This window comes from Sphaeramia orbicularis, chromosome 12, assembly GCF_902148855.1.
Source record: "Sphaeramia orbicularis chromosome 12, fSphaOr1.1, whole genome shotgun sequence".
Classification (NCBI taxonomy): Eukaryota; Metazoa; Chordata; class Actinopteri; order Kurtiformes; family Apogonidae; genus Sphaeramia; species Sphaeramia orbicularis.
In genome coordinates this window covers 39416073-39704430 of record NC_043968.1, presented here as the reverse complement: position 1 = coordinate 39704430, position 288358 = coordinate 39416073, and the positions used below count along the sequence as shown (strand labels likewise).

At 38.3% G+C, this 288358-nt stretch overlaps 2 protein-coding genes across 2 annotated transcripts; one reads left to right on the top strand and one right to left on the bottom strand.

The window, feature by feature from the left end:
• Positions 1-152814: 152814 nt before the first annotated feature.
• On the top strand, positions 152815-241637 carry chrm2a (cholinergic receptor, muscarinic 2a). The gene is made up of 3 exons (XM_030148860.1): positions 152815-152936; positions 187874-188021; positions 233625-241637. Exon 3 carries the CDS (start codon positions 233666-233668, stop codon positions 235181-235183), a length of 1518 nt encoding a protein of 505 aa, XP_030004720.1. The 5' UTR covers positions 152815-152936; positions 187874-188021; positions 233625-233665; the 3' UTR covers positions 235184-241637.
• Positions 241638-241685: 48 nt separating this feature from the next.
• Positions 241686-287614, bottom strand: ptn (pleiotrophin). The gene is made up of 5 exons (XM_030148861.1): positions 287462-287614; positions 253024-253121; positions 251432-251605; positions 248796-248957; positions 241686-242552 (listed from the first exon to the last, which is right to left on the bottom strand). Exons 2-5 carry the CDS (start codon positions 253118-253120, stop codon positions 242497-242499), a joined length of 489 nt encoding a protein of 162 aa, XP_030004721.1. The 5' UTR covers position 253121; positions 287462-287614; the 3' UTR covers positions 241686-242496.
• Between the last annotated feature and the right edge of the window lie 744 nt (positions 287615-288358).

Below are 288358 nucleotides of genomic sequence, written 5' to 3'. Positions count from 1 at the left end.
TTACCCTTTATCTGTGAGCCTAACTTTGTGTGTATTTTTAGAGGATTTATTCACAAAGACCACAATGTCTTGATCTGCTCAGACAATGCAGGGGTTAATTCAGTTATCATGCCAGTTTCAGGTTCAGGTATCCCAGAAGCCCCTGGTTTAGATGTTGTAAAAGCTTCTGCCTAAACAGCTTCTTTACAAGGCTGGGGTTTTCTGTCACTGTGTCTTGCTCCACTCGTACTGTTAATGTTTTTAGTTTTTTGGGCTGAACGGAGGAGGAAACTCCTCATCAGGAACTGACCTGGTTACTCAGAGTTACTCACCTGTAAGAGGTTTCTAATCTGACAAAAGATACTTGATTAAGAGAGTTTTTTTTTTCTCCTAGTTGTCCGATGAAATGCTTCACAAACTGCTGAGCAGCCTGGTTCTTTTCACTTTCCTTGTCCTTAATCACTATGTTGTGGGTGTAAAAGGAAAGTCCTATCTGATTCCTCTAGATTGCTATGTTCTTGCCTGTGATTTCTCCAATACTTCACTATCTTCAACTCTCATCTCTGGTGGTCTTGGAAGGCAAAGGCTACAGCTCCATAATACGTTTTTGATCACAAAAGGCCTAACTTTTGTTGTGTTTACACTCAGCCACACCACACAACTCTGGTATACACAATCCCAAAAACTGATTCTAAGGAAAGCATTGATGACCTTGTTTTTCTTTGTTGGTAAGGTTGTTAATAAGTCAATAAAAAAATAAAAAATTAAATAAATAAATAAATAAATAAATAAATAAATATATATACACACACACACACACACACACATATATATATATATATATATGTATATATATATATATATATATATATATATATATATATATATATACTTTTTTTTTTTTTGGTAAGGTTGTTAATAAGTCAATTAAAAAAAAAAAAAAAAAAAAAAAAATATATATATATATATATTTATACACACACACACACACACATATATATATATATATATATATATATATATATATATATATATATATATATATATTAGGGATGTCCGATATTGGCTTTTTTGCCAAAAAACGATATGCCGATATTGTCCAACGCTTAATTTCCGATTCTGATATCTACTGATATCACTGCCGATATATGTGGGATATTAAACTAATTTTAGGTAACATCACATATCTCCTGTCATGGAATTAACACATCATGCCTAATTTTATTGTGATGCCCCATTGGATGCATTCTCAAATGCAACAAGGCTTTCAAAATGTAAACACTGTCTGTGCAAAGAATACGTACTTCAACTTAACTCTTTCCCTGCCAGAGCATTTTCCAGTGAGTTGGTAGCCAGCACCAGCCTTTTTGGTCATTTTCACTAATCTTTGGAGGCTGACTGAAAATGTTGTGTTAGGAGTATGTGAACACTGAATACATCAAACGAAAGAACTTCAACTTTTGAACACAAGAAACAATTTTATTCTATCTTCATTTGTTTGTGAGATATGAACATTTGAATATTGGTCATTTTCAGGAAAAAACTGAATTTTGAGCAAAAAACTGAGAAAACTGCATTTTTTTCCAAAGATATTGATTTTCAAGATAAAATTGATTTCCTATTTACATTTTTGACTCTTTCTCATTTACCAACAGTAACACTGAATTCCAAATCACAAAATAAAATAATAATAACAACAATAATAATAACAAACAGCTCTAAGATATCCCATCATTCCACAAAATATTAGAAGAATCTACACCAAACTTTAGACCAAATATCTTCTAAAGCACCAGGTTCCTTCTAAACTTATCACATTTACATACATCAGTTATAAGTCTTCCACATAGTAGTTTAGTTTTTTGATATAAACACTTCAATATTCCTAATTTTCAAGAAAAAAAGAAACAAATGCACTAAATCCTGTAGATTTCAGGCCTTTCCTTGGCTGTGCCAAGTCCTCCTGTTGGACCACCTGCTGTGTTTGATCTGGAAATAATTATATGGACATCTAGTTATTTATCTATGTATGAATTTATGTATTTATTTATTTATTTATTTCCTACTGAAGCCAAATCCAACAGTGTCTTACCTGTGTCCCTGCTGACATTCTACTGTACAGCTGAATCTGTTCTGTGTCCTCAGTCTGGATCTGAACTCACTCTAACAGATGCAGACTAGATGTCCTTTGTCTTGTCCCATGTCTGTGTGTCTGTCTTCTCCTTGAATGTCCTCTATAAATGTCTCTTTTCTCTTCCTCCTGTCTGTCATTTTCTCTGTGTCGCTCCGTGCCCCCCCCCCCCCACACACTTCGTGTCGGACCTGAGCCGCTCCGTGTTTCCCGTGTTCCATGTCCGTCTCCCTCACCTTCTATTTCTCCGTTCCTGTCTCTAAATGGTTCTTCTGTAGCGCCATCATATATTGAATTGTCAGACTCTGTCTCCATAATCCTCTTCAAGGCTTTTGAAACTGCGCGTGGTTCCTGCACAGTCTACATTTCCTCATTCAGAGTGACTGCCGCTGGATGCGTTGCCATGGGATACGGAGACTCCAGTGCGAAAACATTAAACCCGGTCTGTCATTTTTCCGAAAAAGCTGCTTAATTGTTTGTTTTTGGACAAAGGAAAGTAATTCACACGATCCGCAACAGCTTCAACTACAGTATAACAGTGAAAACACCGACTGATGGAAAATCTCGTCATTGGCGGAGAAAAAGTTAAGTTGTGGAAAAAATGCGATATTTATTAATTTTCTCTGCCTCCCTCCATGAGTCTATTACAGTGTGGTAACTCTACTGTACAACTTTGAAAACTGCACATTTCTTTCAGCTACAAACAATGCTTCATTTTACGCGTCGGTAAATGCCGGTGAAATCAAGGCATTATTTTATCGGTTTTAATGAAAGGCAAAAAAAACGATACCGATATTCACCAATATTACATTTTTATGCCAATATCGGGCCGATAATATCGGTGGGCCGATATTATTGGACATCCCTAATATATATATATATATATGTGTGTGTGTGTGTGTGTGTATATATATATATATATACACACATATATATATACATATATATACATATATATATATATATATATATATATATATATATATATATATATATATATATATATATATATATGTATATATACATACACATATATATAAAGGGTGGGGAAGCAAAATTTACAATATTTTGAGGCAGGGATTGAAAGACAGTGTATGACCAATTAGTTTATTGAAAGTCATGAGAATTTATTTGCCACAAGAAAATTGACATAATAGAAAATGTTTTTATTCTATGTGTCCTCCTTCTTTCTCAATAACTGCCTTCACACGCTTCCTGAAATTTGCACAAGTGTTCCCCAAATATTCGGGTGACAACTTCTCCCATTCTTCTTTAATAGTATCTTCCAGACTTTCTCGTAATAGTTTTGCTCATAGTCATTCTCTTCTTTCCATTATAAACAGTCTTTATGGACACTCCAACTATTTTTGAAATCTCCTTTGGTGTGACAAGTGCATTCAGCAAATCACACACTCTTTGACGTTTGCTTTCCTGATTACTCATATAGGCAAAAGTTTCTGAAAAGGTATGGATAATAGTGTTAGGTATGATTATGACATCAATATATGTTTGGTTTCAAAACAATTGACGTAGTGCCTGCTGAGAAAAAACAACTAAATGTTCATTGTAAATTTTGCTTCCCCACCCTGTACATATATATATATATATATATATATATATATATATATATATATATATATATATATATATGTACACATACTGGAGGCTGGTGCTTAGTTAATAGATAACTTATACTTGGGTTTAAACCCTGTCAGCTCATCCCACTGCAATATTCTTAAAAATAGACAATAAAAGTCTTTGGCCCGTGATGTTGACACTGCACTCTGACCTCATTGAAGGCAATGAATTGCAAATCTATGTACATGTTTATTGATGAGCATGTATGAGCTGGCCTCCAGAGACACTGGATGATAGCTCATGATGTGCATCAAGGCACTAAAGAGAAGCCCTTAATGCAGTACCTGTTGGATGCAATCTGTACTTTCAGGGACATGTCCATTGTCGTATACCTTTTGAAAAGCAACTTAATCAGTTCCTGATTAATAGGGGTGAGAGATGTTGGTGAGAGTGTTGCTAGAAGGCGAAAGGAGAAATGACAATATTTTACCTTGATCTATAAAGGATCAAGGACAGAGTGATGATTTCAAAGCTGGCAGAGACAGCCCCTGTCCCTTCATTTCCCACTCATAACCTGGTCCTCCCAATGACACCAAATATTTCCACTCTCCAACCTCTTCTTGTGTATGGTGTAGTCAGCTGTAGGTACACACAAGCCTTTTGGATCATTATATGAAATCAGCAATCTCTTGGAAGAGACAATCTAGCCTAAAGATGAATACGACAATAAACAACATTGTGTAAAAAATTGAATATGACCATATGATGAGAATAAAGATGCCTCTAATGAGATTCCAGCTCAGTCTCTTCTGCCTATATAGTTCCCCTTTACAACTTCCCTCCCCCAGACATCTCTCTCTCACACACAGGTATTAAAACTGTTTTATGTGATTGTAATAAACTCTCCTACTGGGGTATATGCAGATTTAACATCCAAATGGAAATAAGAACATAGATGATTACTGCCCAGGTTTCTCCTGCTTGTTATGCTAATGAGACATACAGTAGGTTACTGAATGCCTGGAATGGGTAAAATCATATGTAGCTTAAATCAACTGCAACTCAGCTCATACGTGCTGGTTATGATAATGTCTGCATGCTAATATTTTGAGGGCACAGGTTTATCACTTGATGAGAAAATGATTCACTGTGTTTTAAGCTTAGCTCAATATCATTTTATTGCTTTTAATGCAAAATACATGCACATTATGTGCATATTATAGCTCTTTCTTTGACGCAAGCCTGATCCTGTTATGTGAGTGAATAGATTTATTTTCAAATACATGTATGCCAGAGAAAAAAGTTTTCCATCCAACAGAAATGCTAAAGTAATTCTATCCATAAGCACGACAGCATGGCACCTCTATTTTTCAGTCTATTAGCTGTGCTCAGCTAGCAGAACTACACTTTGCATCTGTGCCCATTAAAAAGTCCAAAAGGGGCTGCGCTAAAACACATTTCATCCTATCAAGCTATTCAAAACATTCTGGAGAATTACTCTCAATTGTTATTGCAGATATTACTACCACATACTACAACATTCAGATATAACAGTGGGTTTTATGTCTACTGAAGAATTTATTAAATTCAATTACACATGCTTTCAGTGCTTTCAAAACTGATACACCAAAGTAAAAATGCTGCATTCTGTATTTTGGGTGTGTGGTAGAGGAGTTGTTTTTATAACTTTTGAAGGCTCAAGAAGACTGGGACTAATCCCTATCAGTTTCAGCTTTTGAAGCCTTATATTTACTTCATTACATTTCCAAAAACACTTTTGTACTTTCTTCATTCCACCCTGTTAGACTAATCAGAGTGCTGTTATCAGTAATTTCTTTGTAGAGTATATTATACATGCAAAACACATGATGAGCCCTTTAATTTCCGCACATGATTTGGGTGTAATAGAGCTGGTAACAAACTAGTTACACCAGCTACAACATCATGTAAAAGCTGTAATCATCCATACATTTCTATAACAATGCAATTATTTACTTGAATGCAGGTCTCCATAGATAAACTGCTTCTACACTTTGACAAGGCAGTTCCAGCACTGGAAATACGCCTGGCACTGTCCATTGTCACTCTGGAGCAGCTCGGTGAGAGGCTCTTTCCCTTGTCTTAAATTAAAATATATCCGTATCCTGAATCACATTGTGGTAGTTGGTCAGGACCTAAAGCAGGGCTGTCAAACTCATTTTAGTTCAGGGGCCACATAAAGCCCAGTGTAATCGCAAGTAGGCCGGACCAGTAAAATAATAACCTAGAAATAAACATCTAAACAACCATGTACACCCTGAAATATCTTAAAAAAATAAGTGCAGTTTCAATAATATTATGTCTTAGTTTGTTATTTAAACAGTTTACAGATGACAGCGGATCTACAACTGCAGAAAACATTTAGTAAGAGGCCGAATGTTGTTACAATTGCACTGATTTGTCTTGTGAAATTTCAGGTTTCTCATATTTCTTCAGGTTATTCAGACAGAATAGTTTGTAAATGTAAATATTTTCATAATGTAATTTTACATTTTTCCCATTAAAACAAGGAGAAAATTTGGAGTTGTCATTATTTATAGTTTATTACGCTATTATTTTTCTTAATATCACACTGAGTTGTATGTGGCTCCTGAACACCCTTTACTGTTAATATTGTCAGTGTAATTTTTGTACTTTGCAAATTCATCCTGCTGGCCACAAGGGACCATTTGGTGGGTCAGTTTTGGCCTTATGTTTGACACCCCTGACCAAAAGAATCCAAATCATGGACCTGCATTTACACCCTGCATTTTTATATTTGTTCCATGAAGATGTATTAAATTCTTCCCAATAGTCTTTTCTCTTTATTTTGTAACTTTTCTCTTGGTCACCCTGCATCCAGTAGTGTATGTGCATGTTAGGGTATTTGTCCAATCATATTTCAGCCTTCATGTGTTACTGGGCTGAGACAAGTCTGTCTGAAGCCTTCAGAATCAGTAATGCAGGATCTGGAGCCCCAAATAAATGGAAATCAAACTGTTGGTTTAACCAATTAGATGACATACGTGGCAGTGATCAAGCAGGTGTACAATAATGGTGCCATTTTCACACCATTTGATTGGACAGTCAAAGACCATTCTAATCAGAGAAAGATCAGCCACATCTATAGAGACTTGCATAAGATAAAAATATATTGGTTTAGGTTTTTCAACCCACAACGGCTGACAGAGAACTAATGGTTTTGGTTGCAGAAAAATAAGCAAGGTATAATACGTAATCTTGGTAAATATAATGTATTTTATTAACGTTTTTACCTCCACCAAGGACAGCAGAGGTTATGTTTTGACTGGGGTTTGTTTGTTTGTCAGTCTGTCTGTCTGTTAGCAAGATAACTCAAAAAGTTATGGATGGATTTTGATGAGATTTTCAGGAAATGTTGATACTGGCACAAGGAACAAATGATTAAATTTTGGTGGTGATCGGGGGGTGGGGGGTGGGTGATCTGCCTTGGCGGAGGTCTGCGCTTTCTGAGCACTTTTGTAGTTATGTATTTTTTCATTTTATTCAGTTATTATTGATGATTCTGCTTAAGGTGACGTACATGGTGTAGCTGTGGCTGTAGTGAAAGGACACCTGCTGAGTTCATTCATTGGGTTTCTTGCTTTAGTAATGACATTCATTCTCAATCAGTGATGTGCGGTGATGTTCATGGCTGGTGAAGCACAGACTCTTTCAGAGTGAGATGTACAAATATATGAACCCAAAAGAGTATCCTGTTCACCATTTGACTGGCAACAGTTATCAGGTTGTGTTTCATATCTTATATTATCATTCTTTACACATACGTATGTGATGCATATTTCATTTAAGGTCAAAAATAAGTTTTCAATTAAATTATGTTGGATATATAATCTTCCATTTTGAGATTAATGCAGGTGAGAAGGAAAAACTAGAAAAATACTTGGAGAGCGCAGACCTCTGCCAAGGCAGATCGCCCCCTTGACCACCACCAAAATTTAATCATTTGGTCCTTGTGCCAGTATCAACATTTCCTGAAAATTTCATCAAAATCCGCCCATAACTTTTTGAGTTATAATAAATAAATGAATCACTGCACTCAACTTGTAGCTTGCGCAGTAGCAAGAAGAACCTGTGGTCTCAGTAGTGCCCTCTGCCATGAGGCAGGAGTACCTGCTGCCTCACCGAGAGCCTTTTGTATGTGGTTTTATGATTGATCTGCTAGACTGAACATATTACACACATACATTTTCTACATTGTGACATTCATATTTTCCAGACTATGGAAAGTCAGGGCATATAGCTAAAGTGTTTGAAACCATGTTATTGGTGATATACAGAGAGACAGCAACACACTCTAATTGTATGAGATGAACACCGTTTGTAAGGGATTATGTATCCAAGGTGAGGCAGAGCTCGCTGCTGCCACATCGTGAATCTCTCACCTGTATTTGATGGGGAAATGCGGAAATTCACTAGACAAATATTAACTCTTCTTTTACTTTATCATTTTTTTTTTTTTCTTTTCATGATGACAGCTGGAGCTCTGCCTCCCCTGACCACACCTTACTGATTCTCAATATATGAGTTACCTGATATCTGTGGTGTAGCACCCTGTTACATTACATTTTTTCTATAGGATTCGTGGTATAATTCTGACATTAAAAGGCAGAATTCAGGTACAACACTGAAGGTCTAGGTGTGAGATACACATTCTGTCACTGGTTTTAATACAAAATGAGTCAGTTTGATTAGAGTTTATTTGGTTTGATACACTACACTTCTTATATTTACCTGATGCAGGTAAACAGGAGGAGGAGGTGGCTCAGCTCTTTTCCCTTTTTGCGCCGGCAGTAGATCCAGACGCTGAATCCCATGAGGATGACCCAGCAGACTCCGCTGATGCCCGCGATGAACGCTGATGAACAACTGTTGTTGTTGTTGTTGTTGGTATTATTATTGTTATTGTAAGTGTTTTGTATTGTGTGCTTATGTTGATTTTTAGTTTTTGTGTTGTTGTGTTGAGTGTATGTACATCCTGTTTGTTGAGTGAGTTATGGGAAATTGTGATGCTTTGTTTTCGTGTTGTTAATGACCCCAGGAAGAGTAGCTGCTGTGGTGTGCAGCAGCTAATTGGGGTCAAACTAACTAATAAACTAACTAATAAACGAATAAACTAATGCAGACATCAATTCTCCATTATAAGTTAGAGTAAGTCATTTTTATTAAATGTGTCATGTTAACTTTAAAAACATGTATTCTCTGAATGTAAAGGATGGGATTGTTACTTGTGAATCAGGCGTACATGACATCAGGTCTGGGTTGCTGTTACCTCTGACGTTGCATTTGACAGTTGTTTCACTTTGTTGTTTGTTACTCAGGTGTACAGTGGCACTGCTTCATATTTTGTACTTGGAGCTAAAGTACTTGCCATGACATGGAAACCCCCCACTTTCAGCTCCACTGTAAGATCTGAAGGTGTACATGCTGTTATGATCTCAGATGTTGCTATGTTGTGACTATGTTTTAACTGATAAAAGTCTTGTATTATTACTTGTCCTATTGTAGCATCTTTGTCCTTGTTGTAACTTTCACCATGTCATCTCACCAGGTGGGTGATAAGATTTGCTGTGCTACCACTGCATTTATTTAGTGTTTTACAGAGTTTTACTAATAGCCACTGTTTTGTCCAACATTCTGTCTTTTCAGTCCATCTAAATCTCTTCCAAACTTGGGTCTCTGTATATGGGTACTTGACAAAACAGAAATACCATGTTAGAAGGAAACTGCAATGAAATGCCACCATGATGAAAAGCTGCAGAAATAAATGTCAGACAAGAGCATTGAAAAAGTCTTAAAGAATCTGAAACAATACAATATGAGTCAGAGGAGCAGTTCAGTTCATTTTAGTTTTGTTGGGCAAACAGCTGACTGAAAGTACACAGGCCTTATATCTATCAGCCCCTCAACCAACAGCTCAGGTGGGTGATGAGTCACTTCATCTAACAGGCAAACTTTTAAACCATAATGAGAATGAAGAATCAGCTTTTATTAATTTTCACGTAACAATTTTGGATACAAATACACATGAATTAGCTTTTGTATTGCTCATTTTCTGAAATAGCACTTAAATTATGTGATGATTTATTTTGATGGAAATGTGCCTAATTTTACCATCTTATGATATTGTTTATGTTTATGTTTATGTTTACGCATTTGGCAGACGCATATTGTAATTACAGAGGCACTAGCATATGTGGTATCAACAGGAGATCTCAGATACATATATACAATTTCAGGATTGACAGGTTTGAAATTTTGGCAGCACAATTCACTACTCAGACCAAACTAAAAAAGTGGAGGTTCAGCTCATGTTTACAAAATGAAATTGTCATATCTCCACCTACAGTGATTGGCTCATCTTCCCCCTCAACAGTATTTAACAAGACCATCCTCATCAAGTTGATTAGTGTACTGAAGGGTAATCCATACTTACTAAATTGGTTTAATCCATCTATCTCAGTTGTACATAGCCTTGTCTTTGTCACGGCTAAATGTAATGTGATTAGTGAGGCCTGCTGTGACTGTCACAGATACCCAAGGTATCCTGGCTCCACAGCCTCTGCACAATCCTGGGGATGTACCGAGAGTCATCTAAATGTCACGTCTGTTTGCAAAGACAGCAATTACTAAGCCACCTGATTTACTAGGAATGACAGAATTGGGAAACATATACAGTATGCAGACACCTGCTCATGATATGCTACTAATTTGGAAACTCAGTTTGGACAGTTTGATTCACAACATTTTACCAGAATAGTCCTCCTTCCATTCATCTTCACAACCGACAAAACACACACACATATGCCTTAAAATGCATAATATGGAACGAAGACCACAACTTCAGAGGATTCTCTCTCTGTGTGTGTGTGTCTCACTCTCTCTCTTTTTTTAATTTATTTTTTAAAAATTATTTCGCAAGACCTGTAGATGAGGCTGATGTTGACTTGCAGTTCAAATCACCATCATCAAGAGATGGAAACATTTTCTATGAGTACCATGGCACATACCATATGATAGATTTACATCTCCTCCTCTCAATCACAGCTGGTCTGATGTACTCAGATATTGCACGAAGAGGAAATTTAGTTTCTAAACTGGGAATGCATTATGATAGTGAGGATAAGCATCATCTGGTTTTTCAAAATCACTATTCAAAACTTTTGATAAAAGAGGAGCAACCAATCCCTCTATGCCAAAGAACAATACATTTATAGAGGGGCATGAAAATGTAGCCTGGAAAAGTAATAAAAAACTGTAGAAGAGTGTATATGTTTTGAAGGCAGAGGAAACATTAGTTGTAAATAATTCTCCATCCAATAGACCCCTAAGCCATCAAGTATAATCTCAAGAGAAATTAAATTTCTGTCAATGCCTGCAATGCAGAGATAAAGGAATATTACTTCATGAAGCAATAGAAAGTCATGCAACTGCTGATAAAAGCTGCTGTTATATTATCGAACAGTACTTGCGAAGACACCTGCACATCCAAGATTATATGAAAAAAACAACGCTCTCAGTCGTGGGTGTCACAGATTTCCTGTCTGCCTTAGAAAATAAGGACCTGAATGGTGACTGAATGATCTTAAAGGGGACCTGGGGCTTTTAAGGACCTAAAGCCCTCTCAGTCTTATTTTCCACAAACTGATACCACTAATAGATAATTCTCTAAATATCTTGTTTGGCGGGCATGTGTTCTGATGGATCTGAGGCTGCCTCGTCTTTGTTAAAGAGACAGTCTGTGTGGCCTCTGTGGGCGGACGCATGCTGCTTCCTCTGACTCCACATGCTGCCTCCCTCTAGAGGTCAGGTCATGGATACTGCCATCCATAATAAGAGCGTGGGCAAGAGGAAATAAGCAAGGTACAGGACAGGACCTGTCTTCAAGCAGAGCCACATTCACACTTCTGTAATAGCCACTATGAGTGTGGGTTTGACGCACTGAGGTGCTACAGTCCAAAAAAAATGGTCTCTGTTGCTCCAAAGAAGTTGATGGAGCTTTAAAAATGCACTTTTTTTTTCTAGAGTTTGCAATACAGTTGCTACCAGGAGACAAGGATCATCACTGTAATTCTTGGACGTTTACAACCTCTAATAAATCAAGCAGAAACACCCATGGCTGTACATTGTTCAACTATATCACCTTCAATCATCTGGCCCTCACTTCCATCAGGCAGTGCTTTGTCCCATCATCCATCACTCTGTGGTGTTGTCCACTACCAGCTGCCCCTGATCACCCCTGACTAGCCCTGACTGGGAGCCTGTGCTTTCTGTAGTCGATGTGAGTCCTGATAGGATGTGACAACTTTATTAGGCACAAATCAGGCAGCCATGGTTTCATTCTGTGCTGGATGTGTGAGTGCTGTACGCCCTGAGCTGGGCTTTTCGTCACGGGTGGGATTCTTGCACTTTTTCCCTTTTTATCTATCTCTTTTTATTCAAAGCCGCTGGGTCTTTCTCACACGTTATTGCTCCCTCCCCCATTGACCATCGACTTCAGGATGCTTCAGGGGACGTATCTTAGCAGTGTCTCTATGTTGTATCCTGTCATCAGTGAACAGCATCAGGCCCATCATGGAAAATGACCACCTGTGTCAGTTCTGCCCACCATTAGCTCACAATCCTATCCTGTAATATCACATCATATGCCTCATCCTCCAAAATACATCATACATAGCAGATAGGATTTTGCTGAGTGAGGCTCACAGTAAAATCCTTTACACAACTAATAAAGAGAATCTGAATCTGAATCTGAATAAATGCCTGTCATGGATCTGGAGGAATACATTTAAAGGCAAGATCCACTGATGTTGAAAACAGAGGTAATAATTGAGAGCAATGATTTTCTATATATCAAATGTCTTCCTTATAGTCAGGATATTTATTTAAGCACTACAGAGAATGAAGGAATCCCCATGTCAATGTGTCACAACATTGGGTTAAACAGAACAAATCCTGGGGAGATTAACACAGGCACGGTCCCTAAGCTTCTCATTCAAGAGCAAAATGGAAATCATCCAATTTCTCTGAAAAAGTTTAAGCAAATTTAACAGCAATGCGGACAGAGAGAAAGACGAAAAGGATTTGGTACATAAACATTTTCTCTGCCTTTGTTAACAGTTCAGCCCCCAGGGGGAGATCAGAAAAGAAAGAAGTGAGGACAGAAGACATTTCCATAAGTCCCTGCTCCCCTTTACTTATATTCAAGTGAAAGCTTATTTCCCAAAAACAAAGTGGTAAGTCCTTTTTGCAGTAACAGGGCTGAAATTTGATATTTTTAGTTTGTGTGTGTGTATGTATATATATATATATATATATATATATATATATATATATATATATATATATATATATATATATATATATATATATATATATATATATATATACATACACACACACACATACATATATATATATATATATATATATACACATACATATATATATAGATAATATACATATGTGTGTGTATATATACACACACACACATATATATATATATATATATATATACATATATATATATATATAATATACATATATGTGTGTGTGTATACACACACACACACACACACACACACACACACACACATATATATATATATATATATATATATATATATATATATATATATATATATATATATATATATATATATATATATGATATATTTTTGATCTCCATTAAAGATGCAAAAAAAAACCAAAACAACAATAACCTTGTTCTGAAGGGGAAATTCAATGCCAAAGAATTTCAATAAAGACCATATCACCACTGAATCCTGTAACAGATTTACCACATACCTCCAGGATTTCTGGTGCTGAGGACAAAGCACTTTTCAATCCTGCTGTTCAGCAAAAAACAAAGAATAGTGTTGATGGACTGTGAGATGTGTTTTGCTTTCAGTTTAGACACCGGTGCATTGTAATAGCTAAAACACCCTGATATTAGACATTTTGTTGGCCTTTGAGTGTATGCAGAGTATTCCATTATTGAAATGCACATTGTGAATTTCTTAAAAACATCAATGTTGTTTTCTTGTCTTCTTAAAAAATCAGAATTTTTGAGTAGTCAGTGATGTCTTGTGGCCATAAAACCAGAAAATGTGCCCACTTGGGAAGAACTTAGAAATGCTGAAAATATTTCTTTCAAAGAGATTTCAGATGTTAGCACTTCAATTTTCATGCTTAAAAAAAAAAAAAAAAAACAGTTTCCCAAAGGTGTATTGGATTCTTGTTTGTCTGATTTATGATTAAAAGTTTGAAACAAAAAAATGATGCGAAAAACTTAACTACAAAATGCCAAGGATTATAAGATTAGGTTTTCCCATTTGACCTTTGTCATTTAGCTCGGCTGTCAGTTTTCAAGGTAACCCACACTAATGCTGCAGCAATTCACCAATTCACACACAGTGAATTTACTTATGTTTGTAGTGATAATGGCAAATAATCAGATTACGCAGTACATAGCTGGAGATCTGTGTGTGTGTGTGTGTGTGTGTGTGTGTGTGTGTGTGTGTGTGTGTGTGTGTGTGTAAGGTTTGTTAGAGTAGGGGCTTGTTGATCAGTATCTAAGTGTGAAAATCAATCTTCTTATGTTTACTACAAGGCACATGGGTGTTAAGTGTGAGACCAGAGAGGCAGGATCTGTGTATGTGTGTAAAGAACATGTACTGAAGGTGGGAACTAGTAGAGCAGACTGTGGATTTGTGCACAAATTAAACACACTGCAGCTGGGGGCAGCAGCCAAACCAGGCAGACAGAGCTGCAGCTTCATGGAAGAGCCCACGCTCTAAATTAAATTAACAGGAGATGGGCTCATTAGTACCCTGCTGGTTACACAGGGAGTCTGTACGCTGCATATATGCTATAGGAAATACAGGTTAGGCAGTGGGGAAGGCTAAAGGCTCAAGGCTGCATACCGTAGTAAACACTGTTACCTAAACCTATTGGGAATATAGTGAAATGGACAAAGATGACAATGAAATCAACAGTTTCCCAGCAGCACTTAATTATAGTATTCTCAAGGGAACACTCATACCACGACAGGTCAAATCTAATATATACACTGAACAGTAATAGGTACATTCGCTCATCCAGTTGATGAAGCATACCTGTTAACCCTTGTTTTAAACTTTTAACCTTTTTTTTTTTTTTTATCACATTTTATCAGTGTATTCTATGTTTACTGTTTATCTTTTATTGTTGTGTGTAATTGTTGTGTTATTGTTGCATAACCACTTCCCTACAGTTCTGAAGTCCAAGTTTAAGTCCAAAGTCTAAGAATATCTATCTGTGTCCAAACAAATAGATAATTTTTTGTAAGGCCATTATCATCCATAATAATATCCAGAATAGTGAATATTTTTGTGTTTTCTACTACTTTAATGCGTTTTAATAATGCTGTTTTATATGCATATACCCATATACTAATATCATATTATATTAATATATTACAATAATGTGCACATACTGGCAGTTTGGTAAGAATCATGTGCTTATGTGTAACAAAAACTTAATTGCATATGTGTTAACACTGCACTGCAATTTCCATATGAGATAACTGTAATCTCAAACCAGCTAACTAGACATATAAAACAACAAAACATTGGGGCAACAAACCACATACAATGTTCTAGTTACAGTGAATGAACTAATGTCAGAAATATTCTACTAAGTTGCCTGTGTGAAACATTTTTTATTTATTTATGGGGTGAAATACAAATTCAATAGGTCTGTCTATCAGGAGTATTTCACATAGAGAGCTCAGCTGGTTTGCTGGATTTTGTCCACTTTAAAGCGATGCGACTGGCATTCAGCATGTCCACTCTTCAAACTCCTGGCCTCATTGTGCGCTGCAATGGCGCAATTGCCCAATAATGAATAAGAGAGAACACCAGCGTTTTTATCACCTGAGCCTCACAAGGTTGAGACAGTCCAAAACTCATCACCTCTTCCTTACTCCTATAATCTTCACTCCCACATCTCAATCTTCTGTTAAAGCAATCTAGTAGTCTGATGTAGGAAAAAGATCAAGAAAATTGCAGACCATTCAGAAAGTGATTTCTGGGAAACACTCATGATTTCTCCCTGTGCACCAGTTTGTTCTAACTATCTATATTGTTTATTACAATGAGTTTGTGATTGAAATGTCTTAATATGTGCATTACCATGATAATGCCTGTGTATTTGCTTTTGCACATATTTAAATGTACAAGTGAACCACCATGTGGCTTTCAGTTTGCATACGTGGCATTGCTTTTGTTCCAGGGACTGGCAATGTGCTTCATTTGCATAATTGTAATTACCTGTGTGGGCAGAAGCTCGGCTGCTGCCCCAGGTAACTATCAGATGAGCCCCTTTTTCCTCCTGTCTTTCTTGTTCCACTGTGAATCACTTAAATTGCCCAGTTTAAATACCTCGCAGAATCTGGCCAAGTTACAACTTTAGGCCTCGCTTTCCTTAATGACACATTTTGCTGAACGCTGTCTGAACTGGTATTTGAGAAGAAGGAGAAAATGAGGGAAGAAAAGCAACACTGAACTCCTGCTGACCAAACACTTTTTCTCTGACTTGATGCATTACCCCTGGTTTTCCTGCAGTCTGCTCTTCTAGTGGTTTCTGTGGAACATCCTTATTACTGGTATGAACCAGTACCAGAACCGATTTCATGCCAGCAGTATTGCTTGTCTAGCCATGGCTTGATGAGTGAAATATTTTCCTGAATGATACATCCTGATAACAAACAATAGCTTCAAACTTCAGTGTCTCTCTGCAGTCATTGTTTCTTTGTGCCACAAATATAGTTATATTTTATACTGCGCCCTGGGCTTCACCTTCCAGACCTTATATGGTCCATTCTAGCTCTGTGACAAGTCACCAGGCCTTAACAATCTTGCCTCATTTATGTCTTTTATTTTCTTCATGATTAACTGCATATGAAACAGAACCAGTTACAACTTTTCATGTAAAAAATGATTTAAAAAAATCACTTGCCACAAAAATCACAGTTCTTTCATTAAATACCAACTTTACAGTGAAGAAAAAGAAAAAAAAAAAAAAACCTCACAGTGAATTCATTACAGATAAAAGGGAAAATCGGATGAGACCACAGTTAACCTTTGGAATGCAAATCAGAAACTTTTGATGTGGATTAATCTGTTACAGCACTACAGAGTGAGGGTTCTCATCATTCAGTGGTGCACGGAAAATGGAGATAAACACTGTCATTTTTTCTCCAGAATATGGCCACCCACTCTGAAAATGAGACTTGATTCATTGGCATAGAGAGATCTCAAATATTTACCATGCTCTGCAGAGTAACTGATACTTGGAGATGGGAGAGGATGAAATGATGAGAAAGAGAGGGAGAGAGAGACATAGACTAATGGATGTATAAATATGCAGGTACATTTTTCTCTCGAGGCTCTGGAAGGTCTTATCTGAAAACGTGTACTGCTATGAAACACCTGAACTCAAGCAGAAGCTTTTACATAACAACCTCAGAATCCTGTAACATTTCTCCAGAGATGCATCTTTGTGCTTTAATTTATTCACCTGAGCGACCCTGTCACCAAACACGCTACAGAGGGCAGTTGCGTTGCAACAACTGAAACCAATTACACTTTAAGTATGTGATGAAAGAAAGCGTCAAGTCTTTGCTTTCTTGTTCTTTGTTCAAATGCCTTTATTTGAGTTGTACACGTTTATGTGTCTTCATAGCTCCACAGGAAAGGAAGTGTACTTGTGTTCATGGCACCTCCGCCAGGAGGTTGTCATCATGGGTGTTGCTGAGCCTGCTAAATTTAGCCAGACAAGAACACCCAGTATCTTCGCTCCCCTCATACAATGCATATGCTGCTTTCCTGTAGGGATGGAGCTCTCCACTCCCAAGCAATCAATATTGGATGCACCTACAGGGACTAACCAAGCAAATGGCTCTAGGCTAGACCCAGTCCCTTCCCACCCATTTTCTATATATAAAACTGGCCTGGCATATAATGAAAAACATTACCTGCCACCAGGGCACATAACTCTACCAGCAGCAGACGGAGGAGTTATGGAGTATGGGCCAAAGAATGATCCAATTACACAAATAGTATTTTTACACCAGAGGATCATTTATCACAGCACTCTATAGAGATAAATCATTGCAGTGCGTTGGTTTGAGATAAAATTCCCAGAAATCACTTGATAATGGGAGATAAGGAGCCTATCGTGAAATAACCCGGCCTCAGTGTCGTGGCTTTGGAACGTGTTTGTGCTAGTCTGTGAGTCACTGTGTGTAGTAAAGCTATAGTGTAGCCTATACATCTCAGGTATGAGGTCTGTATAATCCACCGTACCCCCTCCCATGAGATAAAGACTAGGCTTCTTTACAGTCACTCTCTGGAGAGTATCTGTCTCTCTCCTGTGGGGCTGCCTTGTTCATGATAAACAAACCATATGACAGATGTCAACATGCTACCAACTAGTCCTGCCGTGTGTCTGCTCTTCCCTGACACCCATCTCTTCTATGGGTGCCTCAGCATGGCCATCTGCATAATAAACCCTTACAGACAGAGGAGTGTAGAGATGCTTCAGAGCTCAAAAAAAGAACCTACCAAATTTTGACAGTGTGAATAATAATTGTGGTTTATTGCAACCTAATCTCATTTGTTTCATGCCATCCTTCCTATAATAATGTCAACAGAGTTGCCAGGAAAAAAGGGCCATTTAAGGTTTCTAGGAGCCTAAAATGATGATATTTATTTCTGACAGTAGGGATGATCATGGTGTATTCTCTAATGCACACAGACTGCAGAGCTATATCACAGGGTACCACCGAGTGAGCAGAGGGGTTTGATTCAGACCTTCTTTTAGAAGAAGCAAGCAAACAAACACAAACATAAACACTAGAATGCAAACAATATCAATAATGTATACCAGGAAAAGAGTGTGACATCACAAAAATGAGATATTGTAATATCCTTTGGAGACCTGGTAATGCATTTTTCCCTCTGCAGGGGAAAAGAGTTTCACAAAGAACATTCCACAAAAAAACAAAACAAAACTAGAAGCACTCAGAGAGCGCAGACCTCCACCAAGGCAGATCAGTGGGCCCCCGTGGCCCCCCCACACCCCCCACACCCCCCACACCCCCGATCACCACCAAAATTTAATCATTTGTTCCTTGTGCAAGTATCAACATTTCCTGAAATTTTCATCCAAATCCGTCCATAACTTTTTGAGTTATCTTGCACACAGACAGACAAACAGACAAACCAACGCTGACAAAAACATAACCTCCTTGGCGGAGATAAAAAAAAACAAAAAAACAAAAAAAACAATAACAACAAAAAAAAACCCTTGCTTTATGCTGTTTTCAATCAAGACAAATATTTAATGCAAAAAAGGCCACTTTTTTTTTTTTTTAACTTTCCTGGTTCTCAAGAGGATATGACAAAACCCTTGGTTTGTTTGGTAAAACCTACCATAAGGTGTCTTTCCCCTTAAAGGGCTGAATATGAAGCTTAGATGGAGATATGCCACAACAAGAATGTGTTGTATCATCCTATCTAAACTATCCTCATTTCATGGTAACCTGCCTTGTTTTTAGACATCAGGAACAGCCCTTCTTTCCATGCTGTTAGAGTGTAAATAATCCACCTGTAGTTCTGTGCAGAAGTCCTAGTCCAACATTATGTTTGTTGGTTTAATAAGTTCTAATGACCATATATATATATGCATTTGTGTCTCTGTATTAAGATCCAATCTGAATATATGTGAAGTATGTACAGCAGTAAAAACAAAAGTTTCAGGGGAAAAAACAGCTTCTATAAACTAAAGTGTTAGTATTTAGTGTGACCTCCCTTTGCACTGAACATGTCTTTAACCCTTTTGTTTAGACAATATGAGATTTATGGCATACATTTTCTGATGTTTTACACCAGGTTTCATTCAATACATGTCAGATGTTTCTATCTGTTCATCCTGGGGTCAAGGGGTCACACTAAATACTGACTTTAACCTTCAGAACTCATTTAGTTCAGTTTTTTGTGTGTCTTTTAAGGCTGTGAATATATTCCCTGTATTTTCTTGTCGCATCTGAATAAAGGAGGATGGGAAATAAATATGTATGCTCATTTCAACCCTGCAAAAACAAAAAACTAAAGGTGGCTTAAGACTTTTGCACACTACTTTACGTATAAAATCTTCAGTTTTATCTATATTATTCATCACATGAGTCATAATACCTGATTTTCTTGTAAAATAAAGCATCACTGAGAATTTTCTGCACCGCAACATAAAATCTGAGCTGAAGACCAGAGCAGGTAATAATTACAACCGCAGTACCTCTGTTAATGGACAATGAGCTACGTCTAATGGCTGCATCTCAGTCATGTTCATGGGTCTAATGTACTAGAGGCTAATCGAGAGACCTTTGACCACCAAACACAGAAGTAATAAAGCTGTTGAGGTGGACTGATCAATACTGACGGAACACACTGGAAGGTGCGGTCACTTTTGTCTAATTTTTTTTCTGATTTTTAATATTACAGGAACAAAATGCCTGTCCTTTAAAGGGATAAACATGAAAGGTATGTGGGGAAGTGCTGCTATAAAAAGGTCTTCTATCACCCTGAGAAATCAACATTTCAGTCAAAGCCACGGCTCTTTCTTCTTCCTCAGGGCAGTGGTGCCTTCACTATATCAGCATCTCTCAGCATGTACCTTGCACCCTTCAATGAGTTATGATCATGCCTCCATAATGAGAGGGACCTCAAATCCTGTTGAACACACATCATTCTTTGGCAATGGAGGGGCAGGGGAGAGGGAAGAGGGAGTGGGCGGTGGGGAGGGGGTTAAATATTCTACAGCGTGGTCCGATCTTGCCATGCTTCAGAGAGTAATGAAGCAGCTTCACAGATCCGCCACATGCACCCCTATCTCTCTGCCTAATGAAGGAATGAGCCGCACCCAGGTGAAAAATGAGCTGGCTCAACACAGCCCCTTAAGAGAAAAAAATGGGATTCCTTTCCCTTGCAAAACACCTCACATGCCCACCTACTCCTGCTCACCTCCTCCTTTCGTCTATACTCTGATTTCTTTGGGGATGATTGATTAAACTGAAAACAGACCCCCCCCCCCGCCCCCCAACCCCCATCCCCAATCCTCTCAACTGCTATATCTCTAACTAATTTGGTTTGTGCTTTGCAGTGGTCCATGTTTACAGCTTTGTGAGTTTACATTTTAGACATTTATGCAAACCAGTGCAACACAGTAGCTCACGTATTCACCAGTGAAATTACAATCTAATGACAAAAGGACGCAGTCAAAGGTTAATTTTTGACAGCTGGCTGACTCAGTACATATGCGGTAGAAGCCATACTGATTCATCAAAAACGTGCTGGCAGAAAAGGTGCATTTTCCAACTAAATATTACCCAGTCCCTTTGAGCTCATTTGTGATTTAGTTTGATCAACATAATGCTAAAAAGCCCGAAGGGAAAGTATTTGAAGCAGCAAACAGAGAGAAAAAGGGGAAGTTCAGCATTAACACGACTATGCCCTGAAAGTCAATGAATGCATTGCTTTACTCCCCTCAGGCTCAGACAATGCCAAGATGCAGATCATAAGGCTCGTCGTGCCTGCCCTCTGTGTGCCTTGTTGAGGTCATTGTCCAGCTGGTGTATTGTGTCCGACACAACCTGGCACGTCGCATGCAAAACAGTGCTGTCTGTCTGGAAGCGCTAGCGTCAGTCCTTGTGCTAACAGGCAAGTTAGCTCAGAACGAGAGCACAACCACACACACACACAAAAAGTCCCTAACCACTCAACCTGAAAATAGTCTTTAACTCTCATATCAGCCTTGTCATCTGTGAGCTTAGGTTGGCTGCCCCCCTGGAAGCACATCAGTCCTTTTCCTTTGATTCTCTCACAGAGTTGTAATGTCAGCTGACTCACAGCAATGTTCTTATGTTGGATGAAGTGCTGATAAGCTGAAGGGACTGCTGGGCTAGGGAAAAAAAACAACATAAAAAAAACAAAAAAAAAAAAACAAAACTGAATGTGAAAATCAGTAGCTTGTCTCCCATCTTGCATACAATTTTGAAATATGAAGATAAGTTAAAAAAAAAAAAATCATATGAATATCTTAAGGGTGTGATTATTTGAAATAACCTTGGCACTACAGGTTACTTCTTAAAATATATTAATATCCTGAATCAACTCTACAAAACTCTGCATTGTATTGTAATTTCCCTTTCCCTTTTTCTGTCCATGCATAATGTTTCTAACAAATCTTCAGTGTTCATACATATGAAATGCAGTATAATATATACTAATATATGTGAATTTATCACACACTTAATGGGATATTTTGAAGGAACTGTATAGTATGAAGATGTTCTTACCTGTGCCAGAGGGCTTCAACTTGCAGACAAAGATTAATTAGGAATTCAGTCAAGACTAAACCAGAATTTTCATATTTAACCTTGGTAGCAGTCTGTACAATTTCATTCTACATTTTGTAATTTTGTAGTTGTTGTTTTGCCATTGTGGTGGTGCCAGTCTGAATTTCTGTTTGTTTGTTTTTTTTTCCTGTGGTTACTTATGTTTGTTGGCTCTGAAGTCTGGCAGGTAAGCAGCCTGCAGAAAAACACTCAAAAAAAGAAGAAGAAAAACATTACTGAGGGTTTCCAATGTAACTAAAACAATTTTATTCATGCAAAACCAAAAAAGGGAAAAAGGAAAAAGGAGGCTTTAAGTGACAGAGAAGCATTTCTTTATGCAAAGACAAACAGAAAATTAAGTAGACAACCAAACTGTGAACATGTGTTTGACTTGACCTTTGATATTATTTTACCATATATTGAAGAGCTGTTTGACTGACAGTGTGCAGCATGGATGTATTGATGTATTAAATGAACAAAACCATCAGGTCTACCTGTACAGGTCAGCTGGGTGAAGAGCTGAATGATTACAAATTCACCTCAAAATGTCAACTGTGAGGCTCTCAGGACTTGTTATTTTTATAGGGATCAAGTCTGTGTGAACATAATATATGAAGCGACTGTTAAATGAAAGCATACTTTTGAGCTTTACCGCAAAATGTCCAGTATTTTTTCAATTATTTTAACTCAATTGTATTAGATGTGCACCATTAGTCAAGCTTTTAAAGGTAGGTGTCACTACAAAGAGTAATTGGTGTCACAATGTACTGAGTTGGACAAATCACACTGAACAGACAAAGAACCACAAACCTACAGTGAGCCAATAAACCACCAATGAACTACTTTTAGACCAAGTATCACTTCCTCAGTCTCTCTGTCTCTCTAGTGTGAGGGGCAGATGATTGGATGTTTCTGTAAATGAGTTTGGGGAGGGAGTGTGGGTCACATGTAGAGAAGATAAGGCCACTCACCAATGAGACCATTTTTCAACGGGATGAGAGAAAACCTCAGATCTGTGATGGGATGGGCTTCATGTTAGGTGTCTGATGGGGGCTCATTATCACCACATGGCCTATATTTGGAGAGGATGTGGCTTATTTTGACAGTTACATGCTATAGCTGTTAACTTGGGCATGTGACTGATAGGTCACTTTCTATTTATAAACGTAACAGATTATGTTTGCTGTACTTACCTCCTATTACCTCCTATATATTCATTCACTCATTCATTTTCTGAACTGCTGAATCCTCAGGAGGGTCACTGGGACGCTGGAGCCTACACCAGCTACCAGCGGGATACATGGGTACTTTTGTCTGCATTGGAAACCAAATGAACAGCATGATTATTAAACACAATAAGGTAGTGTTTTTCAACCTTGGGGTCGGGACCCCACCTGGGGTTGCCTGGAATTCAAATGGGGTCGCCTGAAATTTCTAGTAATTGATAAAAATAAACTTACTAATAAAAAATACGTGGTGAGTTTAGAGGGACAATCCCAATACATAAAAGACATGACAAACTGTGAAGCTGAAACTGAAGCACTATGGTACTGTTTATCTTTCAAATGTTCATTGTGGTCGGTTTCAGATGCTGCAGCTCTTTCATAATTCATAGTTTGAGTTATTGTTTGTTCAGTATTAATTGTCAGTCTTGTAAATCCAAGCTGGACTGACTGTACATATCCTGACCAAGGAAAATAAAATTCTCACTTTGTGCAGTAATCTACACCTGGCTTTACTGCCTCCGTCTATAATAATATACATTATATAGACTAAATGTCATCTAAAATTAGTGTTTATTTGCAACATAGTATAGCAAACTATTACATGATCAAAAACAAATTCATTTTTAGCCAAAAAAAAAAAAAAAAAGTCTCCGTTTTGAATGTCTGGGGTCGCCAGAAATTTGTGATATTAAAATGGGGTCACAAGCCAAAAAAGGTTGGGGAACCACTGCAATAATGCATTAGCAAAACCCAGAAATTCAAAAGAAAAATGTGACCTAATCACTAAAATAAAATAAAAACAAAGTTTATCGAGCACAGATCAGTGCAAGTGCAGTGTCAATTAACACAGTGGAATGTGTCACTATCTACAACTTTTTCCTTTCCTAAATGGGCAGGAAGTGGTTGAAGTCTATGGCAGATATAAAACTAGAAGCACTAGGAGAGCGCAGACCTCCGCCAAGGCAGATCAGTGCCCTGGATTTGGATGAAAATTTCAGGAAATGTTGATACTGGCACAAGGAACAAATGATTACATTTTGGTGGTGATGGGGGGTGGGGGGGCACTGATCTACCTTGGCGGAGGTCTGTGCTGTCTTTTCTAGAAAACCACTCATCATCATTTGTTCCTTGTGCCAGTATCAACATTTCCTGAAATTTTCATCCAAATCTGTCCATAACTTTTTGAGTTATCTTGCACACAAACAGACAGACAGACAAACTAACGCTGACAAAAACATAACCTCCTTAGCAGAGGTAAAAAGGTAAGACTTCAGATTTAGGATACATTAGTGCTTTGCTGGCAAGATCTATCAACATCCACTATCATTGCAGAATAGGGGTAAAAAACTCCCAGGCTTGTTTGGCTAATAGTGTTAAGGGAGAAGTTACTGTGATGGAACATCTGCACTTGTGACCTAGAAATGCAGAGACACTGTCCTCTATAGTATTTTCCAATTCTCCTCTTGTTTTTGCAGCCTCCTGCAGAAAACAGCACACTGCAAGGTTTAGGTGTTTACATGTTTGTCTCCTGTCCCCCCTCTCTGTCAGTCCGAGTCTCAGGATGAATGACATGCTCAGTGCAGACCACAGGTACTATGGCTGCATTCACTCAGAACCTGCCTGCAGGGTTGTGCAAGGGTGTGGACATGTTTATGTAGAAAGTAACTGCTGTAATGTTGATATGCAATAGTATCTAGAAATGTTAATATTGAGTATATTTTGGTTGACATAGTTCTAATCAGTGATTTGCAGAGATATATAATGGCAAGGGCTTTTTTTTTGTTTGTTTTTTTCTGGTGAGGTTTAGACAAATCACACTTAACTAATGTAAGAACCATCTATAGAAAAAACAGGAAAAGTTCTTGCTTTGTGCTTGGAAAACTTTATATTCAGGCTGAGGACACCTTTGGCGAAATGACTCAGATGTCCAATATCCATATATCCAATCATAACCTCCAGCCTTCTGTGTGGCTGATGCATTTATATGACAGCCATATCCTTCATTGTATTCATAATATAGGGGGTCTATAAGGTTATTGGACTCCAGCTTTGGCTGAGAGGATGTACTACTGACATTCTTATCTGTGCCCTGGCAGCCCTTCTCAGGAACACAATCACCCTCCAATACACCCTGAATTACTTTGAACAAAACAAATGGCATTTACCATTTCAGGAGATAAGCAAAGGGGGCATGTGTGAAATAGACAAACAAACAAAGGGAGAGTTGGAGGCAGCAGTGAAGTTAATATTGGTCTGGGGCCGGATTAACGGCCATGCTTGCATTTTCTTGGAGAATAATCGAAGAATTCCTGGCCTATGAATAACTTTATCCAAAAAGGAGGCACTTCTGGCGATGAAAGCCTCAGTGAGTCAATGAAGAGAGAAATAACAAGAGAACAGGCTTTGGCTGGTTCAGTCCACATTTTCATTTCATGGCCTGTGGGGGCAGCTGGAGACTGAAATCTGATTTTTCACTGGGACCCGTGTAAGATGTCCAAGATCCAAGATTTATTTTCTTTTTACTGTTTTTATGGATAAGAGCCATTTAAAATAACTGGACATGTTTAATGTTTAGCTGTCTGTCACTACCAGCAATTTCCTTCTCCTCATGGTGCCTCCTGGATTTGAAGAAGCCGTCCATGCCTGAGGTCCTTCATAGAATGCTACAGGACCCCTAAATGGCAGCATCCAATCATCAGCTGCCTACACAGTCTGATTTTTCCGTACAGCCACAGGAGGCTCACTGATTAAAACCAGGGCAGTGACAGGAGGGGAGAGCTGGGCCTTTCAGTCTCCTAAAGTCTGAAGAGCAAGGTAAGGTTAGCAGCCCAAAGACTGTAGACAGCAGGAAGCAAGTCAGTCTGACACCAGTATTGTCTCTATTCTTGCAGGTTTTTCCATCAAAGAACAGGCCAGTCATGAGTCACACAGTTCAAATGGAATACAGATTTTTTTTTCTACTTAATAAAATATGAGCTCTCATTTTAATGTAAAAAAAGATATCCAGACTCTAATGCTTTATTACAGTAATATACATGCATATTTTTTGTAAAAAAAAAATTAAAAAAAAATGCATGCACACTTAAATACTTCTTTCAAGTTATGTGATATTCTGGAAAATTAGACGGTTTTTTTTATCCTTCAATTTATATCATTTCATAGCTGATAAAAAAGCTGGTATGGTGTGAAGTGAAAACTGAAACGTTACATGACATGTATTTAATATTTTATACAGTTTAGTTTTAGTGTTTTCATTTTCATCGTTATGACAGGACGTTATGACAGGTGTTGCACTGTGAGTAGGGAAACCTGATGAATAATGACTAAAATAATTTCATTTTTGAGACAGCAAAAAGAAAAAACATGAAAAATGATATTACATTTCAGAAGCATAACACCCCCACAAGAATATTTATCTGCATTTACATTTTTCTTTGCTATCCCCTTTTCCAACTTCACCGTGGGACTTTGTTAAGCAGTTTCTTCATTAGGAAATACACTTGCTGGAGCATGTCTTATCCTGTTTATACCCTTGCATGTAACAAATGCAGGAGAAATTAATCAAGCGATGAACCATTCATTCACCTCTTATTTCTTTCAAGATGATGGAAAACAGAAAGAAAACAGTTTTGTGTCTTTTCTTAGCTGTTGTCATAAATCAAAATGGGAGCCGCGGCGAACAGCTGTCAGCCCGGTCCAGTGTGGTAATTAACACACTCATTGCCATTTTCACATCTAACATTCCTCTTGTGTTGGTGTACTTTGTTTCTGACTGGAACGCACACTAATTGCAATTACTAAAACAGCTTTCAATACAATAAACATTTGAAAGGATATTTCACCACCGGCTCAGGTTGGTGATGAATTACCAAACAGCCATATTATTTAGCTCTGCATGATTAATGGTGATTTAAATAAATAAACTTAGCCTCATTGTTTTGCAGTTGCGCACTTTTCTCTGTGTGAATAAAATAGGTTTGTAATGCGAGATAATAAACAGAATAAAAAATGCCTCAAATTAAAATAGTCACTCTGACTATGAACATGGACATTATGTTTTTTGTGAGGAACTGAAAGCCATATGGAAAAAGCATAGCACAGCAAAGTGGAGGTGAGCAGTGTTGACAACTGAACAATTGCTTGGATGCTAATGATCATGATCCTAGTTCCCAGGAGAATGTAATGCTGTTGTTCATTTTATACTGAGACACAAACACCATATACATGTCTTGCATACTGTATTGTTATTGTAATGTTTTGTTTTGTTTTTAATAGCAAGTAATTTGATCTACACTGACCTGGTGATGGAAGAACTCACCTTTTTCTCTACCTTTCTCTTAAGCTTTGACACATGATTCTGACAAAGCTGCTTCCAGCACTGAATGAGTCCTGATGTTAGCCAACCTACCGTGCAATAATTGTCCTAATGCCACTAATTATGAATATTGTCGGCTAATGAGTAGATGAAATAAGAGAATTACAGTTCATCGCTAATGAGTTCATGTAATTAGGCCATTAATTAACTCCATTAAGGGAGAAGAACTTTGCTGCATATGCATTTTAAGGTTTAGAGCCAAAAAAGGGTTAGAAAAACACAAGGGGACACATAAGGGGTGGGGGGGGGGGTGGGGGGTGGGGGGGCACAAAAATAAATCTTGGAGTTTTGACCCTGTCTTCACCAGACAGTCCGATGAAAGCTTTAGAACATTGCTAGCAGCATCCCATCATCTGCATCCAGTCTAATTATTAAGGCATTGACCTAGATGTGCATGCAATTATGAATTACATATTCTCTTACATTAGGGTGAATGTAAACAATGTGCAAAGAGGTTGATATTGTTGCCCTCTAATTTTGCATTTTCAGCAGGCATTCACCAGCATTTTAATGAATTGGCTTGCATTTAAATACAAAGTGGAAAAGCATATTAGTGTTTGAAATACCTCTCAGAGTTGTTCAGCTGCCAGTCAGGGAACATGCTATTAAAATAAATGCAATACAAGTTTGGTACATAATTTCTACTGCTCAGTCAGTAAAAAAAAAAAAATCATCAAGCAGGGAAGGCATTAAATTGAATCGCAATATTATACAGTAATTCACTTCTTATGAACATTACTGCCATGCAGCTAAACTGCTCATTCAGTGTATTGTTACACTGAATCTATACAGTGAACTGTTCCATTAAAAGCTCACGCAATAATCCTTTGCCCCCTCAGACAGTTGTAGTAGAAGGCCAGATAATTGTCGTGGGACTATGTATCGCCTCAAGGGTCAACGCTGCTCCACACTTTGTACACCATTTTGTTCTCTTTAATTGAATTGCACAAAGTACAGTTAATTAAGTGATTAACACTGGGAACATGAGAGAACAAAAAGACCCCCCTGATAGTGGACAGTGCAGCCACTGACCTTCTCCGGGGGAATTTGTCTTTGACTCTGAAGATGGTTCACACAGGGCAGCTGCAGTGTTTTTCAAATGCAAGAAAAATTGTGTTGTCTGTAAATTAATTATAATATAATAATACAATGTAAATATATATATATTTTTTTTTCACTTACAAATGTTTTTCCTGAAATAATTGGTAATAAAATATTTATTTTAAGTGTTCTACCCACGAAGATTACTATAATTATTTTGACTGTGAAAGAGTGACATTGTAAAAGTATATTAAAACAATAAACTTTTTAGGCGAAAAACACTGACATATTAAAGTAAAAAATTGTGTTCCAAGAAAGTTGTCATGTAATCAATGGATGTGAGTACAGTTTGCTTATATTTCCCTTTTTTTTTTTTTTTTTTTAGTTGAATCCACCTTTTGATGCTCAGTGACGAGCCTCTGATGTAAGACCAGGACCATAGTAAAGTGTAATGTCAGGAGAATACTATCAATAACAATGCAGTTCTTTTGAAGTGGGAGAAAACTAGAGCACCCCCCGGGAATCCACGTAAGCATGGGAAGAACACGCAGACTTACACCAAAAAGCTCCACAGGGGTTTGAACCCAAGCCTCTGCTGTAAGGCAGCAGTGGTAACCACTGTGCCAGTGTACCATAAAATGCCCCCAAAGTGTCTGTTTCATGAACAGCAGTGCACAAAAGTGCTTTCCAGCGGTAGTAAGATTCATGAGTGATAATTTTTAGATGTGCTTTAGTTCACCGCCCAGTTGGTTCACAAGCAAGCTGTGTGCAGTTCAAATAACAAGCAGAAAGAAGAACAGAGCAGAAAAGGTTTTCTCAGTCTTTTTAGTTCGACATCACCAATTTGTCAGTCTGTCACCAGAGTTCTCTATGAACCTTTGATGCAGGTTCGTCTTCTGACTTGTCTAATTACTATTGCATATCACCTCTTTTCATATTTACTTCAAAATACTTCAAAACTGATATTAAGCACATTTTTTCCATGACAATTAATCTTGTTGCTGTCTGACATTTGCTGTGTTCCTGATTACATCTGAAAAAGGCAGGAAGCTCTAAGTCTTTGCTCAATCAAGAAGATCATCCCTGTCACACTTAATCCCCGGGGGTCTCTAATTTCTGTCAACAATGGAACAATCTTTGTCATTTACACAGGCTTTAAAACAACAGTTCTTCTTCTTAGGTGTGATTAAAATGTGTCAGTCAGAACACACTTGGAAATTTGGGACGTGTATTGTTTTAACTTTCCACAACTTCCCTGTCACTAATGTAAACACCTGTTCCCCAGGGGATTATAACTGTACGTTACAGGGTTTTTACCTCCGATGAATTATTCCCGCAGTGGGATCAACACCAAAGCTCTTGACTTGTATATTTTAATAAGCATCTGATTTTGTGCTCCACTTTCTCTGGCTCCCCTGACACAGTGCATTTACACTTGAGCTGCTAATATGACCAAATATGTTTGGGAGTATCTCAAGAGGGAAGTGGTTCATCAGATCTTCACAGTCTTTCTACACTAAGACTGTGCACTCTTTGTGCTTCCTCTGATTAAAGTGGGTATGTAAATGGCAGGTGAAAAGAGGGTCATTCTGTAACTCTTGATAGGAAAAAATTGCTGGGAGATTTCTGGTCTCCCTTTGTACTGGACATCTTTTGTGGGCTTGGTGTCCGTCATCATAATGAAGTATCAAGAGAGGCTGCAGTACCATTAGACAGACACATGTGAAGGATGGAGGGAATGACACAAGGCGAGAATAAAATAGTAATGTGTGAATGTGGGAGGAAGAGGTTTGAAACTTGTATCTGATATTTCTAATATAAAAGAAGAGCTGCTACAAGATCTTAAGTGTATTAAATTCCAGAGTATTTTATGTTTTACTTCTCAAATGTTACACAGATTCGGGATTTTTTTCTGTATCCAATGTATGTATCTCAAAATTCAATCCATCAAACAGCCGATGGGTGAAATTGTAAATACTGCCTGGGTCTACATACTGTATATCTATGCATTTATTCCACTGTGGTGCTGCAGCCTGGTACCAGAATAGAAGCAACCATGTGTCAGAGAAGGATTTTTTTGTGTGTGTACTACTGCCCATCAACCCAGTTGCCAGAAATGTTGCCATTGTACATTTCTCTACACCACAGATGCTAATTTCCACATTTCAGAAGCAAAAATATGTTAATATCTGCATTTCTAGGTATGTATATATGAGCAACATTCTGTTTTAAATGAACTTTTCAACTGCGTCTCTTTTTCTGAGAGACACATATTCATCATCAGGTGAAAGGGACCATGTGATATTTCCACTTTCATTTCATTTCATTCTATTAGTGTGTTGGAATAAAAAGTCTTGAAGTTCTAAAGACACCATTGTATTGGATCATAATATGCACATATGCACTGCATCTAGTCATATCGACGGTGCGGGGGATTTCTGTTACCACTAGAGGGAGTAGTGAGTCATTCTGCTGGTCTCCCATGGTGAAAAAAACTAATGTCAGAAAGTGATGAGATTGAATAAGAACCTCTAGGAAACAATTTTTTGAGTCAAAGAAAGTAACAAAAGCTACAAGAACTGTTGCTTCCACCACTGGACTCAGCTCACAGCTATTCACTTATTATATGATGTCATTATATTTTCTAAATTGCTATTTGTGGATCCATGGTTCAGATTAAACCATGACAGTTTGGACCTTGATTGGATTATTCCAAATGAATCTTTTGTGCAGCTATTGACAACACAAACTGTACAGAAACCAGTGATCATTTGTGGTTTAACTGTGGCTGTTTTCTGTCAGATTTCTGTTTTCTGTCCTGTAAATAGAGCTAAGCTAACGGGGCTATAATGTAAACTATCAGCTAATGCAGTAACCCATGTGATGATTATAAGACAGTGTTATTTTGACTGACTTTCAAAAATATCCAACAAGGAGTTTTGGTTTGATGAGGAAAACTTGATGATACATAATACAAATGTGTGAAACAATGATCATCTTATTTTATTCAGTGAGTGATACAGTCTGTGGATTTATAGCATTGATTTGTTGGCAGTTTTGGTAGTGGTAAGTATCTTCTGATATACTTTCCCCTGTATTTGAGTTTGGAATATCAACACAACATATAATACCAGAGGGCACTGACAGCAGTTGGTTGTTCTTAGTGAAAAGTACTTTTGACTTTGTTCAATACAGAAAAGGTTAGAGAAGTTGCTATAAAAATGGTATGTAATGTGTTTGTTTAAACTGGAATGTTTTCCTCCATAACCAAAGCAATTTAACTGCAGAAAATACTAAAAGCTACAGGGATCAGGATGCAAACTTCAATCCTGGATTTGTACAAGTGCATCCTTCACCAACCCCAGATGTCCAGATTCCTTCCTATTGAGCAAAGACACGAACACCCTGGCACAGTTATAAAACACTATCATGCTGTTATATAAACTGTACTGCAGTGGCATCTTAAGCTCTATTTGTACAGGACTAGTATAACCTGTGGACCTCTGGTAATTTGGAAATTAATCCCCTTCATTTGTGTTTCATGGGGCACGTCTAAATGGTATAAGAAAGTTTTTTTTAAGTTTGTTAATTGAATTTTAATTGAATATTCCCTGGTTCCGATGTCAAGAGCAGGGTCACCATTTTCATATAACTGTTGAAAGATGTCCCTTACTCTGTAATGTCATCCAGCTCATTACATTCGGAGATTTCACTCTTCTTAAGGTTTTAAATATACACTTAGAGTGAATATCCATGCTATATTGTGACAAACTGAGCCACCTGAATTTCCACCCAAAACACTTTTATAAAACTTACAGGCTGAATAAAGGTGTAGAGGAAACAAAAATGCTGCATATTCAGCCACATTACAGACAAACCAATTTGCGCTGGACTTATCACAGAAATCACTGGAATAGTGTTTGTGGTGGAAAATTTACTTCACAAAATGATGCAATTTTCTCAGTTATAGTTTTGTTTGTTAAACCAATCAAAAATGTGAAAATGGTGGAAATAACAAGAAACAGGTGTTATTGTGATAGGATGAAATATATGTGTAAATTAATAAAATCAACTGTAAAAAAAAATCTGTTAAAAAATGGGTTAAAAGCCATAGAATAGGGGAAGAGGGCCTTAAAAAGGGCATGTTGTTTTCATGCTATTTTAGTTCTCTGTTTAATCTGAGATAAGATGCAGTCATCTGTGATCTGCTTGTTTAGCCTTGATCTACTGATCTGTGCTCGACAGATAGAGTCTCTGATCACTTGGATTGTTTTTGGTACAGTTTGTTTGTTTATTTGTTAACACTGGCAGCAAAACTATAGGTTGAATTTATACCAAACTGTGTTTATAGATTGCCAGTGACCCAGAACAGATGTGGTTACATTTTGGGAAAAGTAGATCAGATTTAAAATTCTTTGTGAATTTTTAAACACCCCCCCCCCCCCCCATTTATTTACAATGGCTGAAATTTCAAATGTCTATAAAAACATCAATTTTGTTTCAATTTACTTCAAACTTGGCACATGTGTATACAGAGGCAATTGTTATACATCACTCTGACATAAAGCTAAGGCATATATTGTATATACTGAAACAACACAAAATTGTCCTTAAAGTAATCTCAGTGTCAACACTTTTTTGCCTCAAATGCTGACATCAGCACTTGCATATACTGCACATGTTGACATCACCATACATACATGTTTATAAACATGATTATATCAGGACACACCCAAATATGCTGACATCAGCACATGCATAGACATGACATCAGCAGGATCGATGCCAAAATAAGATACAATATGTGCGAGGGGTTGTTGTGCCTGGCACCACTTAGTTTTTTGTTTCTTGTTTAGAGTCCAATCTGATGTCTCTGTCCCCCTTTTCATCTCATTCCACAGTAGTTCAGGGGTGCAACATGATCAATTTCAGGGAAATCAGACTCACTACCCTATTTACATGTATTTTACATGTACAAATCTGGTTTACACCTTCATCCTAAACAGAAATGGATTTAACAAACATGCAAATTGCATGAATGTCTTTTTAATTAACTATTTTAACAGATAAGAGGATAAATAGTTAAGTTTAGCACCATCTAACTCAGTGGTTCCCAACCTTTTTTGGCTCGTGACCCCATTTTAACATCACAAATTTCTGGCGACCCCAGACATTCAAAATGGAGACATTTTCTTTGCTAAAATTAATTTGTTTTTGATTATGTAATAGTTTGCTCTAATATGCTGCAAATAAATGTTAATTTTAGATGACATTTAGTGTATATAATGTACATTTTTTATTAGTAAGTTTAAAAATTTTTTTTTCCATTTTTTATCAATTCCTAGAAATTCCAGGCAACCCCACATAGGGTCCCGACCTCAAGGTTCAAAAACACTGCATTAACTGCTCCCAATCCCTTTTTTAAGTTGGTTGGTACAGTTTATTCTTTCTCAAACTGATAAAATCTCCATAAACATCTGAAACCAGTGTTCAAGGGGTTAAACTGAAATGAGGAGGAAAGAGGGTCTTATTTAGAGGCTACCCTGGGGTAGGGCCGTTTCAAGATATCTGGGGGCCCTAGGCAAGAAAGTAAAGTGAGGCCCCTAATACGCGAAGATGTGGTGGTCAAATCACCGAAGAAGAAAAATAAAATCCAGATGCGATTTCCTGTTTCTTGGTGCATTTAATGAGTCATGAATTACTCTGTATTACGCTACACAGAGTATCCACTAGAGTGTAGTAAAGGACACAGTGTCTTCAATTAGGCATTGTTGATGGGAATGACACAAATTGTCACTATCAATTGGCGCTGACAGAAATTTAAGCAAAGCACCTAAAAAAGCAAAAAAAAAAAAAAAAAAAAAAAGGCATTTGGTGAGTAGGCTTACTTTTGTCCTTATTCTAGAAGTATGTGATTAAAGTGCAGAGGATTTGATAGTAACTTTGCAGGAGAATAACTTCACTTCCCATAATGCACCAAAATGTAATGTCAGACCTCATCAGCAAAACTACCTGAGCACATGCTGCAAAGTGTTGTGATGTGTTGACGGGCAAGTGTGGGAAATATAGATAATTACAGAGTTTAAAATGTAGGATTGTGATTACATGGTTCACAGACATGGTTCACAGACACCACCATTCATTTTTTTGATGTTGTATTTGAATATTCTGAATATTTGAGGATTTTGAAAAGTGTTGTAATTTCCTAATTATTCTAATTGTTCCTGAATGCCTCATGTATTGTTTACGTGTGCCTCCTAGAATGTGAGGAGAACTCAGTTCCGCAGTGAGGGCAAAATGTTTGCTTGAAAATACAAACTTTTGCTGCAGTCCTACTCTAGTCCTCTTCTGTGCCTAAACCAGCTGACACACAAGGAACAGACGTACTGATGAGACGGACAAACGCAATGGAAAAGGGACATTTTTCTCCTAATGGGATGGACAGATCACCAGCGGAAACTGCTAGCTAACCGAAAATGTCCACTGAACTGGATGGATTATTTGTCCAAACTGGATGGGATTCATAGGAGCAGACGATTTTGTTTGGAATAAAGTTGTGTGGGTGACCGCAGCAGGAGCAGACAACCGTCCAGAGTAAGTGAAAACACTTCAGTAGGCTTAGCTTTGGCTTTTCATGACTAAATACTTTTAATGCTTTTGTACTTTGATCCTCCACATCCAAATTATTTAGCTCCAAAGAAGTTTTGGAACGCTGTACAACAGTAGAAAAGGGCGATGGAGAAGTTGTTTTTATTCTCTCCTTAAATTCTTCCAACAGAACACAGTTGTGTTGTGTGTATATGATTAGTTCTTGAACTGAATCCTCTCCCTCTCATGCTAACATCTATCTGTGTGTTTGGTCTCTGATGTGAGGGCTTTTGTTCGCACACTTTCAAACATATCACACAGTTGTAGCCTATTTGGAGAAAACAGTGGTTTACTTAATACTTACCGCTGTGTCGTTGGCGTTTTTCCTCTTCTTTCTTTTTTGTATTTTTGCAAACCCTGAAGGGTAGGAGCTCTTCATCATTGCTGTTCTTTTAAAATGGCCGCCGCCGTGCTCAGTGTGGACAGACTGTTTGTTCCTCCACTGACAGCAGGTGGGGGGTGTGATGGGGGGTGAGGGAGGGCAGAGGTCACTTCTACATGACCCTCATAACGTGTTTAATAAGTTGTGCAGATAAATGACCATGTGACCATTGGGGGCCCTCTTCAGTGAGGGGGCCCTAGGCAGCTGCCTACCTTGCCTACATCATCCCGGTGGCTCTGCCCTGGGGTGTAGATCCACCAGCAGCACCAAAGTTTGCATTGTAGTAACGTTGATCCTTTTACCTTTTACCTTGCCACTTTAGTAAGTTTTTTTTTTTTTTTTTTTTTTTTATCAATTATTAGAAATTTTAGGCGACCCCATTTGAATTCCAGGCGACCCCACTTGGGTCCCGACCCCAAGGTTGAAAAACACTAACTCTTTATAAGATGGGAATACCATTGTTTTCAAGACTTTTTCCTCCCCTTTTCCCTAATGATGAATAATTTCACTACCCCTCATTCAGTGGTACTTTCAGAGGTGACAAATGTATGTTATACTTTTCACAGACTTGTCTCTGTCTTTCTCATAGACAAATGTGTGACAGGGACAGATTCACACTAACTTGGCTGCGACTCAGTGGCGATGAGTGACACCTGTATGATTCAGTGGAAAATTCAGTTTAAAGTAAGGCCTGGTTTACATGTATAATTAATTAGCCTCATTTCTCAGCTGAGGCATAGCAGGAAATCATTAATGGCAACTGCTACTCTGGTAGGGGAAGCCTGAGAAGCAGTGACTTCGCACATCACCAACCAGCAGCCTGGAAATAAATGGGGTGCTTTCACAGAGGAAGGGGTCTCGGTAGGTAATAAGGTGTTTTTTTTGAAAGGAGAGTGGGCTGGAGAAGGGCCCAGACTTTCATAATGTACGATGGCTATTTAGAGGCTCATTCTCAACCTAAACTTCTCACATGACTGGGTTTTGTAGATTAGACCTTTTCACTCTTACTCTTGGGACAGCTTTACCTCTTGAGCCAAGGCATTTGAGTTTGCTAGGACATGTGGTGGGTCTTGCTAATTGGTGAAAGAACATCCTATTCACGTTGACTGTGAGTTGGAGCGCTCGGCCCTTGGCCTCTTGTGATCAGGGTAATTTGTCTGCGGACCCTGACACCTCCCCTATGACTGCACAAGATGAAGGACTACATGTCTTGCCAAACGGTTGGAGCAGCGCACAAACTACTCAGAACACATTTGCTGACCAACTGTGAAAAATTCTTAGGGTCAGCACATTAACACATTAACCTCTAGCTCATGGTCATGCCTCAAGATTGGGGTAATGAAGCATCATTTAGACAAACGCAATTCTATGCCTAAGTGGGGACTCCTTTGGGATTTTTATTTTGTTTTGAGGGGAAGTGTCAGCTTTAACAGTTTCCTGGTTTGGCTCAGCATAAAAATTTCAAAACATGTTTCCCTTTAGCCTTAGACCATTTGGATAAAAAGCTGCATGTGTGATATGTGTACAGAACATCATCCAAGATGGTAATTAATGTTAATTATTACTAGAGGATGTAAACCAATATTATAAAGGTTAATCACCACCTGTCTATACATTGCACTGCTCTTGGTAGCACTAGCCTCTGTCAGGAAACCCTGAGGGCTTTAGAGGCCTGCACAGGCTGCCAGAGAAGGAGAATGGACTGATATTATTACTAATATTACCATTATTGTTAATGTGGAAAGCATCACCCTTTTCTTGGTCAATTTTTGGAACAGCATCTGCACACTAATGAATGTTGCGTGAAATGTATCACCCAGCATTAAATAGAATTTTCTCTCAGACAAATGTTAGGGGAGCATGATGTGAAGGCTGTGAAGAGGCTGAAGGCTGAGTAATAAAGAGAAGCAGGACTGTGGTAGGTCACTGTCCAGGACACCCCATGTTTTCCCAAGGCTCCGAAGATCAACAATGTGCTAGTATGTAATCTCTGACTCTGCAGCCTGTAGCTGTGTAAACATACCATGGGATGACTCATCTTTGGGAGATATCTGTGCCTGATATCTATGTTAGCATGACACCTATTAACAACTAAACCTTTGAAAATGAAATAATATTAACCTTTATAATCACAGTATACATTAATATTGAGCCGAAGGTCTCATGTTGAAAATAGCAGAGTACGACAAACATAATTAAAGCTGCAAGCAGCATTGGGCGGGACCTGGCACCGTGCGTTCCGCCTCCCGTGCATTCCGCCTCCCGTGCGTTCCGCCTCCCGTGCGTTCCGCCTCCCGTGCGTTCCGCCTCCCGTGCGTTCCGCCTCCCGTGACCGTCAACACCTCCACTCTACTCACACCTCTCCATCCCAACACCAGCCCCCACCCTTTGGTGTCCGTCCTCCTTTCATCCCTACAGAACACCTGCACCCCTCTGCTGAAACCACTATCACCTTTTAATGAGGCTTTTATTTTGAAAAGCCTACTGTGTGTGTATGCATATGTGTGTGTGACAGACAGAATCTGTTTGAGTGACTTGAAATTGTACATATATATCAACAATATCTCAAAAATTTTTGCACAGGAGAGTTGGGGTGAGTTTCCTGAATGTATGGATATATAACATGCAGTTTTTTGAGAAGGGTTTACTCTATCTTTTAGTGCTATTTAGAAGCCAACATGACAAATGTCCTCAGAGTAGTTTTAAATTAAGGGTTTTTCTTTGAAAGGCAATTTGCCGACTTCCTGTTGGAGTTAAAATCCAGTTCAAAGTGGCGGACGGAAAATAATAATAATAATAAAAAACGAACGATAGTATGACTCATGATAGTACAAAGTTAACTGACCAGATAAATAAACAGTAGTAAAATGCAATAGAATCAAAAATGTAAATTGCAATAAGGATAGAAGCAATTAATTGGAAACTTTTTGTAATTCAGTGTTTCTTAAGTACCTCATACCATGTAAAAGTACAACTGTTTAATACATAGGGTGAATTGTCCTCATGCTTTACATTATATTGTTATTATTATTATTATTATTACATTACCATGTTGGCTTAACATTGTAATATACTACAGAAGTGCGAAATACAAAAAATGTCCCACATTAGGGCGATCCACCCTTCTTATTAAACTTAACAAATGGTGGAAAGTTGTAACAAAGTTTTGCTGTTACATTTAGAATATTCACATGGTGGCAGTTCATTCCAATGAAAAAGCTACACGTAATAACAACACATGAATTTAATATCATCCATAGAGATATGACACCAGACAAACAAAAGAAACAAACCATGACAGTGAATAACATTTTTCTCAATATGAAAATTGTGGGAAACATTTGATATAATCTAGTAATACGAGTTGACAGCACAGTGACATTGTGACTAGCATGATTCTCAGTCAGACCAGAGCCTTTCTGTGTTGAATTTACCTCCGGGCCCTCCAGCTTCCCCCACCATTAAAAACAGGTACAGGTTAATCTTCCTGTCAGTGCCCCTGACCACAGCACTGATGTATATCTGGAGTTGGTCCCCAAGCGCCTCACATCAATGGCAGCTCACTGCTCCCAATGTGTGTGCTATGAGCTGATGCTAATGTTAGGTACTGTATGTTTTAGGGTGGGTAAAATGCAGATACCTAATGTCTCTGTGAGGATAATACAGCAAATTAACTTTTCAACCTTTAAAATATTAAACATATGCCTTAAAGTGAATATACTTCATATTACAGTTTTAAAAACATGATTCTCTTGCAATATGACTTCATCTACAAGTCACTTATTAGTATCTCCTATTACACAAACAACAGCCTATTTTAGACATTAAAGTATCAAACAAGGGTAACACTTTATAATAACTACACACAATGAAGCATTAGTTAAACATTAACAAATACTGAATTCATCATTTATAAAGGATATTTCTGACATGAATACTCATTAGTATATGGTTTATAAGCACAGTTATAATGGTTTTACTCTTTAATAAGCTCATCTACAATGTGCTTAATGATTGTATTTTCATACTTTTTAAATTATGGATTCGGTATTTAAAAATTTAGTATTGCATCACTTACAAACCAGTTATGATGTGCATTTGTGCTTGCACATACACTATTCAGACATGTACTAATGGTTAGTGAATATTTTAGTGGGTATTTTATACTAACTCACACATTTATTTTCCAACAGATGCCCTATAAACAGTTCTTAATACAGGAATTCATTATTTCAGGTACTTATAAAGCACTTACTGCTCATTAATTAAGTATATGGTGTGAGCTCATCTAAAGTGTGGACTATCTATGCCATAGAAAGCATTTACAAATGAGATTTAAAGGTTGGCAATGTCTAAAGACTCACAAAGGTCTCAGTTATTCTAACAAAGGAAAGACACAGCACATGGAATTATTAAAACAAACTGCATGATTGAATGATGAATGATGATGATTATGAATAATTAGTAGAACATTTATAACTGTGCTTATAAACCATATACTAATGAGTATTCATGTCAGAAATATGCTTTATAAATGATGAATTCAGTATTTGTTAATGCTTAACTAATGCTTCATAGTGTGTACTTATTATAAAGTGTTACCCAAACAAGTTAAAGCATTAGACAGAACAGGTTAGAGGCCCATTGGCCTCAAAATAATATTTGTTAGCTTTCTCTTACCTCATAATTACAAGATGGTTGAGGTCAATAAAGGACCAATGAAATGTTTTTATGACCAAATCTAAGCAGAATCTTACAAACAAGTGAACAAAGTTTGTTTTCCATTTAACTTGCCTTGTGTGTTGTCATACATGAGGGACCTCCTTGATATAAGTATCCCAAAATAAGATACTGTTGAAATAAAGTTGAAAAGACACAACATATCCAACCATGTCAGAGAGGATACGCTGGAGTGAAGTGCACATTCTGTGAGTGTCTGCCTGTTCAGCTATAAAGTCATTTCTCGAAAACAAGGTTTGTTCAAGGTTATATTCGTGCTTCTTTCATGAATAACATACAGGTTATTAAATGTCTGGCGTGCCTGTGCCACAGCAAAACAGCCTACTCATAAAGGGATCGTTTGAAGTTACATTGTGATGCTCTCTCATTGTTATTTAATGAACTCAGTTTATTTTTCCTGAAGCGAAATCCATTAAAATCAATCACTTTTTTCCTCTTGCTTTTTTTTTTTCCTGCAACCAAACTTTGCTGTGGAGATGAGAGAAAAATCTCAGAGGCTGAGAGAAAGTAAATCATCTAATATAACCGTAGTCTTCATTCAGATCCAATTCATTATTTGGTCTTATTGAAGAGAGGAAACAGAGCCATACACAAGCAAGTCAGCCAATTCGCTCATCACCCACTAATAAACGCTGGCGCATGTGTAAGCAGAGGAAATATTGAAAGGGGGCGCATTTAGATCACAGCTGCCCCCTACCTTTGTTGTGGATGGCAAATGCCAGTCAGATAAATGCCTGACACATGTTGCTGTTTTAACCCAAATTACCCCTGAGCCTTAGATCTCTCAATTGCCTAATTAACAGGGAGACAGAATGGAGCCTTTCAAGCTCTGCACTTAAAACAAAGCCGATGAGCAATGGAGTGAGCCTGTCCTGCCTTTGAGCACCTGGAGGCAGGGAAAAGGGCCATCGGAGTGAAGAGGACCACCCTCCCGTTTCCTATTTCTTCGTCAGGACGTGAAGTTAAACATCAGGTGTGAGGCTTCCTGAGGAGGCGTTCAAGAGGAAGTAGCAAAATGAGGAACATGTTGCTTGAACATAAGTGAGAGGAGGATACAAGAATATACACCCACCTGGTCACAGTTTTTGTTCTAGCAGCTAAATGATGTTAGCCAACTTCATTTCTAAAAATTTGCACAGGACTAGTTTCACCTGTGAACCTCTGGTAACTTATAAAATTGGGGAGGTTATATTTGATCTTGAGCCAGTGGTTCGCAATCTTTTTCTCTCGGTCCTTCCTTTGGAGGACAAAAAATCTCCATGCCCCCCTAAACCCCACAACATTGTAACAGAGGTGCAATTGTAACTTTTAGTGAAAGAAACATTAGTATTGTAAAAATACTTTTTGCTTTTCCTTGAATAATTTTTTGTTCAAATTAAAAATAACTTAGATTTTGCTTGAACAATACAAATAAACTCAACCAGACTGCTCCCTGAGATGATATTTTTCCAAATAAAAACAGGAAATCTGCAATTATCTTCCAACTAGGACAATAAAGTAACTTTTTTTTTAGAACAACAAACAAATTTTGGTAACAAAGATGAACATTTTAACAATATCAGTGACTGCAATGTACCTGTTTACATTGCATATCTCAGAACATTAAAGTATATAATGGCTAAATTACTTTTATCCACATATATACATATATATTTGCATGTATTTCATATATCATATAGGCTTCTAACTCTATTCCAGATATCTTCACATGCATACACATGTCACTGTGTATTATGGAGCAGTTTTTTGACATCTTTTGTGTTGTGTTCAGAGTAGAAGCCCAAACCGACATTTCTCACAGGGGTCTTATCTCTAAGTTCCTGGCACTAACCAAAACACTTTCGACACCCCATAATTTTCTCATCTTTATCTTATGGGAGACAGAAGACTACATTGTTACTTGTGTTTTTGGGCTCAGACAGCTTCAGCCTTTGTCTGATGTGTATCTCTTTCTTGGAGCTCCAATAAAGTGAATACTTTTGACACTGAACGCTTGAACTGACCCTTGTTTATTGAAGACGAATTAGTAGAGTATTATTTTTCCGTAACAAGTGCAACCTGTACAAAAATAGAAAAATGTCCCATGTTTCTTTTCCAGTAAAATTCTTGTCCATTTTCCAAACCTAAAGTCTTTGTTTAGTCTAGTGACAGATCAACATGGCACCGGATTTGATTGTTGTACGTCCCTAAAATGAGTCCAGGGTGCTCCAACGGTAAAACATCAGTTCCACCTGCTACATGTTCTAACCTGAAGAAAAAAAAAAAAAACAAACACCCAGGAACAATCCCATGCCCCCCCCCCCCCCCCCAGCAATCCTTAATGCCTCCCCAAGGGGTCCCACCTCACAATTTGAGAAACACTGTCTTAATCCAATGAGAATCAGCCACACCTCTAATTTGTAAAGCAAAAGTTTCATTGCAAATTACGTACGCAGAGGTCTTGTGATGCAGTTGATTTATTCAGTTTTCCTGGTTGAGGAAGATGGAGGTTACATAGGTGATCATAAGTTAAGATTTTTCAGTCTTTTGGATGTAAATTCAGCAGGCTCGTATTGTGATATAGCATGGATATTTACTGAAAGAGCATACTTGAATTTTTCAGAGCAGAGATATCTCAGAAGATGAAAATGAGGTGGATGACATGCATGATAGCAACAGCTAAGAACATTTTACTGTCTTCCAGTTCTCTAAAGGTGGTAAACTTGCACTTGACATTAGAATCAGGGAGTAGTGTCAGTAAATTTCAGTAAAAGACAGATTGCGCTTATCACGTATGCATGAATGAAGCTCAGACGTAGGAGGGTAATTACTACATGACCAGAGTTCCACAGGTTATACTAGTCATGTGCGAATAGGACTTGAACTAACCACTGTCTCAGCGGCCTGTGACCATGATGACATTCTGCACACTGATTACAATGTAGAACAAGAAAAAAAATCTTCAGTGAAATATCCAGCACTAACATTGAAATCATCTGAGTCCTCTTATTGTCTGGGAGAATGATGAAAATTTGAACATTTGAGGGAGGGAGGAGAGAAAATAACAAGAGGGAAAAAATCCTGGTGGGTTTGGAATAGGTGCATTTATAAGAGGTCTTTGATGTCTCACACTTTTGCATTTTTCACTTATTCATACTCTTCATCTTTGCTCACCAACTGCAACCAGTACTTTCTACAAGTAGCTGCTTTATAGACTCTACCTGTTTTATCTGAGAATTGTACAGTGAAGGTGAAGCGTTGCCTCAGAGCGTAAGAGCCTGAAAGAGAATTAAATCAACACAACCAAAACCAACCAACCACTGAAAGCAACAATGTGAGAAATGGAGGGAATCAATACGGCATTTCAACTTAGCCCCCCTCAAGGATGTTGGGAAGAAAGGATGACTGAGAAGCAGCAGGAGTCTTAACATGGAAGAGCACCCAGATAATTGAAGGGAAAAGAGCTCAGTGTCTAATTCTATTATCAGATGGTTCCTGTTACAGACAGTGAGTGCACGTAGACTCAAGGAGAGCTGGAGGTGACAGAGAAGACACTTGTTTGGTGGTGTTTTCAAGTCAAGATGAATACAAAAGATACAACACCACCAGAAATCAATAATCAACCTTTCTCACATGAAAACTGAAAGTACAGCTGTCATCTCCATCTCCGTGTCGACTGTCATTCATATAAAAGGGGTTTCTATAGCACAGGGAGACACAGACACAGTAAGAGTTACTTCAGTTGGAAACAGTGAGAGGATTTAAAATAATCTCAGATGGACTCATAAGTGGGATGTTTTTCATTTTTATACAGTCTGGCAAAATGATTATTCTTGAGTAGACCATTAGCTTGCCTTATATTGTGTAAGTAAACTACAGTCTTTTCACACCCTTCAAAAGAAACTAACAATAATCTACAGGGGCACTGGGACTTTCTAACTTGCCAGCACTTTTGCAGAACAGTCTTCTCTCTTTTGTGAAAACCTATGCAAAAATCCTTTGGGATAATTTTTGGTTCTGCATTTAAATTTGACAAACAAATTAAATTCTGTGATGAGAAGCAGCTTTTTCTAACTGTAAGCCTCAGCAACAGCAAAATCCTGATTCTGAAAACTAATCCCGTCTCAACTACTGTAACCCCGTTGTGCATGGGAGTTAGTCTGCACCATTGTGACTGCAGTGTGTGCCAAAGTTCACTATTTATTAATGATGTCCCATGAGGGCATGCATTGATGAGAGTCAGACCTCTGTGTAAAGTCTTCTCCACCACATCCCAAAGATTCTTAATGGGGTTCAGGTCTGGACTCTGTGGTGGCCAATCTATCTTGAACCACTACCTGAACCACTCTTTCACAATATGACCCTGATGAATCTTAGCATTTTCATCTTGGAATATGTCTGTGTCATCACAGAGGAAAACAATCCAAAGAAAAATGATGGAAAAACCTTGTTCTACAGTATGTTCAGGTTCAGCTGGACTCATTAAATGGACATGTAACATTGTTGAACCTAAAGCTGACCAACTGAACCATCTTCAGATCATAACACTGCCCCCACAGGCTTGTACTGCAGGCACTAGGCATGATGGGTAATTACTTCATCCAGCTCTCTTCTCACCCTGATGCATCCATCACTCTGGAACATGGTCAATCTGGACTCATCAGACCACATGACCTTTTTCCTTTGTAACGTACTCCAATCTTTATTCTCTCTTTCAAACTGATGGATCTTTAAGAAATGAGAAGCTACTGCATCAGTTAGGGTTAAAGAACCAGTTGCAGCAATACCATTTTAATCACTGTGGTAATTATCTATTGGAAGGCTCTTACCTATCTGCTTTGTTAAAACCAGGAGGTGACCTTTTGGTTGGATGGTGCATAAAATGTGTGTTTCTTTGAATGTGTTCACAATGTAATACAATTATTCAACATGGTGAATTTGAGAGGATGATGCAGTTACTGATAGTTAGTTCCTAAGTAAACCTTCAATTCACTGATCAGTAACGTCTGATCATCTCCTGGTTTTAGCAGAGTGACTGGACATCAGATCAGTCAGCTGTTAAAAGCACTGCTCAACATCCTTATTTTCTTCTTTTGTCAGCTGCTGTAAATGTGCTCTCATAAGCTGTTTTCAGACCAGCCAGACTGGTGTTGGAGCCTGTTCCTGCACCAGTGCACTGGGAACCAAATTGCTTGTCCGTGAACGGCCTGCGTTCATACCATTATGCGAGTCCATGACATGTCTTCGACAGAGGGCATTGCTTTGCCACCAAAAAAAAAAAAAAAAAAAAAAAAAGCCATATGAAAGCGGGTGTGTTTATGGCAGAGAAAATAACAACAGTACTATGGATGGCATCATCGACTACCTGCAAGCATTTGTACTGTTATTACAGATCATTATTTATCTGCACCAAGCCATGCACTGCAAAAATCAAAATCATACCAAGTGTATATTTCTGATTTCTAGTCAAAATATCTCATCACACTTTAAATAAGAAATAATCACCTAAAGAGTAACTTGTAACTGAGGTATAAGAACTAATTTTTACACAACAGATCTTGAAAATCTCATTTCAAGAAATCTTACCAAGATAATTTTCACTTGTTCCACTGTCAGATTTTTTTGCTTTAATTAAGCAAAAAAAAAAAAAAAAAATCTTGAATTAAGCAACAAAAATCTGCCAATGGAACAGGTGAAAATTATCTTGGTGAGATTTCTTGAAATAAGATTCCCAAGATCTATTGTCTAAAAATAAGTTCTTATATCCCACTTACACGTCACTCTTTAGGTGATTATGTGTGATGAGATATTTTGACTAGAAATGAGAAAAGTACACTTGGTAAGATTTTGGTTTTTACAGTGTGCTACAACATCTGCTGTGGAGAAGGAGGCAGCGACACTAAATGCACAGAGGTAACCTCAGCAGGCCAACATGGATCAACCTGGTGACGTCCACTCATGTCGTCACGGTTCACTTAGATAAACCAAATTTTACCTGGTGCCTGTCGAGAACCAAATTTTCAGCTCCTGAAAGCTCTGATATTTGGCGTGAACACGTCGGCCCGGTTTGAGATTAGGTAAAACTTGCACCGGCTCGGTTCTCTGTCAGTCTAACAACAGCTGTAGTGGTTGTTTTTTACATTACTCAAAGATTTTATCCTGAACCCTGAACGTTGCTGAACTATGTGCATACTTTTTATCATCTGTGCTTATTGACCTTGTTTTTTTCTGTGTCTGTTTGCAAAGTATCACGGTCAGCTCATGTTGCTTGAAGTGCTACGGGATTAAACTTGACTCGACTCTGAGTAATCAGTATGAAATAACATGGTTTAGAAAATAAGTAAAATTGTATTTGTTTACAGGCTGTCTGATTGCTTGAGTTGCTGCTCCATCGGGGTGCAATGTGTGCCACTGTGCCCCAGATCTCAACAACTGCACTAGTGATTAAAATGATAAAACTGATAAAATGTAAATTAGAATAGAGTTATTTAATAAAACATGGAAAATAACTGCAAGAGATTTGTTTGAGCTAGAAAAAATAAATAAAGACCAAACATTCCTCTTTTACAGCGTCTGTGATATGATGACAGGTCAGTGTAACATTATGACAGATGTCATCCTTGTTGCATAAAGTAGACATCATTATGTTATTACATAAAATAGGCCTCATGTGAATGATACACAACAGGAGAGAGTGATGACAAAGTGGTAACAAAATGTCAAACAGGGACTTGCTATGACACACCATCTCTCTATCTCCTTGCTCCCCTCTACACACAGCAAATAAATCCATAAGCACCGTGTTGGAGCGCACTGCCATTTTCTGCTGTCACCATCATTTTATTCCACCGTTAATATTTCCCTCCCTCCCTCTCTCTTTCTCTCTCTCTCTTTCTCTCTCTCTCTCTCTCTCTCTCTCTCTGCGTGTCTTTCCCTCCCGCAGGCCTTGGTTGCCACATTTGCTCCACAAGCATAATATTCACCTGCTCCTGTCATATGGCCTGGCATTTTATCCTCAATATAAAACAGGCACGAGATACAGGCAATAATTGAAATTCTGAACAGTGAAATGGATGTGTACAGAAACATACCATGCAAGGACTTAAGTAAACATGCAGCCTTATGAATATTCCCCCATATGTGGTTGAAGCAGAGAAGCAATATAGTTGTGTGTTTATGTGTGTGTTGTTGATCCTCTCCTGCACTTTAATAAGCCAGCGGTTGACAGACACTGTATATGCATGACCACTGGGTCTACTGGTAATAAGAAAGGAGAAGAGTAAGTGAGACGGGGAGAGGACACAAGTCAGACCGCTGAGAGAAAAGAACTCAGATACTGTCCAGGTGTCACGGGAAAAATTCAGTCCAGCTAAAGAATAATTTATGATGTATGCACAGCTAAAGCAAGGTGGCTTAAAAGGGGAACTGTGCACTTCAAGCAGATTTCTTGGTTTTAGAAAGAGAATTATATCAGAGCAGATTTAGGTTTTCTATTCCAGAAGGATAGGTGCTTAAAAACAATCTGTTGCATCCTGTAAAAAATATCCTTGCAGAAAAGGAAAATTATACTATATAACTGCTGATTTACTATCTTTTAACTGCATACTTTCATAGTGAAATTGACTGACTGTTGTGAATGGAGAATTCTATTTTGAGATTTTGTTCAATAAAATCCTGGTTGTTACATGTGATGAAAACAGGCACTAAAGGCAAAACAATATAGAAATTAGATACAGCAGTTCAGATGGTTTTCACTGAGGCTTTAATTTAATTTATTTAATTTGATTCAATTTAATTTCATTTTGCTTTATTTTATTGTATTTTAGTTGAGTAGTTTCCCTTTATTTAATAAGTTCCATTAAATAATCTAAACAACATCTCTTTACTACTCCTTCGTGCTGCCCCCTTTAGGGGCTGCCACAGTAAATCTCGATCTGACCCTGTGTCCTGTAGTTTCTCTTTCTTTGACCAGCAGTAGCCCAGTTTTCACCTCATTGTGCACCTTTTTTCCCCCAAACATTACAGTCACACAAAACACAAAAAGCATTAAATAAAATGAACCTAAATCAAAATACAAGGGGCAACATCCATCCTTCTATAAAACAGATACTCCTTTTACTTGAAGTCTCTTCAGTGGCGGTTCTAGCTTGAATGACACCCTGGGCCACACCCCCCTCAACCCCCCCATTAATCTAACTCTCAGGGAGGAACAGGGCACACTTTCGGTAATGACTTGTTAAGATATAAACTACCTTTATCATGAAATAGAGCTTTAGCAATTAACAAATGTTCGTCTTTGAAACTACTTTACTGCATTGTAAATTCTGTTAGCTTATTACAGGACAGGATACAACGACGTTGACCCAAATGATTGATATAAATATTAACTGAACTTGTAGCACTAACAGTCTTGTTGCACGACACATTATTATGGTGAAATTAAATATGATGTTTGTTAGTTCAGTTCAACCAAAATATTGTTGTAGTAGTGCAGAGCAAGCATCATAGCAAAAGCTAACAAATGTAAGAGTTCTAACCTGCCTAACCCACCTTAGCCCTGTTTTCATGACATGCACAGTTATATGGAGAGAACATCTGCATCTGTTTATCCTCTGCCCGTTGATCCTCTTCTTCTTTTCTTCTCTTTCTAAATTGGGCATCTGTGAGGTCCAGAGGTGAACTGTCCCACCCGTCCCCCTCCCCCTTCTCTCACTGTATCAGTGCATGTGCCGCATGGCACCGTCACAGCAAGCAGGGACGCCTGCACAACAGAAGGGGCGCCATTTTACCAATTCCCTGGCACATCGTGATAGATTGACTCAACATGCAAACATAAATATATATATATATATATATATATATATATATATATATATATAGATAGATAGATAGATAGATAGATAGATAGATAGATAGATAGATAGATAGATAGATAGATAGATAGATAGATATTTTTTTTAAGAGCTCATGGTGCGGTGCCCCTCATGAAATGCCGACCTGGGCGATTACCCACTTCGCCCATATCAGAAACCGACCCTGAGACTCTTATACATGGATTAATAAACTCAATCCATCCTTTCCAGCATTTCTTAGTCTCTGAGCACATGTGCATTTTTCCATTTTAAAATGTCATGTGTCACATTCAAGGCAATCTGTTTACGTAGACAGTCCTTGACCTCATCTGCTTTGTAATTGCATTTTTGCCCAGCATTAAAATAATTCTAAACATATGCATTTTATTCATTTTTTTCTTTTTTAATTATGTATCTGGTATTTCTTGAGTCTGAAGGTGAAACTGAATGTTGTGAATAGAGCACTGTCTTTTAAGGTTTAGTTCAATAAATTCATGGTTGTTACATGTAATAAAAACAGGAGCTTAAGTCAAAAATTATATAAATAAGATGCAACTGTTCAGATGATTTCCACCAAGGCTGTTTTAATCTGATATTTATGATAAATTGCAGAAATACTGGAAGGAAAAGTTCAGTTTTCCACTTTAAGAGGTAAAAAAAAGGTTCTGATTGACAACTCACTTAATTACTGAATCGTATCATTTATAGAGTCACTGCTGCCCCACATCGATCCTCATTCCCTCACAGAGCATCTGCGGTGGATCCTCCTTTACCCACATAAACCACAAGACAATCTCTCTACAGATGGGATGACACCTTTAAGCTTAAGCTCCTCTTACGCAGACAGAGACCGTGTGAGGGTGTTAAAAGCGTGAGCTGTCTTTTAAAAGCATCAGGACCTGACCTTGAAGCCATTAATGCACTAATTTGACTGATAAGAGCTCCCTGAGAGTCGTTATCATCTTCTAATCCTTATCGTCCTGAGCCCACCTGATTGTTTTGCAGTGGCTGGTTTGCATTTGTGATCGAAGGCGGAGTGGGAGGGCTGAAAATGAGAAAAGAAGCTCTAAATAGCAATATGAATGCTCAATTTCTTACACACATCTAGTTCCCCTAAGATGTACCTTCCCTTTATATTAGGAGGGAGTAATGATGGCCACTTGGGAGCACTTGTTGCTAATTTAAGACTTAGGTGTGTGACACTCTTAACGTGTTTGGCTGGGAACCTGGGACTGAACAGTGGCTATATTGGGACATAAATTGCTATGTTATCTGGTTTGTGGGTGTGTTTGTGGAAGTTCATGAGTGTGTGCGTGGTGATGTCAGTGGCAAATCAGTGCCTGACAGATTTCTGTTACTAAACCAAGGAGGAGGACAAGGAGAAGGGGAAGCGACGTCACCTCCTACACTCGAATCTGGATGAAATATTGTCTGCTGCTCGTCACAAGGGGGTGGGAGAGTTGAGGGGGTGGAGGTGGAGAGATAGTAGGTTCACGACCAGAACAATAAGAAGCTGCTTTCTACTTCAAATGAAATATCTCTCTCTTTCTCATGTTCGCTGTCTCTCCGTGGAAGTGGGGGGTGGTAATTGCTGTTAAAAATAGTCTATTGTATAGTAGGTCACTGTATCACACATTGCTGCCTTAAATAATGCATAAATAAAACCGAAAAGGGAGTTCTAAAGACTCTATTATGGGTCACAGTATGACAGAGTGGTGGCCTCAATAATTCTCTCATCAGCTCCAGTTAGTTTGCATTAAAAATGCTCACAGAAATATGAATATTACAGCAACTCCAGACTTAATTCAGCTCTTGTTATTCACAGGAGGATTTAAATCACCAATGAAGCTACAGATCAGGAAGTGAAATGGTGTTAGTCGAGACAAATGAAAAATATACATAAAGATTACCTCCTGTTATATTCTACATTCTTGCAAATTCCCTTGTGATAAAAATCAAATGAAAGTACTGCAAAATATTGCTAAGCAAGAGCGTAAATCCAATCTAATTTATGTGTGAAAAAAGTGAATACCAAAGAAGTATTTGTCCCATGTGAGATGAAATCTGTGAAACGTGAAAGCAGTGTCTTCTAATTCAGCAGATAAAAAGACCACTATGTTCAGTAAGGTTAAGGGTCATAATGGAAAACTGTTTGCAAGCGTGGCAGTTTGTCAACTTCACACTCATGCCTGTGAGAAAACGGTTGTGCTAAATTGCGGGTCATGACTTCAAAACAATAAAAATTACCAGTCAGAAACGACATAAGCTTACAGTGCAAGGTCAAGCTGCACTGCATTAGCAGGCACAAGCTATGATATTATGAGAGCTTTCCTTGGATCAAGGTCAGTGAAAACGCAGAAATACTGAGTGGCAAGAGCAAATTATGGGAATACCCTCTGGCCTCAGCAGCCAAGGCCCACAGCTAACAAGTCATTATTGTAAGATGGATAATGCTGAGAGTTGAATTTCACAGTTCTGCACACTTTAAAACTATCAAGCATCAGTTTCTTTTACTTGTGCAAAATAATTGGCTTTTGTTTGTTCAAAATATTATTTTCCTCCAACAATCCAGTCTCTTTACCATACATAGATAGATAGATAGATAGATAGATAGATAGATAGATAGATAGATACAAGAGTTTGCTGAAAGTATAAATCCTCTAACCTCGATCTGTTCTTCAAATAGGCACTAACTAACCAGTGAGAAGTTTTGCTTGAATCCCAGTTTCCACTCTGCTCCTGTACTCCATTTTCCATTCTTGTGTTCGTCCACTGCTGATGCCACCTCTGCAGCTCTCTTGAAACTCTGTTTTATTCAGGATTTATCAGGCCAGTGAAGCAGCTCAACTCTCAAGTGGCCCTCGTTTTCTGCTCTCCGCAGCGGTACATCATGAGACAAAAGAGGCTACGTGATGAGGAAAGGCAGACAATACGAGTTGACAGTATTTTACCATTGCTGCCATCAACAGTGCAGTGTTTACGATGTAAGTAAAAAAAAGGGCACACTGGCAGGGGGTAGAAATAAATACTGTGTAATAGAGTATGCATCGATGTCTTTCTTTTCTTCTTTTTCATCTCCTTTCTCCCACTTCTTCTTACTCTTCTTCCACTGAAGGCACTCGAGCGTGGCTATTGATCAACAGGCAGCCTGACAGCTTGGCCAGAGCCATTAAGAAGTGTAGGTGTAAACACTGTAGTAGAAAGACGACCCTGTGACAATCAGCTCCAGGCACAACAAGGGATGCTCTGCAATACTGTACAGTGAGACACCATCAAAGCATCAACCAATGAGCTACAGTCCCTGGCTGAAACAAACAAACAAATAAATACGCCTACAGTACGTCTGCTGGTGGCTCTACAAAACATATAAAGACATGCGTGAGTGCCTTTTCATTTTCAAGAATAAAAGTAATCAAACCATGCAACAGGGGAAAAAAACATTTTCCATTTACCCAGTGGAGCCTCTCAGACTGAAATGTCCTTTTAGAGGCATCTAATTGTTGACTTCAGTCCCCTGGGCAGCTGCTCCACCTCTTTGAGGGAAGGACAAGCTAAGCCACAGGCAGAGCTTAGCATATGTATGAAATCACTAATGTGGCAATAAATGCTCTGACGGAAAGTCATGGGAGCAGGGACTCCAGAGGAAACAGTTATAGCAGCACTTCTCTGTCGTCTATAGGGGGACTGCATAAAATCATGTTACATTAATGTGTTCCATTTAAAGCTCAGTGCATAAAGGATGTTAAAGGTGTCACTCAGCTTGACATGCACTTATGCAGTTCTTCAGTTTGGGCGTGTTTCAGTCAGGGGTGGAGTTGACTCTGAAAACTGCATTACAAATAGTGGGCTTTGACAAATATTAAAACAAACAACACATTCAGTAGCTGGTGATCCTCATATCTGTTAGCACAGTGGGTATTTGTGCTGATGCTTGTGCTGACAGGACAGCAGGAGGGTGTAGAGGATGGAGGGCACAGTGCTCAGCTCTGCGTATCATAAAGTTGCAGATATTCATTAAACTGTTTTCATGTAACCTTTATTTAATCTCTGAATATACCGTAAAGCCATGACCAACAAGAACCAGTGTTGATAATAACAAGAAAGAGATAACTCTGTAAACAGGAAAACTAAAGTCTACTGGATGGTTTTAGAAGAACCTGGATAAAACAATAGAAGGCAATTCAGAAAAAAAGATAAAATGGAACTAATTAAGAACAATTCAGTGATAATGTAAGGCCAATGAATCAGCTAAAACAAGAACAGAGACAGGGAAAATATGGTTAAATTAAAAATTTTAATTGCCCTGGAGGTAAACATAAAACACTCTTAAGCTTTACTGTTCCAGGTTGCAGGTGCACAATGAACACTGGAATCATTGAGGTCAGTAACAGCCGGCTGTGCAGCGAGCATGTTCTAAAGGGGTTTATATTGAAAGCAAGTAACACGTGATGTTGGTGATGAAGTGAAAATACCTGTAAATGCTTTATAAGTAAGACAGGGAGAGCCACAGCCCCAGCATACCGAGCTCACAATGAGTAGAAAGTAAGATGTGACTGAGCCAGACATCGACAGAATATCATTATAAGCTCAAACAGATAAACAGCTCAGATTAATGTTTAATTCACTGCTGTAAATAAATAATTTTCTTTCTTAGTTTGCTCAGCAGTTCAGATATGTGATATCTGAAGGTTAGTTTTGCATCTGACCAAATTCTAAGCTTCAGTTCTGCAAATTTTTCGATATGTGATTTATGGATGTGGTAATTCATAGATAATATTATCATAATCACTGTTTTTTTTTTTGTCTCTAGAGAGGAGCATAAATGTAGTATTGTCTGCAGTTTATGACTATTTTGTGACTGCATCACACTGGAGAAATAGAGAACTATTTATAGCTATTCTACCAAGCTTATTTCAGTTTAGAAGATGGAGAAACTGTGGCGTTTGTTCGACCAGGACGAGCTCAGGTTTGCATTTGCCTTTTAAGCCCTTAAAGTGATATTGTTGGTAGTTTAGAGGAAGGTTCATCTTTTGTGGGACTGTTTCAAATCCATTGCATTTACACTTGACAGCCTGTTAGGCTTTTCTGCTTTTGCAGTAGAAGATCTATTGTTAGCTCCTCTGTTCCCTCTGTAGCCCACTAGTTAAGTTATTCCATAGTCAGCAGTCTATTTTTGACCACTCATTTGCCCCCAAAACAAAACCCCATTTTCCAGCATTGGTTTGGAAAATAAAGTAGAAGAGAAAGTGTATGCTGAGTTGACCCTAGTTGTAGTGATTCTACAGTCACAAACCTCATACATCCTATAGAATTTCACAGTTAGCATATATCCAACCCAAATGATTGGTAAAATGTGTAAAAATAAATTCAACAAAGACAAAGATGTTAAATATATGTCAACATCTGCAATGCACAATCATTTGCATTTCAAGCATCGTTCGCTGGTATCCACCCAACCCCCCTCAAGTACCAACCGCATCAACATTACAGCCATGATCTGCGTTTATGATTACACATGATTATGGAAGCCATTAGCTGACATTACATTTATGTGTTCAGAATTATTATTATTATTATTATTAATAATAATATTATTGTTGTTGTTATTATTATTATTTTATGTATATTTTGAGTTTTTAACATCTTTAATATCCAAAATTATACATAAAATAAATAAGATGAAAAAATATTATATATGTGATAAAATGTAGGATGTGTATGCCTATTTCCATCAACCATTGAAATGCAAACACATAATTTTACATACCCACCAAATACAGATACAGATACAAAAACTGTGCGCTCTGCACATCTCTAGTTTATGTATACAAAGGTGGGTAAACCTGTTTTGACACTTATGTAAAATAGAACATTCATTTGCATTTGAAACAGACTGAGGAAAAAGCAAGTTTACAGTTAAAATAGATAGTTAAGAGAAGCAAACTAAAAATACAGGCCAGATAATTGTCAGGATATGGACATGGATATATATCTAAATCTTAAAGGCATAAAAAATGAAAGTTTGTAGATGCTAATGTCTCAAATAGGTGTTTTGTTTGTTCTTGTGAAATGACATGTTGCTTACTGAACATGAACAGCCTGTTAACAGACTTTTCTGACTGCAGATGTGTGTTAAAAAGAATAACTTGGAGGATAATATATACAAATTCTGTTTATTTCCAGCATTCAATAATTAAAGAGATGCTCATTAATTAAAAATACATTCCATTAGTTTGAAATGTTTTAAATTATGATGCTGCGTTCATGCACTTCCTCCAGAAATTGTTGTATAGCTCCGCAGTTGATGGCACAATATATAATTAATTGTAATGAAAAGGGAAGTAACAGTGTGTCTCCATTTGTTGAAGTTTACCACTTGGGCAGTCAGTATGAACCTGCCTAAAAGTTCCATCTTGGAATTTATTTCCAATGTATTTATCAGTTTGTTACAATCACAACCACAACAGGAATTCAATCACAGATGTGTTAGAAATGTAACTACAAACTCTGTCATGATGCTGCTTCCCATGTCTCAATACAGAGGCATTGAATTATGTTAAAAACATAAACACCTTCTTTGATTCATTTGCAGATACTGTAAACTCATCTGACTATGTCAACTGTGGAACTATTGTCCATGCCAGAGCAACGTGAGGGTATGTGGTAGAGGTGTAACTGTTACAGAAAAAGTTCAGTTCAGTACGTTTTCGGTACAGTGAAGGAGACCTGTGAGGGGGGTGGGGTGGGGGGGTTACGCGATCCATAACTACCGAAAGTGAAACTTAACATGCTTCGAACATCCGGCCAGCTTCTGAGCCTCTGTTATACTCTCTGTTGTCATATTTACCCCCACCCCAGCTTCAGAATAAAGTGGTGGTGGTGGGGGGGGTTCAGTGGTGCTGAGAATTCAGCAGCAGCGCCACTGCTGAATGTATAGAGGGGAAACCCTGCACATGGGCTCTGCTTGCGGCCAACCTACTCATACTGTTTGTGTTCTGCTTCAAGGTTCATGTGATGTGTTTGTGTGTGAGTGTTTGCGTTCTTCACATAGGCTACATGTATTTGTTTGGTACACCTCCGTATTATATCGAAGGCTCTGAACTGAAACGGTTTGGTACAAACAAATGCACTGTTACACCCCTAGTATGTGGACTTCAGTCATTCCAAAGCACATAGTCATGCATCCATATGGAGAGGCATTTGCTGCTGGTTTTTTCCTCTCTTCACCCTGGGACACCTTAGCATTAGCTAAATGCTTTGAAGTACTGACACCTCATAGTACAAGTGCTGGGCTCACAGATGTACCAAGAGAAGAGCCAGCTGGAGAGAAAAGACTGAGGGAAGCTGTAAAGAAGGAAGGAGATGCATGTCATGTTACTGCCTGAGACACTATGGAGCTATATCCAGGATGCTATGGTAACCAGATGGACTTTCTGTGAGGCCTATTTCCATATTTCACACCACAACTAATGCAGTTTTTTGACTCTACTTTGGCAATGTCTTTGTGACAGCACCTGACACTTTGGACTGTGAGAGCAGATGTGTGCTTGTATTTTTGTAAGACCTCTACACTGTCCAAATCTGAATACAAATCATATGTAGGTTTTAACAACACTTCCACAGCAAAGCTTGACTCCTCAGTGTCACATTGTCCACTTCCTACCAAGAATATCTGTTACTTCATTGTGTTGATCAAGCCAATAGTAACTCAGCTCTGACAGCAGTCTTGGTCTTGCCATTTACCTGCACCTACATACCATGGTGGACAGGTGGCTGGTCAGATGCCCAGCTACGTCGCAGCACAGAGCTCTTCCACACTGACTGCATGTCAGATATTTGGCAGGGCTGCCACCTAGATCCCCCCACAGGGTGTCTCCAGACAGACTACCACTCTTCACCATAGTAGTCTTGCACCTTCTGACACTCAACACATCCTAAAAGTCCTCATGATGTTCTATTAAAACCCTCTTAACTTTTCAATCTTTGTTGCTCACATATCCTTGTTTTTCCCTTTCCTCCACAATGTGAGATTGTGTGTTAAATCATTAACAGTTCCCCCGAACAATATAAATTCCCTTTGAGCAATGATCTGTTCCAGTGCTTAGCTTTACAGAAAAACTGAAGCCAAGAACAGGAAGGGACATGAATAAGTAAATCTTATTTCAGGTTTAGAAAAGTCACACCATCTGTATTGTTATAAATATTTTCATTTGTCTCATATGTGCACGCTCTTGCAAATCTTTAAAGTTAAATTATCTCTGAGGATTTGTAAGTGATCTTTCAATCTTTAAAATTTTTTATGTAGATGTTTTGTTTGGTGTCTGCTGAATAGGCTTTAGTGGTGCATTACTTCCTGCACAGATTTTTTTTTCTCTTTTTGTTTTATGGAGCAGTAGATCATGAACCCAAATGCACATTTTTAGACAGTTACAGGATACACAAATAAATCTACCTAGTTGGCAAGATTGCAAGTTCACAACATGAAAGATTCAACAATCTGGCAACACTAAGGGTAAAAAGGCAGCTATTAGATACGGGGTGCTGATTAGTGAATGAGTGAAAAGTATGTAGGTGGGTGTGAAGGTCAGAGAGAAGACTAGCATGAACTAAATGGAAGACAGGACATATGAGCTAAACCAGGCTGAGATTAATGGCATTCTGTACCATTGCACCCAAAGCTTAATATTTTCCTCATAATATCAATGAATAAATTAATAAATAAAACAAAGCCACCTAAATAAAACAAAATAAAACCCCATCTAAATCACAAGAATACGCATGGACCACACGAAGGAAATGACTTCTAGAACTGAAACCCTTTTCTGTCTCTGTGCTGGATTAGCTCTAAGATGATGCATTTTCAAACTGTAAAGTGATATTATCACGCTACATTGGCCTCTCAGCACAATGGGGGAGAAATGCAAATTGTTAGCAGCGTGTTTCTCAGTTTGAAGAGGGGTTCCGTATGCAGCTTCCTCTCACCATATGCTCATACAGCTCAGTGTTGTCCTGCAGGAGCCACCTCAGCCCTGCAAGTCTGCAGAGGAAGTTGACATAATAGCCCAAAGTCACAAGTGACACAAAAACCCAAATAAGACAGAAACTCTGCCACAGCTGCTTCCAGCTATAGAGGATTTGTGTGTGTGTGCATGCTCTGCTAGCACCAGGGTCCTAATGTCTTGAAACATAGCATCTGTTCAGTACTATTTTTTTGGACCAACCATAATAGTGGTGTACTATGTTTAGTGATGGGGCCATAGGCGTAAGAGTGACTGTCTGGTGCACGCTTGGCAGACAGCACTAACGCTCATTAACAGACTTTGGTAAAAGTGGTTCAGCTAGGATAGAATAATAGATATAAAGAAGGGGTTTGAGACTTAATAAGAACAGAATATTAGATTTAATGCTGCAGAAGCTGAAATCATGAGGGGGGAAATGCTAGAATTTACATATACATGTTCCTCCTGCATCTCTGCTCTTTTTCTAAATCAGAGGATTAATGGCGTGATGTAGTTTCCTGCTCCTATTTTATGGTTAAAGAACACAGCATAGAGTGGATTGTGTCTGACAGAATCTGATCAGTGATCAGTAATTACCCCTGTGTTTAGGATGAGATTTTCCACAGCCTGAAAACACAAGTAAGGAGTAGACGCATAAGTCTTGTGTCCTCTCAGACCACTTGAATTACAATATGCTGAAAGGTAATTATAGATTTTTTCCCCCGGTGACACTGGAAAAACTAGCAGGAACTGCAGCTCCAATGTGTGCATTAAAAAAGACAAAAAGTACCCATCCCTGCTTGGTGAGTTTGTTAAGATTTCGTGTTCTAAAATTGTAGATATCAAACAAAAGAGATGAAACAAAACCAATAAATGGTTAGCATTAATTCTGTTACTGCTGCATTCACACTCTGATTGTAATCTGGGTCATTGTAACACTTTCCTACAGAAGTCTGTTCACTTGAGTAAAACACAAAGCATTTATCACCAGATCTTTTACTTGAAGGCAGTTATATAACAAGACTTGCCCTGTGATACCATGTTGACAAAAATGGATTTCTTTCTTCCTAAAGATGAGTTTGCTGTTATTATTTTAGAAAAAAAGTTAAAGTAGAGCAAACAGATAACACAGGTGTTGCAGCAGTACAGAAGAAGAATGAAGATAAAGTATAACAGGTGTTAAATTTACTGTACATAACATAAATTATGCATGATCATCCCCAATGTTATTGCAATCTAGACTTGGGTTTGTTAGCATCAAAGTTAGAAATGACGCTGTCTGTCTGTCTGTCTGTCTTTCTGTGTGTCTATAAATCCAAATACAATTGTGCATAAGTCTTGACAGGGAAAATACAATATTTAAAGAAATACATTTACAATCCTAAGCAATTTAATCCTGTACAATTTGGGAGCTGGATAAATATCAAATGTATATGATTCATGTCTTGAAAGACTTCTGAGGGACATGATTAATAAATATGCACATTTTTAGCTGCACTGAAATAGAAATAGCAAAATCCTTTTGTGAATTCCTCCATCATTTCAGAAACTGAGTGAGACAGAAAACATACACAGCCGAAATCAAATGATGATCAGTAAAAATGTGACTTAAATCAAACAAGTGGAGGGGAAAACCACGTTGGGCTGGTAGAATAGTGGACCCTGACATAACTCGGGACATCACAGCACATATCTTTCAGAATTTCTGAGGAGCAGTAATTTTGATTAGATTCTCTCTTTGAAACCGCAGTAGCAGGTTGAACATGTTTTCTTGTCATGAATTAAATCACCACTGACATGGTTATTAGCCAATTACTGGTGCTCAGTCATAGCCATTCCCATAATGCCTGTTTGTCTGCCAGCTGATAGACTGAACCGATCATGTAGTCCAGTCTTGTAGCCGTCTCAGTACAATCACATGGCTGGCTCATATGAATCTGCAGGCACAGGAGGCTGATATGATACAGAGTGGAATATAGTGAAAACATCTGATGTTTACATTCTCTTACATTGTGAGGCACAGTAGCCCAAGGCTACATGAGTATTCCATGGATGCACATAGATAGATTTTATGCCATTCTTAGACTTTATTTGGTATCTTGACATGGAAATGGGCTGAAAACAATATTTGTGTGGGCCAGATCAAAGCAACGCTCAGATCAGAAGTACTGTTACTCAGAGAAGAATATTTATCCTTTTTGTGGAAGGCTTGTATAGTCTAAGAGAGTGTTTCTCAACCTTTTTGGAACAAAGCCCCACTAATGGCATCATAAGCCTACTGCTGCCCCCCCCCCCCATCCTGGAAAAAAATGGGGGGGTGGGGTACGTAATTCTAAAAGTAACGCGACTGACCTGTATGTGGAGGATGTAGTGGGTTATATAGCTCTGTAGATAAAACCCCCCTCACCTCATCATTGACTACCTGCCACCCCCCACCCCCCAGTTGAGGACCACTGGCCTCAGACATGCAACGCATCTTTTTTTTTTCCATTTATGTATGCTGAAGTGTGATTTGAATATGTGCATTGGAATCTGGTCACTCAATTCTCTAATGTACCACCTGCTATTTCCAAAGCTTGTTTGACTTTTGACCTTGGTCCACAAAAATAGGCTTAGCTCACCCTTGAGTGATTTTTAAAATGTATTTGTTGGTGTCAGGATCTGTGCTTGTGACTCTTTGCTCCTCCCTTTTGGTTATGGACCTGTGCCTGTGCGACCCTCAGCTCCACCTTTTCATTTTCATCATCAGATTCACCTGCTGGCGCTGCATGGCTGCAGCCAATTACCTTCAGCCTATTTAAGGCTTTGGTTTGCAGCCATGCAGCGCTGGTCCATTACTCCTCATTCCTTTCCATAGCCCGGACATTTGATCATATTCATCCACGGACTCTGACTCAGGTTTTGTATGTTTTTTTCCTATGGACTCTACTTTAGTTTTTGTATTAGGTTTTTCGTTGTCTGGTTTTCATTTTTGTTAAATAAACTTGTTATTTTTTCCCTTCAGTACTGTGCATTTGAGTCCTCTCATTTTCCCTTTCGTGACAGAATGGACCAGCCATACCTGGACTCAGCCGGTACTGAAGGGACCCGTTTTTTCGTTTTTCCGTGTTTTTAGTTTTTTCATCCCTGGTTTCGTTTGTCTTTCCTTAGTTCTCCCCTTGTACCGTCGCTCCGCGCTTCCCTGCCCCATATCCGGCTTTTCTGAGACTTACCTTTGTCCTCAGCTCTGGCGGCTCGGTCTCCTCCGTGCCGGTTGGTTCTGGAGGTCCCGGATCCGTCGGGTGCATACCCCGGTTTGTTCTCCCGGTGTATCTGTCCTCTGTTTGTTTCCTGCCTTGTATTACCGGCGTTCCCATGTCATGTGGGGTCCCGGACCATGTTGAGTCCGGGCTCTCCTCCCGTGTTGTTTTTTCCGGTGCGTTTCTGTCTCTCGTCTGTTTCCTGCCTCGTGTTTCCAGTGTCCTATTCCTTGTGGGGACCTGGGCCTTCGTGGGGTCCGGGTTCTTCTCTTGTGTCTTTTCCTTCGTGTGTCTAATGGTTTGAGTGAGTTTATTAGCTCTGATCTGCCTGTTCATGTTAGTTTGTTTGTTCTGCTTGTTTTATTCGTTCCTCCCTGTCTCTCTCTGTCCGTGTGTGCCGTTTTCTGAGTGTATTTCTCCGTGTGTATTTCTCCGTGTGTATTTCTCCGTGTGTATTTCTCCGTGTGTATTTCTCCGTGTATTTGTCTTTCTGTGTATTTTTCAGTACTACCTGGAGGCTAGTACGCCGTCTGGTAGTATCCCCTCCTTGAAGTCCGGTTCCGGCCGCGCAGCGTTTTTTGAAGCCTGATTCAGTTTGTCCATGCAGCGTTCCTGCAATCTGTTTCTGTCTGTTCGCGCAGCGTTTTTTAAAGCCTGTTCCTGTCTGTTCCTGAAGTCCGGTTCCGTCCGGCAGCGTTCCTGAAGTCCGGTTCCGTCCGGCAGCGTTCCTGAAGTCCGGTTCCGTCCGGCAGCGTTCCTGAAGTCCGGTTCCGTCCGGCAGCGTTCCTGAAGTCCGGTTCCGTCCGCGCAGCGTTCCTGAAGTCCGGTTCCGTCCGCGCAGCGTTCCTGTTTCCCCGTCTTGGCCTCGCTCTTTGTGTCCCCGTCTCGGCCTCGCTCTTTGTGTCTCCCTCTCCGTGCCCCTGTCTGTCCAGTCTCAGAGTCCCTGTCTGTCCAGTCTCAGAGTCCCTGTCTGTCCAGTCTCAGAGTCCATAGTCCTGTCTGTCCAGTCTCAGAGTCCATAGTCCTGTCTGTCCAGTCTCAGAGTCCATAGTCCTGTCTGTCCAGTCTCAGAGTCCATAGTCCTGTCTGTCCAGTCTCAGTCAGCCAGAGTCATGGGTCCAGCCATAGTCCAATTCCAGTCGATGTCTGTAGTCCAGTCTTTGTCCGGTCAGTCTTGTCTCAGTTAGAGTCACTAGTCCAGTTATATTCAGTTCCAGTCAATGTCCTAAATCCAGCTAGAGTCCTGTCTGCCACAGCCCTGGAGATCCACGAACCAGGGGGTTTTCTGACCTGTTTCGGAGGGTTTCTCACGTCCTGGTCTGGAGGTTTTCCACGTCCTGGTCCGGGAGTCTGCCCTGAGGTGCTTCAGCAGTCTTCCCGGAGGCGCTTCATGCCGCTTCACCGGGAGGTGCTTCAGCCTGTTCGCCCTGAGGTTCTGCAGCCAGTCCGCCCAGAGGCTCTTCACGCCGTTTCACTGGGAGGTGCTTCACCCTCTTTGCCCGGAGGCTCTTCACGCCGTTTCACCGGGAGGTGCGTCAGCCTGTTCACCCTGAGGTTCTTCAGCCAGTCTGCCCGGAGGCTCTTCACGCCATCCCACCGGGATGCCCTGTGGTTCTTCGTGCCCCTTTGCCAGGATCCCTTCTATATTCCAGGATGCCCTGATCTTCGTGGGGGCTTTTTCACTTCTCTGGGGACGTCAGGATGCCGTCCCTTGAGGGGGGGGTCCTGTCAGGATCTGTGCTTGTGACTCTTTGCTCCTCCCTTTTGGTTATGGACCTGTGCCTGTGCGACCCTCAGCTCCACCTTTTCATTTTCATCATCAGATTCACCTGCTGGCGCTGCATGGCTGCAGCCAATTACCTTCAGCCTATTTAAGGCTTTGGTTTGCAGCCATGCAGCGCTGGTCCATTACTCCTCATTCCTTTCCATAGCCCGGACATTTGATCATATTCATCCACGGACTCTGACTCAGGTTTTGTATGTTTTTTTCCTATGGACTCTACTTTAGTTTTTGTATTAGGTTTTTCGTTGTCTGGTTTTCATTTTTTGTTAAATAAACTTGTTATTTTTTCCCTTCAGTACTGTGCATTTGAGTCCTCTCATTTTCCCTTTCGTGACAGTTGGTAGCATCACAGTGTTGAGAATCCAACATATTTATAGAATGAACAAGGTTCTGGCCCGAACCCTAATCAGATCACTTCTATTGCCTAGACCTGAATACCAGCTGATTCAGTCTTACATTTTGACCCAATCCCAGTTCACCCCTTACCCTTACCCCTTGGCCCTTGCACTTGGCACAGCCCCTTGAAACAGAACTGCAAGGGTTAGGGGTTGCAACATTCCCCTATGAAATGGGACAACCCTTTGAGACCTGTTACGTCATCAGCAGTCATCGATGCCACTATAAAGTTCCTTTATTGTCAGTATACAGTGCATATGACCACACACTGAAATTCAACCTCTGCTTTTAACCCATCTCTAAGAACATGCAGGAACACACCAGACTAGTGCTGCGTACCGGTACGATGGACCAGTTCTGGACTTGTAAAAATGTTTCGGTTCAAGTCCAAAAAAACTAGAATGTTGGGAACCGGAACCGGGCTTGCAAAACAAACTAGCACTTACGTACGGTCGCCATATTGGATATCAGATCACAGGTCAGGTAAACACAATGCTGCGACGTACCAACAGTAAAGTGTGGGACCATGTGACGAAGCTGCCTTTCGATAAAGCAAAGTGCAAACTGTGTGGGAAAGAGATCCAGTGCACTGGGGGAACGTCAAACATCGCAAGGCACTTGAGCTGCCACCACGACATAGAGACAACCCCACATCCTGCCTCAGCCACATTGATAGCGATGTTTAGTGGGCAAAATAACAACTATCAAGGTGAGTTTTACCCTACGTTTTGAGGATTTTCAGCTCAGGAAAATAGGCATGTAAATTGTAATAGGTGTCTGATAGCTCGAATTTTTTGTAATTGTTGCCATAGCATCATAGCATATATTAATAGAGTAATGTCGGGAGTCCCGAAAAGGTAATGCAATACGAACGCAAGAGTCCCGACTCTTGCGTTCGTATTGCATTACCTTTTGCAAGAGGCAAAACAATGTACCAAGAATGCAAGACAAAGAGTCAAAGTCACTGTCAGCATAGCTTATTTATGGTAAAACTCACAGACTCACAGTCTGAAGCACACTGAAATATAGCTGCATGGGGATCGATCACTCATCTTACGTTGTCCCGGATCTGTACTGTACTGTCTTCTTCCGATCCGGGTCCGGTTCGCAGGGTCAGCAGCCTCAGCAGAGGAGCCCAGACAGTCCTCTGCCCAGACACATCCACTAGCTCCAGGGATATAATTCCTCCAACGTGTCCTGGGTCGGTGTCTTCCTCGCACGGATCCCCCAAGTTAAATAGAACCGCATGGGAATCACTCATATTACGCTGTCCAGTCTTTGATAATAGTCTCAGTCTTTAGACTTAAGTTAGCCAAGTTGCTCTGCTCACACATGTCTTATGACTTATAAGTCCGGACCTGAACCTAAACCTCTGGACTCAAGTCTGGACCTGAACCTGAACATGGGTTTAGGTACGCAGCACTACACCACACACTGCAAACTAGGAGCAGCAGGCTTGCCATAGCAGGTGCCTGGGAAGCAAATGGGGGGGTTAAGTGCCTTGCTCAAGGGCACATCAGCCAACAACTTTTTCTGCCAGTCGATGGAATCGAACCAGCGACCCTATTAACAGATGTGACGACTTTGTTTCCAAAAGTATCCACCATGCTGTCAGCAGCTGTAACTGTTTCTGTTCCATGGGCTTTAGTCATCTTTTTGCTGCTATTAACTATAAACCGCAGAAATGCGATCTATAACACATTGAATGGCATTAAAGGGTCGATCAAATGATTAAGTTGTTTACGAAGAAAATACGTACATTCTTTTTGGTTTCTTTCATCACACACTGCTGCACTTTTTAGCTGTGTTCACCTCTTTCTTGCCAATGATTCAAACAGAATTATGGGAAATTTGTCCTACCCCTTTGTTCATAGTGTGGTCCTGAAAAATCTCTATAAAATCGCTATACAGCCCTCTGCCTTAGCCCTTAGGGCCAAGGGGTGAATTGGGATTCAGCCTTTGTGTATATCCACCTTTCACCCAAACACCTCCAGCTTACTGAGGACAGAAGTTTCCTTTTGTGATGAACTGCACTGAGGTTACACATATCCAAGGTTTGCAGAAATATACAAAAGCTCAAGACAGAAAAAAATGATATATGAGAAAACAAAGACAGCTTAATCCTGGTCAGAATATTTATGCATTCTCATAAACTATATATGGACTGCCCACCTAACCCGATTCCCTGGTGCGAATCAGAAATGCAAATGGATGCAGACATTAGATCTTCACTTGACAAGTGGCTATACATACCTTGAAATTAGGCCCCTGTCATTTGTTTGTTATTGGATTATGCAATGACATGATGGAAACTAGTATGCAAATGTATTCATATGATTGCACGTGAGGTGGGTGTTATAATCTCCTGCAGTGTAGAGGTAGGATGGAACTCTCTGGGCAAAGTTCAAGGTTTTGGCTGTTGGCTGATAAAGTGTTTGATAAATATTTTATACCTCAGCATCATTGTAATTCAAAAAAAGAAAAGCTAAAAATATATTAATGCCAGACAGTTGTGCTCAGTTTTTGTGGCCTTCTTTGACATCCTCCCGTCATTGCTCCCGCCTCCCTTTCCAAATCCTTCTCTGACCTCCTCATGCGTCTCGACCCCGATGAGTGGGCGCCAGCTGCTCTGATCCTCCCAACACTCAACCACGCCTGACCCTGATGCATCACTCGCTCACAGGCATGAAGGAGAGAAACACAGAGGGAGAAAATAGAAGAGAGGGGTGCTATCCATCTCCTGCAGCAATGTACTGTACAGTAGATCAGTGGTCTTCTCCTGCTTTCATCTCCTAACTCCAGCAATCTGCCACCTGGCCTCAACACAAAAACTGTTCATTCTAAGCCTTGCAGCCTTCTTCCTCTCTACATCTGTCCAGTCTGGTTCTCAAATAAGACAGAAATACAAGATTAAAAAAGAAACATTCACCCATATGTGCACTCACAAATGCACTCCGGAGTATTCTTGTAATACTCTTTATGAAACAGACCCTTGTACTCCTTTGTGTTTTATTTCTGATGGGAGCTGGAATCCTGCCTTCGGTTACATTTGCCAGTTCAAAGTCCTGTATAGCTTTCCACTTTCATTACATTTTCCCTTGATCCAAGTTTTGGTTGTTAACGAAGAGATCACTCACTTGCTAGAATGGAAATTTTCCAAACCACTGTTAGTAGTTGAGATGATATCTGGGGTATCCATGTCTGATTTCCCCAGGCGGTCTTAAAGTGTTGCACCAAAGCGTGGGAATAACCCAATCTCTTGTGGTAGTGACGACAGCTCTTGTTGTCCCTAAAGCTCCTTTCCAACATCATACAGTGAATCTGAAGCCCTCAGGATGTAATCACCTTTCCTTTGACCCAGAGGGGTTTAAATCCTCCATTTTATTCTCATTTATACCTCAGAGTCCATCACAGAGAGTCCTCACCTTAGTCACATTAACCTGTTTTTAGCACTCGGCACTTAAGGTTAATGACTATGGCATATTGGATGCATGCCTGTGAAGCACAGCACTTGCCAGACATGGAAAAAGGTTGGTGTCCAAACATTAAAGCAGAGGCATTACTTCCTGCTGGCACCTCTCATTCTATCTTTTTTCAGTGGTTGATGTTAAGTTGGTTATGAAAGCATTTAAAGTGCAGGTCACTCTCTGGACCTCAACCATAACCATGGGAGACATAAAAGGAAGAGTGAGTTAAAAGACCAGTCAATGAGGATGACTTACTACCATCTATCTTGAAGCTCCCAACCCGTCACTTCACTACTATCAACCTCACAGTGTTAACCTCACAACTCAATCACTGTCCACTGTTCTCCACTACAAATGCAACCTCAGGTTATCTTTTATCACGTAACTTTGTAGCTCACATTCTCACAGACCAACTTTGTACCGTGCTTCAGTACATTCAAAACCCATCTGTTCAAACTGGCATATTCACTGTACACCTACACTTGCTTTTAGGTTGAAGTTTTGTTTTAATTATATTTCATCTTGTTATCTTATGCTTTTTATTGTCTGTAAGGTGACATTAGGTGATTTGAAAGGCATCACCAAATAATATGCACATATATATATATATATATATATATATATATATATATATATATATATATATATATATATATATATATATATGTGTGTGTGTGTGTGTGGGCCATTCCACCGAATGGGTGCCATTTGCTTGTTATAACTCTTCCAAATTAAACTTAATTTTTTATCTTTTTTCAACACTGAATCTAATAACATAAATATTTAACTGTTCAAAATGTGTATTGGTCCATCTCAGGAAACTTTATTTCATTTTTTACAAGGTTTTTAAGGGGAACATGATTACATTTTTCTCAGTCCTGTTACCAAAACTCATGTGACATTTAAAAAGCACACTTAAAAGCTTGTCAACTAATTCCTTTGTTTTCCTCTCAACAAAGTGTTTATTTTAAAGAAACGGTTGGTTACATGTTAAAATAATTAATATTTGTGACTAAAAAAATCACTATATATGCACGCAAGTTGTAATTTTCTTAAAACTGCAAAGTTATTTTTTCATTTTAAAGGAGACCCAAAACTCAAATTTATCAAATTTTTTATGATGCAATTCATTAAATACTTGGACAAAGAATGGACCACACATAATTGAAAAAATCCGGTGGTTTATCTTTATTTTTTAGAAAAAGTTATTTAGTAACAGGAATGAACATTGGGTAACAGGAATGAGTGTGTGTGTGTGTGTTAGGGTGGTCCAAAAAAATTTTTTTTCAGATTCTCTGGATTAGAACCCTGCATTTGGTTCCATATCTGTCCAAATTACTTCGGTCCAAATTTTATGCAAATTAATTAATACTTAGAGGTTGCACAGACATGTGCAGATTGCTCTATATACTATAACATAACTAGCCAAATGAATGTAATGATTTCAACTGTAAAACTTTAAAATCAAGTGAATAGTATTATATTGAGTAAAATTCACTAATAAATCAATAAACCAGAGGACGCTACTCACTCCGGTTACTGTTACTCAGTCCTGTTATTCTTTATTTGAGTAACAGGACTGAAAGTAACAGGAATGAGTTTTTAGCACAGATTTAGCAAGTTCATGAAATACAGCCACATGGCATTCATGGTAATAGCATGAGGACACTGAGCACATTCTAGTGATTTGCAAAAAATATGTATTTTTAAGATAAACAAATAACATCCAAGAAATAATTTTGGTAACAGGACTGAGCATTGAGATTAACCTTCTCAGTCGCAGTTATAATATCATCAAATATATAGAAAAAAAAATGAAAGAACTTAGTTTTGGTCTTCCCATGGCCTTCAGAAAATCCAGCTGATGTAACTTCCTGCTGAACATGGGACTTGTGGAATATTCCAAATTTTTCAGAGGGGAGAATGTGTTAGGGTAACAGGACTGAGTGAGAACCCAGGGACACGACTAAAATGTATATTTTCACAAAAATATTATGGATTTCTCATGAAAAATTTTTTTATTTTAAACATAGATGGAATATGGAGTCACACAACAATGCAAAAAAAATAACATTTCTGAAGTATTTTAATCATTATATTTCATGGTAAAGTGTAGCATTAGAGAATGGGGACAGGCAACAAATGCTATTTTTCAGTGTTCTATGTAGTTTTTATTAATGTTTCCAAATAAATATTTGAAATTTGCAATTAGATCAATGTGCAGGACACTTTGCTTAATAGTAAAAATGCATTTTAGAGTTGATTTTCATGCACATTTATACATATAATGTCCTGGGGATGGAAATGGCACCCATTCGGTGGAATGGCCCATATACATACATACTTTCATTTCATATATTCTGACTTCATTCAATATATTCAGACTTTCATATTATATAGATAATAGTTTCCTTAATGGCATGCCAAACCATACATACATATACATATACATATAATACATATATATCATGTAATATACATATGTAATACATATTTAAATATTCTGTCGGACCGTTGGCCTGAGAGTTTTTTGTTATTTAGGTATGAAGACTTTATAATGCCTCCTGGCTGTTTTTTGTTGTCCATGTATAAACGGATGAAATACATGATCCTTTCGCACTGACTCACAAGCGTTGTGGTCCTAGGGGTCGACTCACAGGGCTCGTCCTTCAGCATTACATCACACAGAAGCACCGTCTCTCTGGGGACGAAGCGTAAGACAAAGGAATAAAGGGTGGAAAAGATTTAGCTGGAGAGATTAAAATCTCAGAGGGGTGGCAAGAGAACGACCCTTTTGCTGTTCAATTTAGCCAAGCTCAGTGGGCGACTTTATTATTTATATTCTTATTTACAGCAGCTTTGACATTTTTATCTCCATTCCCACTGGCCAGGCGCAGTCAGAGCAACGTGTTGACCTTGGAGGAAAAAATTCTCCAAAACTTTACTTTTCCTATCTAAAATCACAACAACTTTGCAATCTGTTTTTGCAAGTGCAAGTCAAAATTGTGATTCGCTGTGCATTTGCGCATTCCAATGAGAGCCGAAGAGCTTATTACACAGCTGAATGACTAATACTCCATACTGTCATAGGACAGTGAACGGCAGAGATGAGGATCACCATTGTCCCCTCCATTGTGTGTCTCAGCTATTGTCATCAGTCACTAATTAGTAAATAAGGGCTGTTGACACGCCGCTGCACAGTGCTAATGAACAGAAGAGGTATTAAACCACAGGAGACGCAGTCACAGCTATATTGTGGAGGTGGGTGGTGAAATAGCAAAATGGCAGTGGTGGTGTATGTGTGTGCATGTGTGCCTGAGAGGAGAGAGTGTCTTTGCACATACAGAAATAGCTCCACCGATTGAATGTTACCACGGTGGTCATTGATGTTCCTCTGGTCTAATGCACGTCAGAGCTGAGTGACCTCTCAGAGTTTCATTAGATGGTGATGATGTGACTTCAGAGAAGGAGGTCTAATTGAGACAATAACTTGTAAGCAGCGACCGTCTGCAAATGGTAGGAATGGATGCCTCTGAGGGAAGGAGAGAGGACGGTATTTGGGACTGAGGAGAGGTGAGGAAGAGAAGGGAGAGAGATAGGGAATCTGTCAGGTATAGAAGAGAAGCAAAACAATAGCACTGAATGAGGAACAGGGCTGCCTGGGAGTTGACAGAAAGACATCAGTCCTTGGTGACAAGGACAGAAACCCTTATCAATGCGCTGCACTCTGCAGGACTAGCAAAGACAGACGGGAGGGGAGGTGCTGAGCTCCAAAGAGTTTGTTTTCCACCGATGAAAATCCACTAAAGACTCTGCCATGCCTCAATGGTAGGGATTTACTCTGGATTTGTTGTTTGTCCAAGCACTCACCTTACATTGACACCATGACATGCTGAATTGGGGCTGTTATTTGTCTTGTCCACTAATCTGAGAAATTGTGGGAAATAGGTTCTGACTGTTTTCCAGATGTTTGAGTGTAGACAAAAAGCAGCTGGCGATCATTTGTGCCAATACATTTGAACAAAAATGAAATTTGCAGAAGTTATAGTGTGTGTTTCATTTTCTACAAGGTGACTCAGAAAAAACAGTGTGATTAAATTGTAAGACATTAAAATTAGAGGTCAATGGTTTTTAAGCAATCAGTTGCTGTTTGACTCAACAAGGAGGGAATTATAGTTGATGTATGATTTAAGTTATCGGTGGCAATGTGTTTATGTCTGCTGAGACTCCACAAAGGGCCTGCACAACCAGGAATATTTTCCAGTTTGTGCACTTCTATATTTGAAGATAATGAAAAGTGGATATTTTAATATGTTCAACTGTTGGTTATTACGATCTATAAAGAAAAAATGTCACCAGAGACAGCTCCCTTCCCCTATCCAGAACAAAAGAAATAATTGCATAAGAGTTGACAGGTTGACTAATAATACACACTGGAATAATTGCTCTAAAATGAAAAGATAATATCAGATCAATGCATCACAGCAGGACACTTTCTATTTGTAGACAGTGAAATATGTGATTTTAGCACAATTTCTAGGTCTTTATTTGGTCTGGATTGAAAATGGCTCTGTAGGAGTTAACAGCTTTACACGTCAGGGTGATTCATCTCTGATTGAATTTAAGCCTTTCATTAATGATGAGAAAAAAAAAAACAAAGGAAAAGAATAAAGTGTAGGAAATAAACACAATTAGATAGCATGTTTTTAGGAATGCAGATAAATCTCTTTTCAATATGGATGGAAGAAATAACTGATATGTGCACATTTCCCTGTAATACTGATGTATTAGTTTTACATGTGCTCACATTTATGTTACATCCAAGCTTTGAGTAGATGTAAAATGGAGATCCAGATCTTATTTTTTCCTAATGAAAAGGTGAAATTGGTGCAGATGTACTGTATACCGAGTCATCGAACATGCATAGCGTCATCGGTATTCTGGATAGGTCCTTGGCCACTAAACTGAAGACCAGTCAGCAACTGTCTGTAATCTGCTGTGAAAGCTGAGTGCTATGTAGGAAACATCTCAAGCGTTCAGCTGGCGACGGCTGTCTGCTCCTTTTGCTAAAGTCAATCTCCCGCTTGACTCTCTCCTTCGCTCTGATGGATGTGTGTGTTTGTGTGCGTTACAGAGAAACACAAGCACGCACACACCTACACGCAGAAACACACGCACAAACACAGAAAATTCAGTGACTCACCCATGCAGGGCTTGTGCCCACAAGGCTGCCAGTATGAAGGGGCAGGTGCATGCTGGGAAGGGGGTTTAAGTTACTCTGGCTGAAAAAGGTCCCCTCTTACTTTCAAGCTCATATGAGCAGGTGATTGATCAATCTGAGCAGAGCAAAGGGGCTTCCACTTGGAACAATGGCACACTTGGAGAGGGGGGAAACTGAACAACGAACAAAAAACAAGCTTATGGACACATTTGGTGACATTCGACTAAGCTTTGATGTTTACATGGAGTTGGGTTGAAGAACATTTTCTACTCAATTGGAAAAATATACTTGCCGTCAGCATTTTTCTTCAACAATCAGCTGTAAATCTAGTCAAAGCAATGTGAGAAAGATAATGAAAGCATGCATGAAGCAGAAACAAAAGGACTTCAGGCTGCGGCGAAGCTCGGTGTAAATACGATCAGGGGTGGAGAACGCCTGTCAACTGCCTCTACAAATGTGAGAACAAATATTGCTGAGCATAAAGCCTGTTTGTTCTGTTGTGATTGTATAGCACCTGCTATGGTTTTTAGTCAAAGGGGACCTTGCATCAGTAAAGCAGTAGAAATAAATAGTGCTTACCACCTGGATTCTGTACTGATGGGTTTCAAGGTGAAATTACCCAGGCAGGTCTGGTGGAAAGTTTGTTGTCTGCATTTTTTCTGCAACAAGTCAGCTGCTAAACACTGAACAGAGATGTTCAGTGTGAGCGTGTCGTGTGTAAAGGAGGACCTTCAAAGACAAAGAAAAAGATAAACATACGGAGCAAAACATATGAAAGGACAGAATGTACAAACCATGACAGAGAGCTATGAAGTGAATACATCTAGGTGTGTGTGTGTGTGTGTGTGCTGGCTGACGGAGTGTGTCAGAGAAACCCTGGGGAGACCAGCAAGACAGCTGGAAGGAGAGAAGACTACTGTCTAACATTCACAACACACCGTCAAGCAGCTGGCCACCTCTTTTTTTATCTCCCTCTCTCACACTGCAACATGCACGGAAGCTGGCATACACAAACCACCACCACATGCACATTTGTTCAGCACACAAACTGAGAAGGCGGTTTAAACCTAAAGGTGTAGTATGAGATTCGAGTACAAGTGATATCCCTCACAGTGGACATATATTGGTACTGAAATGCACAGGCACCCCTTTAGCCTGCTTCCCTGAAAGTCAGAGTCGCTCAGGAAAATCAAGCAAACAGCTGGAAAGATGGAAAAGACAGAAAGGACAGAGAGTAGAAAAAGGGAAAAAATTGAGCCGGTCTTCTTGAGAAACCGATTCCAACATGAAAGTAGTACAGCGTCACACCGCATTATGCTGGATATAGATGGAAGAGGACGCGCATACCAATACTCTACACAAAAACCGCCTGCCCTGAAGGTGTATGCATAGACCCGACAAAACTCCACACCTTCAAATGAAATCAGCAGATTGTATTCTTTTACCTGTCTTGCTGACATCAAAAGAAAATTCCTTTGTTTGTGCTGTTGGAACAAATCGCATGTATTTTCAGTTACAGGGCAAACAAAAGATGACTGCCACCTGTTATCCCATTGAATTTTATGTTTAAAAAAACCCAAACAAACCTACTTCTCATTAAGAAACCTAGACAGCGCTAAACAACCATATCCCACAGGAATTACAGTGTGACCTGGCAAAACAGGAAATCCAGTTACACTTTGGTGCAAATGTAATTCTACCCTTATTAAGTTTCCTACAAATGTTATTTCTACTTGAAGGATCCACCACGTTTTTAAACATTGGTGCTAACTGCATGCAGCATCCTGTTGTTTGTGTGCTTAGGAGGAATTTGTGTTGTTTGGACTTCATTTCTATGCCAATGGTAGTACTGCACATTTTAGAAGGAGAAGTGAGGTATTTACAATCTCAGGAGCAAGCATAAACATCACATCTTTGGAGTTTTCCAAGAAAGATGGACATAGAAATCAAGGTGTAATGATTGTAGATGACTGACAGATCAGGTTATGTGCTTGTTACAGGTACATTCAAATCTGTTAACACATTGGGGGGAAAAAGTTATTATTATGTGTGCATTTTTACACATCAACTAAATGTATTCTGTGTTTAGTTTCAAGAGTGCAAAGTTGTCATTGTGACATTATCCATCCATCCATCCATCCATCCATCCATCCATCCATCCATCCATCCATCCATCCATCCATCTACACCCAGGTCATGGGGGTGAAAAATAATTCTGTTTAGACTTTGGAAACAGTTATGATTTACTTTAAAGATTAATAAAGGAGTGACTCATTTTTAATCTCTTCTCTGCAGGCTTTTTCTGTGTTAAATCAAACCCTGCTATCCTTCTCTAAGTGCTATCAGAGCAGAAAATGTTTAATAATGCTGCCGTTTACAACCTACTGATATTGTAAATTGATGGTTAAATAGTGTGTCTGATGTGAGAAACAAACTTAATATGTTGTCTGTGAATAATTTACATTTATATTCATGATCAACTATTTGAAAATCCATTAATAAACAAAACACTCATTTGTTGAACCAAAACATATTGCAAACAACATTATGTTTAACACTCAATTCAATTTGCAAGCTCTATGATGGCTGGGGTGTCTGCTTGCAATCATGTATATAAAAAATTACATAATCTTCCAGAGCTTGTTGCTGCCTCCTTTGATATCGAGATAGTCAGACAAGGGCACTTTCCTCTTCCACCGTGTTTCTAATTAGTGGTGGCTGGTCCCCGCGGCAGGAACTGCGAGGTAGTCACGCCATTGTCATTAATCCTGCAGTCCTCCCGTTGAATATCTCTGGTCTTAACAAACCCAGCTGGGTCACAGGTCAGCTGCTGATAAAACTCCCCAGCCACACAGGGAGATGCTAATGCTCAGGCATGTAAACACACGAACACATGCACTTGAAGCAGCATCTGGTCAGTTACAAGGTGAGACAGAACTGTTCAGCCGGCGTGAAAGGCAGCGTCATGTACTGCCTGGTTGTAAGCCACACCACCATGGGCTGCACGTCAGCTGGTAGCTGCTACGTAAGTGTCTGATACAAGCTTACAGGACATAAATGAATTGTTACATAAAACTGATGGAATCTAATTCACAAAAAAAAAAAAAAAAAAAAAGTCATTTAAGGCATATTAGCCAGCAGGGGTACTACAGTAACTACACTGAGTTACTGTTAACACAGTACAGTTGTGACATACTTGAACTTCAAATTAGTTTAAGGCAAACATTGTGCTGTATTTTTTTTTTTAAACTCCAATATACTTTAACACTTTGTTTAAAAAAATATTTTACTTAAAAAAACACATACGTTATCTACACTGTCACTTATAAAGTTGGAATAAACTATTTTTACCTCTTTTCATGCAATTGTTGTGATGATGCTATTTATTCATGATAGACAAATTGGCTCCACATTGCTGAACTACAATGTTAAAAAAGCTCTTGTTTGTAATAGTTTGTAAGACAAACCACATAAAATGTGATCTTCACTAACACCACACAACAAGATAGGTATAAAAACAGGCAAGTGACAGTTGTTTTTTTTCCCCCAATAACTTTATTCCAAAAAAGACTAAATTCCTAATAAACTGTAGATACATTTAAAGGAAATAAACTATTTCTGTTTTATTTTTCACATGCAGCCGATTAAAAATAGTGGTTTCTAAGTTTTGAAGTTTTCCATTGGTGGCAGATGTTCCACTGTGTGAACACAGACTCCTGCTTTCATTCCTTCAAACATTTTCTTGAAAAGACCAGCTTTTCAATATTTGCACATATCAAAAGAATGCTTGTTATTCTCTTTCATACTGTCCAAGAGTAGGTGTGAGGTGTGTCTGTCTGGCTAGAATTATGGACTGCATCCATCTCTGCCACAGAAGCTGCCTGTACCTGCAAATGAGACATATTATCCTGATGTGCTGTGTACGTGTACAAAAAATCCTCATAAAAGCACAATAACATCCGCACATCTTAGTCAGGACATGCTTTATTTGTAAAAAATAATGCTTCACAATATCCAAACAGTATGTGCTGTTTATATGACACATGTCAAATTCTGGATTTTGTCATTTTGGTTATAATAGTGGAGCAGTAATGACCACCTGTCAAGACTCAGTCAGGCATGAGCAGTCTGTAGCACAAAAAAAAGCAGTATGACATTATAGGTGATATGCCCTGCCAACTGATGTGATGCTTTGGCTTCACTTGCTGCATGAATCGTCTATCTATCATGTCTAGTCTGTGTTTTGTTTTTCTTTCTGTCTTCAGCTTTAAGTAAATGATCGGAGTATTGCTTACACCTCTCTTAGCCACTGCAATAACATCACAATCACATACTCACATAGTAGCCGCATCGCTACACTTTCACAGCAAAATACAATTAGCTCTACTGTAGTAAAGGGTATATATACAGATAAAAGGGGTGCTGTAAGCTAACAAAATGAAAAACTTTGAGTCCTGAGCCCTTGACTTTTACCATAGTAATATTGCCTTATCTGCAAGACAAACTTAAAAGAATAGCCAAGAAATGCCTGTGAATATCTTAGCCTGTAGCAAAAAAGTTAAGGTTCGGTATTCACTAGTGTGTGAGCAATAATGGATAGATAAGCGGTATGTGAACACTGGGTGAACACCCAACCAGAAGCATAATTTAGGTATAAATCTCTGGTTTATGTGCAGCATAAAAGGGAGGTTGCAGAATGAGATTTGAAGCAAGTATCTGATTCTGTGAAGCAGAGACTGAGCTGGAGGGCTGAGGTGAGGCAGTCACTTCACTGTGAAGCTGGATATTGCAAAAGAAAAGAAATTGGGGAAGGAGAGAGGAGAGGCTGAAGAGAAAGATGGAAGGTGGGAGAAATGAAAAAAAATGCATGCAGTAAGACTAGAGAGAAAGGAGAGATTGAAGGAGAAAGTGTCCAGAAATACTGGAGGGCATAACTGCAAAAGTATGGTTAAGAGATGGCCATAATATAGAAAGAATAAGCCAGAACATTCTTTAAGTCAGACTATGTGTATGTGTGTGTGTGTGTGCAGTAACTGAGCCTAAGGCGGTATCCACTGAGAACAGTTAGACTGGGAATCAGACGGCTTGTTGGAGACAGATTAGCACAAACTGGGAGAAAGATACTTGCGTTTAAACCTTTGGAGGCCATGTATCCTACTTGCTGCACATATTAACAACGCAAAACACAACATGACTGCAATTTTCCTGCACAGAGCAATCACAACATGACACTGGGGTTTGATTAATTGCTCCATAATGTTTGTTTCAAGTGCTCGTGTCTAAAAATACCATCCAACCACTGTATGTTAGGCAGCTTTGAAGCTCTGAAAGGGATAAAGAAAAGGGAAGGAGATGGAGAAGGAGGAGCAGATGGTGTTTTTGCATGCAGAGCTTTGTGTGTGTATGTGTGTTTGTACAAGAGTGTGAGACCAAAAATTACTGAGGAGGGTCACCAGATCTCCAAATGCATTATTAAAAACTTGTCGCATTAACACCTGTCACACGGCTACAACTAGAGACTGGGTGCACTCTGTGTACTGGATAATTAGAAAACAATCAAATACCAGAGATGCAGTAGGTCTAAGGAAGTAGCACAGTGTTTCAATTGAACCGTTCAAGGCAAAATTAGCATTTAGAAAGCTTTAATAGAGGGTATGGTCGTGCAGCTCTCTCCAGTAACCATGCACGCAACTTCTTCTTGATTTAACGACGGTTTATTCTTGGTAGATCTCCAATAGGATCACCCATTTGAGTCCTAATGAGAACTGTTACAGAAATAATCTGACTTATTCACAACATACTGTCTTGCTTTCTTCTCATCAAATATAACAATTGGGAAATCATTAGGCTAGTGCTAGTTGATATCATTAGGCGGCTGTGGCTCAGTTGGTAGAGCGGGTTGTCCAATAACCAAAAGGTTGGCAATTCATATTCTGGATCCAACTGTCAAAGTGTGTTTGGGCAAAACGCTGAACCCTAAATTGCTGCCAGTAGGGACCATGAGGATGCAGAAATTGCGCTATATAAGTTCAGTCCATCTGCACCAAATATATACTATACACCAAAGATATCCTTATGTCTCATTTCATATTCTGGGCTTAATTGGGTGGTATGTTGCCTTTTTTTTTTTTTTTGATAAAGATGGCAAACTGACCTGAAAATGAACAAATAAAAAAACTTAAATTAACACAAAAAAGGTAAACTCATTGTTCTCTGTCTGCATTTTATCCATCCTAAAACACACACAGTACCTAGCATTAGCATTAGCATTAGCACATAGAACACTAGCATGAACATTAGGAGCATTAGGAGCAGTGAGCTACCATTGACCAACCTGTGGTACTGTGGTCAGGGGTACCGACAGGAGAATTAAAGCTATACGTACCGATGTGGCATTTCTCACAGCACTTAGTAAAAGTTTGAACATGAACAACCCGCCTCCCTCCAAAGCCCCGCCCCCTTCCCTCTGCCTGAGCTCTGAGGCTCCTCCTCCTCTCTCCTGATATCGCGATGGAAACGGAGTAGGAAGCAGAGGCGGAGGTCCGGTCCGTTTTGGCGTGTCCGCGGACCCCTCCCTCAGTAATCAGATGCATCATCCACCTGCCGCGGGCCCGCGGCTCCTGTTCCATCAGTAGACCTGGTCTGTGCAGTACTGGGTCAGGGTCTTCACTGCAGTGCCCAGGGGATGGGCGCGCGCACTGTGAACGCGCGGCCTCCGCGAATTTTCCGTGGACATTTGAGGTTTCATAGTCCATACATTTATCATCCTACATCATCATACATTGTGTGATACCATGTACATGTACCTGTATGAGTCCCACCGTCATAAAAGGTGAGCTTTATGCAGACCTGTTCAGTCCAGTACAGCTGACTTCCGGACTTCTATCTCCATCTTTCATTCATCACACTCCTGTTTGTGCCCCTCAGTTGTCGTTTCTGTTAATAAATCCGTTTATTCCCTTCCACATGTGCATGTCAGTTCTATCATACACATCCTAGACAGTAGACTGTGGTCAGTGACAGGAGAAGCAGCGCCAGTGAAGCGTCAGATTCACAGGTACACATATCGGATGCGGAGACGGCGATAATGGATCGGATGCTGGACGGCCGTAATGGATGATTGACAGGAGGCTCAGTCAGGTTCGGCCAATTATTTTATTCGGACCGACTAAAATGATTGGTCAGACTTTTATCAGAAATATATGAGAATTAAACATTTTTGAGTTTCAATGCCTGGCGGATTTCTTTTACATTTGAGTTTGACACACACTTATTAGGAGCATTTTAAGATGGCAAAAGAAAAGTGTAAAAATGCCACATCATACGGTATAGCTTTAACATGTATGTACCTGTTTTTAATGGTGGTGAAAAGCACTGAGAGCAGGTAAACTCAACACAGAAAGGCTTAGAGTGGAACCCAGAACCTCTTGCTGTGAGGTGTAAGTGCTAACCACTAAACCACCACACCGACACTAACAGTGAACACACCGCATTGGCTGCTTTTTACCAAACTGCCAGCTACCTTCTGTACAGTAAAACTGAGAATTTTAGTCCAAGACGAGGGAACCTAACATGCATATTTTATTATGCTGACTTGAATGTGTAATAGAGATTTTCATAGCATTTTATAAAAGGGTAATAGTGAGGATATAATAGATAGTTAATAATGTAGTAATACCACACACTCTTCAAAGTACTAAACATGTAATAACAAAAATGGAAATCCCCATATTTTCATGGCGAAATTAATTTTCTGTCATACGTTTAATGCTTAGACTTGAGACCTGAAGCTGCATAATAATCATGAATCAGGTTTGAAAAATACAAAAATACCTTACTTATATTGTTGTGTGGGACTAAACCAAATGTTGCCTCATGTTAGTGTGTCAGCTACAGTTACTAGTTAGAGGAATGTAATAAACAATGGGTTCAGGTAGTATTGTGGAGATACTGACTGTGACACTGTGGGAAGTGTTACCAAAATGTCAAATTTTACACTTTCTGGCTGATACAATTGGCCATATTTTTTTTTTTTTTTTAAACTCGACTTGCCCTCATGGTGACACCAGCTAAATCTGTAGGTTGAGAGGGTCACACCTTAAAACTCCAGTGTTGTAGAACATAGAATTGTGTCACCAAATGTCACATTTTACTCTCAACTCCATCAGAATTAAATATTTTCCAAAGACTATTTTTTTTTATTATTTGATTCTTGATTGATTGATTGATTGAGACGGTCATATAGGTCATATTTTAGTCTTCCAACCAGATGACATTACACAAATGCTAAAATGTCAAATTTTACACTTTGTGCACTGTTACAACTGGTCATACATAAAGCTTCTCCAATCACTGTGATGTTAAAATGGGTTAATTCTCCGTTTGGGAGGGTCACAGAATTCCAATTCTTTATCCTTTTAGCTCATGACATTTTTAAGATGTTGATTGTTCCAGTTTTTGGACTTTATTCTTATTCATCTACTATGAAAATATAATAAATCAGGACAGTGGATGTTTTTGTCAACTTTTGCTCAAAGTTCAGACCCTAATGTTAATAAAAGTACATCAAAAGTGTATTTTAGTGCAAACTTTAATGTTCAAACATGATTTTTAATCTTTGTGGGGTGAAATATATGCTATTAAAAATCTCCGACACAAACAGTTGATTTATGCATATCATCATCAATCCAGCCAAAAAAAAAAAAAAAACAGGCAAGGACAAAAAATTCTAATTTCTGTTTTAGTTTGTTACAGTTTACTCAGGCATAGTAATAGATACAATATTTTAGACAATGGAAATGGATTCTGTGAGGTCTCTAAATGTCCATAGACACCAAGAACATCCATATGAACCTTATTATTGTGAAGTAATTCTTCATTTACTTTGGGTATGTCTTTTTAGGCATTTTTCCCCTGAAAATATGGTCAGGGTTAAACAGGTTAAAGGCAAAGTCAAGCTAATGTCTTATGCTCTTGGCCAGCAGGGCACATATGAAAATAAATTAAATCCAATAAATTATAATAAATAAGATGAATAGGATAAGCTACAACTTTGTCATTGTTTAAAAATAGTAAAAGAATGTTCAGCAGCTCTGACGTAACAGTAGATGTAAAAATGCAAAATGAATAATTAAAAAGTACACTCTAACAATAAAAACACAACGTCATAAAACACTTCAAATACAGTATGGTCGAGTGTAAAGTGCAAAATAAGGTAAAGTGCACAAGTGAGTTCTGAGTGACTGAGGCTGATGTGGGGGTTATGCTTTTAACTGCCCGTGGAAAGAAAATATCACCTTGCTGGTCATATTCCCTTCTTTTCACTGCAGAATGTGATTGGTTCTCATATGTGCTTTCTGCATGATTGATTTTTGCCTCTCATGTTTGGTTTGGTTCAGTCTAATATTACAAAATTAAATTTGGATTTTGCAGCCCTGACAAAGAAATAACCACAAGTAATTCCAGATAATCATTATACCAATAAATATTTGGTGTAATGAAGCTGAAGTTGAATACAATGGAACAGTAAGAGACACCTACGGCTAAAGTTAAGAACTACTGACATGGGGAAACACTAACTTTCATCAAACATCTATGTAAGAAATTTTCTTGACAGTCTTCTTTGTGGCACCCCTTAACAGCTACTGAGAGCTGTCTGTCAGGACAAACAAGAGTGTTTAATGTGTAATATGTACTTACTGTCACTTTACCTTTTGAATTTGCCACCTTAATTATGGGAAAAACTGAAGTTTTAGTGAACAATGCCTACTTCTATAGAATTTTAATAATTGCTGGCAAAAAGGCTGTGACCAGGCACTGGCTCCAACCTGAACCACCTAATCAGGAAAAATGGGAAGATATTGTGAATGAAATTTACCAGATGAAAAGACTAACCTTCTCCCTTCGATTACAAATGAATAAATTTTCAAATCTATGGTCAAAGTGGATATTTTTTGTTTACACTTCCCAAACACAATCTGTTGGAACCCTAAATGTACAAGAAATGACAATATAATGACAATGTATCTAGAATTGTCTTGTTTTTTGTGTATTTAATTAATTCTACTTTTTATATTTTATTTATTTATTTATTTATTTTTTTCTTTAGAGAGAGGAGGTCAAAGTCTCTTGGTCTTTCGTATGTGTTTTCTTTATGTAACAATGCATCCATTGTTCACTGTTCAATTGTTTTGTTTATTAACAAAAAAAAAGAGAAAAACTGAAATGTTGAGAATGGAAAGATTGGTCATTGGCCACATACTTGTTACATGACCACAATGTAATTTAAATGTATGTTGAATTTTTCTCAATATTTCTAAATAAAAATCTGAAAAAAAAAGTGTTTAATGTGTTAAGTGTTTAGTGTTCAAACACACCTGTCAAACAAAGGTGAACATGGCAGACATCAAAGTGAATTAGATCTAAAATCTTATTATTGGATGAATATTTTACCAAACACTTTGAAGACTTACCCAAAATAAATAAAACAAATGTCTAATTGACTTATTATTTCTTAAACGAGCGATGTTTTGCTTTTTTTAAATGGAATTATGCATTTTAAAACATTTCCCTGTGGTCTACATAAACTGTAAATTCTATGCTTGGGTCTGAATTCTTCATTAATTCAACTCCACAGGTCCATCTACAACTCTATTTCTGAACTAGAAAAGCACTCGAAGAGCACAGATCTCCACCAAGGCAGATCAGCCCCCCCCACCCCCCAATCACCACCAAAATGTAATCATTTGTTCCTTGTGCCAGTATCAACATTTCCTGAAAATGTCATCAAAATCCATCCAATCCGTAATAATGACACCAGAAAGGTTGTTTTGAGCGCTGGACCTTTAAATCCAAATGAGCCACTTCACACCCCACCCCCTCCAGGTTGTTGGCTGTGCTGCTCTATCCCATTCAACCAACAACTGAACATTTTAGGAAACTGGCTCGAAGTTTGGACATATTTTCAGTATGGACTACAACCGCTGCTGCTGACAAACAGTTGTTGTATTCAGAGAAATGTTTGTCGGAAATCCTGACCTTATATGTTGAAATGTCATGACGTAACTAGTTATAAAACATAAAAATCAAGCAGAAAATTAAAACAGGTTGTAGAAATCCACTCGATTTTTGCCAAAATGAATATAAAGATAGCTTTGCAGTACCTTGAGGGTTCAAATTCAAACTTTTTGAACTATTAGGGTCCAAATACACAAATAAATGTACCAAAGACTAATAAAAGTGGGTTTAGCAAAATATGACCCCTTTGAGACAGTTTCATTTGAAATGTTCATGTAGCTGTTGTCAGTGGTATTACACCTATTTGTCATTAATTTCAGGCCTTTATATAACATCTTGATGCTCATTAATTTCACTGTTCAGGGACTTGGCATAGTACATAAATATGCATATTGTACAGTGTTGGGGTTGTCAAATTTTAACAAAAGAGAATCAACACAATATTATTTTAATAACGTTATCGAAGACTTTGCCTGTTGCCTTAATAAATTATACATGGTTGTTTCCAGCAGACTGAGTACAAGTCTTTTCACACAGAGCTCAGCAGCAGCTATGTGTCTAGAAGAGGGTTAATATTTTGCATGAAAATGAGATTTTGCATCATGGCTTGTGTTTCCTGATGCTTGTTTCACTAATAAATAAGCGTACATTCTGTTACCAACAGTAGAAATACAGCACACTGTAATTCAGATGTCAGGGGTGTCCAAAACAACATGGGCTTTAGTCTGATCTGTGTCATGTGACAATAAATGCTAACATCATCATCAACATCATTTTATGGCAAACCAACAACTCACTTCTGAGATATTTCATTCCGGACCAACAGAGCATCCCTGGAGGCAAGCCTTCAGTGTTTCTTGAAAAAAAAAAAAAAAAAAAAAAGATAGAAAAAACTTAACTGAGATCCACAGCAGCTCAGTTTCCTCCATATTGAAGATATACTGTTACCATGAGGCTAAATCGACTCCTACCTGTTAATTCTGCAGAGACTATGGCAAACCCCACCATAAATTTGTCACACCTACTCACATGTCATAAAAGAAGCATCTGTTGGTTTTTTCATTGAGCCAGAGCATCTCTGTCTGTCTCAAAAGCACCATATGGTTCACTATAAGAGCTATTTTACTTCAAATCTGGGAAATGTTCCTACAAAGTTTGATTTAATAGGAGCAGCATTGCAGGCTGGTTGCTTGGACAAAGATTTTAAGAGCCTGTCCCTACAGAGAATAATAACAGTCAACTGAGTGAGATAAATGTTGGCACTAATAAAAGTCAAAGTAGCACTTTTTCTTCTTTATTTGCTGATAGTAAAGAGCCAAAAAATCTGCAAAAGGTATAAAATGTCAGACTTGCTCTTTTGCTGAGAAAAGGGAAGAGAAACACGTTTGGTAAAGCACCGATTAAGTACATAGAAACACAAAGTGAAATAGAAGAAGAGGAAGGCAATAAATGAACTTAGACCTTCTAAGAAAAATAATTACTCACATCGCTCACTTCTATCTCATATAGTACCAGCTTCCCTGACCTCTGATGCTTCGCTTGAAAGCACACAGGGGCTATTTTGGGTTTGACGCTGATATTGAGCATAGTGACTTATCTCAGTGAAGAGGCTTTACAGTTAAATGCACAGAGTGAAAAACTTTCTCAGATGTTATGACACTAATTAAAACAGTAAAAAAAAATGAACTCTTAGTGATGCATCGCTACTTGTCAACATTAAACTTATTGTGAAAATTTTATGATGCGCTGTTGGCAGGTACTAAGAACAATTCTCTTTCTCATTTATCAGCTCAGAAAAACAGAAATATCTGTGAAGGGTTGGGGGATATATAGCTCAAACACAAACAAGACACACCAGGTTCAGAGTATTACAGTACAAATGGTTATTTAAAACATATGTCACCCCTGTAAAACTACACCGTTGTAATCGTAACATTCCTGACATTTGTACTAAGTGTACCAAGGAAATAGGTACTTTGTTTCATTGGCCTGTGAGAAACTTCATGATTTTTGGAAAGAGACTATTTATAGATTTACAGAATGTGTTATCCCTGTGGATCCAAAATGTTGTATTTTGCACATGTTCCCTAAGCAGTTTCAAGAAATTTGAAGAAAAAGGAAACTTTACAATTTGTTTATTACAAGCCAAACGAGTTACTCCTTTGAAATGGAAAGATATTAAAGGACCCACAGCGAACCAATGGATTAAAGAAATGTCTTCTAACCTGGCAATGGAAAAGCCGACGTACCTAGCTAAAGGAAAGATCAAAGACTTTTATAAGTGTTAGAACCAGTGACACAAGACTTGGACCCAAATGCACAACCAACGGACAGGAATAAAGTTAATGAGTGTTTATTAAACACGGACAGAATAAACAGTTCACAAAAAGGTTTCTTTAAAGAATCCTCGTAGGTTAGACTGTGTGAATTCGTCACGACGTCCGAATCCAGCAAGGGGAGCTCTCTGCCCGGGTCGGGAGCACATGAGGGGAACCCGACTAGGAACAAGCAGAGAAATGTCAGGGGACAGACCAGGTCATACACAGGAGATCCAAAAAACAGGCAACGGTACATGGGGGAAAAAGCAAAAGCACTAACCGTGAGTCCAGGCAATAAGTCGAAAACCAGTGAGGCAGAATCAGGCAGAGGTAACAAAAGGGGATCAGGCAGGCTCAGGAAACGAGGAACAATCCGGGTCAGGAACGAACAGACAGGCAGACGAACAGGTTCAAAGAATCGCTGGTAGGTAATCACAACACAAGGAAGGAATACAAACTGGCAACTAACAGGAAGAAACACAGGGTTTAAATACACAAGAGGGCGGGAAGACAATTGGACACAGGTGGAGACAATCAGGGAGGAGTCAGGTAATCAGGTAAAAGGTGAACACAAAAAGGAAGTAAAGACACCAGACAAGACACATGAGGGAAACTTAACAAAATAAAACAGGAAGTGACACACAAGACAGACAAAACATACAAGAGTCCGGTACTGATATGACAATAAGATCTGGACACCTTTTTTGCAATTTTTAAAATACCTGTCTGTATAGTCAATTAAGTTGTGTCTGTCAAGTATGTTTTGTTGCACTGGGAGTCGGTGCTGCTGTGTGGGTGGGGGGTGGTAGGGATTGTTTTGATGTATTTGTGTTTTTTTGCCTGTTCTTATAAAACAATGAAAATGGCAATAAATATATTTATGAAAATAAAAACATTGAACTTATTGTGTAAAGGCTGAATAGTGTCATATGTGATATTTTATGCTGTTGTTCTATAAGCCAGGATGAACCCGTTTTGGTTATTCGTCTTTCAGTGTTTCAGAATTAGCATAGCTGTTCATTAATTTATTGTGGCTGAGAGTAGACATCCGCAACTATAGGAACAATAGTCTGATACAATATGCTAATAAGCCAGGCATGTCTTGTATTTACTACATTTTTTGACATCACACATTGGGTCCACTGGGTAGATATCTTTTTTCCATTCTCCAAATTGAGGTTTTGAGAGCTTGTGGTTCATAGCTTTTTCTGTAATGTCACTGTTAATGGATCCCAGTGGGTTCACTCATCTCACAATAGCTGACAAAGGATTCTTCTAAAGAATGCATATGGAGGGTGGATGGTCATTTTTAGTGTTACGGGGCATGAATTAATGAGTAAAGCATTGTAAAATTCACAATGACCAATCGTCCAATGCAGGAGTTGTTTGAATTTGAAGGAGTGAAGTGTCCTGGCTCTGCTGAGACCTATTAATGATGTCAGTTTCAAAATATGAACTTTCTTATACAGGAACTTTGGCCATTAAAATTGTTTGCGTAGGAACTTTTTACACGAGAGATACGCACAAACATCAACAAGTCTGAAATATTGTTTTTGCTTTTGTATAAGATAGGCTAAATTATGCAATATAGTATGATATTTCCAAATGACTGTACGTAATTACCAGAAGCTCATGTTCAAAATGAATATGTACTATATGCTTGACCTGCAGAGTAGAAGCCACATTCTGCATAGTTCTTATTTGCTTTGTTCTGGTATGCTTATTTGAAGCGAGGCTGATCAAGACAACACTCTGGGACTGAGTCGGAGAGGAAGTGTGCTCAAATCCTAAAAGCCAAACTGTTGAGCAGAAGTCCCACGCAAGGAGCAGACAGAAAACAGGTAAGGAAAAAAAAAATTAATAAAAAATTAAAAAAACACAGGCTGAAGTTAAAGATCTTAGCAGAAAACTCTAAACAGGGGCTGGGATGTATGACTTTGTGCAGTCTGGAACCAGTGAAGAAGTGAATGTGACAGGCTTAACACCATGGCTGATTACTCGATGAAGAGCAGGCGACTGAGATGATTGGTGGTAGAGGATGTGAGCTGGTAGGTGTGAACAGGAAAGCAGCTGTGTTCAAAATGGCACATAGTCTGTATGTGATTAGAGGACAGAGCAACCATGACATTGCTTTCTGGAGTGTTATTTTGAAGCCAGTGGTTTGCGATTTGGCCATCATCATGTTGGCTTTTTGGAGCGAGAAGTGGCCATATTTGGACAAACAGGGTGGAACTGCAGGAGCCTGAGGGGTCAGAAATGCACTTAAAGCACTGAGCTAAGCACTGTCTAAAATGTCACAGGAAATTCATGAAGCACTGTGTAACATTTACACCACAATTACAGATGAGCTGTGTGGAAAAATAACATATAAACAAATAAACAAAACTCTACAAGTCCAACTTGGGAGGTGAGTGAGCTGTCCTCCTGAGAGACAACAATGCATTTTTGTCCTTTGCAGTAGACAGGAGTTTCACAGCTAAAAAACAAAACAAAACACAAAAAAGAAGATGCTGTCCATTGCAGAGGACATTCCACAAAAAAATGTATCTGAAAAAAAAACAAAAACTGTTCCATTACGCTATTTCCAATCAAGTCAATTATCTAATGTAAAAAAAGCCAAAACTTTTACTTTCCTGGGTCTCAGGAGGATATAGACCTGTCAATCAAAGCCCACCAAGCCAGACATCAAACCCTTTATTTGACCTGAGTTCTTATTAATAAGGGGAAATTTAGAGATTAACCACCAGATCATTTATTAGGTTCCACATGAAACAGAAGAAAATATAGAAATAAATAACTAAATAAATGAATGAATTAATTAATAAGTTGTGGTTGGAAAAAATTCCGGTGAAAGTACATGGGACACAGGGTTTTTTGGAGCTGCCAGTGGCCATCAGTGCAGTTAGTGCTACTGCTGCATACTATAGTGGTATTTGTGCTGGAGTTCACTATTTACACACAGGAAATGTAGGTGCAGTGTACCATGTTATCCAGATAATTAAGCCTATTATTTTCCAAGTTGGCCACTTTGTTTACTACTCTCTTGGTTTTGAATCAGTAGATCATGTGCGATTCTGAAAAAAGAAAAATAACAAAAGAGTAAAAGAGTCAAACCAATATAGCTGAGGTACATGAATATTACGTGATAAACTTTAACAAACTTCTTAGTGTAATCTTTAAGCAATCACAAAGTAGCAATTACATAATAATATATAATAAAACACATTGTTGTCAGTCTTTCAGTGTGAGGCAAATAGGACATGATACATCATGGTTTTGTTTCTGCCTTATAATAATGGGGATAGGGTAAAAAAAAAAAAAAAAAAGTGATCATACCGATAAAAAAGCAGAAGTGATTCTACAGACCATGCATTCTCATAGGAATGCATCAGGAGAAAATTGTCCAAAGAAAATGTTTTTTTGTACCTTTGTAATAATAAAAAAAAAAATTAATTATGGTGTGTTCGCAATTAGCTGTGTATTCACTGTAAGTATTCACTCAACTCATGTCTAATAACTGTCAAAAGATCAATCATGTAAAAGACAAAGATGAATACACTTTTTAAAAAATCATCCATTAAAACCTCCATCTCCATGACAACACTGCCTGTCACAGGAAGATGGACACATATGAGCATTACTTTGAGCTGAGAGGAGCAGAGGAACTTTAGGCTTCCAGCTAAAACACCAGCAATTTCATTTTCACCAGAAAAGATGGGATCATGGTCTCTCTTTTTCAACACCCTCCTTGCTCTGTCTCTGAACCCTGGGGTAAAGGCGAAAACTATGTGATCGCCCTCGGCCATGAATGATTCAACAGCTCTCACAGACTTAGATTTTAGAGTCTGCTGTAGTTGCAAACAACCTAAGGGAGAAATGAGGACTCACTACAGCCACTTTCCTGTGTGGAAAATGTTGACATGTTCCTTTGAGATGTGGAGTATTTCCTTCCTGTTTATGACTTCTTGGACATAATGTGTGACCACCTTATCCATCTGAAAACACCCATTTGACCCATTTGTAATGTATTACCTTTATCATTTTAAGGGGGCTTGTATATGCAGCTCTGAATTATAAGATGCTGCTTGCCTCTTCCAGATAATATTATGCCCCGCAGCACCCAGGCATGGAGATTAATCTGTCAATTCTCCCTATATTAACCGATGCCTGAATATGCAGGAGACAGAATGAATGGAGACCAAGCATGTGCTTCAGAGACATCTCATTGATGTATCTCTGCATACATTTCTGCATGGAAGCCACCTTACCACTTGGTTTGCCCCCATATGAGTGTTCAGGATGTGTTTTCACCAGTATGGAGACAACTGTAGATGCTGCAAGCTGACGAATGATAAACGTGTCCCTGCTGGAATAGAGAAAACCAAGGATGTGCTGTTCAGTAGGACACAAACAAGTTCAGTCTTTGCAGGAATATGAACCCATTTCCAACATGGATTTGTAACATTACAACCATGAGCAAGTGAGAAACTGGACCAGCTTCTATTGATTTCATCATTTATTAAACAGAAATTGCTCCTCTAGGTGTTTCACGTGGTCCAAGTGATATACACTCACAGTCAATGAAAACTTTGAGATAATATTTTTCAACATAATTTTTATTTTGAAACCCTAAACTGGATTTTTTTCGTATGAATCATTTGTTTAGGATATTGGCATACAAAAAAAAAAAAAATCTAAAGTTTCAAGAATAATTTCAAAACAAAAAACTTAACATAAGAAAATGGCACCTGCCAAACACAAAGTCACAGCAGTAGCAGTCCTGGTTGGGAGTTGTCACTCTCTCTCGCCTTGGACGTGGTCTATTGTCAGCAGAGCCTGTGGTGTTGTGGCGTTCAACCAGGTTTCTGATTGTGGGTTAGGAACAGCCCATACATAGGCCTGGCTATATCACTGGAGCTCAAACCGGCTTCCACCATACCCAGTGCCCGCATACGTTGTTTACGTGATAGACGTGGCATGATGCCGTTCACTGGACTAACAATGGTGGTCTTTTTTGGGCCTTTACATAGGCCTTCAAAACCAAACCTCAAATTGTGCAGATACCCACTGAGTATTGCTCAATGTATATTTGGTCCACTTCTGCAAAGAGACCAACTCATGTGCAATGAACCGTGACAACATGACAACTCTTCATTATCTCAACTACCCGAGCACTAAGTCATCAATAAATCCACAATGAATAATTACAACCCCCCTACATGTAGAAATATGCAGACATTTCTACCTCAAAGTTTCTATTGACTGTCAGTATATTCAGTATATATACAGGGTGGGGAAGCAAAATTTACAATATTTTGAGGCATGGATTGAAAGACAGTGTATGATCAATTAGTTTATTGAAAGTCATGAGAATTTATTTGCCACAAGAAAATTGACATAATAGAAAATGTTTTTATTCTATGTGTCCTCCTTCTTTCTCAATAACTGCCTTCACACGCTTCCTGAAACTTGCGCAAGTGTTCCTCAAATATTCGGGTGACAACTTCTCCCATTCTTCTTTAATAGTATCTTTAAGAAAGTCGACATTGCTGTGTGATGTTCTATTGGTAGCATGTTCTAAAACGCCCCAAATAGCAGAATCCAGAGGGTTTAGATCTGGGCTAGAAGGCGGCCATAAACATGATTCCCAAAAATTGCTAAAGTTGGATTTGTTGCTGTTGTCAACAAGTGTTTTGGTGTTCTTGTGTAAGAGTTTAACTTCAAATCATATTTTACTGCATTTCTAACGGTCTTGTTGTCTACCTCAAGTTCAGTTGCCATTTTTCTCATGGATTTGGTTGGATCTTTTAGGATTTTGGATTTGAGAGCTTTAATAAAAGCTTTGGTACGTTTTTGTTGCTTCCTCCACTTCCAGACTTTCTCGTAATAGTTTTGCTCATAGTCATTCTCTTCTTTACATTATAAACAGTCTTTATGGACACTCCAACTATTTTTGAAATCTCCTTTGGTGTGACAAGTGCATTCAGCAAATCACACACTCTTTGATGTTTGCTTTCCTGATTACTCATATGGGCAAAAGTTTCTGAAAAGGTATGGATAATAGTGTTAGGTATGATTATGACATCAATATATGTTTGGTTTCAAAACAATTGACGTAGTGCCTGCTGAGAAAAAACAACTAAATGTTCATTGTAAATTTTGCTTCCCCACCCTGTATATATATATATATATATATATATATATATATATATATATATATATATATATATATGTATATGTATGTACAGATTATACATTTATACATATGCATATGGTTTATTTCACAGGTTGATGTTGGCGTTAACATCATCAGAGACACTGACCTACATTTACAACCTAAATTGTAATATTTGTTACATAAAAATTATTCCCAATAGAGTATTCTCTTCATGTCTTAATGTTTCTCTTGGCTGCACTGCTTCCAGTATGTGTATTGTGTAATGGGTTGTATATTTGGACCCACACACAACAGACTCAGGTCAAAGTCAGAATGTTCTTTATTATGATTTTAACAGCAGCAAACTGAAATGAGGAAGATCTTGGGTGAGCAGGTGCATGAACCCAAGTCTAGCACATGGCAGGCCAGTATTCTGCCTCTGGGCCAGAGGTGCAGGCTGAATGAATCATTGAATCCAGGTAGAGGACTGAGGACACAGAGTGACAGAGATGACAGATGATTGGAGCTGGAATCTGACTTGACCAGACTGTGACTCAGGAATGCCCAGGGAACAGGATGCTTGGATGAGAACTGAAGATTCAGTGGTCTCTCTCAAGGAAGCCGAGGGTGGGAGACACCACACAGTCATGGGCAGATGAGAACCAGGAAACAGACCGGTAAGTCTTGTAGTCAGAAACAGAAGACTGTGTTTTGGTTTACCGGGGCTGGGGTGAGGTCAGAACTGGAGAATGAGGCAAGAAAACACAGCTGGACAGTGAAGCACAATGCAAGAACAACCTGTTCATGAGTAACTGAACCAGAGCTGCTTATCTGCTGGCCAGCTGATTAGGCACACCTGTGAGCAACAGGTGGAACTGATGTTACTGATGAGGTGTGGCAATGTGAGCAAGAAAAGCTGGACATTGTTAAAAATGTTGGACAATTCTGAAGCTAGCAAGCCGGTCACAACCAGGAAAAGGATTTGTCCGTCACTTTCAGTCCACTAACTATGACCGGTACCTCTGGTTCCTGCACAGATAATCTGTACAACAGAGTAGTTGAACTCTTTTTGAGGAAAGAAAGGAGGATGGATTGTGTGTTCAAATAATCAGAATTTTAGGTGAGTAAAATGTTGCTATTTTCCTAAATAATATTACAAGTTTATGAGGTTATTATTGATGCTTTTTTTGTGTGTGTCGTAGCTGTAGCTGCAGTAGAAGGAAACTTGTGCACCCCAGGTTTGTTTATTCAGTAAAGGCATTTATTGTGGCTACACAAGTTATCTATCTGCGATGCAACAGCTCTTTATACTGCATTTCTGCATAATAAGATGGTTTTTATAGCCATAAAATAGTTATTTAGGGGTGGATTGATTCAGATGGAGCACTACTGAAGGCCTAGGTTTGAAATCCACCACTGCATAACATTAAACCTAAAAGTGTGCATTTGATTTATTTAGGATTAGAATAAAGCAGTACTGCCATATAGAGTATAGTTTATACTTCTTCCTGCTGCCTTTTGTTTATATCTTGGGAGTTTTTCGTGTTCTTTATGTTCCAGTTTAGGGCGGCACGGTGGTGCAGTGGTTAGCACTGTTGTTGAAGAGTTCAACTTCTCTATTCTGGTGTGGAGTTTGCGTTTTCTTCGTGTGTCTGTGTACATTCTTTCCATGTACTTCAGCTTCCTCCCACTGTCCAAAGACATGCACCCTAATAAATTGGTCAATCCGTGTAAACTGAACGTGAGAGTTAATGGTTGTTCGTCTGAAAATGAAGTTCAGAAAATGAATGAATGTTGTAGTTTAGTCTTGATTTTTAAAATTTGGTCATTGTTTGAAATAAATAATCTAGATAAACTAAAAATAGAGCTCTACAGAGGGTGATTTGTCTACTGATTTTTGATTGTATTCCTTGATTTAGACTAACCATCACAGGAAGAGGAGAGAAAACTAGAGGAAACATATTATATAAACTGATGTAACACTAATAGGAATTCCTCTATTGAAAAATTAGCTCGTATTGTTTTACGGTTTATTAAACAACCTGTAATTTATAGGGGCTCAGGAAATCGCTGGGATGAATATTTTTACATGAATTGATTCAGACTTAATCAGGGTAGGGATAAATGATTGAATAATTATTTGTCTTTATGTTTCACCCGAAGGCCTTAACATGGGAGGTTTGAAGTGTTATAATGGTATTATGGGGTCTACCTTTTTCAATTAAAAATGTTATTTTTACAGAAAATTTGGCTCCGTTGCAAATTTAATCAAAGCAATATGGGATTAAATATGATTAAAGTATCCCGATATCCTCTTTAGACAAAAAACTACCCTACTGTATTTTTGCGTCTCGCTGTCTGTCACTCTGTGCAGCTTTTTTTTTTTCTTTTTTTTTTTTTTTTCTAGAAAGACTGTGCTCCTGTTGCCCTGGTCTTGCATTGTTTCTAGTTAAGGAGACACTTGCTGACATAGCTGAAGCAGCAGCATGCAAGGTGCCCATGGAAAGTTGAGCCTCAGCTTGCATCAAAGAATCAGGGAGTTTAAGGCTGGATAAAAGATAAGCAGGAGAAAGCTTTGCAGATAAGAGAGGGGGGAAATAACGTTTAAAGGTTTAGAGGCGCTTTATTTTTCCTGGTGTGTGTATGTGTAAAAAAGGGCTCTGTTTCTGTGTGTGAGCGCCTAGGAGTGTGAGAGAGATTTTCTGTAACTTATTTCCTTAATATAAACTGTTTTGAGATGTTTTGGGTACAGATGACAGTTTTTAGCTGTCTCTGCACTTCACCATTGGCATATTCAGTTTACAAAACTAAGCAAATATGAGTCAAAGCAGAGGCCTCAGGGAGATAAAACAGCCATCTTTCCAGCTTTTGTGTCAGTCTTATCTTGAAATTGCTCTCAGCTGAGTGGATGAAAGCCACTGCAGCTGGTTTGTGATGTGACTTTTGTTGAACAGTGGGCAGGTATAACGTTAGAGTCTGAATTGGAAGATGCCTACTGAACATCTACCAGAGGATTTTAGGCATTACAAAACAAATTTGTGGAAGCAGAGATTTGGAGCACCACGAAACCTTTGAGCATAACCTATATGTAAGGATCTTGTCGACTGAACGGTACAGAAGATCCTTCATCCCTGTCATCAGAATGTACAATACCTTAGTCTGATGACTGGTAGACTGATGATTACTTGATGATTTATTTATTGTTTGTTTGTGGTTTAATTTGTTTTTCTTGACCTTGTAAAGCTATATAAATCTTTTTTTCTTTTTCTTTTTTTCTTTTTTGCACACTTTTGTTGGTCCAACTAATTCTGTAAAGCCCTACTTTGTTGTGATATAGGGCTCCATAAATAAAACTGAATTGAATTGAAATTGATTCCTTTAAGAGGAATTACAGATTTTCCAACAAAAATCCACTTGCAAACATTGTAGACATGCATTTAAATCGTACATGTCTGTCTGTATGCTGCTCTAGTTTTCAGTGATTTTAATGTGTGCAAAAAGCTGTTTCCTAATGGCTTCCCTCATCTTTGACCTACGTCTGCAGTCTGACTTCTGCATTTTATGTCAGGCTTATGTTCGAAACCCCCACTGACAAACTAATGGATGAGACGGTTTCTCTTTCTGCTTGACCTGATGTGGTGTTTTGAAAGGAGCAGCATGGTGGACTTAGCCAGCAGGTTTTTGAAATAAAGATAATGGCCATTATCTCCTCACCACTTGCTGTAATAGCTAGATGTCCAATGACCCCCTGACAGGTGTCTCTGCCCCACCCCCCACTGCACCCAGCTGAGGAGTGTTTGAGTTTTAAGGGCTGGATCGGGAGCTTTTGAACATGATTTGATATTAATCCTTCAGAAGCTTAAAACAGGAACGTAGTTTTGAAAAAGGAAGTGGCTCCTATTTATATTCAGACTGTGTGCTCTTTTTGATGTTTTTCTGCAGGGACAAAGCTTGCAAGGCTATCAACAACAGTAAGGAAAATCCCTTTGACCTGCTGTGAGGGATACATGTTTGTGTGACTGTGTCCTCCTTAAAACGGAAAATGAATCATCCAAAGAGGAGGGGCTTAATTTAAGTGTTTCAAAGCTAATTCCCCTTTTGTTCTTCGCAGGGATGCAATTCAAACTGTATCAAATGTTGTTGCTAGGAGACACCAGTCGTGGTCCACAGATAGGAAGCAGGTGAACTAAGTGATGAGTGCTGGCACTGACTACAGACCAGTAACATCAGCAGTGGGAAGGATCAACAGAAAAATGCAATGGAGGGGAGAAGTGTGCATATAAGGCTATGGAATAACTGTACTGATGCAAAATAATAAAAAATTAGAACGACAATAAGCAGGTTCAAATACCTCAGTGGCTGTTTAATGTGTCTTCGCGCCACATGTAAACACCACTCTACCTTTGGAATGTGAACTTCAGCAACCCAGACAAGCATCTCTTCCCCTGATGCACCACCTTTCTATAAATCCTTCATACATAGCAATCAAATAAGCATGAATTATTCAGCATTGCCAAATAACTTGCACATAATCATTTAATGAGTTTCTCTACTATCTTTTTGCTCTGATATACTTGGATAATGATAACTTTATGCGTAAAGCAAAACTTGGCCAGTTTGTCTTTGAACATAAGTGCTTCACTTATCTGGGCAGGGCTGCCGTGATTGTTCACTTGTTAGACTGATAGATTTTTTTTCTAGGGCTTTTAATGAAAAACAAACAGAGATTAATGGAATTATGAGATCACAGAATCTCTAAACTGTAAACATTCTGGACAATTAGTTTGTTAAAAAGCAGCTTTGGCATCTGTCGAAACATCAGCCAACCAGTAAGTGTGTTATTTTCTCTGCTAGCACTCATCTCATTTGTCACACAGTGACTGGTTCAGATTCTGGGAGAAAACAGAAGAAACACACTTATCTTTGGTGCTCTATATATCATAACCAAACAAAAACATGACAAGATTTTCTGCAGGAATGATTTAGCTGTTGGTCCAACTCAAAACAAAAAGAAAAACAAGACAAAACTTGGAGTCAGCAGGGAAGAAAGGGAAATTCTCCAGTTCCAACATGAATGTAATCCTTTCATAGAAGAAATTCTGAACATATTTCACTTGGATAGTAACGGAGGCAAAAATTTAATAAATACTCAACGGAGTGCCTGGTTGAGTGTATATCTCCCCCAAGACCTTTAATGTTTTGTTGGTTTGTTTGTGTGTCAGAAGGATAACGGAAAAACCTCTGCATAGACTTCTACAAACATCAGTGTTGTGTATGGGCAAAGGACGAAGCCCTTCAATTCTGGAATTTCAGAAAAAGCTGCATAAAAATATAAATAATATAACTGTTGATAGTCCATGATTCTCAAAAAAACCTTTGGTGTACAACTCCATTATATGTTTGTGGGCCCCTAGATGTTGCTTGGAAATAATACTATTTGTGGTCGTTAAATTGTTACCTTCGCCAAGGAGGTTGTGTTTTTGCCGGCATTGGTTTGTCTGTCTGTGTGCAAGATAAAAAGTTATGGAGAGATTTGGATGAAAATTTCAGGAAATGTTGATACTGGCACAATGAACAAAGGATTAAATTTTGGTGGTGATCGGGGGTAGGGTGGGGGGCACGGGGGCCCACTGATCTGCCTTGGCGGAGGTCTGTGCTCTGAGTGCTTTTCTAGTTTCCTAAGTTTCCCTTCCTGTTATTCTTCTGATCTTCTCATCATTCTCTAATTTTATTCCCAGAGCAGGCAAAACGTACCATGTCATGTTCTCCCCCACAGTATTATGCAGCTGCTGACATAGTATATAGCTAACAACATCATTATGGATTCATAGAAATGCTTCCACAATCATCTATCATTATGGATTAAAAATTTAAAAGAAAAGAACACTGAGGTTCAAGGATGCATCTAAAAGAATCTGAAAAAAGATTTGTAAGAGCAGATGCTTGTGTGGGACGCTAAGATCTGGGTTCTCCAGATACACATCACTCATCATAATCATATACCTGTATTCATAGACATCTGTGGATGATTTTAAAGCACTAAATCAGCTTTTGTAGCTCAAGACCAGCAAACTATATGTCAGGGCAAATACTGAATATTAATTAGTATTACAGATTTTCATTTCAGTGTGTGTTTTTACATATACAGGGTGGGGAAGCAAAATTTACAATGAGCATTTAGTTGTTTTTTCTCAGCAGGCACTACGTCAATTGTTTTGAAACCAAACATATATTGATGTCATAATCATACCTAACACTATTATCCATACCTTTTCAGAAACTTTTGCCCATATGAGTAATCAGGAAAGCAAATGTCAGTGTGTGATTTGCTGAATGCACTCGTCACACCAAAGGAGATTTCAAAAATAGCTGGAGTGTCCATAAAGACTGTTTATAATGGAAAGAAGAGAATGACTATGAGCAAAACTATTATGAGAAAGTCTGGAAGATACTATTAAAGAAGAATGGGAGAAGTTGTCACCCGAATATTTGAGGAACACTTGCGCAAGTTTCAGGAAGCGAGTGAAGGCAGTTATTGAGAAAGAAGGAGGACACATAGAATAAAAACATTTTCTGTTATGTCAGTTTTCTTGTGGCAAATAAATTCTCATGACTTTCAATAAACTAATTGGTCATACACTGTCTTTCAATCCCTGCCTCAAAATATTGTAAATTTTGCTTCCCCACCCTGTATTTATTAATTTCTTCACTTTACAGACTTCTACATCGATGCTATTTGTCTGATTAAAAAATATCAATACATATACAAGGGGCATGAATTCATGTTGTTACATTTGTTTATATTCCTACTATTGGCTTATTGGCTACACACCCTCCTTACTGGATCTGTACCTGCTGCAAACAGAACAGCTTTAACTTTCTGGTCATCGCCATCTTCATCCCTTTAATGGTCTTATGAAAGATGGAACACATATTTCAAGAACAGGGCAGAGGCTTTGTGACATTTTCTTAAAGAATGACAACATTTTTTTCCTACATGTTGCCCTGCAGATACCACATGAATTCAAGTTTTGCTATGCATCACCTTTGATACTGAAGGTAAAAACTATCGGCTCATAACCATGACACACACACAGCTCCCTTTAGTGATATTAAATCTGATGCCAGGGTATCACAAGCAATGACAAGGAGCCAGACAGACAAAACAATGCCTACTCACTTTAGCTAATACAGGCCCAACGTCTCACAAAGCCGTCATATATTTGTGGGGGTGGTGACTCTACAGACCTTCAGTGTGTTAAGTTGTACTGGAGCAGCCAACTGGTACTGCTGTGAATTTAACTCCGATTCTATGAATAGACAATGTGTTGAAGCACTGGAGGAAATCACAGGTACTAGAAAAACATCAGACACATAACATATAATAACACACAATACAATAGAGATTAAATACAATAAATAGGTAATAGGAAAAAATATATAAATCCATGTATAGAAAATCTGGTGGGGCCTGTGTGTCCTCCAAGATTGAATGAGCAATGACATCAATGCCAAAGTATCAACTACTAGTGTGCTGACCCGTGGGGATCCGTGGTTTCTAGATGTGGTACTTTTTAGGCTGTTTTGTATTCATGCATACTGTACCGCATTTGTCCAGCAGTCACTGCCAAAGCATTCTGGGTATAGCAGCATGATTGTAAGACTTAAAATTACTAATATCTCCCAAAATATTGGTCCTATCAACTTCTTGTTTTTGCTACTATCTTCCTTGACCCAAAATACATTAGTATGTCAAACTGCAGGAGTCAGCTCTTTCTGGATTTTGAGTGATTGGTGAGACACACATGCAAACACACAGAGGCCACTTGGCTTTTATATATAGGTAGAGATGAAGCCCCTGCGCTTCTGGTTAAAAGAAGAAAAAAGCCTCCTTTACAGTTAAAGGTGAGAGATAAGTTGTTTTTTTCAATCCTGTATGAACTATTCCATTGTTTGCACATATATCTGTTTCACAAGTCCAGAATATGTTGTAATACAGCTGAAATGTCAGACTATGAAAATGCGTAAACACAAAGAAAGTCTGAAATATTGGGAAGTGACATCATTGTCTATCTCTAAGATGTGTTCAGAGTCAGTGAAAATGTCTCTGTAGCTTCAACATGACCAGACTGTAATGATTTTGACCTCTTCTAATACTTTTTCATTCCACTTTCAAAGAACAGGGTAAAATATGCCAAAGTTGCTGTTTGTCTGTGATGATGTGTATGACATGAGACAAAAAATGCAGTCTTCACCACAGAGTGTGATTTTCTTGACTTGTAAACTTATGTTTTAACCCTTTCATGCATAGTGATCACTACAGTGGACAGCTATTCTATAGCTGTTCTCTTGTATGTTCATGGATTTTGTTGTTTTAGTTCCGTATCAGCCAACATAGTGGACGCTTATGCATCATCCCATACACTGCAATTCATACCATTACTGTAACTTTACTGTTCTTGATAAACCTGATCTGTAGTAACATGTTTGAGTGTAAATCAATTAATTGTTAGACTGTAATAAACAGGGTTTTTGTTTTTTTGCAGTGAGTAATAACTAGTATTAGAATATGTTAAAATGTGAGAAAGCATCAGATTAGCTGCATTAAAAATGTTTTCATATCACTTTCTAATATTGGGTTTTGAATACATGTTTCTTTGCTTCAAGAATTAAATGCATGGTGTAGCTGAGTGGACATTTTTGTAACTACATGAAAAAAAACAACTCGATCACATTGTTTTTTCATGCCTAAGGAGGAATAAAACACTTAAGAAAAAAAATCTTGACTGAGGTTCTCATAATTCATGCATGGAAGGGTTAAGTACATCACATTTGTAGACGATAGCGCGATTAAAATTGGATCAAATCTCTTGCTATTGACTGATGTTCATATTTTCTCCAAAGTTTAGTCCCATGATGCACAGCGGGGCAGGACTTCAACTCTTTATCTACACAGACCTAGAAAATAGGAAAGTAGTGCAGAATATTCCATGAAATTCACAAAACATAGCCTGAACAAAAAGAAGCTTTCATACTTGTCTGCTGAGAGTCAAAAGTGATTTGACCTTCTCAGCTACAATAAATCAAGCACCAACTAATTCTTCATTTTAAAGCAACATACATGTCTGAAAAAGTGGAGCATCTCTAACATTACATCAGTCTTTTAAATTAACAGCTCACAAGCTCAGGTAAAAATGTTTTGACAATAGCGGCAGGTATCTAGGCAGCTGCGGAAGAAAATGGATGCTAATTAAGTGGAAGTGTCAGGAATGCCACTGTTCTGTCAGTCTCAACTACCTGCCAAACTGTGTTCTGTCTCACAGCCTTCGCCTCCTCCACCTGCAGGAAGCGACACAACAACTCTGAGACACAAATCAGCGTAGAAAAAGGAAGGAGGAGGGAATCAGATGATGTTTAACACCTTTTTTTTTAAATAAAACAGACACACTATCAGAATGGGTAAGCATAATATATACATGACACAAATAAATTGAATAATGTATGAATTATCCTTGGTGTCATCAGCATTTAATTAGACAGTTGTTGTGTTGAATAGAGGGAACTGTATGTACTGTAGGCGCATGTTTTTATTTATGTACTGCGTCATTCTCATTGTTGAGGGACTTGAAAGCGTAATAGAATTTCACTTGACCAGAAATTGACTGTATAACATTTAAAGCACAGCATTAAACGGCAACAATATTTTCATTTTCTAGAATCGTCCACACATTTGTAACCTTTTTTTTTTTTTTTTATTCCATCTGTGCTGTAGAGCTCCAATGATTACTGATAACACTTAAAACACAACATCAAATCTTGTTGCTGTACCAGGTGTCAGGTTTTCTCTTTATAAAACAGAAGGGAACACTCATTCGTTCCCTTTTATCATCACTTTTAGTGTCCCTCGAGACTGCAGAGCTGGATGCAGTCTGCCTCGTCTTCCCTATAAAAAAGGGACCAAGTAATGCTTTTCAACAATGTGGGGTCACTGCCTTGAGCATCCAAGAGCTTTTAACTTTAATCATTAAATGCAAGATGTCAATGTTAGGTGATTTAACACCTTGAAAAAAGCGACCGATTATGAAGTAGATTTTCATGGACACAGTTGTGGGTCTGAACATGCAAATTGTGCAACAACAGCAGAACTGCAGTCTCCATTGCAGGGGTATTGGATGTTAAGGGGCCTGATGTGAGTAGTGGGGGAGGGAACATGGAGTCACATGAGATGAGAAGACACAGAGCCTTGGTTTGCAACAGAATGAGTTTATAGAGCATAAACATCATAATTTATTAATAGCCTAATGTGATAACTACAACATTATACTGTAGCAATTAACATTACAGTCAAGGCCATTAAATTGCACTTAAGTAGAAGCTTTATAAATGCATTTGCTGGTGTTACAGATTGTGAGAAGACAGATTGTGAAACACAGAGCATGATGCCGAGTAAGGACAATAAGATTAAGAAATTCTTTGTCCACTGTTGTCATCACTTTAATTTGCTGTTAAGGTAAACTGTTAAAATTAAGGCTCGATAATGAAAATGAATAAATCACTTTTTTGTGATTTTCTTTTTTTTTTTTTTTTTTTTTTTTTTTTGTGGAAATATTCATTACATCTGCCAGCTTCATTTTCTTTTTGGTTCATAGATAATGATTATGCTGTATATTAAACATCCTAAAGCATGACTCTGATAAACAACTATGCACAGTAACAAGGAAGTGGCCCTCCTATTCAGATTCATAAAAACATAATTCGTACCAAAGCTTGACAAGATCAATGGGGAGGAAGACCTTGAGTGAGAATCAGTCTCAGCAGTAGATTAAGATATATGTTAGTCAATGAATATTTATGGAAATTGCTCAAGATACATGTGCAAAGGTCAATAGACCACATTACATTACTATGATGTACATTAATCACTGTAATATAACCAAGGCAGTGATTTAGTGGTGAATACGAAGGTAAATAAACCAGTTGTGACCTCTACTGTAGGCGGAAGTAAGGTGACATAACACTCATTAAAGATGATTGTGCAGTGTGAAGCTGTCTGACTAACCAGTGCCATTGTGGTAACTACATTATTTTGGAAGTCACTTCCATGTGTGGGGAACTATAAACATGGAGCTTACCTTGAATGTCCTGTTGGACAAAAGTGTAAAGGGTTTATTGTTTGGAAACATGAATGTGCTCAGTCTTGTGTGTGAAGTTTTATACTTTAACTTGAGGGTTTATCATGTGTGTTCTTGTATGTGACTATTAAGTTTTTAAAACATGTAAAAAGTATGAACCCCCATGGATCTATTCCCCTTTTATTGCTTTTAAAAATGGAATCATGGTCAATATAATGTGGCAATCAAAAATTGACAATTTTGTGCAATGTTATCTACGCAGACTAAAAACTGACTGACAGGAAGGGGGTGGATATACAGGTTTATGCAATCACTTATTTTGCTTTATATTTTTTATTAATTGACATTACTTTGTAGAAAACTGTTTTCACATTGAGGCTAATGAGTTTTGTTTTTTTTTTTTCAATTTATAAAAGCAGTAAAAGGGTAAAACTTCCAAGGTGGTCAATATTTTTATATATTAGGGTTATATATATATATATATATATATATATATATATATATAATTTTTTTTTTTTTTTTTTTTTTCATAAAGTCATGGGTACACAGACTAACAGACTCCTCATCCTTAGGCACATTTACTGGCAGAAAAAATAATGACAATATTCACGATTAAATATCATTCATTTTTAATCTATATTAATCGTGTTTCATTTTGCATGAGCAAACAGACTCAAGAAAGAGGGGAATATATATGCACTTAATGTGTTTGTCGCAAGCTGGGCAACACATTAGCTGAAGTGCTAGCAGAATCCCCGACTAACATATGCTTCGCATTAATGTGGTATTTTAAGCTGGAAGCACTTCTTTGAAAAGAAAACTCCTTTTTTTGTCCTCATATTTCTATCCAGAGGGCCAATGTACTGTTTAGCGTCTTCCATCTTTATGGGTTGGTTCTGCTGCCCGTCACTACTGGATCAACTGCCCATTAGCACATGTGCGATGCTAACTCTACTTGGACAAACTGCCCCAAATGCATTAGCAGAGACGTTCAGAGTCAGTTTGCGCTGCAGATGGGTTCATTGCGTTAAAATTTTTAATCAGATTAATCATGATGATGGATTAATCCGCATTAATGCATTAATTTTGACAGCCCTAACAAAAACACATTAAAGGGTTTTATCCTACATATATAATAATCTGTTAACTCAGCACATAAATGATGAGGGCTAGCAGCACAGTGTCATGGTAGTAAGGATCCAAAAGCAGACTCCAGGGGAAACAGAAAAGGATCTTTATTGAGCTACAGGTAAGTCCACAAAATAAGAGATGGCGCAGGTGTAACACACTCAGTACAAAATACAGCAGCAAGGGGCTGCTGACAAAATACAAAAGAAGCATGTAAGACACGCAGAGTTCCACAGGCTGGTGCAACAGAAGGGTGTTGGTGACGATACCTGGTCAGGAAGAGGGAGACGAGGAGAGGCACAGCCAAACATGTTGGCGGAGACAAAAGAAATAAACCAACAAAGGGAACAGAGGAGAGTGAACTAAAATAGTGTGTGGTGATTGGGAACAGGTGTGTGTGAGGAAGAGGAGCAGCAGGTGAGGTGAGTGAGAAGCGATGAGACAGGTAACAGGATGGGTGTGACACACAGTCCTTATTGGTTTGACTGAAAAAAAAAGTAAAGAAAAGTAAAAACTGAATTGAGAAAGACTCACTCTGCAACTCCTCCTTTAATGCATCAAGTTAAGACCCAAAAATGTATAGAAGCTAAGCCTCAGGCTGTGTATAACTTCCTGTCCTTGACAGACAGTAAGAAACTTCACCAGTCAGTCACACATTCCTCCAAGTAACTTACTTTATTAACAAGTAATTACTGATGTAAAGTGAAATGTAATTGAACACCATAGTGCAGCTTTATTAAGCACTGCATTAGCATATGTGCTAGCAGAGCACCACCACACCTGCCTGTCTGATGATGTGCCGTTTCAGATGAACCCATTCATGACACAGATAATGTCATCCAATGAAATGCTAAACTTTTTTGAAGGCTTCCCCCTTCGCAAACATCTTAAAACACAATTTCGTTAATAGATAGTTTACCTTCTTTGTGTCAAAAAAATTAAAAGAAATTGCAGCAACGTAATTTATCGACCCCTTTAAAGACCAAATGTTGAGGATAGTCCTGTAATATCCTGCTATTTTGTGGTTTGTTCATTGACAGTAGTTGCATTATTTAATGTGTACTAAATATCGGACCAAACATTGAAAAATTAAATCATTTGAAGTAACGGGGATAAAACTTGGTGAATCTTTTTTTTTTTTTACTCCAGTCTCTGGTGTTGTCATTCCATGGGAGATATTCAGTAAAGCTTATTTTCTGACTGCAGATATAAGCTTACACATACAGCATTTTTCAGACCTGCGAGACACTCCATAAGATCAGGTAGAACACATCATATATCTACTTAACGTCCCTTTCAGATAAACTGTATTGGGGGATTTGAGAAGGAGCACTCTCGGTGAAGTAAGTAGATTTTTCATTCCTTACATCTGAAGGACGACGTCGAAGCTACAGTAGAACAGCTGATAAGAGGAAGGACGGGAGGTGCTTTATCAGTATTTACAAAGGAAAGTACATGCTGTGTTTTGAGATGAACATATAGATGCATTTCTAATTGGTCCACTGAAGACACCAAGGGTGTCTGCATGGAGGGGAACGCAATTCAAGGGTAGTGACACTGAAATGATGGATGCCAGAGCTGGTGCTGAAGATAAAAAACACACAAAAAGATGCAGGTGAGAAAAGGAACACAGGAGCCAGGGGAGGGAAAGTAATGATAGACACTGTTTTGGGTGAGAAAATAAGACAAAGCAACGGATTCATATCAGTGGAAACACATTTAACCAGGAGAAATAACCAAACTGAGAGTAGTATCTTAGCCTATGAAGTAAGAAACAACACTTAAGATTACTACAATTTGCATTCCCTCACACCTTTAAACATTTTTTTGTCTGATTTACTGCCAGAGAGCAATCACATTAATTCAAATTTCAAATTCTTTGCGGAGCCACTAAATTATGTTCACATGGACTATAAAGTAAAAGTTTTTTAACACTGTTAATGATGTACAGATTACATTTTATATACTAACAAACCGGTCATATTTTGGTTGCTCTGGTCAGATTGTTTTTTAAGATATCCCAGCTTCTTCAAAGTAAAGCTAAACTTTCTATCTATTAATTAATGTGCCAAACTGATTCAACAGTTATTTATGATAAAAGCCCTTTTCTACCATTTAAACTGTCTGTGACATTTAACAAATTTTTGCAACTCATTTACCAACTATATCTTCACTTACATGGTTTATTTATGCTCAGGCTCACTTTGACAAACCCTTTTATCTATTGCTTTCTTTGTTATATAAATCACAGATATACATTATATTTTTTAACCATTTCAATTACTCTTGTCACTATCTGTGTAGGTTGTATTGAAAAGCCCATATTCATCTTAATGATTTTACATTTAAGCTTTTTCTCTTTATGTGGATTGGCTGAACGTACTTTTTATCTAATCACATTTACAGGCTGTCGGGGGTCATTCTAGTTTGAAATCACTGTGACAAAAACATTAATAACTATTTCATTAAGTGTTAAAAAATAGGACCAATGGCTCTGTATCTCATCTGTATCTTCTATCAAGAATCATTTACAAGTTGAATTTGTGAGGTTGTCAGGTTCTGCCATTACGTTAGAGTCCTGTGGTTTTGATGCAGGAGATCAATCTCTCAGCAGTAGTGGGTGGTACTTTCAATGGAGGAGAAGTCAACTAATTAAATGAAAGTCATGTATGACTTCCTGTCAGTCCTATCATTTCTAACTATATTGATATCTGTAACCATTTCCATGTTATAGGCCATCAAAATATGGCCCATTGTAAGTAAAGACAAATTTGTAATTAAGAAAATTCATAAAAAATGCAAAAATCCAAATTTCTCAAATCTGTGAACAAACTTTGTAGACATTTTCCCAAGGAAGCTACATATAAAATTTGAAATGAATCCAACCAGTGGTTTAATCTGAGAGAAATGTTTGAAGAAATTACTAAAAAAAAAACAACAATAAAGGCGACAAAGATGATGAAGACAAAGACAATGAAGACGAGGATGACAAAGACCATAAAGATGCTGGACACAGTATCTTCACAAAGAATCAGCATCATCAGAAAGAGTAAATAGGCAAACAAAAGAAGGACAAGGAACCTTTAGCTCCAAGGATATTTAGCTTCAAGTAGCAGCAGATGTTTGGAAAGAAACTTTGCATCTTTGTTAATTAGCAGGTTTTAAAACATCTAAATGCAGAAGGGCAAAGTCCCTTTTTTATCCAGTGCAGTTCAAAGTTTTTAGACAGCATTTTTTTTTAAATAATCTCAATATGCTTGAATATGATTGAATAGTGATATGTCTATCAAACCAACTGCCATTTGTCCCTCCCTCCTCTGCTTAAACCCCTTTTTGTGCACAAATCGGTGCTCCTCTCACCTGTTGCCGGGGTTGTCTTCTGGATGTGGATAGCTCCACAGTATACTCAAAATCAGAGCCAGCGAGGCTCTCGTCATGGAATTCTAAATAAATAAACAATGTATATAATACAGCTAAAAGTCAAATGAATCACACTTTTGTTGAACAGTTACAGATTGCGAACTTGAATAAATCATCAAGGTGGGCTAACAATAGTAAGGATGTAAGTTCGCCAGTAAGTTGTTTTGTCACTTTTAAATCACTAGAGAATGTAACATTACCCAGCTAGGTATGAACTGGGGCTGTTCTGCTGACAAACATAATAGTGAAATGCAGGGGCGTAGAATTGCGTAGACATGCTAGGCACACGTCCCTACCAATATCCAGTCATTACTGTGTGGTCCCTATCGATACTACCACTGTCTGTAGTGTTTAGTCAATGATTATGGCACACAAAGGGTTAACAGTCGGTCTCTGCTTGAAGTCCCTCCTCTAACATAAATATCGCTCTCCAATTGGCTCTTTGGTTTTGCTTACGTACATGTGATTGGCCGTCCCCGCTGTCACTCCGTCTACTTGTAAAAGGAACCTGCTAGTTGGACCGCTAAGGTAAGGTGTCAGTATGTTTGGCATTTGTTCTGCCTGGGCCATGCTACCTAGATGGATTTGAATATCAGTGGCATCATTTACATGTACATTTGAACATGTGTTTGTTTGCGTGCGCGCGCCCGTGCGTTTGTGCTTGGTAATTAGGATTTGAAGACTGTTGAAGAAAAGAAAACTGGTCATAAGACACTTCTTTAGGAGTCAAAGTGTAAGTTAGTTCAAGGGTATAGAACTGTAGAGGCTCAACACAGATATTGAATAAAAGACACTATTTAATGCCAAACAGAAACACTTTTTTACAAGTTATTTAACTTATTATTTTTCATGCATTTCTATGGAGGAGAACAACTGTTTAAAAAACGCAAAGAAAATTTGTGGGGAAAATACAATAAAACCTCAGATTGTAAATGTGATTCTAGATGTGATTTTATCCATATTTTTGGGGAATAAATTACATGTAATAATTTAAAGTAAAAGCCTTTATTGCTCAGGCAATAACTGTACCATCAAACTGTATGATCAGTGTATCCCTAATCTGTTCATATGTCATGCATCAACATATTTATGTCAGGTGACAAACAGTAAAGAGGCAGGAGGAGGTAGAGGAGGAGAAGAAGGAGGAGGTAGAGGAGGAGAGGCTGGAAATTCACAGGTGAGGTTAAATAATAATGGCTATGTTAGTCATGAGAACAACTTTGCAGAATGCATTAAATTCTTGTATTGTCTTTAGATATTCAGATATGCATTATAAACATGTCAATTACTGAATTTTTGTTCTGACTATGATTGTTTGCTGTTTGATCAGCTCTACATGATGTGAAATTATGATTGCAAATGCAAAAAAACATCAACTTTCAGGAGTGCTGCCTTCGAGCACTTTTGTGTCCCCACCAATGACAGAATCAAACCTACTCCCTTGGTGAAATGCACAGATTTCAGCTTTCAAAGCAAACTTTAATGGGCAGTTCGCCTGACATCAGTCTTACTGCAATCATCTGTTCTTACTAGCCTGAGATTAGTTAGAACATGAATCAAAATAACAAGTGAAGTGAAGTCCAACTTCTAATCTAATATAATGATAAATACAACTTGAAACAATAATCATATTTGATTTTTAAGTTATTACGATGTTGTCAGGTATTTTTTACCTGTGAGCCGTGACAAAAACTTAGTGAAGGTTAGCAAATTGATGCTCGTGAACCCTCGGGAAAAAGCATTGCACGTTCCAGTACTCTGGAGGTATGGGTTCTGGGAGAACTCTGAAGATAGGGATTTGGGCTTTTGAATAGTGTATTTTCAAAATGTACCTTGCTCGATCCATTTTCCCAGGATCTCCCACCCTACCTTTAAGGTGACATGTAGCCATTTCATTCAATGACAAGAATATACAGCACTGAATTTAATTAAATAGAAATTCAATACATTATCTCTTCTGTAAACATGAGTCCTACAGGAGTCACTGCAGGTGGATTTTCATTGATAATGGTGATGAAAAAAAACTTCTGTACTTCTATTGTTTTGACTGAGAGCTCCCTGGAGACAGAAACTGCATAGTCTGTGTTTGAAGCTCTCTGGAAGAATGTGGTAATCCTGTCTCTCAGCTTTTCCTAAACATGTATTGACCCCACAATTCAATTTATAGTGATACAGTTTTCCGTATGCAGAGATTAAGACATGCACTGATGCCATCTACCATTTGTTTTCCCCCAACAGCCTCAGGACTGAGCAATAAAAATATCCAAATAAAGGGTGGACCATTTCTCAAAACATGAAAAAGCAAGTGATTTGATCAGTAACCATATTTTAGCCCCTGAAAAGGCATAGTATGTTTCTATAAAAAATAATGGCATGTCAGCAGCTGAAAAACAGTGAGCGAGTGACCTAACCTTGTGTACTATAATAATACAAAAACAAGAAATCTACCTCCCTCCCAGCATATTTGCACAATATAAGATCAGACAGAAAACTGTGGATGTATGCTCAGTGAATTGGGTTGCATCCCCAAAGGCCATTTGGATCCCCTTATACTAGCACATACACAGCTTTAAAAGAAAACAAAACAACGCAGAGGGCATCGCAGAGACACTTTTCTGTTTTGGCAGAGAGTTGAGTCGAGACTGTAAAGCAGAAGAAATCTCAGCTATTTACTTCATCATGACTTGTAACTCTTTCATTCAGAGTCCGCCAACCTAATGGTGATCTGACCCACGTCCACCTCCTTGGGGCTTGGAGAGGTAATGTGATGTGAACCATGGCAGTTTCTGAAACAATAGACTGATTCCATATAAATGAGAGTTATATGATCATGTTGTGCAGGGCAGCATGTGATAGCAAAGAAGTCAAAAGAAGTAAAGTGTAAAGTCAGTTTTATAGCCTGTTCACCTAATAAACAGTCCTCAGTGCCTGTTCCCTTTGGCGGCAGTTGTTTTAACAGCCTAAAGAACCTTTAAACTTCCAAAGTGTGTAACTTTACAGGCTACTTTCCATTATAGTGCCCAGGAATGAGAAGAGGGAGGGGATAATTAAAATGAAAAAGACAGAGGATAAAACAGCATATTCAATCAAAGGCAAAAAAAATATTCAGAGGAGGAGCAGATGGGCTACAAAATAAACTCAGTCCAGCATATCTGCAAATGTTTTTGCATCAAATGAAGAGATAAAAAGTGGATACAGAAGGAAAGTGGGGAAAAAAGCAGACAGGAGATTACCAGGAGCTGGAGATGTGGACTATTCACCTCCAACCAATGGGCCATGACAGACTCATACACTTCTCCGTCTGCTTTTTTGATATGTAGTCATTGCATTACCGCTAACAAAGCTGCACACTTTAGATCAGTGACAAGATGTGTCCCTGACAGTTCCAATACGCTAGAATTGTTTTCCTTTCTTTGACATTTCCATAATTTCCTTTGAGCACCAGGTTATCATTCATCTTGCATTGTTTTTATTTGTCAATTGGCAACATCTTTCACAGTGATGCATCAGTTCTGCTGCATTTGTCATTTTATATTACTTTATTTGTCAATTTTATGTACTCTCCATATATTTAAAAGGAGAAACAAAGAGGGCAATTCCAGAGTATAATTTAAAACAGTATACTGGAACTGGAATGAATGGTTAAATCACTGAACCTGCCTGCCTTAATTTAACTCTATCGTGTTATTCTCATACTATATCTGAGCCCTTCCTCTTCCCCTCAAATGTTTCTACTATATCAGCAGTTTGCTATTGTTGGATGCCCCCTAAGTCCTACAATGAAAAAAGCCTAAAACCCTTGTTTTGTTGTGCTACTGCCACCGCCGCCCCCCGTCTCACTTTGGACCTTGCAAAGATAAGCATAACATGGCCCACAAACCTTTAGTTTATGACCGTGGTTGTTAAATACATTTTGTGAAGTCTTGGGTATCTTTTCTGATTGTAAACATTCCTACAGATCACTTAAGCGGGGTACACACATAAAGACAACTGGGCTGTTTTTGTCCTAATTTTTCCCCTTCCTGACCAAGGATGGCAAACGGCAGACTATTTGATATTTTATAAGATTATCCTATAAGATTATCCTGTGGTCTGAGGAGTGTTAAGAGTGAATTTGTCACGATAATCGCCTCCAAGATGGGTCGGGGCAGACAATTGCAAATATTTGACTTGTTCAATATTCACAACCAAAAATCTTCATATGTGTGGGGAAAGCTGACGACTCCTGAGTTATGACTCCGTGAATTGTGATGTAGAACGGAATGTAGCCAATCTAGAAGTGAGCTGACTGAGGAACAAGGAAGCAGGCGTAAACAAAAACAGGCATGGCTGACCTGAAACATAAAGTTCGGTGGACCTCAGAAATGGAGGACCAGCTCACGGAGCTGTGTGAAGCCTGAGAATGTCTATTCTATGTCTCCGTTGTGTTGTCCGGTTGTTGCTATGTTTCTTCTATTTCATTTTTGTTAGATCATGTTTGATCATGTGAAATTTCTGGCTTGGAGGACTAGATTCTAGATCAGTGGTGGGACAGAATTGTTATGTGTATGGTGTACTGTGTTGAGATTATCGGAGCGCACCACACACACTACAATCAAAACTGTTCAATGTGTGATTTTTTTGTCTTCATATTAGGTCTGTAACAGATAAAAAATCTGTTCAGATTTAGAAAATCCTTATGTGTGTACCCCATTAAGCAGTGCTTTTACATTGCACATCTAAAGAAGTTCCTCAGGATTAGATATATATTCCAGTAAATTTAATCATGCCTTAGCATCATTAACTTCCATGAATATTTTATTACTGTTTTTCATTAATAAACACTAGAGAGATCAAAATAATTTGAAACAGCTGGTTGTAAGAAAGCTAATATGTTTAACACTCATGAGGGTCCCAAGCATCGTGCATGACTGTGTCTGCTGTAATAAATCAATTAAACTAATGCAGAGTAAGGCTTGTGTCTGACAGATGAAACAACACAGAACACATCACATATTCCTAGAATATGCACCCCTGGCCTATTTTATTTATATATACAAAGTCCATTTTCAGAAAAGTTTCTAAAATGCAATATAAAGTCATATCACATCTGCATTATATCACCTTTCCTTCTTATTACACATGTTTATTTAGGATCTGAGGTGATCCATTGTAGATGCAAAGGGGCAACGAGTGTAACCCCAACTGGCTTCATCATACACCACAGATTTTCAGCAGATGGACAGGTGATTCCATAATGCACTACACTAGCACTCTTCTCAGTTTGTGCAGCTATTTTTCTTGTAACATTTGATTTTATGCAGATGACATTCACCTTTATATAATTGTTTTCCCCGATCATTTCCCTGCTCATTTATAAGTGCATTCACATCTACTGTATAAAGGGGTTAACCTAAGCTGTTCTGCTGTATTTACTCATGTACTTATTGCTACTATATTAGAGTTTTCTATGACCTAACGTCACCCATAAATTCCTGATTAACTTTAATTAGCACCGCAACATGAATATCATTTCAATTTTGACCTGCATGAAGCATTTCACAAAGGCCTCAATGACGCATGTTTTAGTGAGATAAAACTATAATGCAGCAGCACATTTTTGCACAAATGCAATCATGATGTCTCTGTGCAAACACATTTGCAATAAAGCAGGGGAATTCATATTCCTTATTCAAACCCTTAGGTTACTCAGATTGTAAATGATGTAGCCAATAAACCTCTCTTCAAGCATGCAGGTCCCTCCCATCTCTGCAGTAGAACTCCTTCATTTCCCATAAACACAGCATACACATTTCATGGACTGTAACATCAGATTCCTAGCTACATACAGTATTGCTTTTACAGTATGTTCAGAAATTCAGATTTTCGATTCTTTGCAACATAAACCTTTACAGTAACATACAGCACACATTTAGTTCCTTTTATAATTCTATATTTATTTAGATTTTTTTTTTTGTATTTGGTGCATGTGTGGGTGTATAAAAGTGATTACGCTTAATCATTGCACCACAGCTCCATTGCATTTCCTCGTCCCCTCGGTGACTAATCATGTGTGATTAGCTGATGGGTTCTGAGATTGACTTTAAAATGAACACATCTAAATTTAACTCCAAAAGTGCATTTTGAAATGTCACTGTACCCACTGATCACACCATTTTCAAGCATTTTTCTGGGTTCACATTAAGCTTGGAATTACAACAAGGACTATTAATTTAGATTCAGAGGTGTAGACCTGTTTCAAGGGAGTTCAGAACATTGTAATATGTTGTAAAAACACAAATGCAAAAAGGACTGTGACTGACAATGCCCACCGTTTTATTGGAAGTGGCCACAGTTTATGGTTCATAACTGTTGCCAATATATTGAAATTAAGGTCATTTTGATTTAGAAGCTGAAACATTTTATTAGTGCTAAGGTCATTTCATTCATGTCGGAGGAGCTACTTGCTTTATTTGCCTGTAAATGTTAGACGGTGGTGCTGGCTTGTGTAAGTAGACTACAGTTCAGCCAGTGTTGGGAGTATCTTATTGTGGGCAATGTTCCTTTTTGTTGCACACATCTAGACTGTGCTCCCATATGGATTCAACTCAGGCAGACCTTGTATGTAATTTGATTGCTGTGTCTATGAGCCCTATTGAACGGACCCGGATACTCCTAGTAGAGAGATTACAAGTAACCCTGGGGCAAGACTTCACAGATCAATGTAAGCTGCTTCCGACTCTCATGGCTTCATAATTTGCAAACCAAGTGATCAAGAGAAGTGATCCAAAACATAATCACGTTTTTATGTCTGGCTGACTGGAATTCAATATCGATTCTCTGCACAGGCCAGTGTGACATGGACACGTGTAGGTGAGGGTCCTAACATTTCCCACATGTACAATACTCACAAAGATTAGTCTTTAAAGTTGAAAGGTTTAGGTGGTTATATATTGATACACATCAATTTGAACAATTATCTTTATCTCTTATGTTACCCTCAATGCAATTAAACCGATTAAATCTATAAACATATGAATACGTCTATTAATACTCTAATACATTAATGATCTGTTTGTCTTCCAGGATCAAATGTGAATGTTCGGACTGTGTAGTGTAAAAAAATATCAGGTAACAGATAACTCAACATCTGATGCTGCAGTTATTGCACATGTTGTCAAAAATGTAAAACAGAAGCAAAAAGCAGCTTATTGCTTGTTACGGTTTTAGTCCACAGAACATATACCTGAACTGGAGTAATAATAAAGCCCTTATGTGTCCAGTATATGAAGTAGATAAAGCAGATAAGTAGTTATGGTTTGGTTCCACATAAGTTTTTTGTATTTTTTTCTTTTTTTTTTTTTTTTTTTTTAACTCAGTGGTTCTCAAACTTTTTACAGTGGAGTACCCCCTGAAATATACTTTTTTTTTTTTTTTTTTTTTTTAACCAAGTACCCACAACTCTCATTTCAGCATTTTTGACTGAAAAAAAAAAAAAAAAAAACTGGCAAAATTTGTTTCTGTGCCAAAAGTGTCTGTTTATATTTTGAAAACTTTGTAAACAAGATATATTTAACTGTAATATATTAAAAAAATATATTTTTTTAAAGTAAATTTTGTGAGCAAAATATAAACTGAACAGTCCCTTCTTTTACTGATAAGGAAAATGCATAAATTGGTCATTAATTAATAAATGAACCTTTCATCAATAAAAAATAATTACTTAGCTACTCAAATGAACTCATTTTGAACAACATAAAACAGAAAGGTTCTCAAAATGTTACCAAAGCTTAAACAAGATGACTGACAATAAAACTATTATATTAATGTAACTGAACATCAAAAGAAACTTATCACATATTCTATGTGATGCCATTTCACACCATTTTATTAAATATGAAAACAAATTCTTTCTTGTTCTTAAAAAAACATTTAATTAACAGACAAAATACAAAAAACAACAAAACAGTGGATGAGTATCCAGAGGATAATGTAAAATATGACATAGGGTAGTTCAACCAAGTTCACATTAAGCAACAAACAACATTATTAATCCACAGCAAGTCAAAGATTGACCAAATGGTCCAGATCATCGTCCTCAGTCCTGGGTCTGTCCTCCCTGAGCCCTAACACAGGCTGTGCACCTTCTGACCATTTGGTCAGTCGTTGACTTGCTGTGGATTAATAATGTTGTTTGTTGCTAAATGTGAACTTTGTTGAACTACCCTTTGTTATATTTTACATTATCCTCTGGATACTCATCCACTGTTTTGTTGTTTGTTGTATTTTGTTTGTTAATTAAATGTGTTTTAAGAACAAGAAAGAATTTGTTTTCATATTTAATAAAATAGTGTGAAATGGCATCACATAGAATATGTGATAAGTTTCGTTTGATGTTCAGTTTATTTATTGTGTTTTATATTTCAGCATTTATTGTTATTATTTATTTTGTATTCGGTACATGATGACTTATTTAATGTACTTTTAAAAAACAAATCTGAGTACCCCTTGGGCTTCTTCCAAGTACCCCTGGGGGTACACGTACCCCACTTTGGGAACACCTGACTTAACCCAAACCTTTATTATGATGTGTTAAGAATGCAAAGAGTAATTACTATTTGTAAATGAATCCACCATGATGGATTACATTTAGTTGTGATTACATATATTTTTTTCCTTCAGAGAGTATACATTTATGTCAAATGTTGAAGAGAAATTGAATTTTGATTAATAACATGTGCCAGTGCCTTCTGTAGCCTACTTCTGCTTGGTGGCACATCTTTTCTACTTAAAGACACAGCCAATCAAGTTTAGTCAATAAGACATGGCTTTCATGCAGAACAACAAATGAGTTTCATGTATCACCTTTTACTCGACACAAGAAATCCATAATTTTATTGTGTCCTTTGTTTAACAGCATATATTTTCTCTATGCACTGAGGAAAAAGTATACACCATTAATCACCAAGTCCAAGCTTGGGCTTTTGCTGCTAGTTCTGCTAGTTTTGCTTGTGCCTGTGATAGAAGCTGTCACTATGGAACAATATGCATGACTGGATTCCCATCAGCCCTTTCTGTACATCTCTGCCATCAATGTAATTTCAGGAAACAAAGGGAAAAAAGTTTCCTGCTGTGATGTAAAGGCTCAGAAATAACTATGATGATGTTTGCTGAAACTATAATCATGTAAAAGTTTATCCAAGCTGGTGTCAAACATGAGGGAGAACAAGGCCTATTGCATTTAATCTGCTCATTTAGCCTTTTATGAAAATTCATTTAGATATGCTGAGGTTGTGTTTCACTGTAGGCCTCTGAGAGAAACACTGGTAGGTGGAGACATAAATTATAAAACACTGACTGGGATTAGTTATTTCCCTAAGCTCTCTGACAATAAATGTGAGCAAAAGCACTTAAACTGACTCCTTTCTTGTTATTATTCTGTACCAGAGCTGTTTGGAATTTAGTGGAAGCTTATTGATATGCACATATGTCTTCCCTTGGTTTTTCATTGTCCTTCACGCTGAGTGGTTGCCACACAATGAGGCCATCATAGTAAATGTTGAAATGCATTAATGGGATATCATCCACCCCTATGACAGACAGTGACCCACAGGGAAACTCCGGCCTCGTATGAAAACATCACCATGTGCAGAATGTCTTCAAGCAATTGAATCATGTCTTACATTGTGTATTCTGCCTTTACACCACACTGTGTGAAAATTCGTTTAATGGTTTGGAACAATGTTAATGCATTTAGAGCACTGGGTATGGGAAGGCTGGTGACCCATGGGATGCTTTGGTCACAGGAGGTAAAGTTTAAGCAAATGTAAAGGCCAAAGGCTAGCAAGAATGCTTGAATGGCAATTACAAAATGTCATGTGTGTGCACTGTCATACCATCTATGTGAACAAATATAATTTTATAACAACACACACTGTTGCAGTAGGAAAGCAAACATGAGAGGGATTTTTTTTTTTTTTTTTAAACAAGTCATGATAGAATAATCTCAAACATCAAGACAGACTGGACAGAAGCATGCTACTCCATGGTTGTTATGATTACTCATTGTAAAACATAGGGTCTATATCATCTTTTCAACATTCCCCTCAAAAATGTCCACGGACTGATGAGTTTTCTGCCTGACTGCTTTCTTTTAGACTGACTTGCAGCATTAGGGCGTGAATATGTGAAACAGGATCACATATCGAAAATACAAAGCTTGAGTAACTGTATTTAGATATAGTACACATTAAAATACAGTCACATTCAAACCAGTAGTATCAATAGATTACTTTAAGTTTTTTAATTAACCCTTTTAAGTCTATGTTGTTCACTCTGAAATTTAAAATGCATCGAGAAAAAAAAAAAAAAAAGAAAAGTCCAGTTTAGCCAACTAGTCCAGACAGCATACAGATTTTGGGCTGAACAGTAGACTTGCATTATTATCAGTTTTTGTTGTACTTTTCCCCTACATCACATCCTGTAGTTTACGTCACTACAACATGTCTTAATTTACACTCAGACTCACTCTTGCATTTAGTTTACTCTAGGTTGTAGTGTTATGTGTATGCTCCATCCATTCCCATCTTAAAGGGTTATCAGTAGATTTTTTATTCCAAACTGTCAACAGCAGGGGGAAGGGTATCTGAATACACCTATGACTACTAAAATCACCAAGGAAACAACAAATATCCACAGACTGTATCACTCACTGAATAAGTATGAAGCTCATTGTTTACTAGGGCTGGGTATCATGGCCAGTTTCCTTAATCAATTTGATTTTGATTCATAGGGTTCTGAATTGATTGATCATTGACTGATTCAATTTGATCTGATACAATGTTGATTCAGTATTGATTGATACAGATTCATTTAGTAATACCAAAGTACAATTATGAGCTGTAACCTGATTATTTGACTACTACAGCCATGCAACACAGAATCCATATTGACATTAGAAAGGAAATAAATATGACATTTCAGCAGTAAGTAGCTGAATCTGCTCTTAAATAATGAATTTGACAGAAACATTTCCATGTTTCTACAGTGGCTCAGAACGGACTTCTTCATCATCTTTATTCTGTTTTATGGCTGGTGGCTTCTAGGGTTAAGGCGCATTACTATCACCTATGGCTGAGTGTAGATCCAAGTTAATATTCCTAGAATGACTGGCTTCTGCGACCTGCCTCGGAGGTCATCTGCTGACCAGACGGTCCAGGCGGCTGGTTCCTCTGCGCTGCGGGTTCGAGTTTGAGGCTGGGAAGACCTCCTGCTGAGGTGTTTTCCCCACCCTTCCTCCACGCCCCTCCTGCACCAGAACCGTCACGAGTGAGATCGAGATGCCCCGTCTCCCCACAAGCAGATAGAGACAGAAGGTCAGCTGCACGCTGATAGGTTGACTGATCCACGTGACTAAACGCTTCCATACTGTTTATACATGTACATGGTACAGTTGAGTCAAACTAAAGAAAACTGTCCCCATGGACTCTTTTGATTGAAACTAACGCTCCGATTAAATTTAGCTTGTTGTTTATTTGCTTGGTTTCTTAATTTTCTCAACTCAAATGAGATAAACAGGTTTTTTTTCCCCCAGTCTGTTTCTCATGTGTAGAAGTTGTGGTTCTGACCTGATGTGATGCATGGTAGTCCACATGGACATGAATATTCAAATGGACATCCATGATCAAACATCCATGCTCCGTGGTATTATTAGATATCTACTATTGGACCTGCATGCACACCCGATCACACAGCTAACATACAGGTGGCACAGAGTGGTAGAAAACTGCAGTTGTCTATTTCTATCACTGTGCTCATGTTCACACTATAAACAAACTACTCTGCGGAGTGACTGCAGCCACGCTCAGACCACCTCTTCAAAGAGGTCTCAGCTTGGTTGTTTTGTACCGGAACAGAGTGCGATTACTGCTTTCACATATGAACAATGGAACTGAGCCAAAGACTTGTTCTGGAACAACGGCTCCAATCGATCCAGTTGTGGAAACACCCTGAGATTTTTCTTTGGTGCTTTTCTTGTGGTTTTAAACAATCTCTGATTTTGTTGGTCAAACTTCTTATTTGGAGGAAATCTATCTTGAAGCGTATAGTCACATGGATTGGTCAGCCAATCAGCACACGGCTGACCTTCTGCCTCTATCCACTTGTCATCTCGCCAAGGGGCCTGCGAGACAGAGCCGGTCGCACCTCGGGGGTATCTAGGTCAGGTACCTGCCATCCCACTCTGAAAAACTGATCTCATCCACTATTACCCAATAACGCAAAATTAAAATGAATCGATCCAAAATCAGTCAAATCGATTTTTTTTTTTACCCAGCACTATTGTTTACACACATCTGTATTATGGAATCATCAAGTTTTCTTCTTCAAATAAAAGCTCATATTTTGACAGTCAGTCAAATAACACTGTGTCTTATAATAGCTGATAGTTTACATATTAGCTCTGTTAGCTTAGCTGTATTTTTAGACAGAAAATAGACACAGTAAAACCACAAATCCCCTTTGTTTCCTGTACAGTTTGTGTTGTCAATAGCTGAACTAAAGATCTATATGGAATTGTCCAAATATGATCAAAACTGAGCAAAGATAATAATATCACATAATAACTCAATTCTTTCCATACTTCCTTTCATAGGTCATACTTCTACATCCCAATACACTCCTGCACAGCCCTTTACTCACTCTAACACTTTTAGGTCATTTTATTAATATTTGAAAGTACAAATACTGCACATAACCCATTTAAAACTTATAGTATACAAAAATATAGTATACAAGAAAAATACAGTTCAAATTATGGCCGATTCTTGACCGTGTTCATATTTTTCATACATTTCCCTCATTTGTATCAGTGAAGCTCAAGGTGCAGTTAACTGTATCCACTGGGTGGGTGAAACCATAAACCGTGAAACTGCACTACAGAGCTTCAATTACGTGTCATCTTTAGTACTGCAAATAACAAAACTGCCACTGGAGTGTACATGTGATTCCCTACAATTATATATTTTATTGGATGTGCATGGCCACCAGCCCTGCATTTTGAACTAGAAGGGATGCATTAAAATACTGCAAAATGATGACCAAAGGAGTTTTAATCAGGCAGAAAACATGCTGCTGTTTAGCTGTTATACAACCCAGCAGAGCTATTAATGTATACACTCTAAATCTTACACATAATTACTCCCTGTATTCATCACAAACAACAAAAATTGAAAAAGGCAAAAAGAAAAGTACATTTAGTAATATGGGAAGGCTGGGCTGTGGACATGTACAAGCAGGCATGCATCAGCTAAAAAAAAGAAATCTACTGTTTCAGTTTCTAAATTAATATTGAATGCAAAGTGTGCTATTAGTGAAGAAAACTGTAATTCTGGCTGCACTGTGCAAAGGAATTCATGTATATTTTGTGGGTTTCACAGAAGTTCTAGATCAGGGGTGTCAAACTCACTTTAGTTCAGGGTCCACATTCATCCCAATATGATCTCAAGTGGGCTGAACCAGTAAAATAACAGTGAAAAAGTAAAATTACATTAGGATAATGTTTACATCCACAATGTTTCCTTAAAAATCTGAAAAACATTAACAACTTGAAATATCTTAGGAAAAACAAGGGCAATTTTAACAATATTCTGCCTCACTTTATCATTTACACATGTGCATTACAAATACCTAAAACATTTAGTAATGGGCAGAATATTGGTAAAATTGCATTTGCTTCTCTTAAGACATTTCAAGTTGTTCATATTTGTTCAGGTTATTCACATTTTTTGGTTGTTAATATAAACATTTTCATGTAATTGTACTTTTTTCTACACTAAAACAAAGATCAGTTGTCATTATTTATAGGTTATTATAATAATATTTTAATGGTCTGACCCAAATGAGATTTAATTGGTCTGTATGTGGAACCTGAATTAAAATGATTTTTACACTATTGATTGATAATTTCTTGAGTGTAATTTTTGCATTTCACAAATTCAACCGACGGGCCGGACTAGACCCTTTACCGGGCCAGATTTGGCCCCTGGGCCGCATGTTTGACACCTGTGTTCTAGATAAACATATTATTACGAGTGTTGGAATCAAACTAGTTGTATGGCTATTGCTCAGTGACAGTTACTAAACACAGAGTTAGTGATTGAAAAGGGTTTCCAAAAAACAGAAGATTCTCTGTTGCTTCTGTGTTAATATTTCCGTGTAGGTATGCCGTCTTTTGACAGAAACTTTGACTCAACAAAGCCGCCCCTTTACTCCTTGATGGTCTAACACTATCAGGGGTTAGAATGACTTACAAGGTGCCTTCTCTACATTTAGGCAGACCCCATTAATTTGGCGCTAGACACTACAGTTCTGGGTGTTGTTTATTGGTCCTTTTCCCACTTGTCTGACAGTCAAACCAATGCGTATTGCTCTGAGCAACCTGAGTCTGTCATGCCTGGCTGTGACCTGCCGACCACACCAAGGCAGGTTGCCATGAATCTGACAAGATTTCCTTTCAGCGATGGAAAAATATTTTCCCTCTGAAATCAGGGGAAGAGCTATAACATTACTGCAGAGTGTAAAACTTGTTTACTAGGGATGAAAAGGCTGTCAACATCAGAATGTTCAATGTCAAACCCGTGGATAACATTCCAACATGCTATCTATGCTCAAAATGTTATTTAGTTCTATATTTTGCTCGGTGCCGACTACAAATTTATATTTAATCTCTGCTGATGCTTGGAACATAATCAAAGAATAACCACATGCAATAAGTCACATAAGTTTGATAACATAATACAACTACTTATTACATTTGAAAAACTGTAGCATATTACATCTCCCAACACTGATTACTGCCAACCATACCTGGATCTGGACCATCACTGTGAAAGCCTTACTGTGTTTTTAGCCACAGCAGTGTAGGATGAGCTCCAGTACCTGTCTCTGTTGGATATGTTTAGCTGAGACTATCGCATTTTCAATCACTGTGTAGGATCCTGCTCTTGAAAACAAGGTATGTCTAAGTATAGAGACGTATGATTGCAGATGATACCACAGCACTGCCAAAGGCTTTGCTCAGAAGCCAATCGTCTCTGTAGATCACAACAATTTTCCTTCTTAACTTGTTAAATGAGACCTGAGAGATATGATGAGTGGGTGTGTGGAAGAAAGTGAGAGGTCCACAAAATTAGATACGCCTGACTGTTGACTTATTTTATAAAGTTTTGCCTGGACTAAAAAAAATAGACTGATTCTCATCAGTTATTATGGGTTGGCAGAAAAAAATACCTAAATACAAACACCAAAGTAGGAAAGTGTGAAACACAAAAACAGTATTGGTGAAAATCATTATTACTAAAGAATTCTGTAGCAGGACAAGCTTTCACACTTTAGCACCTTAAATCACTGAGGGACACTGCAGTCCACTGGGGGTGGAAGTGGTGATATTAACAATAATGCAATGGTTGAAGTCTTTCTTTTAAAGCTTAGAAAAGACAAGGGAGATGAGAAGCAATTTACATGCACCAGGAGTGTAAATTCAGGCTTTGCCAAAAAAAAAAAAAGACAGTCATCAGATTCAGCAGAAGGGTTTCTCTTTTAAAGATTCGAGCAGCATGCAAATGACATGTTCATACCAGTCAGGTGGAAACCCTGCAGGCTAACTGAGGTGACGTTTTTTTAGAGTTTCATGGATTGAATTGAAGTGGCTGGTTTTGTAATTTAACACATCATGTAAAATGACATACACTGTAAAAAATGAGTGTAGAATTAACACCAAAAGGTTGTAAAATTGCAACATAAAAAAACTGTAAGAGACAATACAATGCAAAGATTTTTGTGTTAACGATTAAATCAAATGTAGCTGTAGTTTTTACAGGAAGAGTATGTGAACAAAACCAGATTTGTATGTAGAAATGATGTATTTCTATTGTTTTTAGAAAATAAAATTGTAAATTGAAAAACAATGTGGTACCGTTTAAATTGCAAGATCATAATGCTGAAATAACGGCCTATTTGCTTTTTTTTTTTTTTTTTTTTTTTTTTTTTTAAATAAAAACTTGTTAAAAAGAAGTAAATATTTACTATGTAACATTTTAGACTTGTAAATTAATGGGCTGGTAGAGTTGGTAGAGCGGCTCGTCCAGTGACCAAAGGGTTGGTGGTTTGAGTCCTGGCTCTGACTGTCCACATGTCAAAGTGTCCATGGAAGACACTGAAGCCTAAATTGTTCCCAGTTGGACCTGGTGGTTTTGGAAAGTGCTTTGGACACCATGAAGGTGTAGAAAATGTGCTAAATAAGTGCAGTCCATTGACCATTTAAATCTACATGTTTAAAATGTTAAATCTACGTGTTACTCCGTAAATATTTTTACAGTTGGATGTGTTTTTACAGTATTGTTCTGGAAACCACAGCTGCCAGTTTTTTTTCCGTAAAAACAACAGGATTTTTTTTTTTTACAGTGTATCGCTCATTGAGACACAGGGTAAAACATAGTGCAGAAGGTATATAGTGACGTGCTTTCAAAAAAAAACCTAAAGTAAACAAACTGCAGCATTTTTGTAGTTTATTGCTCTGACAGACACAAATTTCACTTTGAATTTTTTTTAATTCCTCTGACAAAATAGATGGTATTTTCTAAAAGAAGCTGCTGATTTGGCTGCTGATCAGATGAGAGGCTGAGTGGTTCATTTACAATCTGACGATCAACAGTAAACAAGCATGGTCACACTCCACACACACACACCTACAGCGACACAGCATGCAAACAGACCCAGCGTGCAAACAGACACAACAATGACCCCGTTACCCTTTTTTGACACGGTTATAAATACCCTGGCGAATGGTAGGACAGAGGGTCACAAATAAAAAACAGTTTGTTGAAAACCATTTCAGAACACCAGGGAGCAAAGCAAAGCCATGAATGATGACGGTGCCCGTGTGTGAAAAGATATTAATATTTAATATGATAATTCTGCCTATTTTCATTCTAGGCCTTCTTTTCTTACTTTTATCTTGACAACAGTTCAAAAAGGAATTACACACTTAAGTAGGAGTTAAACAGAAAGTAATTTCCATCATTAAGACCAACGCTTTAATCTGAAATATGATTAGGCAACATCCTGCAGTGGGATCATACTAAATCTCATTTCCACTTATTCATCTTTTATAAGTTGCAGATACAACTTTTTGATTTCACAGTAATGCTTTACAATAGTAAGCAAAAAAATGCTGATGTACTTTGTTGGCGTGTCGCTGCAGATGTTCTGCGAATGTAACCACCCCACTGGGACTTCATAAATATCACAATTATATGTCAAATTCATTAATCTCCCAGTAGGATTCTGGTAATTAGAGGCAGTTTTAATTTGGTTAAAGCTGCAAAAATCAATATTTTAAATTAACAATGAATCAAATTGCTTTTCAGAAATTTAATAGGGCTTTCTTTGTTGACAAATCTAAACATAATTAAAGCTGCAAGCAGCATTGGTCGGGACCTTGTGCTCTGGCCCTAGTTCTGCCTCCCGTCCATGTTTTTTTGTCAGTTACAAATATGTAGTTATCATTACTCATTATTTACCATTTTTAATGAGGCTTTTATTTTGAAAAACCCCTCTCTCTCTCTCTCTCTCTCTCTCTCTCTCTCTCTCTCTCTCTCTCTCTCTCTCTCTCTCTCTCTCTCTCTCTGTGTGTGTGTCTGTGTGTGCATGCATGTCACACACACAAACACACACATAGTTGCTAGGGACTCTACAGGGTTGCTATGGACTCCAGAGTGACAGAGAAATCAGTCACCCACTGAAGAATCTATCACAAGTCACTTTTCCATTGGACATACTGTATGTGCAAAAACTTTACCAATATTTACTAAATATAAAAAAAAAAACAGAAGTGCGAAAAGTCATTTTTTCCATTAAATCCCAAACGGTTTATTTGTTATCATGAGATGACACAGGAAGTCATGCCATAAAGATGACGACAAATGTAAATATTGTGTTGATTTACAGATATATTCATTATTATTATGTATTACCCCTCTACACTGTACTAAATTAAAAAATGATTCAGTTTCCTGGTGTGTCCACACATACTGCACCACGTTTCTTTTAAAACTCTTCTTCTTCGCTTGTTTTAACGTCTGTCAATATCCTCTAGTTGCAGAAAAGGTCTTTCCATTGCAGTTTTGCCTTATATACCAATTGCACTTTGGCCAAAAAAGCACCTCTGGCCAGAGCAAAAAAACTTTTAATCAAAAAACCTGAGTTTTGGTGAAATTGTTTTTCCATTAGGTAAATTTTTATGTACAAGATATATTTGTGCAATTTGAGGGTCAATGGAAAAGCGATCACAGAAATAGATAAAACAAAAAGATGGGTGTTAAACAGCATTTAAAATGGGAGTCAGTCATCAGGTTGGGGTGTGGGAGGGACAACCTCCTTTTAAAGACTTCAACTGACCAATTACCTGATCGCCACCTGTGGAGGAGACATGGGTGTCCATGTTAAACTAACTACAAAACCACCTCTCAAAGAAACTGCTATTAATCCATAACTGTACATCGAATCTCAAAAATTCTTGCATGTCAGGCTTGTGGAGAGTCTTTTGAACATATTGATATATAATATGTTGAAAAACAGTCAGAATTGAATAATCAGTGATAGTGGGAACATGAAGTTAGTCAAACGTGAGTGAGAGAAATTTAAGGGAGTGGATGAGAGAAAAATTGTCGCGCTGTGTGCTTGGAGGCCCGTAGATCTAAAACAAAACGTTTTAAGATTAACATGTGAACAGTCTCTGAAAGAAAAGAGTTTTTCCAACATTTTGATATATAAATTGTTGCTGGAATCCCAGAAATGTTAGAGTTATGAGGAGTTGTTCCTAGGTTTTCTAACATGAAACCCCAGCTTCTTCACTCTAGAGTGAGAGAATGTCAGCCAATCAGCTGTCAGCATTCTGCTCCCCACTGCCCAGTAGAGCAATACACAAGTCCACTGAGAAAAACACAATTTTTAAAATAATTTGGCTATGGTTTGCACAGTTTTAGTAACAAAGCACACCAAGTAACAGATTTTGATGAGAAATTTGCACTCTTTCAATTGGGATGATGTTTTAAATGTGGGCTAAAGCATTTGGGCTGTGGAGGCCCTTGTTGGCACTGTCCAGACTGTCTTCTTCATTCATCAGTGTTAGAAGACAAAGAAGGGGTGACATAGGCTTGGCAACTTTCAGGGCTTAGAACGAAAAAACTAAGACAGTTATGACAAAGTTGTATAGAACTGTTTTTGACAAGGGTTTACTCTATCTTTTGGTGCTATTTAGAAGCCAGTATGACAACTTCTCTCACACTAGATGTTTTTTGAAGAATGGCCCAATAGTTTTTGGGTCCCCGTTTTACTTTGAAAGGCAAATTGCCAAGTTCCTGTTGGAGTTAGCTCATAGATGTCAGCATATGATTTGTAGAGCTCGATGAGACAAAAAAATTCAGCTTCTATTTCATGTCTCTACAACATTCCTTCTGACTGTTTTCATGTACCAGGGTGGCGCTAGAGAGCACATATTGACACCTAAGGGGTTACTTTTTATTTTACATCAAAATTTTTGCCAGACGTGACATGCATGCCAGATTTGATGAGTTTTTGAGCATGCTGAGGGGGGCAATTTCCAATTTAAAGTGGCACCAGCTGGGGCACCATTGGGGGGGTAATAACAAATTCTTGGGGTCCAGCATTCCGACATCAGTGGAGTGGAGTAAAGCATTTTCAGTTTCAGTTTCACTTTGCATTGCTCCGACAATCACGGACCGCTATCTTGTGTTTTCTGTTTAAATAAGCAGCTGGGCTAATAAAGCTGTAATGTAAACTACTGGCTAATGCAGTATGGTCTGTGACGATTAATAGACAGTCTTATGTTAATCAGCTGTCAAAATAACCAGCTGTGACTTTTATATTTGAAGGAGAAACTGTGATGATGCCACAGTATAGACATCTGTAGTATTTATAAATGAGCTTTATACTTTATTCAGTCATACAGTCTGTGAATACCTGGTGTTATTTTGTTGGTGGTTGTAGTAGCTGTAGGTACATTTTGCCATGTGACTTCTCCCTGCTGTTGATCATTGGGAATATCATTTCTACACAATGTTGTTTTGATTTGACTTGAAGCTAAATAAGATAAAGCAGGAAAGCCTTAAAAAAATAAATAAATAAGAGGAAGCAAGATTTCTATAAACATCTTTGGGTTTTGTTCCTAACTGTTGAAAATCCACCCCATGACAGGCAGTACAAGCCCGTCATATGTTTTTCTGACATTTAGGCGTTAAATACATGACTGACAGCTGTAAATATAGATCACTGTTCAGATTCACTCAGTGAATCTACTGCTTTTATTCTTGTCTCAACACAGACGATTGGAAAAGTGGTATGAAAATGTGTTTTGATTTGGACTGAGAGGAGAGAGACGCAGAAACAAGGGTGTGTTGCATTGCTAATCCAGCCGACAGGTGCTGCAATACTGACAGTGAATCAAAGTGATGGAAAGCAAAATGTTCATATGGGAAAAACATGCCCAGAGTAAAATACATCTTTGGAATAATCCTTGATTTCTATTGTTCTTCCCTGCACTGCTTACCATTTAAAAGAAAACCAGAACAAAGCAGCAAACATAAAGAATTAATAATGTAATGTAATGGTTTAATGGCTGGATGTAAAAGCTTGTCTTAAAATGACAACAAAGAGGATTTTTTAAAACCTCTTATCATTTTCAGTTAAAAAGAAAAAAATAATGTATGATGGATTGATTAAAAGTGAAAGATCAAATGAGAATACATCCAAGCAAACAGATTTTCTTTCATTTTTAAATGAATTATGTATGCCGGCATCTCAGTAAATGCATTCAAGGAGTAATATCGACATGTTTTCCTCTGAAAAGTGTCTAGGCATGCTTTTAAATGTGTCCACTCTTTTGAGATGCCAATAAAAGTGTGAGCTCCATTGATCTATCTTACCTGTTCGTCAGTGTCTCAAGTATTGACTGACTTGACTTTTTTCTTCCAGCAGTTTGCAGAGTAAGCATTCAGTCAGACTGTCTCGTTGCATCCGTCTGTGGATCCAGAACGAACAAAACTCATGTGTGAGTTTAAAGCCATTTTAAACACTGATATATGACAGTGCCCCCGCCTCATGATTTAAGAGTACCTACACAAGCTCATTAAGGTCAATGTTTGTGTTTTTATGACAATAAATGACAGCACTGTTTCCCGGTATGTATTGCAGGTCTGCACTTTACTGTACTTGGCTTAATATAAACACTCCTGTATATGGGTGAGCACAGAGTGAAGAAGATGGAGAAGAAGGCCAAGCTCAGGAAGAGGCCACAAAACAAAGAAGGTGATAAAATATGTGAAAAAGCAAATGCAAAACAATGAAGAAAATTACAAAAAACGATAAGTACAAGAAATACCAAGAGATACAGGAAGTACCAATTAACGTGCTGTAAGAATTTCAACTGTCTTTTGTGCCCTCATATCAGCTTCAACCTTTTGACCGCTCATCTATAACTTATAGACCAGTAAGTGCCACACAAAAGTAAGCATCTCATTATAGTAACTTTAAATATTCATAACTTCTCCACAATCAAACTGTAAGTCTCTTTAATTTAGGGACTAAATGTGGCTTTTTTTTTTAACCTTTTAACATTAATCTACCAATTAACTCTCAAAAAGTCTCCAAATGTGGTGTGGCTTTATGTAATGTTAAAGAAATAATCCATCCATGCAGTTAGAAATTGGTTAATTATCTTTTTCATTCAACTGGAAGTGGGGTTTAGTTGACAGATGCAATGCAGTCCAGATACACAGCATCAAACATAGAATAGAATCTATATTATAAAAGCCAAGTGGCCTCTGTGTGTGTGTGCGTGTATGCGTGTCTCGCAATTCATACAAAATCCGGAAAGAGCTGACTGCTGCAGTTTGTTATACTTATGTATTTTTGATCAAGGAACAGACTAGCGAAAACAGCCAGTTGATAGGACCAATATTTTGGGAGATATTAGTAATTTTGGAATACAATAGCCTTACAATCATGTTGCTATGGCCAGAATGCTTTGGTGGTGACTGCTGGACAAATGCGGTACAGTATGCACAAATACACAACAGCATAAAAGCCACCACATCTAGAACACTCTGGTAGAATAGAATAGAATAGAATAGAATAGAATAGAATAGAATAGAATAGAATAGAATAGACTTTATTGTCATTGTGTATTCAATGAAATCACAAACATGTATTAAGAATACAACTTTTACCACTGTCTTCCATGCTCCTATATTCAGTGTTTGTTTCATTAAAATGTCTTTCATGTAAGTAGCCCTACAAGTGTAAGTGCTTATTCAACCCATACTTGACCGCTTGTTGAGTTTCCTGGCTCCTTGGTAACGTTACATACATCTGTGAGCACTTACCATTAAAGATTTCAGGACCTGAAAACAATGCAGGTGGAAATGTGGACTGATTTGCAATCGATATGTTCTATCATCCCTGACAGATGAACACAAGTGGAGACAGAGAAAGCCTGTCTCTTCCACCACCTGTTCTCTGTTCTTGGCAGAGCCTCCTCCATATGCAACACAGCCATGCCAAGTACAAAGTGGGTTAAGACATCCATTTCTTTGCATTAAATCATGGTACAATAAGTTGTGAATTAACTATTGCAAAGAGCAGTCAATCAAAAATGGTTTAAATACTTTGGCTCTCAAATTTTAAGAACTGCCTGTGTCCAGGCTTTTCTAGTTCTAACTTTTCACTGCATCTGAGTAAATATTGACAGAAGTGTTTTTAATGCTGATGCAAAGATCCCAAATGTAAATTGGGTTGTTTGCCTTCTCTTCAGTCTACATCCATTTCATTTGGGTGGTTGTCAAGATAACCACATTTTTGCTGATTTATTCATCATCATACAAATTATTCAACAATATTATTATTTACAATGTATTGCATTTGATGGCAATTTGTGCACGTAATGAAGAAAAGTCATTTATTACCTCCGCCAAGGAGGTTATGTTTTTGCCAGGGTTTGTTTGTTTGTCTGTCTGTTTGTCTGTCCGTTAGTGTGCAACATAACTCAAAAAGTTATGGACAGATTTTGATGAAATTTTCAGGGTTTGTTGGAAATGGGATAAGGAAGAAATGATTAAATTTTGGTGGTGATCGGGGGTAGGGGGGCCCACGGGGGGGCGCAGACCAGAAAATTTCATCAAAATCTGTCCATAACTTTTTGAGTTATGTTGCACACTAACGGACAGACAAACAGACAGACAAACAAACCCTGGCAAAAACATAACCTCCTTGGCGTGGGGGGGCCCACGGGGGGGGGGGGGGGGGGGCACTGATCAGCCTTGGCGGAGGTCTGCGCTCTCTGAGTGCTTCTAGTTAACACCTGTTAGAGAAATATAACATTTGACTATTGTCTGTAAATACCAGGTGTCCAGAGTACGAGTCATGGATGGGTTGTGATGACATAACCTGTAATGATGTCTAGACAAATCCACCCAGGATGTGTCTACAGAGCAGCCTGTTGCCCTTGGGGAGATCAGGCCATAGTGTAGGTGGGAGAAGAGTACAGCTGCGGTCACTGAACCCATGTATCACCGTATTTTGGATACCTAAGCCAAGGGTGAACTTAGTCAACATCATTATGTTTGGACACTTGGACCAATGTTTGCATTGTCCATATTCTTATCTTAGACTTCCTGGTGTTAGTCAGTCAATTGCTGCATCTTACTGTATGTAACTGACTCCTTGCAAGTAAAGTCTTCTGATTCCAGAATCAAGTGATTTTGTCTTCTTTTGTCTCAGTGCGTATCATAGAATTTTTCTATCAGCACCAAATAATAAAACACCTAATTATAACCTGAAAATAATGTGTAAGTAATGATCACAATATTATAATTTTCTTTAATTAAATGAATGGATGCAATTACCACAGATATGAAAAATTGTGGTTAGTTCAAATAAAACAATAATATGATAATAACATGGTGATTTTGAACATTTTACTTCTCATTGAAATGTGCCGTTCTTTTACAGAACTTACATAATGTGCAAAAACAAATGTAATCTTTACAGAGACACTGACCAAAAGCAGGATGAAGATTTATAGATTGATTTGCTGTAGAACTAACACCAGCATCTTTTCTGCACCTGTTGCCTTTTGTGGTGTCTAGGTGTGTTCTGCTTTAATCAGACCCTCTGTCATATTCAGTTCAGCATCACCTTTAAAGTCCAGACCAAAGTTATTATCGTTAACGAAAACTAATGAAATGACGAAAACTAGAATTGTAAAAACATTTTCGTTAACTGAAATAAATAAAAGCTATAATTAAAAGAAAAAAAAAAAACATTTAAAAATTATGGATAAAATTCCCTTCGTTTTCATCTTTGTCAATGTTGGATTTATCGATTTATTTTGCTCTAGCAATTTTAGCCGGTGGCACCATACGGCATCTCACGGTCTGTCACTTCTCGTCACTTGTGGTTTAGAGTCATCTTCTCGTCCTAACTCTACTGGGAAACATGGAGACTAATGTTGAGAGAAAGCAGCAGAGTCCTGCATGGGATTAGTTTGAATACGATGGAGAAGAAGATAAAAGATACAACAAAACTAAAATTAATACTAAAACTAAACTAAAACTAAGCATTTAGAAAAAAAAAAAGAAAACTAATAAAAACTAGCAAACCTGCTCTAAAAAGGAATTAAAACTAACTGAATTAGAGAAAAAAAGTCAAAACTAAATAAAACTAAACTATAATGAAAAATCCAAAACTATTATAACCTTGGTCCAGACTTCATTCTTTTTCAACTTCCTGGTCAAGTCAGCAATCCACAGTACACTGAGTACCCCTTATGTGATGTTTAATCTCCAGTTGTGGGGCCTATAGAGCTCAAACATTATGCACATAAAAATGTATACTTAATTTATGTTTAATTATGTGTTCTTGCTACCTCCTGGTTCATCTAATCACATAGAAAGAACATTTTTACTTTGTTTACAGCAGTTTCTTTGCAGCATTTTTCATCCATAACAGCCTGTATCTATGACGTCTTTCTCCTTCAGCTGATTAACTCCCTTTAGGGTTTTGTGAAGGCGACAGGAATGTTCTCCATCTGCACTCTCTCAATTAAGTGATGTGGATTGTTGAAGTGTGATTACTCGACAGACTCGACTCCACTGTGGATACCTGATTAGATCATGAGGACCAGGTTGTTGCAAAATAACCATAAAAACTCCTACTCTTCAGTTGATGTGTGTTAACTCTTTTACAGACCTGTGCAGTATATTGTACTGTGGCCGACAAGAACCAAACACACTGCAACGGCCCAATGCGTCCTAGTTAGAGAAAACAGCTGCAAGTACCGAAACGATGCAAATTCACAAACTCAAACACAAGTCTAAACGAGGTACAAAAAGAGGAACGTGGTGCAAATGAAAAAATGCACCACAAGAAACAAAAATCAAATGCTCTGTAAATAAAGAAACAATGCACACCAAGAAAACATCTGCAAACAAAAAATGTTGCATAACCATCACTACAACAGAAGTGCTCCAAACCTGCAACCGCTGTTTATAGACGACAGACTAGTGTCAAATAGAATCAAATAAAGTCACATTACTGCTACGCTGTAACTTCAGTTTGTTCCCACTGTAGTTTGAAACCCTGTCAGTCAGCTGTTTTCTGTCTCTCTCCATCCTGTGTGTCTGTGCATTGAACTGTTCTGCTGACAGCACCCCCTGCAGGTTTGGAGCACTTCTGTTGTACTGACTGGTTATGCAGCGTTTTTCATTTGCAGATGTTTTCTTAGTTTGAATCGTTTTGTGCTTCGCATTTCATTTCTTTATTTACAGAGCATGTGATAATTATGCATTTATTTTTGCATCTTGCGGTGCATTTTTACCTCCGCCAAGGAGGTTCTGTTTTTGCCGACATTGGTTTGTCTGTCTGTCCGTGTGCAAGATAACTCAAAAAGTTAAGGATGGATTTGGATGAAAATTTCAGGAAGTGTTGATACTGGCACAAGGAACAAATGATTCAATTTTGGTGGTGATCGGGGGGGGGGGGGGGGGGGGGCACTGATCTGCCTTGGCGGAGGTCTACGCTCTCTGAGTGCTTTTCTAGTTTCATTTGCATCACGCTCCTCTTTTTCTACCTCGTTTAGACTTGTGTTTGAGTTTGTGAATTTGCATCATTTCTGTACTTGCAGCTATTTTCTCTAACTGAGACGCATTGGGCTGTTGCAATGTGTTTGGCCCTTGTCAGTCACCATAATACTATGATCATTGAAAACACAAAACACAGTCAAAACTAGAAGCACTCGGAGAGCGCAGACCTCTGCCAAGGCAGATCGGTGGGCCCCCATGCCCCTCACCCCCGATCACCACCAAAATTGAATCATTTGTTCCTTGTACCAGTATCAACATTTCCTGAAATTTTCATCCAAATCCGTCCATAACTTTTTGAGTTATCTTGCACACAGACAGACAGACAAACCAACGCCGGAAAAAACATAACCTCCTTGGCAGAGGTGACTATGAGGAAAGAAACTGTTCAGTTTATCACAGATGACAGGTAAACATTTTGGTTTGGGTCATATTTTTAACGCCTGTACGAGTGGGACATAAACTTCCCTAAAGGGCAGAATCATCACTGTTCATATGCTGAAGCATACATATAAAAAAAGAATTACTATTTAATAATGGCATAAAAATGGGTCATTATAGAGATTTTCATTCTATTCTTTTCTGCCCAGATGATTAGGAAGAAACAAAATCATAATAATAAAGAGAAGAAACTGAGAAGGAATTACATTGCTTTAATGGCAGCAGCTTGAAAAGAAGAGATTAAGTGGAGCTTAATGAATGAAGCCAGACAAGAAAAATTGAAAGGGCTTCAAGATTTCCACAGCGCTTTAAAAAAAATTAGACCACATTTTAGGACAATTTATATAATCTTAAAATACTTCTAGGGTGTTTAAAAAAATCCAATGAACTCCAATATATCTAAAGCCAAGAGAGAAATCATCAAAAAATAATTTGTGACCATCCTATTCCTGTGTAGATTAACATATTCACATCATCAGAAGACTTACAACCTTCTAGTCATTTCCAGTGTCATTCAGCAGCTACATCTATCCCATCTGCCAAATATACAAGTACATTTTTTCAACCCACAGTCAGTGTTTGGCGGCTTGCCAGTCAGCACTCCACACTTCCCTGCCTCTCCTCTTCTTTTCCTTTCCCGGGCAGAGACTTCTGATGAGCTGTGAAAGAGCATCGATGGACTCCTACGGTGCACCTTCCACGTCTCAGGGAGATATAATCATGGCCATTTTTTTTCACTCCCAAGGCAAGCATATTCATCGGAATAACAAATGCCATCCACTCTCTGTTTAACAAGAAATCAGAAGTCATCTGAATGAGTAAAACTCTTAGTTAGGTCAGAATAAAGCCGCTTTAATCTCCTAACTTTTGGAAAACAAATGAATCTGCACCAACTTTCAGGGCAAATAAATAAATCAGTACCAACTTTCAGTCCAATAGATGCTGGATCATGTTAGTACCTGAAGTGTTTTCTTGCACTGCAGGGAATATATGTTTACTTTGCAGTATTTAGACTATTAGCCCCCTATGTAGAGGTTTTGTGGTTTTCTCATCAGTAATATTGAGAGCAATCCAGTTTGGAGAAAAGCTGGGCTATTAAGTCCTTCAGGTGGTAATAACCAAATCCAATAGAAATAAAATCTATTAAATATAAAACAGAGAGCTTGACCATTTCCCTGATTCCAAATTAATTGTGCTGCATAATTTCCCTAAAGATTTGCTTGGTGATAGTTAATGTTACCAGTCAAATTTACGGTGTAATTAGAGTAAAATAAAAGGTGCTCCCATCTCTCATTTTTCCTCTGGTGGTTTCTTATTACCCTCATCACAGCAAGTGATTTAAAGTCAATGCCCAGCACTGGTACTTCTCAGCAGCTATTTTTCAATTACACTGCCACTGTCCATATTGCAAAACTTCTCAGTGGCCATAAAACCAACTGTGGTCTCTAAGCTGGAAGCAACACATAATGAGGAGAGAAATTTGCAGTGATGGATGAACTGTTTCTCAGTTGTTTTTTTTCCCCCAGCCTACCATCACCTGAAAGGGTTTATAGCTGTTACTACATTTAGTTCAATACATGTCCAAAGTCACTTTAAGTATTGTTTGTGCATTACTTTTCAGTTAATTACCCCACCCCCCGAAGAGGAGGCAAGGGGTACTGTTTTTGGTTTGGTTTGTTTGTTTGGTAACACTCTAGCAGCAAAAGTATTGGTTCAATTCATACCAAATTGGGTTTATAGATTGCCAGTGACCCAGAATAGATGTGATTACATTTTTGGAACAGTAGGTCAAAGTTAAAATTTTTAAAATCTTTTTTTTTTTTCCCGTTTTCTTATAATGAGCGAAATTTCACATGTCTGTAGCAGCAAAAGTATTGGTTCAATTCATACCAAATTGGGTTTATAGATTGCCAGTGACCCAGAGGAGATGTGATTACATTTTGGGAAAAGTAGGTCAAAGTCATTATTTTTACAAAGTTTTAAAATCTTTTTTCTTCATTTCACATGTCTATAAAAACATTCATTTTGTTTCAATTTACTTTAAACTTGGCACATATATAGAGGCAGTTGGTATGCTGACATCAGCACACACATAGACATGATGACATCAGCTGGATCCACGTCAAAATAAGGTACACTATGTGCAAGGGGCGGGGCTTGTTGTGCCTGGCACCACTTGTTGATATTAGTTAGTGTGTGAACTAACAGAAAATGCAGACAATGTGCAGAAGGATGGTGATGTCAATAACCAGGTTTCTGGTGTATTCAAGGTTGGCCGGAAATTGAGACATGTTCTCTCAGTCCAATAGGCTTTTAATTTTATTTTCCAGTTTTCAGTTTGTGATTTCGAAGTTCACTCACTGTCCTTAGCAAACAGCACAGAACCTTTTTTTTTTTTTTTCTAGAAGATGTGTTCAAATGAGCTCCAAAGAAAAGTTATTTTAAAATCTGTGATGTCAACACATTGTAAAATGTGTAGAGGCAAAGCCCTGCCCCCTCCGGTGTGAACCATATAACCTTATTTTAGAATCTGTGGTGTAAAATTAAAAAAAAAAAAAAAAATCACATTTGAACCATGTTTGTTGATTTCAAACATATTTTGCAAGTTAAGGAAGTCAAAGTTTGTTGTAAAGATAGTCAAATTTCCTTTACTTTTGTGTGAAAAGGCTGAGTGGACTGCATCTCTTATTGTAATGTGTCTCAGGCTGTAAAAAAGCCTCCTCTCAATACATTTCAGATTCTTTGAAAATAAGTGAAAATGTAGTAACCCTTGCATCTACTAATCTAAAACATTTAATACATTTTGAACCACCGATCCTATCAATATTGTTGAATAATTCAGGTCAAATGCAGTTTCTCAGCTTTACAGCATCAGATGTGCTTTACTTGGGCATTCAGAGTCTGTAGTGAAACATCATCTTCTGGAACATTGATTCACCAGTAATACCTCACTTTTTTAATCTTTTTCTGTTTTAATGTAATAACTTTTGAATTTACTCTGAGCTTTTAAGAACATCTACATGTCAGTAGCATAAATATAAGAAAATACATTGTTCTCACAAAAAAAAAACCAAACAAACAAAGAATGCAAACTATAATATTGTAATAAGTGGTGATTAATAACATAAGAAAGGTTAAATATATAATAAAAAATGTATTTGGAATTTGCCACAAAAAATGTTCTAGGTCTTTCAGGGTTCAAAGAGATTAAATTATGTTACGTTTGAGTGTGTAGTCTTTTTAATTGCATACTTTCACTAGTTTTACAATAACTGCAGCTTTTCTATTGTCTTGCATAGTCTGTTGTCTTTCTATTGGCTTTAGATGATTTAGATTTACAAATGTCTTATGTATAATTGATGACAGGGCTCAAACAGGATCAAAAAATGATTTGTGTCAGTATTTTTATGATGCAAGGTCCCATAGGACACAGCTGGAGGAGGTGGGACCTTAGTTCTCTATTTAGAAGGTATGGGTGGAGCCTTTGGGTGAAATGCTGGAACATGTTCCTGACAGGTTATCTGTTTAGGTCCGTCCTGTGGGCAGGATATGCCCTCTAACTAAGAAAACCTACCACTGTCCATCATTTCCACAGCGGTTGATGCTGAGTGATGTGTAACTGCTCAGACGGATTATAGTGTTGTCTGTTCAAAACCCCGTCCATATTAACCCTTTCATGCACAAATTACAAGAACCTTAATCAAAATTTTTTCCTGAGTGTTTTTATTCCTCTTTAGGCATGAAAAAAACAATGTGATTGAAAATTTTCTTCTGAAAAATAAAAAATAAATAAAATAAATAAAATAAAAATAATTTAAAAATTTAAAAAATACATTAAAAAAATAATAATGAAAAAAAATTCCTATGAACCTATTTTTCATGAAGTTGCAAAAATGTTCACTCAGCTGGACACCACACGTTTAATTTTTGATGCACAGAAACATGTATTAACTGATAAACTGTGTGAAAACTATGGGGAGGGCTTGCGATTCTGGGGGTTTATGCTCAGGAGAGATCTACATAATGTTACCAATTCATGTCAGAAAAGATATGTAGTGTCTTAAAACTTTAATAAAGATATGTGTAAAAAAAATAAAAAAACAAAAAAAAACCCAAAAAGAACAACAAAACCCATGAATATACAAGAGAACAGCTGTAGAATAGCTGTCCACTGTAGTGACCAGTATGCATGAAAAGGTTAATTAGTATTTGTATTTTAAAAACTATAATGGAAGTCAATGGGGCATTTTTGTCCATGAAGCTGACCAGAGGGAGTATCTGACACTACAGAAAAAAATACTAATGCAATCAAATCAATTTTGTTGATAATCTTTGACATATTCAAGGCTCTAATCACCACCAATATTCCAATCACCTATTCATTTTATGGAAAAGATTCCATTTTCTGTCTTTTTTTTAAATAATAAATCACCCAAAATTCAAATAATTAAACTGGCATTTAAAGGGTTAAAATTCTGAAACCTGATGAGTGTTTGGTAGTTTTGAGCAGGGGAGAAGTATTTTAAGAGATTAAAAAAAAAAAAAAAAAAAAAAAAAGGCTAAAATAAATGTTGACGTATGATGATTTTATAGTAGTTTTCATGTGCGTGTACATTTTTGTCCATGAAGCTGACCAGAGGGAGTATCTGACACTACAGAAAACACACTAATGCAATCAAATCAATTTTGTTGATAATCTTTGATCTAACCAATGCTCTAATCACTACCAATGTGTTATCCACCTACTATTTATTTTATGGAAAATATTCCATTTTTTGTGGGGTTTTTTTAATAAATCACTCAGAATTCAAATTATTAAACTGGTATTTAAAGGGTTAAAATCCTGAAAACTGTTGAATGTTTGGTAGTTTTGAGCAGGGGGGAAGTTGTTTAGGAATTTTATTGAAAAAAAAAAAAAAAAAAAAACAAGAAAAAAATGTGGACATATGATGATTTTATAGTAATTTTTTTTGTCCACGAGGGTGACCAGAGGTATTTTTATGAGGGAGGCATAAGAGTTAATTGTAATCATGCGTCAGGTAGTAGTGCATAAACTGTTTAAAACTGAAACCACAGTGTACCTTTTGCTTTATACTCCTTGTGTGTATAGTTCAATCTCTAAATCCAGGAAACTGAGAACAAAATGCTCACCATTTTAATCTGATAAATAACTAAAGTGATTACTCTGATATTGGAATAGTCGATAATAAAACTGTCACTCATCCTGGGGGCTGACAATGAAAATGATTAGAAAAAGGATTAGAATGAAGGAATAAAAACAAATTGTTATATAAAATCTTCTCTGTCTTTTCCCTTATTAAAACTCCACATTTTCAATCCCCAGTACTGCTTTTGTCTGTGAAATCCTTCATTACTCCTCTAAGTTAATAAATGAGTGAATAAAAAAAGTTTAGGAGCTGCTGGATACTTGATTTGTCTATTCAGCTTTGCACCACTGCTGATACCACATGTGGTGTCAGAACTCAAATCTTTACACAAGGTAAATTGTGTCATTTTGCTCCAGGATAATTTCCACAAAGAATGGCATAATGGCTTCACCATCACCACAGGGTTCACATTTTGTTTCTAAAATCAATGTAGGCTAAGTATATCCCTCCTTTCTCAATGAATGTTCTCCTACATTCACCAGCAATAATTTCCAATTTCCTTTGCACTGTCTTGCTCCACTTGGCATAATCAATTTCAATTTCTTATTATTTAGAGACAAAGGGAGCCACGCTTGGCTGAGAATCTTTGATCTAGCACCAGTTTACTGCACAGTCCTTCATAATTTGCACCACTGAAGTAGACCACCATCCACCTCAAGCCTCTCTCCCTCTCTCGGCTTCATTTTGTGCGGTTACCTCAGCTGATGGAGCTCATTGTGGGTCAGATTTGATTACAAGAATGAAAAGATTTGTGCCTTGCAAAATCTCGCTTTGTGCACACAGCTATACACACAGGCCATGTGACAATAACTGTGCAGTTCCAATTTTCAGTTGTTGTTATCCAGACAATGTGAGTGTATGGAAGCAAATGAAGGAAAAAAAATCATAAAAGCATTTGCATTTTTATGGTTTGTTCAAATGCTTATCTGTCTGTCATGTCCCATGAAATCATTGTGAAGTTAGCACTGTGTCTGGGTGGCACACAGGAGCAAATACACAGTCATAGCCAGCATCTTAGACACAAGTACAGCAGAATACTTTATTATTTTTCAAGAAAGTTCCTTTATGATCTTTATTCAGTTAATAATTCACTGACTGAAACTTTTCCTAAGCAGTTTGAACTGCTGCTTGCACATATTGTGCATTGACACACACTTGATGCAAAAACTTGAAAGCAACGTTCTCTTCTGATGGCTTTACAGCACTGTCATGGAACATTTGCTTTTCCTCTAATCATCTCTAACTGATAATTAGACAATGTTCTTGTCACTGTGCGCACATCTCCTACAGCCCCTAGTGGGCTTTGCTTTTTCTCTGAATTACATTTCTTGGGGGTAGTTGTAATTTCCTGTTGTCCCCTCATGAAATAGCACAGCCTTATCTAAGCTGAAGTCAATTTAAAGGTTTAAGACAGAAGAGGATAGGGGCAGAGTAAAGAGAACAAACACACAAACTTAACTTTTAAATATTCTGTCTGCCTGCAAAGTCACAGTTTCTATTATATAAGAACAACACCTGCCAGAACTGGACGGACTTTAAACATGTAATCTGTGGATTTGTCTCAGTTCTCAGTTGCAAAAGGCCAAATTGCCTTTATGGTGCATTTTTGTTCTATCAAAACACCTGTCTCTGTGAGTCATTGTAGTCTGGCCCTTCTGCTTTATAGGAGATATTTAGAGTCCCAGTAACCTCTACACAAACACAAAAGCTGTGTCCTTTCACATTCCTTCCTTGCAATCACAGGCGGATGCACCATTTAAAGGAGGTGAATATCTTCACTGAGACAGAAGGGAAGCAAAACAACAGCCTTAAGACAGCAACTGATTTTTCTTCTTTCTGTTTTTGTCAAAGCTTCATGGTGACTGTTGGACAAACTCCAGGTAAAGAATGACTGGCGACATCCTTTCATATGATTCAGGCTTGTGAGCCAACCCTGTCAGACAGAAATTATATTCATATGCATATGAAATTAGGTTCATATGAACTACATTGTAAATCTAATTCTGTTTTGTCATAAAACCAATATGTCACTTACTTTAGGTTTAATACTGTAGATAAAACATGATCAGTGCCTTGATATCAGTGCCAGGAAATGTAATTTGTCACTGATTTTTTGTTTCTTTCTTATTCATCAGGAGGTTAGTGAGGTACATGACAGATACACAGCATCCAGGACTAGGCCACCAGAGGCTGGAGTTTACATCTGAGTTCATTTTACACAATAAAAATACTTTGATTAGAGTTCGGAAAAGATTATAGTAGAGATTTAATAAAGATCTGTGTAAACCAAACATCTGTCCATCCCTCAGATTGGTGCTGCGGGTTCCCAAACCTAATTATAAAAGTTAATAATGCTTTTGACTAGATCTGCTGATATCATAAAGCAACTTGGAACTAAAGATGTTTCTGTGAATTATTATTATTATGCTATATTCATGCAGTGCAACCACTGCAACATTGCTATGTAATATTGCAAATGTATTTGCGCTTAAAATATATATGTATGTGAATGAAATCTCTGTAGGACAGGGCTGTGTGAGCAAGGATATTTATTTATTTATTTATTTATATATATATATATATATATATATATATATATATATATATATATATATATATATATAAAATATAAATATATATATAATATAAATATAATATAAATATAAATATATATATATATATATATATATATATATATAAATTATAGTGCGATGTACTTCTATGATGTACTTACAAGTAAAATTAATAGTCGTTGGAATTTTGTATGAGTAAACGGTGGTCTCTCACCCTTTAAAATGTATGCACTGAGCTCAGCTCACACAGTTTGCTTCTTTGATTCTGACAGATGATGTTCAGAATTGACTTGACATTTTCGGACATTTGCTTTATTGATTGTTATGGTTTTTGTATGAGTATGTGTTGCCATCTGAATACATGGATACCACAGATGTGTGACAGATTTCGACAGAATCTACCCTTTTCTCTCAAACCAAACATTTGTATTCCAGTATTAATGCTGTGTTGTTTTTAAACATTGCTTTTACCACTGATGGCACAACTCCTAGGAGAATTGAGGTTTTCACTTCAGGGAGGTTTTGGTCCCTGAGGTCTGACACAGACGTCCAAATCTGGCAGGTCTGCACGATTTCAACAAAGCTGTATGGAGCATCTGCACTTTCATACAGCATTCATCTCCAGTCCAATTATCCCACTTATCTAAATAACAAAAAAAAAAGGTTTCAGGCAAATGAACACGTTGCTCATCTAAAGCATTAGTACAATAAGAGGTTGTGGGGTTTATTCTTGAGTGTCACCATTAATGACATATTCATGTATGCTACATCCCTAGCAGACGTTTTGATGCTTTGTCCACCAATCCACTAATGCCATCACTTCACTTAATTACCCTCAATTAGGACACTATAAAAGAATTGCAAAGAATTGCTAATGAACCTATTTGGAGACGTAGAAACATTCAAAAGGAGACCCTGGATTGAAGGCAATTAACTCAAACCACGATAGATAATCCACTTCACTCCCTTATTCCCTCTCTTTTTATTGATGGGAAATGTGGGCTAGAAGTAAAATATCCACCCTGAAATACTAGACAGCTCAGTCAATATTTGCAGATTAATATCTGCTTCTCTGTTCAAGAATAGTACATGAAGAACAGGGATGAAATGCTTATACTTTCTCATGTGGCAATGTGACATAATTAAGAGACGTTAACTGATGTTGTCCTGTTAGAAACAGGTGAAAGGCCTCAGTAAGGGACTTGAGTTCACCTGAATCATGAAACAAAATACAGCATCTTCTAAAATCAATTCACTTACACTTTTTAGCTATTTTAGAAATTAGATTTTAAACTGTACAGCCTCTACTTGTTAGCATTATTTTTTATTTTATTTTAATGCATTTAGCTGTATTTTACATATTCATTATCTTAATTAACTCAGGAAAATATCTTCCCTTATCAAAGTGTTTAATGGTTTTTATAATTACCTTTTTTGCAGCATTTCTTCTTCTAGTTTTGAATATAAATGAAGGTGGATTTTTTTTAATTAAAGCTGCATTAGTGGTTTATTGGTTATTTGTGTTACTTGCATATTTTTGTGTGGCATGAATATTTAATCTTCCTGAATCTCTGTGTAAGAAATAATGAAAAAAAAAGGAGCTAAAAGAAGTTAAAATCTCCAGTTCTGGTCTGTTGATGGAAGAGCTACACATTTCTTTAAAATAGTCTCAGGGTTTCCTCCACTGGTAAGGGGCGAATAATGCTGAAACCATGGATTTACCATGCTAATGGCACTGCCAAATGCAGGGACTAATAGCTCAGCAAAACATAGTTAGAAAAGCATGCAGGTCACTTGAGTCTGGTGGAACACATTTTGAAACGCTGATGCACACAGAACAGTCCCTTCACTCATTATTGTGCCCAACTGTGAACAAGAATAAAAGCCAAATTAAATACAGAGGAGTGTCTAATCAACAACATCCCTATGACCATATGACTGTTTTAAATGCTCATCAAAAAAGAAGACACCCTTTTAAATCGATTCACAAGGCATTCATTAGTATGCACCTCAAACCGCTGTGACAGTTTGGCCTGTTCCTGTAATTGCAGGTAAATGACATTCCTCCGTATTGATTTATGTATACTGTATTTCTTCAGCCTTCTCCTCATTTCTTCCTGTGTTCTGGGGTTCCTCAGAGTATTTGTGGTCCAAGTTGTCAATATCTTGCCAGACCTGATTAAGACAATACTCCAGCCCATTTAACTGATAAATCCACAGATCCATTTTTTCCCCAATTTATTTATCTATTTTTGTTATGACATAATGCATACTACACAACAGACTAAGGTCACTGTTTTTGCTCCTTGATCACACGAGGATTAAAATGGTAATAAGCTTTTTTTCTGGCAATTTCTGTGGTGCCTGTGGGAAAAACAGAAGAGGATATTCTAGTTCTTGTTAATTACTGCTTCAGTATTCCATAAACACCATGATGTAGTACCAGAAACAAAGCAGGATCTCTTGTCTGTCCAGAGATCGATACCAGTGTCTTCTCATAATTATACACATGATAAACAATAGATGGCATTTTGAAATTTCACTCCACCACTGCAAACATATTGTCTTTCCTCTTCTTCCTTGCTATGAAAAGTCGACATGTCAAGAATAAGATTGATTGCTTTCATTAAAAAAACATTTATAAAGATCAAATACGAACAAAAGTTGAATAGTCTCAAATCTCGAACAACCTTCACCTTACTGTATTTCCTCTTAATGAAGTGATTAAAGGATCAACCTTCCTGCACCTGCTCAGTCCTTGCTGGTTGTTTTCAGAAACACCCATGATAGTATTCTTTTAGACACCCGCAGGATTATGTCATCCAGGGTACATAAGTGTGGTAGGACAGGAGACAAAAAAATACCAACATCTAAGATACACTATATTGCCAAAAGTATTTGCTCACCTGCCTCGACTCGCATATGAATTTAAGTGACATCCCATTCCTAGTCTATGGGGTTCAATATAACGTCGGTCCACCCTTTGCAGCTATAACAGCTTCAACTCTTCTGGGAAGGCTGTCCACAAGGTTTAGGAGTGTGTTCATGGGAATTTTTGACCATTCTTCCAGAAGCGCATTTGTGAGGTCACACACTGATGTTGGACAGAAGGCCTGGCTCTCAGTCTCCGCTCTAATTCATCCCAAAGGTGTTCAATGGGGTTGAGGTCAGGACTCTGTGCAGGCCAGTCCAGTTCATCCACACCAGACTCTGTCATCCATGTCTTTATGGACCTTGCTTTGTGCACTGGTGCACAGTCATGTTGGAAGAGGAAGGGGCCAGCTCCAAACTGTTCCCACAAAGCTGGGAGCATGGAATTGTCCAAAATGTCTTGGTCTGCTGAAGCATTCACGGTTCCTTTCACTGGAACTAAGGGGCCAAGCCCAGCTCCTGAAAAACAACCCCACGCCATAATCCCCCCTCCACCAAACTTTACACTTGGCACAATGCGGTCCAACAAGTATCGTTCTCCTGGCAACCGCCAAACCCAGACCCGTCCATCAGATTGCCAGATGGAGAAGCGCGATTGGTCACTCCAGAGAAGGTGCCTCCACTGCTCTAGAGTCCAGTGGCGGCGTGCTTTACACCACTGCATCCGGCGCTTTGCATTGCACTTGGTGATGTATGGCTTGGATGCAGCTGCTCGGCCATGGAAACTCATTCCATGAAGCTCTCTGCGCACTGTTCTTGAGCAAATCTGAAGGCCACATGAAGTTTGGAGGTCTGTAGCGATTGACTCTGCAGAAAGTTGGCGACCTCTTCGCACTATGCGCCTCAGCATCCGCTGACACCGCTCCGTCAGTTTACGTGGCCTACCACTTCGTGGCTGAGTTGCTGTCGTTCCCAAACACTTCCACTTTCTTATAATACAGCTGACAGTTGACTGTGGAATATTTAGGAGCGAAGAAATTTCACGACTGGATTTGTCGCACAGGTGACATCCTATCATAGTTCCACACTGGAATTCACTGAGCTCCTGAGAGCAACCCATTCTTTCACAAATGTTTGTAAAAGCAGTCTGCATGCCTAGGTGCTTGATTTTATACACCTGTGGCCATGGAAGTGATTGGAACACCTGATTCTGATTATTTGGATGGGTGAGTGAATACTTTTGGCAATATAGTGTAGCATTTCATAATGGAAATTTTTATAAACAATGACATTTGACAAAAACACCCCCCACAAAACCAAAAACATTTTGCAACTATAACAACATTTTGGTTAATTGAAGCATTCAAAATCTGGGAAAACACTGTTCCCTGTCATCTCCACTATCTCTCCCAAATGTTGCATTTGCCATATGTACTGGAGTGATATGGTGGTGCACAGACATTGCAGACTTCTGAGCTGAGCCATCATCTCTCTGCTTAGGGTACTCAAGCATGCACATGTGTAAAGAAAAGAAGAAAAAAGGTGGAAAAATAAAGAAATTCCTTCTGAAATTACACAAAGCTGTCTATCTGTCCAAAACCAGAATTCCTCAACAGTTTTGTCACATTTTAGTAAAAGCAACTAAGGCTTTTCTGGGTTGTAGAATAACAATCCATCAGGGTTATACTGTATTTGTGTTCACTGTGGAGTTTTGAAGTTTTAGAAAATGGGTATAATAAGTGTGTGCTGTGTTTTGACCATGAACGTCCATTACTGTCTATGGAGAACAAAATTAAACTAACATTCAGAATCATTTTGCCTCATTGACTTTCTTTTCAGTTCCAAAACAGACTTAAAGAAAATTTAATAATGATGATAAAATAAAGACAAGTAAGTGACTATGCATTGGAAGATATTATAGTAATAATAATAATGATGAAATGGTGGATAATGATGGTGGCCAAGGCACCACATACTGCTATATTGCTTATATTTTCATGAGCTATCACATCCAGTGGGTCCCATGGTCCCTCATGCCACCGTATTACTCATAGTTGTATGAGTTAACGTTCTCAGTGCACCACATGCAGATTAGGCCTGAGATCTCCTTGCTTGCAGTCACAGCTAACATGCTCCAGGCCAACAGACCCAGTGTCTCCATGCTACCATTTTTTCAGCTGCTGTAGCTGAATTCCTTGATACCATTGCATTGCTCATTGCAGACGTTATCTGTGAACAGCAGAGAAATTTTTCTGAGCTGGGCCAATGTCTCTGGCTACATGCGCAAAAAGCAAGAGTGCCCCTCAAGCATGTTACTAATGCACTCAGTGGCAGTTTGTATTGAGCACAGACTGAGTTTGCCAACAGCAGGTTGGCTAACATCTCTCCAAGCTGCAGCAACTGTGTTTCTCGATACTGACACATTGCTCACAGTTCCGTGAGCTGACGCACTCAGTGGTTGTCAGCTGAGGGTGGGGTCAACTTGTCCTAGCTGAAGCCAGCCTCTCTCTGCCTAGGGTGCATTAGTGCAATACCAGAGTACCTTGAAGCCCAATGATTAATGCTGCTAGTGTTGAGTCAGACTCAAATCACTAACAGTGAGCATCTTCTATCTGTCTCCCAATTTCCCTTCCATTACACGTGTTGTGAAGGTCCCATGCCTTTAGAAGATGTGAATGTCTATGAAAGTGTTATATCATCTATGAAAAACACACATTGGTGCATGGACTGTTTTATATAATGCCTGTACATGCCAGAGAACCCACTGGAGTCAAGGAGGCAGATTCCTCTACTGAAGTAAATAAAATGACAATTAGGAGAATGGCTGACACCAGAGTGTCTCCTTTATTGAAAGTGAAAGAGGGTAAAGATGGACAACATACATGTGGAGACTGTCCTCTCATCTTCTGGATGACTTTTAGAATATAAGATGTGAACAGTTCAGTTCCAGCAGTCAGAACCATTCACAGCAATGCTTCCTGTCCTGTCAGGACCTGCAGAATTATGGGTACTCTGCTACTAAGCTGCAGAGAGGACATTCTTGCATTGTGGCCATGCTTCAGATGGTTTCCTAATGTGTCTCCACTGGTTGAAGATGTAGGCAAATGCTACTTGTAGAACAGATCCACAAGTGACATCCTTTTGGGTGGTCTGACAGCACCCTTGGTTATCCCAGAATCTGCAAGGAGACATGGACTGTTCACTGAAGTTGCTAGTCAAGGCTTCAAGTGTATTGGACCAGCCATCGCTGTACATAATTTTCCCAGGAACCTCAGGCTCACAACGATCTTTGACAAGCGAGAACTGGAATCACTGCCAAGGCTCAGAAGTCACTGAAGCAACCTCCTCTTTCCTGACCATTGCAGACACTAAGACAACCTCTCTGGTCAGTCTGTCACAAGGCGGGCTGGTCAACTTTGGGGTAAGACCAGTGAATTGTGTCCATCATGACACTGGGGCAGCTCAGACAGGATGCAGTCCTTGCATCCACGAGAAGGGCTCAGGATTCTCTATATCAGAAAAACTGCTTGATCTGTATTCAGATTCAGAAGAGGACTGTTGTCATTATGTGGCTCTGCTTCAGGAGCACATTCACAGCCTGGGTTTGTGTCTGAAATACAAACAGAGAAAGCTTCAGCAAAGAGCCAAGAGTAAACATTCTGTGATCTCTAGAGAGGGAGTAGGCCTTTAAAGCATGCTTTGACCTCTTCTGTTCTATTCACAAGCCAAGTGTGAGTTTTGCCTTTGTCTTGAGTCTAGTGGTGGTCATGGTCTATGTCGCTCCTGTTTTATTCCTGCACATTCAACCCATGACCCCAGGAGCTGTGAGATCCACAAAACATAAAAGTAGTCATTTCTGGGCCTTCACAGAGCATTCAGTCTACAAAGGGCAGAGAAATGCTTGACAATTCATGGTTTCTCAACAGTTGGTCTTAAGACATATCCTCAGTAGACCAGGGCATTGTCCATGACAGCTCTGGACCAGCTGCTGAGTGGACTGGCACATGAATGTCCTCAGGTTAAGAGCTGCTCACCTTACACCTGACAATACATAGTGGCTGGTTTCACTTCAGCAGTGTGGAAGGAGGCCTCATCTCCCTGAGAGTCACTCTGGCATACCCTTAGTCTCAGTCTTTGTCCTGCGCCTTTCCTCCTTTCATTTCTCTCAGCTTCTTCTGCCTCAGAATTCACTGTGATCAAAATGGCCAATATAGCTTCAACAAACACTCCTTGGACCCAAATGTTGTCATTCAACTGGGAGGTTAAGTGACTATTGTGGGTTCTCACTGGATGGTTCTAGTGTGGCCCTCTATCCCAACACTGCCTTCCTGCTTAACATTTTATCCAATGTCCCACTCAGTTTAGCTTTAGTCTCTCTCCTCTTCAAGAATCGACCTACAGGTTGAATAGTGCCTTACTATGTCCAGTCAGGCCCTTGGCAGATTACATTTGGTACCCCTGGGTTATCAGGAATATAACCAGTTTGACTTCTGCTTCAACGGCAGTTGTTTGGGCAGGCCCCTGTCAAAATTTGTGCTACCCCACTGGGTTGTGGAGGCAATTTGACAGGTATATGTGCTCTCAGGTTTAACTGCTTCTACTGTGGTTCATGCACATTTAATCTGGGGTGAGGCTACCTCTTGGGTCTTGATGGGGAGCCTCTCTTGCTACCAAGAGAGGCTTTTGCTATACTGCATCCAAACAGTTATCACAGCCCATGTTTTAAACATTTTACTTCCTCTGTTGCATCCCACTCTACTGGGTGTCACTCCTCAGCGAATGTCTTTTTGTTGTCTCTCTTGCTCAGCCTGGCATCTTGTCAATGATTTAGTGGCCACACCATTCACAGATTAGCTTTTATCTGCATTCAGTGGGTTGGTTTTACATCTGGCAGCTTGGCTGCCCCTCTGGTTTGGCCTTTGCATATGAAATATATAACAAAGTGTAAAGGTAATATATTCACTCTGACAACAAAGATCACCATGTAACCATGTGTTTAGGACTGGGCAGAAAGCAAGCTGAGGGAGAGAAAGTTTATTTAATGGAGAGAAACAGGAATTGTCTCCAGAGACTTTTTTTACCCCCTTTTCCCTAAAAACTAGACTTAATAGCCTTTTTTCTTAAGTGCATACAATATAAATAAATGAAAAGCCATACAAAGTATGTTTAATACAAGAGGTTACTGTGTATAATTTGTCTTTGTTACAACAAAAATACAGGATACTTCAAATGTGAGGAATACAAATCATATTTTTATGAAAAGCTGCAACACACCAGATATATTAGATAATATCTTTGTATTCTAAATACTACCTGCCTTTTGTTTTATGTTATTTCACAAGAAGCACTTTGCTGTGTTATAAATATATCATTCAGTTTATTCTAATACAAACCAGACTCCAGATGGAAAAATATGAAATATCTTAATGAGCAGAAACAGAGAAACTCATACTAAGGAATAAATTACACATGTTTGGTCAATTTTAGAAGAGGACAGGAAACAGAGACACATTAGTACCAGTGAAAGTGTGATGGGTGAAGCAGGAGCAGACCTCTGTCTGCTGCCACAGAAGACATACATTAACATTTGATTTTAGATATTCACTTTAATGTATCTGCCATTTACAGGATAATGCATTAAACAACTCTTTGTTCAGTGTGTTTCTTTTACTCGGGCAATACTGAGGCCATTAAAGCGAAGACTTCTACCACTAATTATGGTGCACTCAAGGCAGTCTTTGAGGCTTGTTCATCAGCATGACACAGGTGCACATATAGCATATCTGCCGGTGTTTACAGTGCACAGACACACTTTCATATGAGCAACGGGCAGGATGTGTGAAGATACTGTGAGTCATGTGCTGCAGCTGTATTGTGAATAGAAATAACTATATGGTGGGTGTTTTGACTGTCACCCAACATGTTTGTTGGCGCTGGCCATCAGATGGGATTTAGTAATAAGAGCAGACAAGTCTTATTGTGGTGTGAACATATCACCCTACCTGGAGCATTAAAATGAGCAGTTTATTATGTCTGAAATGTATTTTCCCTATACACACATTAAAAAGATGTAAAATTGTACATGATCTCTGTCACTACATGAGATCAATCTTTCTGTTTCATATTTATTTTGTCTTCATTTTCTTCACAGAGCTTTCCTACTTGATATGCAACCTCTCTGTATATTTCAGCATAGTAATTTATACCTCTCCATTGCTACAGGAACTACAGTGTTAAATTATTCAAGTACAGTATAAATGTGTTTCCTAAACCCAAACCATTGCTTCTTGATACATTTTAATTGACAGCTAAGGTTCAGGATGGCACTATTCAAATTGCATGTAATGGCATCTTTCCGAATTTGAAAACACATAAAAGTCAGCCCAAAATGTGGAGTGATAACACTGTTAAAACTGAGGAGGGAGAAGCAGAGGGAGAAACTGCAGGAATATTTTTTCTTCATGGGAGCAGGTAAGCATATTCATTAAAAAGAAGCTGGTATCAACTGCCTATCACTGTGGTGAGTGGACCAGCAGGAAGAGGGCTGATTTTAAGCTGTTATGAAACTGGGTTGGCAGACAGCTGATCTGTTAAGACACACATACATAGAGCAGGTAATTTCAGAATACTTCCCCAGTAGATGTCAGTAAAACATTCTTATCCTTAGTTTTTAAACAACCTGAGCTATGTGCCAGGTTAAGAAAATAAATACTAAATAATGTCATATCATACTAAGCCTTTAATACAAGCAGACCAAACGGAGAGAGGCAATAAATCCGGGAGGAATTCTCCTTTTAAACATTGGTACAAGTGTTAAGAGGGTGAATCTCTATAAGGGCCGGACAGTTATGATAAAACGAGTCATTCGGCATCAGGAGGGAGTGTGTGTCAGTCCATACAATGTATACAACGTGACAAAGAGCAGCTCTGAACCATGTGTTCAGATTATCAGCCGGCTCCTTTCGGGAACAGGGTTCATGAGGGGCTACAGAAAAAAGGAACAAATGCCCAGATGAAGTAATAATCCGAATTTTGTCTACTTTAAATTGTTTCAGAAATGCGTTTAATTAAGTGGAACTGTTCATTTTTGACTTGCTTCGAGATATTAACGTGAAACTGATTTTTTTTCCCCCTCCCACTGGCGGATTTTCCCTGTTCAACTGGAAATAGGATTTTAAGAGTGGAAATTAAATTTACAGACTTATGTTTGGCGTATTTGCAGTTTGGCTGACAGGACTACAAACAACCCAACCCGAGCACTTTCTGCTCTTCCTCCTCCTCCTCCTCCTCCTCCTCCTCTCCAAATGCGCTCTCCTCGGTGCTGAAACCTTTAAGTCTGCGTAAAGCTCACTTGGTTCTTGTATTTTTTTTTTTTTTTTTTGAATGGAGAGTCTCGGCGACTGTCACCCAGACTTAAACTAAATCCAGTTAAAATACTTGTCTTAAATTCAAGAACATAAATAAAATCAACATGGATCAAATTCCCCCTATATGAATTAATGAATTATACCTTAAAAAAAAAAAAAAAAAGATTCTGGGGTTTATCCTATGATGGGCTAAATTAAAATGATTTCCTTTGATAACTGGTCTGATTATCATAGAAAAGACTAAAATGGTGTAACACAATTTGAGGATTTGGATGATTTCTGATTTGAAGTCACATGTTGTCAGACTTAAGGTTTTCCCGCAAGGCAAATAACTGTCATTATCGTCAAAGAAAAGCCAGCCTACTTCTTACAGCTCTTCATCGCTCTCTCCGTAATACTCTCTCTCGCTCTCTCTCTCTCTCTCTCTCTCTCTCTCTCTCTCTTGCTTTCTTACATACACACACGCCCCCCCCCCCCCCCCCCAACAACCTCCCCACTTTCTCCTATGAAGCCGAGGCGCTTTTCGTCTCCAAAGCTTGTCTCCAGAATCATGTCCTCAGACATGCAGCCGCGGTGCGATGAAGCGGACCGAAAAACGCCACCACCATGACAGCATGAGAACAGGTAAGCCGATACCTGAATAACCCTTTAATAACCCCTGTACTCCAGGTTACATCCACTCAGTTGAAGAAGAGGGACAATTATCTTTACCTGATGCTTTTATATAGAGACAAAGACACCTGATCGAACAGTAAGTGCAGAGTTTGACTTGAGGACACTGGCTCTGGGGTAGAACTTGTTCCTGTTGGATTCTGGACTGTCTCTGCATATCTGTCAGGGTGTTCACACAGTCATACTGACACCTGTAATCACGCATTAAAGTGGGATATTAAATTTTCTTTAAAATTTCAGAAACTTCATGTTTATTGTGGAAAAAGTGTAACTTTATCGTCACGGCGGCTCTAGTCGGGATTTAAAATATATATATATGTTAAAAAAAAAAAAAAAAAAATCTCTATAGATATAAATAAAAAATAAATGATTGACGTGAAATACCGCGTAGAAAACAGTCCTTCTATTATTTGGAGCTGGGGAAGATCTGCATGATGAGGACAATAACGACGACTTTTACGCTTGATCCACAGCTGCCTGTGCCATCTGGCGCAGAGAAGATGGAGCGACTGGACTCAATTTTATTTGCGATTTTTAAAATGTTTATTGCGGTTTAGTTACTTGAGACTATCAGTGATATGTCGCTAAAACAGCCCTCATATCAGATTCCCATTTAGTATCTTTTAATGTAATCTACATGTTTTTATTTTGTCAACTGAAACCAGCCATCCACCACTGCGCAATGTCTCATCAAATATCCAGTGAAGTCAACGATCGTTTTCTTAAGCGTTTTCCTTTCAACTATTCCTATTGATGTCTGGGTGATTTTTTTTTTTCCCTCCCGCAACATATCCTAAGTTTATAAGGAATTTCACTCCTAATGCGCTTTGGAAAAATATCCACACATAGTCGTATCCTTCGTTTATTTTACCTCTTGCTTAAATTTCTCCACATCTAACGTAACTACAAATAAAGAATAAAGTTAGAAATTCTCTCAACACTAAAGGAAAAAACAACCCAAACATGCACACAGTAGGAAAACCTGTGCGTCGCTGTACCCAGGAGCAGTTCCCGCTCTTGTATCCTCATATGAGCCATTCTTGATGTAAGTGTACTCGATCTTCTCAGAGGCACGCCAAAACACAGGTTTACAAAGGAGACGGGATTGTTGTGTTCTGAAGTCTATTAATCGTGTCCTGGAAAACATAGTACTATAGAGTATGTGCGTTGAAAAAGGGGAAAATCTCTTCTTGTAGCAAAGAATGAAAGGTAATTTCGAGTTGCAGCCACAGCCTACGCGCGTAAAAGCGCAAGGCGAGAGACAAAATAGATTTGAGACGGTGGGTTTTATGCCGTATTGTGTGTACATGGGGCTTACCGTTGGGATGTTCTGCACACAACGTGAATTTCATATGCAGAGAAAAACCAGAATATGTTTTTTTTTTTTTTCTTATGACGTGCAGGTTGCCAGCTGCTTATAAACCCACTACAGGACTTAGTGCATGTAATCCAAAGCTCTGATTTATTACAGTACTTTACCATCCACCTCCTATCATTAGGCTGTATATATGCTCTGTCTGTGAAGCAGGATAAAGTTTGGTCTCTATCCTGGACGCAGTGGAGACAAATAACGCAGCACTCCTCCTATCATTTGGACGAAAATAAAAACTGCAGTGAGGTGAACGCAGTTTGGTTCTCATTTTGAGAACTTCACTCTTCACCATTTGTTACAGTGGGAACCGTACAGGATTTGTAGATGGCAAAATCTAAAGCACAAAGTGGAGCAGCAGTCCTTTATTTGACATGGAAATCGGATTAACAAAGTTATGGCTCAGATAAGAAAAAAAAAAGAAAAAGAAAAAACTGTGATCCTTGTGATTGCTCTAGGGGAGATCATTTATAATTCACTGAGCTATTGACGCTGTCGTTTTGACTTAAAATAAAACAGTGTACGCTGTGAATAGTGTTTGCTGAATTCAGTATTTGGATGGACGGTTGTTAAGTCACCTGTAGCCTCATCCTTAGTCCAGGCTGGTCATTTGACATTGTGCTGTTCAATGTATTAATGAGTGCAGTGACTTAACCTTGATTAAGTCACTGGCAGTAATTGGTTTTGTCTGAAAAGATGGCAAGTAAACAAAAAAAAGGACAAATGTCATCTTAGTGTCTGTTATTGTACGCTCTGTTCCCAATTGTCTCTGTGTCTATGCTGGGTTTTGTTCTTGCACATTCATGCAAATCTCCAATTAGGAATTAGATTTGTAGTCCTGTTCAAAAGAGAAGAGGATTTGCATTTTTCTGTTGTCTGGAAGCCATTATAAAGTTTCCATCACTTCATCCTTGCACTTTTGGCTCTGATAAAACACTTAAAGAGTGTCCAGATTTCCATGTGCAGACAAGTGTTTATTCATCCGGAAAAAAACATCCCTATCCAAATTTGGTATCAAAAGATAACCAGATCACAGTTGATGTAATTAGAAAGAAAAAACAACACAATTTGATGCTTGTCAGAAATGTTCACTTTTCACAGACTCCTTTCAGTACTTGTTAAGAACTTTTTTATTTGATTAAACACTTCATATAATCAAGAACAAACTATTGAACAGTCAACTCTTTCATGTGGCAAGCAAACAATGACCCCTGAACACTGAAAATGACATTTTTATTCTTTTCATTTTAATACTTCCACACTAACTATCTTAGGAATGATTGTTTCATAACTCTGCATTTTCACTCATTTGCTCACTGCATTTGCTCCATATTTGTTGCTGAAAACCAAATTTAGATTTTTTTTTGGCATTATGGTTTGATTCTCTGGTTGATGATGCTGGTTGATGTTTAATTTACCACGTTCATCATAATTTGGTGTTAATCTGCGTAGGTCTGCTGATGTTTCCATGCTGTCCATTTTTTCTTCTCATCCTCTTTTGGGGTCATGATGTTGATTGATGATGAAGTTTGAATGCACCATGACTGAACAGATATTTGATAGTTTTTCAATTTCTGCTAGCCCACTGAGGTTTACCAAGGTCAGACATGTGGCTTTGTTTGTAAGTGTCCTTCTCTACATCTATTGATATTGCATTACAGATGCAGATGTAATGATGAACTATGCATAATTTTTGCAGGTGTCAATGTGCTTGACTGTGATTGCAAATGATTCATGTATTGATTTGTTTACATGCCTGCTGGCATACTAGTTAATGCAAATGAGAGGAAAGTTATGTGCGCTCACATTATTGATGACTGATTTAATGACTAGAAGAGTAACTGACATAGAATTTTCACATTTTAATATAATAACCAACTGTGGACAGACAGTTGCAGTCTTAATGTGGTTCATATCACCCCCAGTGGTGAAACAGGAGACAAAGGGGTACAGTTTGATCCTCATTATGTTTGATGCTAAAATGATGAGAATGGAAACGTGCACTGTGGTTCATAACGTCTAAATCTGTATGGACACATAAATTGAAGGGAATGACTCTTTCTTGGTCACATTCACACGGAGGACGGGGGGGGGGGGGGGGGGGGGGACTGAGTGTAGAGACTCGTGCCAACACACCTACCTATCATGAATGCACATTGCACACATATTCCTAAATCTGTGTTTTTGGCAGTGGTGAAAACAGTGTTAGAGGCGAGGTTGCTTTTGTAAAAAGTTAAATTTAGCCGGTGGGGTGTCTCATTCCATGGACATAAGCTTCTTGGTTGTAGAGTGGCTGCACAGTGCACATTAGTGAATCTGTGTAGCTGGCACACACAGAAAGGAATGTCTAATTATCACGCTTTCAACCGCAGTAGGCTCCTCTATTTGCACTGAGCTCCTGCTCTAATCGCTTTCTTTTTCTGTCATTACACACTTATTTATTTTATTTTTACGCAATTAAATTGCTATTTTTGTTCTATGTGGATGAGCTGGGAAGTCCGTACAGTGTCGACTGGGTGTTGAAGGAAGGTCTAATTGAGCAGAAACAGAAGAATGGCTCAGTTAATATGTGGAAATTTGTAGAAGACCTGAAAAGAGATTCTGTGAAGGAATTTTACATAACAGTGAACATTCATACAAGTGTTCATATCTATATGGATAAAAGCTTTGGCAGAGAAAAGAGTGACAGATTGTGAATGTATGTGACTCATGCTATCTAAATATGGTTTTAAATGTATGTGCAGTGCACTTTGTCCAGATTCAGTGGATGACATTTTTCCATGCTAATGCTATATGTTCAGTTATGGCTAGACAAACGGCTGGTGTAGCCTTCAGCTGTTCTTATCAGATGCTGAGTGATTGCAGAGCTTTACAATATGAAGTGCCACTAAACCACTGCACGAAGTGGCATTGATTGGAAAGGATGGGAGCAGGGAGATTCCTTCTTAAGGTCATTATCTAGCAGACAGAGACAGTTAGATGAAACAAACCTGTGTAATTACATTTGTAACAAAAGGCTCAGAATCAATGGACTGAACACTACTTCCCACATTCTGTCAGCATATTTCATCAACATACAAGCGGATACAGTGACCTTGTAATTACCCGTGAAGTCAAAATGATGAATTTAGTTTACAAGCTTCCTGCAGTGCATAATCTGTAAGGATCCACAGTTTTAGTGGAAGTTTAGAGTCAATCTGACAAGCTGAATACATGGAATAGGTTTGGAGAATTTGATGTGAAAGTAATGAGCATGACTGTAGTTTTTGCATATATTATAGCTGTAGCTGTCTCGTTATTCACTGTCGGTCTGTGGATCACAGGTAATACAGAATGATAAGATCATATTTAGTTTGTAGTCATATTTAAAGTAACACTAGTGGTAGAATTTATTTATTTATTTATAATATATCATTTTATTGAAAGCAACCCAGTCATCAGAAAAGACTCATGCAGACTTGGGTTCTGATCCAAAAATATGCTTAATGTCAGTATTCGCTGATGTATGTATAGCTATATATTTTACACAGTTCTACCCAAATCAGTCAGGACTGCTTTGCTTTTCCTCAATGAGGAGATGTTAGGATAGATAGGAGATGTATAAAAATAAGAACCTAGGACAGGAATAGGCATCCTGACTCCCTTAGGTTCATAGGTAACAGGGGGTAGGGGTAGAAAAACATTATGGTTTGGTTTAAAAATAATGAAATAAAGTGTTTTTTAAATCACATCTTAGACAGCTATATCTTTGACATAAAATAGATTAATTATAGGATATGAACATAATTTCAGAAAGATACAACTGAAAAGCCACACCAGTATTAAAACACTAAAACAACATTATACATTGTTTTTTTTTTTTTTTTTTTTTTTTTTTTATTAAATGTGTTTTTAGTTTCAACATGACACCATTTGCAGAAATGTATGAACCATATTATTATTTTGACTGGATTGATTTAAAGGTTTCATCTTAAACAAACTATGACTGTACCATAGCATACAGCAGGAAGATGTCACTAAAAACAGGAAACAGACGCAGTTGCACTATTTCCATCACCACGTGATCCAAAATTACAATCAACGCAAATTGTGATTTGTTTACACTTGAGAGGCACTAAATAGCAAAGAACACACACATCAGCCCAAAGCTCCCAAAACTATGAGATTGTCAGTCACTGGTCTTAATCTATTTTATTATTAACAGTTTTTTTTTTTTTTTTTTAATTTTAATTAAGCTACCAAACATTCTCCTCCAGTCTCCTTTCACCCCAGTGCTTTCTCTCTTTTTTAGAACAGAACCATGCAATTCAGTTATTGTTATAGAGAGCAGTTCATCTGAGGCGGCAGCAGCCGTTGTAGTACGACCCTAACAATCTCTGGAGATCCCCTTAAATAAGTTACGCTTCCAAAAGCCTCAGGTGTTCCTCAGTCTTTGCTGCTCATCCAGCAATAATGTCAGTTGCCATTCCCTGCTCTTAATTACTCTAAGCCTCAGCACCAGATAATTCTAGCTCAATACTTCAAGCTCAGGCCATGCCGTTATCATTGGCTTTATAAAACATTCAGTATGCCCGGCTGCTCCCATCAGACCTTGGCAGGGATGGGTTATTGTAATTGCCAGCAGGTTTAATTCCACTGTGATGAGAGATTGTAAGACATGAGTCAAAAAAGGGCACGAGTTGAGCCCCCCATCTGACCTCTAACATCCACACATTGGAAGAGTAACGTGTATGTGGCTCGGTAATAAATGAAAACAGATAGTAAGTATACTTTTCCAGTCTGACAGTGGAAGATCAACTCCGGGTGGTGTCACAAATTTTTGTAAAGGGCGCCAACATGACAGGGTGCCTTAATATCTTACTGTGCTGCTGCAAATGCTGCTTGTGTGGGTGTTTTTGAAGTAGCCTGTGTGACTTTTTTCTTCTTGTGGGCTAGGAGCGCTAACAAGCAATTAGCCAACAGGAAGAGCGCCTCATATTTCAGGGGACAAAACCAGTGCTAAGTAAGTCTAGAGCAGCCTCTTTTTGTTTTATTCTTGACAGGGTGTTTTTTCTAAAGAAGCTAAACATTAGCAGAAAAGGACTTTTGATAGATTCACTTAAGGCAGTGTTTCTCAAACTGTGGGGCGGGCCCCCTAGGGGGGCGCAAAGGCTTGCTGGGGGGGTCATGGGATCACTCCTGGGTGTTTTTTTTTTTTTTTTCCAGGTTACAACATGCAGCAGGTGGAACAAATTTTTTAGAGTTGGAGCACCCTGGACTCATTTTAGGGATGTACAACAAATAAATCTAGTGCCATGGTGATCTGTCACTAGACTAGACAAAGACTTTAGATTTGGAGAATGGACAAGCATTTGACTGGAAAAGAAAAATGTGCAATGTTTGCGTTTTTGCACAGTTTGTACAGTTTGCACTTTAATGTTCAGAGATGTGCAATGGAAACAGGCTCATTGCAGCCACTGATATTGTTAAAATGTTCGTCTTTGTCACCAAAATTTGTTTGTTGTTCTAAAAAAAGGAACTTTACTGTCATAGTTGTAAGATAATTGTGCTTTTCCTATTTTTATTTGGAAAAATATTGTCTCAGGGAGCAGTCTTGTTGAGTTTATTTGTATTGTTCACACACAAATCTAAGTTACTTTTAATTTGCGCAACAAATAATTGAAGGAAAAGCAAAAAGTATTGTTACAGTATTGATGTTTCTTTCAATAAAAGTTATAATTGCACCACTGTTTCAATGTTGTTGGGGTTGAAGGGGGCCTGGAGATTTTTCGTCCTCCAAAGGGGAGACTGACAGAAAAAGATTGAGAACCACTGACTTAAGGGGGTGTCTGGGGGGTTTAAAAAGGAAAGTAAAATCTTAAATGAGCAGACATGGGTGTCCATGACCTTAAATAGTCAGCGCTATGTACATTTACCACAGATTGCATCGTAGTAAATGTGATGCATCAGAAGTACTTTAATCCATTTTTTTTAGTGTCTGCACTGCAGGCAGCAGACCTGTACTGAAATAGACAGTAAACGTCAAAGTTGTTGGAGGTGTTACTGACCTAATTACAGACCTACCTGAAGCTAAGAGAGAGAAATGATCATCAAATAGAGGCACAGTGACGAATCACTGCCCTTTTGCCAGCGTCACCGCCTTTTTTTACTCCATACAGTTTTTTTTCATGAAGTTATTTTAATTCCTCAGTCCTCCATAAGTTTTCCTTATTGTTTTTATGAGTTCATGAATGAGTTTTGCAAAAGTATGACATCTTTGAATTGACATATTATTCAGCTTTGTTTGCCTTTCATTACCTGAAGCCCAAAGATATGATTGTTGATGCAAAGAAAATATGCTTTATAGTTTTTTTTAAAGAGATGAAAGATTTTCACAAGTTTAGCTTGAGGGCTTCACTTTATTATCATCGACTGATGTTTTGCTAACCTTTTGAAGTGTACTCATCTATCAGGTTATTGATACTCATAGAGGCATTAAATATGTGTTTTTGTGGTTTCTGAAGGCCCTTAAAAACTGCAATCATTCCAGTTTCCCAGAATTTTATAATCAGTAGCTTAATGAAATATGAGGTGAAATGACTGAAGGGGTTTTATAGCGTGTAGAAGAAAATGACAGCAACAGAAAACTATGCCCACGCTGTCTCCAGATTGTCTGAAACATTGTGTCCTGTTCGCATTCCCAGACAGCAAAAGACCATGTGTGAAATCAAAGCTGAATTAGAACTGCCACTGTGACAGACAACTTGACAAAAAGCTCAATACTGTGTACACACTCAACAGATAAACACGGGTCCTGACCCTGGATATTGTAGATCATCAAAAGGTAAACAGTCTCTTCTCTCTGCTCTAGAAGAGACTCTACAGGACTGAGCTGAAACAGAGGTAGGACAGTGGAGGCTGCTATGCATCCTGTCCAGATCTGATATTATTATGTTCAGTGACAATCATTGTCTGTTATTGTTACTGCATTCTGTGTCAGCTCTGAGTTTATTCTGCTGTTTTTGCGATTGAAGAGCTGTTTATTGCCTCAGGTGTAACTGGGTTCATCCTGTTTTTTTTTTTTCTTTTTTTATTGCCCCAAGGCATTGTAAAGTGTAGTTTCCTTTTATGTGGTCAGCAAGTACAATTTATTGACTCTGTCGACGCTGTCTTTTTAAAAGTAAACGTGAGACGAAGCACAGATAATGGTAGTAAATACCACAGTTTCATTTGATGGCATTTGGTGAGAGTTTGTCTTTTTTCTCCTCAGAAAAGACGAGAGTCCTGTTTTTGCAATGCCTTATGGGACAGTAGAGGAAATCACTAGCTTATGCAGACATATAGCCTTATTCGAATTTACACAGGAAACGAGGTCGTGAGATACTTCCACTGGATAAACATGACCGGGTTATTTAAGAGACCAAACATATCCTGAGATTACATGTACACTGGCTAAGTGCAGCGTGACCAAGTCGTCTGAGACCTGGATGTCTTACTTCTTCCCTCCAGGTTTTACTATGAGACGTGAGTGGACATTGTACTTTAGCCAAAGCTTTGTACAGATTCATGGTTCAGTTTGACATTCTCAAAGAAGATCCCTGAAGGTCTGTGTAACTTGTTCCAGGTGAATGATTTGACATTTGAAAGAAATGCCAGCAAGAAGGAAAGTAGGCATTTCTAAGTTATCTGAGGTTGTGCATGCATGTGTGTTGTGTTTTGTAGGGCATCTTCTTTGCATTCAGTGGCCAACACACGGTCAAGTGTTGTGCATGTCCAGTAGATACTGACCAGTCTTTTGAACTTCTCTTGCTTTCCATTGAGGCAGCTCATCATGTCAGTGCGAGGAGCCCGTCTGAAATGCTGTTATTTGACTTGACAGGAACAGGACTGCCGACAGAGTCCAGAGACTACGCTGTGTCAGTGGAACACAAACAGACTGTGGGATAGATTCACTGTGTGAGGCACCCCCACCCCTATGTTCACACTCTCTGATGGCCTTTTTTGACAGGCTTCTCACAAAGCAGTCATTTCACAGAATAGGCATGTCTGATCGCACAAAGACGACACGGTAAACTAGAGCAAACCTCTTCCCACTTCATCTGCCTTAACTTTTCTACTGTCTTCAATTATGTAAGAAATACAGTATGTTCCAAATGCAGTGTGAGAATATCCAAATCTGTCTTTTTTCCTTTTTGTAAGTTGTCAAAAGAGGCTGAAATGTAGCTTTGTGACTGCCCCCTCTGCATAAAAGTTTCATGTTCTTCGGTTGTGTTTTCACCACTTTAGCAGTCTCACTGTATTTTTGCTTCAAATGCTATAAACCTTCTGTATGTACATGTGTATTCACTCAAGTTTTATTTACTTGCAAATCACAAATTCTCTTGAACAACAAGATAAGATAAGATAAGATAAGATAAGATAAGATAAGATAAGATAAGATAAGGCTTTACTGATCCCACCATGGGGAAATTTAACAGTTTACAGCAGCAATACGCAACACACCAGTGCAAAAGAAAAGGCAAGTAGAATTAAACGTTCTTAAAAGTATAAAAAATGGAAGTATAAAGTTTTGCACAATATGTGCAACATTCAATATGCACAACATCCATCTGTCAAAGGGAAAGGCTCTCCCAAAAAAAACCTTTAATGAGAAAAAAAATGAACAAACCTCAAGAAGGACAGACAGTGCAATGACTGCATAGAAATGTGTACAAAAAATACATTCTGAAAATGTACACATAGTGCTGCAAATAAATACTGAAAAACAATGGTAGCAGAATTCAGACACAGACAGTGGACAAGACCTGGACAAAAAGGACATTCAGACAGATAGAGTAACACACAGAGAAGAAGACAAGAGATAAAGGTGCAACACTGCATCTAAAAAAAGAGGAACACTTCTAACACTGTCATGAAGAAGTTCACCTTCAACTACACCAGTGAATGAGATGGAGGAATTACCTGCATTCATGTCTTTTTTTTTTTTTTTTTTTTCCATTTCTACTTCTGCGTATTGAAATTCGCTCTCTGAAAGGTTTGAGCTGTTGAGCTGTACATTACACTGTACCAGATTTCACCAATTCTATCCTGAATGTACCACATTATAGAAGGTAAAGATGCTTTCAGGAGCATTTGGCTTTGTCTTTAAAAGACCTTTTTACAACTAGACAGTCTTAAAGCTTCAATGGAGAGCATTATGATGCAGGTACATCTCCACAGCTGTCTCTACTTTGTTTGTCAATCAGGAGAGAAGTACAAGAGACAAGGTCATCCCACTTCTCTCCAATTTTACACAGTTTTCCAGTCCAATCAATACCGCACTACATGGCTAAAATCAGAAGGGTCTCACTCCCCAGTCACCAGATAATTGGAAGCTGTTAGCATGGATGATGGCACAGGAATACCGATTGTCTTGGCCTCTTGCTTTTTGTGTAATGAGACTAATGCTCTTTTGTGTGTGCTAAAAGCCAAAGCTCCGGTCTATAGAGCCTCCTAACTGCTTTGCCAAGAAACATGAATTTCAGACACCAAATGCTTAGGCTGTAGTACTAGTGGTGTAGTCCACGGTATATGGCGGTATACAGCATATACCCACTTCTAAATCCCCCCTGATGGACACCATTCAGTATTATCTGAGCCAAATTGCTCATTTTTTCTCCTAGGATGGTGAAGCCATGACCCGCCCTACTCTGCCTCTAATTGGCCAGTACTCACTGCCTTCACTGATTAGATTGGTTAACTTTAGGCATGAGGATTGATGAGCCAATCAGAGGCAGAGTAGGGCAGGTCATGCTGAGGAAAATATTACTAACTAGCGCTGACCACCTCTGGAACCTGATTGGACACCTTAGGTGCCAGTGCCACCCCAGTTGATTGACAGGTCATTGCATGTCTCGTTGAAAGATGTGCAGTTATTGGAAATGCAGATGAGAAAAACAGAATAAATGTATTTCAAATGAGTGACACATATTGAGAGAACCTACTTTCATGGAATACATAAGTCTGAGGTAAGTTTTAAGGTGGTTTCAGAATGAGTCACTGTTTTAAACTACTGGTCATATGACTGCACATTTAGAGGAGAGATTTTGTCGCCAATAGTTAAGCTGTGTGAGTAGGCTAACGTTATGAAAGGCTAACGTTATCCTATGTTTGCCTCATGTTGAATACATTTACATTCATGCAGCTGCTTGTGTGACCAGTAATATCAAGTCATGATAATTATATAATAGTGAGCAAATACTACGATGGATTTTTGGGTAAACTTAATTGAATATCTTACATGTCACTGTTTCTAAAACAGGGCATTTTTTCTTAGCTACTTGAAAAAAAAAAAAAAGGCAAAAATTGAGCGTACAACCACTGCTCCAGGGACCATTACACCACTGCATAGTACTCATCACTTCATGAAGATCTCAACTAAGAGCAATATGTAAACTCAGAAACTAAAAAAAAATAGAGGTAACTTTTATTACTTGTGCTAACACAGTGATCAGTGGTGAGTGCTTTGTGCTTAAAGACATGTTTATTGGTGAGCTCTAATGAGAGGCTGTACTGTAATTAGCACTTTATTAGAAGCAGGTACATAGAAAAGGTCAACCAGTTTCATTGAAAGTGCAAACACTGTTGACTTATATTGAAAGAAAAACACTCATTACATTTTTTCCAGAAGCCTAATCAGAGTGATTAAAGTTGTAGTTGTCTTCAGTTACAGTTAGACCACTTCCAGTAAACCATAAACATTGTAGAGTCTTTTGGTTTTATTGATGCCACATTAACATCATCTTCCAGAATTCATGGAAAGATACCAAATAACCTTCAACCAGTGACATGTCACTTTCTTTTTCTGTCATCTGTTATTACTTTACCTGTCATTAAAGTCGTCATCCCTCTCATTCCGGAGCTGAATTTCTATAAATTACAATAAAACAGCAATGCATAAGCAATGTGACCCTGACATTTTGTTCTAGTGCATTATTTCACACTTTGAGCTTTTTATCAGCTTTTCTTTGCAGCTTTACTGAGCAAAAGATAAACCTCAAACAAACCCCCTTATTAGAGGATACATTTATTTTCTTTATATGAATACAAATCGATTTCCATTTTGTGAGATTGAGTGGGTATCAGACATAGCAGGACATTGTATTGTCCTTGACATATCTTAACTTTCTCAGTTACACCAAAGGACTTGATTAGTGAGAACATTTGCTCTTCACTTGATTCGTGTCAACAGAAGAGGAAAGACAACTCCTAATAGAAATAACTCAATTGACCAGCATAAAAAATTCACAAGCTGTGAATGTGGGCTTGTCACATCTGCACCTGTTAATTGCTGTAGGTCATTAGGTATCCAGGTTCACCTCCTGGTCTAATTTGATCTGTTTTCTGCTTCTCAGATTGGGACATATGGTGTGTGGAGAGGGGTGCCATCATACAAGTTAAATGATAATAATGATTCCTCCTGCCCAACAGATTCATTATGGCTACCATCTTGTCAGGTATCACATTCCTGGAATTAAACCAAAGGGAATGAAATCCCCATTCCTCGTCTTTGAGTTAATTGCAAATCACGGTGTCACTTTTCACGGTGCTGCAACAGTCCCCAGAGTGCCGCTCGTCCAATTATCTTTTGGCCGGTGATTTATTTGGTCAGTTCTTTTCTCCTTCCATTCCCATGCTAGCATCCTTCATTCACACTTCCTCATTCCTCCCCTACTTCATCATTGTGCTGATCCTATATCCTTCTCTCATCTTTCCCTCTCCCCCTTCTCCCCTTGTTCGGTCTCTTTCCAGAGCAGTAATGGTCTGGTTCACCATGCCGGGGCTCAATAATGAAGCTGCTGCCCCAGAAAAGCCATGTTAATGTTGACTCTGGGATCAGATTCTGCTCCAAGACATACAGACGTGACAAATGAATGTGCCAGTTTGAGCAAACCAAGCCCAATAACAACACATATAGATCCATGACTTTGACTGAAAGCAGAACTAAGATGCTTTGCAGGGAGATAATGGAAGTGAAGAAACACAAACAAACTAGAAATTCAAATTTATGCATTGATGTGTTCAAATGACTTGTCAACACGTGCTCATATTGCTCAACTAACCAATCTATGCCTTTTAGTATGTCCAAGTGAACGTATAGAGTGTGGTAGTAAACAAGAAAGTGTTACTCCCTAACATATTGGTCCATCCATCTGGTTGTCAGCTGCTCTGACAAGCTGTCTGCCTGCTCCTGCTCTGCCACACTGACCTCCTGTAACCTCCTCGGTCCAATCTGACAGCCAGAGATGTGCTTTGTTCATGCAGAGGTGCGTGCATCTGTCTGTCTGCCATTGTGCTTAGCTGCATTTACATCTGAAGATTGCTGTGACACACTGACCCCAGCTGACGTATACAGGCACACTCGAGGAGTTTCCTCTATGTGCCTTCTCCACGTTTACCCCGTCAGTCTCTGTCTGGAACCTGTTGATCAGCCATGCATGCCTTACTCCTATCACAAAGCCTGCCCCTGTCCGCTCTACCCACTCCTGCTCTTGTAGCTTAAATGAGAAATCTGCTGAAGTACCTGCACACTCTATTTGACCCGCACAAAATATCTCATTTTAATCAAATCTAATGCAAAGGATTGTCGCACGTTTTACCAGAGGGTTTAATCAGAATCAGTATCAGGATCAGAATACTTTATTACTCTCAAAGGGGAAATTTTAATGAGTATGTGCTCACATGTGCTCTTGTGCTTACATAGAGTTTGTGAGGGAGTCTGTATTGTGCTGGGAGCTGGTCATTAGTCGACTCCACTTCTAAGCTAACAGTAGCTAGTACTGCACACTTTTTCTGCTGTATAGGAGTAAAAGAGTGGTGGTGAGATACTCATCACTGAGCACAAATGTTACATCTTTTCTCAGAAAAGTGTACAGGCTGTTATTATGGATATAGGAAAACTTGAAATCCAGGGAGGGTGCTCACACAGGAAATGATAATAATATAAAAAAAATACATAATGATAATAATAATAATAGTAAAAACCCTATTAATTAGTGAAAGGTCTTCATGTTTTTATACATTGCATTTTTAATTGCAGAGAGAAAATTGTTAAATTTACCAAATCTTGTTAAAAAGACCATTTAAATATAATTAATACTAATTCATTTAATTTCTACAAAGTTAATAAAAAGCAGATACGCTTCTGGCTTTATTTATACACTATGCATTGAACAGTATTAACACATTCCTGCCTCTATTCTAAATGTGAAATCTTTGGAGCATTTCGCCCCACAGAATGACACCAGACATCCATCTTTGAAATGGAGCGGCTGCTTTCATTCTGTTCTTGCGACCTGTATTGTTTTTTGTTGTTTTTTTTTTTTTTTTTGTTGTTTGTAGTAGTTGCACTGTAATGGCACATGAAGCCCAGATGTGTGGTGCAGCTCGTTCCCCAGCACTCACATCCAGCAAAGCTCCATCCGTCATGCAAAGATCATCCCCACCCTGTCTCTTTGAAGTGATGGCTTGGATCTGGTGAGAAAACATGGCTTCATCCACACAATTTTCTCCACGGTGAACCACCAGTATGAAAAAGGTTCTGCTGCTACGGTGCCTACATATTGAAAAATGCATCAAACTCCCTATGCATGAGGGATGTGAAATGTTATGAGACCAGGTGTAACATGGCCAAGTCAATCAATTTCCAATTAAGCCACGCTCCTCAGTCATCCATAATTCTTTTTAGTATGTAAGTGGCTTTTTAATCTTTTCATACAGAAGGTGTGCTTAACCTATGCACCCTCTATGAAAAATGTCAATGAGTGCAGAAGGAATTAATTAAATGTGGCAATATGTCTGATGGATAATGCGGAAATTTTCTCAGTGAAAAATATAGTTCATTCATTTTAATTTAATCAATGTGTTCAAATCAGGATGGCAGCTCCACTGACACCCAACCTACTAATTTACTCTTGAAAAATTTGAGAGATTAATAGTATCCTTTCACATGCCCCCATGAATAATTTATTACTCAATCTCTCGCTAACAAAACCTCAGTGAATCCTATAGGTCTTAGGGTCTATTGTATCATGGAGTTGTGAAAGTGAAATACTGCGTTTATATATTTTCAAACCAGCGATTTTTGGTTTTCTGGGCAATTCACGATAAAAATATTATTGTTAATGTATTTGTGTTTATAGGACTTTTTGGACGAGAAAGTGCAAAAAGATAGCTCAGATATTCAGTGAAGCAAGCCAGAGTGATAAGTGGAGCTGTTTTCCCAACTGAAAACTGTCACTTTGCTCACTACAGAGAATTTGATTGAGCTTATCTTGTGGCTACTCATATCTTGCCATCTTCCTTGATACAGCAATTGATTAATCTTTCCCGACTGGGTTTTCATTGGCCTAGTGCCCATCCCGGGGCCAAAATACACCTGCCCAGCCTGTCAACTGTTAAAGTTATGACATCATGAGGGCCCTCGTAAGGTCCTCCATTGTTTTGAAATGAAGGCACATCAATTTCATGGGCTCCACTGCCCAGAGGATGATTTGTGAGTGCTATTATCCCTTGAAATCGGTCCGGAAAATAGCTGCAGTGTGAAGACCGGAATTGGCAATGGGGGTATGGAGGAGGGGTGTGGTCGGTTGCATGGTAATGGTTCATTGGTTGTGTATGTAACAAGTAAGTGCAAAAGCAAGGTCAAGGAATAGATGAACAAAAATGTTGTGTTTCTATGAAGAAAATGTGTTTGTTACTATTGGGTTTGTTTTTTTTTTTTTTTCATATGAAAGCACATAAACATTCCACACAAAGACAGGTGGTAGAGAAGAAGAAAGATGAAGGAAAAATAGAAAGAGTGGGAGTATAAAGGAGGGAACGAGTGACCGATAACCTAGATACAAAATCAGCATGCAAGCACATCTTTTTCTTCTCGTGAATAGGCCTGACTGCCATCCAGCTGACAGCGGAAGTTTTTATTTCCAAGCTTGACTAATTCATTATAAAGCCATTTGAGTGCTAGAACTCTCAGTTGTTATAACCTGAATCTGAGAAATAGAAACTGCTGACTGTTTGAAATAATAATTTCAAACTTGACCACGGTGGAGGTAATTCAGAATGAATCTTGTTAGAAATTCACTCTACATACTTAGCAGTTCAATTTGTCTGAAGCTCCACCAACATTGCAACAAAATAAGCAGATTGATGATAAGAAATGCTCATTAATCACGTCTGTGCAGCCATTGAACCCATGCAACATCTATTTCCCTTTCAGGAGTTTACTCTCATTTATGAAACCCAAAGTCACATGAGAACAAAAAATGGGAAACTATTTAGAGGAAAGCATCGCTGCATGCTTTCATAAGAGCAGCTGCCTGCACACAATACGTGGTCAAATGTTAAAGTTATCAGTGGAGTGCAGAAGTGAAGGAGCCTCTTCACCACTCTGCTTTCCACACCTGCACTGAAGGATTTCAATTCACCGGCAAAGCCCTCTATGACAGCGTCAAGCCATTCTGCTAGGCCGAGATAAAACATAACGCTAAAAAAGTTAAATAATCAATTCCAAAGAAATGCCTGGGTACTAATCTAGAGCACACTGCAGGATGTGACCTCCCAGGGGATTGCAAGATGATTTGCAGGGGGATTTAGAAGATGATTTGCTAGCTGTGAAAAAACCTATGTACCAATATTTAAGAAATAGAAATATTCTCTTTAATTCATTACACCATAATTTGGTTTTACTTCATTGTTAAATCTGCACAATGAATATTTGCAGCCTTGAGGCTTTGCTCATAATTATAAATTACAACTGCCTCCAAAAGGTGCAGTTTTTCTTTCTTAGCTCTGTTAAACTATGCACTATCCCTGTGCCAGTGCAATGACTGACACCTTTAGGCTCCCAGATCAATGAAAACCTATCATTGTCTCAGTTTAGGCTATTGTAGTCATAAACTCTTGTGACTTGGCTGAGAGGCATGGTAGAATACACAGTGGACAACCATCTACCAATTTACTGTTTTTCATGGCTTCAATTATGGGAGGATGCTTTATTGTTGTTCACCTGTCAAATGTACAAATGTATCTAATCACACTGTAATGTAAGAAAGCAAACCGGGAAACAAAAATCATCAAAAGGCAGTGAAGGAGAAGTCTATGTTTTTTTTTTTCTTATGGGAAAGATGCTGAGTGAATAAAGAAAGAATGAAGTACTCGTTGTCATGTTATTCTACACTTGAACAAATGAATGTTTTTTTTATACTGAAAGAAGAAATATAGAGTATATAAACAATATCTATGTATAGGCATAGTTGAGACACAAAAAACAAATAACATCCATACAATACAAATGCATAAATACAGCTGTGGTTATAGGTGACAAAATAATATTCAAGAGGACATGTTTCAAAGCAGTCACACTGACCAAGTGTATTGTTTTTTCCATCCTCAAAAACGGACTTAAATTCCCTTAAAGTAATAAGTTCTGACAGTCATCGGACTTGGCCTCAGTGGCTTTACTGACATTCTTTGATGTAACTGCCAACTGATCTGGCCAAGAACAAGGTACAATGCAAATTACAGTCACTCAAAAATGAAAAGAAATACAGAAACACAGTCAGAGGTTACCAACATTAACAATATAATGAAGCAAATAAATCAATATAACCAGATTGTCTGTTATGGTTAATAGGTAGTTTGACATCTATTCTATCATCTAAAATAGAAATGTATTAAATTGAATGAGGGGAATGTCTCAGAGAACAAAATGCAGAACTTATTACTACCATGAAGTGGATATATGTAACTAATTGACATTCTACAGCTTTATACTTAAAAATTTATATTCAACAAAAATGAAGCAGTGCAACAGTGGCTTTAAAGACAATAGTAAGAATGAAGCCTCTAAGACAGACATCAGAGCCTTCTATTCACTTCTATTCACTAAAATCTAAGAGGAGTCATTTATAGAAGGACCACCAGTATGATGATAACTGGGTCCAAATAAAGTTAATGAGGCTGCTCCTGAAAAAATATATTGACTTTGTGTTTCTAGATAGAATCTAATGACTGCACACTTTAAGATATTTCCACACTGGCTTCACTTGATCTTAAAAAAAAAAAAAGAAATTTGGACTCTGCTTACAGGGCCTAAGTAAAATGGTTTGATGTGTTTAAAAGCAGTTCACAATTTGCATGTTCTAATTTATTTTCTAACATCCATTTTCTACTCCGCTATGGATCTTACAAAGCTATACCCGTAATTTGTCACTCGGTAGCCAGAGGAAGAAAACTGAATATTAAGTTTGGAAATTACTGTTAGATCAATGCAAAGTCTATTGTGACTGCTGTTTGGTTAGGTAGGGCTTCCTCCACTGGAACATCAACTTACTTATTAATGTGAAAAACACATTTGGATTAAAGAGTAAGTCAAGTTAACTAGTGTAATAGAGGAAATGTGACTTTAAGCATTTCTATTTATTGACAATATTGACTTGATCTAGTGGTGTGGGCTGAGGCGCCGATAAGGGGGGGATAAACATGACAAATTCATGGGGCCCAGCACTTGTGGGGGGCCCATAGAGCAGAGGAGGGGGTCCAGAAATACAGGCTAGAAGTTGTGAAAATGTCCTGTAAGATCTGCTGTATAATGAGGCATAGAAGTCAGGAATCGGACGTTGAAAGCATGTTAAGTTTCAGTTTCGTTTTCACGCTAGTGCAAGTGACGTTATGTGTGTCAGATACATGTAAGTTAACCTTCCTGTCAGTGCCCCTGACCATGGTACTGATGTAGACCTGGAGTTGGTCCCTGGGCACCTTCAATGGCAGATCACTGCTCTTAATATATGTTATATGCTAATGCTAGGTAATATCTCTTTACTAGGATAGATCAAATGCAGACAGAGTTTCCCTATGGGGATAATAAAGGGAGGCAATGTAACAGCTATGTGAATATTAGATGTTGGTTCATCCAAATAAGCAGTAGGCCCAAATGAAACACTGACCCATGACTGAAACAACACATAATAGCTGTCAGGCTCCTGTTCATCAGTGTCTGAGTTTTCATTATCTTATCAAGATAAAATTCATTCATTCATTCATTTTATGACGTGGTCACCAGTTTAAGGGCTAACAAACACAAATGAACAACTACACCTAGATGTGATTTTGTTTGACCAGGAAGTTTCAAGAGGTTTTTAAAACTTTGCCAGTTTAATTATTTCAGAGTATATTTAAATTAGCTATTAATATACTGAACAGGGGTTTTTCTTTGACCCAAATTCCCAAAGCTGACTTTAGTTTTGACTCCTAAACTATTTGAAGCCTCATTTCATTTCATACTCATATACTGTTGTTTCACAGTTTGTCAAAGCATTTGCCTAACTGATTTCACTGCACTAAGCTACATAAGGGTGTTCTTAATGAGTTCTAATGTTCCCGACCTGATGATGGTAGTCTAATGGTTACAGATCCCCTGGACAATCCACAAAACAATAACAAGACACAACAAGAGCCAAAGGGACATAAAAATCCAATATAGCTTTGTAAGGTCATTGAAACTGCCTCTTTCATGACACAGCACATAAATAAAAATGTGATGTCGTGTTGTGTAAATGTGGTGTGGCGTGGAATATTCTTCGTCGACACTTTTTGAAAATGACATGTACATACTCACATACACTTATGGAGACTGTGCTTATGCTTTACCCCATGGGGGAGTGCAGTAAATCACAGATAAGAAGCAACATGGCATGAGGTTTGCAGTGTTCTTCATTGCATATGCAGTAGTGTCCACGTCCTCTCAGAAAAATGGATGTTAGATTTATCATCGCTGGCAGTGCCTGTGAATTCTGAAATCTAGAGTAAAATATCTTTGCAGTAATCTGACACTAATATGATCTGCTAGATTTGAAAGCTGCTTATATTAAACCAAGTTTATACAAATTCTTAACAAATTTTACCAGAAATCGTAATGGGATTATGGTGATCAAGAGAGGCATAAATGTACCTTTCAGTTTCACATGTCCGTAAGCCTGTGGAATGTTTCACAAATTAATGCCAGAGTGTTCATGAAGGATGTCAAGTTCACAAAAGGAATGACAAAACAAATCCCTGCTTCTGCAGGAGTCAGTAACAGAATTAGAGAGGAAATAACTTCCACTACTGTCTGTTTAATCCATATTTCAGTGCTCTGCTTCGTAAAAATAAAATCAAATAAAAAACACTGCACTGTTTGACTCCCTGTGAAGGAAATTGTATCTAAATAAGTGTTTCCCCTCAAAGACCATTGTGAATTTAATTGGTCCCTCTCCAACTGTGAAATATCCCTGTACTTCACTTCTGTTTTCACACAGCAGTGAAAAGAAAGAAGAAAAGTGTCCCTGTGATGTCTTCTGTTGCTTGCTAGAGCTTTTAAATACAGGTCCAGACATGTCTGATTAAAAACCCCAGTGGCATTGTGCAAAAGGTCCGGCCAGTTGAATCAAAGTGTACAGGAATTTCATCTAATCTCCTCATGAGTGGTTTTTTGAAGCTTCTGATTGGCTGTAATGTGCAGTTAACCTTTTTTACCTCTTTTACTTCCTCAAGTGTTTACTTAAATCATATCCTTTCTGTAGCCAGACAAATTCTGCTCCTTTTTTTCTAAAGCCTCACCATGAACTTTTATCACATATCTTTTTGTCCTATTGTTAAATCTGAGTTGAGCCAAGAAGGCGATTACAAGTAGAGAGAAGATGAGCAGTATAAAATCCCATTTTCGAATAGTAAGCATTTCAAAAGCTAATAGAATCCATTGCTCTCACTACACAGGTAGTCATTTTGTTAAGGGGCAAGGCTTCTAAATTTGTATGCCTGTGAAGCTCTGTGAAAGTTAAATTATGAGATACTGATCTTAAATCTGGATATTTTTGTCCTGTTTTAGGTTTCTTCTCAGCCAGTGCTGATTATTATCAACAAAACACCTATTTGTCTCAAACCGTGCACGTAAAACATTAGTTTCAGGCAAATGCTTTCCATCTGCAATCCCTATGAAAAACCCAGCCTATCAGATTTTTACATTGCTGTTTTGAAGATTTGGAGATTTTGATCTAATCTCACCCATTTGTTCACATCCCATGAGGTATAGCAAATAAATCCATGTTAGACGTTGTACTTGTTCTTGTTTATTTTCAGCTTAACACAATAAACACGTATTTGCTGAAGTCAGTCAAAAAAAAAAAAAAAAAGAGAGATAAAATGTTGTTGGCGGTAACATCAAAGAGACTGATTCTTGTATCCGAGTAAATGTCTGGTTGCAGCTGGTGAAAAACATCAGCAGCTACAAATGCAATGAAGCTTCAAGCTCATTACCATTCATTTTATTCTGACGATATCTGCACAGGGATCAAACTGTGTCGTTCAAATACATTAATAAACATGGGAATGATGACAAATGGCACAATTGGGTATTGCACACAGGAGAACCCTGCAACAACAAAAATATGATTACCACTGATTTGAGGAATATTCATATCCTATTAAGTAAAAGTAGTAATAGGATAAAAAAAACTAAACAAATAAAGCCACATATTGAAGTGATGACGACTAAAGGCCTATTTGCCTTTTAAGTATAACCAGAAACACCCAACAAAGGCAATGATCTGCCACATTTGCAAAAGAGATGAGATAAGATAAAAGATGTATATATCAAAAATCTGCATATCATTAATATACTGTCACATAATAACTGATCACCTGTTGAAAAATATTAATCTTCATTTCATATACCAGCATGACTCATAAATTTGCACAAAAAGCTGTAGTAACTTTCCAACCTAGTCTCCTCATGGGGGATAAAACACACATAAAGCTTGACCTTTGACTAAATGTGGTAGTTTGCAGTGGACTTTTTGCTTTACAAACAAAACAAGTAGACATTGCAACCCTTCACCTCCACAGATCCACATATGCACCACCCAGATTAATTCTACCAGTGTAATGTGAGTCTACCAAAGGACACATATATGCAGTGTCATGGTTTTCACAGTTTCCTGTTTTATTTTGCTGCCCTCCCGATGTGTCCTTGGTTATTTTACTTCTTGTCTTCATGTGTTTACCCTCCACTCTCACCTGTGTCTTGTTTTATCATCTAATACCTGCTTTCTATCTCTGCCTATTTCCCCTGGAGTAGTTTTCCATCCTTCCATCCACTCCTCAGCAGTTTCTCAATCCCAAGGAAGGATCCTTCAAGGATTCATTTACATAAACCTACGTCATCATTTTTCACCGGAGGACTGTTCCAATGTGCAAAGCCTCTTCTCAATTCCTTATTTTTCACCTCCTCGGCTGGATTGTGACCTGGAAATTGATCTCGGAGTCCAACTGTGAATGACGTCTCAGTTTAGTTGTATTGTGATTGGACAGGTAAAAGGAAGTAGATCAGTGTTTTTCAGCCTTGGGGTCAGGACCCCACGTGGGGTCGCCTGGAATTCAAATGGGGTCGCCTGAAATTTCTAGTAATTGATTAAAAAAGCCAAAAAAAAAAAGCCTAAAAAAAAAAAAAAAAAAAAAACTTACTAAAGTGGCAAGGTTTCATTGTAAAAGGATTGACGTTATTACAATGCAAACTTTGGTGCTGCTGGTGGATCTACACCCCAGGTGAGCCTCTAAATAAGACCCTCTTTCCTCCTGATTTCAGTTTAACCCCTTGAACACTGGTTTCAGATGTTTGTGGTGCAAGATTTTATTAGTGTGAGAAAGAACAGACTGTACCACACAACTAAAAAAGGGGATTGGGAGCAGTTAATGTAGTTTTTTTTAACCCTGGGGTCGAGACCCCACGTAGGGTCACCTGGAATTCAAATGAGATTGGCTGAAATTTCTAGTAATTGATAAAACTTTTTTTAAAAATTAAAACTTACTAATAAAAATTTACATTATATAACCTAAATGTCATGTAAAATTAACATTTATTTGCAACATATTATAGCAAACTATTACATGATCAAAAACAAATTAATTTTAGCTAAAAAAAATGTCTTTGTTTTGAATGTCTGGGGTCGCCAGAAATTTGTGATGTTAAAATGGGGTCACGAACCAAAAAAGGCTGGGAACCATTGGACTAGATTGTATAAACCACAGCAGGAGAAAGTTTGAAACTATTATTTATCTAAAATTATCAAATGACCAATCAAACTTGTGTATGTTAAATTTTAAAAAATGTATTACGTTCACGTACTGACATTTCCTGCCACATTTTGATGAAAAGTAAAGTCAATCATTTACATGAGCACTCATTTCTCAGAGATCATAAAATACAGCTGTGCACTGTAAGAATATAACAGGCAGCTGTTCCACATCTCATATTTAACTAAGCTCCAGGTGACATCGTCTCATGTTGTTAAATCCTTGTTGCCTCGGTTCCTTTCTCCTCAGGTTCTCGCCTCGACTCCTCTACTCATATCTCTGGTGGGAGGGGTGAGGAGTCAAGGTGGAAACTCAAGGAGATACAACCTGAGGATTGAAAGGAAAAGCAGATCCTTCCAAAGAGTCCTTCCTTTGGAGAATTTCCAAGGATGCACCTGTGGATCCTTCACATCTCTGTTGTCATGTAACTACCCACAATCCTCCAGCATTCCTTTAAAAATGCTGCTCAATGCACACACATGCACAGCTGCAAATAAACCTCAGAGCTGATCACTTTACCAGTGCTGAATGCATTTAAAATTAGTTAGTTGTAGTTATCAGGGGATTTTTTTAGGCAAGATGAGACAGATTTATTTACATTATATGGCGCAGTTCATATACAAAGGCAATTTGCTTTGTTTGTGAATAAATAAGTGGAAAATACAAGTATAAAAAGATAGAAATGTTGACATAAGAAAGCACAGAACTGATTAAAAATATAACAATAGGAGTGATTCAATACAAGAGTGAATATTATCGTTTCTGTTTCCACAGTCTATACGTTCCACTCACCTTCCCTTTAGTCCCTGTCTGTTTGTCTATCTCATGTATTTCAACTTCCACATTTTGTGCTTTTACTGTTTTATCTGTGACCTTCATGATCCCATGTTCTCTGGTGCTGTGTATATCTGGATTTTCAGGTGTTTCTGCTGGATTCCATTTTTATTTATTTATTTATTCATTTTTGAAGTTTAGTTTCTTTTCAATAAATCCCTTGTTAATATATCCAAGTCTGCATCAGGGCCTCTCTATTCTCCTCCACAAAGCCTGGTATGTAGTATGAAGGACTTTCCTACCCCTATAAACATATTCTTAGGAGGACTTGGATTCAATTTTCTATCATCAGCTGTTCTGAAGTTACTCAGGGTGAAGTGGATGCAATTTTAATGTATAATATATATGAATGTTCATTAAATATGACAGATCTAGAAATGAAAATATGTTTTCAGCATAAGACGAAATCAGTCGGGATGATATACATATATTGTTTAGATCTTGAATCTAGATCTGAACTATCTTTGAGGAGGACCAAGATGAAGTAGATTTTAAATGTGAAAATGAGACATAGATTACGGGTTAAAGGTGATGACATAAACACACACAGTACATGTAGGATGGTGGAACTAATTGCAGTGGCCTGTGAGGGTTAGGGTAATTATGGACATGACAGATTCACATAGGATTAAGATCACAGATGATTTCTAGAATAATTACAAAAAAAAAATGACTGTAGGTCCCCAGGTAATATTAATCCATTGCAAATAAGCCTCAACACAGAAGTAGAGTAATCAAAGAGATTATGTGACAATTTGAAGAAATGTAAAGACATAAGGAAACTTCATAAGAAATGCATTGACTTTCATAAATGCTAAAAGCAGAGCAAAAATGTGGTCCAGTACGATATAAGAAGTGAAGTCTGTACTGTGATAAGGCACAAGAAATACTCTGAGTAAAGAAGAATGCCTCACTCTTTGCAACCCACAGAAGTGAAAATATTTAATCAACATAGAGGTTCCAAAGTGGTGCTCAGTGAATACTAAACACATGGAGCTGGTGCTCCAAGTCCAGTCGCAGTGAAAATGAACAGATTAGACCATGGGCGAAGACAATGATGACAAAGCAAAGAAAGCAAAGAAAAAGATCAAAGAGACCCTGCTGGTGACGGAAAGGGAGGAAACAACTCAGCAAAAGGCAAATAAGGAAAAGATAAAATCAGTGCTAGTGTAGAGGCTCTAATCCCATGTATGATGCATTACCCTGAGTAACATCATCCTGTACAGAACAGCTGACTCTCAGTCACATGTTGGTGTTGACACCCTTACCACCCAGTGAAAATACCACAAATACTGACCTTCAGCATATTGATCATAGCAAATTTTACAAGCGATTGCCAGTTACTGAGTCACTATGAGAGGACTTAGGGCATAATGCAAAACCAAATATTGTGTTGATTAAAACCAAAGCAAACCTCATGTAACGAAACCCCCATGCTTCTCATGAGGCCCTTTTCCACTGCTGGAACTTTGAGCATTACCCACAACTCTGAAAAACCCTGGTATGTTTCCACCTGAATTACTCAGGTAAAAATCTTTCTCTCACAACCTCAAACTTTCCCTGAAGAAGTTCCTGGTAGAGAGGTAGTACTTTTCAGGTTACCTGGAATTTTGAGGTGGAGAACGCTGATTGGTGGACTACACTAACAGTGTTCCACATTCGGTTCATCTGCCATTAAGCCACTGTGTGACAGTAAACTTTGTTTTGTTTATTTCTTTTCCACAAGCTTTGTCTTTTGATAATTCAGAAAATGGACCAAAAGAGAAGCTATGACAAGTGGACGGACGATGAGGTCCAGGCTCTGTTAGGAATATTTACAGAGGAGGAAATTCAGAGGTACTTTGAGTCAACAACATGAAACGATTGAGTTTATATAAAATTTCCAACAAGCTGGCAGAGCTAAATGCAAGACACACGCCTAAAGAAATATGAAAAAAAGAAGAAACTTATGCAGGATTATGAGAAACTAAAGGACCACAGCGGTTGCAGTGGATCCGACCGATGAACAAACAAATGGTATGAGCAGCTGGGTTGGCTGTCCTGGACCAGCTGGTCCACACACTTGGCCAGAAGCCCGAACCTTTCACACAAGTTTATTTTCCTTTTTATCTCAAGGCACCTTGTTTTTTTGCATCTTTTGTTGTGTTTCAGTTTTTAATAAATTTTTTTTTTAAAAAAACCACAAATATTTTAACCAAATGTTGTCTGTTCATTTATAAGGCATCAAATTATAAGTAGAGTATGAGTCCTTTTTGACGTAATATGCAGTAGAATTAAATGCAGGAATTTGAGTAAATGTGTTTGACTTTAGGGTTGAACCTGGACTATATCTATAAAACAACAGAAATGAAAAAAGGACCATTCATCACACTTGAAGTTAGATGTGAGACTGAGAAGTTGAAAATACATGTTCTACCATTTTTAAATAAAAATGAACGATGTGTAATGATGGTGAACTTCATCTAAAATGTATTCCAGATGGATTAAGTGATTCAAAAACCAGCAAAACGTTAAACCAAAACCACCCACTTAAAGTACTGTGTAATTTTATTGTGCTAGAGCTTAGTTTCTGAATGTACATGAACTGTACTTATTACAGATTCAGCTAAAACATGTTTGAATACCGCAGCTGGGACAAGTTCATGGGGCTGAAACTTAGCTGATGATTTAATCTTTTTTTTTCAAGCATGTTGGAACACATTTCAACCATTTCACGGTCAGTCTCCTCAACGGCTTGTTAAATCTGTTTTCTTAAGATTTTCTCTTCGGGCGTTCGCAAATGTCTTTCTCATTCATTTCTCATTTCTCATTTCATTCTCATTCAGATTGCAGGGTTTTATTTGCAATGTAGTAAAACAACTTGGGCGTCCTCCATGCTGGGTGTATTGTGTCACACAAACAATGATGCGGGTTTGTCAGTCGTGTCATCATGCTTTTTGGGTCTTCAGATTCTTTTTCTTCTTACTGCCACCTACTGGACTGGAAGTGTAGTGCAGTTTCTTTTACCACTCCCCCATACACCATCAGCCTGATTTGAATAAATTACCCAGAACCAAGGTTATAATAGTTTTGAATTTTTCATTATAGTTTAGTTTTATTTAGTTTTGACTTATTTTTTTCTCTAATTCAGTTACTTTTAATTCATTTTTAGAGCAGGTTTGCTAGTTTTTATTAGTTTTTGTCGTTTTCTAAATGCTTAGTTTTAGTTTAGTTTTAATTTCTTTATATCTTTTCTCTTCTTCTCCGTCATACTCAAATAAATCCCAGACAGGACTCTGCTGTTTTCTCCCAGCTTTAGTCTCCATGTTTCCAGGTAGAGTGGGGACCAGAAGACAACTCTAAACCACAAGTGAACACAAGTGACGGACCTTTAAATATCATATAGAGCCAACAGCTAAAATTGCTTGAGCGAAATAAATCGATTTTATATCAATCCGATATTGACAAAGACGACAACTAAGGGAATTTTATCCATAATTTTTATATGTTTTAGTTAGTTTTGTAAACACACAATACATTTTCAGTTAGTTATTGTTTTTTTTTCTTTTAATTATACTTTTTATTTATTTCAGTTAACGAAAATGTTTTTACAATTCTAGTTTTCATCATTTCGTTAGTTTTCGTTAACGATAATAACCTTGCCCAGAACTTTGCAGTGTGGTGGAAACGTAAAGTACACAGATTACCTGGAATTCTTTTAAACAGGTAAATAAGTTCCTGGTAATAAAAGTTCTGGTATTTTGGTGGAAAACGGCCTACTGTTGCCAAAAATTCTGTGTTTATCTTCCTAATTGGCACTGTTAGTTCTGAGTGACACTGTGTTTGGGTGCACTGCACCACACAAGGCAGGCAGCAGTGCAAATAGCTAAGTAAACTCTAATAATGAAATTCTCCTGCCCTGAGGTTAAACAGATTCACTAATCACTCCCTTTGTTTGGTTTAGGTTTTGCATTCATCTAGGCAGCACCTAAAGCAATGGACGTCTGTGCATTTGATGATCTGATGTGTCTGGCTTTCAAACTAAAACATCTGGCTAAATATGCACACGCAGAAGCATCCAGCCACTGAAAATATGAGTAATGCTTATGTACAGTCAAGATGAAGATTTAATAAATACCCGTGCTTGTCCATGCATGTTTAGTGCCTTGTTATTAGGATGTCTTAATCAATCAGAGCAGGCAGTTAAACGGAAAACATTTACTGCGTGCAATGTGCACAGATCCATCATGTATATTGAAAGTATCAGACTCAGATACACGAAAGAGATGCTGAGTCTGTTTTAGATTGATGCATTGGTAGGTACAGTAAATAGGCTGACAGCCAGCCTTTCAGACAGTTACATAATCAAGCTTTTTATCCAGACATATGCACCCCTGCTGGGAGGATGGCTGAGAGCAGATAATGAAGAGCCAGTGTAGATGTCCACTGAGATGTATGACCAGGTTTAGACTTAGAGAAGCAGCCCCTCCTTATCTCCATCATAATGCTGATATTGCAATATAGCAGCAGCCCACACTTTAAGGACGGCCTCTTCAGCTCCAGTCAAGGGACACCAAGTACTAGGAAATTGCATTACAGATGTTCCCTTCGGAGTATTTAAAAATGGAAACACTGGAAGGCTTGTTTTATAGCTTATGTTTGCAATGAGTCTTTCCAAAGCGCTTCCGACAGCTCATAGCAGTGTGAACATGTTTTTGTTATAAGACAGTTAGAGCTGCACTCATAGCGGGATCTGGTGGAGATGCAGATGTCCTCAGACATAAAACAGCTACTGCATCCTATTCATATTAAAAAGGAAGATCATTTGAGGAACCTTAAATGGCTGCAGCCGCATTGTTTTTAGGTTTAGGCACCACAAGCTCTGTGGTCAGAGTTAGAACAAGATCGTAGCTTGGTTTAAACTTCAAAATGTAGAAATCTGTTCTGTTTTGGTGTCTTCCTCTTCTAGCAACCAAGGACTAATCTAAGCAGGTCTGGCTGGTCTGACCAAAAGTTCATATGATTGATCTTTTGAGGTAAAATCACAGCCTATGATATGAATCAGAATTTTCTCACCTTTCAAAAAATGACAAGTTACAACCGAACATAGTTTTTCTCAGGTTTTGCCCAGTTTGTGGAGGCTTGGACTGCATGTAGAGGCTTTTTGTGGATGTCTAACTAGAAATGATGCAATATTTTTGCATAAAGATGGGCCAAAATTATTAATATATTTTGACAATATCTAGATCAGGGGTGTCAAACTCATTTTAGTTCAGGGGCCATATTCAGCTAAATTTGATCTGAAGTGGGCCAGACCAGAAAAAATAATAACATTATAATATATAAATAATGACAACTCCAAATTTTTATCTTTGTTTTACTGTAAAAAAACAACAACATTAAATTATGAAAAGACTTACTTTTATAAACTATCCAAAAAAAAAAAAAAAAAAAAAAAAAAACCCTGAAAAAACTGAAATTTAAATTAAAAACATAAGAAAATTTAGTGCAATTTTAACAATATTATTCCTCAACTTCTCATTTCTCCATGTGCATTATGGATCAGATCTACAAAGACACTAAACACTGAGGAACAGGCAGAAAAATTGTTGAAATTGTGCTTAATTTTCTTTAGACATTTCAGTTTGTTCATATTTGTTCAGGTTATTCACATTTTAGTGTTACAGGATATTTTGTAAATGTAAATATTTTCATAATTTAATGTTATTGTTTGCACTAAAACAAAGAAGAAAAATTCAAGTTGTTAATTCTAGATTTTTCTGGGTTAATTCAAGATTTTTTTTTTTTACTTAATTAAAGATTTTTTTTTGGCTTAGCTCAAGAATTTTTTTTACTTAATTGAAGTTTTTTTTTTTTTGGCTTAATTCAAGATTTTTTTTTAACTTAATTGAAGATTATTTTTTTTTGGCTTAATTCAAGATTTTTTGCTAAATTTGAGATTTTTTTTTTTTTGGCTTAATTGAAGATTTTTTTTTTTTTTTTGGCTTAATTGAAGATTTTTTTTTTACTTAATTGAAGACTTTTTTTTTGGCTTAATTCAAGATTTTTTTTTTTTTTTTTTTTTTTGGCTTAATTCAAGATTTTTTTTTACTTAACTGAAGATTTTTGTGTTGTTTTTTTTTTGGCTTAATTGAAGATTTTTTCCTTAATTCAAGCTAATTTATTTATTTTTTGCTTAATTCAATTCAAGACTGTGGAATTTTTGCACTTAGCAAAAACATCCCATGGGCCAAACGGGACCCTTTGGCATTGGGCATTTGGCCCCCGGGCCGCATGTTTGACACCCCTGATCTAGATGAAGTGGAGAAAAGAACACCACCAGTATTAGTTAAATCTAAAAATATTTGTTTGTGGACTAAATCATCTGTGTAAATCAGAATTACTGCATGTTGGAGGTCAGAAGATGGACCTGCGGCGGATGGACTTAATAGTAATTCTTCGTCATTATGTCTTTGACAGTGGCCAAACACATTACTCAAACTCAACAATTAAGGTGGAATGAAAGCAATCACTTTAGGGCAGCCAGATGTTAAAGTATTGCCGTAAACTAACTGAAATAAACCCATTAGCCGAGCAATCTCTGATAACAAGACCAAACCTAGAAGCCCTTTGTCATAAGTTAGTGCAACACTCTCTGAAAACCATTATAAATGGGCCAGTTAACTCTTTCCCCGCCAGAGCATTTTCCAGTGAGTTGGTAGCCAGCGCCAGCCGTTTTGGTCATTTTCACTAATCTTTGGAGGCTCACTGAAAATGTTGTGTTAGGAGTATGTGAACACTGAATACATCAAAAGAAAGAACAGAACTTCAACTTTTAAACACAAAAAACTATTTTATTCTATCTTTATTCGTTCGTGAGATATAAACATTTGAATATTGGTCATTTTCAGGAAAAAACTGAATTTTGAGCAAAAAGCTGAGAAAATTGCATTTTTTTCAAAGATATTGATTTTCAAGAGAAAACTGATTTCCTATTTACATTTTTGACTCTTTCTTATTTACCAACAGTAACGCTGTCTTCAAAATCACAAAATAAAATAATAATAACAGCAATAATAGTAACAAACAGCTCTAAGATATCCCATCATTCCACAAAATGTTAGGGGAATCCACACCAAACTTTAGACCGAACATCTTGTAAAGCACAAGGTTCCTTCTAAACTTTGCACATTTACATACATCAGTTATAAGTCTAACACATAGTAGTTTAGCTTTTGGATATAAACACCTCAATATTCCTCATTTTCAAGAAAAAAAGAAACAAATGCACTAAATACTGTAGATTTCTGGCCTTTGGCTGCACCAGGTCCTCCTGTTGGACCAGCTGCTGTGTTTGATCTGTAAATAATTCTATGGACATCTAGTTATTTATCTCTGTATGAATATATGTATTTATTTATTTCATACAAAAGCCAAATCCAAAAGTGTCTTCCATGTGTCCTGCTGACATTCTACAGCTGAATATGTTCTGTGTCCTCAGTCTGAATCTGAACTCACTCTAACAGATGCAGACTAGCTTTCCTTTGTCTTGTCCCATGTCTGTATGTCTGTCTTCTCCTTGAATGTCCTCTACAAATGTCTCTTTTCTCTTCCTCCTGTCTGTCATTTTCTCCGTGTTGCTCTGTGCCCCCGCCCCCCCCCCACCCGCACCTCCGTGTCGGACCTGAGCCGCTCCTTGTTTCCCGTGTTCCGTGTCCGTCTCCCTCACCTTCTATTTCTCCGTTCCTGTCTCTAAATGGTTCTTCTGTAGCTCCATCATATATTGAACTGTCAGACTCTGTCTCCATAATCATCTTTAAGGCTTTTGAAACTGCGCGCGGTTCCTGCAGTCTTCATTTCCTCATTCAGTGACTGCCGCTGGATGCGTTGCCATGGGATACGGAGACTCCAGTGCAAAAACGTTAAACCCGGTCCGTCATTTTTCCGAAAAAGCTGCTTAATTGTTTGTTTTTTGGACTAAGGAAAGTAATTCACATGATCCACAACACCTCCAACTACAGTATAACAGTGAAAACACGGATTGACGGAAAATCTCGTCATTGGCGGGGAAGCGTTGGGAAGCAATTGACGGAATATCTCGTCAATGGCGGGGAAAGAGTTAAAGTAATGTTTGCTACATAGCAAAGTTTTTTTTTTTTTTTTTTTATAAATTTTTTAACAACACAATCTGTTCAATTCCTCTGCCAAATTAAGCTTGATCACAGTCTAAGATTATGAGATCACCCAGCCCTAAAATTAACCACAAAAAATTTTAATAATTCTGTTATCACAACCAGCTGACATATGGAGTTAACATCAATATGTTTTTTATGAGCAATTTATATTCAAGATCAACATTTCTGCCACTTAGTTACATATGAGCATAATAATTGGAGAAAAAGGCTTGGACTATAAATTGATGTGCCCTTAGTGATATGACGTGAGTATTTGTCTAAAAAACATTATTATTATCTGATGATCTTATGTCATCTAAAATGGACTATTAGCACCTGACAAAACACATTGCTCCAATCTTATGCAACATTTATGGTCCATGACATGGCTAAACAGTTCATCTGTCATGTTCTGTGCTAAACAGAGCTCCTTGGTGATGACAGTCTGCTGGTACTGGTCAGTCACTTTATTTAATAAAAGTTCCTCCTCCCCAGAGGCTGAGGTAATTCTTGGGAGATTAAGGTGATAGAGTACAGATAGCAGCAGCAGCAGCAGCCCAGGTCAGGCTGCACCTCAGGAGAACATACACTGTTCTTAATAACCTTGATGGACACTTTCCCTGTCACATGCATGAGGTAAGTATGGCGCTCAAAGTTGTGAAGAAACTTATCTTAGGTCATATCGTGCTACAGCCAATCAGTATGTGGCACAGTACGCCTCATCTCTATATGCTAAGCCTTAAGAGTATAGAACCCACAGATTTTCCTCATGGGAGAGTTAACTGCCCATCAGCAGGGAAGATTGCAATCCACGTCCAAGGCTGCATGGATATTTTAAAGGCTCATCATCATCATTTGACAATTTTCTGAATAATTTTCATCATCTTTAAATGCAGCAGAATTGCTAGGAGTCTTCAAATCCTCTTCCTACATGATTAAGGAACAGTTGAGAACACTTATGTTTATGCAAGGTCTGATCAGACTAACAGCTTTTCATATTAGCATAATAAATGAATGGAAGCATCACAGACAAAGATCATTAGGCAGATTTTCACCATGGGGAAATCATTTGGACAATGTATTGTCTAACTATCTGAGACAACAACGATGCATCATACAGCCTCAACATGCTTCACCTTCCAGCTTTCCCAAATCCTTTCCTCACAAAAGTGCCAATGGTGTTTGCATTCTGGAGAAACGACCTTCACGTCTTCAAGGCGGCTGTTTTGTTTCAAAAGTGGGAGCTCTGTGATTTCTCAGCCTTTTTTCTGTTCTGTGATTAGTCATAACAGTGAATGGCATGGTGCAGACAGCTGTGGCTAATGTGTCTGTGCACTGACATACTATAAACACAAGTTGTTATCATGACACTACATCTTTTCACTCTCTTCCCAGACTGAGTTTGTGTACTAAACACTATACCCTCGGGCTTTTCCTTTTATCAGCCGCTCCCATCTTTTCCTCAACTTTTTTAGCTCATGTTATTTCTCTGTCTGCAGTTCAGAACCAGGTGTGACATTGTTCTGTTATTGCTCTTGATGTGCTAAAGACAGAAGCAGCAGCATGTTAAGAGTTGTTTTTAATAACCGTGCAGGGCTTGGTAAAGACATTTTTAAACTGCTTAAGTTCCTACAAGGTGACTTAGTCGAAATTTGCATTTAAACATGAGGTGTGCCTGTTAGTGGCTCATCTGGAAGCACCAGGCTGAATGCTGGAGTTCTCGGGTGTGGAATTGTGGTGTCAGGGGTCTATGGCTTTCATACAGGGCACATATAGTTAACTTAGTTCACAGTCATTTACATTGCATGCGTTCAGAGTCACTATCACTTTCTTTGATTATCATGCAGGATTTGTACATTGTGTACACTGGGGGTTACAGGTCCACAGGGATTGGGAACTGTATAATTCATGTGGTGATGGTTAGATCCACAGTAAGTTTCGTGTTGCTGTTTTACCCTTGAAACAGCAACACTGGCTGATCAGCAAAAATCATGGACCTAATATTTTGTTAAAAATCCACATTGCAGTATCTCTACTGTAGTGATAACATTCATGCAGGAGCCTGGAGTATCACCTCTGAACAGAGACTGAAACATTGGCTTAATTTGAATCATCTTCCAGTAAAATTTTACAGTGTTTTGTTTGTTTAAACCCCAATAAACTGTGTGCATGTACAAGTAATTGGGGATATTGGAGAATGCTTGAATCTACTACACTGAGAAGATGAAGAGATGACATAACAGCAGCACCCATTACTTCAACCCAAACCTAATATGCATCTTTTTCTTACTTTCTTTCTTTCTTTCTTTCTTTCTTTCTTTCTTTCTTTCTTTCTTTCTTTCTTTCTTTCTTTCTTTCTTTCTTTCTTTCTTTCTTTCTTCCTTTCTTTCTTTCTTTCTTTCTAACAGTGGCCATGGCTATTAACCATGAAGCTGGAGCCAGACACTCTCATGATCCTTCTGTCCAACAAGGCCTCTCTGGTGCTACATTAAACAAAGACTGTCTGACTATGCCATCCCTGTGCAAGAGCGCTTAAAGGACTGCTTAACATCCTCTGTAAGTAATGCATTTAGACACTGTTTTGTTTTATTTTTTATTTATGACACTCAAACACTAGTTAAACTATAAGACTAATAAAGTCAAAACTGTATTATCTACATTATTTATAAAATGTATATTTTTCTAATATTTTCATTAGGTATAGTGTTTTAACCTTTTATTGCATGGCTCAAAATGCTAATTTCTTTAATTTAATTCATTATGACTCTTAATATATGGTTGATTATACTATGGGTCAATGCTCCACATGAATTCTAAATCAGCTAAGAAATCATGGCAAGTAGGAATTCATTTGAATACATTAAACATATATAGAATTAAAGTGTAAATTAAGCATTCAGGCCATGTGAGGAATGTGCGGTACACTGCAGTACGACTACTTCTGAAGATCTACCTACATTTAGATTTTACATAAACATCCTCTGATGGCTAAATGACTCATGGTTATATCCTTGGAGCATTATCACATAAAAACTTGTGTTGCATTTTCTTACTTATCATTTGAGTAAGTACAGCTTATACTACGTTATTAGACTCACGTTAGCTCTTGACCATGAAGAGTTGTGGAGCCACACACTATTATGCTACAGTCACACTGAGACCTTGAACAAAGTGTAGAGATAAGCTGAGTCAGGATACTGTAAGGCTCCAGATGGGTAAGGTTAATTACATAAGGAAAATCACAGGTAAGTTGACATTTATGGAAATTACTGCGTACTAATTTAATGTAAAATATTATAAACCCTGCTATCCACAGCTGTACTCTTGTCATTTTCAAAGCTGGGAATTTAAAGTTTTACCTTCACTTCAGCAGTCTCATTGTTGTCGAAACACCTAACCGTAGTGTATACAAAAGTGAGCAGCTGCAGCTGTTGTGTAAATGCCATGATGGTAAGGCCCTGCTTTAGTCTGTTTTCATTTCAGTCTTAAGTCTGTGGTGAGATGGCACTGCTTTGTTTATTCTGTTTTTATTCTAGTGCTAAGGCTTAAGTGGTCTGTATATCAACATTATTATTCCACCAGAGACTGGGGCACTGGGGCTCAGTGTCACTTACACTGTTGATTCTGTATATATTTGGCTTGACGATTACCTGATTTAGTGGCCAAACCCTACTTGAATCATATATTTGTGTATTTGATCAGACAGGAATGTATCCCTGAGGCTGTGGATCATGTTCAGGGTTTTCAAAAGCCATCATATCAGGTGTCACACCGTCATGCCTAGAAACAAAAAGGACTTCATGTATAGCAGTGTACGAGCACTTGATATCAACAACCTCTCTTCCCACTCTGGGAATGCTTGGGACCTTATCGGCAGACATGGCATATGCACAGACCCACACACACACACCACTGTTTGATGCTGATCCCCCAGCAACACTGTCAAGAGGTCTTCCTCTTCATCACAGCACTGCTGTCCAGAACCATATCTCAAATGGAGTTGCAGCTCTTTGAACTGAGATTGTTTGTAGATGTATGTGTGAGAGAGAGAAAAATTGTCTGTCCCACTCAATATCAATTTCTCATTTACATAAGTTCATGTCTCTCTGTGCATGTGTAGAGTGTCTGTGTGACTATATCCATTTGTCTGCTTTTTTGAGTATGTGCTTCGACATCCGCACACATCCACACAGAACACCCTCAAAGGACTGGAAGGTCAGCACTGTGTCAAACTGGCCAAATCTCTGGCACAGAATCACAGGAGAGGGCAGCGTTAGCCTTTGAGGGCAAGAGTAGTGGAAGCAGTCTCACCAATTAGGAACCGGCTGCTCGACCACCCAGCCCTGTCTCACCCTGGCTGGCTCGAGATAACAGAGCTGCCACACATGCACCAACTGATAGGCACACACGGGAATGTGCTTGCCACATGCCCACTCATAACTTGGTGGCTAATACATATGCAACAGAGGGCCAAACATCATCCATTAACTGCAACAGGGGGCTCCACGTGCTGCTGGAAGTGTCAAATATGCATGAGGGAGAGAAGGTCTGTGTCTCATAATCCTCTAGGCAATTAGTACAACCATTTCCAGGGCCAAGCACCTAGATGCACATATCAAACCTCTCCCTGGGCTTGTTGAATTTTTTAGGGAGACTAATTTGCAGCTACACTGGCTACAGGCTTGGTTTTATGGATTGCAGACATCTGGAAGCCGACGGCAGGCCATACATTGAGAATTGTCCATGATGATTTATGAGACTGTGTGGACAAAGTATTCACAATAGAAAACACAACAGGGAAGGTTGTGGATAAAGACGAAATGTTTTTCTTTGTTCTGCTAACTGTCTTGTAGCACTAATTGAGCTGTTATGTATTTGATTTGCTAAATTGAGTTTAACTTTAATTAGGTGTTAATTGTTCAGTTTTGCTGTCAGATGAAATAATAATACATGGTTCTGTCATATACAGGGGTTGGACAAAATAATGGAAACACCTTAAAAAATCAACAAAATATAATTTAATATGGTGTAGGTCCGCCTTTTGCGGCAATTACAGCCTCAATTCTCCGAGGTATTGATTCATACAACTTGTGAATTGTTTCCAAAGGAATTTTAAGCCATTCTTCAGTTAGAATACCCTCCAACTCTTTTAGAGACGATGGCGGTGGAAATCGACGTCTTACTTGAATCTCTAAAACTGACCATAAATGCTCAATAATGTTGAGGTCTGGGGACTGTGCCGGCCATACGAGATGCTCAACATCATTAGAATGTTCCTCATGCCATTCTTTAACAATTCTAGCTGTATGGATTGGGGCATTATCATCTTGAGGTGAAGGTGTTTCCATTATTTTGTCCAACCCCTGTAACTGCTTTGTTGTTTTGCTAAAATTCCATTCTGTTGAGACCTGAACCATTTAGCATTTAGACCACACAAATATATATTTTGGAGATGCAACTGTTACATACAAGCAACTGTTGTTTTGCTTCTACATCCAGCTGTTTTCATTGCGCGGCTGTTTCTGCAGAGCGCATCATCTTCTTCGGTATATTGTAAAGCATTTAATTCTGCCTCAGTTTTTTTTTGTTGTTGCTTCTGCAGATGTTTTTAGCCTCCAGTCAGATATTGATTGAAATGTTCAACCTAGTGTGAGAAGAGGGGGGCTGGTATTCAGAGGTGTTCGGTTGGTGGGGAAGCAGTATTGATTGCACTTAAAGTGACAAGATTGAGGAGACCCACTTTGACACGTTATCCCTATTGCCGCCAACAGACAAAGTGCGGGTCGGAGGAGCGGTGCCGATTGATTTCAGTGATCATGAACGGCCTGAGACCTATGAATCAGTCGTCCAAGCTTTGCTGCTTGAAAATAAGTCAACAATTTTTCATAGTGCTGTGGTAATGTAAGAACTGACAGCTTCTTTGATTTAAGAGGACAAGTAAATACTATGGTAATGAATGGGCCTTGTGCACATTTTGACAGGCTGAAAAGTCCTCACAACTCTGGCAATAATAAACCCTGTAAGTCACATAGACTGGTAGTATATCTGAGAAGGCAGGCATTGCGGGCAGCCAGTTCGGGCATCTATGGGGTTTTGTTGTGCATAATTCACTGCTGAGGCATGAAACTGATATAGCCTCTCACCCTCTTATGATCATCCATCAGGTAAAATTGCTTTCTTCTAACATTAGGCTGTCAATGAGAAATAACAAATGTAGCCATGCAGAGCAACACATGATTACAGGGTAATAATGCCCCGAGGTCAGAGGAATGTGACCTCATTCAGAGCTTGTTGAAAGAAGCAAGCGAATACTAGTTGTATTAGATGAAGAATTGTGATGGAGGAGCTCATCTTCATCTGAGGTGGCTACTGTCAGATGGCACACGCTGCTGTGATGTCTGTTTTTCCATTATTCTAACTGTATGTTTCATGTAATTAGAAACATGTTCTTGAATCTTGAAGTTATTAAAGGAGAACACTAGTGATTGAACATGTACATCACTCTCGTTGTGGTGAGCTGTTTGACCACTACTCACAAACACCTCTTGGCCAGTCATGGAAGACTATTTCAAGCTCCATATTTACTCTGATTGATATTGCGTAAATCCATCACTATAATCTTCCAGGAAATTGCACATGCGTTTCCAGAGCTCTAATCGAGATATGGGTGCACTCACAGGCTGAGTAGGTGTGAGAATGAGAAAGAAAATTAAGGAGAGGCATGACAACACACACAAATCTATAGAGTGAGAGGCTGAAAAAAAGGGAAAACAAATAATAACAAGATACAGTGTATATATGAAGGAAGATGAAAACATGGTTGACATGCTTAAGTGATTTTTCTCTTCCATCCCCGTATTCCCTTTCCTCTGTCACCTGCAGGTCTGTGGTTCTGCATGTGCTGCATTGCCAATTACCCATGAAAATAAGAGAAGGAAAACCAATTTAAACTGATTAACACACTGTAAACATCAAACCCCTATACTGGATTCAGATACAGAAATGGAGATGAACCCATCAAAAAACTGTATTCAGCTTATAGGAATAGCATAGGTTTCCATGATGGAGACTTTATATTAAATTGTATTTTTGGATTTATTTTTCTTCCGGCATTTAATCAAAACATTTTTCAAACCTTTGAGAAACTGTCTCACTTAATATTACAAGAGCAGCAATAAACTCCAGAGCAGGTTTATTGGATTTCTTTTCCTTTTTTGTCATAATAGGAGACTTTGCACAAGCAAACACAACACAGCACCAGCAGGGCACATGTGTGAACTTGTGATAGTGGTGGGGGAGGGGGACTAACAGAATTATTAGGTTTATATGGTACTGTTTTTCACACCAAAGAATTTAGAGGCATTTTAATGAGCAAAGCATGGAGGGATACTTCTGTCATAGCAGAACGGATGAGGTGTTTGAGTTGTAGTCTGAATTACTGCAGGGAATTAACATTGATAACAATGCTTATATGGTTATTCAGTTATTGCAAATTTTTTTAAAAAAATGCAGATTTGAAAATTTAGTTTCATTAATCAGACGTCTAACAATAGAAGTGCTCATGCAGAATCCTTCATTTGATAATCAGAGCTTCGTTTCGGTCTACTGCTGCAGCCAGACTGAAACAAGTGGCTGAGAGGCATCGTCTTAATTGATAAGTTAGATGTGACAGCCGACTCTGCTCAGCCTAGGGTAACCGAGTGTGCATGTGTTTGTGAGAGCTAAAATAGTGAACAAACAATGCAATGATGTGCAAATATATTCTAATAGCAACTTTGTACTGTTTAAAATTCCACTGTGATACATTCTATTTGTTACCTACATTTTCTTGCAGCTTCTAATCAAAACGCAGGAGGTACTGGTGTAGTTATGTGCATACATACATCTGTAATATTATGGGTATGAATTTCTATGACATGCTAATATATTTTAATCATCTAAGGATTTCAGGGATTCAAATGAGCTGGTTTTCCGGTCGGGTGGGATTAGCGATGCTCTGCTAAATGTGTGTGTAGAGTAGTTAAATAGTATATAGGTTTCTGCTTGTTTCTGTGCTGTGCAGATGCTTGTATATTTGTACATGTTTTGTATGTAATCACCTGCGTGTAATGAGAATGTGACCCTGTGTGGATCATTTCCCTTCTTGGTTTTAATTAGGTTGTAAATGTCAGCATATGAACCGTTGTCCTCCACCATCTCAAGCATGTGTTCACCGTTTGCTGTTTGTCTTACCGACTGAGGGACTGCTGTTCATCTTTTGTCACACATTGACGCGAACAATTAGAGAATGTGAATGACTCAAAGGCAGGGCCAAGAATAGCTGCTTGAAGCGTCTCACTTCCTGACCTCCATTCCTCCCAACATGCATCACAAGAGAAGCAGGAGATATGCATCCTGGCAACCACCAATTAAGGCCACATATCCTTCAAATGAGGGCTATTGCTTAATCAAAGCCCAGAGAATAATGAGCGAAAGTAAACAGTAATTACTGGAACCAGGTCATTGATTACAGTTCTGTCTCTCTCTGGTCCTGGGGGAATTTTGAAGCAAGGGAACATCACCAAATATCTGGTTGAGGTCACATGTTGCTGCAGTCTGGCAGTAATGGCTTGCAATAAAATCAGTAATCTGACTGAAGCGCCATCAAATATTTGTCATTTTGCTTTCAGCTGTACACATGTGTCATATTCAGCTGGATTTCATGCATGGAGATTGATCACTATTCCTCTCTTATTTAGTGTGTAGTGATAAAAGCCCAGATCTAATGCGTGAATTATGCATGTCATATAGATTTTCCCTCTGTATGAAGTAGGGAAAAGCATGACCGTGCAAGCTGTCACCACATTAAGGCCAGATCAGCATGGACATGAGAATAACTGATTTGTCCAAGTTATTTCGGTCTGACAATTTTAACCTAAGGTCATCGCAGGTTAAATTTATGGGTCAGCGTTGTGGACAAGAATTGTGTTGTGTTGATTGAGATTTTTCACCCGGGAAATTACAGCAGAGATGTACCTGAAAACAACCATGTTTGTATGTAGAACTAACCTTTTGAGATCATTTGAGTGAACCATTTCAGTGTTTCATTGGACCCAGTAAACCTTAACCCTTTCATGCACAAATTATGACAACCTTAATCAAATTTTTTTCCTGAGTGTTTTTATTCCTCTTTAGGCATGAAAAAAATAATGCGACTGAAAATTTTCTTCTGCAAAATAAATAAAAATAAATAAATGCAATAAAAATAGTTGAAAATTTTTTTTAAAATACATTAAAAAAATAATAACGGGAAAAAAAAATTCTTATGAACCTATTTTTCATGAAGTTGCAAAAATGTCCACTCGGCTGGACACCACACGTTTAATTTTTGATGCACAGAAACATGTATTTACTGATAAATTGTGTGAAAACTATGGGGAGGGCTTGTGATTCTGGGAGTTTATGCTCAGGAGAGATCTACATAATGTTACCAATTCATGCCAGAGAAGATATGTAGTGTCTTAAAACGTTAATAAAGATATGTGTAAAAAAACCCAAAACAAACCAAAACAAAACAAAAACAACGAAAAGAACAACAAAATCCATGAATATACAAGAGAACAGCTGTAGAATAGCTGTCCACTGTAGTGACCACTGTGCATGAAAGGGTTAATCAAGTCAAGGTCTGAAAAAGGAAGAAATAAATGAATCATATTTACACACATTTAACCTTTAAAACAGTTAACCTGGAAACAGTGAGAAATTTGAGAAGAGCTGGTCAGGAAATCAATTCATACATCACCATGTCTAATTTTAGTCAAATGGTGTAAGGACAAATCCTGTCTCTTATAAACATATGAAGAATTTACCTGTTCATGTTTCATTGAGCTCATAAAAAGAGTTTGATTACAGCAGACTTAAAAAAATAAACCCCCAAATCCCAGAACAGTTGTAACAGTTTTTATCCCTCAGTTATTCAAGTCAACGTCAAGAGGCAAAAGGTGAGCTGAAGTCACATGTCACTGGTAGTAACATCTGAGTCAAACTGTGTGTGTAAATTTGTGAAAATTGCATCTTGCATCTGACTTGAGTCTAAGTCACATGACCCAAAGATGTGTTTATGCGATAATAGATCAGCAGAGAAGCTGATGTGCACGAAAGTACACACCCCTAACATTACTCATACAGCCTTTCAATGAGCAATCAATTTTTTGTATAATCAGGAATTTGATGTAATTTGTGGGACAAATTTTCAGCCTGCAGTCTTCATTTATGAACCCTAATATACGAACAGAACAAACAACCTATTTTATCTTTTAGTTATGAAAACGTATTAGTTGTATCTTTTTCCCTAGAGTGTCTTTGCAGCCTGAGGCACAACAGTTTCCTGTATTCACAGAATGGAACTCTTACATGGCCAGCATAAGAGAGTTGCTACTTTAACTGCACAAGAGAGACACCAGCATCTCCAGACTGTCCTTTGGGGAAAGGGTAATGTTAAAACAACCAGGGAAGGAAAATAGCTGTGTGTCAATCTAAACAGCATTGTTCTTGTACTGTAATGACAAACGTATTGAATTATTTGTGCACCCTGCTGCAGTCCACCTGCTGTCTGCAGGTGGTTGAGGCTTATCATAAAGTGTGGTTGGTCCTTTGAGCATTAACAGTACAGCACAGTAAAGCTTGATTCTCACATCATTAACCATAAAGTCACATGTTACTTATCAGCGTACACATGATATACTACAAATAGGCCTCCATTACAAAGCCCTCCCTCCCACCAACTCACCGACGTAAAACTCAGGCATCACAATTTGCATATGTGTTATGGCCACTCATTGAGAGCAAAATGCAATTTTCTGGGTGACTTCCCTCTCCTTAACGGGGTGTGGGGGTGGGGCAAATGTAACTGGTTTTGACTGTCATTGAAAAAAGGTTTAGAGGTGTGTTACTGAACGGAGTCTGACCTCAGTACCACAAATTCTTTTCCATAAACTTTTCCTTATTGGTCATTGTCTGGATGGTAAAGTACCTCATTAATGAGAAAGAATCAGGATGTTAATCATCAGGACTCAGTGCGTGTAATAGGGTTTTTAAGCAGTATTTTAATGAGAGTGCACTTGTTCAGGCCATAATACACACACACACCTACACACACACACGTGCACACACACACACACACACACACAAAGTATGTTTCCATGAAATGTCAAGTGTATAAACAGGACATTCATGAGAAGATGGCGGCAATTGTCTGGAATAAAGAGAGAAATAAGAAGTAAAGCATTCCATCTGTTGCTGTTCTCTGCTGTTACATCACAGAAATGCTGGACAGTAACTTGACAGCCAACAAAGAATCAGTTAACACGAGTCATGTACAATTAATTCATTTATTTCTTTAATAAATCAAAAAATGGACTGCTAACAAAAAACACAAAGGCCAGAGAAATGTGGTGGAGGCCGGGGCAGTGCAGGTTGTGCCAAATTAATGAAATTAATAGAACAAAACAGGGCCTAACCAAGTGTCTAGATGTAGGAAACAGAAAAAAAAAAAGAAACACCTAAACTTATCTATAAACTGCTGTCACAAAAACATACATGGGTGGCACCAACCAATAAACCCATTGTACTAAATAAAAGATGAAGCTGTGTGAATGCAAAAAAAAAAAAAAAAGTCTAAAATGGCTGTGATGTTTTTATTTCATGGCTGACACAGAAGAACAGTTTGGTCTCTTACTGAGTCCACACTTCATGTTCCTAATACCATCCATGTTTACAAGCTTCATGGGAATACCCAGCAGTCGACTAAAGTAGACAAAAGCTAAGGATGTTTTTGGACCTTTACCCATGTGATATGGCAAAATGCACATCAAATATGTGAAGGAAACCATAGTGAACTGACCTGAGATTTCGATTCGGTTATAGAGCAGAAATAAAAAGATTTAAAGACTTGTAAAATGGATTTTCAGAACATTCCAGATCCATCCTTTCTTAAGATGTAATGTTTTTAAACTGACCTCTCCGACATTATAATGAAAAGGGAGGAATCAGGTTCAAGTAATAGATCCTCCACAGCATCATTTAACTCTGACAGTAAGTGAGGGAATGAAGGGATGTGTTCCAGGGTCACATCTGGCTCCCTGTTATTTTGAATCCAGATATTCATCCATCTGAAAAATTCAAGTCCTCCAAAGGGTTTTAGGATCAACCACAGGAATAAAGTGCTCTCCGAGGCTCATTCAAACACTTGCATCAGCGACAGACCTTTCTTCTTGTTTTGCTGCATATAGACAACCCTTTATCTTTAGCTTAGCGCATTAGATCAATGTTTTGACATGAATATCATTCTGTGGAGAATTTCAGCCACAGAGCGTTCACAATGTTCAACCTCACCCCTAAGAGAGTTTCGATTCAGCACATCAATAGCACTCAGTAATTTCTAAACAGAATGACTGAGTGGTCAGTGGGGAGTCTGGAAAAAAGAGACAACCATCTCTGCCATGAGAAGCTCTTTCTCCCTGTCCTGGTGTATTTTCAGTGGCAGGATTATTGGGAGCTCGGTGACAGACAGTAAGTGTAAAAGTCTCTTCATCTATCCTCTGTGCAACGGGGCACTCTCTCAGAGCGCTCTTGTAACACATGTATGAAAATAAAACTATAATGAGGTAGAGACAGTACAAAGTTTAACATGGTACATGGAGAATTTTCAAAGTGCAGTCTATACACTTTCCACATGTTTTTCTCTCAACATGGGTGCAGAACAATCCTCCTGGTGTGTAATATTCTGAGCTCAGCGTCAATACAGAGTGAAAGCAGTCACATATCTGCAATAGGACAGTGACCAGCTTTGGGCAGCGTTAAAGGGCACATGTCTCTTCTTGAATGTGAGGTGTCAGCATTTGATTAATGCCTGACATCATTGTGCGCTACAACTTGGGCAGGCTGATAAACTGGCAGAAATTGCTGATGGATGGCCACCTTCCTCTGAGATAAGGCTAATTTCTCTCCATGGCAGTACAAAATCCAAAGATTTGTATTTTGACATTCAAGACCTTGTGTGTATCGCATTGTGGGTTGTATTACTTGTCGGTACATTGCAAGAAGATAGCCTTGACTTTGTTTACTCTCTCGTTCCATTACTTGGACACTGGTTCAAGCAACAGATATGTAGAACAGTCAAGACTTAGTTTGCACTTCTTTCAAAGAAACCTTGTGGAAAGATGCCAGATAGCACAGGTGATACCTCATTTATGTGGCATCCTAGTGTGCAGTGAGTCCTCAAGGTGCCATATGGACACATTAAAGATTAATTGGTTTATTTGTGTCGCATTAAATATTGGCTCCTTTATCATATCCACTACCAACCTTGCCTCTCTAAAATTACATTGAAATATAACCAATACAGTTTGAAACAAATATAATTCTGGTCTCACTGAATTTTATTAAAACAAAATAATTAAATGGCATTAATCGACAAGATTTTATGAAGTGGCCAATCCTGAATGTAAAGGTAAATTGTTCCCAAGACAGACATAAAACCAGATGGATTTACAATATCTGCTGGTTTAATGCCAGTATCATCAAACCTTTTGTAGAAGGACTACAGAAAGACACCAGGGATTGGTTTAATGCAAAGAAGTTAATTAAATAAATAAACGAATAAGACTTAAAATGTATTTGTTAGGAAAGTGCATCATTATAGAAATAAAATATATCCAACAACCATCTCTTATACTTCCCATCTATTGATGAATGGCAAAAACAACTTTCCCTCATGAAAAATTACTTTTCCTTGTTAAAAAACATCAAAATCAATCAGTCGTTGCAAAATATAATTGGATTAGCAATTTAGTTATAATGTAATATATGAGAGAGCAGGTTGCTGTGGCACTTAAAGTTTCCAATAAACAAATATTTGCCTTAGTTTGTCCACTACAGCTATCAGTTCCTGTAGACTAATCAATACGTTAGATGGATGATGATTAGGACAGACTAAGCAAGCTGACTGATAGTCAATTACCAATTGTATAAACGAATGAAAAAGTTGAAGCTTGCAGAAAATGCATCCTAAATTATTTCTTCAGTACTAATTTGCTGGCTTTGAAAGCATGTGACTCAGTAGAACATTTCTTTGAAGTCCCTGTTCTCACAATTATAAACAGTACATAAACACCTTGGTTCAATTTACAGGTCTGCTCATGCTCCTCTACATACTACAGTCACTGCAAATGTATCTCAAGAGGACGATATTTACTTTATTTACCCTGAGGGCATGCCTGTTAGAAAGATTTACCATACCATCCAGGTGCAATTGATTTAATGCGATTCCCAATGGAGCCACGGAAATGAAATGTCAACATCTATGTGACATGTGATGAAAATTAATGGGATACCACATGGGAAAAAGAGACAGCAAGGGTGTGAAAGTAAGTGTGGTCTAGCAGACTTGTCATGTTTATTGAGACAGGAATTCAGTCATTTTAGTCACATTTATACTTTGAAACTAGGAGCCTGGCTTATGATTCATGTAAAAATGTAGTCAGTCCCACACATGAAGCATGGTTTACCACTAGCGGTGGATAGTTGCGCAGCTAGTTGCAGATTTTATATATTAACAAAATTAAATTAAGTATTAAAGAGGTGCGTGCAATGCCTCGCTTCTAAGGGATTATCCCTCAAACTTGAACCTTAAGTATGAAATGATTTATATTTTATCCAATTTAGGTGCAAGGACCATGTAAACATGCCTGTCTTTGAATGTTTACACTAGTTTGTACAAAATGTTAGAGGGATAAAGACTCTTAACATTCTGATGAGTGCTTATCTATAGAATAAAACAGCGCTGTCGTTGTAAACCCACTGACTGTGCTGTGAGTCGGGCAGGGGCATATTTTGTATGGCTCACTGGAGTTCACCGTCTCTAATCTCTGTCATACACCCTCCTCATCTTCTCACTATAATTATGGGCTACATTCACCATGGTTGATTTGGCAGCCCTAGTAATCGTATTAAGTAATCCCACAACTGAATGGTAGCAACAGGACATTGTTCAAGAACTTTTTTTCTTAAGATGCTTAAGCTGGTGATGTGCCAGACGTGACTCTATTTCACCACTCCAGCTTTCATCTTTCTTGCCACTGTAAGATTCTTCACCTCTGTCTGTTAGGAGGTGACCATTGACTCGAGTCACAATTAGTCAATAGCTCAGGAGCATTAGGGCAATAAAGATAAACACATACGAATTCTCTGTCAGCATATTTCTAATCTGATGATTTTTGTTTGTTTTGGGGCTTCCTTTGTTATTTGGTGTGTAGTGTCCTCCTCAAATACTGCACTCTTTATACTCTTTACTTTCCACTCTGTCAACTTACTTCCAGTGCAGTTAGGTTTGATATTACACAAATTCTAAGATTATAGGGAGAGATATTTAATATAGCAGAATGTCAAAGACTGGCACATTTTTTGTCCTAATATGGCAAGAGGAAGGGAACTGGCACAAATTGGGTTGGAGGGCATTATCCAGTGTAGACCAGGAAAAACTGACAATGTCAGTCTAGAGTCAACCCAAGTTCATGTGCATCACACATCCAAATACACACACAATAGTGAGAAGGTTGGTGACACAAGGATGAGGAATGAGCGATAACAGCCATGTCTTATATTACAGTATACAATTGTGTGCAAAAAATTTGGGCACCCCTTGAAAAATAGTTTGATGTAGTGATGCTTCAAATTTTTTGGGTAAAATCAGATAAAAAAAAAAAAAAAAAAGCTGATGACATTCATTTTGTCTTCTGTTAATGTAATTATACTTTTCTTTTGTTCAGACAAGGTATAGTTGTAGATGTTACCTGCTTCACTCCAGTCTTCCACAGTCAAAACTATCTAGCAGGTAACATCTACAACTAAAATCAAATAAAGCCTGCCATACCCTACCATACCATACATATATTCACACTCCTATTTTTGTTTATGTGCAGAACACAAATGTCATCCAAATCACAAAAAATATTGCTAGATATGATATCAACAACAGCAATATCACTCACATAATATATTCATGTACTATTATATTTGTGCAACCAACCACCAGCACAGCCCAGGCACCATCCCCTCTGCCTCTCAGCTTCTAAAAAGGGATGGGGAAAAGTATTTACTAAGGCAAGAATGAAGAAACTAATACAAATCATTTTAACATTATACCCCACAGTACTCAAAATGCTGAAACCACTGACCATAAAAAAGTGCCTCCTGCCAGTAATATACGGTGGTATAAAAAAGAAAACAAATCGAAGTAAAAAAAGAGAATAACCCAGCAGTGATTTGCACAAACTAATAAAATAAATCAACAAAGCAATATCAGTGGCTAAAATAATTATCCACACAGTAATCCCAGATTACTGTACAAACTTCCCCAAACAATGCTATCAATAGGAAGAGACGAAAACCCTCTCTAAAAGAACTCATATTAAAGGCAAAATGGAATGATAGGAATGATATTTAGACATGACAATTTAAGGACAGAAAAAACAGAGAGCCAAATTTAAGGCTAGTCAAAGCAGAAAGGTCACTGTGAACCAAAGTTGACTGTGAGGTTCAGTAAAACAGTAACACTCAGAGCATGAGTCAGAACACCAACGGATGGATGCGTTTGATAGTGATAGCAACTAAACATATGAACTAACATCATAGTAGACTGACATTACAGCATATTATGGGGTGGACAGTTGTAGCTCAAGACATACAGTGGGCTGCTCACAAAAATAAAAGGTTGGTGATTCAATCCCTGTTTAAAGTGTCCTTGAACAAGGCATTGAACCCCAAGTTGGTTACCAGTGACTGTTTCATTGGTGTTTGAGTGTGTAATTGTGCATGTGCATGGGTGAACGTGACACATTGCAGGACACTTTGATAACCAACAAGGTAGAAAAGCGTGATCAAAGTCTATATTACCAGTCCATTTACATGCCAATTCCACAATATCCAGGGACATGGTAGCCGATGGTGCAGCTGCTACCAGCAAGTACCTGAGGGCAAAACACTAATTTCCCAGCAGCAAAGCATGATGGAATTACAGCCCAAGGTACTTGCCATCAAAGATTCACAAAGAAGCTGTTCTTCACAGGGAAAGGGGAAACTAGGAGAAGATTTACAAAAGCATAAATGGCAACAATAAACAATGAAATGACAGAATACATATGGAAACAGAGATGCGAAGAGGAACCAGTGGTTATTACAGTTAGGCCAACAGAAAACCAGGCATGTACCCCATTCATCAGGGGAAAAGGAAGGCCTAGAAAACACCTACCTGTTTATATAACATGGCTACATCAGAGGACTGGCTGGCAAAAGCCAAATTATTTAAGACACACAACCACAGAGACCTGAGTAGACCAGACAGGAATAGTCTACATATTCATTCTGCTGCACTAATGTTGAAATATAGATATAAAAAAGCTTCATATTTTTTTCAGGCTGACAGGGTTTGTAACAGTGCGCATTGAATTGAGTGCATTTGGTCTGCATTTGGTCATTTGTCCTCTCTCTTTAACTCTAGCATAATGGAAAATCATTCTGTTTCTCTGCCCATTATCCCACGGTAGCATTCATCTCAGCCAATATGAGGACCAACAGAAGAAAATCTTCTGTCTAATCAATATTTCCAAGTTGGACATTAGGGACAGTCAAATATTCAATTCAGACACACATTACATTTTCCCTGCATGACTTTGTGCCATTTGTTTCAGACTAATTACATCCCATAAGATGTCAGTAAACAGTGAGTGTTAAATTTCAATTATTCGTCAGTTAAACAATGAAACTTTTTAGGTTTTCTCATCACTCCAGAATCTTTGACTTCATCCACTATAAATAAAGGTTAAGAATTAGATTGAATGTTTGCTCTTTTGTCATCAGGCCAAAAAACTGCTACAATTTATGCTTCTCATGTATCTCTGTCACCAGTAGCTCAGACATATAACTCACTGTCAGCCGACTAAATGCTGGAGTATAAAGGCAAAACCTGAAGCGCTCCTCTTTTGGACATAGTGTAGCTGTCTGTATCATGAATAATTTAAATGACAGAACTTAAATCATTCTCAGGATGTCAAACATGAATCAAACTGAGTCATAATTGAACTGCTGAATAATTACAGATTATAGTCCTGAGCCCTTTGTATTGACACAGCATTTAAAAATGGAGATTTCCAGAGAGATGTTTTAATTTTGAACATAATAGCTCAGTCTTAGTTTTACTCAGAAGAGGCAGTTTTTCATGTCAGAGAAATCTAAAAGATGTTAATTCAAGTGTACAAATCAATGTCTGCAGTAAAAACAGGAAGAGCTGGATCCAAATCTGAATGTAAATGGTGGATGCTCATGGTCTACTAAATATAGTTTAGGCATGAAATGTACAAAACAAGTAGCCTAACTTTCTTTTCTTGGTTCTCGGGCTTCAATTATCAACAGACTGAGAAAGAATGCTCTACAAAAATATGTCTCAATAACAACTTCCAGAATATGCACCTTTGAACTTTTGGCAATTACATCAGTGAAATCTGTAGTGAAACAACCTATCCTCACGGACAGAAACTGGCAGAAGAAAAGGCTTTGAGGAGCTCTGAGCTAAGAGTGTGCAGTGACCCATTACTGAAGTCTGGCCTCTCTGCTTGCTCTCTACAGCCTTCGCAGTCTGTCACGCACAAAGCTCCTGCTTTTATTACGACAGGGGTCATTGATAATGGTTCTTTCATGACTGTTTGAAAGCTGCCCGATGCCCATAGACCATGTGGTTGCACATTTTCATATGCATATTGACACACAAGAGAGTTTCAGATTAGCCAAAACTGGGTTATTGGACACATCTCAAGCGTCTTGGTTTAAACTTAATGTCAAACTTTACTTCAGACCTGTATTCCCTAAAACCATCTCTCCGTATGCACGAGGATGACAACCTCCAGCCTATGATGCAGCTGCTAATCTGGGGCTATAAATCAAATTGGCAATGCCTCCCCCTCTTGCTCAGCCACATAAAGGCAGCATAGCTGAGTGTAGCATACTGATGCCAGCCTCTGGAGTCCAGCAGCGGCTGTCCAGCTGGACTGATGCCTGACTGTGTCTCTGCTTGCTTCCTGCCATCACAGGCACACAGCGCTTAGCAGTGGTTTATCAAACCCACTGTGCCATGAAAGCATGACAGCGTGAGGCCTGCAGATTAAAACCACTCAGTGCTCTGTCATTGCAAGAAGAAACACACAGCACTCTGTAACAATATATTTGACAAAAGTCATAGCTCTGGGTCACAGCCAGATGGAATTATCATTTCCATTCCATTTGCCTCCGCTGAAAAAAAAGAAGAAATCCAAAAAACAATATTCCCTCCCCAAACACTGACAGTTCATCCAAATTTGCTGAGTTTGGTCCCAGCTGTTTGATTTTTCATTCCTTGTTTCATCCAGTCCTGACACTAAAGCAGCCCAGTTCCACAGAGATTCATGCTTACATGTACGTCTATGAAAACAAAATACAATTTGATATCAGTCTTGCATCTTATTTTTTTAATGTAATTGTTTTGTTTTGTTTTAGATTTTATTAAGGCAGAATACCTTTGCACAAGACTGTCTTTAGCCAACTGTATTATTTACATCCATGTTGGAACAACCAGTGTGGCTATTTACAGCCATCTGGGTGTATGGGAAACTAATTTATATTCATCTGTTTATAGTCAACAACACTATTTACACTCAGGTGTTGTATATGATTGTAGGATATTTGCATTTGAGTGCAAAGCTTTCAGGCAAAAAGGCTTCATAACATGTATAGTTAATGCCATTAAAGTATCTTTTTTTAACTCAAAACTTGATGTTTTCCCAAACTTGACAAAGATAAAACCAAACCAGAACACACCTGAACAGAATCATCTGAAGTATGGGACCAATTAACAGATAACTTTTTGTCTCACACAGGAATCAAACTCCATCATCCTTTTATGAAACCTCTGTGTCAGATTCATTCACCCACTTTGTCCTGTTTTGGTAAAGATGTATGTTACACTTTATATTACACAATTTTGTGTGGGTGCTTGTGGGTGTAAACAGCTGAGTAACTGCTGTGTGGCTCTTTAGGCCTGGTATATAAAGGCTTTTTAAAATGAATAATTATAAGTGTAATGTCTTAATAAATGTATAACCAAAGTCATATCCCCAACATTTATGTGGTTAAGCAATAAAATGTGCCTATTGATGTGAATACAGTATTAGATTTCTGTACCATAAGGAAACAGTAGACATGAAGATGTTATTCAACAGATCTTAAGACTGCTTTTAAACTCATGTGTGGGGACTCCTACGATTACTGCAAGCTCATATGGGAGTAAACAGATCAATAAGCTCACCTGAGAGATGGATGCTTTGCAGCAGTGATCAAGCAGATTTTACAAAGCCCTTCTTTCAGCTGCAGCCTAATGACACTAATGTGCAGCAATGCTCTCAGAGACCCTTTATTACACTGATTAGGCCAACAACCTCAAATATAATGCCCTAATCTGATTAAGAGATGGACACAGCTGAGCAGGAGAGACACAGAATAGACAGAGAGGAAGAGGCTAATAGAGATGAGGTTGTGTTCCTCATGAATCTAAAAGGCCAAATTGCCAAGAACTGGCAGTCCTTGCATGATCTTGTGTGCTTAAATGTCATCTGTAAGAGCTTTTACAGTCAAGAAGTGTTCTCGGAAATTAAGCCATTCAAAGTACACTGCTGACACAGAAAGGCTGCTGTCTGTAACAGATAGGAGGACTAAATACCAGCTGGCTGTATTCACTCCAGAAGTCTCAGTTATGTTAAACATCTCTATAGTCGTCTGCCAAAAGTCTGTATGCATAAATCTAGAACAACTAAGCAAGAAAGAGATGTGTGGTTTGTAAGCAGTTCTTTTAAACATGACAGGTTCAAAGTACTGAATGGTCTACGACTTAGATGGTATTTTCAGACCAGTTTAGCCCAGATTTTAACCCATAAAGACCCAGTGTTACTTTTACAGCAGTTCCTAAATGAATTTTTCTCTCTATTTAACCTTTGTTGATCAATTTATCACCATTTATTATAATATTATCTTCTGTATTTTGCATTTCTTCAATTAAAAATCAGTTATTTTCCAATATTTAATTCACTGATTGTGTACATGTTCATAAAAGCTCAGATTAAAATTGTCATAATATCAGAAACAGAGAAAAATGGAGAAATTATAACTTTTTCAACAAAATTCATCATTAACTGAACATAAACCCAGTGTGTTCATCCACTGTCATTGATCCAACTCCATGGGTTTTACTGGTGAGTCAATGTTGTAGAAGATGACGGTGTTTATATGGTAACTATGGAGCCTCTGACCATCAAAATGAGTCAAATTTGATGTCCATGAAAAGATGACAAACTGCATTTTATACCAAATATTTACATGTATTGATAGGTTTAATAGATCAGAAGTTATTAAACATTTTATATTGGTGGATGATTTTGGTTGCCAGTGGTTGTTTGGGTCTTTATGGGTTAAATGGATCATTAAACTTGTGTCGTTTAAAGGACAAATCCAGCTATTTTACACATCTAATACATATTATTATTATGTTAAAAACAGTTATAGGCTGAAATAGGGCGTATTAATTTTGCACATGAGTGTATTTTGAGAACAGTGTGATCAAGATTGTAACATTCACTAAAGTGCTTATGCTATTGTAACTAATGGTGTGTTAGTTTGCCTGGAAAACACAAAAAACATTACAGGCCAATTGATCACCATTTAAGGGGCTATATATATATATATATATATATATATATATATATATATATATATATATATATATATATGTATATATCTTTGCACATTACGTCACGCTCTGTTCATGCCACAAATGAGCACCATGACGGACGGCGGAAGTGCCGGACTGCACACTGGACGGCAAACCGGCTAATATCGAATTTGATCTGAACGTTCTGGTTTATGTTCATTTTTTAACCCTGCTTTACATGTACAGTGGTTGCACACAACAGTTCCATCCTTCACAGACACTCATGGTTTCAGCTGGTTCCAGACAGAGCTGATGGACCTGATATTACAGATAGAGCAGGCTCTGTTTGTGTCCATAGCACGTTACCACTACCAAATGCTAGCTAGGTGGCTAGAATGGGTTAACTACTATGAGCCACTCTGTTCCAGTGGCTGTCATAAGTAGCCTTCAATATTAGCTCTGTTGTTGTAGTGGCTGCCTTTTGTTTTTTACCAGCTCCACTATGTTCTATGTCCTACTGTTATTGTCATTATGCTGTGCCATATGTTCTAGTGGTGGAACTGTACATTTTACTGTGTGTAGATAATAGAAAGGCAGACACTTCAACAACAGAGCTAATACTGTAGGCTACTGATGACAGCCACTAACATTATTACACAATGTTAGTTCATTAGAGCTGCTTTTGGTTACAGTCTATTTGAGTTTTGATGGCATGCTGGGGGAAACATGTTAAAAACATATACAGCTAGCTAGCTAACGTTAGCGGTATCTTTCCTTTACCATTATGAGATACATTCCTCTGCAGTACAGTACAGTGACACGGTAATCTAACCTGAGACTAAGAACTGGTATCATCTAGACTTTTGTATACTTTTAGATCAGCACCTGTGTATGGGGACACTCCATTTAGAACAGAATGGTACAGATCGTGTGTATTAAACTCCGCTACACTGGAGGATTTTGCTAGATCTGTAAACACATCAGGAGGGAGAAGGTATGGGTCGGTAGCTAGCCCTGCTATCACTAGCTTCTCCAAATAGCATTCTTTGTGCCATCCAGTAAGGTGTGTCATCACTTCGCAGGACAACTCCAAAACATTATTTTCAGTGTTGGTACCCATAATGTATTGGATGGTACAGACATGCAGTGAGTATACACCATCAGGCTGGGATTTCTGTGACCACTAGAGGGAGTCGTCAGTCACCCTGTCGGTCTATCATGGTGATGAAAACTAATGCCGCAGGGCCTTTGACCAACACATCCAAAAGTGACAAGATGGAATGCAAACCGCTAAAAAAAAACAACTTTTAGAGTCAAAGAAAGTGACCAAGTGTTAAAAGCTAGATGCCTTGTTGTTTTCTTCACTGGACACAGCTCTAAATGAAAAGAATGGAGTTTGATGATGCAATCACAGCATCAAACAGAACGATTCCAAACAGATCTTTAGTGCAGCTACTGACAACACAAAGCATACAGAAAACTGAAGTAATTTGTGGTTTTACTGTGGCTGTTTTCTTTCTAAAAACAGAGCTAAGCTAACAGAGCTATAATGTAAACTATCAGCTGAAGCAGCACATGAAGATTATGACACAGTAATATTTTAACCATAAAAATAACCAGCAATGAATATTTGTTTAAAGACGGATACATCATAACACACCCAAATACAGGTGTGTGTAAACAATGAGCTTCATACTTTATTCAGTGAGTGATACAGTCTGTGGATACATAGCATTGATTCACTGGTAGGTTTAGTAGTCGTAGGTGTGTTCTGCTGTTGTTAGTATGGAATATTAATAGATGTAACCAGGGTGCGATTTGTTAAAAAAACATAGGGGGTGATGTTGTTTGGGGGGGGGGCACGGTCCATAACTGGCATAACTAACACTGGCGTGAAAGGAAAGTGAAACTTTACATACTTTCTACGTTCAGCTCTCTGGTTCTGTTCCTCTATTATACGGCGGATCTTACACAAAATTTTCACAACTTCTAACCTGTATCCACTGGACCCCCTCCACTACTTTATGGCTCCCCCACAATTGCTGGACCCATGAATTTGTCATGCTTACCCCCCCCCCACACACACACACACACACACACACACACACTTACGGTGCCCAAATGCAGTTTGGTTCAGGTGAACGTTGGTGCCAATAATGTAGAATATATTGTTGGTGTAAGAAACCTGTCACAACCTGCCTGTTATTTACATTGGTTGGTTGTCCCCCTGGAGATGAAATTAATTAAGCAGAAGTAGGGATGTAAAAATCAGAGGGGGGGTTGACACCCCCTGCCCCAACAAATTGCACCCTGTACATAACCCCTTTAATTGTGGCAAGAAGCAAGGCTGAACTGATAAAATGTGGGGGCGGAAAAGAGGAAGGAAACAGGTAAAGGGGCAGATGTGTTTACATTGGAAGAGGTAAAGTTTCTCTTTAGTTTGGTTTATATGTTGTGTTTCTGGTGCATCTGTCCATCATGTAAATCAGTGTATTAAAATATCAATATGCAAATACTAGCAACTGCAAAGGCTGTTTGACACTTTGTGGCCTGTACTAGTTCATATGCAAAACAAAACGTGATGGAGCTGACCAAACAGAGGCTATGTTTAGCTGCTCAAACATTTACTGAAGCAAAATCAGGGGTCAAAGCATTGTTCAGTTACACCTAGGTGTAATACAGCCTGTTCAAATCCACTTCAGCCCAGATGCCGAGGAGCTCATATTTATCCAGAACAAGTGTGAAATATAAGGTACGGGTTTGTCAACCCTGTTCACAGGATGTCATGTTGTCAGTCTCTTTAAATATAAAATAGTTCACTTCAGCTTTGAAATTTATCATGTGATCCAGGAAAAACCAAAATCAATCTTTTCCTCTGGGACGCAACCTCCAGTGATGGATACCACCCCCCACCTTGCCACTTTGGATGTGTGTGTGTCGACTACACTTCATTTAGCACAGCTCCACAGGGAAGCCAGAGGAAATCACACAGAGACACGGAGAGAGAATAAACAAACAAATCAAAAGCATTAAACCGAGCAAACACAACATAGGAGGCTTTTTTAAGGACCGTTAAACCTCCCATCTCAAATTAAATGTCTTCTTTGGTAGACTATTTTCATTCTTTAGGGAGGTGCATACGTGGTAAGCACAGGTTGCAGAAGAGATTAAACAAACTGACTGCCAATAGCTGTGGATAAACTGGATATTAACTATAATCTTATTTTAGCTTTTAAAACCTCTTCCCATTTTTCTCTCAATGGGTGGGTATTGTTGTTATTTCTCCCCAAAAGGCATTTATTTATTCAGACTTGCCAAATGTGCTCATACCTTTCGGTGTGTTACTCATGCCTTAGTTCGAGTACTGTCTGTTTAGATGACTGCACCCACCATGTCGCAGCTGCTCACACAGTTTTTAGGTGAGCCAAATGGACGACACAAACTGAAGTTCAACAAAGGTACAAATGTAGAATATCTATCAGCACTGGGAGCAAATGGAATTCTATTAAAAATACCTGCTTAAAGGAGTGATATTTAGCTTTTTTAAATGGAATTATGCATTTTAAAACATTCCCTGCAGCGTACTCGGAGAGATGTTCGTCAGGAGTCTTGACCTTATATGTGCAAATGTCATGACGTAACTAGTTATAAAACGGAACAAATTAAGCAGGAATTGAAAGGGGTTGCAGAGATCCACTTGATTATTGCTGGAATTAATATAAAAATATCTTTGCAGCACCTGGAGGGTTCAAATTCACACTTTTTGAACTATTAGGGTCCAAATACACAAATAAATGTACCCAAGACTAATAGAAGTAGGTTTAGTAAAATATGACCCCTTTAAGTAAAGATCATTTTAGCTTACAAAGAATAAAATCAAAATCACAAATGTGAGTATTAGTACCCCTGGTTATGTTGAGCATTAGGTTTTAAAAGTTTTTCATTTGCACTTACTGCAAAAGTGACTAAATGCAGTATTAATTTTATTATTAAGCTGTGCTGCTCCAAAACAAATGCAACACTTTTTGGTTGTTCATTTACAGTGTATCTGTACTGGTCATGCTTACAGCATCAATTATGCATTGTGTATTAATTATAAGCAAGAGAGGTGCAAATTCAGTAAAAAATCACCATAAATTGCACCACACTGGACCTTTATTTTTCGTGAATTACGTGTGTGGGCAGAACCTATGGGGGGCAGCCGTTGCCGGCTAGAAGTGACACACCCACATTGTTGCCGTGTGATCAAGTGCGAGTAATAAAGCAGTAGTCGGTTAGCGAGATTGAGTGGAAAGCACATGTTCATGCTTTTTTGTGCAGCCGGAAGCTTTGTACTCTGCCATTATTCTAGAGACGCAGCCTGGCACTGGCCGATAATGTGTCATCTTAGGCTGGTGTCTGCTGCACAGGGTCAGTGACCAGTCCATCACAGCCCCGGTAATTGGACAAAACAACAAATCTGCATCTCTACCGGTGTTGTAACAGCCTGTGAATGAGGCAACATGTCACTGACCATGACTGACTGGCAGAGCAGTGACTTAGTACTTGTGCATACTTGACAACAGACTGTAATGTAAGCTACCTGGTGGAATTGCTCGTATTATATGTGATGTTTTGAAATAGCTAGCAATGAAAATTCACTACAAGTACCTTTTAATTCAGCTGGGTGTATAATTGCCTTCTCTTTACCTCATCCTCTAATTTTGTCCCCTTTGTTTGCATAGTACCTATGAGGTTGCATTTAGTTTAAAAATAACTGATATACTGCTAATTTTAAGTTTCAGTGTTTGGGAGTGGTTCTGAGCAAATTTCACATAATTTGATATAGAATTATAAATATTAAACTTTTAAGTTGATTGACAGGTCACTGCACGTCTCACTGAAAGATGTATGATTATTGGAAATGCAAACGAGGAAGGCAGAATGAACATCTTTCATCTTGATGATGATTAATATCTACAGCCCACCTACTTCCAGGTTTAATCCTAGAAAGTACACAAGTACCTGGTTGCAGAGCCACAGTGCTGCCTCTTCTGTGACTTCTAGACAGCGCAGTGTGAAATCTCACAGTAAATAGTACAGTAAACAAACATATCAACATGACCAGAAAGATGTTGAACCAGGGAGACACTGAGATTCGCCAGCTGTTGTCACTTCGAGTGGAGGACTCTTTCCATGCTAACCTTTGTGGAATGGTGAAAGACAGGCCAACTCTGAAGAGGTTAGCAACACCACTATACTCAGGGTATTTCTGAGGCACAAGTGAATGTCACACTAAACGCTGTGCTGTGTCACCGCCCCTTTGATTCTGGAACGTAGGTCCACTGTGTAAAAGTCCAGCCTGTCTCACCTCTGTTACTCCTTTGGCTTGGCTGTAGAAATCGGTCAGTGGTGGAAAAAAGGTGATATCACCATCTCACCTTCTTTCTGGGATCTCTGTGTAAAAGTGGCTATTGAAAAGTCCACACCAGCCAACACTGGAATCGAACCCAGGACCCCAGGATAACCACTGCACCACCATACCACCCCAATAATAATAACAAGAAGAAAGAAAAAAAGAAGACCATATTCTCCTAAACTTATAATGTAGAGTGACTTTAGGCTCATGCATTCTGAAGCTCAATCAGAAATCTCTTTGACTGCAGTTAGATACAATATTCTAGGCTGACATTTCAGTTGAATGGACAGAAATGGCTATAGAAATTGTGAAGGTTACTGTCTAAAAATAGGAGAAAATAGCTCCCAATGCTCTCAGCTGGTGTGAAGTAGAGAAGTAGATGCTGAAAGCTGATAAAGCAGATCATAAAATCAACTGGCTCAATTGAAAACACAACCAATGTGACACAGCATCAACTTTACTCTAGATGTAAAGTTAGACATCCACACCTTTGTGTCACAGTTCTCATTGCACTGCACTTGCTGCTTTGTTACAATCATAAAAAAAAACCACACATTTAATCACACAGATGCACAAAAGGAAGGCCAAAGAATAAATGCAACATAGTAAATCCAGTGCTGTAAAATATATAATGAAGCTGTATTTTGCCTATTTCTATCAAACTCAACACTGTGCAATACTCACTTTCTCAGGATTTCATCATTTCCTGTGCTGCAAACTACCTTTTTTCATTTAGTACAATGAAATGATTGCTAATGGCCTTTGAATAAAAGAGCCTGAAACACTGACACAATTATACCATAGTGCACCATTTAAAGTCTTCTCCCACTTATTCCTAATAGGTAACCTATATGAAATGTCTTGACTTCTTCTACATGAATGTCAATGCAGTACATGACAATGAAACTTAAGTCATACGATATTCATAAGATATTTTCAGGGAAGGAAATACGAAATTCTAAACAAGTGCAGTGTGACTTCATGAGAAATTGCATCGTTTCTCATTTAATCTGGAGACTATCTTGCAATGGCTCTTGGTAAAAACTTCTCTGCTTTTCTATATTCACCACCTCTGGGTGACTGACACCAAGATTGCTGCATAATGATGAGCTGAGACACTTCTAACTCTATTCTCTCCAGAGAAAAGAGGGTCCTCACCCTTTCACTGTGGTCAATTATCCTTTTTAGTGGAACTGCTAGTCATCTGAATTAAATTACAACAAAAGGAATCAAAATCACTTTTCCCTGTAAATTATAGACCATGACAAACTTTGAACATAAATGTGGGATGAATTCATCGGAATTAATCTGAATCTATCATCATCACTGTCACCCTCGCGTAGGCGCACACTGCTCTCAATCCTCGGTAGACAGGAAAAAAACATTGACGGGTCTCCCTTTTGGATACTTAAGGTTAGATTTAACCCATTAGACTGTGAATAGGAAATAGCTCTATCCATTTGTAAAAAGAATCACTTAGAGCAAAAGCACCTTCATGTATTATTAATGCAGAGGTTTCTGATCCCACTTTGCCACGTAACCCTTAATTTCTTAATTAAAAAGTTTTCCATTGCAGTCACAAGGAATTGTTGGTTATTTGAGTCACGAACAACTTGTCCTCACTTTTAAATAATTCATTGGAGCAAATTGTAATGAATTATTTGGCCCTCGGAGCAGTGCATTGAGAATTAGAAGAACACAGGTGGACCACCACTGTTTCAAATTGGCTGCAGTGCATGGAGTAGCTTTTGCTTTTGTGGTGTACCTGCTGGCCTTTAACTGAAATGTCACTTTTTTGGGGATTCTTTTGTCAAATGATCATTTAATATATCCACACTAGCTTCACTGAGTTCATTACAAGAGCAATTTCAATAATGGAAACAATAGAAATAAACATAAGAGCTCATTGTTCGCTCATCACTGTTTGAAAGTACCATTCACTGATTAATTTTTATGGCAATGACCGGCTTTACTATCAATGAAAACACTTGAAAATATGTCCTTGATTTTTATAATAAATGTTACAAGTTAGAAATCTGCACAAATGTCAGGTTAAGTGGCTGCAGTGGATATAGCAAAGCTGTTTGGCAGTAGACGCTCAGAACATCACCACTGCAATTTATTTTATCCCAGAATGGCTTTGCCACTGCCTGTGATGCAGAGGATGTTACTTCAGCCACCGATGGATTACTGCGTAGATACCATGTTCGAGCTAGACAGCTAATCAGGATGAATGACCAGTGCTGCATGGGGAACTTACCCAATGCACCACAAAGCAGAAGGGGCGAAGGGGCATGTCGTGAGAACTGACTTTATCTAAGTACATACTGTAGTTTTAATATTGCTCCACTCAAAGTCTAATCGCATTGAATCTGTAGGCAGCAGTGAATTTCAGCTTAGATGTCTAGAGCCTAAAGTTACAATTTTATGGAAGCTGTCTCTGCGTTGTGCTTCACATAAGTCTGTAAGGCTCCTTGTACTGCTGCACAAAGACTTGTCACTGTATATTAAGTCATCATGCTAAAAAATGTAGCATAATATTGTTTGAAGCATAAATGCCAAGATATTAACTGATCACTACCTGGCTCAACTTTTCTGAAATGCTCAGTGTACAACATGTTTATTAATGTGTTTATTAGCATGTATGTTATCAGATTGTTTGTATAGGAATGAATATGTTTTCATGCACATGCCATATTTTTTCTGACTGTACACATGAAGACTTTTTTTTTTCAAAATGTGTTATTATCGGTAACAAAGATGTACTGATAAACTAAAATGTATCTTATGTCCTTTGGATTCAGACAATGCTATGAGAGGTGTTTATGAAACATTTTTTTTAAGTTACCACAGACATGACAGAGATCTTAGTATGTGAGGTATGATGAAAAAATTACCGCTGTTCACCACTAGTCCATTTGATTCTCTTTGATTCTTTGATCGTTAGTTATGTCAATTATATGAGGATTGCACATGCTGAATGTACTTAACATTCACTGTGATGCAGAAAACTGTTTGATCTCATAATTTAACAGGATTTTCTCATAGCAGACATGACACTGCTTGTGTCAGTGTGTTGTACAGTATGGAACTCAAAATGGAAAATGTCACCTGTGATTACAACTGATCATAATTATTATTAAAATATTACATTTCAAACAGAAAGGTTATGAAAATAATTTTGTGTCTTTATTATCCAAGCAAAGGAAAAAAAGGCAAACAGAAAATATAGTTTTGAAACAAAACATCAAACAAAAGGTTTCAAAAATTTGCAAGCTTATCAAAATTGATTGTGTTGTCATTTTCTTTCATTTGAAGTCTGAAACTTCTTCTTGCAGGCCAAAATGTTTTGCCATTTTAAAAGCTTTGTTTGCAAGTCCAAAGGTTTTGTACCTCTAAAGCTTGTGCGAATCAAAAAGTTTTGCTTGCTAGTTCAACTGAATGTGATGGGCGTTAGGCAAAACTTTTTGCTTCGTAAAAGATTTTGAAGTAAGTACCACTTGAACTTGCAAGCAAAACTTTTTGATTCGCACAAGATTTAGAGATGCAAAACATTTTGGCCTGCAAGCAGAAGTTTCAGATTGGAAATGAAAGAAAATAAGAACACAATTGATTTTGTTAAGCTTAAAAATATTTGAAACCTTCATTTTTGTTTTCAAATCTTGATGTTTTTGTTTCAAAACTGTATTTTTTGTTTGCCTTTTTTTTTTAAACTTGGCTTGAATAATAAACACACAAGATTATCTTCATACAAGATCATTGTAAACACAAAACTAAATGAACATGGTATCAAGAATGCTGGAATAAATAGGCTCAGATCATCACATAATAGAATTATTGAAAATGGATGGACAAATTGCCTGTCAGTGTCAGAACCACCACATCTACTTAAACTGCAGCTTAATTTTCCATTTAAGTTGATCTTTACATTTGTGATAAATAAAATGCCATGGTCATTGAAGGATAGTGTTATTGGTGAAAATGGGTCAGAGACTGGCCTTTTCAGAAAGTCCAGCTCTGGGCTACACAGCATCAAATATCCCCAATTAACACAATCGGAGATGACGGGAAGTTTCCTTGGGCTGATTTTACTTTGCCTGCTCTAATGTCAACAAAATAGCCGTCATCAGTGTCAGGTCCATTAATGACTGTTTAGATGGAGAGATGTGACTGGCTTTAGGCATTATGTATGATGAGATGTTGAGTTGTGCACTGTTGTTGCACCAGCAAATGTGAAACAGCAATTAGCAGTGATTTATTAGTAAAGTGTTTTTGAGTACAAAAGTCCATTGGTTTGGTTCCCCTGAATAACACAAAGCTGTCAGTCAGAGCACCAGGGAACAGGATGCTGAAAGCAAGGGGAGGACAGAGTAAGAAGGGCTAATTACATAGCTGACACCTTTTGCCTTCAAACATCCTTTCCAACAACATCCCTCAGATTCCCAGAGTCATTTCAAAGTAACAACTTTCTTTTTTTTTTTCTTTTTCTATTTTAAAACGCATTTTTTTTAGGCTATTATTGTTGGGGCGTATCATTCTGAGCAAAACAGTGTTGTCAGTTTGTGTTATTCCTGGTGCAATCTACTACTGAATACACAAACTGGGAGCAGGGCACGTCAGCCCTATCAATCCTGTGAGATCGACGAGAAAGACAGATGGCTTAAATAAATCGAATGTGATGCAGGAGCATGCCTCTTGTCTTTCAAAACCCTTCTTGCATTCTGTAACAGGAAAATCAAAACGTCTCTCGCATGCCAGCAGCTCTTCCTGTGCGGTCCTTTTCTTCATTAAATTAAACCCCTATGATCATTATTTATCTTTTTTAAACTTCACAAACATCATTTAACTAAACATTCGCCATTATGGATGGTTATTCCAGGCGGGACAGCCTCTCGAGGCAATGCAAATAAGAGGAGGGCAGATTGTGAATTATACAACATGTATAATTGATGACAACGGCTGTGAAATATGGTGGATATTGAGAGAGTGGAAGCTTATTATAATTTTTTTTTCTCTTTCAGGAAGAATCTAAGAAATGGTCTCCAACAATGTTGTAACAGTTTGAGTAAATGCAATCCTTGACTATTAGGAAGGTCATAAATCTTACAGATTCTCTTAGAAATGGCACTAGGTGAAATAAAAGATGAAATGTAGTGTCAGGTATCACATTACTCCACTAGTAATATCCTTTCATCAGTGAATAAATGAGAAGCAGCAACAACAAAACCAATATGGAGAAAGCTACAAAGGTAGATATTGTTGAAATTGCCTGTCTTTATGACAATACAGCTTGACAGGATGTCAGGTCTTAACGCATTCTGTGTTGGTCATGCCACATCTGTTATTTGGATCAAGGTTGACTTGCATGGATTAGCATCTGTCAGCTTTATTTTGAGCAACACCACCAGGCATCAGAGCCCAGATTACTGCCAAGGATGCTGATGGCCACTTGTGACTGACTATGGCACACTGCGATCCAGTCTTATCTGACATAGCTGAAGTTGCAAGTGCGAGACAGATCCCTCTGCAAGTGAACAACCACAGTGAGCCTTCATACATCAGTAGTTCTTGGACCGCAAGTCCCAAAACACTCAACTGAAACAGACAGTTTGTTATAGTTGCTGTATATGGGTTCAGATGCATTTAAAAACATTGAAATTGGATGTTGGACAGGTAAAGTCGCTTTAGAGGTTCAGTCTATGATAGGGGTGTAACAATGCAGTCGCTGGGACTGAACAAAAACATGTAGCCTATGTGAAGAATGCAAACACTCACCTTAAAGCTATACCTACCGATGTGGCGTTTCTCACAGCACCTAGTAAAAGTTTGAACATGAACAACCCACCTCCCTCCAAAGCCCCGCCTGCTTCCCTCTGCCTGAGCTCTGACGCTCTCCTCCTCTCACCTGATGCACGTGGTGGAAGCGGAGGTGGAGGCGGAGGTCCGTTCCGCTTCGGCGTGTCCGTGAACCCCTCCCTCAGTAATCAGACACATCATCCACCTGCCGCGGCTCCTGTTTCATCAGTAGACCCTGTATTTAAGGGTCTGGTCTGTGCAGCGCTGGGTCAGTGTCTTCAGTGAACCTCAGCTGGGCGATGGGGTGCCCAGGAGATGGGCACGCACACTGTGAACGTGCAGCCCCAATTTTCTGTGGGCATTTGAGGTTTCATAGTCCATACATTTATCATCCTACATAATCCTACACTGTGTGACACCAAGTACATGTACATGTATGAGTCCTGCGGTCAGAAAAGCTGACCTTTGTGCAGACCTGTCTGTGGAGTCCAGTACACCAGACTTGTGGACTTTTATCTCCATCCTTTATTCATCGGACTCCTGTTTGTTCCCTTTGGTTGTTGTTTCTGTTAATAAATCCATTTTTTCCCTTCATGTGCATTTGAGTTCAATCCATACACATCCTAGACAGGAGACGGTGGTCAGTGACAGGAGAAGAAGCGCGAGTGAAGCATCAGATTCAGAGGTACGCATATCGGATGCGGAGACGGCAATAATGGATGATTGACAGGAGGCTCAGCCAGGTTCGGCCAATTATTTCATTTGGACCGAATAAAATGATTGGTCAGAATTTTATCAGAAATTTGAGCAATATATGAGAATTCAACATTTTTAAGTTTCAATACCTGATGGATGTCTTTTACATTTTAGTTCGACACAGGCTTATTAGGAGCATTTTATGACAAAAGAAAGGTGTAAAAATGCCACATCATATGGTATAGCTTTAAGTTTCCACACAAACCTTGAAGCGGAACGCACACAGTATGAGCAGGATGGCCGCAAGTGGAACCCATGTGCAATATTTGATATCCTGGATGGACGTCTAAGTGGTACGCACACCATACACACTTGCTGACTGTGAACCAGTATGCTCAGCTCAGAGCAGTGTGTCAGGTTCAAAACCAGAGTTGGAAGACCCTCCATCTTCTCTAAGGTCTCAGATTTGGGAGGATTTGGGATTCCCTGTCAGTTATGCTAATGGAGAGAGACAAGTCGACAAAACAAGAGCAGTGTGTCAACATTGTTTCATGAAAATCAATTATATTTAAAGCTTTTTTTTTTTTTTTTAATGAAATTGGTCTCCTTCACTATACCGAAAATGTATCGAAAATGCATAGAACCGAAGACCCCTGCACTGAAAACGTACCAAACCAAAATGTTTCTGTACCGTTACACCCCAAGTCTGTAATCTTTAGCAGATGTAGGAGGATGTAATTGTATAAAGACAATATTATATTCATTATTATGTTTTCCATTGTGTCTAATCACCTAAAAATAAGAATAACATAGTTTTCATTATCTTAGAATGAGCAGTTTTTTGCAGCTGTGGCTTAGGAGCTAAACTGGGTCATCCACAACCTGGGAGGTTGACCGTTCAGTACCTGACTCATGTCCATTTGGTCCATTTGTGTAGGAACAACACATAGAACCTCAAGTTACTTCAAGATTTGAAAGGGTGGTGCACTGCTGTATGAATGAAACACACTGTAATAAAATAGAAAAGCACAACATAAATGCCATCCATTTACTAACATCTCCCTACAAGTCTCTTGACCAAAAAACCTTGAACTCAAATCAAAAGTGGCTGAAATGAGGTTTGTTTGCATTTTTCATGTTTTTTAGACTTTTAGCGGCCGATGAGGGTGAGGTGCCTCCACTGGTTGAATTTCACTGCTAAATCATATAAACTGAACCTTTTAACCAACAATGACATTACAAGACTACACATTCACTTTTCTCCCATCCTTCATTTCTAGTCAAAGCCCCAGATTATCCTCATTAAATGCTGCTGTACATGAACAAATGTCGTAATGGAAATAATTTTCTGTCCTATTGTAACATATCTGAAAACAACAATAGGTGCTAGAAATAGAACAACCTGTCCAAGGGCAACATAACTCTGCTTTTTATCGCTAAACTCTGAATCACAGGAGAAATCATGTTGGGGGGATGGGAATACAGAATACAGAAACAATGAAGTGGAACAAATCCAACAGGCACATGCTTTATCTCATTCCCTTCGCCTTCCCCACCTTTTTTCCATTTTTGCTATCTTTCTCTATCTTAATGAGCCACACAGCTTTCTATCGAGGGATGGTGCCAGTGTGATACATCACAGGCAGGACACATACAAGGGAATGAGGACAGGACAGTAGCAGGGTGACAGTGATGCTGGCAGAGCGATTAAGAGCCTTTAGACAGGCATGCTGATTCACAAAGTGAGAGCAAAAGAGCACCATCATGCTCAGGGATATGGCACAGGCCTCATGCTGAAAATGCTTGGACGGAACTTGCACAAGACACAACAGTTTTCTTTCAGCATTGATGCAGCACTTAGTTGTTTTTTTTTTTTCTTACCCCGCCCTCTGAAGGGGAGGCAAGGGGTATTGTTTTTGGTTCGGCTTGTTTGTTTGTTTGTTAACACTCTAGCAGCAAAACTATTGGTTGAATTCATACCAAATTGGGTTTATAGATTGCCAGTGACCCAGAATAGATGTGGTTACATGTTGGGAAATATTAGGCCAAACTTCAAATTTTCTGTGAGTTTTTTAAATCTATTTTTCCTCCCACTTACTTATAATGGGTGAAATTTGAAATATCTATAAAAACATCAATTTTGTTTCAATTTACTTAAAACTTGGCACATGTATAGAGGGGATTGATATGCTGACATCACCACACACATAGACATGATGACATCTGTTGGATCGATGCCAAAATAATAATAACTAGAAAAGCACTCAGAGAGCGCAGACCTCCACCAATGCAGATCAGTCCCCCCAAAATCCAAATCCGTCCATAACTCTTTGAGTTATCTTGCTAACAGACAAACAAACAGACAAACCCAGATGAAAACCTAACCTCCGCTGTTCCTTGGCAGCGGTAATAATAATAATGATAATAATAATAATAATAATAATAATAATGGATTAGATTTCTATATCTTTTTTCTATGAACGCATACTCAGAGCATGTGCAGTGGGTTCATTGTTCATTCATCCACACTCTGGTAGTGGTAAATTACATATGTATCCACACATGCCCTGGGACAGGCTGCCGCCCCTCTGACCACCACCGAACATTCATACGCATTCATACACCAGAGTGGGTAGCAGCACTGGAGGCAAGGGGGGGACAACAACACATGACTAGGACAGAGAGGGATTCGAACTGCCAACCCTTTGGTTATTGGACGACCTGCTCTACCTCCTCGGCCGCCCACCTTAATAAGCTACAATACGTGTGAAGGGCAGGGTTTGTTGAGTCTGGCACCACTTGTTTTCATTTATTTTTATTAACTTATGCAGTAAGAACAAGGTTCTTTAAGTGTACCATACAACCACATGCAAATTACTGTTGTCTTTTAACTAGTCAATCAAATCAGTGTTTGGAAGATGGCTATTGAAATACTTATTATCATACCAGCCCTTTTAGAAGGAACATATTGCTGATTTTCTGTGCAGAAAGCCAGGTGGCGATAGGTGTTGTCTGCTACAAGCCTTTTACCAAAAGGATTCAAATGTATTTTTAATTACCAAAATTTAATTATGATGGAATTTATACTGGAGTTTTTCAATAAAACTTTTCTGTTAGTAGTAGTCGTAGTAGTAGTAGTAGTACTAGTAGTAGTAGTAGTTCACTGGGTATGGAAAATAAATCCCATTTCTAATAGAAAAAAAAGTACCCTTGTCTGTTCTATGTCCTCAGTGTGTAAAACATCACAACTTTTTTCAAGTGATGTTCAACCATTGCTGAATACTAATTATGTGCTTGACACCTTTTGAGGAGCAGTTAAACCTTTAGGAGTGTCACATTGAAACTGACAATTAACAGGCTTATGTTCTTCCTGCTAAACTCACTCTAGTCAAAAGGTTAGTTATAATTGCTCATTGGCCTGAGTTAAAATGTCTGGTCATAAAGTCAGACTACACTGAGAGCCGGTGGCAAGATCAGAACCACTCACTGCACAAAATCTGAGAGCTCACTTGCATAATATGATCTCATTATTCAAAGGCAACATTGCACTACATTAATAGAAGGTGACCTTCCATTTGTTTGCAGCAGACGCTGCCTCATTTTATGTCATCCTTAAATACCACTTGAAACCCTTCAGCATATTAAAATTGCAATGTGTATTTTGCTCTATCACCCATCAAGTCCTTTCCTTAAATTTCCATACAAGGTAATGTGACACAATACACTTGTTCTGTGGTGGCAGCTGAGAGCAGGGTTTAATTGAACAAAGCCTGGGGGAGTGAGCCCCAGGGCAGCACCAGCAGGGCACTGCTTCACCTGCGTGAGGCGATTACAGAGCCACTACATAAATGCAGAGGATCGGTGGAGAGTGCATCCATGTCCATGCTCTATGTGAAATCAGTAATGAGCCAGCATACTGCCAAGCGAGACTAGCAGGCCAGCTCATTGCCATGCATAGTATGGGGAGGCAAGGACAGCAGGGGAGTCCCACAGGCAATATAGAAAAGGAAACGGGCTATATTGTCAATCTCATGGGGGTACATAACTTGGGAGATGCTCTTAGCTGATAGCAACCATATGGTAAGACACTATACTGTCAGATGTAATGCAGTGCATGATGGTTCTTCCAGCCAAGGGGACCCACTCCATATAGTCACCCCATTGGCTTTGTGTTATGTAAAAAAATGGGAAGAAAGAAAAGAAAAAAAAAAAAAAAAAAAAAAAAAACAGCTTAAAGTGTAGCATGTTATTTCATCATCAGTGTTCATTTTTTGCACACATGAGACATAGATTCAAAAGACATACACATATTCTTATGAATATGAAATGTCATTAAAGTGGTTGGGGCTTAAAGGATTCCTTCTTGCACAGTGTGTGTATATATATATATATATATATATATATATATATGTATATATATATATATATATATATATATATATATATATATTTCTACACGTCAGTTTATCTTTTATAGTCGACTGTTTCATGACTGCAAAAATGTCCCTGGTGCTCAGTGGCAGGTGGAGACAATACTGATGAAGACAGGATCACTGCTTTTTTGATCACTACTTTATTATGGTCTAGTGACCATAATTGGTCAACAAAAAATGAAGCAGTAACACAATGGTTTACAAGATTCCTCAGAATGGTTTTAGGTATGGGCTCTGCAGTGGAATTACTCATGTATTGCCCAAAGTTTGTCAGCCCAAAAAGGGAAGAAGAGGTGGCACAGCACCAAGTTCAAGGAAAATTTTGTACAGCCACCATAGTGTCGAGCCTGTCCAGCAATCCGTCACCCCCATATCTGGATCCAGTCCCAGGTAAGTGGAGTGTAGCAGCATGACACCGTAGTCCAACTCAGACAGCTGAGGCAGCCCAGCCCAAGGCTCACTGGTGGCATGGAGCGGCTGCCACTCACCCCGGTCCAAATCCTAAATTAACAGTCTTTCAAAGCTGCCCCAACAAGCTAACTGTTGGCACTGGCTGAAACAGGTAGCTAGCTAACAACAATTAAAAAGGGGAAACTGACACGGGAGATGTGACTCTGAAATGCAATTTTTGTAATTATTACAAAAATTATTAACTCTATTGTCAGTTCAGTAGTAGTCATTGAGGAATAAATTTGTCAATTAAAACTGGACCAATGCAGCTTAAATATTATGTTCTGGTTATAGAAGACAGTCTTTATTTTGTATATATTATTTATATTTTTTGGTCAAAAATAAACGAGCATTAAAAGTATGTTAAACCTGCAGTGCCATAAGGCAAAAATCCCATCACCAACATATTGTAATTCAAGTGATTTGACAGGACATGAGACCCCTGCATTGACTTTTTTGTCCTTGTTTTTTGGCTGCAGCTAATCCCATGTTTTCAGACAGGTAGGGGCAGTTTCATATATGATTGACAGCAGTTACCAATCACTGATCAGATTTGACTCAGATGTTATTCTACTGCTCCCATCCATGTTTTCACATGGTCAGAAAAGTGGTTTCAGTTTTCCATCACAGCATGAAACAACATCAGCTCATCTATATTTGTATTTAGTCATTTGGATGGAAAGGAGAGCTGTACAAAGAAGGTGTGTATTTTCTAATTGTAGTGTTTTTCCCCTCATTTTGGCTCCTGTAGCTTTAAGTGTGTAGTTTGTTTTTCATGATGCTATTAGCTGATACTAAAGTACAGCCTCGTCAAGTATTAGTTAATAGATACTCCTGGGACTGATTCCATGTTTTACAAATTCATGTGTTTTCTGAACTCTATTAGTATGTAAATATAGGGCGCACACTGAAACACGCTGAAAAGTGTTTGTAGATTAAGGTTGCTGATATAAAGCTGATCTGTGCTGATTGTTGAAGCATAGTTGATGCTACACAGATTATAATAAAACATTAAAACACTTGAGATTTAGAAGAATTGAATTGTACAAGGCGAGATAACTCACATAACCACTTTTATACTGGAGAAGCAATTGTGATTAGAAATATGCAAATATCCTGATTAAAGTTGGATCAACAGGGCACACGCAGTAGTAGTTAAATAATTAGTATGATATAAATTACATAATGTGTACGGAGAGGTGAGATAGCTTGCATTTGAGTGGGTAGTGTGACGGTGTTTGTCAAGTCACAGCTTCTCCAGGATCACTCTGTATGACAGGAGAAAATTGACTTGCCTCCCTTACCTTCCCAGCTTGCTTGAGGACTTTGTTCATTCATTACTGGCTGAGCTCCAGTGCTTTTGCATCCCAGTAGGCCCATGATATGTACCAGACAGTGTAGCTTCTGAAGTGTCAGCTATGGTTATAACTGTATAAGATCTTTCCATTGACCTGCATCTGTTCAAAATAAATTAACTTGGCTCGCACAGATAATGTTAATCTATGCTCAACAGAAGGCTAACCTATGGTTCCACTCATTTCATGTTGAAAATGTGTGCCTTGAGCTTGAGTGAAAATTTGGGTTGAATAAGATAGCTTACGGTGAATCAGTGCCGTGGGTAGGGATGTCTGGTAGAATTGCAGAGGTCGTATGTGACATTGTCATTTTTCATAGAGTGGGTGGAGGCTGATATAACCAAATAGCTTGAATATCAATAGGCTGATCTCTGAGTAGCTCTGACGAGGTGACAAGTGGCTGGGGGGGGGGTTCAGGATAGAGGGCACCTTAAAATGACATTCCTGCAATGGTAAGATAATTTGTGGTAAATCAGGATAAATATATTTTATATGAAGTCACATCTAAAGGTCAGAGTGAATGAATTGTGAGCAGCTGGCTGTCAAGACTCAGATAATTCATCAGACAATACAAAGCACTGGAGCTTGGTTTTGATTGGACTGAGTATCCAACCGTTAGAAATAAGAGATGGGGGAAAAAATGGTCTGGACCTGCATTCATACACCATCTTGGTCGTATTTTGATTGAAATGTGCATATGCAAATGAGTGCTAATTCTCTTGTGTACATTTCAAGCTCGTCCTCCACACTCTGAAACACAGAGACACATGACCACCTACAGGTTCTCAGGAGAATCTCTGGGTGGTTGACTGTTTGCAGATCATCACAGCTTGTTTTTAACCCGCTTGAATGCCATTTCCTGCTTGTTAACTCTCAATTAACATCTCATGTCCACTTAACGTAAGCACTGCCAAAGAGGTCTGGGTTTGAGAGGCTTTGTCACGTCTGTAAAGGAGAGTCTTCACGTAATTGGATCCTCTTGTGTGAAATGCTAGTTACACATAGCCAGGTCTATCTCCACACTTAGTTAGCACTGTGCCAGTGCTGCAGATTGTCACACCTACCACCACCATTCTGGAAAGAGGAAAAAAATCTCCATGTTGTGTTGTCTAGTCAGTATTTATCTCACACAGTACTGTGCAGAGTCTAAGGCTGTCCTTAGGTTTGTAGTCTTACAGGGTTGTGATGAGCACATATCTTTCTATCAGAGATACTACAAGACATGCAGAGTATTAAGAAACATTAGAACTAAATGGGTTCTAGAGCTAAAAGTTAGTCATGGATTTAACACGTTTTCTTAACCCATAAAGACCCAAACAGCCACCGGTGACACAAATCATCTACTGATCTAAACTGTTTAATACCTGGTGATTCACTAATCTCATCAATACATGTCAATAATTGGTGTAAAATACAGTTTGTCATCTTTTCATGGTCATCAGATATGACCCATTTGGACATTCAGAGGCTCTGTAGTCAACGTGGAAACACAGTCATCTTCTACAACATTTATTCACCAGTAAAACCCATGGAGTTGGATCAATGACAGTGGATGGACACACTTGTTTTTACATTAAATTAGCAATATCTTTACTGAAAAAGTAACTTTTTCCTCAGTTTTCTCTGTTTTGATATAATTAACTTAGAATTTACTTAGAGTTTTCATGAACATCTACATGGTCTGTGAATTAAACAGGAAAATACATGATAGACACCAAAAAATGCTAAATAAAGAGGATAATAAATCAATCAATCAATCAATCAATCAAAAAAAAAAAAAAAAAAAAAAAATATATATATATATATATATATATATATATATATATATATATATATATATATATATATATATATATATATATATATATGTATATACATACACATAAAGTAGTAAATCAGTTAAGAATGGTAGAAATGAGGAAAAAATCATTTGGGAACTGCCCCAAAAGTAGCACTGGCTCTTTATGGGTTAAATATTTTGTTGGTATATTATATCATGCTTCCCTCAGAACACCCCTCAGTTTTTTTTGGTTTGTTTTTTTTTTTTTTTTAACAATACAGCTGCCTGTTTTTCTTTTCTCTGTCCAGATTATCCCATGTAGCTTCTATTATATTAGTTTCTTTTTTTTTTTTTTTTTTTTTTTTTTTTTTTTTTTTTTTTTTTTTGGTATTTATGTTTAACAAACCTAATGGTGGCTAAGACTTTTTTCAGACTACTGTAAGCATGCAGCTCTAGCAACAGTTCCATTGCAAATGAGTATCATGGAACAGTTGTTTTGATGGAACATTTGCACGTAGAGAAGCAAGCCATGAAAATTAAATGACTCAATCTCAGCTGAAGAAAACATTACATTAAAAGATAGGCGTCTTTATTAAAACCTGACAATGTCACCATGCAGTTCATGTAAGAAGGCAGGAGAATAAACTGAAACAGTCGCCTGACACACAGCTGATTTTGGGATTAATCCAACCAGAATACATCCTGTTGGCTGAACTAGTGGAATGCTGACTTTTACTTGAGATTTCCACAAAGTCTTCCATACTCCTCTCCATGAACCACAATCTTCATAGCGTATTCTGTTCCAAGAGTTTAGGATTTGATATCAGTTTTTTTCTGAAGATGTGGCTCTCCAGATTGAATCTATATGACATTTTCAACTTTGCCAAGGTGGGTAGAAGGTAAATCTCAAGCAGTAGTGATAAACTGTAAAATTTTATGTTTGAAGCTTACTCTACTGAAAAATAGTGCACTGTCGCTTTTCATTCATTCATTCATTCATTCATCTTCTGAACCCACTTCACCCTCACTAGGGTCGTGCTGGAGCCTATCCCGGCTACCTATGGGTGAAAGCAAGGTACAACCTGGATGAGTCATCAATTCATCGCAGATCCGACATATAGAGATGAACAGCCAATCACTCACAGTCACACCTATGGGCAATTTTAGGTTGAGCAATTAACCTATCAGTGCATGTCTTTGGATGGTGGGAGGAAGCCGGAGTACGCGGAGATAACCTACGCAAACATGGGGGAGAACATGCAAACTCCACACAGAAAGGTCCCTGGTTGGAATTGACCTTCTTCCTGTAAGGCGTCAGTGCTATATCCACTGCACCACTGTGTCGCTGTCTCTTTTGTGATTGGGAATACATTGTTCCAAGAGAAATTCAAAAGACAATCTCAGTCACAGAGATGTCCTTAAAGAGGTTCTCCTGGAAATTATGAAGTTAAATAACATGAAAATAAAAAAAGAACCCTTTTTACTTGAGAAGGATGCAAAATGAGATTCCTTGGTGGATGTGAGTACAGTATTTTAGTAGACTAAGTGGAATGGTCCAACATGAAAGGGTGATTTAGAATCAGTCTACCTTAACCCAAATAACCTTTTCCTAAACCTAGTTAGTTCAATATAATAGTCACAGACAGACCGATAGAGAACATGATGGAAAACCTCATTGGAGAAATGTGTGGACTTCACTAAAACTTGCTTATAACCCATTCATCCACAACAGTTTTCCACCTTTGGACTTTTTCATTCTTTATACTGCCTCATTGGACTTTCTCTAGGTCTTGTTACAGAATTCTTTCATCCAGAAACCCCTGAAGGTTAACCTCTCCTTGTACAACCATAGAGACGAGAGGAGATTACATCCACCTGGTACATGATGTGTTTCCTCACACCTGTGTGACAGATTCTTGTGATTGTCATTGGTCATTACAGCAGTGAATCTCCACTTTTATTATAATTGTATTCCTGATTAAAAACAAATACATCATAAAAAAAACAATTAATGAGAACAATAAATCTACTTAAAAAGACAGAAATCCCCTTAGGGAAAAAATTACTGGACTGAGTTTTTAGTTTGGCCCAACTCCCTTTTACGAACAATGAAGAGATGGGATTTATGACCTGTACGGCAGCCAACCATTAGACAGAGTCAGGGATATTTGGCTTCATTTTTGGGGAGTTCACTTTGTTCATCTTTATGTGAAGTTTATGAACTCAATCATTCCTTTCATTCCAGTGGAAGTATTCCCCAGGGTCTCTTTACAGATTAGGATCGCATAAGGACAGAGTTTGCAAGGACACATCTGGGTACAAACCTTTATTGGCCTGACAAAACCTCAGCATCAAGACAAGCAAAATGACACATCTGGAAGAGAAGGCTGAGAGGGTTAAACGCTTTGGCCCCCACGGCCTACACTCTGTAAAGTAACTAAAATGGATAGATAGATAGGCTTGATCATTGTCTGTATAAATATTTACACTGAATCTCTATGGCATCTGCCACAATCTATTCCTCACAGTCTGATACCCTTGAGATGGTGGAAGGGCTCTAGGAAATGAATGCAAATTCATAATTATATTTCACCACCTCAACATTCAGATGGTTATGTGAGCATGTTTCATCAGAACAGCGAGAGAGTGTGCTGGTTTGATGGTTATCGGAACAAATTTCATTTCCTGCCATGCATTCTTTTTTTTTTTTTTTTTTTTTTTTTTCAAATACTTCTTTTTCTCAGTCATGCTGCCTAAATGACAGCTCCACTGAAGAGTAGCTAAGCACATTGAAAATCAGCCAATATTTGACTAAACAGGAATTTCACACAGTGCATGGAAAAGCTGTATACTGCCGAAGCAAAGAACATGGCTCTCATGATGAATTTTTCATCCAGTCCAACCCTTTCCATATTACACTTAAACTGTCACTGCTTGCACCACCTCTCAAACATTTGCCAAAAAAACTGACATATGTTTGTTTGTTTTTTTTCTTTTTTACAGTAGAAGCACAGGCCTAAGCATATGATGAAAAAGTGAGGAAGTGATTTTTTTCATTTAAACCTGCTTATATCCATGAACTGTAATACCACAAAGAAAAGAACTAAATGGATCTGAGCCCCCTGTGGACAAGCAGTATATGAACCAATGATAGATGTAGCATTCCATTCATGCTTCTGTGCAAAAAGCGAGCAAACGAAGGCCTAACCCTGCACACTCTCATGGAGAGGGCCAGCAAAGAAAATTCATGTAATCATTGAAAGCAGGGGGCAAGTGCCCTGAGCTTTAGCTTGGATCACTGCTCAGAGATGGGGAATGGGAATTTGGACATGAGGGAGGCAGCAAAATGCATTGGTTAAAATGCAACTACACAGCTGCCACATTTGGAAATAATGTCCCTTATATTTATGCTTGAAGCTACAAGAACAAAGAGCCAACACCTGTTGCCTGTCCCCAGGGAAAGCAGTGACCTGTATAAGTGGTGATATGGCTTCAAATAAAAGGCAAAAAACTTATTGTCACTTAAGCAGAAGTGCAGCTGTTGGTTTTTATTTCAGAATTGTCATTTAGGCTTACTCGGTTGTCATCTTAGTACCCTGGAGTTAAATAAAAAAGATCAAATGAGGACAGAAGTGCTGAAGAAAGGGTGAGGTTGGTCCTTTTTACTTCCCAGAGGGCATAAGCAATTTTCAGCTCTAGTGAGCCAGCTCTAGGAATATCTAAGTCTGAACACTTCTCAAGATCATTTATTCATGTCCTCCTATGGTAGTAACTGACATGTTTTCCCCTCATACACTAGATAAAGTGGGGAAATTCTGGCTTGCAAATGTGATATACATTTAACCCAGTCACATGGCAAAACTCTTTGCATTCTCAACATTAATTAAAACATCCAGCTATATCCCCTGATTTGTCATACTTCAAGTACACTGGGTATGTAGATGTTCATCAGTTATAAAGTGTGAAGAAAAATTCAACATTATACATCTCAATAAATACAGACCTGTCAATCAACATTGTGACTGGCAGCTCGATGCAGTAGGACTGACTTCAGCAGTAGCACTGAGAATTCCAGCTCAGCTTTATGATTAATAGCTATGCAGGATTGTCACCGCTGTTCTCCCCAGGCAAAGGCAGCAGCACTCATGCTTAGCAGGTTGGCATGCCGGTGCTTCTGCTACCAGTCAAACAATGAAGCAAAAATGTCTTTTGTCTCTTCACTGCTGTTTTATTGTTGCTTGCTGTTTCTCAGATAAGATCTAGGTATTTACGTAGATACTCAATATGCAAAACTAGGCTGTGATGGGTAAAATAAGGTGACATTAGCATTCCCTCTCTGCAGAAGGTTGATACAAATATGACTCACTGCAAAGCTTTAAACCAAGTGTGCTCTCCTCTGAGATCTTTGCAGTAAAACCACGACTGTCCATATTTGAGCTAAAAAGGATTTGTACATCTTTAGATGACTCCATCAGGGGCTCAGCTTTCAGTGTGTCGTGGCAGAGATGTCAGGTGTGGGACGAAGCTTATGGCAGCTGGAGGTGGACAAAGGGCAGCTAGTGGACTTAACTGCCTCCACTGTGTTATGACCATCTCTACTGATCCACTTTACTTAGCTAATCCACTTGTCTCAAGTGAACCACAAGTGTGTCCCATTTGTATTGTTGGTGTTTTTGAATATAAATCAGCAAACTTAAACATTTTATGGGGATTAGGCCAGCTTAGCTCCATGCCTAATGCAATGATTAGGGATTTCTGGCACAGCAGATAAGTGAATGTTCACTAGTTACTCAGCAGCTGTGTAACTGTTTAAAGACCTTAAGCTGAAATGGCTGAAGTCTTGGACAAGGCAGCTCTTCAGCCACAATGGTGTACCACGTATAATACTTCTTCAACTTTGGCTGCTCATGGATACTTTTCACATTGATCAATTTATCTATTGACACCACTGAGTTGAAATCAAATCATTTAGATTGCTTTTGGTTACATAAGCAAATTTAAATTGTTTTGAGGAAAAATATGGATTGCCTGATTATATTTAGCATGTGAGACTTACAAGTGATACCAGTGTGCCATATAATCTGACCTACAGTCCAGAGGCTGCTCCAAGAGTTGTGGCCCCGCACAAGACACAAAGCAGGCAGACCACATTACTACACACCATATTAATCAAAGGCCTATAAAAAACAGAAGTGAGCAGTATATAAATCAAAGTAACGTCTGCAACACAAGCCAATGTTTAAGGTTAAAAGCAAGAACTAGTGGGTCACTTGGGGATCAAAAGAATTTTATAGTGCTGCATGAAGAGAATTTTTAAGTGCAAGTTAGAAATGGACCTTTGAAGATAAAATGTCAGTTCCAATTTTGTCAGTAATTCCTTTAAAGTTTTTTTTATTGAACTTTGGTTAATATGGACTGTGTGTCATGTATAATTACATTTTCACCTCTCTTCCGAAGAACATACATAACATAGCATAGTTTAAGAAGTGTATACCAATTAAATGAAGACTGTTCTTAAAGGGTCCAATGCAAATGCAAGAGTGTGTTAGTGCATTAAAAAGGGGGAAAATGTAAAAAGACAGTAATAGAGGCCATGAGGTCATTGCAGTCATTTTGTGGTCAAAAATCATATCAGTGAAAACTGATACAATTCACAAACTCAGATCATGTAAATGGCTTAGAAATCTGCAGGAGAAATAGATTTCACGTACTAACCATGTAGACACACATGCCATTTCAAGTCTGCTAGTTAAACGTTGCAATTTCTCAGCTTTTTATTAGTCTAGTAGGTTTGATATTTTGAAGTTTAATTTGAGAAGGACTATGTGTGAAGCTTAACTCATTGATGTGCCAACGCTCAAGACAGTCTTTGTAAAAAAAAAAAAAATAGATAGTGATACAGATATAGATAGATATATAATTTTTGCCTTGCTTTTGAGTTATTTGTGATCTACCACCAATGCAATTAGCAGTTTCTGTCTGCCTTTTCTCTCTATACTGGAACAGGTATCTAAATGGGAAGTTATTTATGCATTATTTGTTATGTCTGTGCCAGATGCTATATCTATGCTTTTAATTACCAATCTAATCCACGCACAGTCAGTTATCTGATTAATTGCTTTTAGATGAGATAAAAGCTGGTGTAACACATAGGGTCACTGTGTTTATACTTCATATTATTTATTTAGTAATGTTGTTAATTTACCTCTTACATCCTCATTACATCTTACACCTCAAATTATTTATCATGCAAAATTTGGTTGACTTACTTTGTGCCCTTTTTGTTCCAAACTTACGGTGCAATTCTTTCTGAATGAGTTAAGAAAAGAGGTGAAATCATGCCATATTCTTGTGTTGTAACTGTACTTTATGCATAACCCAATTACAGCTGCCATTCAAAGGGTTTAAAAATGACTGAAAATATGAAGATGGAATGGTCTTCTTTTGCGTTTCACTACAAATCTTTCTTTCTTTCCTTTTTGTAGGTTCCATCTGAGTAGGAGGTGGCAACAAAAGACCAAATGCCATGGATGTATTCAATTTCACCTACTGGAATGCCTCTGAAGGCAATGACACAGAAGTTGTGGAAGAGAGTGAAAGCGCCTACAAGACTGTGGAGGTGGTGTTCATTGTGTTGGTGGCCGGTTCCCTCAGCTTGGTTACAGTTATTGGAAATATCCTGGTCATGCTTTCCATCAAAGTTAACAGGAACTTGCAGACTGTCAATAACTATTTTTTATTCAGTCTTGCATGTGCTGACCTCATTATTGGACTGTGCTCCATGAACTTGTACACAGTCTACATAGTGATAGGATATTGGCCACTGGGGCCGGTGGTGTGTGACCTGTGGTTAGCCTTGGACTATGTTGTCAGCAATGCGTCTGTCATGAATCTTCTCATTATAAGCTTTGATAGATATTTCTGCGTCACCAAGCCCCTCAGCTATCCTGTGAAAAGGACCACCAAGATGGCTGGGATGATGATTGCTGCAGCCTGGGTCCTCTCTTTCATCCTGTGGGCACCTGCCATTCTCTTCTGGCAGTTTATTGTTGGTGGGCGGACAGTTCCTGAGAAGGAGTGCTACATCCAGTTCTTCTCCAATGCTGCTGTTACGTTTGGAACAGCCATTGCCGCCTTTTACCTTCCTGTCATCATCATGATTCAGCTTTACTGGCAGATCTCCAGGGCCAGCAAGAGCCGTGTAAAGAAGGATAACCGCAAGCCGTCAGGGCCGAACCCAGAGCCCCTGTCACCTGGCCAGAGAAGAAACAATGCACCAAAACCTAACAATAATAACGTACCAGGTGAAGACACGGGACATTGTCAGAGTCAGAATGCTGATGAGGGTGCTAACCAGCATGATGGAAAACTGCAAAATGGCAAAGGACCTTCTACCACAGCTACTACTGCTGAGGGAGAAACAGCTGAGAGTGACGATGCAGCAAGGGAGAACTGCACTCCCGGAGAAGAGAAAGAGAGCTCCAATGACTCTACATCTGGTAGCGTGGCTCCATCTAACCAGAAGGAAGAGGAGGTGGCACCGTCCGGAGCTAACTCCACAGCCGAGACAAGTCAGCCACTGCCACGTCAGCGAGCCAAGGCAGGTGGCTCTAAGCTGACATGCATCAAGATCAAGACTAAATCACCTAAGGGTGACTGCTACACACCATCCAATGCCACTGTTGAGATCGTCCCAGCCACAGAGCGACAGAACCACGTGGCACGCAAGATTGTGAAGATGACTAAGCAACCTCCAAACAAAAAGAAGAAAGCGGCGCCATCACGAGAGAAAAAAGTGACCCGCACAATCATGGCCATCCTGGTAGCTTTTGTAGCCACCTGGACTCCTTATAATGTGATGGTGCTCATTAACACCTTCTGCTCCAGCTGCATCCCCAACACAGTGTGGACTATTGGCTACTGGCTGTGCTACATCAACAGCACCATCAACCCAGCATGCTACGCTCTGTGCAATGTCACATTTAAAAAGACATTCAAACATCTTCTCCTCTGCCAATATAAAAATATTAGGTCAGGCAGATAAATATGGGCCACTTGGGAGGAAGATTTTCAGTATGTGTATGTGTGCCATCCATGTAAACATGTGTATGTGTGTCTATGAAAGATGTCTGTGAGCATGATATAGAGTGCAAGAGTACATCTGAAATTACTTTCCATCATTTTATCATTAGTTTTCCAATTTCTTTCTCAATAACCGGTTGTAGCACTTTACACATATTCAACTGATGCCAGTTACATTGAGATGTGTCGTGCAGAGGCAGCGCAGATAAGGAGGGTTGTGAAAAATTCAGTGTTATTCAGAGTTGTAGGCTCCAAAAATGAGGGTGTGTAAAGCAGAGGGCACTTGGGAGTGACACTGAGCTGATGAAAAAAAAAAGAAAAAAGATAAAGAGCAGAGGAAGATCTACGCTGTACGAAAAAACACAAGAAAATTTCAAAATGGGAAAATAGGGCTGACTGAATTAACAAACAGAAGTTTGAAGTTCAGTGAAGATACCTGTAGATAACTGTACATATCAGTGTGTACTCAGTATTTGTGTAAGTGTGCATGTGGGTGTGTGCAGGTTTGGAGTTTGTGTATACACCCATGTGTGCCTCTGCCTGCCTTCTTTTTGTCTGTCTGTGATCCTCCTCATAGCACTTCAAACCAGCAACATGTAGAATAAATTGGGGCAGTTTGTGCATATTGCCTTGGACATGGTGAGATCGGAATTGGACACTGCCCTTATGTGAGTATGACTTGTCAGCAATACATCTCTGAACTCTGAAATAATTTAGATCTGAAAGTGTTGGTTCACCCAAACTACACACGCAAAAAATCATGTACCCCAAATGATGCTTAGCCATGCAGATTGTTGATTGTTGGATGGTTTTATTTGACCCATTTTAAACAGCTGTTTTTTTTCCAGTCCATTGGACATAAATATTTTTTTGCTCCTAGCTCTGAAAACTCAGCACAAACATGTGTTTTCAGAAACAATGTCCTGGTGACACAGTATAAAAAAAACTACTTTTTTGTGTTTTATTTATTTTATGTATTGGAAGGCATTTATTTACTGTATTTTGTCTCATTCAACTAATTCAATCTAAAGTCTAACCTTAAAACTTAATTCAAGCAGTGTTTTTTTTTTTCTTTTTCCATACAAATCTTACCCACATCAAACTCACTGTAATGCAACCTGTCATCTGTCCCTGGAGAAACACGTACACATATTTAGTATGAGATTGTTCTGTTGCCAAACACTCATATGTCATCGCATCAACTTTTACAACTCCTGTCACCTATCTATGTTAATTTTATAGTCACTATTAAGATATTTATGTTTGATTTATATTTGCTGTCAGATTCTTCACTGCTAGAAGCCCTCCTACTCAGTGTGAAACAGGTGGTTGGAGCTCAGAGCTGTGGCTTATTACTGACTGTGGGAAGGCATTGTTTGTTTTCTCTTTTTCTGTGTGTGTATGTGTGTGGGGTGTGAGTGGGAGACATCATTTAATCCTGCTGATTAGTGTAGTGATGTCACAGTATTGTGTTATTGTGTAAAGTCTGTGTGTGTGTGTTTCAGTACTCCAAGAGTGGAGTTTACTTCTGATCACAGGTCAAAGCCTTGTGATTTAAATAAGGGCTATTTCTGCATCTTTACATGTATTGTGTCTCATTTTAAAAGTGTTGAAAGTGTCAGTTCATTAAGCTCATGTACGTCTTCATATTAGAGCTAAAAACAAACAAAAAAAAAACAACAACACATACACAAAAAAAATACATTTGTCCAAGGTAATTAATAAAGGTAGTAGGAAATATTACTGATAGACTTCTTCCATACATCCACACACGTCATCCATCATGTCAACCTACAAGAGAAGTCTCCATTACAATAACGAATGCTCACCAGTGTGAGTGATGAATATGCAGTAGCATTTGCCATCAGGAGGTTGCCACAGTGGCTGGCAGGGGGCTTTACAAAGAATTACGCCTGCACCGAGTAGCTCCTCAAGGATGTCTACTTAAAGAGAGATCTGGGACAGATCCTATAATGAAAACTCACCATGAGGCTGATCAGATTATAGGACGATGTGGAACACCTACATTTGAGATTAAAGATTGCCCATTACACGCTCAGCTTGTGCTTGCATGCTATGCGCCTATGCCCCACTTAGTGCTCCACTCAGTCCTGATCCTGTTATAGTCTCGCCTCCTTTTTGAGGTCATGAATGTAATGTAAATATCACATATACATTCATTAACTTGCTGTATTATTAATTTTTGTTGTAGCACTTCATGAATTTCTTCCTACAGAGACATAATACAGAACGACAGACAAAATTCTATTAATTTTGCATATCTAGCTCATGGACATTTTTATTCTTACTATCTTGTGACAACTTTAAATTTGTGCTACATTACAGAAGTGTACAGAAAAGTGCACTAGATTCTCGTATCAGTCCATTTTTTTTCTTAGGCAAAAGTACCATAACAGTATTAAAGTGCAAGTAAATCTCTGTCAATGTAAAATTTCAGTCTATTTACTTATGTTCTATCAGTTTTACATTTCTAAGACCAACATTTCAAAACCTCAGAATGTGTCTTAAAAGGTAGAAATATATTCTCTCCATACAACAATGAAAACTTATAATGTGACTTAAAATCATTCCTCACAATTATTCTTTTACAAGCAGCACCAAACCACCTGGAAGCCAGAGAATATTTTGCATGTCGATTATTGTATATATCCTGTGAAAATCTTATTTTGTGTTATATACCGGGGTGTGGGCTAAGACATGACAAGATGTGACAACAGACTAAATCAGGTTAGAGTTTGTTCTTCTAAATTGTGCAAATTCTATCATATAAAGGAATAGATGTAGTCTTTACAATACAAATAAAATCGTAGAAAAGGTACATGAATGAGAATATGTATTAGGCAGACTGGATAAATATATAGAATATAGCTAATATGCAATGAAGCATTTACAATCAACATCATTATGACTAATACAGTATATTAACAGTATATAAACAGTGCATCATATTATGGGTGGATCATATTTTGTATTGCAAACACTATGAATTATATGGTTAGAAGGTAGTTTTAAATGGAGTCTGATTAAAGTATCCTCAAACTTAACTGAAGTACTTCTGATCAACAGTCATGGATGATCCATGTTTATCTATTCCAGGCATTCCAACAGGAATTTAGGCATCCATCCAGGTTGAACATGCAACCATCCGTCATGGTGATAAGTGGAACCATGTCTGTCTGACATTTGTCACACATCTCAGTAGTGGGTAAAGAGCCTTCCAGAATATCTTATTAATCTTTGCTAAGCTGCCATTTGAGTGATACCAGCAGGAGAGTAAGTGGCTCACAACTCAAGCAGTGGTCCAGGGGTCCCAGCTTGAGCTGTTGCTTGGGTGTTTGATGGAAGGTGATGGTAGTTTATCACCTCCCAGAGCAGAAAAGGGCAAGAAGCAGCTAACAAACTAAAGTGCTCACTGTAATCATGTCTGCACTGTGCACTTTTACCATCAGGAGCAAAGTACATGTAACCTTTTTCACTCCCTGAGTTCCTGTTGTGGAACAGATGAGAACAAAAATGTGTTCTCAGGTTCATCAGCCTGGAATGTAAAGGGGGAAAACAAAGGCCCATGACAAAACACACAGTTCAGTGACAGTGAAAGAGAAGAAAGTCAGCTGATCGCCTTAATGGTAAACCTTTGTAGGTATGAAACACTACACAGGTTGACTTTGTTATCATGGCTACTGAGGTGATCGAGGAAGAGAGAAAAGGAGGGGTGGGGTTGGGAGGTGGTGGGGTTGGGAGGTTGTCACTGACAAAATCCAAAGCTAGAGGATCAGACTGCATGTGGACCATGTTTGGAGAAGTCACAGTTGTTCAACGCAGGTCAGCCAAGGGTTCTGCTGCAGGAATTTGAGTGTCCCAGATGAAACTTGCAGTCTGGTGTAAACACAGTGTGATACAATACTGTTTACCATCCCTCCTGTGATTTTATTGCGTCTCATTCCCATGCTGTGCAAACATAATCTTGCTTTGTGACCCATGTGGTTATTATGATCACAGCCGTCTCTTTTTACGAGTCCATTCACATACATATTGTGCACACGTCAACGATGCATATTCTGATGTTCATCTGTCTAATATTGGCAGAGTAAACATTGTCACTATTGTAATCAACAGATCATAATGTGCCGTCAGAGCTAACTGGGCTCCTCTTCATACGGCTAATGTCAAAGGGCTATACTCCTTTTACGGAGAAGAAATGACATATAAGGTTATTAGAGATGACTTCAAATGAAAGGTTTCTTTGTCTTGACTTGTGAAGTCAAGGTTGGGAATAATTTCAGCAATTGTTAAGTTGCAGCAGCCATACAGAAGTGAAAATGCAGCAGCTTGTACATGCTGTCCGCATTTTATGAGATGAAAAATATATATCGCCAGATTGTACAGAGCAATTTGAAGTGCCTTAGCCAGAGTGACATAAACAAATTGCTCTTTTATCTTAAAATCCCTTTTGTATCTTTGGTGTGTTTGTGCTGAAAGTTATAGATCTCACTGCAGTTTGATCCCCAGCTTTCCCAATTTATCTTTAGTTTTTATATGTGTGTGCACGTGTATGTGTGTGAATCACAGATACTGTGTTTCTCAGCTCTGAGCTCCCATTACTGTAATTTCCATCTTATCAGTCATTTCCAGATTTTGGAGGCAATAAAAGATTGTAGTTTGAACAATCTAAAACTATCATCTCTATGTCTCTCAATTAATCTATCAAAACACATTCACCATACAGTTACTGCTACAAAACATTTCAATATTGTCCTGGAGGCACAGCAGGCTGTTTTGGTTGATTTTTCCATATTTTAGGTGTGTGTTGGATGTGTGTGTGTGTGTATGTGTGTGTGTGTGTGTGTGTGTGTGTGTGTGTGTGTGTGTGTGTGTGTGTGTGTGTGTGTGTGTGTGTGTGTGTGCATTCATAATTGTCATATTGGAAATTGCGCTTCATCCGTGAAAACTCTGTATGTCATGATATCAGGATCAGTGCTGTCATTTGTATGAGTGTGTATGTGCATGCAACTTGTTGTGTGGTGTTCTGTTCTTTGTTTTCAAGGCATCCTCAGCATGAAGACTTCAGATTGGACACAACATCATGGCATACATCAGGGAAGATGCACACAGTGTGATTGTCTATTTCTCTGTGATCACTCCTTCCTCTTCAAACACTCTTTCAATAGCAACAGGCTTCCAAAGACTCACTCGGACACAGCTTTGTGTGATACTCGAATACATATAAATACATTATATTGTACATTTTCTATCACATTTTATAAACCTGTTTGCTTTATCATTGTACAAAGTACAGATGTAGTATTATAAATTAGAATATATTCAGTGTACAGCTAAAGATTTTTTCTTTCTTTGATCTGAAATGTAAAAAAAAAAAGGGTTTATTGAGAATATATAGATATGGATATAATGAAAGTGTCAATGAGAAAATAATTGTAAAAGTAGGAGGTATAAATATGTATGTGCATTTCTGCATGCATGATCTGCTAAGAAATGGATTCATGCCTTGCAAAATGAGCGACTGGATCCAAACTTTTAATCTTTAATGGAACGTTCCAGGGGATTTGAAGAGGGACTTTTTCAGCCAGAAAGGAAAATGAGCAAACCTGGAAACCTGGAGGAGGACAAAGGCTAAAACTAGTTTCAGTGTGACCCAAAGGCCCAGAGGCAGGGCCTTCATTTTGCTTTCACCTGTAACTTTATGAGGTTTCACACTCACCTTGGGAAGACGCTTGGTTGCCTGTTACCTTACCAGGCACACTTCATAACTTTTGCAATTTTAACATCCTGGAGAAAAGGTGTATTTTTTGTGGTGCAGCCAAAATGTTGAAGTTCTTTGACCCAAACTGAACTTCATTATGGGCAATTTATGACAAAAACAACAAATAAAAATAAATAATTAAATAAAATCCGTAGCCTGCTACAGTTGTTAATGTACATAAAATTGTTCATTTTTCATTTGCTTACGTATGTAGATGTTCATTGTGTATTCACTCACTGTGGCTTGTGGCTTCTCTTGCAATAGGAAAAATGAATTTAACAAGTCTATTGTTTGCATTGTATATAACTATATGATATCCATTATATGTGATTCGGATGCGAACCCTTTGAACTGTACATACACGTGTTTAATAGCTACTATCTGAATGTTTTCCCCTGAAGATCCCTCATTTATTCTCTTCCCCTCTTCCCCCCATGACTCTTCCTGTACAGTAACAATGGTATTGATTTCCTTTATGATGCATTCTTGATTGATTATTTGTTCTGGACAAAGAATCTGAGTGTTACTATCACTGACCACCTATGACACCGTAAAATGAACTGCATCAAGTGGTTACATTGTGCCATAATCTCTCCGAATGAAATTCAAATAAAAATATATGAAATGTGTTTGACATGATCTTTGGCTGTGTTATTGCAAAGACTGAAAAACAAACAATATGTTCAACTTTTCTACCTTTTAATTTTTTTTGACTGTATACATTTTAATTTTTTGGGAAAAGTAACAGGAAAGAAAGGTAATGTTAACTCCAACCGTGGACTACAATAGTACAGACTTTAATATTTTACAGCCAGTAGCTGGAGAGTAAAAATCAGTGGAGGAGAACTGAGGTACAATAGAGCAGCAGGAGGAAAATGAGCACTTACGGTCTGTGAGCATAAAGTAGCTATTCCATGCAACCTGCAGACAGAGCTAGCCTATGTTTACTGTTACCGGAAATAAAAGACAAAAATCTTATACTTCATAGTGATGCAGGAAAGAGTTGGCTTCAACTTTATCTACTTTAAAAAAAATTGCAAATTCAGGACTTTTTTTTTTTACCCAGATTAATTAAGTGAAGATATTTAGAGCTTCACTTTTAGCAAAGTGCTTCATTAAGTCAGGGTATGGACCAAAGATTTTACCAAATTAGAGTTAGCAATGCAGCTGTGAGACAAATCCTATCCAATTTGTTGTTCAGACAATAATCCTAGAAATAACATCATTAGGCAAGAATACTAGTAAACAAATGTCTTCTGTATTCACTATGTGTACTGCTGAGTATTATATCTCCTATCAGAACATACAAGCCACTTCTTATCAGGTTCTAGAGAGAAGAGAAAGTATAACACATTGTCACTACAAGTCATATTTCCACTGGTTTTGTCAAAGCTCTAGGCCCCTACTGTAAACCTACAGGACATACAAAGAGGAACCATGTTGAAATAGGGCAGGAAGCACTTTCTTTCCACCCTCTTCTTCAAACAGCAGCATTAGTCCATTTGGGTGCGCTCTCGCTTCTTGCCTTCCTTCTTTTGCTTTTTTGCATCTGGAAAAAAAAATAAAAAGGAAAGAAAGAAATAGTTACAACTGAGTGTTCACTAAGAGTTTCTCTGCCAGAGGTGGTGTATTTGAAAATAAATCAATCTCACTGTATCCATGAAGAGAACTATGCTCCACTTCAGATTGTAATAATAAACTGAATGATTTTTAATTACTTTTTTTTTTTTTTTTTTTTTTTTTTGCTACAGTGCAAGTTTAGTCGTGTGACACTGCAAGCAGTATCTCCTTTATGCACTCCTGAGGATTGATTTGGTGACCTGGTATGCGCCCCATAGAAAAGAGCTTTATCATCTTCCTGCAACAGTGAGCTGGTACCTGGCAGCCATGACAAAAGCCACAGTCCACGGCTTCCCTTTCTGTTTTGCAGCCTCTCTGCTCTGGTGAACAGGAAGAGAGTACAAGCTGCATCACTTGGGCTACGCTGCAGCTAGCTTCTGGCTAGCTGTTTATTGGGCTGTCAATCTGCTCAGCTTTTTCTGTGATTATGCTCATTTGTATGCATGTCTCTGTGTCTCTTGAACTGTCTCTGCGCCTTACATTCCAATCTCTGATTTTGTGTGTGTGTATGTGTGTGCGTGTGTGTGTGCGTGAACAAAAATTTAGTAAAATTTTTTAAAATGAAATCAGTGCTGTAAATACTAAATGATGATTGAAATAAAGTCAATTATTCATGCTTGATTGTATTTGTTTCTTCTTATATGTTTGGCAGAAGAGAAGGAAATGCAGGTAATGATCAATCTCAAATGAATCTTCTTTTTTTTTTCTTTACCAGTAAGCCAGTCACACTGAAGTCTGCTTTCAGATTTTTCTTTGGATCATGCACTAGATCTAGATCATTCTTCCAGATTCATCTTTACATACTATGACATTTAGATTAGTCCCACATCACTATTGCATGGCATAAGAGCTTAACCCATTTTATATAAAGACATTTCAAATGTTAAATCCATCCGTCTGTCCGTCCGTCTGTCCGTCCGTCCATCCATCCATCCATCCATCCAAAGACAGAAAGAAAGACTAAGAGTAAACTGCTTGTAAATCTGAATAATAATGCTAGATGTTATGGATGTCCTGAGTCTAAAAACAGATGATATTTGAAAAAAAACAAAAGAAATCCTGAATTAATTTCTGTGTGAATGGATTTTCACAAAAAGACACCTCTTCAGTTCACAAATCCTCCTAATGACATGCTGCCAAGTGTTCAGAGCAGAAACAAGGTATGCTTAGTCAATGGGATTTCAATGGAGTTTAAACCGTTTAACATTCCCAGCGTGCACTATGAGGAAATCTTAGAAATCAGTTCTTGTCACCTCAGTTGCAAACTTCCACAGGCATTAATATTTTGACATGCAAAGTGCTCTCACCCATGCAAATATTGAAATTGCTCTTCCATTCCATTTGTTTGCTTGTTTTCATTTGTTTGAATGTTTTCTCCTCTTTTTTTTTTTTTTTTTTTGTGAGCATATCCTGCTCCTCGGGGAGGGAGATGGAGAAAAGGATTCGCTCAGTGCATTTCCACTCTGTTCTGTCTGCTCCACATATGAGATACAGGATCTCATACCAAGCTGGAGTTGTTTCTGCTGCATTTGCACATTACATGACACCACTTTCTCTCCATTTTACCTCAGATGCAAAGTCATAATTAGGCTGAATCTGTTTCCTCCTGCTCAAACAGACCCTGAGCCAAAACACAGGAATTACATATATGGTCAAAACAAATTTGGGAGCAGAATTTCCCTTGTTAATATTTGTATTGGGATACTGTGCTTGCATTAATAAATAATGTCCCTTTTTAAAAGCACAAGATATTCTTAAGATAAATAGACGAGTGGATATAATACTGTGCATTAACTCCGCTGTCATCACAGAATTTATTATTTGACTGTTTTTCTCTCTTTTTTTTCCCATTATTAAGCTTTAAACAGTTTACTTATTAATAGTATTTTTGGAGGTGCAGTGAGAGTGGTATTTTTATTGCCTTCAGACTAGGCTTTTCCTTAAAGAGCATAGATGTCATAGTAAATGCTTTGGATTATGTGATTATCTTTGGTCATTTTTAGGGCAATATTCAACATGTACCCACCACTACACCTCAGGCTAGAAAATCAGAATTCTCCATGTATATATGGATTGGATGCAGTTATATTGTAAATTAGTTCTGGGCTAAATCTTTCTAATATGCTTTTTAGGAAACATTTTCTATCCTAAAACCCTTCATTCAAAGAGTATTTTCCTCCAGCTGCAGTTACGTCAGTCTTTCCTGTAGATCTCTTTAAACCAGGGGTGTCAAACTCATTTTAGTTCAGGGTCCACATACAGCCTAATATGATATATAGTGGGCCAGAACAGTAAAGTAATAGGATAAAAACTTATAAACAATATCAACTCCAAAGTTTTCTCTATGTTTTTGAGTGAAAAAAGTAACATTTCGTAAGGAAAATGCTTACATCTACGAGCTGTACTTGAACATAACATAAAAATATACAAACAACCTGAAAATTCTTAAGAAAAATAAGTGTAATTTTAACAATATTGCACCTTGGTCTATCATTTATACATGTGTATCACAACGTACAGATCACAGTGGATCTACAAATACACAAACATTTAGTAACAGGCAGAATATTGGTAAAATTCCACATACTTCTCTTAAGACATTTCAGGCTGTTATTATTTGTTCAGGTTATTCACATTTTTTGTAAAAGGCTAGTCTGTAAATGTAAACATTTTTTGTGTAATTTTACTTTGTTTACACTGAAACAAAGAGGAAAAAATAGCTTTTTTCATTATTTATATGTTATTATGATAGTATTTTACTGGTCTTACCCACTTCAGATTGAATTGACCTAAAATGATTTTAACATCCTTGACTGTTCATATCTTCAGTGTAACTTTTGCATTTCACAAATTTATCCCACAGGCCAAATTGGATCCTTTGGCGGGCCGGATTTTGCCCCCGGGCAACATGTTTGACTCCTGTGCTTTAAACGGAGAATTCTGTCAAATAACACCATAAGTAGCAGTAAATGCATGTAAAAACCTAGTAACTAATTGGGCTGTCCAGTATGAAGCAACGATAATGAGGCAGACAAATCCACTACAATCAAGTTAGGAGATGACAGATTTACCTTAACAGAGTCTTTTGTTTTACCTGAAATCGAATCTGGTAAATTGGTAAATACTATACTCCCTCTTGTGCTACTTGCTCCTGTTCCTGAGACAGAGTAGGTTGGGACCTTGAGGTTTCCACAGGCATTCATAATGTTTCATTTCTGTCACTCTTTGTTCTTTCTTTCGCTCCACAGGGTTTGTGTTTCACCTGGACTAGACAGCAAAGACATGCAATTCTGAATCTCGGATCACTCCCTAGGCACCTCTTAGCATTGTCTCCTACAGAATCTGCAAATGACAGATGCTACCTCCATCACAGCAACCTGCTGCAGTCAGGGGAAACCTATCTCCCAAACCCATAGTGTTCAGAATTGCAGATTTGGCCAGGCAGATCTGTGCTCCAAGCCAGGGGGGGGGGGGGTTAGATAGCCTCCTCTCCATCTCACTCAGTCCATAGCCAAACATTTCTGTTTTTTCAGAGGCCCTCTGATCCCCCTGCTGTGGACTGTATCTCTGCTATCCCCTGACACACACACAGAAGCATAGACAATTCCACTTCCCATACACACTTGACTGTGCACTGCACCCCTTCTTTCATTTTTCCCAGTAACCCTTGTGCTTTCCAGGGCTTATCTTCCAACTGGCAGACATGGGAAATCACACCTCACTCACATAGCAGGTCGCTCTTCCCAACTGCCTCCCTTCATCTCAGCCACTGTCATCCTCGCTCTGCTTCTTTCTTGCCCTCAGCTCTCTCAACTCTTACGCTGTCACTCCGAATCCATGCATCTTGCCTTCATTAGAGGAGGTGCAAACAGGTATGCAGCACCAACCAAACAATATACATGCACATGTTTGCCAACTGTTTGTTAATGCATACATTTCTCATTTACATTTTTCAGCATGAAAGGTTCATCTGCATTAATGTTATGCTCTTGCAATATGAAACACCAATATACATTTGAAAGGAAGAGACGTGAAAGTGCAATCATTTCAGGTGTATCAACTCAACATATTTTTAATATTCAAATTGATTATTTACTATGTTAATATTACACTTAATTTAAAAAAAAAAAGAAAAAAAACACATTTCATTCCCCTGCAGCCCTGAACAGTTTTGATAAATACAGAGAATGAATAAAGTGACATTAAAACAAATGTTTTCATCACAAAAATTAAGCTTCATATGCAGATAATAATTAAATTTACCGTAATATACCTTGACTTCTTTGTCTCTCATGACAATATATCTACATATATTGCTTTTCAGGGCTAATCTGTACTGTATATTAGCTGTAGAGTAAATGGGGATCACAGATGGCTGAGCATAGTACAGCTCCTTAAAAAAAAAAAAAACCCTGCCACAATGCATTAATTATGTGCTAGAGTAAAAATTTAAACACATTCCTCCTTTGAAAGTCAAATAGAGTTTGGCATAAAATCTTAAGACAAACATTGGAGTAGACAGACGCGTTAGGGTTGGCAGCTCTGGGAGTGCAGACATCCTGTTATAATAGACTATCTCAGAGAAGGGCTCATATTGTCTTATCGCTGTAATTTGGGACTTCACCTGCCACTGGATGTTTGATGAAGTGACAGTACGGTTAGACAAACTATGTGCAAACCCAGTGTGCACACATGTCATCTGCTGTGTTCGATAAGGCTACACTTTATGACCACTGGCAGCGATTCTGCTCTTAATATAATCCTGTTTCGACAATGTGACATTCACACTGTGTCAATTACATCCTTGTTTAGAAAATTAATAGTGGGCATTGACTTCCATGAAATAACTGGAGTGCTTTATCTGTGCGTTTTATGCCAATCTCTCCAAGCAGATGGTAATATGCTTCTGTCAATTTAAGTTTTCTGATAACTGTCCGTTTCCTGGGGAATATGGAAAGATGAAGCAAGAGAACTCCCTGACATTAACTAGAGAGAACTGAAGGCATGTAATTACAGTTGAATAGTGTGTTAACCTATTCACCTTTTTCCTACACTAATGTAGTACTTAAATGATTTTGATCATTTGGACCAAAAATGATAGTGAATCACAGCCTGAAATTAAACAATTTGCAAGCATTGTTGGATTTTGCAAAGATGCAATCAGTCTGAAGATGAAGAAGAAAAGATAAATATCTGTTGAGCTAGTGAATGTAGAGACAAAGTGTAGAAAAACATGTCAGGGAGGTCAGAAAGTGTCTAACTTGACCCCTATAGCAAAAAGTAACAATCAGTTATAACATCCATGACGTAAACATCCATCAGCAAAATTACTTTTCTCTGTGTTAAGAGAGTGGAAGACTTCAGAGACTCTCACTGGAGATCAGTCTTGATCTCACATCATTATACACTGTAAATACGTATATAGACATATACTGTAAATATATATACACACAATTTAGGGGGTACATTTTAGAGAGTAAAAACAGATGTTTTCTAATTACAAACTTATCTTGCAGTCACAGTACTACAGGGCTAGTGCATGTCAGGATTATTAGAGTTAACAAAAACTAAGATGAAAACATAAAACTAAATAAAAACCGCAATAAACCATTTCATCTATATACAATTGCAGATACACTTCAATTCAATGCCTCTGGGTTATGGTATAAAATACCAGATAGCATAAAGCAGGACTTATGCTTATGTAAATGATTTTTCATGCCATACATTCTTTAAAATCCTGCATTTTTTAAGTTGCTAAATAGTAAATGAAAAAGTAAAACTAGTACTGAAACTATGGAAAAACTAAATCACTTGTCCTCAAACTAAAATTATATGTATTCATCAAACATACAACAAAAACTAAACTAATCTCAAACATCAAACTCAAAGATTAAATGTAAAATTACTGTTGTGCTCACTCTCTCTTCAAAGGTTCAGTATATAGATTCAAATGTTCAAGTGTGTTTTAGTGAACTTTATATGAATCTGTTTTGTGCTGAAAGTCAGAGAAAAAAAGCCAAATGTCATGTTTTCCATTCATGCTTAAACATTCTCCATATGTTGGAAGCCACAGTGATCCATCACCAGAACTTTGGGGCATCACTGTGTTGCTGACAAGCTCAACATGTCCACTCATATCTCTGGAGATGATTTATCTCTTTGAGCTTACCTTGCAGCTTGGTCTTGGGGATTTTCCCACATGGCTTGGTGGCCGTAACAGTGGCAGCGCAGGTCGCATCCATGAGCGCTCGCTTCAGCACCCCCGTCCTGTTTTTCTTCCCTGTTGCAAGATCGCACTCTCCCCAAGCCTCAAAGTCGTACTTGCATTCCCCTAAAGTACACGAAGCAATCAGAGACTTCATTAGATGCTTTTGTTTGGTTAAGTAGCTCCAAGGAGGTGCAGTAGCTCCAAAAGAGACAAAATGAAACCTATAGAATTACACATCACAACTTCTATAGTTGTTCTAAAAGCAGCCATTTGCAATCATTCAATAAAATGACTCCCTTGATCCTGAGCCTGAATCATACTCCTTCAATAGCAGTGATGAGCAGCTTCCATTTACTTTGTTATTATCTTCTTTTCATCAGTAGAACCTGCCTGAATTCAACTACGATGTTTTACCAATCTTATCCATGACAACAAAATATAACTTAAAGCTTTTTCCCAACATGAACAGATGGCGCCTCACAGTTTTGATCCTATATTTCCTGTACTGCAGTGATGAAACCCAGTAACAGATGAATGCAATCAAATCTCGCCTGGCTGCTGCTCATCCTGGAAATAATGGACAGATATAATCTTGGCAGCAGAATAGTGAAAATACTCCCAGCAGCACCTCAAATAAATTTCACCCATGTGCTTTCATTTGATAATAAAAGTATCCCACCCTCAGTTTGGCCTCATAGGATGCAAGACTACCCCAGAATGTGGCAGCAGTACATGGTGTCTGCTGTATAAATATGCATGTTTGTGTACTCTCTGTCCGTGTCTATCATATCTCCCTGCTTTATTTTGTTGCCACTTTAGCCTAGCTCCCCTGAGGCGGCGACACCCGCTACTCATTCGTCAACTTCCTCACATGAAAGCACTGCCCCCCTTGTCACAGCCTCTTAGATCCCAGGGTGCTCATCAGAGGAGGGAAGAGGCAAAAGAAAGGGTGAGGAGAGGAGTGACGGGACCATTGTTGCAAGAATTCTACAGGGACTTCCTGAGCATCCAATTTTAAACCCTTGCGCTTTCATACCTATAATTTGTCTCTGAGAAAGGGCTTCCTTGCTGGCTCGTGGGAATTTGGCAGACATCCCATGCCCTCTTTAAGGAGTCACATACAAGTAAGCAAAAATGGATGTACAAGTGCACGCACACCCACTCATTACTGATCATACATCCAAACACGACCCTCTATTTAAAAAAAAAAAAGATCTATAACCACTATTGATCGATAGTTGACAGAATTTTGATTGGTTGTTAATTGGAAGCTTCTACTACGGCTCGGTGGTGGTATAAGCCATGGACATTCACACACCAACCAACAGACTGAAATACTGCCCTTATTTCCTGTCTTATCCACTGCTTACATATTTTACCTAATAAACAGAATACCTAGTCTGTTGGCTGTTGTAGCACACTGTGTGAGTTTCTTTGTATTTTTTCTGCAACAGCACATTAGCTTTTGTATTAGACATATCACCTGCCCCATAGAGATTTTTGGGTCACACTGCTGGCAACCATGGTTCTCCAGTACTGTGCCAACTCTCCTATTTTAAGAACAACATTTATACTCTTCCTCTTGCTGTTGAACTCCTGTCAGCTGTGGTTTGGGCCATGTGCTGAGTGCTTAAAACTAGTGTTAACCTAGTTTCTTGTTTGTTTTTTGAGGATCTTTTGGGGTTTAATGCTCAGGATCTCAGAATCGAGGTCTAAACAGACAATTTCTTGGGTTATTATTAGTCAGCAGCACCTAATGCTACAGATTGTATTTTGTTCATTTAAGCAATGTGTCACCTGCTAATAGAATCTTTTTTTTTTTTTTTCATTAATGGCAGTCTTTTTTTTTTAGCTGCACTAAATCTCAGATGTAGCTGCCAGGGTTAAATTGCAAGGTTTTTTCACACCAGTTCTGACGTGGTTTATGTGGTGTGTACACCAACTGTTACAGTAATTACTTGTCTTTTGAAATGCACAAATATTAGAAAGACACTGGTTTTGCTTTTCAATTATTGTCATCATGCAGAGCACAAAAGGAGCCATTAGCCCTTTCTTAAATTTTCTACAACATAAAAGCCGGAGGCATGAAACTTATTTCCACTTCACCCAAACTTTTGCTGATATAATCTATACAGCCAGTTAGCTGGACCATTATTTCCTGCAGAGTGTTCATCACTCCTGACAGGCTCATTGCAGAGCAGCAGGCTCCTGCCTGACAGCCCTTACTGGGGGAACAAAAGTCCCTCAGGCTTGTCACCGCAAGACATTTCAGCACTGAGGGCTGCAGAGTGTCAAACCCAAAAAGCAAATGACAAAGCAAGAGGATGGTTCCTGTGTTTTCTAAGATGATTTATAATGCCCACAACAGATGCTTCTGTTGTACCTCTATTTAACCAGTCTTATCATGCCTATTACGACCATTGTTTTGTAAATGACAGGCTGCCATACATCAAGGACATGTTCTGGATGTGAGTGATTTAAAAAAAAAACTGTTCAGTTACTTGCTTGGGTACTGGAGGTCACTTTTGGCTGCCAACCTGTACTTATTTCTAGACTTTTATATGGACAAGTCTTCTTCCTGCTCAGTTCTCCCTCACCTCCAAACTTCTTCTTCCAGTTGCAGGGGATCTTGCAGCGCTGGGTCTTGATGGTCTGTTTGCAGTCAGTGCCGGTGCGTGTTCCCTCCCTGGTTCCGAGCCCACAGTCCCCTTCGTTGGCTACACACACACTCCACTGCCACTCTCCGCAGTCTGACTTGCGCTCCTTCTTTCCTGTAGATTTTAACAGAAAGTGTTCCACCAATATTGAAGTTCAGTCATAAGATATATTTGTATTTTGATTTAGTTAATTCAAAATTTTTCAAGACAACTAGTCATTCATTTAATGTTAAAATATTATACAGTTAATGCATGTACAGATAAAAACGCAATATGACACTTTGCACTGACCTTTAGTTAACCAAACAGATATTACAAATGTGCGTGTAGCTTAAGTTTCTCTAATGTTTAACAGCTTTCTATGTTTATGCTAATTATTGACATATTAACATAATTTCTTTACATGTTTAAATATATAGATAATAACATAGGCTAATGACAACACGTTGTATTCAGATATTTAAATGTAAATGTAGCATCCAGTCATTAGTTTGATGTTTAATGGTAGCACTTACTGCTAACTGTGTGGAAGCTGTTGAGTTCTCTTTTCTGTTTGCCTATTACAGTTTTACTCAGATTTTCACCTGTCATGCATGGAAATTGTTGATAAAGCAGCATGACACTTGCTTCCTGGCTTGTGTAAATCAATTTTGGCTGTTTGACCCCATTAACATATAAATTGTATACAAAAAAAATGGCTAAAGTTAAAATATTATAAAGTTATTTATATATTATTTCTCTTACAGCAAGCCCAATGCTGCTAAGAACAATACCTTTCACAGCACAGGCCAAAGCATTCCATTCAAAACTGATGATCATGCTTATTAAGTTTCAAGCCCTAATTTGTGTGTTTTCTGATATTGTAAATCTCTGGTCAAATGCATATCTGAAAGTTTCTAAAGCAGATTATGTTTATTTAAAATGTCCAAACATAACATTCAGTGCTACTTCAGGCTGAAAAGATATTTGTGCTAATATCCAATGCAAATAAACCTGTGTTCCTGAATTTAAATTAGGCTAAATCTTATTTCCTTCATCCATGTGGGAATTAACTGAGTTATTTTTGCATTTTTTTGCAGGATAGTCCTGTTTGTTTTCTGTAAATTCTCAAAGGACAAATTATTCTACCCAAAGGCATTTCTTAATTTTCTGACTTGTGTCAAACTAAATAACTAGTTAAGATTGATTTTCAACCATCCCAGTCAGTGCAGCCTTTACAAGTTTTTTCACTCATCGTTACTCCATGAGGGAAAAATCTCAGATCAGTTTAAACGAAGCAAAAAAGCTTCTACATCATCAAAAAACTTATGAAACGCCTGGACTGTTCCGCAGCTCTGCTGTGTAATGAAGTTACACTAAGACATTTCTCCTCATTAAAGATTTTTTTTTTTTTTTGTTTTTTAAACAAAGCAGTATTAGAGCTGTGGAGAGTGAAGACATCTTATTTTAACTGTATGTTAGCTGGAATCTAAATTATACAGATATTCAACACATTGTGATGTCTCCTATATGAATTAATTGAATAATCTCACCTGCTTTCTCTGCTTTGCCTCCTCCTTCAGCTGCCATTACCGTTAGCACCAGAAGTGCCATGACAGCCACCTGTGCCCACTGCTTCTGTCCATACATTCTGAAACATAAAAAAAAAAGAAATAAAATATATATGTTAAGACATATTTTGTGCAGTCTGGGGATGTTTCATCTACATAGATGATAAAAGAAATCTGAAGAACTCATGACTTCTTACGGACCAAATATCTGTCTGACCTTCACACATTCAGCTGTTTAGCAGAAGACAGTAAAGAGTAAAGCAATATTTGTTCCAAGTACTATGAGACCAGAACAGCAGTCTGTGGCGTTTTCACTTCTGTCTTTGTCATTTCTGATGTGAAGGATCCTATTATCAACATTTTCATTTAGTTGTACTGCCACACTGTCAGTGTGTCAGTCTTGTACTGTCAGAATCTGTGACGTCTTGTGACAGATACAGTTCTTCTGGAAGATGTGACTGATTTAATTGGTCAAAACCTTCTCTCCAACTAACCATATAGTACACCCAAAACTCACGCCTGAGGCTAGTGGTATCAGAGCAGGGTTTGGTTCTGCAATGCTTCTTCTAAAATACATGCCATTTTGTAAGTAATTGTTAACTGTTAGATTCAGTCTATGTTAAGTATTGAATGTTACGCCAGCATTTTTCTTCACTTTGTGGCTGCCAGAAGGTGCAAAACAGCCCAAAAACCTGTTCTGTATTTTGAGAGAGTTGTGTTTGTAGTTTATACAGACTCACTGAGGTATAGAATATTTGCTCAAAAAAGAGACACCTGCTACAACAGCGCATGAAAAGACGCAGAATATGTCCTGAATGCTCCCTTTCACTGTTGATTATCTACACTGAACTGTTGAAAGTACTGCGGACAATTTCAGCTGGTCACAAGATTTTGTCGACCTAACTAGTACTCCATAACACAACTCCCTTCATTATTTGATGCCTCTGGATCAGTAGAAAGCTGTCACTATCAACAGCCTAATGCACTGTGATGACATTATAGCAGAACCCCCCCTCTCCAGGATTTTTCCGCCTTTCCTGCTTTTTCTTTTCTGACTAAAATCCTTCAGCCGACAGTTCCCTCTGAGTGGAGAGACAGCATGAGACTGTTGCAATTACCAAGTGTCTGATGCCAAAAATGTTCCTCTGTGCTCAAATTCCTGTAGAAAGGAAAGTCTGGCAGGGAAGTAATATCCATTTGTCATTTCTAATTAATCATGAGCTGCCTCCTAACCCCCCATGCTATTGTGTAATGAATGTGTATTTCCAACTTTTCAATTCACTCACCTCCAGACTTCTTATGAGTTAAGACTCACCCTGTTTAGAGATAGTAAAGGCCTCTGAAGTTTAAATCAGGCATTCAGACCTTATATTTAATTACTCTGCATTATTGTACTGCATTTTATCTTGGATTTAAAGTCTTCCAGTACGTCTTAGAAACTCATAATGAGCCTTATGGCAGTGTCTGTACTCTGCCTGGAAGGAAAAAACCATCTGAATCCCTCACACAATTGATTATATACTTTTCTGACTGTGGCAGCTTTCAGACTAACCCTGTTTTGATTAAACACTTCAAACACCCATCTCGCAGTTTTTTTTTTATTTTTATTTTTTTTTATGTTGCCTCTTTTTAAGAGATTCCAAATGGTTCATCTCCATAACCCAAGAAAGGGAGAAAAAAATCATTGAATCCCTACTGTAAGAAGTGCACACAATGAGTTCTAAGAGTTTCAGAGAGAAAACTCAATGAAAGCTCCCCGATAAAGATCATTTTCCAAGAAAAAGGCATTGTGGCCTTTCAAAAGATAAGAAAGCATTTTCCTCACACACTGAACGATGGGCTCTTAGTGCAGTGCAGGCATAAAGAAGGACAGGGTTGATGACTTTGAACGAGAAATAGAAACGTATAGAAGGAAAGTATTGGAATTAAACTGAATTAACCATTTCCTCTGCAGCCAGACAACCCTCTACATTGACCAGATTTCCTCCACTAGTGGTCGATAAATTAATAGAAATCTATTCCAACCATGCAGTTTCTATTTCCGGAGCATGACAGCACCTATAATAGATGACTGGGTGGATTGGAGTATTTGACTATCATTCAGTAGCTGTGTGTGCTGTCTGTGTTGTACTTTGATAAGAAGCACTGGGGATTGCCAACTTGAAGGACATGTACTTGTGCATTTCCAAAAAAAAGTCACTTTCTTTCCTTTTCAATACAAAGTCAGAAACACCTACAGCTTTTCCTTTTGTGAGATGAGAAAAAGGGGTTTAAAAATAGTGACATGTCTATACCCTGAGTTACCTAACCTCAACTCCATCATTTAATTTGACCTGAGCAATGGGACTTTACATTAGCTCTGTTAACAACCTTCCTTTGAGTTATGTCATTGTTTTGTCCTACAGGAAATACGTCTCACTGGAGAGGATTTTCCTTTTTCCTTTAAAGAATATTCCATTGAATTTGTATAATTTAGACGATTCAGACAAATGTTCTGCCAAAGGTGAGATTCAAGCAGCAGGACGAAAGAGAATAAGTCATCAATCATTACTTAACTCGTCTGTAGATTCTAAGTGTGATATTTAATGCAGGATATTGCCAGACCTGAAGGGTTAGTGAGGCTGCTCAAATATTACAAAATCATTTAATGCCTGAGAAGGTATGATAACGCCAAAAGTTTTTGCCAAACCAAAGCCTGTTCTAAAAGGGATAGTGTCCATTGTGAAAGACAGATAAAAGATGATTCTAAAGGAGGGCTGCAGAAAGTACAATGAGGGCCCGTATTATTAAAACTAAAGGGATACTGTCATTAAAACCATACACCTTCTGTCTTTTCTGGGGCACTATAATAGCAAGAAATGACAGTAGTCCACCTTGGAAGTAAAAAATGGATAGGTGAGCATCACTTCATCACTTTGAGATTACATGTGTCTGTTTGATAGTACCACACAGGTGAAAGATGCCAACCCTAGAGACTTTTTACATACAAGAATAAGACATATCCTAGTTGAAAATTGAAGACCCTGGTGCTAAAAGTACTGAAGTCACATTTTTGGACAATTCAAGTTGAGCATATAAACATGTTGTATTTGTTTAAAATGTGCCTAAGTCTATGTGCTCCACTATGGAAACAAGACGATATCAGATTCTGGTACACAAGAAGTACCTAAGTCCAGTATATCACTGCTAAAAGTGTCCAATCGCCATCTGACTTTGGGTCATGTGACTCACAAGCTGTCAAGGTGGAGTAAAAGGATGGACTCAAACGCACAGCACTGAAGGGAGTAAAGTTGTTTATTGAAGAGAAAGTAAACGTGACAAGGAAAACTTAAAAACCTGAGGATATGAATCTGAGTCCATAGTGCTGTGGCAGGAGTCCATGTGGATCTGTGGTGGGCTGTGGGAGATCTGTGGGGAAGCAGCAGCAGTGATGGCAGCAGAATGTTCCAGCACCACCCTGGAGCAGGGGAGCCCCTTCTATGGGGATCTGATTAAGATCTGCTCCAGGTGCGGTACTGGCAGGAGTTTTCATGCCAGGAGTATCTAAGTCCTAGCCAGGTGCAAAAAGTACCCATAGTATGTCCAAAAACAAAAATGGCGCAATCTCACAATCAAAGAGGTTTCAAAATGTTGAAAATGTCTGCATACACTTCAAACATCAATGATTACTAAGCGATGCATAAAAACAGCAAAACTTTTAATTGCTGATTTTATGAATCAGTGATATTTTCAGATATGATTTTCTCAAAACAGACATACACCACGTTTCCACTGCGTGGTATCGGCTCGACTCGACTCGACTCGGCTCGGCCTTTTTGCATTTCCATTACAAAAAAGGACCTGGAATCTGGTACATGGTACTAGTTTTCTGGTATCACCTCCACCGAGGTTCCAAGCGATGCTAAACCGTGACGTATAACACTGCAGACCACTGATTGGTCAGACAGTTTTCTCTGTGACCTGCTGTTTTACAAAAAACAGATGCAGAAGTGGACAGTGAATATAGTGGTAGGGTTAATCCACATGATAACAGCCCCAAACTACACTATGGTCGATCGAGGAAATTCAGTCTTTGGTGACCGATGTAAAAATTCAGACGAGGCAACACGCAACAAGCGAGTTTTCAGCAACTCTCTGAGCAGACAACACAGAAATAATGCATCACTATGACGTCCAGGTACTGTAAAAGTGGGTAGCATCCTGTAATGGAAACGGTCTCCAGTAATATCGAGTCGAGCTGAGCCGAGCCAAGTCAAGTCGAGCTGGTTCCACGTAGTGGAAACGCAGCAATATTGTGACTTCAGTACTTTTAACACCAGGGTCGTCAATTTATCCTAGGTTCCTCAGACTGGCCAAAGAAATAACACCCAATGAAGCTATCTGGTAAGATCGCTGATTTCAGGGCTTTTTAGGAACAAATAAAATAACTTTGTGTAACATTAGAACTATAAATGGCATGTTATTCGAGCTTTTGTGACTTTGAGATGATGTTTCAAGTTTGTTTAAGTTGTTACATTTGGTTACATGGCTAAATAAATGATAAATTACAAATCTGGCTACAAAAGATTCATCAGGCCTAATTTATAAAAAAAAAATATTGATTGAAGCTGCAGTGCTCCATAGTTTTTGAGCAATATTAAATAAAAAAAAAAAAAACAACCAATAATTACATAACTCTGTATTGTAGTCTTTGATTAGGGATGGGTACCTTTCACATTTAAACCGATACAATACTGATACTTTGTTCCTGGTACCTGTATACAACGGTACCTGTTTTCTGTACTTTTCTTTGTGTATGTGTAGTGATGAAAGTAATTTTGTCTATAAAGAAATGGTAAAAACTTCTGAATTCTGAATATTTATTTCTCAGTATCACAAGTGAAATAACATAACAGAAAACTTGAGAAAAGTATGTGTGGGGGAGGGAAAACTTAACTAACTTAAAAATAAATATAAAACATATAACATTTTTCAAGCTAAAGTATTACAAACTAAACCAAACCACTCCCTCCAGCGTGACCTGTACTGCACATGTTCAGCAGTTCTTTTTCACGAATGCCAACATATCTACTTTTTCTGGCAAGAGCCGAGCCCTCTCCACACTGACTTTTTTTGTTTTGTTTTTTTTGACCCCACTTCCTCTCCTCGATGCTGGCTGTAGGTGAGGAGGCGCCAGCTGCTGCAGGTGCAGTGACGGTGCCTGGTGTCGGAGTCATAGCCTGTGCTCTTTTGGGCCTTTGAAATATTGTACATTCCTCAGCCTTCAGGTGTATATTATGTACAGGGTGGGGAAGCCAAATTTGCAATATTTTGAGGCAGGGATTGAAAGACAGTGTATGACCAATTAGTTTATTGAAAGTCATGAGAATTTATTTGCCACAAGAAAATGTACATAATAGAAAATGTTTTTATTCTATGTGTCCTCCTTCTTTCTCAATAACTGCCTTCACACGCTTCCTGAAACTTGTGCAAGTGTTCCTCAAATATTTGGGTGACAACTTCTCCCATTCTTCTTTAATAGTATCTTTAAGAAAGTCGACATTGCTGTGTGATGTTCTATTGGTAGCATGTTCTAAAATGCCCCAAATAGCAGAATCCAGAGGGTTTAGATCTGGGCTAGAAGGCGGCCATAAACATGATTCCCAAAAATTGCTAAAGTTGGATTTGTTGCTGTTGTCAACAAGTGTTTTGGTGTTCTTGTGTAAGATTTTAACTTCAAATCTTATTTTACTGCATTTCTAACGGTCTTGTTGTCTACCTCAAGTTCAGTTGCCATTTTTCTCATGGATTTGGTTGGATCCTTTAGGATTTTGGATTTGAGAGCTTTAATAAAAGCTTTGGTACGTTTTTTGTTGCTTTCTCCACTTCCAGACTTTCTCGTAATAGTTTTGCTCATAGTCATTCTCTTCTTTACATTATAAACAGTCTTTATGGACACTCCAACTATTTTTGAAATCTCCTTTGGTGTGACGAGTGCATTCAGCAAATCACACACTCTTTGACGTTTGCTTTCCTGATTACTCATATGGGCCAAAGTTTCTGAAAAGGTATGGATAATAGTGTTAGGTATGATTATGACATCAATATATGTTTGGTTTCAAAACAATTGACGTAGTGCCTGCTGAGAAAAAAACAACTAAATGTTCATTGTAAATTTTGCTTCCCCAACCTGTATATATTAGACTAATGAACTCTTGCTGAACTTGAGCCCCGGAATGCACTTTAAATAGACACTTTTAGTTATTTATAGGTAACTTTTGGGGGGTTATTGTTATTGTTTTTCATATCAGTATTTTATTATTTAATACATATACAAGTTCATTACAAAGACTTTTTTTACTGCAAAAAAGAGCAATGAGAATTGTTCACAATGTTGGTTTTCATGAATACACAAATCCACTATTTTTACAATCTAAAACTTTAAAACTCCTTGTGGAGTTCAAAAGTATTCAAATAATGTATAAAGCAAAGAATAACTTACTACCAGGCAATATTCAAGAAATGTTATGTGAAAGAGAGGGAGGCTATGATTTACAGGGAAAATTAAATTTAAAGTTTCATAAAGTATGCACTATGTTAAAAAGTTTCTGTATCACCATCTGTGGAGTAAAACTGTGGAACAAACTGTGTGGAGATAAAACAAAAATCTAACATAATTCCGTTTAAAAAAAGATGTAAAGAATTGATTCTTGAGAGGTACAGTATTTAATAATGACAATGAGGCCTGTTTGTTTATGGATAATGTTATATTGATAAATATGCTGTAATTATTGAAGAAAATTGTTGAATTGTTGTGTCTGTTTGTATGACTGTACTGCCATGAATATTTTGTTGTGTATAATTCAGTTACTACATTAAGTATTTTTTGTGGTTCTGTGCTAAAATTAAGAAAATTGTATTGTTTGATTATTGTATTACGGTAGTGATAAAGGTGTAAAGGCACTGAGGGGTAGGATTAAATAAGTTTATACTTCTTCCTACTCCTTTTTGACCATGCAGAATTCAGACTTGTATGTGCTTGAAGAAAGATTCTGTACATTTAAATGTTATTTTGTTTTTGTCTTAATTTGCTTCGTTTTGTTTTATTTTGTTTATTTGCATGTTTGAAATCAATCAATCAATTTTATTATTTTTATCAGTAATTTATATTATTTACTAAATGCTGCAGACAGTCGAGGACCTGAGTACAATGTTTCATTTCTGTGCATTCTATATGCTGAAATGACAAATACATTTGAATCTTGAATGTTTGACAAAGTGTTTCCTCAGGTTTGAGGTGTTACTGTGGCTGGCTTTACATTAGCATCACAGATACTGTCGTCGTCACCTCGACGTCATCGTTTCAGGCAGACACCCCTACACTCTCTCCTGACACGCGCAACACGAGGATGTGTTCAAGTACCAAAATGTGGTACCATTTGACTTTACGTGGATCAATGCTCGGTAGTTCTGATACCGATACAAGTACCAAATTCGGTACCCATCTCCTAGTCTTCAACAAAGGTTTGTTGTTTTTTTCAGCACTACACTACTCTCCTGAGCTTGTGTGGTTCTACTGGCTATAGTTCAGTGTTGGGTCTTGATGTGGTACAGTTTGAAGGATTGGACTAATGCCCATGCCCTTTACAGACTTTCCCTTCCTTTCCTTGAATCTTGGAATTACATTATGTTTTATAAAGGGTGAAATATCCAGATCCATTCTATGTTTCTTTGGGTAACATTTTCTCTAAACATTTCAATAATTTTCCTACAGACAAGTTAAAGGACTAGTCCTCCTCCTATCTTTCCATCCTAGACTTGTTGCCTCTGTACTAAATCATCTTCACCTATTTGAACTCACCACATTATTTCTTTCTTTTTTTTTTTTTTTTTTTTTCTTTAGCACATTATTAGCGATAAACTGCCCCTTTCTCAACTCTTGGATGCACTGACAGTCAGGAATGGATGTTCAGTATATTTACAAATGAGCTGTCCTGACAAACCATGAAATATGTTTTATTCATACAGTCTACAATGAAAAACAAAGAAAGTGCATGTTAATATCACTGCTTTATTTTTAATTTGCATTGTCCATAGTATGCCAGCTACTTCTAATCCACCATGTTCTTACTCAGAGTTAAGGGAATACTAGTGCTCAACAGCCTGGCTACTGCACTGAAAAGGACCCTGGGATTGTTCTTGTTTTCTTCCATTAATGATGAATAATATGCCATTTTGGCGCTACAAAAGGTTTTTTCTTTTAATGTTACTAAACTTTCAAGTTTACTCTAAATTCTCCTTAATTAGTAGAAGGCCGTTTTCTTTCCAGCTTTTGTGACTCATGCTTTACAGTGTGTTCTCTTTAAGTGTATCATAGCCTTGTCTGATTCCTTCTTTTTTAGTGGCTTATTGATCTACAGTCATGTGAATGGGAAGGTGAAGAGTTTTGATGTTTTGTCAGTGTGTTTTAGTCACAAATATTTTTCCAATGAGGTATTAAAATGAGAACTAAACCTGGTTCAGTGCCAATGGTAGCTACGATGGGAACACAAGTACCATACACTGTAAAAAAAATGACTGTAGAATTAACACCAAAAAGTTGTAAAATTGCAACATTAAAAAACTGTAAGTGACAATATAATGCAAAGTTGTTTATTTGAAAAGATTTTTGTGTTGACAATTGAATCAAATATAGGTGTAGTTTTTACAGGAAGAGTATGTGAACAAAACCGGATTTGTATGTAGAAATGATGTATTTCTATTGTTTTTAGAAACTAAAACTGTAAATTGAAATACAGTGTGGTACCGTTTAAATTGCAAGACCATAATGTTGAAATTATGGCATATTTGCGTATATACAGTATTTGCATATTTACGGCATATATATATATATATATATATATATATATATATATATATATATATATACATATATATATATATATACATATATATATATACATATATATATATATATATATATATATATATATATGTATATATATATATATATATATATATATATATATATATATATATATATATATATATATATATATACATAGTTATATACATAGTTATAGTTATAAAAAAAAGTAAACATTTAACAATGTAACATTTTAGACTTGTAAATTAATGGGCTGGTAGAGTTGGTAGAGCGGCTTGTCCAATAACCAGAGTTGGTAGTTCGAATCCTGGCTCAGACTGTCCATATGTCAAAGTGTCCATGGAAGACACTGAATCTTAAACTGTTCCCAGTTGGACCTGGTGGTTTTGGAAAGTGCTTTGGACACCATGAAGGTGTATAAATTGTGCTAAATAAGTGCAGTCCATTTACCAGTTAAATCTACATGTTTAAAATGTTAAATCTACATGTTAAATCTAAATGTTTACAGTTGGATGTGTTTTTTTACAGTATTGCACTGGGAACCACAGCTGCCAGTTTTTTTTCCATAAAAACAACAGGATTTTTTTTTACAGTGTATGTTTGAAAAGCACCAGAAACATCTTGTGGTCAGTGTGGCTCATAAGCTGGTGAGAATTAGACCTATCAAACCCTCCATTTGACCCATTAATCCAGGTGCGACTGTGGGTTCTTGGTGAAGGGAAAAAGAAGGGGAAAAAAAAGCCAATATTCGCCACAAATCAATGGACCCTCAGTGATTTTTTGTGTGCCACAGCAAATACACACAAAGTGCTCCATCACTCTATACTGGAGGCAAACACTCACAAATACTCTCTTCTTTCTCTCATTAGAACTGACGTAATCCTGACCGTGCACATGAAAGAAAATCTGTTTATACTATCAGATCCTTCGCTTCACTATGATACAAAGGCAGGAGGCGAAGGAGTCGGCTATGCAGGGATAAATGAGTGAAGAGTTTAATGAATCAATTTTAAAGCCGCAGAAAAAGGAATCACTTTGGGTTATTAGCTGAGTGAAAAAGATTTCCACCATTATTGTTCTCTGAAGAATGGATTTGGGCTTCTTTAATTTAAACCCTTAACCTCTCAAAATCCAGTTCTTAATCAGAGACCTCATCTAAACGTATGCAGATACATACAGTAATTAAGCAGCAGCTCATCGTGGTGTGTTAATGATGAAAACAAATACCTCCATAGAACACATGTATGCTTTTAGTATCACTTAACTGCCGATAAATTATACATGTTTTTTTAATAACCCTTCACAGATGGAGGCAGCAAATCAAAGAATGTGCTTATGACTCCTTCCCCAAGCTCTCTACATCTAGTGAGACTCGAGGATGTGCAGAATTGTAGTTCATCTTTTTTTTTTTTTTTAAATTACATTTTATCATTATTTTTATTACTGTTTTGCCTTTCTGGGACACCAACTGATCATTTTGGTCAAGAAATATATATTTTTTATTTATTTATTTTTTGGTGCAGAGAAGTCTGTTAGTCAGTAGCTTCCATACCTACACTGTATATATTTGTTCAATTTAATTCTGTTTACAATACAGGTGCAAGACTTGATTGGAACTTGAAGCCACTAATCCTCATGTATCTACATTTGCATACATGCAGATGCTCAGCCAAGTACTATCAGACCATGCATTTGTTTCATCTTCAGTGATTAATGGATGGGGGGGTAAACATGTTATAGTGCTCGGCATGAAGCCAAGCTTACGATACAGAGCTATTGTTGTATTTTGCAGATGGCCCTCAGCCGTAATAGAGGAGGCTGCAGATCTGACTGAAGTGAGTAAACACACTAAACCTATTTCATCTGCAAAGTAGAAAGAGGGACCACAGCCAACCCTGTTCTGTGACATAAAGCTGATTGACTGGAGGCCACTGAACAACAGGTCAGTGAGGAAACGGCACAGCTCCTCCAGTAGCCTATAGGCTTCTATCTTGTTACACAGAAAGTTACAAATGAAAAAAGTGAATCTGCTCTGAGAAACTCTTGAGTAAGTTTCGGTCCCAGTTCTCCTCTGAGAAGTTGCATTTCTTATGAATCTGCAGCTGGACAGAGAAAGGAGAGAGCAAGGAACATAGGGCCTGATTTACTAAGATCACAAATAACAAGCACCAAATTGCTTGCTTGCACTAAAAAATGCACCTGCTATAGAGAAGTTTCATGTGACGTATGCATACATTAAGTCTTGCTACGTGCGCATCTTGAAGGCAGAAAGACCGCTCGGTTCCATTGGTGGCAGTGGTGGTTCTGTTCTGCTGACCGCTGTTTATAGTTATTACCGCGATTAGCGTAGCTTCTCAGTATTGTTAGCCTGCGTGCCTGTTGCGCTTAGCGGAGTAGAAAAAAAAGAATTGCCATCACGGGGTACGGTGATGAAGACCCCTTTAAACCTACCAGGAGGGCTTCCCCTGACCTATCACCCTGTAGAGACAGAGTGATTGTGGATCTACCTGCTCCCTTTGCCGGCGATGGCAGCCAGAGTTTCGTCAGCTGGAAGTGGCAGTCGGAGCTACGGTGGGCGACACCGGTGAGTTCAGCTGGGAGCTGGTGACAGTGCTCCCCACCCATCTGTGACAGTCTGCTTTTCTACTATGGGACAGCCTTCCCCATGCGGTCAAGTCAAATTATGCGGCCGTGAAAGAGAAGATGGGATTTTGGACAGAGACAGTTAATGGACTGTTTTAGAGCTAACGTATCGGCTCGTTCACGAGTTCCAGGGAGAACCTGGAGGTGTATGCGGCTGATGTGAGCCGGCTGGTAGCTGGTACTCCTGTTTTTGCCTCTGAGTTGCGCATCTTAATGACGTCACTGTTATTAGTAAACATTGAAACTCATCTATTGATTTGCGTGTCACAGGTGATCAACTAAGACTGCCTGCGCAAATGACAACAGATGCAAAGTCTTGGAGACCGTCCTATTTAAATGAGGATTTTGCGTTCACGACCAGTTGTCGTCATGGAGATAGTACACTGGAAAAACTGCTAGGGGTTACGTCAGCACTAATGGCTACAGTGCACTGGAATGATCCAGACACACGGAAATGTAACGGTGCGAGGAGGTTTGTCATAGAAGGTATTGCATGACTCCTCCTTGTGACTGGCCCCAAATCATCCCCGAGTTCATCTGGAAGTTGTAAAATGGCATTGCTGAGTAGGCAATACGTCTCAATGATTTTTTTTTCTGTCATTCCAAAAATGTTGATGCGTGCAGAACAGATTGGTTGTCTGCGTTGCCTTTGGTTGTGCCTACGCCGCATCCTCACCACAACAACTGCAGGAAGTTAAAACCTGCCTTTCAGACGAGCTAAATATACACGCAAAATCAGCCACCACAGTTTCAGGTGTGGTAAATCACATTCTGTGCACTAAATAAATATTTGCACCTACTCCTCCCAATAATTTTACGCCTTCTGGCAGAAATTACCATATTGCATATTCATCAAGGCAAACACGCTAAATGGGTTGCGTGAGCTATTTTGCCCATTTGAGAGGCACAACCCTCAGTGCGTCCTGTTAGTAGATAAGCTTCAACGGGTTTTTGCATGTGCAGTCAAATTTGCACGTTTTTACATGCGCAAACCTTCAGTAATTCAGGCCCATGGACTCTTCCTAGTTGCCTTATGGGTGAAAAAAAATATCCATCCTGAAGTGACCATCTGAATGATCTCCTGTCTGATGCTGCACATGCATGAAGCAAAAATAGTGCAACTTTTCCCCCTTCCTTGAAAGTGGTATTGTGTTAGATGAGAAGTAGGATGATTTGTATAAGAAGTAGAATCAAGTATTTGTCAAGAATCAAAAGTGTTTTCTGTGTCCATTTTTGTTTTATTTTATTTTTTTTATTTTGATCATGTATATCTACTCTAGCCTTGGATCTACAGTGTGTAAGAAACTTCAGTGTGTTGTTTAAGGAGGATTCAGTACATCATGATGTCAGTGTTGAGTGACACTTGAAAGTCTCAGTCACAAAATATAATGAAACCATTGTAAACAGTTTCCCAATGAATTATCTGTTTGATCTCCCTGTTTATGTTATACTAACAACAGCCAAACAGAATGTACAGTGTAGATGGTGGTGCTTGTTTACTTGTGCTGCTGCTGCTGCACTAACTTTTATGTTATTTCTACAGGAAAACCTCAGTTGTGTTGATGCCTATTGGTGTGTTTTTTTTATGCTTTTTTGTGGGATTTTGCAAAACTGATGACCCTAACCAGGATTACAAATTAATAACGAAACTGAATTTCAGAGCATTGCTCGCAGTGGTGACCGTCTTCATTGGATGATCTTTTGTTCCCTTGAAATGGTTTCGTCAAAACAAAAGTGAAAACTGTACAGAGCAGTGTATTGACAGAATTTTCAGCATATACAACTATTAGTTTAGCTACAGACAGAGAACAGAGCCATGTGTCCTTGGGAAAAGTCAGACAGGGAAATCTACTTCTGAGTGCCTTTCCCATCTCAGTAGTTGTGATTCAGAAGGGGGGAGAATGCCTCACCTAGACACAGGGCATATTGAAAGGATTTATTTAGGAGTTTCTCAGTCTGTGTTTTTCTTGAGCTGAGCTTTTGAGAGATTCCAATACAGATGAAATGAGAAGAGTATTGACTAGAGGACAGAGGAATGCCTTTCAAAGAGACTCGCCCACTTCATGTAAAGGTAAGTATATGGGTATGCAATACAAGCTTCAGAAGCATAAACAGGGCTTTGATGAGGAGAAAAATAGATGAATATAAAGGAAATAATGTGTAAAAATATACCTAAATGAATGCTGCAGGTTGCAATAAATCCCCCGGGTTTGATAACGATTAGCCGTTGTAGACTAGTAAATCATTTCTCATGGGGACACAGGATGCATTAATTGCAGCTCGCCACCATTTTTCATGTGTTTAGGTGCAGATGATTAGAGGAAAATGCCACACATTTTCTGACTTGTGTTTTGTAAAGGTCAGACAGTGGGGGAGAGAGTGTGTGGAGAAGGTCCCCGCTATCTCTTAGAACAGCCCTGGAGGAGCCCCCAGGGAGCCATGCTCCGGAACAAAAACAGCATGTGTGGCACTCAGTGTGTGTGTGTGTGTGTGTGTGTGTGTGTGTGTGTGTGTGTGTGTGTGTGTGTGTGTTGTGTTTGTGGCCACATCTTGCAAACAGAGCTTAGCACCAGTGCAGAGTGACGGGCTTGTTTAATGATAAAAACACAATAATAAGGATGACAAACAATGGCTCAGTGAAAGCATCCAGGCTGAAACATCTAAAATTGAAGACTGCAATTTATGCAAGAATGCCTCCATTACGCTGATCATATTATATCTACGCCTCCAAACACCCACTCAGTCATTTATCCTCCCACTCATCTTGATGAACCCTTTTTCTTCATTGGTAGCATCCATATGCCGAAGTTATGAGCCCCATAGTGTCAATAGTATGATAACCTCCAGTGGCTGTCAATTATGTTCCTCTTTCAGCATGATAAAATTGCAATGCCACAAGCAAATACTGTATTTGACAATTTCCACACATTGTTTTTATCATTGTGGATTGAACCCTACTGCACCTCTCTATCAGATTTTTTTCCGCAGTCTTATATTTTAGCCATGTTTTCACACAGAAGCAGCACAAAGAGAGCCAGGGGGCCACACAAGTGGATTAAACTTTCAATAAGGGTTTCTTTTCAGTCAAGACAGATTGATGAAATACCCCCAAAAAAAACAAAACATGTTTTTAGCCCTGGCTTAGGGGGTAAACATTTCAAACAAATATTTGGGAGTGTTCAAATCTAGGATGCTGTGAATGATGCCACAAAATGTGAAAGATTGCCATTGTCTACAAAGCCGTGTTCCAAAACTTCTCTCATGTTTCTCAAAGAGACCTGACACATCTCAACTGTGCTATTCTCAAATTTTGTTGACTTTAACTTAGTCAGATACATAAAGTCTTAAACCCACAGCCTATAAAACATGGTTGCCTCCCTGAAAAGGAACACAAGTCAAAAAACATAAATTGCTATTCATGCTTCTGTGAGATAAACAGCTAAAATCAGTAATTACTGAGCATTTTATGAGCTATTAAGAACAACATAATAGATGACAATTACATTCTTGGTTTGGGTAGTATAAAAAAGAAAAAAAAAAGTGGAAAATCTGTACAAAGTTGTTGATGTTGGTCAAATAAGATTCTTGAAATACTTTTACCCAAGTTTCACTTGAGCTGCAATGATTTGTATCAAAATGAAAAGATCTGTGAGGCCACACAGTGATAGGTGTAGTACTCTGAGATAATATGATGTAAATGGCTACGCTGTGTGAATATTTTTGCGTCAGCAGGTTTTGATCATTTCAGATCATGCTGATATGTTTTCATTCAGGAGTCTATTTTTCATCCACACCATTACTTTCTATTCTACAGCTAAATTACCTGTGTCCACCCTTACAGCTAGCTGCAGGAGAAATCTTATCACTACTCCTTGTCCTCTTGCTTTTCTCTCCATTTTTTCGCTTTGTGATAGCTAGAAATAGCTGGGTTTGTTCCCTTCAGATTCTGGCTGTCTGGCTGCAGTGTACCTGTGCAGTCTGATCCCCCTGGCAGTCACTGACAGCCCTGAAACAGACCTCCGTCCCTCAAGCCCTACGCTGTTTAGCATCAGCAGTCGCCACCTCCCTCTTTCCTCTCCCAGACACTTTCTCCCCCTTTCTCTCTAAAGGCACCAATTTAGAGGTGTCTGATTAATTGAATGGGAAACATTTGTCTATAAGTGTGTGTAGTTGTGTGTTCCTCTTAGAAAATGGTGGAAGGACCTAGAGTGACTCACTCATTAAAATATAGCGGATGAGAAATCCATTACTGACTGGACAGTTTTGTTCATTTTTTGATGAAGATGTCCACCATACACTACCCACTTCTTCTAGTTCAGTCTTGTTTAGTGTAAGACAGACCTGTACAGAGATTCTGTATTTCTCTGCAGTTGAATACTGTAGCTGGAACCATGTCATGGCTGTGGGGTCTTTGAAGGGAGACCAGAATCTGCCCTCTTTGAATAAAGCCCTAAGGGAGAAGTGGCTCAGTTCCCTGAATAAAAAACTACTAAGTGAAATCTGTTGGCTCCATAACAATCAGATGACCTCTGTGATGATCTTTCACATCTTATCCATAGACTAGACACAGACTCTCCCATCACAGCTACGAAATCCACTGTTCCCAATTGACTCTCAGTGATAACACCAAAGGCCAGATTTACCAACACTTTGAGTTTGGCATTAAACTACTGTCAAGATCGACCAAAGAGGTAGTGTGCAAAGTTAGCCCTGAAGAGGTGTGGATAAAAGTTTCTTTAGCACTTGACCAAATTACATATATATTATAGGAATTCCTAGAAAGAGCAAAGTTTAGGGAGGAGAGTGTTTAAAGGAGTAGTGGAATGTGCTTTACTAAGGTTTGTGGCTCTCAAGTTCTTGCTGATTGCAGCATTATTTAATGGTGACAAAAAAAAAAACACACTTCTTAACCCTGCCAGAGGAAACTGTTATCAGACTAACTACAAAAAGTCCAAATTTTCACCTTCTTCTGGTCTTTATCATTATTGGAAAGAGCCACTTCTATAAAAATCACCAGGAGGTTCAATACAAAGCCAAGCAGAGGTTTTACTTTCACATGAAGTCATGAGGAACTGTGGCCAGAAAAAATAAATGAAATACAATAAATCTTCAACGCAATAATGTTTTAATTTCCAAATGTTTTTCCTGGTTCTATGTTTATATTTGTGAGCAAGTTGGACGTAGCAGATTTTAGGATTTTAGTCACCATTTTAAGTTACAGTCATAAACTAGGTCCTGCAGTTTTACCACAGAAAACTGTCTGCCTCTCTTTGCTCTATGTTGCTGTTTCCAGAGAGAAAGACATGTAAAACTTCTTGTGTTTGTCGCATTTCTGTAATAAGCTGAGTCTGAAATAGCAGAAATAGTAGAGTCTCTGCGCCCTTGTCAGGTGCGTCTCTACAGTCTGACTGCACTAATTTGCACTGGTCTTGATAGAGACATAAATTGGAATAAACTGATTTGTTCTGTGTTCATAATTTTACGAATTATCCACTAAAGTAATCACTCCCTTGGGTGCTTTTTCTAGACTGCGCCCTCGCTAATTTGCACTGCCTTTGTAAATGTGGCCCGAAGTCAGTAAGTTTTCTGCAGGAGTCATTCTGATCTCATTCATTTTATTGAGTCTCTCTGTTAAGTTCTTTGGTCCGCCTTTATATTATTGGTTCATTTATAAGATTTTAAGAAGAAATGAAAGTATTGTGTCTGCCATGACAAAAAAAAGGACATTTTTCCTAATAATTCAGACTTTCAGAGCCTCTGCATCTTTTGTGAATCATATTTTTTCCAGACAGATAACTTGATTGTAGTTCATCTTAATAAGTTCCATTAATAAGGCCATACAATACGTTTTGTTATGCAATGTGATGTGATACTTCATGTTAGGGATGCACCGATACCGATACGAGTATCGGCATCAGCTCCGATACTCAGTGTGTGTACTAGTACTCCTACTCTTAAAAGACAAATGCACCGATACCACTTACGGCCGTGTGACATTCACAGTTCAGTGCAGCAGGTACGCGATGGTGGAATAATGTGTGTGGAGTGTGAAGAGTGTGGAGATTTTTCAAAATAAATGACGGTGATAAAAGTAACGCTGACTGCAAGTAACGTTAAAGACACAGATGGATACGGATGCAGCGTTCTGTCCATCCTCTGCGTATTTCCATCCGTTTTCCAGGTGCTCGCGGGTGCGTAAACAGAATGAGAATACCAGCAGGTGTACGGAGAGGTGCGGACCACCGCCAACAGAAGTGAAAACGAAACTTATCACTCATTTCTGTTTCCTCTACCTGCTGAAGCTAAGCTTTTAAACCCTACCAGTGAAAACACTGCAATATTAGTATCACATTAGTGTAACCTCTGTCGTCTCCATGTTTGTTATTACTGACTTTCTTCTTCTCCTCAAAAAAACTTGACTCTTCTTCTTCTGCTATTTGTCCAGTATGGTTAATTAAGAGCGGCGCCCCCTGGTAGATTAATTGAGAAACACTCATTCCAACACATTAAATGTCAGTAGTAGCACTTTGTTCCAGTCAGACTAATGACAACGACAATAAAGCACATTTACAAAAGGAACTAAGAACTGGAATTGGATTATTAAGTACTCGTAACGGTACTCGGTATCGGCAAGTACTCAAATGTAAGTACTCGTACTCTGTCTGGAAAAAAGTGGTATTGGTGCATCCCTACTTCATGTGACTATTTACTCTCAAACACATAATATTACAGTTTAAATCTTAAGTAGACATTGGAAATAAAATGTAAAACAAATGATTAGCGGATAACATTTATTTTCCTGCATGTGAAATTAGTCACAAGTTAAGTCTGTGACCTGTGAAAGTTTGTAGGTCATGATTATCGTGAACTTATACTTATAGAAAATTTTAGAGTTTAGAGTCTGACATTGAACCAAAGTCAGTAGAAGATTTCACAAACAGCTTAAAACCCAAAGGGGAAGAAGAAAAAAAAAAAAAACCCTGATGATGATACCACCGCATTAAAATTCAAGCACCTACAACAAATCAATACAGTTTTAAATGTGTGTGTGTTTCTTTTGGTAAAAGCTCTGTCTATTGCTTCAAAGTGTGAACCACTGTCCTGACCTGCACAGCTGTGTTTTTTCAGTGTTTCTATGAGAGCAGTCAGTCACATGAGGAGAGAATGTACTTTGCCATAATGTTCCCAAATGATGCAACAACCTTAAAATACAGGAGTTTGAACAACCCCAACTTTAATGCTGTACAGCACTACAGAACCGTGCTGAATTTGTTTTGCAAAAAATATCCAAAATATGGTTTATATCTATTATTTGTCATACTAATAATGTTTGGCTTATTATGATGATCACAGAAACAAAATGTGGTTCAACACCCACAAATATAGAAACATACAGTATTATTCTTATCCACCAAAGAGCCAATAAATCACATTACATTATATTAAGAAGGGAGCCAAATCCCCGATGTCTTAAAATATCTTCTTTGGCAACTCAAAGCAGACTGGCACTGAATGAATTTTGTGACATTTGGGGGCATTTCTGGACAATCCAATAATGTGAGTGAGCATATTTGATTTGGAAGCCCCCTGGTGGCTGAGCAGCAGTAAGCAGTCCCTGTTCATGTGGGCTGCCTTTGGAGCTCACTGGATTAATAATATTCATTTCACAACTCCATATAGTATACCACACATCACAGAGGAGTTATTGCTCATCCTTTGGATTTTACCGTGATTCTAGTCTCAGATATCCCACATCCACCACCTACACACACCAACATTTCCCCACAGAGGTTTGCCACCCACTTCCCCCAAACCAGGCATCACAATGTAAGGCTGAAAGGGAGCATGACTACAGCTGCCGGTGCAAAGATAAAACCCGCTGTTACCTGTAATCCCATACCATGCAGTTTCTCATACACAGCATTATATGTGCAATAGCAGAGAGGTACCAGGATTTTCACCAGATTTGGGAGCATATACCGCACTGCTGTTACGAAAGGAGCTTAGTCATTTCTGTAGTATTTCCACATACATGTTTTCTATTTTCGGTTAAGGTTTGAGCACCTGCGGGTGGCTCTCTCTTGCTCAGATCATATTTATTTCAAACAACCCACAAACCCTCTTGGATTGCTGCCCAAACTCTAAGGTACACAGACTGGAACAGACATCTGCTGTTTAAAGCAGTAAATTTATGCTTTTATGAGCTGAGTATAGGATGAGGAGAAACATCAAAATGTCACGCTTTATTACTTTGTATGCACACGCTGTGAAGAGTTTTTCTAATGTCACCCACTGAGTCAATGATAGCCTACTTACACTGAGTTGGTGATACTTACGTAAGAATGACTTGTAATACAAATATGTTTTCCTGATTGTTATACTGCATCCTGGTGGATTTTCAGTTAGTAAGCAGTCTCATTTGAGTTCATATAAGGTAAAACTAGCTTCACAGGCCAGATGCTTCAGTGTCTTTAGACAGAGGAAAATGTGTTGTACAGGAAGATATTTTCAAATCTATGTCAATTTAAGCCTGTCACCATTCTTTACTTAATAGAATGCAATAGACTTTCAGAGTCGGTGGCTGGAAATTCAAGTGCTGAAGAGCTGTTCTCTGCAGCCAGTGCATAACATAACCTACATCAAATGTGGACATTTTTATCCAAAGTGTATTTTGGCACAGAGGAAACCACTAAAACAGCTCTGCACGTCAGATTCCAAGATAATAATGATGCACAGAAGTAAACCATGAGAAGGTTATTTTTTGTATGACTGTTTCTGTTTTTGTTTGACAAAGGCAAGAATATTTATTTTTTATAAGTCAGGTTTCTATTTTATTGGCATGACAGCAGTATCCTGGCTGTGAGTGGAAACTGTCAAAGGATTCATTAATGTTCCTCTCCCTCCTCCTCTCAGTTTCTGCCTGCAGATCTCACACATCTTGAGGGAAGCTGTGGTGACAGTGGTGGCAACATTAGCTTGCAAGGCATGTTAAACTGTGCTGTCACCACGATATGCGCTAGAAATTTGGACTGTCTGACATCGGCAAAAGACAATAACTGAAAAAAGTGTGGGCGGATAGTGTTTATTCACTTAAGCAAAACAAATTGTGGTGGACAGTTCTGACACTTCTTCCCACCATTCTGAAAAGATGTAATGCACTGTTTACAGTATTAGTGTCCCACTGCTGGCATCAATACTGGCAACTATATACATTACATATATATATATACATACATATATATATATATATATATATATATATATATATATATATATATATATATATATATATATGTATATGTTTTACCTGTGATTTTTAAAGCGCTGCTATCCTGAGCCCACATGCTGTGAATCAGAGTCTTTAATGTGTGTTCCTTTGAAATAGGTGTGAAGGAGTCAGGTCTCAGTTGTGTCTGGATGAAAGATATCCAACAACTAACAAATATATTGTAAAGTTTCTTTGTTTCACTGGAGCTCCTTAGTCCTGTTGGTTCTCTTGTAACTTCTGTGACACTGGAACAAAGCTCTACTGCAGATTACAAAAGCTTCACGAAGGCAAACAGTAGTAAATTTCCCTCCAGGCTGAGGATCACTTCAGATCACACAGCAGCAACAGCAGCAACAACAGCAGTGAGGAAGAATACTTACAGTTTAACATCAATGACACACACGTCACAAACCATCCACCAGTCAAGTTACCACAAGTGATGTCTAAAAAAATGCCTATTGATTTTAAAATAACAATAACAGTCAGCCTCTTTAGCCCTTTGAGTTTAAGCATTACTTCGATATCCTTCCAATTTCAGGGATGACTGCAGCTGACTGAGGTGAGGCCTTTTAATCACTAACCTGTGTGATTTGGAATAGAGGGCAATCATCACTGGTCATTTTCAACTATTTTCTCCCAAGGACACCAGTTCCTGACCCTTCACTGTGCCCAACACATTGCCATGCAGGTGTGCATTCACTGTTAGTTCAGTCCTAGAAGCACCCAGAACCAACTATTGGCTCCCCATCTCTGTTCTGAAATATTTGATTGATTAATATTCACTGGCGGCTGCTCCCAGGTGGAAGACCCGCAGAGAGACGGGGTTTTAGGTGTAGCTTACAATAACATTGTTCCGTTGCTGCTTTGGTTGGGGATTTGTTCCTCCTGCAGTTCTGCTCCTCAAATACCCCTGGCAACCTCCCTGAAACAAAAAAAAAAAAACTGAAAAAAAAAAAAAACTGAAAAAAAAAAAAAAAAGCTGGAACGAGTTGAGGTGAACTTGGAGTGCAAATGGAGAGCAAATTGTATTCAGGGTTTTTGGTTGTTTATGTCCTTCAAAAACTTGTTCACAAACAGCCCACTTGCCAGAAAAAATGTTGACATTACCATTTCTGCAAGCCATGGAAGTGTACAAACTCTACATAAATTGTCACCGGGGGATCCACTTTTTTGCCAGGAGCTGGATGGTTGGCGGATATACAAATTTCAAGACTTTGCCACTAAAAAGAAGAGCTTCTCAACTCCTGTAGGGTGTTAGAGTAAGCCAATAAAGGATCTCTGGTTAAGGTTGGGAAAATATATTGTTTTTGGTTAAATATTAAATATAAGTCATATGTATTACATTTTTACAGACTTTTTTTTTGTATCAAATCAATCCCTGCAAGCACCATAAACAACTAAGCACCATAAACCCTACAATGTTGATACACACATCTAGAAATGCTCATTTAAAATATTTTTTTTGGCTCAGAAATGTACCATACAATCTTCATCCGCCTGTCTGCCTGGGTCCGGGTCACGGGGGCAGCAGACTCAGCAGAGAGAAATTAACCCTTTCATGCATGAATTATGAGAACCTTAATCAAGATTTTTTTTTTTTTTTTCCTGTGTTTTTATTCCTCTGTAGGCATGAAAAAAAAACAATGTGATTGAATTTTTTCTATGAACCCATTTTTCATGGAGTTACAAAATCCTGCGTTTAATTTTAGAAGCAAAAAAACATGTATTTACTGATATACTGTAACATTTTTAATGCTGCTAATCTGATGTTTTCTCACATTTTAACAATACCTGCATGGAGATAATATGCAAAAAACAAACAAACAAACAAAAAAAACCCTTTTTGTTTAAAAAAAAAAAAAAAAAAATCAAAACTATTAATTACAGTTTAATAACAATTAGCAATTTTTTTTTTTTTTTTTTACAGTCAGACATGATACTGCAGATCAGGTTTATCTGGAATAGCACTTTTACAGTAATGGTATGAATTACAGTGTATGGGATGATACATAAGCATCCACTGTGTTGGCTGATATGGAACTAAAACAACAAAATCCATAAATATATAAGAGAACACCTTTGAACAGCTGTCCACTGTAGGGACCACTATGCATGAAAGGGTTAAATGTCTTTCTGGCAAGTGGTTATCACAAAAAACTCAAAACAAAAACTTGTCATACATATCATATCCAACACAACATATTAAGTCAACTCACATTAACCCTTTCATGCATGAATTATGAGAACCTTAGTCAAGATTTTTTTTTTTCTGGAGGGTTTTTATACCTCCTTTGGCATAAAAAAAAAAATTGCAATCGAGTTTTTTTTTTTCATGGAGTTACAAAAATGTCCATGCATTTAATTTTTTAAGTAAAGAAATATGTATTTAAAACCCAATATCAGAGGGTAAAATGAAAACAATGAAATAAAAACATTTTTAAGGCTGCTAATTTGATGTTTTCTCACGTTTTACCATACTCCAATGCTAGTTATTACCTTATATAATATGCAAAAAACAACTCTTTTTGTCTAACAAATAACTGATTTACACTTAAGCATGTTACTGCAGATCAGGTTTATCAAGAACAGCAAAGTTATAGTAATGGTATGAATTGCAGTGTATTATGGGATGTTGCATAAGTGTCCACTGTGTTGGCTCATATGGAACTAAAACAACAAAACCTATGAATATACAAGAGAACAGCTGGAGAATAACTGTCCACTGTAGTGACCACAATGCATGGAAGGGTTAATAAGACCTCCAAACCTTCGTAAACATGCATCTGATGACATGTGACTAAAGTGTTTTTAAATGGAGCTGCTATATCACAAATATTCACAAAAGTCTTTCATCTCACATGCATTTAGAATTATAGTAAAGGACACATCTCCATTTAGGGAAATGGAGATTAAATTCATGTGTTTGTGAGAAATAATCACTAGTACAGAACAGCTTTTAGCAGTTTTACCACTGACAAAAGGCTGTAAAATGACACAGCTCTAATAGCAGGGTCAATAGTATCAAGAGTAAAAATAAATGGCTTTTAACAGCATGAATATGTAGAAACAGTAATCTTTATTTCTTCAAAATCTCTTCTTTGATCCCTAAATCATAATTTCATTTCTTTTACAGCAGTCGGTGGGTGTTTGAAATAAGATTTTAGCGCTAAATGATGATTACAATTTCCCATACCCACATCAGTTCTCTCCATAAAGAAAAAAAAAAAAAAGCAGTTTATTGCTGATGAGTCAACCACTGAAAATATTCACAGATCTTCAGCATAGTCTGTTTTTCTTCTTAATGTGTGGAAGAAATTGGACACAGGAGACTTTTTGATGGTGATATTGGTTTCTTTTGATTTAGCTGTCAGCAGAGGGCTCTCATGATCTATCCATAATGACCCTGACCTCTCATGTGCACTGTTGTAATAAGTGTGGAAGTGTGCACCATCACTGTCCTTTCATGGCGATATTGATTAAGTCCTTCCTCTCCTCACTGTTTTTCTACCTCAAACAATAACAGTGATGGTCTTAATGTTTACCGTACCTCATTGTCAAACTGTTTGTGTGTCTTTGTTTGCTGCTACTCAATGCCTCATTGATTTCCCACAGATTCTTCTCCTGAGAATGGACTAAATGTTATCCACGGTCCACTCTACTTACTGTGACCTCCATATGACAGTGTTCAAAGAGCGTTTTTAGTGTGAATAGCTGTCATTTTGAGTGGATGACCTCATCAACTACTCGCTGGCCTCTACTGGGTGAAATAAGTTATCGCTCGAGGACGATGGAAGCAGAGAGAGGGTAGAGAAGGTTTTAGGGAAGGTAAAGTCATTTCAGATTTTTTTTTTTTTTCTAGATGGAGGATGTCACGACAAAATAAAAATATCGATGGGTAGTTTTGGGGTGTGCAGCCGCGCAAAAATCAAAAACACCCATTTCTAAGCTGCTCCCTGTGAACCTCAACGTCTTCTCATCTCCCCAAAACACTCTTTTGGCAGGCTTTGAATTACCTGCTCTCATCCCTGCCTAAATTGTTCAAATATGTTAGAAGCTGATCAAACAGAAAGGTTTTCGGTGCGCACAGCCGACAGAGCTTTCCCTGTGGGCAGTTGGGGATCAGACATGAAAACGGGGAAAGAACAAAGGCTTGTCGGGACTGTTAAAGACGCCTGGACCACAGCAGCCCATCAAAATTCATTCAGTGAAACAGGCTTGAAATACTCGCAGACTGCAGGCGCCCCTCAAACATGCCAAAACTTCACTTCTTTCTCTCAGAAAATGTAGTGTCAGAATGGGGAGATAGTTATAGTACATAGAGGACCTGAAGCCTTTTTTTCAAGTGGCCTCCTTTAGAAATGTAACAACAAATACAATCTCTTGAAGTAATTCCACTCACCAGTAACTGCTTTATAAAGATGTGTATTTTGTTAAAGCTGCGGTGCTTGATAGTTTTTCGGTGCTCTTGAAAAAAAATCCTTAAGTACCGTATTGTCATTCAAGAGCTCTACCCACTCCTGTGGACGAACAACATTGAGCTGGTGATCCACTCTGGATGATCACAGATGTTTCCCGACAGGTGGTGGGGTTAAATATGTGACTGACTCCCAAAATTATGAATCATAAATCAGATTCAGTCTGGTGTGACTTGACTACACTATCACATGCCTTCTCTTCTCTTTTCCATAGTCTTGTTAAACAAAACAGAAGCATTTTTAGCATTTTCTTTTTCTCCTTTAACTGTAATTTTTTCCAGAAATTCTTACTTGATATATACAAAAAACCAAGAGTTGCAATAAAAGAAAATGTCAGGAAGGTAATCTGATTTTTGTGAGCTGACTGCATTGCTTCTGTTTTTGTTTTTAGTATATAATAACCTGTTTATCTTATCAGCTATTTCTTTGCCGAATAAAAGCTGCTATTTTTAACTTGTTTTCTGCTGTCTGCAATGATAGTGTCACTCAGCTCCTACACTGCAAGGCTCCGTCCAACCCACAATGAATCAAACATCGCTTGCAAAGGACCGGATGCACTATATTCCAGGACTCAGTGACAGTCTTATTTCCAGCCATCGAAGGAAGCAGAGGGAAAGTTATTTACCGAGAATGGTTGACAGAGGAAGATTGGACATTCCTGATCTGTCAAGGACGTGACTTTTGGCCGAAGCAAATCCTTCACTTTTATTGCATTGTCTTTGGGGCCATTTGGCACGAGCAGATGGAATTGGGAAGCTAACGTGGTGCATTGCCTTCATCTCACACCATTTTCAAGAGCTAAGTTCCCAGACAGAGATAAAGTCCAGTCTGTAACCTGTGGAGTCTGGAGACGCTTCAAGTGATCCTTCATAGAGCTTGGCCTTGCTTCCCTGAGTAAACTTTAGATGTGGGATTTCATGAGAGTAATCAGCAAAGAGGCACTGCTTTAAAGTTTAAAAAAAATAATAATTAATTAATTGAAGAAAAAAAAAAACCCAGCTTAAAGATCTTAAGCAATCAGCTTTACAACAGCTCTGATACCAGCTGTCTGAAAGTTAATTGAACACCTGTTTTCACACGTCACCACTTTATCTTCTCTTGACACCAAACTTAATAAATATGGACTACTATTTTCCTCTGTGATATCCTAAACTTGTGAGGAGAAACTTGGAAAAAAAAAAAGTGATAGTAACATGCAGATAATTCACATGTAGGTCCCAAAGGAGAACTGATGAGCGTGTGTGTGTGTGTGTGTGTGTGTGTGTGTGAGAGAGAGAGAGAGGGGGGGGGGGGGGAGAGAGAGAGAGAGAGAGAGAGAGAGCGAGAGAGAGAGAGAGAGAGAGAGAGAGAGAGTTTGCTTTTTAGTTGCAAAGCAGAGCAGTCACCGAGGACGGCACGTGCAGCAATGCAGAGATCCGCCGCCTGAGGTCCTCTGACGTCAGCTGCAGTGGCTGATGGGAATTCAATACACAACATTCACATTGCCTAATTTATTCCACAATAAAATTGGCTGCTACTTCTTTGTCTGCAGTTTTATTGATGGTTCAGTGTGATGGACATCAATGAACTTCCGCACAAATTCTGCAGCTAAAAAAGCCTCAATAAATAGGATTTTTCTTTACTCTTTTGTGTAGTACAGCAATAATTTCACATACAGTAACACAGACTTATCTGCTGTGATGTGCTACAATGGGGTTTAAAAATAGGACGGTGAAAAAAAAAAAACAATATTCCCACCCATTTCATAAGCAATGTACAGTGTACTAACATCTATTTTCACCATGATGGTAAAGGCACTATATGATATTCAAGAACCAAACTGTTGCAGATTTTCATTCCTTTCAAAATACATCTCATATTCTCACTGAATTCATTGAGTCTTGCTGCTGAGGAACACAATGCAGTGTTTTGCTTAAGTCCACCTCACAGACCCATCCTATTCACCATCACCCTCCCTCTGCACTGAGCAATTTCTATCCATCAGGAACGCAACCCGCAAGATTTCCGCATGCCTACTGCTGTCATTGTCTACATTCATCTGCACAAAACATTATTTGCTCCAGCTTTATTTTCCAAACCATAAAAGTGACAATACTGCATGTGGCACAATTTACAAGTAAATAAGGAAGCCCATTTTGCTGTGTGGACAGATCCAGTTATTTCAGTTGAAAATGAAAATTCAAGGCAGAGCTGCTATGTGAATGCCAGGAGGTCTTTATGACACAGGCTGTGCTCAGCTGTGGGGTGGATATAGGGTTAAGGGGTGGAGTGGGAGAGCAAGGAGAGTGTTATTTGGAGGTAAAGTGGCTCTTGCCCAGAGCCACAGCCCGAGGCACTAAACATGACCTTTCAACTTGCCACTGAGCATTAGGACAGTGGAGAGAAGACATCCAGTCCTCATATATGTACACTGGAGAGTGTGGAGACACTCCTGCTACAACTGACACCCCCTTTTATTCTAATTTGTGTCATACAAGCCACTGCAGTCAAGGTAGTTCACCCCAGTACTGAAGAGACTGGCACTATTCAAAGCTGACATGTAGTAGATGTAATATCTAAAGTGTGCAGGGTTGGTTGTCTCTGCAGGGAGTGTACAGTCAGGAGTCCAAAACATGGAATAATATCACATAAGTACTTTGTTGATAATTACTACATTGGACTGATACTGTGATTGATGTATTGATTCATTTTGTGGTCTGTGTTTTTATGAAATCAGGCAGTATTTGGATTAACAGGCTGATTTTTCAAGTGTGCCAGGATGATTGTGTTTAAAGGTCACCTGGTGTACAATTGAACTTTTCAGCGTACAAATGGTAGGGGTCAAAAAGCTGACATGCAAGAAAGGATACCTCTGTTTAACATTTTTTACACTCCTCTACCCTTTATGTCTGAGCATACGGAGGTCGGCCGATAGCACGACATCTCTTAGTGCAGTTTCATCTGCCTGGATTAGTGCCCATTTTCAATTTGTGCATTAAAACAGCCGAGTGGAAATTGCAGAAATTGTCTGAAATGGATGTCAGTAGTGCATGTAACATCTCTGGTTTCTCTCTCTATCACCATTTAGGCTTGTAGAACACCACACAGTGATCAACAAAAATAAAAACCATTTATTCCAAAACACAAATGTCATTGTAGGTGAAGAGCAACAATAAAATGCCGTGTTGCATCACAGTTGCTGGTGAGTAACAAACCTGCAATCAAAGGCGCAAAGAGAGTTTATAGTTTATAGTTTGTGTTCCATCTGAGTGCCACTTCCTCCTGTGACGTCTCACTAACAGTTGGAGTGTGAGGAGTGGATTTCTTAGAGGTAAAACTTACACCTCAGAAAGAATCAAAACATAGAGAATGTCATCCCAAAATGTTCACAGGACGGAGCAATGACAATCCTCATTTGTCTTCCGTTCCCAGAAGGCCGTCTTGTACTGTACTGTCCTCGTGGTGTACAGAACAGCATGTGAACTGTTGCTTTACTAGACCCACTAACATCACTAAACTCCAGCGGAGTAAAGGGCCAAGGCCAGAGCCCTGGCCTGGTGTTTATGGTCAGATGGAATGTGATCTCTGGGTGAGAAAAAAAGGGGTGAAGTTATAATGAAGCATCCCCCCTCTGCTGGTTGTTTGTTTGGACAGACCGGCTGTCTCACAGCACAAGCTGCGTATGGAATACTAATGGATATGACTAATGATCCTCTCTCGCCTTTCTCCCATTTCTCCCTGTTCCTTCCCACTCAGCTCTTTTTTGTCACTGTTCCTTCTCCTTGTGCCTCCATCTAGATGAAACTCTTAACTCTCAAGTCAAGGATTCAAAATGCATACTTCCGATGCCACTAAAGCACTGACATGCACATATGTTTTAACACATTTAGGGCAAGTGTCTAACATAATGATTATCCCCCTTTAGGCATGAGAGTTGAGCACACACCCACCCCTACTGATCCTGGGTTTTAATCACCTATCGGTGGGTGGACAGAAAACAGTCTTTGGTGTTTGTAACCAAAGAGTGGGACTATCTAATCCTTTCCCCATCCATCATAGGTGTTTAAGTTTTCAAATAACACTTTCTCCAGAATGTGGCACCTCAGGGGAAGAACAGGAAGACACCCCAGAGCTGGAGAAATTCTCTTCTGTGCCAGATTAAAACCTGCTGAGATTTAACCATGGATTAGACACCCCCCTTGGCATTAGGAAACTGTATTAACTGTGTAAAATAATTTTAGTATTCAGCATTAAGATCTGATGCTTGGAGCAGCCTAGTAACCACTGTTTGCCCCAGAAATACAGAGACTGTCTGTGACCAAATGCATATTTTCTTGCATCAGATGTGGAACTTTCAGTGTGAGTATGGTGCCTGAAACATGATTGAATTTAATGATAACCTGTGAAAACCATTCTAATGCAAGTTTGTCTCCACAGGGCAACATTACCATTAGCAATCCAATTAGTGGTGGGATTGGAATAGAGACACTAAGTGGTAGATGCTGTTCCACAGTGATGGTCACAATCAATTTAACTTTCCATTCAACATCAGTGGTCACATCACAACAACTCCCCACATCCCTGTGAGTAATGGCAGCCTATTCTACCTTGACTATTATTATTATCTATCCCTTTTTATTTTGGAACCTACAGACTGTTTACACCTGACACGAATCACATTCTCTCTCAGAAATAATTGTAATATTGCTAATAAGTCTACAGGCTGGGTCGAAACCACTCGCACCTACAAGTCAGCCAAAGAATGCCTCTAAATAAAATGAGATTGCATTGATTGAGCCAATAGATTACAACATTTAGGTGGAGCTTTGGCACCAAATTGGCTGTATGTTATTTAACAGTCCCCTCAGGATTCACCTCAGAGCCATTTAGTAAGGTTCTGCTTTGAGGAGAAAGTTTTCCAAGTCAATAATAGGCCTTACTTTTATTTCTACTGCATGTTATCAACAAGACATGGATCTAAGTAACTATCAACAACCACAGTATTCATACAACAATGCACTTATTCATTTCAGTCATTAATACTGCTGAAGTTTAATTTTGTTCTTTATATTGTCTCTGTATTTATAACACTTTTCCTTTGCTCTGATGACATGGAGCGTGAGAGAGACAACATCAGTTCATTAGAGAAATACAAACAGTCCTGACTCCCCTGTGCTTCACACTCTGAAGCCTGTACATAGACACACACATAGTCATAGGCGAGCACCCTTAGGACCTGTATTCCCGGTATGATATTTGCCAAAGATACACAACTACAGCATCGTTTCCCAAATCCTGTATCTTGTTCACTGCTGGAACTGTTTAAATTAGTCATGTAATGACTCAGATAGTAAATATACACATTTTTTCATTTTTAACCAACAGTATTCACAAATTCTGCAATTTTTCATGCTCTTTTCTGTATTTTATAATGATTATTGTAACGATGATTAATAATGATAATGATGATTATTATAATGATTATTTTATAATTAACTGAAAATGTAGTGTGTAAAATTAAAAATAATAATAATAATAATGATCAGTTTCTTCTATAGTTCCAGTATACAAACATCACATTTTGTACAGGTAGTAGTTATAGCAGTAGTTATTATAATAAAAGTAGTATATATAAGGAGATATTTAATTATTTAATTTCCTAAACTCTCTGTAGCTCTGTGGCATCCTAGACTGTAGGATAACCTTTTTTTGTACTTTTTGTAAAATCAATAAATCAATAAATAATAATAATAATAATAATAATAATAATAATAATAATAATAATAAAGAAAAGAAAAGAAAAGAAAAGAAAAGAAAAGAGTTCAGGATATTCGTTTTTGTTTTTGAATTTTGCTGTTTCTATAAATATTTCAATATTTTCCAGTGCAAAATTATAACATTTATAATAAATATGTATATGAAAATGCACTTGTTGGTGTTTCATTTTCTTTGTTTTGTTGTCAGCAGAGCAGTAATTTCAGAAAATAACAATGAATCTGTCAACAACATGAAAGTTAATTGCCATGACAGCTGAAACCAAATGATAGCAAATGGGAAAGACAGATGGACAACAGATAGAATAAGAAAAAAAAAAAAAAACACCATTTCAACACAAAACTGGTTTACTGGAAACATATCAAATGATTACTTCTGCTCAAAAAATGAAACTACAAGAAATAGCATGATGGGCAACATGGATGGAAGACGGACAAACTAAGCAGAAGACATTACTGAAACACATAACTGATGAATTGCAGCATATTTGTTGGACAAACATTGAATGGTTTTCCAAAATGATGGACAGATGGATCGATGAAAAACAACAAGAACGTGCCATTACAACATTTCATAAACTAGTATAAATTCTAGTAGAAAAAACAATAGACAAACTTTTATGTTTTAAAACACTTTTGCCACTTTTTAGGTTAAATAAAAGTTAAATGGACTTATACATGCAAACCTTTATGATCTAGATCTTATAATAAGATACATATCAGAGTTTATTCTTGGTCAGCGGAATGTTTACATCTTCAATAGTGACAGAACATACGCTCCAGCTCTGTGACCTTTGCTCTTTCTTCTTCCAGTCTCCTACTACTAGACATGGGGATGGTTTGTTTGTGTTTGTGAGTTGAGTGGGTGGCTGTGTGTGTGACTGAAGGGGACACTAATGAGCTGACTGATTACACTGGAAAGCCTCAGGTTATCATTAACCCTCTGAGGATCAAATACCAGATCAAGCCATTGGTAGGATGGAGAGATGTCACAATTAGCAGTTTATTTTCCCTATGGAAAAGCAGAAAATGTGCTCACATATGAGGAAGGAGATAAATAAACAACCTTTGAGGGTGCAAAGCTAGATGCTATAAGCGTCAGATCGATCAAAAAGAGGTTAGTTAGAGCCACACCACGGCTTCAGCATTTTTGCACAAACACAAACCTTGACTTGGTGTGTTTGAATTCCTACACAAAGGGCATTAGTAGCCCTGTCAATAGAATCTCACAGACAATGGGGACCTGCGTCACACAAGAGGAACATTCTCTCATCACAGGCTTAGAGGTTTTGCAGACAGCTTTGATTGTCTCGCCTTTCCTGTAATGAGATAGCTACTTGCTCAACGTCTGCATAAGAGCCCCTGCATTTCCACACATGACTATTAACCCAGCAGCCTCAGGAGTGTGTCCCCTTTCAGTCACAGCCCATTGCCACATATGAATAAAACAATGAGGAAGATTTCAACGGCAAATTCAGGCAATAGGTTTGTAAAGACGTGTACATCCACCAGAGGACTGTGATTTAGGGATAATTGTGGTTTATTACAACAGAGGTCCCATTACAGATTTGCAAGAACATAAGGGCAATCACTTTAATGTCAAGATTTTATAATCATGTGACAAAAATGTTTTAAAGCCACTGCTGCATTGTGATGTCTAATGAACTGCTGCAGTATGACGTTCAGAAGTGCAATAAAGGATCAGTCCTTGACAGGACTATTTCCTCACATCCCTCCCCTCATCTTTTCTTCAATTCCTCTCTTTATCCTCTCCCCCCTTTCTTTGGAGGCCCTCTGGACCCCATCAAACCTCTTTCTGTTCATCCTATATGTGAGGGGTCAGTGCGTACCCCGCAAGAATAAACCAGCCACTCAATGTGAGGATCTTTGTGATCTCATCCCCCTACCCTCTTTCTCTCCTCTCTCACTTACTTGTGCCCTATAGACCAGAAATGTCTCCATTCACAGCACTTCCCTCCCCCCCGGAGCGGTCTTCTCAGGGTCCTAACAGCACAATTCTATGCCTTATTGCACCAGATCCTCCATGGAGAACAGTGTCGTCAAAGCGTTTGTGAGGACACAGAAGGAAATGAACTGGCTTTGTGCTTGGTCTTGACATATAGTCAAGATCACGTGGTGAAGTCTATGGGGCAAGCATTTAACAAGAGAGAAGGGTAGAATGTGTAAAATGTGTTTTAAAGGCCTCCAAGTGGCCATCTTGGGAGGAAAATGCCAGCACCTACAGTATTTAAAGATGAAGCAGTTTTATGAGTTTGGCCCTCCTGGCTGTCATCCAGCTTAATCCACATTGTGTTTTGGCTTCCTACGGTCCAAAGCTGGTTTCTCAAGCTCATCTCCACCTCATGTTTAATCTCCCCAGCTCTTTCATTAGGACCACACCATGTGTTGATTCTGAAGAAATGAAGCGGACACCTCATTTTGAGCAAGAATGAGCTGGAGAAAGCTTTTGTCTGCTGCAGGAATGCCCATAAGACAGAGAGGAACACTGTTTGGTCTGACTCGGGTTGCTATACCAGGGCTGGAGAAAGCCATGGCAACGCGAGCAGAAGGTTTGCCGGAGTACATAGCGCTGATACAATACGGCTACCCGGGGTTTGTCATTCCAGTCAGGCCTGACCCAAATTACGACATCCTGGGAAAAACTGGCCCACTTCAACCAGCACACATGCACAGACATACTTAATTGGGCTTGCATACATTTGGCTGATAGCAATAACAAACAAAACATATGGATGTTTGAAGTCTAATCACTGAGAAAACGGTTCTGTAAATGATTTAATACCACAGCCCATAGCCTATGGCTGCTGGATTATTTGGGCTTTCCAATTGTTTACCCAATATGTCTACAAGCCACTGTTCCATCTGCATTTATAATTCTTAGCATTTTTTACTTAATAGTCTTTTATGTTTTCATATGTTTATCATCTCCTATCAACAGCCTTAGGGAAAAATCTGCTTAAAATGGGAAGAGCAACAAAGAAGCGATTAGAACCATGTCAACAGAAGTGTTTTACTTTTACTGTTTCATATTTTACCAAAAGGGGAAATATTAAGAAAAATTTACAAATGCAAATTTGATAACCAGAGAAACTTTGAGTGAACTTTCTTGACAAACTTAATGAGTTTTCATACAATGAAGCTTAGAAACACAGAAAATGACAAGAGTTGCCATTTCTAATATGCACACACTAAATAAATCCAACAAAAATGGCCTTCATAGAATCTGCACCGTTGAATCTTAATGCCCAGAATACCATTCGGCTCCAGGCGACAAACTTTTCTGCCTGCTTGGCTGTTCAAGTATCACCTCACCCTCACCATCACACCTTCCCCATGAAAACTATGCATCATTAAGTGTGCACGAAAAAAAAAAAAAAAAAAAAAAACTACTTACTTTATTTTGGAGGTCTGGTAGTTGTATATCAGAGCTTGAAGAAGTAGTTTCTGTAGGCTCTTTTCATCTGCACCTCTGCCCCGCTGCCCTGCCTCTCCAAAACTATTTCTCTTTGTGGGCTGAGCATACGATAGCGGTGTAGTTCTTGTGTGTGTGTGTGTGTGTGGGTGTGTGTGTGTGTGTGTGTGTGTGGGTGGGTGGGTGTGTGTGTGTGTGTGTAGGTGTGTGTGTGTGTGTGTGTGTGTGTATGTGTGTGTGTGTGTTGTATGGGGTGAGAGAGAGTTTGGTTGGGTGGGTGTTGAATGCCGGGTTTCCTGACTCGTGATCAGGAGCTCATTACCCCCAAGGTCACTCCAGGGACGCCCTGCCAGGCACTCACGGAGACACCGGAGAGAAGATGTGAGATGAAGGATGAGACAGAGAAGGAGAAGGAGAGGGAGCAGTTAAGAGCCAAAGTGCAAAGGAGATCCACGGGGACGAGGAGCGAGATGGACTGATACGTACACACAGAAAGAAATGTGAGACACCCAGAGACAAAGACCAACAAATGAACAGAGACAAACACACACCACAAACTGTGTCTATATGAACATTGGATGAGCCAACAGAGTGAACAAGCTGGGAACAGCAGTCCACTCCAACCAGACAGAGTTATATAAAATATCTTGTTGATCCATGGAAAAGAGAATCCAACTGCATCAATCAATAGGATATCGACACACACCAGCCAGGCTCTGAATTTGTTTTTCTAGTTTTTGTTTGGGCCAGTCTATCAAAAGACATTTACAATGCTTGAAATACATAAAACTTGTTGGCTTTTATTGATGGAATTTTTTCCCCATTGAAAATCACATAAAACACAGAAGTACAGTAGTAAAGTTGTGGAAGTGGAAACAG

Bases quoted from the DNA above. Each gene is read 5' to 3' on its own strand.
- chrm2a (XM_030148860.1), top strand. From the start codon at position 233,666: ATGGATGTATTCAATTTCACCTACTGGAATGCCTCTGAAGGCAATGAC.
- ptn (XM_030148861.1), bottom strand. From the start codon at position 253,120: ATGTATGGACAGAAGCAGTGGGCACAGGTGGCTGTCATGGCACTTCTG. The intron at 251,606-253,023 runs GTGAGATTATTC...TAAAATCTACAG, and splicing joins AGGCAAAGCAGAGAAAGCAG to GAAAGAAGGAGCGCAAGTCA. The intron at 242,553-248,795 runs GTAAGCTCAAAG...TTTTTTTTCCAG, and splicing joins CCCCAAGACCAAGCTGCAAG to ATGCAAAAAAGCAAAAGAAG.